This window comes from Eubalaena glacialis, chromosome X, assembly GCF_028564815.1.
Source record: "Eubalaena glacialis isolate mEubGla1 chromosome X, mEubGla1.1.hap2.+ XY, whole genome shotgun sequence".
In the NCBI taxonomy this organism is placed as follows: Eukaryota; Metazoa; Chordata; class Mammalia; order Artiodactyla; family Balaenidae; genus Eubalaena; species Eubalaena glacialis.
Genome location: NC_083736.1, coordinates 68,963,447 through 69,251,804, shown reverse-complemented (window position 1 = coordinate 69,251,804; position 288,358 = coordinate 68,963,447). Strand labels below are relative to the sequence as shown.

Below are 288,358 nucleotides of genomic sequence, written 5' to 3'. Positions count from 1 at the left end.
CACTCTGCTCTTAACAAGGCATGCCCTCAGGAAAAAACTAGTTTAACTAGAGCCTAACTGGCTGGGTATTATCAGAGCCAAACTAACCTGGGGGAGAGAAATACTCAACTCCAGATGGCTCTAGCCTTCCATGTGGGAGGAGGAAAAAACAGCTCCAGTCTACTCTAGCCATCCTGTCCTTCCTAATGGAGGGAGAAAATTTTGAGAAACACTTGTGAAGTTCACATTCCGGAAGCATAGGCTCACTAATAGACTGAGACCTAATCAAAAGACTATAGAAAGCTTCTACCGACTAGATGCTAGCAGCACATATTATGGCAATGATAAATATCTCTAGACGTTACCAAATGTTCCCTGCGAGCAAAGTTTCCCCCCTTTGAGAAACAGTGCTTAAACATGTTAATCATATCCGTCGACAGAGGAATGGATAAAGAAGATGTGGTACATATATACAATGGAATATTACTCAGCCATAAAAAGGAACGAAATTGGGTCATTTGTAGAGACGTGGATGGACCTAGACACTGTCATACAGAGTGAAGTAAGTCAGAAAGAGAAAAGCAAGTATCGTATAATAACGCATATATGTGGAATCTAGAAAAATGGTAAAGATGATCTTAGTTGCAAAGCAGAAATAGAGACACAGACATAGAGAACAAATGTATGGATACCAAGGGGGAAAGGAGTGGGGTGAGAGGAATTGGGAGGCTGGGATTGCCACATATATATTATTGATACTATGTATAAAATGGACAACTGATGGGAACATGCTGTATAGCACAGGGAACTCACCTAGTGCACTGTGGTAACCTAAGTGGGAGGGAAGTCCAAAAGGGAGGGGATATCTGTATGTGTATGGCTGATACATTTTGTTGTGCAGTGGAGGCTCACACAACATTGTAAAGCAACCATACTCCAATAAAAATTAATTTAAAAAACTAAGTCATGGAGATGTAATGTACAGCTTGGTGACTATAGTTAATAACACTGTATTGTATATTTGAAAGTTGCTAAGAGAGTAGATCTTAAAAGTTCTCGTCACAAGAAAAATATTTATAACCATGTGTGGCAATAGAGGTTTACTAGACTTACTGTGGTGATTATTTTGCAATATGTACAAATATCAAATCATTAAGTTGTACACCTGAAAGTAATATAATGTTATAAATCAATTATATCTCAATTAAAAAGATTTAAGACTGGATTAATAAAACAAAAAATAAGAGACAAACTTTGAATAAGGATCACAGAGAAAGAAAAAAACAGAAACAAAAACATGTTAAACATAGTTGTTTTAAATTTCTTTTCTGATCATTCTAACAGCCATGTCATATCTGAGTCTGTTTCAGATGATTTCTCTGTCTCTTTAATCTGTGTTTTTTCATGCTTTTTGTTATGCCACAACTTTTGTTGTTGAAAGAGGAACATGTATAGAATAGTAGATACTGAGATAAATTTTTTATACTTCAAGATTAGCATTGTTTTCCTTCTGCTGGGCCTTTAGTGTGGACGTTTGTGTTGATCTAGTCAGGAGTTGGACTAGGTTTGAAATTTGCTTAGTTGCTATGGTTACCAGAGTTGGAATTTGTTGCTATGGTTATCAGAGTCGGATTTTGCTGTTGCTAAGGGCACCAGAGATTTCAGAATCCTCTAGTGATACCTTGTTTTTGTCTCTCTTCTTGGCTTTAGATCTTTTTTTGTTTTGTTTTGCTCCTCATAATCTGTCTCTTGCCATTCTTCCAGCTGTACTCCACTATAATGTTTGCTCAAGGTTTGTTAACCTGGTGAGAAGAAGGTGGGCGAAGGGGCCATTCTCTGATATTCTTTATAAGTCTCAGTTTTAGGCAAGTATTTTGAACCTGGGTTTTGAGTTATGTTATTCACAGGTACCCCTATCCCTTCTCCAAATGTGGAAGCCTCTAGGGAGACAAATATGGGTGCAATTTTGGTGGTGGTCTCCATTCCCCTCACTCAATGTGGAATGGGTTTCCACTAGTGCACTACCCTGAAGATAAAGTATTTGCTCTGTAATGCAGATGGAGGGGAGGAGGATGTTGGTCTAGGTTGATTTTAGCAGAAGCTGTTGCTTTTTTTCCCTCCAGCCAGAAACATGGGAGAATTTTCTTAGGATCCTCTTCCGTCTTATCTGTGGGGTTTCTGGGAGAAAAAAGGCCTGCAAAGGGGTGAGAACCCACTTATGCTTGAGGTCCCCCAGGGGCTTCATGCTCTCATGCTAATTCACAATTAGTCTTTAGCGGTTGGCTAAATATTTCTAGTTTAATCTTCCTATAGCTTATATGGCATTCAGTGACATCTATTCTAGGTACGTAATTACCTAGTCATGTTTTTCTCAGGTCAGTAGTCTGCCCTTTTTATTTTTTTTTTTATTTTAATTTGTATTTATTTATTTATTTTTGGCTGTGTTGGGTTTTTGTTGCTGTGCGTGGGCTTTCTCTAGTTGCGGCGAGCGGGGGCTACTCTTCGTTGTGGTGCGCAGGACCCTCATTGCGGTGGCTTCTCTTATAGAGCAGGGGGTCTAGGCACGCGGGCTTCAGTAGTCGTGGCTCACTGGCTCTAGAGCACAGGCTCAGTAATTGTGGCGCATGGGCTTAGTTGCTCTGTGGCATGTGGGATCCTCCTGGACCAGGGATCGAATCCGTGTCCCCTGGGTTATCCCCTTTAGTCTAGGGATAATTATTCCCCACTATTGAGACAAGACCCTTCTGAGTACTTTACCTACTATCCCAGGACTTATAAGGTTTTCCCACTAGATGATTGGAAGAGGCACTATTTCTGAGTGAGTGCTGAGTGCTCTTCGCTTAGATTTTATCATGTGGTTCTTTTTCCTGCTTTTAGGTACTTTCTTCACATGCAAGCCTTGATCAGCACTCTACTGCATAGTTGAGTGGAACTCTCTGTTGCTCTCTATTATTCTCTCTCTGTGCACATAACTGTCTTGTCTTCTTTACTCTGCCCTGCAAACTCTATTTACCTTAGGTTTCCCCTGACTCTCGGCTTCATTTCTTCAACTCTGATAGTCCCTAAGACACACCTGGATTTCCCATTACTACACTGAGACTTGGAAACTCTCAGGGAAATAAGCTGAGACAATTATAAAGATCAATTTGTTTCCTTCATGATTCTCAGGTATCACTGTATTTCACTGCATGATTTTTTAAATGATAGTTTCATATATTTTGTCTGTTTTTAAAAAGTTGTTTCAGGAAGGAAGGTAAATCTGGTCACTAGTACTCCACTTTGGCCAGAAACACAAGTCTCATAGATGAGTTTTTTGTGTATATTAGAAGAGGCGTATATTAAAAACCATTATAGACAGCTGGATCTGCCCACAGTTACAGCACTAGCAGAGCCCACGGGGTCAATACATCCAACCCAGTCTGCCCCCAGAAGCAGTGCCAGAAGAACAGGAAGAGGGTACAACCCATTTATTGGTCAGTAGCAGTAAGACAATCTACCTGTGGCAGTGAAAACCATACCTTTCTCCAACTATGTCCACTGGCAGTAATGGATGAATATTCTTGAATCAGCAGCAACAGAGCAACCAGGCAAGCAAGCTAACTAATGTGCCAAACACATCAGCAGTGGACAGGTCCCTCTGTTATCACCAAGGGTGTCAATAGGTTTGGTGTCTCCCAACCCTCCATCCAGTGTGACAGAGGACCACCCAGGCCCCGCAGCTCCTGGTCTTCAGTGAAGTGGCAGAATAAAATCAAAGCCAAATGTCTCCCAGAGTTTCACGTAATAGCAGAAGGCAACCTGGTCCACTGATTCCTGGTTCTCTGCCCAGTGGTAGAGGTGCATCAGGTAGATGGTCTCTTGAACCTCTGCTTACCCAGATCCTGTGACTCTTGATCCTCCACTCAGTGGAAGAAAGTTGTATAGATAGGTGCTTCCATTACCTGGTGCTAATAGTAGAGATAGAGTGGGGAGCTCACTCACATTGAGTTGCTGAAAAATTGTCCAACGAAAGTGCTTTCTGTCCAATGGGTTGGTATCCTCTATTCCTCCCCTAATGGCACCAGTGGCCCAGAGGAAAAAACTTTCATACTCACAGATAGCACTAGCATGGATACAGCAGGAGATAAAGCAGAACCAGAAGAATGAAGTAGACTACAATATCATTGCAAAGGCTCAGAAAACTACAGCCCACAAAAGAAGGCCAGAACTATATACTAAACCACCTGAAGCTAGGTGAGAGGCATGGAACAGATTCTTTCTCACAGTACTCAGAAGAAACCAACCCTGCCAGTAACTTAATGTTGGTTATCTAGACAACAGAACTCTGAGACAATCAATTTCTGTTGTTTAAGCCACCCAATTTGTGGTTCTTTATTTTGGCAGCCCTAGAAAACTAAGTAACAACTTGAATGAGAAAAGATAATCAACTCATGCCAATAGCAATATCAATCAGATATTGGAATGATCTGAGAAGGATTTTTATAGACAGATTTATTGAGATATAATTCACATAACATACAATTCACCCATTTAAAGTAGGCATTTCAGTGTTCTTTAGTATATCCATAGGGTTGTGCAACCATAAGCACAATCTAATTTTATTTTATTTTATTTTTAAATTTTTTAACATCTTTATTGGAGTATAATTGTTTTACAATGGTGTGTTAGTTTCTGCTTTATAACAACACAATCTAATTTCAGAAAATTTCACACATCCCTAAAAGAAACCCATATCTATGAGAAGTCAACCATCATCCCCATTCAAGCCCCAGATATAAGAAACCAGGAATCAATTTTCTGTCTTTATAAATTTGCCTATTATGGACAGTTCATATAAATGAAATTATATAATATATCACACTTTGTAATTGGTTTCTTTCACTTAGCATGCCTACAAGCGTCATTCATATTGTAGTGTGTATTAGTATTTTATTTCTTTTATTGATGAATAATATTCCATTGCAAGGATATGCTAATATTTTTTGATCTATTCATCAGTTAGTGGATATTTGGGTTGTTTCCACTTTTGTACTATGCTGCTATGTGACAAGTTTTGTTTAAATGTATCCTTCCATTACTTTTCAGTGTATATATAAGAGTGGAATTGGTGGATCACACAGTAACTTTATATTTCACTTTTTGATAAACTTCCAAAATGTTTCCTGTAGTGGCTGAATACATTTGCATTTACACCAGCAATACATGAGGTTCCAACTGTTCTGAACAAGGTTTTTAAAGCAGTCATCATAAAAAAGGTTCAATAATAAACTACAAATTCTCTTGAAACAAATGAAAAATTAGAAAGTATATAAAAATAGAAGTTATAACAAAGGACCAACTGTACATTCTGGAATTGATGAATAGAATAAACAAAAGAAAAATTTGCTGATTGGCTTGATAGTAGAATGGCAATGATAGAAGATAGAATCAGTAAACCTAAGGACAGAACAATAGAATTACTCAACCTGAAAAAGAGAGAAAGTTGACTGAAAAAAAAATGAACAAGTCCTCATTGCTTTGTGAGACACTAACAAAAGGTCGAACATGTATATCATCAAAGTCTCAGATGAGGAGGGGGGAAAGTGGGTAAGTCTGAAAAAGTATTCAAAAAAATTTCTAAATAAGGCAACCTACAGACTAAAATGGCTAAGTGAACCCTCAAAAGAGATAAATAAAAAGAAACCCATGGAATGACACATCATAAACTTCTGAAAAATAAATACCAAGAGAAAACATCTTAAAAGCGGGTAGAGAGAAACTATGCATTACCTAGAGGGGAAAAAATGAATAACAGTGAATTTCTATTGAGACCAGAAGGAAGTGGCACATCTTGCAAGTGCTGAAAGAAAATTATTGCCAACCATGAATTGTATAGCTGGTAAAGCTATTCTTCTGGAATTAAGGAGAAATTATGACATTCTCATATGGAGGGAAACAGAGAATTTGCCATTAGCCGACCTATCCTTAAATAATAACTAAATTATTGTTCTTAAGCAAAAGAAAATAACAAAAGGAGAAAAAGTAAACCTTCAGAAAAGTAAGAAGAACAGCAAAATGGGTAAAAATAGAGTAAGCATAATAGACTATTCTTCTCCTTGTGAATTTCTTAAATCATATTTGAGGGTTGAAGCAAAAATTAAAATAATGTCATTATGGGGATCAATGAACGTAGAGGAAATATATGAGACAATTAAAATTTTTAAATGGAGAGGATAGAAGGATCTAAATGGAAGAAAACTTTCAATACATCACTCAAAGTGGTTAAACACAGATAATAGTAGGCTGTGGTAAATTATGTATATATATTTTAATTTTGAGAAAAGCCACTGAAAATTATACAAAATGATGTCCATTCAAGAACACTATAAATAAAATAAAATTGAATCATTTAAATATTCCAATAACCCAAAGTAAGGAAAGAAAATAGAAGAAGGGGAGTGAGAAAAAAAGAAACAGAAATAAATGATAAAATGGCAGACCTAACACAAAATAGTCAATAATTACATTAAATATAAATACATAGTGTGAGATCTTCAAGATGGCAGAGGAGTAAGATGTGGAGATCACTTTCCTCCCCACAAATACATCTACATGTGGAACAACTCCTACAGAACACCTACTGAATGCTGGCAGAAGACCTCAGACCTCCCAAAAGGCAAGAAACTCCCCACGTACCTGGATAGGGCAAAAGAAAAAAGAAAATACAGAGACAAAGAATAGGGATGGGACCTGCACCTCTGGGAGGGAGCTGTGAAGGAGGAAAAGTTTCCACACACGAGGAAGTCCCTTCACTGATGGAGATGGGGGGTGGGCAGCGGGGAAGCTTCGGAGCCACGGAGTGGAGAGCAGCAACAGGGGTGAAGAGGGCAAAGCAGAGAGATTCCCACACAGAGGATCAGTGCCGACCAACACTCACCAGCCTGAGAGGCTAGTCTACTCACCTGCTGGGGCTGGTGGGGGCTGGGAGCTGAGGCTCGGGCTTCAGAGGTCAGACTCCAGGGAGAGGACTGGGGTTGGCTGTGTGAACACAGCCTGAAGGGGGCTAGTGAGCCACAGATAGCTGGGAAGGAGTCCGAGAAAATGTCTGGAACTGCCTAAGAGGTAAGAGACAATTGTTTAGGGGTGTATGAGGAGAGGGGATTCAGAGCACTGCCTAAATGAGCTCCAGAGAAGGGCGCGAACTGTGGCTATCAGTGCAGACACCAGAGACCGGCGTGAAATGCTAAGGCTGCTGCTGCAGCCACCAAGAAGCCTGTGTGAAAGCACAGGTCACTATCCACACCTCCCCTCCTGAAAGCCTATGCAGCCCGCCACTGCCAGGGTCCCATGATCCAGGGACAACTTTCCCGGGAGAACATGTGGCGCTCCTCAGGCTGTTGCAGCATCACGCTGGCCTCTGCCTCTGCAGGCTCGCCCCACATTCTGTACCCCTCCCTCCCCCCGGCCTGAGTGAGCCAGAGCACCCTAATCAGCTGCTACTTTAACCCCGTCCTGTCTGGGCAGGGAACAGATGCTCTCAGGCGACCTACACACAAAAGTGGGGCCAAATCCAAAGCTGAAACCCAGGAGCTGTGTGAACAAAGAAGAGAAAGGGAAATTTCTCCCAGCAGCCTCAGGAGCAGCAGATTAAATCTCCACAATCAACTTGATGTACGCTGCATCTGTGGAACACCTGAATAGAAAACAAATCATCCCAAAATTGAGGTGGTGGACTTTGGGAGAAATGTAGACTTGGGGTTTGCTTTCTGCATCTAATTTGTTTCTGGTTTATGTTTATCTTAGTTTAGTACTTAGAGCTTATTATCATTGGTATATTTGTTTATTGATTTGGTTGCTCTCTTCCTTTTATATATATATATTTTTTTTTCTTTTTGTCTTTTTGTAAGTGTGTATGTGTATGCTTCTTTGTGTGATTTTGTCTGTATACCTTTGCTTTTACCATTTGTCCTAGGGTTCAGTCTGCCTGTTTTCTTTTTTTTTTTTAGTATAGTTTATAGTGCTTGTTATCATTGGTGGATTTGTTTACTGGTTTGGCTGCTCTCTTCTTTCTTTCTTTCTTTCTTTTTTTTATTACTTTCAATTTTTAAAATTTTTTAATAATTTCTTTTTATTTTTAATTATTTTATTTTATTTTATTTTTCTTTCTTTCCTTTTTTTTGTTCTTTTTTCCCCGCTCCCTTTTATTCTAAGCCATGTGGCTGAGAGGGTCTTGGTGCTCTGGCCAGGTGTCAGGCCTGAGCCTCTTAGGTGGTAGAGCCGAGTTCAGAACACTGGTCGACCAGACACCTCCCGGTCCCACGTAATATCAAACGGCGAAAGCTCTTCCAGAGATCTCCATCTCAACACTAAGACCAAGCTCCACACAATGACCAGCAAGCTACAGTGCTAGACACGCCGTGCCAAACAACTAGCAAGAGAGGAACACAACCCCAACCATTAGCAGAGAGGATGCCTAAAATCGTAATAAGGTCACCGACACTCAAAAACACACTACCAGACGTGGTCCAGCCCACCAGAAAGACAAGATCCAGCCTCATTCACCAGAACACAGGAACCAGTCCCCTCTACCAGGAAACCTACGCAACCCACTGAACCAACCTTACCCATTGGGGGCAGACACCAAAAACAATGGGAATTACGAACCTTCAGCCTGTGAAAAGGAGACCACAAATGCAGTAAGTTAAGCAAAATGAGAAGACAGAGGAATACACAGCAAATGAAGGAGCAAAGTAAAAACCTACCAGACCAAACAAATGAAGAGGAAATGGGCAGTCTACCTGAAAAAGAATTCAGAGTAATGAGAGTAAAGATGATCCAAAATCTTGGAAGTAGAAGAGAGGAACTACAAGAAACGTTTAACAAGGACATTGAAGAATTAAAGAGCAAACAAACACTGATGAACAACACAATAAATGAAATTAAAATTTCTCTAGAAGGAAACAATAGCAGAATAACTGAGAGAGAAGAACGGATAAGTGAACTGGAAGACAAAATAGTGGAAATAACTGCCACAGAGCTGAATAAAGAAAAAAGAATGAAAAGAATTGAGGACAGTCTCAGAGACTTCGGGGACAACATTAAACACACTAACATTCAAATTATAGGGGTCCCAGAAGAAGAGAAAAAGAAAGGGACTGAGAAAATATTTGAAGAGATTATAGTTGAAAATTTCCCTAATATGGGAAAGGAAATAGACAATCAATTCCAGGAAGCACAGAGAGTCCCATACAGGATAAGCCCAATGAGAAACATGCCAAGACACATATTAATCAAACTATCAAAAATTAACACAAAGACAAAATATTAAAAGCAGCAAGGGAAAAGCAATAAATAATATACAAGGGAATCCCCATAAGGTTAGCAGCTGATTTCTAAGCAGAAACGCTGCAAGCCAGAAGGGAGTGGCAGGACATCTTTAAAGAGATGAAAGGGAAAAACTACAACCAAGATTACTCTACCCAGGAATGATCTCATTCAGATTTGACAGAGAAATTAAAACCTTTACAGAGAAGCAAAACCTAAGAGAATTCAGCACCAACAAACCACCTTTACAACAACTGCAAAAGGAACTTCTCTAGGCAGGAAAAACAAGAGAAGGAAAAGACCTACAATAACAAACCCAAAACAATTAAGAAAATGGTAATAGGAACATACATATCGATAATTACCTTAAATGTAAATGGATTAAATGCTCCAACCAAAAGACATAGACTGGCTCAATGGATATAAAAACAAGCCCCATATATATGATGTCTACAAGAGACCCACTTCGGACCTAAGGAAACACACAGACTGAAACTGAGGGGATGGAAAAAGATACTCCATGCAAATGGAAATCAAAGGAAAGCTGGAGTAGCAATTCTCATATCAGACAAAATAGATGTTAAAACAAAGACTATTACAAGAGACAAAGAAGGACACTATATAATGATCAAGGGATCAACCCAAGAAGAAGATATAACAATTGTAAATATTTATGAACCCAACATAGGAGCACCTCAATACATAAGGTAAATACGAACAGCCATAAAAGGGGAAATCGACAGTAACACAATCATAGTAGGGGACTTTAACACCCCACTTTCACCAATGGGCAGACCATCCAAAATGAAAATAAATAAGGAAACACAAGCTTTAATTGATATATTAAACAAGATGGACTTAACTGATATTTATAGGACATTCCATCCAAAAACAACAGAATACACTTTCTTCTCAAGTGCTCATGGAACATCCTCCAGGATAGATCATATTTGGGTCACAAATAAAGCCTTGGTAAATTTAGCAAAATTGAAATTGTATCAAGTATCTTTTCCGACAACAATGCTATGAGACTAGATATCAATTACAGGAAAAAATCTGTCAAAAATACAAACACGTGGAGGCTAAATAAAACACTACTTAATAACCAAGAGATCACTGAAGAAATCAAAGAGGAAATTAAAAAATACCTAGAAACAAATGACAATGAAAACACAATGACCCAAAACCTATAGGATGCAGCAAAAGCAGTTCTAAGAGGGAAGTTTATAGCAATACAATCCTACCTTAAGAAACAAGAAACATCTCAAATGAACAACCTAACCTTACACCTAAAGCAACTAGAGAAAGAAGAACAAAAAAACCCCAAAGTTAGCAGAAGGAAAGAAATCATAAAGATCAGATCAGAAATAAATGAAAAAGAAATGAAGGAAATGATAGCAAAGATCAATAAAACTAAAAACTGGTTCTTTCAGAAGATAAACAAAATTGATAAACTATTAGCCACACTCATCAAGAAAAAAAGGGAGAAAACTCAAATCAGTAGAATTAGAAATGAAAAAACAGAAGTAACAACTGACACTGCAGAAATACAAAGGATCATGAGAGATTGCTACAAGCAACTATATGCCAATAAAATGGATAACCTGGAAGAAATGGACAAATTCTTAGAAAGGCACAGCCTGCCGAGACTGAACCAGGAAGAAATAGAAAATATGAACAGACCAATCACAAGCACTGAAATTGAAACTGTTATTAAAAATATTCCGGGCTTCCCTGGTGGCACAGTGGTTGAGAATCTGCCTGCCAATGCAGGGGACACGGGTTCGAGCCCTGATCTGGGAAGATCCCACATGCCACAGAGCAACTGGACCCGTGAGCCACAATTACTGAGCCTGCGCGTCTGGAGCCTGTGCTCCACAACAAGAGAGGCCACGGTAGTGAGAGGCCCGCACACCACAATGAAGAGTGGCCCCCGCTTGCCACAACTAGAGAAAGCCCTTGCACAGAAACAAAGACCCAACACAGCCATATAAATAAATAAATAAATAAATAAATAAATAAATAAATAAATAAATAAATCCTGCTTGCTATTTAAAAAAAAAAAATCTTCCAACAAACAAAAGCCCAGGACCAGATGGCTTCAGAGGTGAATTCTATCAAACATTTAGAGAAGAGCTAACACCTATCCTTCTCAAACTCTTCCAAAATATAACAGAGGGAGGAACACTCCCAAACTCATTCTACGAGGCCACCATCACAGTGATACCAAAACCAGACAAAGATGTCACAAAGAAAGAAAAGTACAGGCCAATATCACTGATGATAAGTGGGGTTTATCCCAGGAATGCAAGGATTCTTCAATATATGCAAATCAATCAATGTGATACACCATATTAAAAAATTGAAGGAGAAAAGCCGTATGATCATCTCAATCGATGCAGAGAAAGCTTTCAACAAAATTCAACACCCATTTATGATAAAAACCCTGCAGAATGCAGGAATAGAGGGAACTTTCCTCAACATAATAAAGGCCATATATGACAAACCCACCACCAACATCGTCCTCAATGGTGAAAAACTGAAACCATTTCCACTAAGATCAGGAACAAGACAAGGTTGCGCACTCTCACCACTAATATTCAACATAGTTTTGGAAGTTTTAGCCACAGCAATCAGAGAAGAAAAAGAAATAAAAGGAATCCAAATCGGAAAAGAAGAAGTAAAGCTGTCACTGTCTGCAGATGACATGGTACGATACACAGAGACTCCTAAAGATGCCACCAGAAAACTACTAGAGCTAATCAATGAATTTGGTAAAGTAGCAGGATACAAAATTAATACACAGAAATCTCTTGCATTCCTATCCACTAATGATGAAAAATCTGAAAGTGAAATTAAGAAAACACTCCCATTTACCATTGCAACAAAAAGAATAAAATATCTAGGAATAAACCTACCTAAGGAGACAAAAGACCTGTATGCAGAAAATTATAAGACACTGATGAAAGAAATTAAAGAGGATACAAACAGATGGATGGAGAGATATACCATGTTCTTGGGTTGGAAGAGTCAACATTGTGAAAATGACTATACTCCCAAAGCAATCTACAGATTCAATGCAATCCCTATCAAACTACCACTGGCATTTTTCACAGAACTAGAACAAAACATTTCACAATTTGTATGGAAACACAAAAGACCCCGAATAACCAAAGCAATCTTGAGAAAGAAAAACGGAGCTGGGGGAATCATGCTCCCTGGCTTCTGACTATACTACAAAGCTACAGTAATCAAGACAGTATGGTACTGACACAAAAACAGAAATATAGATCAATGGAACAGGATAGAAAGCCCAGAGATAAACCCACGCACATATGGTCACCTTATCTTTGATGAGGGAGGCAAGGATATACAGTGGAGAAAAGACAGCCTCTTCAATAAGTGGTGCTGGGAAAACTGGACAAGCACATGTAAAAGTATGAACTTAGAACAGTCCCTAACACCATACACAAAAATAAACTCAAAATGGATTAAAGACCTAAATGTAAGGCCAGACACTATCAAACTCTTAGAGGAAAACAGAGGCAGAACACTGTATGACATAAATCACGGCAAGATCCTTTTTGACCCATGTCCTAGAGAAATGGAAATAAAAACAAAAATAAACAAATGGGACCTAATGAAACTTAAAAGCTTTTGCACAGCAAAGGAAACCATAAACAAGACCAAAAGACAACCCTCAGAATGGGAGAAAATATTTGCAAATGAAGCAACTGACAAAGGATTAATCTCCAAAATTTACAAGCAGCTCATGCAGCTCAATATCAAAAAAACAAACAACCCAATCCAAAAATGTGCAGAAGACCTAAATAGACATTTCTCCAAAGAAGATATACAGATTGCCAACAGACACATGAAAGAATGCTCAACATCATTAATCATTAGAGAAATGCAAATCAAAACTACAGTGAGATATCATCTCACACCGGCCAGAAAGGCCATCATCAAAAAATCTACAAACAATAAATGCTGGAGAGGGTGTGGAGAAAAGGGAACCCTCTTGCACTGTTGGTGGGAATGTAAATTGATACAGCCACTATGGAGAACAGTATGGAGGTTCCTTAAAAAACTAAAAATAAAACTACCATACGACCCAGCAATCCCACTACTGGGCATATACCCTGAGAAAACCATAATTCAAAAAGAGTCATGTCAGTGGAGGATTACTGGACTGAATGTCAATATTATGACATAGTATGAGTGTGTTTCGTGTTTGGTAATTGCAATCATTGTTGCTTTTGTTGTGGTCATCCATTTACAATGCTTGGTATCAGTCTATTTATCTCTTGTAAAAATAAAATACAGTCTGTGTGTGTGAAAAAAAAAAAATGTCATGTACCATAATGTTCATTGCAGCTGTATTTACAATAGCCAGGACATGGAAGCAACCTAAGTGTCTTTCGACAGATGAATGTTTAAAGAAGATGTGGCACATATATACAATGGAATATTACTCAGCCATAAAAAGAAACAAAATGGAGTTATTTGTAGTGAGGTGGATGGACCTAGAGTCTGTCATACAGAGTGAAGTATGTCAGAAAGAGAAAAACAAATACCGTATGCTAACACAAATATATGGAATCTAAAAAACAAACAAACAAAATGGTCATGAAGAACCTAGGGGCAAGACGGGAATAAAGACGCAGACCTATTAGAGAATGGACTTGAGGATACGGGGAGGGGGAAGGGTAAGCTGGGACAAAGTGAGAGAGAGGCATGGACATATATACACTACCAAATTTAAAAGAGAGAACTAGTGGGAAGCAGCCACATAGCACAGGGAGATCAGCTCGGTGCTCTGTGACCACCTAGAGGGGTGGGATAGGGAGGGTAGGTGGGAGGGAGATGCGAGAGGGAAGAGATATGGGGATATATGTATATGTATACCTGATTCACTTTGTTATAAAGCAGAAACTAACACACCATTGTAAAGCAATTATACTCCAATAAAGATGTTAAAAAAAATAAATAAAATAAAACCAACATCCTTGAAAAAAAAAGAAAATAAACAAATGGGACCTAATTAAACTTAAAAGCTTTTGCACAGCAAAGGAAACCATAAACAAAACAAAAAGACAATCTAATAAATGGGAGAAAATATTTACAAATGATATGATCAATAAGGAATTAATATCCAAAATATCAATATATAAACAGCTCATGAAACTCAACTTAAAAAGAAAAAAACCAAACAACCTAATTTAAAAATGGGCAGAAACCTGAATAGACATTTTTCCAAAGAGGACATACAGATGACCAACAGGCACATGAAAAGATGCTCAACATCACTAATCATCAGGGAAATGCAAATCAAAATTAATGATACAGCACCTCACACCTCTCAAAATGGCTATTATCAAAAAGAACACAATAACAAATGTTGGCGAGGATGTGGAGAAAAGGGAACCCTCATACACTGTTGGTGGGAATGTAAATTGGGTAGCCACTATGGAAAACAGTACGGATATTCCTTAGAAAATTAAAAATAGAACTACCATATGATTCAGAAATTCCACTCTTGGGTATGTATTCAAAGACAATGAAAACACTAATTTGAAAAGATACGTGCACCCAAATGTTTATAGCAGCATTATTTACAATAGCTAAGACATGGAAGCCACCTAAGTGTCTATCAACAGATGAATGGATTAAGAAGATGTGGTATATATATACAATGGAATAATAACCAGAAGAAAGAATGAAATTTTACCATTTGCAAAAATATAGGTAGACTTAGAGGGCATTATGCTTAGTGAAATAAGTCAGGCAGAGAAAGACACTGTGTGATATCATTTATATGTAGAATCTAAAAAATAAAAGAAACTAGTAAAAATAGCAAAAATAAATAGACTCACATGTATAGAGAACAAACTAGTGGTTACCAGTGGGAAGAGGGAATGGGGAGGGGCAATATAGGGATAGGGGGTTAAGAGGTAGAAACAATTATGTGCAAAATAAGCTACAAAGATATATTGTACAATACAGGGAATACAGCCAATATTTTATAATAACTATAAATGGAATATAACTTTTTTTAAAGTTAGACTTTAATAGGCATTTCTCCAAAGAAGATATGCAAATCGTTGATAAGCATATGAAAAGGTACTCAATATCATTATTCGTTAGGGAAATGCAAATCAAAACCACAATGTGATACCACTTAATACCTACTAGGATGGCTATAATAAGAAAAAACAAGCAAGTGCTGGCAAGGATGTGGAGAATTTGGGACACTCACACATTGCTGTTGGGCATGTAAAATGGTGCAGTTGCTGTGAAAGACAGTGTGGTGGTTATTCAGAAAGTTAAACCATGTGGCCAAACAATTCTGCTCTTAAGTATATATACTCAAGAATTAAAAAGTCAGACACAAACATATATTTGTATGTCAATTATCATTGCAGGATTATTCACAATATTCAAAAGGTGGAAACAAGAAAAGTGTCCATCAACAGATGACTAGACAAACAAATTGTGGCACATACATTCAATGGAATATATATATATATATATACATATATATATACTCAGCCACAAAAGGGAATGAGGTTCAGGTACATGCTACAACATGGTTTAACTTTGGAATATAACTTCTAAAAATTGTGAATCACTCTATTGTACACCTCTGACTTACATAATATTGTACATCAACTATGCTTCAATTAAAAATGGTTAAAATGGTAAATTTTGTGTCATATGTATTTTACCACAATAAAAATATTGTTTTAAACCTTCAGTGGCACCAATAAGAGAATGCACCATCTAAAAAATAATAATATTTTTATATTGATTACATGTTGAAATCATAATATTTTGGATATATTGGGCTAAATAAAATGTATTATTAAATTTTTTTAAATAAAAGAAAATAAATTAAATTAAATTCACATGGAAAGGCACAGGCCCTAGAATAGCTAAAACCAACTGATTGGGAAAGTGATGTACAGATACCTATCAAAGCTGAAAATAAAAACGCTTTTCAACCCATAAATCCTACATTTGGAAACTTATCATATAAAAGTACCACTAAACAAGAATATATATTCATATGTATATGAGTGTTTATTGCTGTGCTGTTTATAGTGGTAAGGTTTGTAAATAACCTACCAATTGAGAATTGAATCAATTGTATAGTATCCTTACTGTAGACCATTATGAAAATATTTAAACATAATTTTTTAGGACGGGGAGGAAGGAGTCATATCCATAGCACAAGAAGACATGTCAGCCTTTAATACAAAGAGGGACATGTCATCTAGTATAAAAGGAAGGCATATGGGTAAAGATGTCAGTAAGTTGGTAGCTTTGGTGGATGAAGGCAATGGAATTTCCATCTAACTGTGAATATTTTCTAAGTGACAGTTGAAGCACAGTCATGAGTTTGCTGTGAGAAAGGGGAAGGGATGAAATAGTGGAGGTTTGAGGTAGGAGAAGAATTTTGGCAATAGGAAAGCAAACAGTAGGGTAGCATATTAACCTTACTGGGCAATGTTATCTTCCCATCTGAGATTTTGAGTTCTTGAATATAAATGAGACCAATCAGTAGGGATGTGTACATTTCTTCAGGCACAATACTAATGTTTGAGAAATTGTGAGTTTATTATGCTATAAATGTGTGCGTGCACCTGTTTGTATCTATTTATATCTTTATCTATATTTCTCTTACACATTAAAATCAATGTATGACCACCAACTAAAATCATCTCAAGGACCACCATGCATTTCAAATGGAGAAACATTGCCTTAAAAAAGCTCCTACCATGCACAAATATCACCTCCTCTTTGAAGTATTGTCAGACACCCAGAGACATGGTTAAGAACTCCCTCTTCTATGTCTCAACAGCATCTTGCACTTAACCTTATTCAGCTCCATAAAGACATGGACTGTGTCTTTAAAATATGCATTCCCATGACCTCACAGGATCGGGAACCTGGAACATAGTGGAGCCCCGCTGACTGACTGATGGGACAGAGCCAAGTGCTCATCAAGGTTTTGAAAACTGAATTCTAAACACTTAGCCTCCTCTATAACATCCACCAAACACCTATCTGCCTCCACCTGAGAGACAGGTGGGCAGCATTTGTCCTTAGGAAAAATTGTTCCCTAGAAGATCATTGTGGACGTGAAATCCTTGGCTGAAGGGATCAAAGAGATATGATTCTCGCAAGGAATACAACAGTCATGTAATCTACCTAAACTCTAAATGTAGGAAGGCTTCATTCAGTGTTATGTCTTAAAGCCCTTGTTTCTTCCCTCATTCTACACTTTGCCCCTGGGTGATCTTTCCTAGCTTGATGGTTTTAAATGCAATCTCTAGCCCATACATCTCCATATTCACAGTCCCCTAAGCTTACTTGACCCTGCTCTTTGAATTAATAATAAGCCACTTCAAATATGACATGGTCAAAATAGAACTCTTGATTTCCTCCAAGCAAACCTGTTCCTTTCCCAATCTTCACCATCCTTGTAAATTCATCCCTATGTACCAAATTGCTTAAGCCAAAACCTTAAAATTTACTCTGAATTTTCCCCAAATTTTCTTGTTCCCCCACATATAATACATCACCAAATCTTAATTCTTCCTAATACATGTTGAGAATCTATCAAATTTTCTCCTTCTCATACCATAATTCAAGTCCAAGCCTCCATTATCAATAACCGGCATTATTCCAATAGCCAATAGTCTCTCTGGACCTACTTTTGCTCCTTTCTACTATCCCTTCACCAGAGAGCATCCAAAATAATCTCTTAAAAACATTATTTTATGTCCATACTACCCAAAGCCATCTATAGATTCAATACAATCCGCATCAAGATACCAATGGCATTCTTCACAGAAATAGTAAAAGCAAACCAAAAATTTATATGGATCCTCAAAAGAGTCTGAATAAACAAAGCAATCATAACGAAAAAGAAGAAAGCTGGACATATCACACTTCCTGATTTCAAACTTTATTACAAAGCTGTAGTAATAAAAACAGTATGACACTGGCATAAAAGTAGACACATGGACCAGTGGAACACAGTACAAAACCCAGAATTAAAGCCCTACATATATGGTCAACTAATATTTGACAATGGCACCAAGAACACCCAATAGAGAAAGAATAGCCTCTTCAACAAATGGTGTTGTGAAAACTGGGTAAACATATGCAGAACAATAAAATTCAACCCTTATATTACATCGCTCACAAAAGTTAACTCAAAATGGATTAAATACTTAAACATAAGACCTGATATCATAAAACTCCTTGAAGAAAATTCAGGGAAGAAGTTCCTTGGCTTTGTTTTTGGCAATAATTTTTTGGATATGGCACCAAATCAAACAACAAAAGCAAAAATAAACAAATGGGACTACACCAAATTTAAAAGACTCTGTACAGCAAAAGAAACAATTAAAAAAATTAAAAGACAACATACAGAATGTAAGAAAATTTTTGCAAACCATGTATCAGATAAGGGGTTGATATTCAAAGTACATAAAGAACTCATATAGCTCAGTAACAACAACAACAACAAACCCAGTCCGATTTTTAAAAAACAGGCAGAGGAACTAAATAGACATTTTCCCAAAGAAGACACCAAATACCCAAGAGGCACATGAAAAAATGCTCAATATCACTAATCATCAGGGAAATGCAAATCAAAGCCACAATGATATATTACCTTACACTTGTTAAAATGGCTATCCTGAAGCATACAGGCGATAGCAAGTATTGGTGAGAATGGGGAGAAAAGGGAACACTTGTACACTGTTGTTGGGAATGTAAATTAGTTCAACAACTATGAAAAACAATAAGGAGTTTACTCAAAAAATTAAGAATAGTACTACTAAATAAATCCAGCTGTTCCACTTCTGGATATTTATCTAAAGAATATGAAAACCCTAATTCAAAAAGATATATGCACTCCTATGCTCATCTCAGTATTATTTACAATAGCCAAGAAATGGGAATACCGTAAGAGTCCATAAATGGATGAATGGTTAAAGAAAATGTGAGATACACACACACACAGAAACTTAGGTACACACACACTGGAATACTACTATTCAGCCATAAAAAAGAATGAAATCCTACCATTTGCCATAACATGGGTGGACCTGGAGGATATTATGCTAAGTGAAATAAGTCAGACAGAGAAAGACAAATACCATATAATTTCACTCATATGTGGAATCTAAAAAAATGAAGAAAACCAATGAAAAAACAAAATAAAACTAAAACAAACTCATAGATACAGAGAACAACGTAGTGGTTACCAGAGGGGAAGGGGGTTGGGGGGTGGGCGAAATGGGTGAAGGGGGTCAACTGTACAGGCCAACTTAATAACAATAATCAGGTCTTGTTATTTGACTCTGAATAAAAATACTATTGTTTAAAAAATAAATCGGGTGATCATTACAATTTTAGATATAAAGGAATGCATATTATTAAAAAATTGGGGTATAGTTACCACAATGTTGTATCTATACATCACTATCCAGGAATGAGATTTTTTCCTTTTAATTTTTTAAATTGAAGTACAGTTGACATACAATATTATATTAGCTTCAGGTGTACAACATAGTGATTCAACATTTATATACATTATAAATTGAGCACCACAGTAATTCTAGTTACCATCTGTCACCACACAAAATTATTACAATATTATTGACTATAATCCCTATGCTGTACATTACATCCCTGTAACTTACTTATTTTATAACTGGAAGTTTGTACCTCTTAATCCCTTTCACCTATTTCACTCAATCCCCTATCCCCCTTCCCCTCTGGTGAACACCAGTTTGCCAGGAATGAGATTTTACATATGTGAATTTTCTATGTAATTATATTATTCCTTTGAGTACTAACACTTTTTTTAATGTTATGTATTTTCTGGGTTAATAATTCTGTAATATATATTTATTTGTTTTCATAAGCAGAAGTTAACTTTTCTTGGTAAAGCTAGGTCTTTAAAAATTATAATATGCAGTGAAAATTTTGAGGACAATTAGTACACTGAGGATTTCTTGTCCTTGCACTGAGTGCTCTAACACAGCTATAGTATTTACGTTCTAATTTCAGTTTTGAATAGTGTTTCTATCTCCCTTTGAGTGTCTACCAACTATCACTTCTTGCTGCTGTCTTCTAGCTAAATTCTAGCATCTCCCATTTTCTTAACTTTCTGCCTTTAGTGTCCATTGGCCTTTAACGTCCACTGGGAAAACAAATGACAACTCTTGTTTGAAAAGCAGTTAAAAAAAAAAAAAGCTAAATATGAGTGAAGAAAAAAAAACGCAAAATGATACACCACAGCACACCCACTAGAATGCCTACAGATAAGAATATAGAGTAATAGGAACTCTCATACACTACTAGTGGAAGTGTAAATTGGTGTAAAAATTTCAAAAACTCTCTGGAAAAAGCTATGTAAACTGAAATCACACACACTTATGATACAGGAATTCCATTCATAGATTTATTTCCAACGTAAACGAACCTGTGAACAGAAAGACAGGTACAAGAAGGTCCACAGCAGCATTTTTGGTAAGAACTCCAAACTGGAAAAAAGGTAATGTCCACCAGCAGTTGACAGGATAAGTTGTACCACATTCATTCAATGTTAAAGTATATAATAATGAAAATGAGCAAATACTGCTATATACAACAAAGATAATTAACAAGACATAGTGGATTTTTATTGGAAAAAAGAGAGCTACAAATGAGTACATATTGTATAATTCCATTGATATTGTACAAAACTCAGAAACCAGCAAAACTAATCTGTGATGCTAGAAGTCAGAATAGGGGCTTCCTCTTGGGACAAATATGAGGGGAGAGATGGGAGGGGTGCCATAGTAGGTTCTGAGATGCTGGTAATGTTCTGTTTCCTGACTGGCATGATGGTCATAAGGTGTGTTAAATCTGTCATAATTTATCAAGTCTACATTCATGATTTGTGTACTTTGTATATGTTATCTCAGTAAAAGCACTTAAAGTTAAAATATTTTATTAAAATTATGCTGAAGGTAAACAGTTGTATGGAAAGATATTCACAGGTTTTTAAAATTCAAAAAGAAGGTCAGAAACTATCAAAAGAAGTTCAGAATGGAGAGTATGATCCCATCTTTTTACTTTCACACTTAGGGTGGAAAACATGCCATATGTCACAGCCACAGGCACAGCTCCTTCGTTTTTCATTTAGCAATAACTAGAACAGTTTGGAGACTGGTAAAGTAGAAATGGCTGAGACCAGAAGTGTAGTTCAGTGTGGCTATGGAACAGATTTCATGGAAGGATGTACTGGGTGGATAAAGATGAAGATGCAGAGCCAGGTAGGGACCAATTTGTGAAGAATTTGAATGCTGTAGAATGGGATCAGCATGTCATTTCAGAGGTAAGATATTGTCATTCAATGCTATTTTTATCTATTAGATGCAGGGGTAGTAGAAAATTCAACTCACAAAAAAATGTGAACTGGATTTCAGGGGGAAATTGCATTTGTTTTTTTTAATGACTGCAGAATTTAAAATCCTCTCTGAATCTGCCCTTGGGAAGCACCTGTCTAGACAAGGAGCATGGAGTGCTTCTGGCGAAGAGGAAAGACCAGGGTGAGGGATCCCATCAGGTCTGATCTCAATTACTCCCTTGTAGCAGCTCAAAAGATGCTGCTGCTTTCCACAAGATTCTCCTAAGATACAATCAGCACAGAAACTGAACATTTCTACCTGTAGAACATGCACATTCACTTGTATAAAAATTGATCTCTTTAGTCCAGTTTGGCCAAATCCATGGTCCTGAACTGCCTGCTTCGTTACTTTAAGAAAGCATCTGGAATGTAGAAAATGTCAGAGGTTAAGTGTCTGGACCCTCATGTGAAGGCAATGCCCTCTGAAGGAATTCCAGGGCACAGGATAACTGAATGTAACAGTATTCATTACCATCAAGAATTTAAGGAAGGATTTCAATTGTGGAGAAAAATGTAAATTTTTCTCCTTCTCAATATTCCACTGCATACCCTGAGGGTTGAGAGCTAGGATTTAGCCCAACTACTTTGGTAGCACTCCCAGAAAATAAAGCAGCTGACTCCTCTTCCTTGCTGAAGCGTTTGAATTATACCTCCCCAAACACAAGACCAACCACTTAACTAATCAGGTCCTATTCTGGTGGTGTTGTTCTCACCTTATGGAGCCCCAACCAGTCCTCACATACTGCTAAATGAAGAAACAGGATATCCAATCATTCCTGTCATCACCTTCATCCGCATCTCCCTCCCATCCTAGTGCACTTTGGCTCTAGCCACCCTGGATGTCCAGCTGTTATGCAAACTTATTTTGTACTTTCAAACCTCTGAGCCTTTTCTGATGCTGATCCCTCAGCCTAGAATGCCCTTATAAATCCTTCCCATCCTATTCATCACTTAGAGCTCAATTCTTCCTTGAGGCATGTGCCCCTAATCCAAGACACCTCAGACTAAGCTGTAATTCATTGCTTGCTCCTTCTTCTGTGTTTGTACCATATGTTAACTGTCCCTCCATCAGAGCATGTATTTCCAACTACTTTAATTAAGAGTATCTTAAATAAACAGGGCTAATCATTTGTGAAGGGCAGATGGTATAAGAGAAAGTACTTATGCTTGAGATTCTGACAGACCTGGGTTCAAATCCTGGTCTCTTTCACTTGTTGCCTGACTTTGGACAGGTAAATTCACCTCTATGACTCAGTTTCCTCGTCTGTAAAATGAGAACCATTAAGAGTAGTACCTCATAGCTAAGATTAAGTGATTTAATATGAGATAAGTGAAAATACCAGAAATAGTGTCCGGTACATAGTAAGTGCTCCATTATTATCACCATTGTTTGAACCTACCCCAGAATGTAAGCTCTACACAGAAAGGGATAATCATTGTTTGTCCTCTGGTGTACCTCTAGTACCCAATACTGTGCCTAGCATGTGACACATACTCAAGAAACATATGTTGAATGAGTGGATGAATTAATGAATCCGTGAAATAATTCTCATCTTTCGCATCCTCCTCCTCTCCAAATCCTCTACTGCCTATTAGCTTTATACCTCACAGAAAAACTTTGTGGTGCATCACTGAACATTCCCCAACCCTTACCCTCTTTGCTTTACCTCTGTCTGTTACCCCCTTTCATGAATTCTTTTCTCTGACAAGTTTGGCTCTAGCAACAACCACTTCAACTAGCCTCTCGGGCCAGGCAGAAGAAGGGGGCCGGAGTCGGGTACTGGGAGCGGGGCGTGGCCACCACGTCGCAGAAAGCAACTGCGCCTGCGTAGGCTGCGGCAAAGCCTAGCTCTTTGAGGGTTGCGTTTATTGCTGGCTGGTGTTTGTGTAGGAGGATCGCTCCTCTCTCCAGCTCTCACTTCTGATCCGCGCAGCTCCCGGGTCTCTGGCTTCAGCTTTGTGCTGAGGCGCCGACACACCTACCATCCTCTCTCCGACGGATCGCTGACCTCCCCATTCCTGTTCCTGTCTCCTGGAACCATGTCTCTGGTAAGCCAGAATGCGTGCCACCGCAACGCAGAGACCACTGTAGATTACAGCGACTTCCATGGTGAGATGCAGGCTATTAATGCCTCCGGGTCCCCCACATCCATGCTAGTTCCTGATGCTCCCCAGGGCCCTCAGGCGCCAATCGACTCTCAGGGTGCTAGCGCTTCCCAGGCTGCGCAGGACCCGAACGACCTCGAGGTGCTGATAGATGAGCAGTCCCGACGTTTGGGGGCGCTCAGGGTCCACGACCCTCTAGAAGACAGGTCGATTGCTTTGGTGAATTTCATGCGAATGAAAAGCCAAATCGAGGGGTCTATTCAGCAGACAGAGATGCTAGAGTTCCTCAGAGAATACTCAGATCAGTTCCCTGAGATCCTCAGACGAGCCTCAGCCCATCTGGACCAGGTCTTTGGGTTGAACCTGAGGGTTCTTGATCCCCAGGCTGACATCTACAACCTAATCAGCAAACGGGGTCTCCAGACCACTGATCGGATAGCAGAATCCCTGGACATGCCAAAGGCAGGTCTCCTGGCCTTGGTCCTAGGCCACATTCTCCTGAATGGTAACCGAGCAAGAGAGGCTTCCATTTGGGATCTGTTGCTAAAGGTTGATGTGTTAGATGAGCCCCAGAGGATCAACATCCCCTTTGGGAACACAAGGAACCTCCTAACTACTGACTTTTTGCATATGCGGTTCTTGGAGTACTGGCCAGTGTATGGCACTAATCCCCTCGAATTTGAGTTCTTGTGGGGCTCTAGAGCCCACAGGGAAATCACAAAGATGGAAGCCCTGAAGTTTGTGGCAGAGGCCCATGATGAAGAACCCTGGAGCTGGCCAGAAGAATATAATAAGGCCCTGGAAGCTGACAAGGCCAAAGAAAGAAGCCAGGCTGCTGGCTTGGAGTTCTGGTCAGAGGACACTATGAATGATAAGGCAAATGATTTGGTCCAGTTGGCCATTAATGTCACAGAGGAGTTGCTGCCTATACATCAGGATGAGCTGTTGGCTCACACTGGCAAAGAATTTGAGGACGTGTTCCCAAATATCCTCAGTCGAGCTACTGTAATCCTTGATCTGTTCTATGGGTTCTCTCTGATTGAGGTTGATACCAGTGAGCACATTTACCTCCTTGTCCAGCAACCAGAATCAGAAGAAGAGCAAATGATGCTAGAGAGCCTGGGGAGACCCACTCAAGAATATTTGATGCCAATCCTGGGTTTGATCTTCCTGATGGGCAACCGTGTCAAAGAGGCCAGTGTCTGGAATTTGCTTCGGAGATTTGGTGTGGATGTAGGGAGAAAGCATGCCATCACCTGCAAACTTATGAGACAGCGCTACTTGGAATGCAGGCCACTGTCCTATTCTAATCCAGTTGAATATGAGCTTCTGTGGGGTCCTCGAGCTCACCTTGAAACCACCAAAATGAAAGCCTTGGAGTACATGGCCAGGCTCTACAGAAAGCAACCACAGGACTGGCCAGAGCAATTTAGGGAGGCTGTTGAAGATGAGGAGGCCAGAGCCAGGTCTGAGGCAACTGCTATGTTCTTCTTTGGCCCCATGTGAAGTCTGGGGGAAGTGTGTCACTTCAATTGGGTGGCATCAATTAAAGGGGCCCTGGGGAAATGGGCACTGGGGCTCCAAATCAGAAGCTGGGCAGGGTTGGGGTGAAAAGTACACATTGTGCTTGCTATTTGTGTTCCATTTCTAATAGTATTTCCTTCCTTTTAATATACCCTTGAATTAGATTCATGATCAGTGTTTATAAATGAAATTGCTCATTTGCCATTCCTGTCTTGTTTCAATATAAAAGTTCATATAGCTGCATAAACTGTAGTGGTAATATTTACATCTTTCTATGATGTGGAAGAGAATATACAGTTGTTCTTTAACCGTTTGAAATAATCAGTAAAATGGTCTGGTACAGGAGTTAAGTAACAACAGTAATAACATACCCACAACAAAAACAAACACAAAATCACTCATCTGTTGATGTTCTCCCATAGTGTCTATGTTTTTTTTTTTTAATATTGACATTTACCTGTATCTGCTTTGTGATTCCAGAGTGTAGTGAAAAATAAAAGTATAATGAATTAGGCTCCATGCTTAAGCACTCTTTTATTCAACAAGCATTTATTAAGTACCTGCCATGCTCTAAGCACAGTGCTTTATGCTGGGAATATAAGGGTGAGGAAGGCCCAGCTGAGCCCCAGGGATTGAGGGGGAGGGGCTGTGGAAGTAAACCAACAATTATTTCTGTGGCAAGTCGTATAATAGGGGTAAGCTCAGAGAGCTATGAGAGTTTACAGGAGTAACTCCCAACTAAACTTTGGGTTCTAGGAGGGGACGGTGAAGGGGCAGGGGTGTCAAGCAAAGGGTGAGTGCGGGAGTGGTCAGGGGTGGTGGCAGGGGAGGATGAGGTGGTATGGAAAGCTGGGACAAGTTAACCTTTAGTGACTTCTATTGTAAGACCTGAGGTTGGGGAGAGGGAGGGAGGGAGGACTAGTCCGTGGAGTCAGGGGCAGTATGTGAAACAGCTTCGCGGGATTTACGTGTAGCTCAGAAAGACAGTGTTGAGTTCAAGAGAAGTGTGGGAGAGATAAACCTGTGGCAGAGATAACAAAGGTCCATATCCTCAGAGAGTGGGTCTTAGGAATCAACAGTGGTTCTCCTGAAGCCAGCTGGTCTTGGATCTCGGGTCAGACGGAACAATCCACCTGGAGGAACTCTGAATGGCAACCTCTGCCTGCGCTGTTTATTTCTGCACTCAAGCCGTTAAGGTGAGTGTTAGTATTTTGGTTCTCTTCATTCAGATGCCGGATCTCGCAGCTTCTAACCCTGCTCGCGGCTCTCTCCAAGCCTTCCCTAGAGAACAGGCAGCTAACAATTTCTGTAAGGAAGCCTTGGCTCAGTGGTGGATGTTATACGTAAAGTCACCTATAACGCGAGGTGGCGGGGGTAGAAGGGGGCTGCCTATCAGTGGTGTAGGTTTTATGCTTCCTCACCCACAAGCTTTCTGCCCTTTCATCCGTTTAATCACTAGGGGTTACCCTCAACTGCCACCTCCTATCAGATGGGAGAGAGGATTTTCCTCACATTTTCGTCAGCCTCAGGAAGAGAACGACATAACCGTCTCGCTGGGGGGAAGGGACAGAAAGACGGGAGATACACCCTTTCGGCCCCCAAGTCTAGCAGCCGTGCAGAAGCCAAATTAGAGCTGCTTGCTTGGGGAAGCCACTGCGCAGGCGCACTCCGCAGTTGCCTGGGAGATATAGGCCCCACTAGTCTCTGAGATCTTCTCTATCTTTGCATTCTGAGGAAAACTGAATGCTAAGGGCGGGATTTCCGGTGACAAGAAAATGAGTAACTGGAGAGAAAGGGGTTTTGGAAAATAGGATGGGGGTGGAGTTGAGAGGCAGGAGAATATCCAACTCGAAATCTGGGACCTTGAAATAGGGTACTGCCTCCATGCTAAACTGAGAGCCTCTCATTCTTCAGCCTCCTTGGACCTTTAATCTGTACATGCTTGTGGGGTGGGGGAAAAGGGGCAAGCTGATTAAAGTGCCAAGTTTTTCTTGCTCAGATTTATTTTTGGTGGGGGGGATTGGTAGACTCCTGGATCCTCAGGCACATCAGTTCTTCTGGGGGCACCAGTTGAGAGAAACTTGCCAAGGGGAAGGTGTAGCATATGGACCAACAATAATGTAAAGCTGCCAACTTTTTTAGTACTAAATATGTGCCAAGCACTATGCTGGATTCTTCACTTTCTTTAGCTCCAATCGCTCCACCAGTTCTCTAAAAAGCATTTTAATAGTCCCATTTGACACCACAGGAAACTGAGGCTTAAGTAATGTGCCCAAGGTCACACAGCCAGTCAATGACAGCTGGGATTAGAGTTTAAGGCTGCTTTTGGCTACAATTCACCCTGTTTATAGTGCATAGCATCACAGGCCCCCTCCAGCCTTTGCTGTGTTCTCACTCGAATTTGTTGACTCTCAAAAAATATAAGGAAGGGCTGTATGCCAGGCTGGGAGGAGCAAGACGACAGCCCTCCAAAAGAGGATGAAAGTGAGGCTGAAATTTCTCCAGGCTCTTCCTTGTTCCATTACTCGGGCTCCCTGAGAGCTGTGTAGGTGTGAAATGTGCATTTCTGTCCAATCTCCCTGCTCTGTCCTAAGAATCTTCCCCACTTTGCTCTCTTCTGCAAGCTTCCAGCCTTATATGCTGGCTTTTACCCAGGGAGAGTCAAATATCACTATTTCTGAGCCTCCAGAAGTGCTGGCAATGTTTTTTGTAATCCTGAAAGAACAATGACCTGACAGAGCTCTTGCCTTGCCCAGGGGAGCTCTTGCTTTGCCCAGCTCAGGATGCAAAAACAGAAGTGGAAAATAGACTCTGTGTCATACATGCCACATGTAATTTCCCAGAAGTAACAAAGGTGAGGCTTGTATACCTATGGTAAGAGAAAGGGTGTAGTTATCTTAGTGGCTACAGCCATTCCTTTGAAGGTCATGCAAGGCCTGGATACTCTCCTTTATTCACGTACCAAATTAGAATTAGCACCCCTTAGGAGAAACACTTAGGGGTGGAAATGAGTGTATGGCAAACAAGACTTACAAAGGATGTTGTATGTATTACTCCGAAGTACAGTCTCCGTTAAGCCTTTAGAACACCGGACAAAATACCCTTCTTATCTGTGTGAATTAGTTTGGAAAATGGTACAGTCTGAGTTCATTTGCACTCTTTGGGCTATTGATACCCACCAAGTATTGAAGTTTTGGCCAAGGTGGGGCTTGCCGAATGGGTGTTGGTTAGATATGTATTGTATATGTATCATCCTGTACATACAATGCTATCCAGAGTCCCCTTTGATCTATGATCGGGATCATTGCTGGAGAAAAAAACATTGAGAATACATTCATGTTCAGTTGCTGAGGCCCAGAAGCGCCCTCTTTTGGAGAGGATGGGTGGTTAGGGAAGCCTTTTCCTGCCCTTCTCTTCCTCAGTTTCTGTATACTAGTTGTCACAAATAAGCAATACAATCCAAGGAAAAGCTGAGCTGGACTGACAAATGTGGACTTCAAGCCAATTCTCCCAGCCCCAGGATTGCTGCCCCTAAACCCTCTGGTACCAACAATCTAGACCAGCCTGTAAGTACCCTTCAGGTTCAGACAAGGACCCTACAGTCTCCTCCTCCCTTCCTAAGGGTATCTCCATACCGTGAGATTTCTCACTCAACAGGCTTTCTCTTCCCCTTCCATGAATACTCAAAAATGTCTTAAGGAATTGTCTGCAGGCAGGGTTTGAGGCTAGTTGCAAAGAAAGCTGTAAAAGAATTACCAGAGTAGGCCCTCCTCCCTGAGACATTTTTGTTCTAGTCCCCGTACTAACACACTAAGCATAAGGAGAGGACAGTATATCAGAATGGCTATGAACTCTGGATCTGGACAATTCTGGCTCTGTCACTTCCTAGCTGTGTGACCTTGGGCAAGTTACTCAACATCTCTTTCTAGACCACTCGAAGCTGTTTTCAAGAAATTGATAGAAAAGCCCAGGGTCACACATTTATTATTTGATAATGTCAGAACTATAACCCAGGCCAATTGTATCTTAGTCTATTGATATTTCCAACCTACACCACTGCTTTTAAGACTGCTACTTGTCAGCACCTTGGTAGCTGAGTTCAAATGTTTACTGGGTTCTTAGACTTACTAGTGTTTGTTTTCTTTAGTAAATATTTCAGGTAAATATTAGCCCCAGGTAGTTATGAATTACTGAGGTTTAGCTGCATTGCTAATATATTCTTTATATTCTTTGCAGACACCTATCCACAAGACACTTTTTTAGGAGCTCATGTGTGGTCTCTTTAAGTAGGCCTCAGTGACCTACAGATAATCACTTGCTCTATATACCACTCCAGGAGTCCCAAACAGTGAGGATGACTTCTCTTATAAGGAGGCAGGGTTAGGAAGGGATTTGGGATCTGAAGCCTACGGTCTGAGCAGCCTATCTCAAATTGCCTTTCTCCTGAAAGCACTTGGTTTGGCATGGGCTGGTCAGGGTAGAGCATCTGTCCTCTGAGTGTCCACTTCCCTTGAAATATAGAAGAGAAGGAGGATGTAGAAAGGGAGGACACAAGAATGGTCATTGCTTCTGAAGCTGCCCTCTGTTCTGAAGCCTCAACCACACCTCAGAGAAGCTTCCCTGCTGGTGAGGGCTGCAGGGTACAGGGTGCCCTGGAATGGCCCCAGCCTGGATTGCTCTCCTTCTGCAAGGCAAAGAGGAATGCTGTCCTAGAAGAAGATGTTCATTATTCCAGACAGTGAGGGAGACCACCCTGAGATCCAGCTATGGAGGCCAGGTGTGGAGAGATGAGTGCACACATCACTGCTCTCCTTTCTCTGGATTGGGGGCAGGGTCGGGGAGAGTATAAGGCCTAGGAGGGAGGAAGTAAGGAGAGGGAGCTTTGGCAAAACTCTTAACCATTTATATAATGTCTCCTCACACAAATATGGCCATGGACATCCTCAAAGTTCCTAACAGGGACATACTGAGTGAAGAGAAGTTGATCACCAGCTCTGACAGGGAACAAACTGTCCCCTGAGGTCAATGGCAACCCTACCGACCCGACCAACAAGGAGCCAGACCCAGCTCAGCCCAATCCTCAGATAGTTCCACCTAAGACTGTATTGGCCCCTGAGACTCACCTACACTGGAGGAGCCCCCTGGATGTCAGACTTGTCCAAAAGTCACCTACCCGGTTCGGTTTAACAAGCAATTGCTGAATACCTGGTATATGCTGGCCTTGTTATATTAGATACTGAGACACAGGGATGATTCAGATAAGGCCCCTTCCTTATCTGTGTTCCAACTCTGTATTCACCTTTGAGTCTGGTCAACTATATGATCAATTTATTAAGATTTTTATTTCAATGTGTACCTTTTTCATTTCTAGAATTTCTAATTGTTTCTTTTTCAAATATACCTTATTTTAAAAAATAAAGACCCTGTTCTTTTCTTACAGATTCCAGTCCTCTTTTCATCTCTTTAAACATTTTAAGCAGTCTTATTTTTTTCCAGTTCTTTTCATATTTGTCTATTATTGCTTATTTCTTTAGTTGTAAATTCTGCATTTTGTTGGGTCTGCTCAGTATCTAATGGTGGTGAGTTTTTGTATGTGCGTTATAACTTGTATCTGTGTGCTAATCTTTAGCTGGCATTACCTTCTGAGAGACTCTCTAAGGCTGCCTTTGCTGCCAATCTCTCCCTCTTGGGGAGGAAGGATGGAGTTATGTGCTGTCTGGTGCAGCTGTTCTACCCCAGTCCTTCCAGCACAGATACAATGTCTTTCTGAGCTTGAAGGCTCTCTTGCACTCCGCTGAAGAGAATACCTCCTGCCCCATAGAAGCCTTCTCCTGTATATATGTCTTTGAGATATTTATCCAAATCTCTGTTGCCTTTTATCACTCAGTGCTCTTATAGTTTAATGTTTTTATAAATCTTTAGTGTCACTTAATAGGATTTTGGAAAGAAGAGGAAAAGAGGGATATAATCCTGCATCATGACCAGAACACAACTTTTATTTTAATAGGTAAAAGTTGAAGTCAATCTAAATTCTCACAGCAAATATTTTGGTTTTACTTGTTAATATAATTAGAGCCCCTCCTTTTAATGGAACAGTATAAAATATTTGGGAATGATGGAGTAGAGACTATTAAAGAATAGCAAATTATGGTTAATATATATTGTTAAATACAAAATACAAGCTATGAAACAACAGAGTCAATATTATCTTGCAAAAATGTATGTGTAAATAATGGAAATATATTTCCTTTCAAACTGATGAATAGTGGTGTGGTAGACAAAATAACATTTCCTCAAAGATGTCCATGTCCTGATCCCTGAAACCTGTGAATATGTTACTTTACATGGCAAAAGGGACTTTTCAGATTGATTGAATTAAGGAAATTGAATTGGGGAGATTATCCTGGATTATCCAGACGGACCCAATGTTATCACAAGAGTCCTTATAAGAGGGTGTCAGGAGGATCAGAGTTAGTAGTAGGGGATGTGACAAATGAAGCAAGAGGTTGAAGTGACGTGAGGAGGGGATCCTGAGCCAAGAAATGCAGACAGCCTCTGGAAGCTGAAAAGACAGGGAAATGGATCCTCCCTTCAAAGCTTCAAGAAAGAACTAGCCCTACTGACATTTTGACTTTAGTGCAATGAGACTGATTTTGGACTTCTGACCTCCAAAATTGTAAAATAATAAATTTTTGTTGTTTTAAGCCACTAAATTTGTGATAATTTGCTACAGCAACAATAGGAAACTAATACAAATCCTTACTACAGGGCAGAGGAATTTAGATTTAAGTGTCTACTTTTGCTTGAAAAGAAATTAACATTCAGATAAATAAGATAAATAAAATACAGTGTTTAAAGCAGCTGGATCTGTCCATAACAATGACACTATGATGTCAGCTTATGACTGTAAAAAATTAAAGTGTTGCAATACCCATGTAGAAGAATGCAGAAGGGAAAAAAAATGCAAGTAGTTACATGTCTCACAGAAGTATAAAGTGATAGTGGGTTATGTAGGGCTACATTAAATATTACATAAAAATTTTAAGGAAATGCTTGTGTCCTGTACCCTGCAGTTTCATTTCTAAGAATGGATTTTGAGAAAACATTCTTGGATGTGAGCTTACATTTGGTTTGAAAGTATCATCCCAGGCTTAATTTAAATGAGGAAAAACACCAACTAAAACCAACTAAAAACACCAACTAAATCTTCAATAATATTTGATTGGTAAGGAGAATAAAGGTCTTTCTATGTAATGGAATGACATAAAGACATCAGAAATTATGATATTCAATAATGGTTAATAGCAAGAAAGTTCGTTTAGGAAACAATATTAACAGTGCAACTCAATTTCTATGGAATAAAAAGACTATTTCTCCAGCCACATTATAATCTTATTTATCTTTGGTTAGTGTTTTTACAGGTGATTTCTATTTTTTAAAATATATTCTAATGTTCATTTTCTTAATTTTCCACACTGGAATTATATTTGTTCTAATGAATTGAAGAAAACACCAAAGGCACGCTGTGATAACCTCTTTCTTTTGAAAAGTGAAAAAGAATTTAAATGTTTTAATGAGGGTTGGGTTGAGGAGACAATCTTTTATGCTGTGGTTGGGAGCATACATATGAACAGCCCCTTTGTGGAGGGTCTTTTGGCAGCAAAATAACACTTTTGAAGGTTTTCTCAGGAAATAATCCTGCAGATAAACATAGATCTGGCTATATGGATTCCATAGAAATATTGATTGATCAGGCTAAAATTTGAAATGATTTTAAAACCAAAAATTAGTTACAGAAAATAGGATTTGTTAATTAAATTGAATGGAATTCTGTCATTGTACAGGAAGGAGCAGAAAAATATTTAAAGGCACATAAATGCTGAAGATTTCTCATTTAGTGATAAAAAGCAAATATTTGGTATGATTATATTTTTGTAAAAATAGGCATATATACATAAAATTTATGCAATGGAAATTAATGCTCTCAAACTTTGGTCACATCTCTAAGTTGCATGGAATTCTGGTGATTTTTTTATCTTCTTATCCTGATTTATTATTTGCTTACAGCAAAGTACTGTCTCTTGTGTAATAACATTTTAAAGCCTGTACAAAACAATAAGAACCAAGTAGTTTTAATTAATTAAATGAGCACAGACCCAATATAATTAAAGGTACCCAATGGAGGCATTCACTTGGGCACTGTATCATATTACCCATGGGACCCTATATTGGAGCAACTTCAATGAAAGCCATTTGGCAACATTTCATTCAAAGCTCTGAAATATACATGTACTTTCAAAGTGCCACTTAATCTTGTGAAATCTTTGCCTCATAAGTAATTCTGGATATCAGTACGAATTTAAATACAATGATGTTCTGTTCACCACCACCTATTTAAATTGGGAACAATTTGAATCACCTTTACTCAACAATGATGGAGAGGGTTGAGAAAGTAGGAATCATTCACGGGAATTTAAGGTACTACAAGCATTGCAAATTATGCCATAGAAGAATTTTTTTTAACATCTTTATTGCAGTATAATTGCTTTACAATGGTGTGTTAGTTCCTGCTGTATAACAAAGTGAATCAGCTATATGTATACGTATACCCCATATCCCCTCCCTCTTGTATCTCCCTCCCACCCTCCCTACCCCACCCCTCTAGGTGGTCACAAAGCATCGAGCTGATCTCCCTGTGCTATGCGGCTGCTTCCCACTAGCTAGCTATTTTACATTTGGTAGTGTATATATGTCCATGCCACTCTCTCACTTCGTCCCAGCTTACCCTTCCCCCTCCCCGTGTCCTCAAGTCCATTCTCTACATCTGCGTCTTTATTCCTGTCCTGCCCCTAGGTTCTTCAGAACCTTTTTTTTTAGATTCCATATCTATGAGTTAGCATACGGTATTTGTTTTTCTCTTTCAGACTTACTTCACTCTGTATGACAGACTCTAGGTCCATCCACCTCATTACAAATAACTCAGTTTCGTTTCTTTTTATGGCTGAGTAATATTCCATTGTATATATGTGCCACATCTAGAAGAATTTTTAAAGACACGGAAAATTGAAAAAAATTGAAAAATAGGGTTTTTAAACATTTTGTTTTGAAATAATTACTGATACACAGGAAGTCGCAAAGGTAGTACAGAGAGATTCTGTGTACTTTTCACCCAATATTTCCCAGTGATTACTACTTAAATATATCTAGAATAATATCAAAACCAGGAAACTGACATAGATATAAATGTACGTGTGTAGTTCTATGTCATTTCATCACATGTAACCACCACCACACACAAGATATAAAACTATTCCATCCCAACAAACATTTCCTTCTTGCTACCCCTTTAGAGTCAACACCCACGCTCTACGCCACATACAGTGCTGCCATCCCTTATCCCTGGTAACCACTGATCTGTTTTCCATCTCTATAATTTTGTCATCTCAAGTAGCTTATAAAAATGGAATCATATAGCATGTAAATTTTTGAGATTGGCTTTTAAACTCAGAATAATGCCCTTGGGATCCATCTAAGTTGTTGCAGGTATCAATAGTTTGTCCCTTTTTACTCCTGTGTAATATTCCATGGTATGAAAACCACAGTTTAGCCATTCACCTACTGAAGGACATTTGGGTTGTTTCCAGTTTTTCACCATTACAAATAAAGCTGATATGAACAAAATTGAGGAAAATTTCCTTGGATTCTTTATTTTATGACAGTTTTTATCATAAATGGCTGTCGAATTTTGTGAAATGCTTTTTTATTTGCATTTGATCATATGATTTTTCTCTTTAGCCTGTTAATATAGTGGTCTACATTGATTTTCAAATATTGAACAAGCCTACATCCATGAAACAAACTCCACTTAGTCATAGTGTATAATTTTTGTGTGCACATATTATAGCTTAATTCTATTTGCCAATTTTTTAAAAGAGTTTTTGCATCTATATTCATGAGTGATACTGGTGTGTCATTCTCCTTTTATACTTTGTATGTTGGGATTTGGTGTATGTTGGCAATATTGACTTTGTTAGAAGGAATTGAGAAGTGGTCCCTCCTCTTTTATATTTTCTGGGAGTGACTGTGTAAAATTGGTGTTATTATTCAAATATTTTAGAAAATTCTCCAGTGATGTCATCAAGGCCTGGAGTTTTCTTCTTTGGAAATCTTTTTAACAATTTACCTTAACTCCAATAGGGCTATTCAAAGTACTTATCTCAAACTGAGTTAGTTGTGGTAGTTTCTGCTTTTTGTTTTTTCCTAAGTTGTAAAATGTATGTATTTAGAGTTGTTCATAGTATTCCCTTGTTATCCTTTTGACATCTGCAGGGTGTGTAGTGCTATCCACTGTTTCATTCCTGATATTAGTAGTTTGCATCTTCTACTTTTTTTCTTGCTAGATTTTTGTCAAATTTATTAATTTTCTTAAAGAATTGGCTTTTTATTGTATTGTTTTTCTCTACTGATTTTCTGGTTTTAATCATGGATTCATTTGAAGCTTACTTTAAACTTCTGGGTGTTTAGATTTCCTGTTTTCTTTCTGTTGTTGATATCTAGTTTGCTTTCCTGTGTTCCGAAAACACACTGTGTATGATTTCAATATGGAAAATTTACTGAGGTTTGTTATAAGGCCCAGGGCATGGTCTATCTCATTATATATTCTGTTGGCATTTGAAAAGAGTGTGTATTCTGCTCTTGTCAGGAAGAGTGTTCTCTAAATGTCAATGAGATCCTGTTGACTCATAGTGTCATTGAGTTCTTCTATATCCTTAGTGAATTTCTGTTTAGCTGTTCTATGAATTGCTTGGAGGAGTCTTGAGGTTATCAACTATAACTGGAGATGTGTCTATTTCTTCTTTCAGTTCTATCAGTTTTTGCTTCATACATTTTGCAGCTACTGTTTGGTACATACACATTAGGACAGATATGTCTTCTTGGTTGATTTATTATTTTATTATGTAATTTTCCCCTCTCTCCTTGAAAATTTTCCTTGCTCCGACATCTCCTTTATCTGATATTAATATAACCACTCCTGCTTTTTGTTAATTAATGAGTGTGTTGTATAACTTTTCCCATCATCTTACTTTCAAAGTATCATTATACAATGTATCATTATATTTGAAATGAGACTTTTTGCAGATAGCATATAGTAGGGTGATGTTTTTTAATCCACTCTGCCAATGTGTGTCTTTTAGATGGTGTATATAGACCATTTACATTTAATATGATTTTTATATAAAAGGTGTAAGTATGCCTTTTTATTTTTTGTTTTCTGTTTTTTCTCCCTGATTTTTATTTGTTTTCTTTATCCTAGCTTCCTCTGAGTTACTTGGACATTTTTTCAAATTCCATTTTGATTTATCTATAATGTTTTTGGATTTACCTCACTGTATAGCATTTTTAGTGGTTCCTCTAGGTATTATAGTACATATACATATATAACATCACAATTTACTGGTGTCAAATTTTTTCCACTTTAAATGAAATGCAGAAAACTCACTTCCCTTTACATGATTTTTTTCTTTTTTTAAAATTGAAGTATAGTTGCAATGTTGTTTTACCGTTTATATTCTTTTAGTCTCCCTAGTTATAATATGATTTTTGTAAATATTTCCACTATATACATTGAGAACTACATCAGGCAGTGTTATAATTTTTGCTTTGACCTCAAACATAATTTAGAAAACTCAAAAGGAGAAGGATATTATATTTACCCATTTTTAAAAATCAATTATTTTTTCTTTCTTCATAATGTCCCAAGATTCCTTCTTTGATCGTTTCCTTTCTTATTAGAAAACTTCCTGCAGCCATTATTTTAGGGTAGCTCTGTTAGAGACAAATTCCTTAGCTTTCCTTTTTCATAGACTGTTTTGATTTCCCCTCCATTATTGAGGGATTTTTTCCCACTAGATATAGAATTCTGGTTCTATAGTTCTTTTCTTTCAGCACTGAAAAATTTTGTGCCACTACATTCTGGTCTTTATGGTTTGTGATGAAAAATCCATTGTCATATGAATTGCTTTTCCCTACACCTAATGCTTCATTTCTTTCTGGATGCTTTCATGATTTTTTTTCTTTGTCTTTAGTTTTCAAAATTTGATTATGATTTGTTATGGCATGTTTCTTAGGGTTTACCATGTTTATTGTTCACTCAGTTTCTTGACTCAGCAAGTTTATGTCTTAGAATAAATGTGGTAATTTGCAGCCATAATTTCTTGAAATATTTTTAGCCACTATCTTTATCTTCATCCAGGATTCTAAGGACATGAATATTAGATATTTTGTTATACTGACACAAGTTCTTCATGCTTTTTTTTAGTATATGTTTTCTCAGTTTTCCAGATTGGGTGAATTCTGTTGTTTTGTCCTCAAGTTCACTAACTCTATACTCTGTCCACTCCATTCTGCTACGGGACCCATTCATTGAGTTTTTCATTTTGGTCATTGCATTTTCTAGTTATAAAATTTCCATTTGGTTCTTCTTTATATTTTCTATTTCATTGATGATAGTTTCTATTTCTTTGCTGAATCTTTCTATGTCTTCATTTGTTTCGAAAATGTCACTGCTTGTTGAAGCATTTTTATTCCTTTAAAATTCATGTCAGATAATTCTAACATTTGTGTCATTTCAGTGTTGACATTTGTTGATTTTTTTTCTTTTTCACAGTGAGATCTTCCTGTTCTTCTCTATGTCATGTGATTTTCTATTGAAATCTGAATACTTGGTTATTATATTATAAGACTGGATCTTATTTAAATCTTGTATTTTTAACAGGCCTCTTCTGTCACAACTCCAGTGGAAGAAGGGCAGGATGCTGCCTTTTTACTTACATGTGAGACAAGTCCAGATTTCCAACTTGGCTGCCACTAAAATCTGGGGAAGGAGAGGATCCTTATCCCTATGGGCAGTGGTGGGAAGCTCACTTCTCCACTTGAGCTCCACTTCAAGCTCCCTACTACATCTCTGGCGATAACACCCTGGCAAGGAGTTATAAGGATGACGCATTATGCCTCCCTACTATGCCTCTACTAACCCCGTGGAAAAAGTTAGCCTTATTACTTGTGAGTGTTGGTGAAAGCCATGAAACCCCTCTAGCTCTCCTCTGACACCACCCCATTGAGGAGGGGTAGAAGTACCTCATAATCACTGGGTGGAGCTAGTGGGACAGGCTTCCCACATGATTACCACTGACACCACAGGTATGGGGTCTTCTTACTTATCAGTGAGATGAAAGTCCCTGATCCACAGTGGGTCTGCTCTACTACCATCCATGATGGGTGGTTACAGTGCCTCATTCTTGCCTGGTAAATGTGGAAGTCTAGGTTCTCCACTCAGTCTGTTCTAGTGAGGGTGGTGATGGGACTGCAGTTTTTTCTGTGTTGGGCTGGAGTAGAGTGATTATTTTCTAAAAGTTGTCTGTCTTGTGAGGCTGCTATTTCCTCATACTTTGACTAGAGGGAGTAGGCTTTATCTGGAATTTTTATGTTTGTGCTCACTGAATTTTCCAGGTTTCTGGTATCACCAGTACCAAATAAGGAGGTATAAGCCAAAAATCAAACACAAGGAATTCACCATGACATTGTTCCATGAGTCCTGGGGTCCATTGCCAGTCTGCCTTATTTTCTGACTTTACAGAAATTTTTTGTGATTGTTTAATTGTAATGTCCAGGTTTTTTAAGCTGAACTTGGAGGCAGAAATAGGGAAAATTAAGTATACTCCATCTGCTCAGAAGCAGAAATCTCCATACAATATAGTTGTAAGAAGTATGAATGAGTAAATGACTGAAGAAAGGGTAATAGTGATAAATGGAAGAGCATGTGGAGAATGGCTCTATTCCTATTAAAAGGTTATATATGATATATCATAGGTTGTTTACACACATGTGTATGTATATTTACACGTACATACACACATACATACATAAATACACACACACAGGAGTTATATCCAAATTTAAAGTTTTTCCTTGATGTTGTATGATTGCAGTTTTTATTTTTCTTCAGTTTAACTATATTTTCTTCTTTTTTGCTTATCTTTATTCACAGATTTTAATACACAAACTCTAGTATTTGTGAAATGAAAATGTAAACAAGAAAAATGTTTAAAGAATTAGATAACTCAGTGCATTTAATAAATATAACGTGTTGTAATACTCAGAGTAAGAAACAGTGTGAAGAAATGGGTATTTTCCTCCCAGCCTGCGTTAATATAATTTGTCTCATGATATAAAGGACTACTTACCAGTAATGTTAAATTTTTTTTAACATTAGCATACTATGAGCATCAAATTCCACTTGTAGAAATATTTGTATAAAAGTATTATTTCCTACAACACTGTCTCACAGGAATTATTAGAATTATAATTAACACTGAGTTGTCTTAAGCAAGTATTAAATGTAAGGAATTCACGTGGAAACATCCAGTAGCCAGTTGGATATGTGAGCCTGGGATTTCAGAATCCTCCAGGGAATACCAATCAAATGCTGCTCCCATGCTCAGCCTGTGTGAACATTAAAGATTTATGCTCTCATGCTTGCTTCTTTTAGTTGGGGATTGAGCAGAGTTTCAAATCAGTCAGGTTTATGAATCCTTCAATGTTTTCTTGCTTATGGTTTTCTTCATGTTTGCATTTGTTCCTCATGATTGAGGACCTAATCTCTCTACCATGGAAAGGTCCTTTGGAGTTTCCTCAGTCTCCCTTCAATACACATTGAACATAACCCCAAACACCCAAACTCTCACCCAGAGTCACATGCACATGAATTTTTGACACATATCTTGGCACAGAGTATTCCAAGATTTGATATACTACTATTTTGTTAACAACTCACTGACTCTGTTTAGTTCATTCTTAATTCAATGATGTCATTTGGTGTAAGTTAAAAAGAGACACCACTAAGGATGGAACTATTATGAATGGTAAGTACATCAGTCTAGAGGAGTAGGTGCTTTTGAAGATCAGCTTATCTAGTGACACATAAATGCCATAATTTACAGACAATTGCTGTCAATAAGTGGGTATAACATACTACAGTAAACTTTTCTCTTTGCAAATACACAGGTTTCTTTTTCTTTTCCTCCTCCTCCTTCTGCTTCTACTTCTCCTTGTACATTTCAACAATGAGATCACTGAAACCAACTCTGGAATATCCATGTGATGTAATAGTACTCAGCAATAAAAGGGGAAAAAAAAAACCAATGCACACAACACCGTGTATGAATCTCAAAACCATTTGCTGAGTGGAAAAAGACGAGCACAAAAGAGGACATACCATTTATTAAAAGTTCTAGAAATAGTAAAACTAACCTACAGAAACAGAAAGCTGACCAGTGTTTGCCTGTGAGGGATGGAGGAGCAGACGGATTGGGAGGAGACATGAGAACACATCTGGGGTGAGGATAATGTTCTAGATACTGATAAGAGGGTTGGGTTACACAGGTGTGTGTGGTTGTCAAAATTCAATGAATGGTGCAGTTAGGATTTGTGCATTTTGCTCTGTGTAAATTTTCCCTCAACGAGCAAAAAAGGAACCACTATAAACAAATATTAAACTCTAGTTAATCATTTGGGTGCTGAATTATCTAGGGTTGGAAAGTACTGTTGCTTACAGCTTACTTTAAAATGCATCCAGAATATAACATGAATTGCTGGATGGATAATGGATGGACACAGAGATATATGTGTGATTAAGGAAGGATAGAAAATGGCTAATGTTGTAGTCTCTAGGTAGTGATCATATGGATTTTCACTGTACAACCTGGTAGACATTTCTGGAGTTTGATGGGTTTCATAACAAAATATTAGGAAAAATGAACTCATACTAAGCATAAACTTGTACCTAATTTTATTCACCTTCAGTACAGCTTGAACATCACTTCATTTCATTTTATATGCTACTACTATCTTTTAAATGGAGGTGTATACTCACATTTTATAGATGTCCTATCATTTCTACCTTTTGGTGTGTCTTAATAATTTTGTTGGTCATGGCTGTGGTAAACACTATGGGAGTGAAAACTTTGTTCTTGTGAAAAATTATTGCCTTAGAACCATTCATTTCCTTGACATATATCCCCAGGGCCAGAACATATGCCAAGTGTTCAGGTGGGAGCACATACTTTCTAGAGAACCCCAGAGGGGTTCATATCAATTTGCATTTCTACCAACAGGCTGTGAGAGGGTCAGTTCTCAAGCCAGTAGCCAATGCAAGGGAATACAACTATCTATTTCTCACTTGCTTAAGTACCTCTTTGTTGGAACTCTTGATTTATCAAAACTCTAAACATCATTTTAGATATAATTTCTTATAAAAACGTTGGTGGGAGAAATGTCAGAAAATGCAAGTCAACATGAGCAGATGATAAGTAGTAACAATATCTCCCATTGCTATTAATAACACATGTATAATTCCTAGACAGGAATTAAGCTTCTCTGTGCTTGGGGTGGAGGAGAGAATGAATATTGGAGGAACACACACAGTGTCTGCTCAGTCATAAAACTGGAAAAGCAGAACATTTAGTCCCTCTTGAGGCAGTTGTAATGACAGCAACTGGGAAGTTACATAAAGAAACATTCACAAATACACTCATACCAACTATAATATGAATTAGGTTAATATGAGAATGTATTACAAAGAAATGGATCTAAGGACAGAGAGAATTTTAAGTGATAATTTCGTTATTTAATAAAGACAAAGGAAAAGTAGAATGGACATACCTTTTTTTAAAAATTAATTAATTAATTAATTTATTTATTTTTTGGCTGTGTTGGGTCTTCGTTTCTGTGCGAGGGCTTTCTCTAGTTGCGGCAAGTGGGGGCCACTCTTCATCGCGGTGCGCAGGCCTCTCACTGTCGTGGCCTCTCTTGTTGCGGAGCATAGGCTCCAGATGCGCAGGCTCAGTAGTTGTGGCTCACGGGCCTAGTTGCTCCGCGGCATGTGGGATCTTCCCAGACCAGGGCTCGAACCCGTGTCCCCTGCATTAGCAGGCAGATTCTCAATCACTGCGCCACCAGGGAAGCCCAGAATGGACATACTTTGAAACCAACATTGTGATAAATGGAAGGCTTATTTCACAAGCCAGGGTAAATACACAAAAATAAAGTTGCTCTTAGATTACGAATGGCCTGGGCTCTGAGCCAAGGACTTTAGGACAGTTGTCTGAAGAGAGGCTGGGGCAGACTTGGTGCCAGGTAGGTAAACCTAAGGTAGAGTAGGGAATGAGCTTTGAATCTCAATTTAGTTTATAGAAGTGGAGCTCTGGATGTGCACTCTCAGTGGCTTATGGGCTCCTCATTACACTCTGCTGATCAGGACCAGGCCCAATTTGAGATGAAAATTAGACATCCAAGAGGCAATGTTGAGTACGCAGTTGAATATATGAGCCTGGATTTCAGGGATAAGACTGGACTTGAAATATTAATGTGTGATTCTTCAATTTGTGGCTGGGATCAAAGTGATGGAACTGAGTATGGTTCTGCAGGAAGTGAGCATAGGTAGGGAAGAGAAGAAATCTGAGAGTCAAAACCTAGAGCACTTGAATGCAGAGAGGTCAAGGAGTCACAGAAGGACTCACCAGGACACTGAAAAGTAGCAGACCCTGAGGCAGAACGCCAACCAAGGGACAGGAATGTCCTGTAAACCAGGGGTCCCCAACCCCCGGGCCATGGACCGGTACCGGTCCGAGGCCTGTTAGGAACCGGGCCACACAGCAGGAGGTGAGCGGCAGGCGAGCGAGCAAAGCTTCATCTGACGCTCCCCATCACTCGCATTACCGCCTGAACCGTCGCTCGCATTACCACCTGAACCGTCACTCGCATTACCACCTGAGCCATCTCTCCCCGCCCCGCACCGTCCCTGGAAAAATTGTCTTCCACGAAACCGGTCCCTGGTGCCAAAAAAGTTGGGGACCGCTGCAGTGTAAACCAAGTGAAGAAAGTATTGCAGGGAGGAGGAAGTGATCAGCAGTGCCAAATACTACTGATCAGTCAAGTAATGTCAATACTGAGAAATGACCACTAGATTTAGCAACGTGCAGGTCTTTGGGGACCTTGAGAAGAGCTAGTTCACTGGATTGGTGGGAACAAAATATCGATTGAGATGGTTCAAGACAAAATGGGAATAGAGGAAATGGAGATACCAAAAATAAATAATGATTTTTTAGGAGCTTTGCTGTAACGGGCAAATCGAGAGATGATGCTGCTGCAGATGGAGGGCATTGTGCAGTTAAGGTGGGGTTTTTGTCAGTTTCCCTCTTTCTTGTTTTGTTTTTAAGAGGGGGGACTTTGCAGGTTTGTGTACTTATGAGAATCATCCAGCTGAGAAGGGCAAATTGGTGATGTGGGTGAGAGCTCTGGGAGCATTGCTGGGGCCATGCATTTACTCACCCAAAAGGGGTAGAATCTACTGCCCAACTGCAGGGCTGGGTTTTGATAAGAGTGTGGACAGTTCGTTCATAGTGACAAGAGGGAAGGCAGAGTATCTAGTGTCAGAAGCAGGTAGGTAGAAAGTTTTGTGAGATCTTTCCTTCCACGTTTTCAGTCTTATCAACCCAGACTGTGGCTGTTCCAGTAGTAGACGGAGGTTTGAGGAAGGAGGATAAGATGTGAACTGCGATGTCTAAGATGGAGTGAGTGGACTGGGGAAGTGTATGAGTTTGCATCAAAGACCCCTACCATATTCCTGACACTGTTCTAGGCACAGGAGGTGCAGTCATGGGAATGCACATGCGGAACTCATATTCACTCATGCGTGTTTGTTTGGTCACAAGGCGGGACAGGGGCGGATCTGGTGCCTTGTACCCTCACCACGGGCTAGGGCAGAGGACACATATTCTGGTCCAAACACAGGCCTTGGCCCCCACAGGGAACAAAGCTGGCTCTGAATACTCCTCCTTACCTGGAGGCACAAGGATGAAGGATGAGGTGGAAGTGTGTCGGATCACTGAGAAGCCTAGTGGCCTACTTCTCTCCAGCTCACGGTTAATGTATTTTCCTCCCCAAAGTCAACCCCTCTCCAACAGACACTACACTAAGGTTTGGTGTCAAGTGACTGCCTCACCCTCCTACTCTGTCTGGCTTCTGGTTGCTATGGCGATGCGGCCAGAAGCTTTGCTCCCTCAGTGAAAATGAGTGGAAACCTGTGAATGTAGAGGGGGCTATTGAGAGGGAGGAGGGATTTCTTGCAGGTGACAATGACCTAATACCCTTAGGGCCTTTGGTGATTAACAGCCTAATGCCACCCTCACTGCCTCCCCTCCATCCACCAAACAGTTAACACCATCATCACCAAAAGCAGAGGAGCCAGACTGTGAACAGGGAGCCTTACACACCAGATGACATAGGTTTTTCATTAGTGTCATTTCCCAGAAAAAGTCACTGAGTTAGGAGTCTTCCCTTGCCCACGTTCTAAGGTGTTCTCATTGTGCTCTATCCTGTAGTGCTCTGTCTAGTGGGATTGCTGGGCAGCAAGCCCTACGAGTACCTACTGTGTGCCAGGTAACTTATTAGGAAATGAGGATACCCAATGGGGAAGGCATGCTACAGGTGTGAGTTTGAGGACATGGCAAGGATTAGCCAAAGAGCATAAGCTCTTATGTCCAAACCCAGACTTTCCTCCTTAATAGGGCCAGTCCCCTCTCACTCCTGCCTCTCTCCTTCTCCTTCCCTAAAGAATTCAGGGGGTAAAGATGAACTTAAGGGTGGAGGGTAGGCTGAAGCCCTGAAGAGCTCAGCTGCCCCTTCATCTGGCCAAGAGCCTCTTTATTTTCATACCAGCAGTCTTGCTCTGCCTTCAAGTTTCAAGACCCATAATCGGCTTTGAGTCTCAGTGTCCAGATCCTCAATGGCCTAATAGGCCTGGTGGCTTGGTTGCTATGGCAATCCTGCCAAGAGCTTTCCTCACTAGATAAAATAAAAAGGGAGCACGAAAGGGGAGTGGCCAGCCTCATGGGGGAGGGAAGAAGAATTGTAATGTGAATATCCTAATTACCCTAATTGATAGCCCTTTGTGATTAAAGGCCCATAAAAGGAGACCAGGGCAGCAGGGGCTTCGACTGGGAAAAGGGAGCCTCAAAAAGGAAGAGGCTTTTTCCTTAGAGAAACTTCCACAGAGTATTTGGAGGATAAGGAAAGCACCACAAGACTAGGACTCAGGGTGAACTCAGTAATTGACTCTGCCCGTTACTCTGAATTTTGTTTAAAAATCCAGAGCCACATCCCTGTGTTTGGGGCATGTTGGCAGGGAGGTATCAAAAATCACATTTCTGTGTGGGGGAGGGTCCTGGTTGCCCCACCTTCTGGCCTGGTGGTTGAGGGCACATGCCATGTTGTCCACACCTGGGCCCATGGTCCCCAGGGACTTGAGGTGGGGTATGGTTTGCAGCCCTCAGCTACTCAGCTGCCCACTTCTCTCCAGCTAAGACTTTCCTTGTTGCCCTTCCTGTCAGCCTCTCTCCTCCATCCAGTATTCTGGACTCTGTAAATCAGCTTAGGTGTCTAATGCCTCAGTCATGGCTTAATTGGCCCTAGCTTCTGGTTGCTATGGTGATGCAGCCAAGAGCTCTGCTCACTCAGTTAAAACAAGAGGGAACCTGATGCGGGAGGGGGACAACGTGGGGAGAGGGCCAAGATTAAAGAGGAGAATACTCTGATTACACTAATTGATAGCCTTTTGTCATTAAAAGCCCATAAACACAGGCCCGCAGGGTCCAAGGCAGAGGGAGCTGAAGGCTTATCAGGGAAAATAAAGCATCGAACATAAGGGAAAAAGCTCTTTATACTAGAGACATTTCCAAGGAGTAATCTGGAGGTTAAGAAAATGTTCCACGTGCTCAGCATCTTGGAGTATGGATTTTGGAAAGACACAGGCAGGTTAGGGGCCCAAGTCTTTATTTGCAGAAGCCTAGGAGCCCTCAATTGTCAGTCACAGCTGTTCAGATGGGAAACTGAGGCTCAGAAGTGGGAAGGGACTGGAGCTACATCACATGCTAGGCTAGTGGCAGAGCTGTGAGTGGCATTCAGGGCTCTTGATGACCATGCCAGAGCTCTCTCTATGACCTCAGTCAGCCTCCACATGGAGACCAAGATGGTCAAATCCTTCATTCTACAAAGAGATGAACCAGAGAGGGGAAGCAACCTGCCCAGGGCCACACGGTCCCTTTTGGGATGAGAAAACAGCTCTCCTGGCTTTTAATGTGGACCAGGTAAATAGCAAGTGCTTTGAGAATTAGGGCAGGGACAGTGGGAACAGGGAAGAGAGCACTTGACCTTACAGGGAATTCCACAGGACTTGTGAGCCAGGATGGGAAAGGTTCTCACCTAACTGGTGAGAGGGGATTGGTGCCATTAACAGAGAGAGCAACAAAAAGGAACAAAGGAAGAAAGGAGAGAGACAAACACCTCCTTGTCCATTACTGAGATTTTCATCAGAAATATTCCTTTCCGTGAGCAGTAGCTCGAAATGATATGCAGGAATAACCAAGGGGAGCATGATACTAATTTGCAGGTGCCTAAGAGGCCCCCATCAGTAAACGGATGGGGAAACTAGGACACCCAGAGTGAGGAAATGACGCCCCCAAAATCAGAAGATGGGTTACTGGCAAAACTGTGAGTGGCTCTCTGGACTCATGACCAACATGTCAGGGCTCTGTCTAGCAGGAGTGCCAGGCAGCAATAAGAGCACTTACTGTGTACTTGGAACTTCTCTGGAAGGAAACCGTGGGGAGAGTATGCTCATACCTGGGCATCAGGGGACATGATGGGAGAGAGGCATCCCCTATGCACTTTCCTGAAGGGTCCTGGTGCCCCTCCCTCTGACTGTGGGAAAAGGTTACATGGCTCTAATGAGAAAGGTTTAAAGTACAGGAGGAGAAAACGGTGACTGTGGTCAGAACCGACAGGCAAACAGTGAAAATCAAAAGGTGATGGGAAATTAGAGGGGCCTATAATGGACTTGACTGATGTGTGGAAAGGACTGGAAAGCTTTACAAGGATTTCTTTTCATTCTTGATTTCTATATTCAAGAATGTAGGGGATTGGGGGAATCTCGCAGGCTGGGTTCAGAGATAGGACACTTCGTGTCGACCAGGGAAATGGTGACAACAGGAAAGTGGAGGCATGACCAGGGGGCTCTGCAATGCTTAGCTGAATATAGGTATCTGAAGAGGAGGGTGAAGGTGGAATGAGGTCCTAAGTGCATAGCTAGAGGAGTGCTGGAGCTGTTATTAAAGAATAAAAAACAAAGGAGAGAGGAAAGAAGGGAGGGGGGAAGATGGGGGGGAGAGAGAGAAAAGAAGAAGGACGAGGGGGAGAGGAGGGGGGAGGGGGCGGAGGAGATGGTGGAAATAAGAAGAAAGAAAAGGAGGAGAAGGAGAAAAGGGAGAAGAGTGGACAGAACTTTGTCTATTTCTGTGATATTTGTTTGAAAAAGCCAGACACATACCACTACCCACCCCCACAGCGGCTACAGGTGACTTGCAGCTGTGTATGTGTGTGTGCGTGCACACATACGCACACATACGTATATATTTAGTCCAAGTTGTCCGCTAGGGGCTGAGTGAAAGGCGACTGACACCCTGGCTGTTACTTCCCTCCTTGAGGAAAGCCCCCTTCTTTCCCTCTCTTGACACTCCTCTCCTGCTCCAGTTACAGCCTCTTTCTAGAAATCCCTCCAGGTCCCAGGTCTGTCCTCCTCCTGGTGGGCAGCCCTGCTCCTTTTGAACACAGAGCAGAGCCATAATCAGAAATGCAGTTCTGGACACCTCATGACCAGGCATGCAAACCAGGACCAGACAGATCTGGAAGGAGCAGACAGCCGGGGTGGGCACGGGGGTGGGCAGGGACGGCCCACTGGACACTGACAGGAACTGCCGCCCCCTCTTTCTCTTTAGCACAGCTGAATGCCTCACTCTTCTCAAGCACAAAATATAATAATTGCTCAGTTTGGTCCTTCCTTTGGGGAGATCATAAAAGCAGAGCTGCCATGACCATGGTGACAGAAGATCCTTTTTCCCTCTGACTTGGAGTGGGGAAGAGATAATGATCAGTGTGGGACAGTGACAATATGTGGCCCCGTGAGGGATGGTCCCACTGTCCCTTCCAAATCATTCCAAGGCACGTACTGTTTCTGCATCCAGGGGACCTGCGAGCCTTGGAGCTCCAGGGGTTCAGCTCCATTCCTCAGGAGGGATATGGAGAGGAAAATGTAACTGTCAGATTCCGTATTTGCACTGTTGCTTCCCCAGGACACAATTCATTTGATCGAATTCAAGTGGGATAGGAAGGAAAAGAGAAAGCGCCTCTGGGGATGTTACTATCAATATTTGCAATGTGATATCGATACTGTAAGCATTACATATATCTTGTATGTGTGTTTAGGGGGGCCTGTGTGAGTGCTGGTGTAACTTTTATCGAGGAGTCGCAACTGAACGGAGTATTAACGGGGAAAATTTTCACTTATAGTATGCCAAAACCCACCCCCCCCCACCCCGCTTTCCTGTTCCTTTAAAACACTTTCACAAAGTTCATAAGTTTCCTCTCTCTTTTGGGTTTAAAAAATCATCCAGAACTGGTTACAGTAGAGGAATACAATGAATGAAAAAGTCAGGTGAACCATCCCACAGATACCAATTATGCAATCTGGAAAAGCATATAAGAAAACTAATATTTAAAGGTACTTGATTGAGACACAGATGTAGAGAACAGACGTATGGACACCAAGCGGGGAAAACCGCGGTGGGGTGGGGATGGTGGTGTGCTGAATTGGGCGATTGGGATTGACATGTATACACTGATGTGTATAAAGTTGATGACTAATAAGAACCCGCAGTATAAAAAAAAAAAAAAAAAAAAAAAGGTACTTGAAAGCATCCAAAAGCAGGCAGAGGTCAAGGAGAGTTTACTCTTGAAAATGACAGTGGAGAAGGGGTAAGAGTTGAGAATTTATGGCTCTCTTATTGTAGCGTGCTTCTCAATCATCTCCACAGCTACTGTGGCAGGAAATGACAGACAACCTTACCACCGAAGCTGAAGATGACAGAGAATGGAGTTTAGGTCTGGAAGAGCAGCTGAAAATTTAAGTTGTGGGTTGGGGCGGGGGGCTGGATGTTAGAGAACCTCAGAGGGCATAAGACCTAAAATATGAATAAAAACTCTACCTAAATCCCTGGGTGACCAAGAATCAGGCTACTGCAGATGGACAGACAGATGCACCCTCCGTTTCTGGACCTAGGCCCCAGGATCCGAAGGCATCGGTTGTAAGCAAAGAGTCCTGTCACATCCATGGGGCTGTTTATTTCCCAGGTGCCTGTGGATGGGCCTACTGGTCCCTGGGTTCATTCTTCCCCTCTGCACATCGACTTAGGGAGGCAAGTGGTAGCAGCCTTCACTACACAGACACACTATGACCTCCCCTAACTGTTAAATAATGACACCTAACCTGTCCCCCCAGATCCTTGTCTTTGGAACAAAGCTCCCAGGTATCCAGGGATGAGAGACCACAGCTCAAACTACGGACTAGAAACAGTGGTTTGAGGGCAATTAGGAGATCCTTGCTGTCCCCCAACATAACCCCACTCTCTCCCAGTGCCACAGTCTTCCCTGCAGCTGCATTCCCAGTGTGTCTATTTCTTCGCTGCGCTCTTGATATGGATATCATTCTCTTTTGGTGTCTCTGAGTCTTGCTTGTTCAGCAGGCACCAAGAGAAGCAGAGAAAATGGTCACCACCACTTGGGATACAGCCTTAGCCCGAGAAGCCCAGACCAACTAAGTGAAACCTGTACTCATATTTCCCCAAGGAGAAGAGTATTTTCACTGAGTGAAACTGCCATTATCAAAGATAAAGGAATCGTGGTGTGGCAGAGATATGTGTAAATCTCCCTCACAGGCTGCCACCCTTCCCGATGTCCAGCCTATATGTGGTTGACTTTGATACAGCATCCCATCCCTGCCCTGGTCCCTTGCGGTGAAGTGAAGACACAGCCAAGCACAGATAAAGAAGGACCTGTGGGGAGTGAGTCCTCCTCAGCACAGAACATTCAATGGTTTTGTGTGAGCTGGCCCTGCCCTCAAATTTACACAGACGTTGAAAAATACAGAAGAGAAGTGAGGGGTCGCAGAGATTTCCACATTCTCCTCTCTTCAAAGTATCCTCTTCACTCTTTCCTCCTAAGCAACCCTTCCCAAACATTCACAACCATCCCCACAATCCTCTAATGTAGAAACATGCGTTGAGAGCATAAGCCTGGTGAACTAGGAGCCAGGAGGCCAAAATTCTACTCCTGGTATACTTCTAATTGGTTACCTGACCTTGGGAGAGTCACCTCACATTTCTGGGACTAATTTTTATTACAGGTTAAAAATAGGAAGTTTGAAGTCCATGAACTCAAGGCTCCCTTACAATTCCAGACTACCGTAATTCTCTTCCAGCGAAGGAATATTTACTAGCAACTATGGGACATAAGAACTTTTGCTAGGCACAGTGAGAAATACAGAAATGATGGCGATACTGTCTCCCTTCTCCAGGACACAGTGAGAAACACAGAAATGATGGTGATACTGTCTCCCTTCTCCAGGACCTCAAAGTTCATGGGATTCATTTCTCCATACCTATTTCGGATTATTGCTTTATTAAGGAAGCCCGGTTGCTTCTGGTGTATTGACATGTACAAGATCCTAAGCGAATAATGTTGTTCATACTACAGATAAACGTTTTGGTATTTGCATTAGTTATCTATTGCTTCATAACAAAGTGCCCCAAAACGTAGTGGCTCAAAGCAATAAACTCTTATCTCACAGTTTCTGTGGGCCAGCAACTCAGGAGCAGCCTAGTTGTTGGGTGGTTCTAGCTCAGAGTATTCATGAAATTGCATTCAGGAAGTTGGCCAGGGCTGCAGTCATCTGAAGGCTTGACCAGAGCTGGACAATGCACCTCTAAGATGATTCACCCATATGGCTATAAGCAGGAGGTCTCAGTTCTTTGCCATGTGGCCTCACCATAGGCAACTTGAGTGTCCTCTCGATATGGCATGTGGTTTTGCCCAAAGCAAGTCATCCAAGTGAGACACCAACTGAGACAGAAGCCTCAATGCCTTTTATGACCTACTCTTGGAAGTGACACACTGGAACTTCTGCTTCTTTCTATTCATTGGAGGCAAATCACTAAGACTAGCTCACACTCAGAGTGGGGGATTAGACTGTACCTTTTGAAGAGACTGTCAATGGACACGTGAAATCATCAGGGGTATTTTTTTTTTAAACATCTTTATTGAAGTATAATTGCCTTACAATGGTGTATTAGTTTCTGCTTTATAACAAAGTGAATCAATTATACATATACATATGTTCCCATATCTCTTCCCTCTTGCATCTCCCTCCCTCCCTCCCTCCCTATCCCACCCCTCTAGGTGGTCACAAAGCACCGAGCTGATCTCCCTGTGCTATGCGGCTGCTTCCCACTAGCTATCTATTTTACATTTGGTAGTGTATATATGTCCATGACACTCTCTCACCCTGTCACATCTCACCCCTCCCCCTCCCCATGTCCTCAAGTCCATTCTCTAGTAGGTCTGTGTCTTTACTCCTGTCTTGCCACTAGGTTCTTCATGACCTTTTTTTTTTCCCTTAGATTCCATATATATGTGTTAGCATACTGTATTTGTTTTCCTCTTTCTGACTTACTTCACTCTGTATGACAGACTCTAATTCCATCCACCTCATTACAAATACCTCCATTTCATTTCGTTTTATGGCTGAGTAATATTCCATTGTATATATGTGCCACATCTTCTTTATCCATTCATCCGATGATGGACACTTAGGTTGCTTCCATGTCCTGGCTATTGTAAATAGAGCTGCAATGAACATTTTGGTACATGACTCTTTCTGAATTATGGTTTTCTCAGGGTATATGCCCAGTAGTGCGATTGCTGGGTCGTATGGTAGTTCTATTTGTAGTTTTTTAAGGAACCTCCATACTGTTCTCCATAGTGGCTGTATCAATTTACATTCCCACCAACAGTGCAAGAGTGTTCCCTTTTCTCCACACCCTCTCCAGCATTTATTGTTTCTAGATTTTTTGATGATGGCCATTCCATCAGGGGTATTTTTGTTTGTTTGGTTGTTTGTTTTGGTTTGGTTTTGGTTTGGGTTTATTTGGGACACAGTATTTTCAAAGGGCCATAATAAGGAAATATTTTATCTTGTTGTGTTAATTTCTTGGTCTTTCAGATTCTGTCTTACCCTTGCTCCCCTCTTTAATGGCGGCAGGGGTATGAGACTGGGCTTATTTGACTTCATTGTATTGGAGGGAGGGGGTCAAATTGGCTTCCTCCTGGTCCCTGGATCACGAACGGGCAGCTTTTCCCTGTTAGGGTTAATGTAGTCCCATTTCCTTTCGCCCTGTGGTTCCACTGCCATGTCTGTTGCTGATAATCCCATGGACTCCATTTTCAGGGCTCTGTCTGAAACTGATGAATCTTCCTCTTGACCCATCCCCAGCATGGCTTCACTTCAATGAGCAACTTCTGACTCTATCACTGGCTCTAGCCCATTGGATTGCGATATCTTGACTATAACCCAGTCTAGCCTTGAGTCCACCCAAGGTTCTCTCCTCTTTTTTCTCTTCCCCTTGCCTCATGTGAATATTTACAGATGCTTCCCACTCTTCAGAAATAAATCCCTCCACGTGCCAAATTACACATCCACGTATACAGTTTTTATTGAAAAATTGACCTGTCTCCCTGAGAGCCCTCCGTCTCTACCTCCAGCTCTATCATCTTGGTTCTATACTACGTGAAAGAACTGCCACAATCGAGATACAGAAAAGTTCCTCCTCATGTAAAAGATTTGTTGTGCTCTTTGCAGCCTGTTCCTCCTTATGTCCCCCGTCCCAGACAAACACCAATCTGTTTTTAATCACTGTAAGTTTGCTGGCAATCTCTAGAATTTTAAATGTGAGCATACAGTATCATTGTTGTGTTCTGCTTCATTCACTCAGTATAATAATTTTCAATGCCAACTATGTTATCAAATGCATCGGTACTTCATTCCATTTTATTGCTGAGCATTATTCTGTTGTATGGATTTCCACCTTTTGTTTTTGCTCATTATCTATTGATGACCCTTTGGACTGTTTCCCTTATCAGGTCATATGAATCAAGCCACTATGAATATTTGTGTATGTGTCTTTGCAGGGACATACGTTTTCTTTTCTCTTGGGTAAATACCTAGGGGGGGAATAGATGGGTTATATGGTGATAAGTATACGTTTCACTATTTAGAAATCTTTCAAACAGCTATCAAATGTGTTTCTACAAGTTTAGATTCCAGCCAGCAGTGTGTGATCGTTTTAATGTCTCCATATCCTCGCCAAGAATTGGTATGGTAAAACCTTGTTACTTTTAGTCTCTTGAGTACATTAATAGTGTCACTGGAGGAACAATATTTTACATTTTAAGCAATTCAATTCATTGAGTGTTCCTTCAATACTTAGCATTTTTTTGGTGCTGTCTAAGACATCTCGACCTAAGCAAAGGTCACAGAGATATTCTCATATATTCTCTTTTAGAAGAATTATGTTTCTAGCTTTTACATTTAGTTTTAGATTCATCTCGAATTATTTTTGCATATGGACTGACATTGGTTTGGTTGTTTCCTTTTTATTTTCTTCAATTGGTTCTAACACTGTTTGTAGAAGGAAACTTAACTTTCCTTATTGGATTTCCTGGCACCTTGGTCTAGAATGAACTGGCCATAATGTGTGGTTCTATTTCTGCACTCTTTTTTCTGTCCCATTGAGCACTGCTCTATCCTTATGCCAGTGTCACACTGTCCGGATTACTGTACTTTGATTATCCTAGGAAGAAAGGGCAGCAAGGAGAGAACCAATGCATCACTGTCTTGGTCCATATCTCTTCTTAGAGAAACACAGGCAATGGAATTTGAACATATAGAGTCAAGTGTAGTAGAATTAAGGATGTGTTTTGAAATCCATCCATGTTTCTGTGTATCCCATCAAACCACCTGCAACCCGCACAGTTCTCCAGCCTGTCAGATGACTGGTTTACACTCCAAAGCCAAAAGAGTTGATTGTGGAAGCAGAGAGTGGGGAGTTCTGGGATTTGTTTTCTGTTTGGTTGTTCCACAGTCAACCACTATCTGTGTACACCAAAATTTGCATTTCATATAACTGTCAAGTTTTATGAAATATTATTCTTTTGATTTGTTTCAAGCACTTAAAAATGAAAAAGTAAATCGTAGCGCCCAGTGTGCACAGAAACAGGTGGTGGGCCAGTTTTTGCTCACGGGTTATAACTTGGTAACCCCTGATCAAAGTTGTCTATGCACTGTCCAATAGCTTCAAACTCATTTTACAAGGCCAGGATCACCTTGACAAAAAAACAGACAAAAATATACAAAAAATGAAAATTATAGGCCCATATCACTGATGAACATCAATGCAAAAATCCTCAAAAAACTATTAGCAAGCCAAATCCAGCAATACATTAAAAAGACCATACACCATGACAAAGTGGGATTCATCCCAGGGATGTAAATATGGTTCAATATGTGCAGATCTATCGATGTGATACATCACATTAACAAATTGAAGAATAAAAACCATGTAATAATCTCAAGAGATGCAGAAAAAAAAGCTTTGGACAAAATTTGATATCCATTTATTATAAAAACTCTCAACAAAGTGGGTATAGAGGGAACTTAGCTCAACATAATAAAGGCCATATATGACAGACCCACAGCTAACATCACTCAGTGGTGAAAAGCTGAAAGCTTTTCCTCTATGATCAGGAACAAGACAAGAATGCCCACTCTCAGCATTTTTACTCAACATAGTATTGGAAATCCTAGCCACAGCAATCAGAAAAGGAAAAGGAACCCAGGTTGGAAAGGAAGAAGTGAAACTACCACTGCTTGCAGATGACATGATACTAGACACAGAAAACCCTAAAGATGCCAACAAAAAACTGTTGGAACTTACCAAAGAATTCGATAAATTTGCAGGATACAAAATTAATATACAGAAATCTGGTGCATTTCTATACACTAACAACAAACTATCAGAAAGAGAAATTAAGAAAACAATCCCATTTACCATTGCATTAAAAAAACAACAACAAACAAACAAACAAAAAACCCCTAGGGACAAATCTAACTAAGGATGTAAAAGATGTGTACTCTGAAAACTATAAGACACTGATGAAAGTAATGGAAAACAACACGAAGAGATGGAAAGGTATACTCTGTTCATGGATTGGAAGAAGTAATATTCTTAACATGGCCATATTACCCAAGGCAATCTACAGACTCAATGCAATGCCTATAAAATATCCATGTCATTTTTCACAGAACTAGAACAAATAATTCTAGACTTTGTGTGGAAATACAGAAGATCCTAAACAGCTAAAACAAGCTTATGAAAGATAAAGAAAACCAAAGGTGTCACAGTCCCTGATTGGAAACTATACTGCAAAGCTACAGTAATCAAAAAAGTATGGTACTGGCACAAAAATAGACATATAGATCGATGGAACCGAATAGAGGGACCAGAAGTGAACCCACTCTTATATGGGCAATTAACCTATGACAGAGGAGGCAAGAATATGCAATGGGGCAAAGACAGACTCTTCAGTAAATGGTGTTGGGAAAATCAGACAGTTACATGCAAAAGAAGCAAACTGGAGTGCTTTCTTACACCATATACAAATATAAACTAAAAATGCATTAAGGGCTTAAGTGTGAGACCTGAAACCATAAAACTTCTAGAAGAAAACATAAGCAGTACACACTTTGACATTGGTCTTAGCAATATTTTTTTGTATATGTCTCATCAGGCAAATGAAACAAAAGCAAAATTATACAAATGGGACTACATCAAACTAAAAAGCTTTTGCACAGTGAAGGAAACTATTTTAAAAAACCCGAAAAGGCCACCTACTGAATGGCAAATGATATTTGCCATACATTGTTTGTCAGATACAAACAATGTATCTGACAAGGGATTAATATCAAAAATATAAAAAGAATTCATAAAACTCAACATCAAGAAAACAAACAACCCAACTAAAAAATGTATAGACGACCTGAATAGATATTTTTCCAAAGAAGATATACAGAGATCCAACAGCAACATGAAAAGATGTTCACTATCACTAATCATCAGGGAAATGTGAATCAAGTCCACAATGAGGGATCACTTCACACCTGTCAGAATGGCCATTATCAAAAAGACAACAGAAAACAAGGTTGGTGGAAAGGAACCTTCATGCAGTATTGGTGAGAACATAAACTGATGCAACCACTATGGAAAACATTATGGTGATTCCTGAAAAAATGTAAAAATGGAATGACCATATGGTCAAGCCATTCCTCTTCTGGGTATTTATCAGAAGAAAACAAAAACACTAATTAGAAAAGAAATATGCACCCCTATGTTCACTGCATCACTATTTACCATAGCCAAGATATGGAAGTAACCTAAGTTCCCACCTATAAATGAATAGGTAAAGAAGATGTGGTATATACATACAATAGAATATTAGTCAGCCATTAAAAAGAATGAAATATGGAAAAAGAACTAAAGAAATTAGAAAATGGTATATTTTAAAATTAGAATATCAATAAAGAGATAAATAATTATAAAGAGGGACCAAACAAATTCTGAAGCTAAAAATTGCAATAACTAAAATGAAAAATTCACTATAGAGTATCAGCAGCAGATTTGAGCAGGCAGAAAAATCAGCAAACTTGAAGGTAGGAAATGGGAATCATCAAATCTGAGGAGCAGAACGAAAAAAACATGAAGAGAAGTAAGCAGAGCATAAGGTACTTATAGGACATTATTAAATGGACCAACATATGCATTATAGGAGTCCCAGAAGTGAGAAAGGGGCAGAAAGATTATTTGAATAAATAATGGCCAAGATTCACATTTCTCTAATAATTAGCAATGTTGAGCATCTTCTCATGGGCTTTCTGGCCCTCTGTATATCTTCTTTGGAGAAATGTCAATTTGGATCTTCTGCCCATTTTGTGATTCGGTTGGTTTTTATTTATTATTACTGAGCTACTTGAGCTGTTTGTATATTTTGGAGATGAATCCCTTGTCAGTCACATTATTTGCAAATATTTTCTCCCATTCTTTGGGTTGTCTTTTTGTTTTGTTTATGGTTTCTGTTGTGGTGCAAAAGCTTTTAAGTTTCATTATGTCTCATTTGTTTATTTTTGTTTTTATTTTCATTACTCTAGGGGGAGGATCAAAACTACAATGAGGTATCACATCACACAGGTCAGAATGGCCATCATCAAAAAATCTACAAACAATAAATGCTGGAAAGGGTGTGGAGAAAAGGGAACCCTCCTACACTGTTGGAGGTACAGCCACTATGGAGAACAGTATGGAGGTTCCTTACAAAAACTAAAAATAGAACTACCATATGATCCAGCAATCCCACTCCTCTGCATATATCCGGAGAAAACCATACTTCAAAAAGATACATGCACCCCAATGTTCATTGCAGTACTATTTACAATAGCCAAGACAAGGAAGCAACCAAAATGTCCATCAACAGAGGAATGGATAAAGAAGATGTGGTACATATATACAATGGGATATTACTCAGACAAAAAGAAGAGTAAAATAATCCCATTTGCAGCAAGATGGATGGATCAAGCGGTGATCATACTGAGTAAAGTAAGTCAGACAGAGAAAGACAAATATCATATGATATCACTTATATGTGGAATCTAAAAGAAGGATACAAATGAACTTATTTAAAAAACTGAAACAGATTTCACAGTCTTCAAAAACAAACATATGGGACTTCCCTGGTGGCACAGTGGGAACTTTTCAGTGTAGTAATCTAGCATAGGGTTCAGCAAACTGTTTATCTAAAGGGCCAGAATTGTTGGGCCATACAGTCTCTGCCAAAACTACTCAACTCCAGTGTCATAGTGGAAAATCAGGCATAGACAATACACAAACAAATGTACAAGGTTATGTTCCAATAAAAGTTTATTATCAAAATCGGGACATGGGCCAAAGTCATCTCTGATTGTTCTGATTTGCCAAGCTATTCTTGATCTAGCATTTCTGTTTTTATATATATATTCCCATTATTTAAAACATTTTGATGTCATTTAAAAAGATGTTTAATTTCAGATTATAATTGCTATTGTAATATAGAAACACAATTTAAATTATTGAAACTGTATCCCATGACTTCCTACAAGCATTTATTATACCCCCTAGTTTTTGCCAGTGCTTACCAGTTTCAATGTATACAATGATGTCATCTAAAAATAACATTGGGGCTTCCCTGGCGGCGCAGTGGTTAAGAATCCGCCTGCCAATGCAGGGCACACAGGTTCAAGCCCTGGTCCAGGAAGATCCCGCATGCCGTGGGGCAACTAACCCTGTGCACCACAACTACTGAGCCTGCGCTCTACAGCCCATGAGCCACAACTACTGAAGCATGTGCCACAACTACTGAAGCCTGCACGCCTAGAGCCTGTGCTCCACAACAAGACAAGCCACCACAATGAGAAGCCCGTGCACCACAACGAAGAGTAGCCCCTGCTTGCCACAAGTAGAGAAAACCCATGTGCAGCAACAAAGACCCAATGCAGGCAAAAATAAATAAATAAAATAAATAAATTTTTAAAACATTTTAAAAATAAAAAAATAAATAAAAAGAAAACATAGATCAATGGAACAAGATAGAAAGCCCAGAGATAAACCCACGCACCTATGGTCAACTAATCTATGACAAAGGAGGCAAAGATATACAATGGAGAAAAGACAGTCTCTTCAATAAGTGGTGCTGGGAAAACTGAACAGCTACATGTAAAAGAATGAAATTAGAACACTCCCTAACACCATACACGAAAATAAACTCAAAATGGATTCGACACCAAAATGTAAGACCGGACACTATAAAACTCTTAGAGGAAAACATAGGAAGAACACTCTTTGACATAAATCACAGCAAGATCTTTTTTGATCCACCTCCTAGAGTAATGGAAATAAAAACAAAAATAAACAAATGGGACCTAATGAAACTTCAAAGCTTTTGCACAGCAAAGGAAACCATAAACAAGACGAAAAGACAACCCTCAGAATGGGAGAAAATATTTGCAAACGAATCAATGGACAAAGGATTAATCTCCAAAATATATAAACAGCTCATGCAGCTCAATATTAAAGAAACAAACACCCCAATCCAAAAATGGGCAGAAGACCTAAATAGACATTTCTCCAAAGAAGACATACAGACAGCCACGAAGCACATGAAAAGATGCTCAACAACAGTAATTATTAGAGAAATGCAAATCAAAACTACAATGAGGTATCACCTCACACCAGTTAGAATGGGCATCATCAGAAAATCTACAAACAACAAATGCTGGAGAGGGTGTGGAGAAAAGGGAACCCTCTTGCACTGTTGGTGGGAATGTAAATTGATACAGCCACTATGGAGAACAATATGGAGGTTCCTTAAAAAACTAAAAATAGAATTACCATATGACCCAGCAATCCCACTACTGGGCATATACCCAGAGAAAACCATAATTCAAAAAGACACATGCACCCGAATGTTCATTGCAGCACTATTTACAATAGCCAGGTCATGGAAGCAACCTAAATGCCCGTCAACAGACAAATGGATAAAGAAGTTGTGGTACATATATACAATGGAATATTACTCAGCCATAAAAAGGAACGAAATTGAGTCATTTGTTGAGACGTGGATGGATCTAGAGACTGTCATACAGAGTGAAGTAAGTAGAAAGAGAAAAACAAATATCGTATATTAACGCATGTATGTGGAACCTAGAACAATGGTACAGATGAGCCGGTTTGCAGGGCAGAAGTCGAGAAACAGATGTAGAGAACAGACATATGGACACCAAGGGGGGAAAACTGCGGTGGGGTGGGGATGGTGGTGTGCTGAATTGGGCGATTGGAATTGACATGTATACACTGATGTGTATAAAATTGATGACTAATAAGAACCTGCAGTATAAACAAACAAACAAAACAACTAATACTAAACTTTCATTGGGTTATTTGTATGGAAATATGTTAATATAAATGTTTCAGACATTACATGAAATTTCTAAAAATCTTATATGTTCTGGTATAATGTTATAAGTCATAATCCTAGTTATTACTTTAAAATGTATATCTCAGAAATAACTAATTTTCTTGTCAACTGCATTATTATGAACTTTCATCAAATCTTTAACCGTGGTCATTTTTAAGTCTTTTGTCATTTACAGACAGTTCTGGGTGTACTCTGATGCTTTTGTAAATATGTTCCTATAAAAGGGTTTCATCTTCAGGAAATTCATGGAAAAGACTCTGACAAGTACAGGTTTCTGGTACCTGACTGTACTGCTGAACTGAATGAATAAGCATTTTCAGAACTCTAATGAAAAACTGATGAGCTCATAAAAGTGCTAACAAAAGATCAAGATAAAAAAAAATTAATTACATGGGACTGAGTGAACTGATGAGGATGAGTATAATTTTTGTGACTTTCTGTTTGAATTTAAAAAAAGAAAAAATCCCACAAGGACTCAGAGGCAAAGAATATACAAATCAATTTTCACTGCAAAGTAAAGGAGCTGTTACAGTGGAGGATTACTGGACTGAATGTCAATATTATGACATAGTATGAGTGTGTTTCATGTTTGGTAATTGCAATCATTGTTGCTTTTGTTGCGGTCATCCATGTACAATGCTTGGTGTCAGTCTATTTATCTCTTGTAAAAATAAAATACAGTGTGTGTGTGTGTGTGTGTGTGTGTGTGAAAAAAAAAAAAAAAAAAGAGTAGAGGCAATAATGTCCTAAAAGGAGATTTGGCTATATTATAAAGAGCTTTGATTTCCAGGGTTAGGAATATAGAGTTTATTTTATAAATCAGTGGTTTATTACTGTGACTTATTGAGATCATAAAAAATATGGATACTGGCAGAGCTGATAATTAGCTGGTATTTAGAACCACTCTGTCTTTTTGTAGCCAGTGTCCATGCTGATAGGTCAGCAAAGCAGTTCTGATTTGGTTGGTGTTCTGTCATGTCACTTGTCAAACTCTTTGATTATCACCCCTAAAACCTCGGGCCCTCCCCACAGAGTCTGTTTCATTTGGTCTGGGTGAGGATGGGCATTGGATGCTCTAAAAACTCCCAGGTGATTCTAATGTGAAATTAGGACTGGGAATCACTGTTGTAAATGACTGAAAGCCATTGAAGATTTTCCAATATGACAGTGACATGATGAATACATGATTTTAAAAGCAACAATTAATCAGGAATGTACAGAGGGAGGGTGCAGATATTGAGACAGGGAAGTTATTCGTTCATTAATTTGACAAGTAGTTATTTTGTGTATTTCTGGGCACTGAGATACAATGTTGAGCCAGGGCTGGGGGATTCTGAGCAGACCATTCTGAAAGGACAATCTAAACCCTCTCCCAGTGATTTCCATGCTAGTTAGCTTTCTGGTTCTTGACTACTTCCATTTCTGACCTTATAAAAAATTTTAAGTGGGCAGAAGACCATGAGGAGAGAGTCAGAGAGGGAAAGGAACATAACCTCACTGTAATATAGTGGGACACCCTTTACTTACTTAAGCATTTATAAAGAGCTATTCTCACTAGGTACTAGGCATGGTTTTAAGAACACTTACATATTAACTCATTCAATCTTCATAACAACCACATAATATAGACATGATTTTAGTCTCCTTTTTAGAGAAGAGAAAATCGAGGTAAAACAGAGGTTAAGGAACCTACATGAGGTGGCACAGCTTGGTAAGTGATGGAGCTGGAATTTGAGCCCAGGTAGCTTGGCTTCAGAACCCTGACTCCCATGCAGAATTGAACATGTAGGGTAGAATAATGTTAGAGGGGCATTGAAACACAAATGTAGGAGTTGGTATTTCACCCTAAGAGCAGAGGGAAATCCTTGAATGTTTTGACATTTGTCTAACATGATAAAATTAACCTGGCACTGGTGTGTAGAACTGACTAGAGGGGAAACTGCTGCCTATTATTTTTCTCTCTTTTTCCTAAAGTGCAGTTTTCAACGTGTTATGTAGCTGGCAGATGTGAATCTGACCCACAATTCTGGTTTAGCTGATGTACTCTGGCTTTTGAATGGCACTTGTCTCCTTGATCCAATGTTTTAAGTTAAACCATGGAAACATAACACAAGTGCAAGGTAGTGATTAGTTGTGTTTTCTTTCTCTGTATGGCTTAAAGGACCCACATTAAAGCTCTGTGGAGGGGGATCTTGCTGCTTGCCGCTTGTGGAGGGCTGTCTGCCTGCCCTCTTCTCGGCATACACAGTGTTATTTTTGCCCAGCTGCCATTGCCTTTTCAAGCTGAGCATGCATGCCACACTTCCATGGGGCAACGTGGGCAACCCATCAGGAAAGGTCTTGGTGCATTCAATTAAAAATTGTTCAATAAACATAAATTTCAAGCAAAAAAATTAATAATAAAATAAATAAATAAATAAAAAGAACATTGTTGCTTAGTCCTTTCTAATACTTATGCATTTTATTTCTTCTTGAATTATTGAAATAGCTAGAATTTTCAGAACTATTATGAAACAGTAGTTATAAGACTGGCCATACATGCCTTGCTACCAGTCATAAATGAAGAATGGAGAGATTGGTTCAAGATGGCGTAGTAGAAGGACATCCGCTCACTCCCTTTTGTGAGAGCACCAGAATCACAGCTAACTGCTGAACAATCATCAACAGGAAGAAAATGGAACTCATGAAAAAAGATACCCCACATCCAAAGACAAAGGAGAAGCCGTAATGAGAGGGTAGGAGGGGTGCAATCATGATAAAATCAAATCCCATAACCGCTGGGTGGGTGACTCACAAACTGGAGAACAATTATACCACAGAAGTCCACCCACGGGAGTGAAGGTTCTGAGACCCAAGTCAGGCTTCCCAACCTGGGGGTCCAGCAACAGGAGGAAGAATCCCCAGAGAATCAGACTTTGAAGGCCAGCGAGATTTGATTGCAGGACTTTGACAGGACTGGGGGAAACAGAGACTCCACTCTTGGAGGGCACACACAAAATAGTATGCACACCAGAACCCAGGGGAAAGGAGCAGTGACCCCATAGGACACTGAACCAGATTTACCTGCTAGTGTTGGAGGGTCTCCTGAAGAGGCAGGGGGTGGCTGTGGCTCATGGCAGGGACAAGGACACTGGTGGAAGAAATTCTGGGAAGTACTCATTAGCATGAACCCTTCCAGAGTCTGCCATTAGCTCCACCAAAGAGCCTGTAGCCTCCAGTGCTAGGTCGCCTCAGGCCAAACAACCAACAGGGAGGAAACTCAGCCCCACCCATCAGCAGACAAGCAGATTAAAGTTTTACTGAGCTCTGCCGACCAGAGCAACACCCAGCTCTACTCACCACCAGTCCTTTCCATCAGGAAACTTGCACAAGCCTCTTAGATAGCCTCACCCACCAGAGGGCAGACAGCAGAAGCAAGAAGAACTACAATTCTTTAGCCAGCAGAACGAAAACCACAATCACAGAAAGATACACAAAAAGAAAAGGGAGAGGACTCTGTCCCAGATAAAGGAACAATATGAAACCCCAGAAATACAATTAAATGAAGTGGAGATAGGCAACCTTCCAGAAAAAGAATTCAGAATAATGATAGTGAAGGTGATCAAGGACCTCGAAAAAGGAATGGAGGCAAAGATTGAGAGGATGCAAGAAATGTTTAACAAAGACCTAGAAGAAGTAGAGAACAAACAAACAGAGAAGAACAATACAATAACTGAAATGAAAAATACACTAGAAGGAATCAATAGCAGAATAACTGAGGCAGAAGAACGGATAAGTGACCTGGAAGACAGAATGGTGGAAATCACTGCCGTGGAACAGAATAAAGAAAAAAGAATGAATAGAAATGAAGACAGCCTAAGAGACTTCTGAGACAACATTGAACACACCAACATTTGCCTTATAGTGGTCCCAGGAGGACAAGAGAGAGAGAAAGGACCCAAGAAAATATTTGAAAAGATTATAGTCAAAAACTTCCCAAACATGGGAATGGAAATAGCCACCCAAGTCCAGGAAGTGCAGAGAGTCCCAGACAGGATAAACTCAATGAGAAACGTGACGTAACACATAATAATCAAATTGACAAAAATTAAAGACAAAGAAAAATTATTAAAAGCAACAAGGGAAAAACGACCAATAACATACAAGGGAACTCCCATAAGGTTAACAGCTGATTTCTCAGCAGGAACTCTACAAGCCAGAACGGAGTGGCATGATATATTTAAAGTGATGAAAGGGAAGAACTTACAACCAAGATTACTCTACCTGGCAAGGATCTCATTCAGATTCAACGGAGAAATCAAAAACTTTACAGGTAAGCAAAAGGTAAGAGAATTCAGCACCACGAAACCAGCCGTAAAACAAATGCTAAAGGAACTTATCTAAGTGGGAAACACAAGAGAAGAAAAGGACCTACAGAAACAAACCCAAAAAATTGAGAAAAAGGTAATAGGAACATACATATCGATAATTACCTTAAATGTGAAGGGATTAAATGTTCCAACTATAAAACACAGGCTCACTGAATGGATACAAAAACAAGACCCATATATATGCTGTCTAAACTATAACCACTTCAGACCTAGGGACACATACAGACTGAAAGTGAGGGGATGGCAAAAGATATTCCATGCAAATGGAAATCAAAAGAAGCTGGAATAGCAATACTTATATCAGATAAAATAGACTTTAAAATAAAGAATGTAACAAGACACAAGGAAGGACACTACATAAGGATCAAGGGATCAATCCAAGAAGAAGATATAACAATTATAAATATATATGCACCCAATATAGGAGCGTATCAATACATAAGGCAAATGTTAACAGCTATAAAAGAGAAAATCGACAGTAACACAATAATAGTGGGGGACTTTAACACCTCACTTACTCCAATGGACAGATCATCCAGACATAAAATGAATAAGGAAACACAAGCTTTAAATGACACAATAGACCCGATGGATTTAACTGATATTTATAGGACATTCCATCTGAAAACAGCAGATTATATTTTCTTCTCAAGTGCATGCAGAACATTCTCCAGGATAGATCACATCTTGGGTCACAAATCAAGCCTCAGTAAATTTAAGAGAACTGAAGTCATATCAAGCATGTTTTCTGACCACAACACTGTGAGATTAGAAATAAACTACAGGGGAAAAAAAGTAAAAAACACAAACACATGGAGGCTAAACAACATGTTACTAAATAACCAAGACATCACTGAAGAAATAAAAAACTACCTAGATACAAATGACAATGAAAACACGATGATCCAAAACCTATGGGATGTAGCAAAAAAAGTTCTAAGAGGGAACTTTATAGCAATACAATCCTACCTCAAGAAACAAGAAAAATCTCAAATAAACAGTCTAACCTTACACCTAAAGGAACTACAGAAAGAAGAACAAACAAAACCCAAATTTAGTAGAAGGAAAGAAATCATAAAGATCAGAGAAGAAATAAATGAAATAGAAACAAAGAAAACAATAGGAAATTTCAATAAAACTAAAAGCTGGCTCTTTGAGAAGATAAACAAAATTGATTAAACTTTATACAAACTCATGAAGAAAAAGAGGGAGAGGACTCAAATCAATAAAATTAGAAATGAAAAAGAAGTTACAACAGACACTGCAGAAATACAAATCATCATAAGAGACTACTACAAGCAACTATATGCCAATAAAATGGACAACTTGGAAGAAATGGGCAAATTCTTAGAAAGGTATAACCTTCCAAGACTGAACAAGGAAGAAATAGAAAATATGAACAGACCAATCAGAAGTAACGAAATTGAAACTGTGATTAAAAATCTTCCGACAAACAGAAGTCCAGGACCAGGTGGCTTCACAGGTGAATTCTATCAAACATTTAGAGAAGAGCTCACACCCAAAACTCATTCTATGAAGCTGCCATCACCCTGATACCAAAACCAGACAAAGATACTACAAAAAAAGAAAATTACAGACCTATATCACTGATGAATATATGCAAAAATCCTCAACAAAATACTATCAAACAGAATACAACAACATATTAGAAGGATCATACACCATGATCAAGTGGGATTTATCCTAGGGATGCAAGGATTCTTCAATATACGCAAATTAATCAATGTGATACACCATATTAACAAACTGAAGAATAAATATCATATGATCATCTCAATAGATGCAGAAAAAGCTTTTGACAAAATTCAACACCCACTTATGGTAAAAACTCTCTAGAAAGTCGGCATAGAGGGAACCTACCTCAACATAATAGAGGTCACATATGATAAACGCACAGCAAACATCATTCTCAATGGTGAAAAACTGAAAGCATTTCCTCTAAATCAGGAACAAGACAAGGATGTCCACTCTCACCACTATTATTCAACATAGTCCTGGAAGTCCTAGCCACAGCAATCAGAGAAGAAAAAGCAATAAAAGTAATATAAATTGGACAAGAAGAAGTAAAACTGTCACTGTTTGCAGATGACATGATACTATATATAGATAATCCTAAAAATGCCACCAGAAAACTACTAGAGCTAATCAAAGAATTTGGTAAAGTTGCAGGATACAAAATTAGTGCACAGAAATCTCTTGCATTCCTATACACTAACAATGAAAGATCAGAAAGAGAAATGAAGGAAACAATCCCATTCCCCAATGCAACAAAAAGAATGAACCACCTAGGAACAATCCTACCTAAGGAGGTAAAAGACCTGTCCTCAGAAAATTATAAGACACTGATTAAAGGAATAAAATATGACACAAACAGATGGAGAGATACACCATGTTCTTGGATTGGAAGAATCAGTATTGGGAAAATGACTATACTACCCAAAGCAATTCACAGATTCAGTGCAATCCCTATCAAATTACCAATGGCATTTTTTTTACAGAACTATGACAGAAACACCTTAAAATTTGTATAGAGACACAAAAGACCCCAAATAGCCAAAGCAATCTTGAGAAAAGAAACACAAAAAACAAAACGGAGCTGGAGGAATCAGGCTCCCTGACTTCAGACTATACTACAAAGCTACAGTAATCAAGACAATATGGTACTGGCACAAAAACAGAAATATAGATCAATGGAACAGGATAGAAAGCCCAGAGGTAAACCCACACACCTGTGGTCAACTAATCTATGAAACTGGAGGAAAGGATAAACAATGGAGAAAAGACAGTCTCTTCAATAAGTGGTGCTGGGAAAACTGGACAGGTACATTTAAAATAATGAAATTAGAACACTTCCTAACACCATACACAAAAATAAACTCGAAATGGATTGAAGACCTAAATGTAAGACCAGACACTATAACACTCTTAGAGGAAAACATAGGAAGAACACTCTTTGACATAAATCACAGCAAGATCTTTTTTGACCCACGTCCTAGAGAAATGGAAATTAAAAAAAAAAAACAACAGTGGGGCCTAATGAAACTTAAAAGCCTTTGCACAGCAAAGGAAACCATAAACAAGATGAAAAGACAACCCTCTGAATGGGAGAAAATGTTTGCAAACGAAGCAACTGACAAAGGACTAATCTCCAAAATATACAAGCAGTTCATGCAGCTCAATATGTAAAAAACAAACAACCCAATCCAAAAATGGGCAGAAGATCTAAATAGACATTTCTCCAAAGAAGATGTACACATTGCCAACAAATGCATGAAAGGATGCTCAATATCACTAATCATTAGAGAAATGCAAATCAAAGCTACATTGAGGTATCACCTCACCCTGGTCAGAATGCCCATCATCAAAAAATCTAGAAACAATAAATGCTGGAGAGGGTGTGGAGAAAAGGGAACACTCTTGCACTGTTGGTGGGAATGTAAATCAGTACAGCCACTATGGAGAACAGTATGGAGATTCCTTAAAAAACTAAAAACAGAACTACCATACGACCCAGCAATCCCACTACTGGGCATATACCCTGAGAAAACCATAATTCAAAAAGAGTCATGTACCACAATGTTCATTGCAGCTCTATTTACAATAGCCAGGACATGGAAGCAACGTAAGTGTCCATCGACAGATGAATGGATAAAGAAGATGTGGCACATATATACAATGGAATATTACTCAGACATAAAAAAGCATGAAATAATGCTATTTGCAGCAAGATGGATGGATTAAGCGGTGATCATACTGGGTAAAGTAAGTCAGACAGAGAAAGACAAATATCATATGATATCACTTATATGTGGACTCTAAAAGAAGGATACAAATGAAGTTATTTAAAAAACTGAAACAGATTCACAGACTTCAAAAACAAACTTATTGGACTTCCGTGGTGGAGCAGAGTTAAGAATCCACCTGCCAATGCAGGGGACACAGGCTTGAGCCCTGGTCTGGGATGATCCCACATGCTGCGGAGCAACTAAACCCGTGCGCCATAACTACTGATCCTGCACTCTAGAGCCCGCGAGCCACAACTACTGAGCCTGCATACCACAACTACTGAAGTCTGCACGCCTAGAGCCCATGCTCCAGAACAAGAGAAGCCACCATAATAAGAAACATATCCACTGCAACGAACAGTAGCCCCCACTCACCACAAATAGAGAAAGCCGGTGCGCAGCAACGAAGACCCGACATAGCCAAAAATAAATAAATAAATAAATAAAATTTAAAAAATTTAAAAAACCCCAAACTTATGGTTACCAAAGGGGAAAGGTGGGGGGAGGGATTAATTAGGAGTTTGGGATTAAGATATACACACTAATATATATAAAATAGATAATCAACAAGGACTTACTGTATAGCACAGGGAACTCTGCTCAATACTCTGTAATATATGGGAGAACAATCGGAAAAAGAATGTATATATATATATATATATATATATATATATATATATATATATATATATATATGCATAAATCAATCACTTTGCTGTACACCTGAAACTAACAGAACATTGTAAATCAATTATACTCCAATATAAAATAAAATTTTTTTAAAAAGAAAAAAAGAATTAATGGCCAAAAAACTTCCCAAATTTGATGAATTACATGAATCTACAAATCCAACAAACTATGTAACTACATTTTGTGTAAACCCAGAGACCCACACTGAGACACATTATAATCAAAGTATCTAAATCCAAAGAGAAAGGGAGCATCTCGGAGGCAGCAAGAGAAAAATGACTCATCAGACAGAAAGTAACTGCAATAAAATTATCAGCAAATTTCTAAGCAGACATTTTGGAGGCCAAAAGGTGGTGGAGTATATTTAAACTACCGAATAAAGAAACCTGTGAACCAAAAATTCTAAGTCTGGCAAAACTGTCCTGCAAAAGTGAAGGAGAAATTACAACATTTCCACATAGACAAAAGCTGAGGATGTTCATTACTATCAAACCCACCTTACAAGAAATCCTATGGGGCGTTTTTCAGGTTGAAATGAAAGGCTGATAGTAACTCCGAGCCATATGAAGACTTAACGACCTTCAGCAAAGGTAAACCCATGGGAAAATGTAAAAGCCAGTATTTTTGTAATTTTTATTCATAACTCCACTTTTTATTTTCTATGGGATTTAAAATATGCAATTTTTGGCATCAATAATACAAGAGGAAAGGTGCTGTACAGAGTAATTTTTGTATGCAATTGAACTCACATTGGTTTCAATGTATGATAGGCTGTTATAAGATGTTATATGCTGCTTCATGGTAACCACCAAGAAAATACATGTATAGAATATACACAAAATGAAATAAGGGAACCAAAATGTTTCATTACCAAAAAATCAACTAAATACAAAAGAAGAGAGTGATGGAGGAAATGAGGGACAGAAAAGCTATAAAACATATGAAAAATAAATAGCAAATGACAGAAATAAGTCCTTTTTCATTAGTAATTACTTTAAATGTAGAGAGATTAAACTCTCCAAGGCAGAAATCAGCAGAATAGATCTTTAAAAAACAGGATCCAACTATACGTTCTCTGCAAGAAACTCCCTTTAGGTCTACAGATACACATAGCTTGAATGTGAAAGAATGGAAAAATATATTCCAGGCAAACAGTAACCAAAGGAGAGCAGATGTGGTATATTTATATCAGACAACATAAACTTTAAGTCAAAAAATGTTACAAGAGACAAGGAAAGACCTATATACAGATAACATGGTGTATTTACCAAGAAGTTATAACAATTATAAACATATAAGAACCAAACATCATTCCCAAAATATATGAAGCAAATACTGACACAAGTGAAGGTAGAAATAGATGGGTCTGCAATAATAGTTGGAAACTTGAATATCTCACTCTCAATAATGTATACAACTAGATTTAAGATCAATAAGGAAATAGAGGACCATAAATCAACTGGAACAGACATATACAGAACATTCCACACAACAACAGAAGAATACACATTCTTCTCGAGTGCACATGAAACATTCTCTACTATAGACTATATGTTAGGCCATAAAACAAGTCTAATTAAATTTTAAAAGTATGAAATCATACAAACAATCTTTTAAAATCACAGTGGAATGAAGCTAGAGTTAGAAATTTTTATAGAAGTTGGAAAATCCACAAATATGTGGAAATTAAGCAACATTTTCTTAACACACTTAAAGATTAAGATTGTAAATTTAATGTTATTATATTTTATTACAATTTTAAATAGTAATTTTTTTAAATTGGAGAGGTAGAACATTGAGGGAATTATGCTAAGTGAAATAAGTCAGACAGAGAAAGACAAACACCATATGATCTTATTTATATGTGGAACTTAAAACAACAACATCAACAAACCAAGCTCATAGATACAGAGAACAGATTGGTGGTTGCCAGAGCTGGGGTGGGTAGGGGGTGGGAGAAATGGATGAAGGGAGTCAAAAGATACAAACTTTCAGTTATAAAATAATTAAGTCATTGGGATATAATGTACAGTATGGTAACTATGTTTAATAATACTGTATTCCATATTTAAAAGATGCTAGAAGAGTAGATTCTAAAAGTTATCACAAGAAAAAATGTTGTAACTATGTTTGGTGACGGATGTTAACTAGACTTATTGCAGGGATTATTTCACAATATGTACAAATATTAAGTCATTGTGTTGTATACCTGGAAACTAATATAATGTTATATATCAATTTTACCTTGATTTAAAAATGGAGAGACAGAGAATCACAGCTTACTGGATCAGAAACCTCCATGAGAACGAGTACTGGTGTAGGAAAATCTTAACTGTAATTGACAAAGTCCTGGAGGCTCAGTGTGGACAAGTTTGAGAGCTAAAAACTCCACAATGGCCCGGACATAGAGGGGCCTCATACTTTTGTGAGTTTGGACTCCAGGGGAGCAACCAAGTTCTCACAATGAAGATCAGAGGACAAAATATCCCTTCCTGCTTCCAGTAGGGAGAGGGTAAAAGTGAGCATTTTGAAATATGCCCAGAGCTTTCCTTAACAAGGTGTACCCTCAAGGTACCAGAGCATAACTAATCGGTGTTTTACCAGACCCTATTCAACCTATGGAGCGGGAAATGCCCTATTCTAACCCTCCCTGGTCTTCCTGTCTCACAGAAAGGGAAAAAAACAAAACAAAACTAGAAGCACTTGAGAAGGTCACAGCCCAGGGGCACAGACTCAGTAAAATATTGAGATTGAATCATAGGACCATAGAATGCTTCCCCTCTCCCCACACTTAACAAATCACATCAATAGATCTCCTCTGTAATAACAGGGGAGTATTACTTAAAAACTGCATGTCTCAGATATTATTTAAGAAGTCTCTAAGGAAACAAAAAGTATCAGAGACACAAACAAGAGCAGAGGAAATTTAAGCCTCTGATATAGCTACAGGTACAGCAAACAATAAACATAACCTAACATCTAGCCAGATAAACATAAAACCTGACACTAAAGGCCTATTTCCCTCAGTTGTTTTTTTTTTTTACCCAGTACATATTGTCCATCTTTCAACAAAAAGTTGCAAGGCATACTAAAAGATCAAAAACACAGTTGGAAGAGACAGAGCAAGCATCAAAATCAGACTCAGATATAGCAGAGATGTTAGTATAATCAGACCAGGAATTTAAAACAACTATGATTAATATACCTAGGGCTCTAATGAAAAAGGTGGACAACATACAAGAACAGATGGTAATGTAAGAAGAGAAATGGAAACTCAAAGAAATAATTAAAATCAAATGCTAGAAATCAATAACACTGTAACAGCAAAGAATGCCTTTCATGGGCTCATCAATAGACTGGAAATAGCTGAGGAAAGAATAAGTGAGCTTGAGAAACAGAGGGACAGAGAAAAGATAAACTATGCTAAAACTAATAAAAAGAAATGTGATGTAGCTATGTTAATTTCAGACAAAATAGACTGCCAAGTAGGGAAAATTATCAAGGATAAAAAAGAATATTAAATAATGATAAAGGGGCAAATTCTCTAAAAACACATAAAAGTTTTTTTTTAATCTGTACACACCTAATAACAGATACCTCAAATATGTGAGGTAAAACTGAATTGCAAGGAGAAATAGATAAATCCACTATTATAGTTGGAGACTTCAATTTTCCACTATGAGTAATTGACAGATCCAGCAGGCAGAAAGTCAGTAAGACATAGTTGAATTGACCAGCATCATCATTAATTGGATCTAATTGACATGTATATAATACTTTACCCAACAACAGCAGAATACACGTTATTCTCAAACTCACATGGAACATTCACCAAGAGATTCTGGGCCTTACAGCATACTTTAACAAATTTAAAAGGATAGAAATCATACAGTGAATGCACTGAGACCACAATGGAATTAGACTACAAATCAGGAACAGAAGGACAGTAAGAAAATCCTCAAATACTTGGAGATTAAATAACACATGCATCAAAGCAGTCTAAATAGAAACTTTAAAATATTTTGAGCTAAATTAAAATGAAAATACAACTTATCAAATTTGTGGGATGCAGCAAAAGCAGGACTTAGAGGGATATTTGTACCAGTAAATGCATATATTAAAAAAGAAAGATCTAAAATAAATAATCTAAGCTTTCACCTTAGGAAAACAGAAAAAGAAGAACAAATTAAATCCAAAGTAAGTAGAAGAAAAGAAATTTTAAAATTAGAGCAGAAATCTATGAAACTGAAAACAGGAAATCAATAGAGAAAATCAACAAAACCAAAAGTTGGATCTTTGAAAACATCAATAAAATCTATAAACCTCCAGCTAGGTTAACTATGAAAAAAGGAGGTAAGATCCAAATTATTAATACCAATAATGAGCAAGGGGTCACCACAACTGATTTCATGGACATTAATACCGTAATAAAGGAATATTATGAAAAACTGTATGCCCACAAATCTGATATCCCAGATGAAACAGACTAATTCTTTGAGAGACATAATCTACCAAAACTCACACAAGAAGAGATAGATAATCTGAATATATATGTATATGTTTATATACATATACCTATATATATATACACATTAGTATGTTATATATATAACATACTTGCATATATACATATATGTATATAATATAAAATACTTTTTAAATATATGTAATTAAATCAATAATCTTCAAAACAGAAAGCATCAGACTCAAATGCGTTCACTGGTGAATGCTACCAAATTTTCAAGAAAAATTTGTAACAATTCTTGACAATGTCATTCAAAAAATAGAAGTGCAGGAAATACTACCTAACTTATTCCATGGAGCTAGGATTACCCTAATATCAAAATCAGACAAAGACACTATAAGAAAGGAAAATTACAGACCAATATTTATCATAATGTAAAAATCCTCAACAAAATATTAACAAATCAAATCCAACAATGCATAAAAAGAACAATATACCATGACCAAGTAGGATTTATTAAAAGCATGCAAGGCTAGTTCAAAATTAGAAAATCAATTAATGTCCCCTATCATCACATCAATAGGTTAAGGAAGAAAAATCATTTACTATCAATAAATGCATAAAATGCATTTGACAAAATCATTTTAATCTAAAAATAGAGACAGGGATAGAAATAGAAGTAGATTAGAGATAAAGATAGAGATAGAAAGAGATTTATTATAATTGTCTCATGTGATTATGGAGTCTGAGAACTCCCATGACCTGCTGTCTGTGGCCCAGAGACCCACAAAAGCCGGTGGTGTGGTTCAATGCCTGAGAACCTGAGTCAATGGTGTAGATTCCAGTCTGAGTCTGAAGATCTAAGAACCAGGAGCATGGAGGGCAGGAGAAGACTGATGTCCCAGCCATGCAGTCAGGCAGAGAGGGAGTGAATCCTCCCTTGCACCACCTTTTTGTTATATTCAGGCCCTTAACAGATGGCATGATCCTCACCCACACTGGGGAGGGCAATCCACTACACTCAGTCTACTGATTCAAATGTTAATTTCTTCCAGAAACATCCTCATTGAAGCACACAGAAATAATGTTTAACCAGGTATCTGGGCATCCCTTGATCCAGTCAAGTTGACACATAAAATTAATTACCACAATACTTAATGGTGAGAAACTAGATGCTTTCCTAGGATTAGGAACAAGGCAAAGATATCTACTCACACAACTCCTGTTCAACATTGTACTGGATGTTCTAGCTAATGCAATAAGAAAAGAAGTAGAGGTATATAGATTGGGAAGGAAGAAATAAAAATGTCTTCTTTTATATTACCTGATGGTCTATGTAGAAAATCCTAAAGAATCAACCAAAAAAACTCTTAGAACTAATAAGAAATTACAGGAAGATTGTAAGATACAAAGTTGACATACAAATGTCAATTGCTTACCTATATACCAGCAATGAACAATCAGAATTTCAAAATAAAAACACAATGACATTTATATTAGCACAAAAACAACAAAATAATTAAATATAAAATGAATAAAACATACACAAGTTCTATATGAGGAAAACTAAAAAACTCTGATAAAAGTGATCGAATAAGATTCAGTGGAAAGATATTCCATGTACATGGTTATGAAGACTCAATATTGTTAAAATGTTAGTTCTTCCCAACCTGTGCTGATAGATTCAACACAATCCAAATCAAAATTCCACCAGGTTATTTTGTGGATATAGGCAAACCAATTTTAAAGTATATATGTAGGGACTTCCCTGGTGGCCCAGCGGTTAAGCCTCCGCACTCCCAATGCAGGTGGCCTGGGTTCAATCTCTGGTCAGGGAACTAGATCCCACATGCCGCAACTAAGAGCCTGCATGCTGCAACTAAAAGATCCCACATGCTGCAACTAAAGATTCCGCATGCCACAACTAAAGATTCCACATGCCGCAACCAAAGATCCCACACACTGCAACAAAGATCCTGCATGCTGCAACGAAGATCCCTCATGCTGCAACTAAAGACCTGGCACAGCCAAATAAATAAATAAATAAAGCTTTAAAAAAATAAATGAAAAATAAAGTACATATGCAAAAGCAAGACCCAGAATAGCCAATATATTCTTTTTTTTTCAAATTTTATACATATACTATATATATTATATATTGTTTATATTTAATATACATTATATATAGTTATAGATTTTACATTTATGAAGTTTTATATATATATATAGTTGTCAATTTTAATACATTGCTTTTATTTATTTTTTTAACATCTTTATTGGAGTATAATTGTTTTACAATTTTGTGTTAGTTTCTGGTGTATAACAAAGTGAATCAGCTATATGTATACATATATCCCCATATCCCCTCCCTCTTGCATCTCCCTCCCACCCTCCTTATCCCACCCCTCTAGGTGGTCGCAAAGCACCGAGCTGATCTCCCTGTGCAATGCAGCTGCTTCCTACTAGCTATCTATTTTACATTTGGTAGTGTATATATGTCAATGCTACTCTCTCACTTTGTCCCAGCTTACCCTTCCTCCTCCCCGTGTCCTCAAGTCCATTCTCTACATCTGCGTCTTTATTCCTGTCCTGCCCCTAGGTTCATCAGAACCATTTTTTTTAGATTCCCTATATATGTGTTAGCATACGGTATTTGTTTTTCTCTTTCTGACTTACTTCACTCTGTATGACAGACTCTAAGTCCATCCACCTCACTACAAATAACTCAATTTCATTTCTTTTTATGGCTGAGTAATATTCCATTGTGTATGTGTGCCACATCTTCTTCATCCATTCATCTATCGATGGACACTTAGGTTGCTTCCATGTCCTGGCTCAAAATAGCCAATATATTCTTAAAGAACAAAGTTGGAGGACTGACACTACCTGACTTCAAGACTTAATATAAAGCTCTAGTAATCAAGACAGTGTGGTATTGCTGAAAGAGAAAAACAAATCAATGGATCAAAACACATCAATGATACAAATTAGCCTGGAAACAGACCTACATACATATAGTCAACTAATACTTGAAAAAGGAGCAAAGGCAATTCAATGGAGAAACGGTAATCATTTTGGTACCAGAACAACTGGACATCCACATGCAAAAAATAAATTCAGACACAGATCTTATACTTTCTCAAAAATTATTCAAAATAGATCATAGACCTAAATGTAAAAGGCAAAACAATAAAATTCCTATGAGATAAAATAAGAAAAAAATATAGGTAACCCTGAGTTTGGTGATGACATTTTAGATACAACACCAAAAGCACAATCCATGAAAGCAAAAACTGATAAACTGGACTTCATTAAAATTTAAATATTCTGCTCTATGAAGACACAGTTAAAAGAACGAAAAAACAAAGGACAGACTGGGAGAAAATATTTGCAAAACACGTGTTTAATAAAAGACTGTTATCCAAAATATGCAAAGAACTCAAAACTCAGCAATAAGAAAACAAAAAACTCAACTAAAAAATGGGCAAACATCTGAACAGTCACCTCACCAGAGAAGATATACAAATGGCAAATAAGCATGCAAATTAAAACAACAAGATACCACTACACACCTTTTAGAATGACTAAGATCCCAAGCACAAAAAACCAAATGGTGGCTAAGATGTAGAGCAACAAGAACCTGCATTCATTGCTGGTGTGAATGTAAAATGTTACAGCCACTTTGGAAGACATTTTGACAGTTTCTTAGAAAACTATACATACTCTTACCACACTAGCCAGCAATCACACACCTTGGTATTTACCCAAATGAGTTAAAAACTTATGTCCACACAAAAACCTGCACATGAGTGTTTACAGCACCTTCATTCAAATAAAATCATATAATAATCTCAGCAGATACAGAATAAGCATGTGACAAAATTTTATATGCTTTCATGGTAAAAACTCTCAACAAATTAGGTATAAAAGTATGTATCTCAACATAATAAAGGCCATATTATTATTCAGCCATAAAAAGAAGGAAATCCTGACATTTGCAACAACATGAGTGAAACTTGAGGGCATTATGCTAAGTGACATAAGTAAAACAGAGACAGACAAATACTACATGATCTCACTTATATGTGGAATCTAAAAATTCTGAACTTATAGAAACAGAGAGAAGATTGATATTTGCCTTGGGCAGGGGGGTATGGGGGAAAATGGGTGAGGTGGTCAAAGGGTACAAACTTAAAGTTATAAACATGAATAAGTTAAGGGGATATAATGTACAGCATAGTGAGTACAGTTAACAATATTTTATTGTATATTCAAAAATTGCTAAGAGAAAAATCTTAAAAATTCTCACCACAAAAAAGTAACTCTGTGTGAGGTGATGGATACCTTAACTACCTTATTGTGGTAATCACTTTGCAATATATACATATATCAAATCATTATGTCGTAAACCTTAAACTTATACAATGTTATATGTCAATTATATCTCAAAGCCAGAAAAAATTAAATTTAACTTCCAAAAAATGAAAAATAGAGAGTCCAGAAATAAACCAATGCATATATGGCCAACTAATCTTCCAAACAGGTGCCAAGAATACAAAATGGGAAAAGGACAGTCTCTTCTATCTGGAAATGGTGGTGGAAAAGCTAGATATCCACATGCGAAAGAATGAAATTAGACCTATATCTTATACTATATACAAAAATCAACTCAAAATGGATTAGAGACTTAAACATAACACCTAAAACTGCAAAACTCTTAGAAGAAAATATAGGGAGAAAGCTCCTTGACATTGGTCTTGACAATGATTTTTATGGATATGACACCAAGAGCATACACAACAAAGCCATAAATAAACAAGTGGAACTACATCAAACTAAAAAGTTTTTGCAGAGCAAAAGTAACAATCAACAAAATGAAAAGACAACTTACAGAATGGGAGAAAATATTTGCAAACCATGTATACAATAAGGGGTTAATATCCAAAATATATAAATAACTCATATAACTCAATAGCAAAAAAAAAAAAGCCAATTTTAAAATATGGGCAAAAGACCTGAATAGACATTTTTCCAAATAAGACATACAAACAGCCAACACGTATATGAAAAAATACTCAATATGAGTAATCATCAGAGATATACAAATCAAAATCACAAGGAGATAACCACCTCCTACCTGTTAGGATGGTTATTATCAAAATGTCAAAAGAACAACAAAAGACCCAGAATTGGCAGGGGCAATCCTGAGAAAAAAGAACAAAGCTAGAGGCATAACCCTTCCAGAATTCGGACTATACTACAAAGCTACAGTAATCAAAAAGTGTGATATTGGCACAAAAACATATAGATCAATGGAACAGAATAGAAAGCCCAGAAATAAACCCACACACCTACAGTCAACTAATCTATGACAAAGAAGGCAAGAATATACAATGGAGAAAAGAGTCTCTTCAGCAAGTGGTGTTGGGAAAGCTGGACAATTACATGTAAATCAATAAAATTAGAACACTCCCTCACACCATATACAAAAATAAACTCAAAATGGTTTAAAGACCTAAATATAAGACATGACACAATAAAACTCCTAGAAGAGAATTTAGGCAAAACATTCTTGGACATAAATCATAGCAATATTTTCTTAGATTAGTCTCCAAAGGCAAAAGAAATAAAAGCAAAAATAAACAAATCGGGCCTAATCAAACTTAAAAGCTTTTGCACAGCAAAGGAAACCATCAACAAAATGAGAAGACAACCTATGGAATGGGAGAAAATATTTGCAAATGATGTGGCCGACAAGGGGTTAAGATCCAAAATACACAAACAGCTCATACAACTCAATATCGAAAAAGCAAAGCAACACAATCAAAAAATGCGCAGCAAACCTAAAGAGACATTTTTCCAAAAAAGGCACACAGATGGCCAACAGGAACATGAAAAGATGCTCAACATCACTAATTATTAGAGAAATGCAAATCAAAACCACAATGAGGTATCACTTCACACTGGTCAGAATGGCTATCATCAAAAAGTCTACAAATAATAAATGCCAGAGAGGATGTGGAGAAAAGGGACCCCTGGTACACTGTTGGTGGGAATGTAAATTGGTGCAGCCACTATGGAAAATAGTATGGGCGTTCCTTAAAAAACTAAAAACAGAGTTATCATATGATCCAGCAACCCCACTCCTAGGTATATATCTGGAAAAAACAAAAAACCTAATTCGAAAAGATACATGTACCTGAATGTTAATAGCAGCACTATTTACAATAGCCAAGACATGGAAACAACCCACGTGCCCATCAACAGACAATTGGCTTGAGAAAATATGTTTTATATATATGTATAATGGAATATTACTCAGTCATAAAAGGAATGAAATATTGTCATTTTCAGCAACATGGGTGGGCCTAGAGAATATTATACTTAGTTTAGTAAGTCAGACAGAGAAAGATAAATACTATATGATATCATTTGTATGTGGAATCTATAAAATAATACAAATGAATCTATATACAAAACAGAAACAGACTCACAGATATAGAAAACAAACTTGTGGTTACCAAAGGGGAGAGGGAAGGGGGAGGGACAAATTAGGAGTAAGGGATTAACAGATAGAAACTACTATATATAAAATAGATAAGCAATAAGAATTTACTGTATAGCACAGGGAACTACATTCAATATCACATAATAAGCCATAATGGAATATAATCAGAAAAAATAACTGAATCACTATGCTGTACACCTGAACCTAACACAATATTGTAAATCAACTATACATATATATATATGTAAATTGAAAAAAATAAAAAAGATCAGTATTGTTGAGAATGTGAAGAAAAGAAAATCCTTTCTTGTACAGTATTGGTGAGAATGTAAACTGGTTCAGCCATTACGGAAAACAGTATGGAGGTTCATCAAAATTTTAAAAATGGAACTATCATATGATCCAGCCATCCCACTTCTGGGTATATAGCCAAAGGAATGAAAATCAATATCTCAAAGAAATATCTGCACTCTCATGTTCATTGCAGCATTATTCACAGTAGCCAAGATATAGAGACAACCGAAGTGTCTGTCAATGGATGAATGGATAAAGAAAATGTGATATGTATACACACAATGGAATATTATTCAACCTCAAAAAGAAAAAGGAAATCCTGCCATTTGTGACAACACGGATGTAATTTTTCCTCTCTCCCCTCTACATCCTGGGTTATTACCTCTGTTTATGCCCCCAGGCCTCCTCCTAGTCATTGAAGTTGGTCATACACAAGCAACACACACACACACACACACACACACACACACAAAAACACACACACACAGTCCACCTCTGTATATTCTACCTCTATCATGACTCTCACAGCAAATCAAGAAGCTTCCTAACTGCCATGCCCACTTCCACTTTCTAGATTTCTCAGAAATCCATCCATAATATTGTCAGTAGATGGCACATCAATCTATCAACTCCTGACTAGAAACTTGTTGTAGGGAATTGGCAAAGGAGCACAGGGAGAAATGAAGTGGGTGGATACTCTGTTATATACATTTTACATTAAACTTTGCAGTTTAATTAAACTACAGTTGTAACATTTGTAAGAAATAATACAGAGTTCACCTTTTTTCGATTCTACATATAAGTGAGATCACACAGCATTTGCTTTCTGTGTGTATGGCTTATTTCACTTAGCATAATGCACTACATGTTCATCCATGTTGTCGCAAATGACAGGATTTCCTTCTTTTTCTAAGGCTGAATAATATTCCACTGTGTGTGTGTGTATGTGTGTATGTATATATATCACATTTTCTTTATCCATTCATCTATCAATAGACACTTAGATTTTTTCCATACCTTGGCTATTGTGAATAAAGCTGTAGTGAATATGGGGTGCAGATATCTCTTCAAGATACTGATTTTATTTCCTTTGGTTATATACCCAGAAGAGGGATTGCTGGATTATACAGTAGTTCTATTTTTAATTTTTTAAGAAACCTCCATACTGTCTTCCATAATGACTGTACCAATTTACACTTCTACTAACAGTGTACAAAGGTATCCTTCCCTCCACATCCTCACCATTATGTATACACACAATGGAATATTATTCAACCTCAATAAGAAAAAAGAAATCCTGCCATTTGTGACAACGTGGATGTAATTTTTCCTCTCTCCCCTCTACATCCTGGGTTATTCCCTCTGTTTATGCCCCCAGGCCTTAATCTCTTGTCTTTTTTATATTAGCTATTCTAACAGTTGTGAGGTGATGTATCTCATTGTGGTTTTGATTTGTATTTCCCTGCTGGTTAAGTGATTTCGAGTACCTTTTCATATACCTGTTGGCCATTTGTATGTCTTTTTTTTTTAAAACATCTTTATTGGAGTATAATTGCTTTACAATGGTGTGTTAGTTTCTGCTTTATAACAAAGTGAATCAGTTATACATGTACATATGTTCCCATATCTCTTCCCTCTTGCATCTCCCTCCCTCCCACCCTCCCTATCCCACCCCTCTAGGTGGTCACAAAGCACAGAGCTGATCTCCCTGTGCTATGCGGTTGCTTCCCACTAGCTATCTATTTTACGTTTGGTAGTGTATATATGTCCATGCCACTCTCTCACTTTGTCACATGTATGTCTTTTGAGAAATGTCTATTCAGGTCCTTACCCCTTACCCCAGGTTATTTGTGGTGTTTCTTTCACTAATGAGTTGTTGAGTTCCTTGTATATTTTGGATATGAAACCCTTATCAGATATATGGCTTGCAAATATTTTCTCCCATTCTGTAGGTAGCAGAGAGTAGAATGGTGGTTGCCGGGGGTGAGGGGTGGATGGGAAAATGAGGAGAAGTTAAAGGGTACAAAGGTTCATTTATGAAGGATGAACAAGTTCTGGAGATCTAAGGTACAGTATGGTGACTATAGTTAATAATACTGTATTGCATACTTGAAATTTGGTAAGATAGTTGACTAAGTATTTTTACCACAAAAAAATCATAACTATATGAGGTGATGGATATGTTAAATAGCTTGACTGTGGTAACCATTCCACAATGTATATTTATATCAGAATATCACATTGTACACCTTAAATATATACAATTTTTATTTGTCAAGTATACCTCAATAAAGCTGGGGAAAAAAGAAAATAAAGAGTACCAAGGTATCCTGTGTACTCTTTACCCAATTTACTCCAGTGGCTACATCTTGCAAAACTATAGTACAATATCAAGTCCAGGATACTGACATTGATGCAATCAGATACAGAACATTTCCTTTACCATAGCCACATTCACTTCCCACTTGCCCCCAACCTCCTCCCTAACCCCTGGCAACTACTAATCTGTTCTCCATTTCCATAATTTTGTCATTTCAGAGATGTTTTATAAATAGAATCATACATTGTGTAACCTTTTAGGATTGGCTTATTTCACTCAACATAATCCTCTGGAGATTCATCCAGGTTGCTGTGCATGTGAATAGTTTGCTTCTTCTTATTTCATGGTAGGGATATATCATGGTTTGTCTAACCATTTGTCTTTTGAAGGACATCTGGATTGTTTCCAGTTTGGGGCTATGACATATAAAGCTGCTCTAAACATTCATGCATGGGTTTTTGTGTGAACATAACTTTTCATTTCTCTAAGATAAATTTCCAAGAGTATAACTATGGGGTCGCATGATAGTTACATGTTTAGTTTGTAAGAAATTGTCAACCTGTTTCCCAAAATCACTGCACTATTTTCCATTCCCAACAGCAATGTATGAGTGATCCAATTTCTTCCCATCCTTGCTAGCATTTGGTGTTGTCACAGCTTTTAAAAAATTTTAGCTATTATGATAGATGTGTAGTGATATCCCATTCCCTTTTAATTTGTGGTTCCCAAATGGCTAATGATGTTGAACATCTTTTCAGATCATTATTTGCCATTTGTATGTCTTCCTCAGTGAAATATCTCAAGTTGGATTGTTTGGTTTTTTACTATTGAGTTTTGAGAATTCTTTATATAGTCTAGATACTACTCCTTTCTGAGATATTTGGTTTACAAATACTTTTTCACAGCCTGTAGCTTGTCTTATCATGCTCTTCACAGGATTTCTTGCAGAACAAAAGTTTTTAATGTTCATAAGGTCCAGTTTATCATTTTTTTCCCTTTATAGATTGTGCTATTGCTGTTACTGTTTTCAAGTAACATTGTCTTTCATTTTCAGATGTTTGAGTATAATATGTCTTGGTGTGGATTTCTTTAGTTTTATCTTGTTTGGGATTCACTCAGTTTCTTGAATTTGTAGGTTTATGTTTTTCCAGATTTGGAAAGTTTTCAGCCATTGCTTCTTTGAATACTTTCCAGTTCCACCCTCTTTTTTCTCTCCTGGGACTCCGATGACATGAATATTAGATCTTTTGCAATACTATCATAGGTCTTAAGGCTCTGATCATTTTTTTCCAGTCCATTTAATCTGTGTTTTATCAAATTGGTTAATTCTGTTGTTCCATATTCCAGTTCACTGATTGTTTCCTCTGTCCCTTCTGTTCTGCTGTTGATCCCATCCATTAAGATTTTAATTTTTGTATTTTTGGTTATTGCATTTGGTTATTGTATTTTTCAGCTCTAAAATTTGCCCTTGGTTCTCCTTTATATCTTCTATTTCTTTCCTAAGACTTTCTATTTTTCATATATTTCAAGAGTGTCATTGTTGAAATATTTTTATCATGTCTGCTTTAAAATCTTTGTCAAATAATTCTGATATCTCTGTCATCTCAGTGTTGGCATCTATTGATTGACTTTTTTCATTTAGTTTGAGATCTTCCTGGTTCTTGGTATTGTGAGTTATTTTCATTCAAAATCTGTATATTTGAGTTATTATATTATGAGACTCTGGATATATTTAAACTTATTATTTTAGCTGGGTTCCAGCAAGGGAAGGCAGGTGGTGACAGTTTGTTAATTTCAGGTGTGAGTAGAAGTCCAAGTTTCTCACGTGGTCTCTATTGACAGCTATGCAGGTGGGGATGGGAGTTATAGCTCCCCACTAGGCCTTACCTGATACATCCCAGACTCGGAGACACAAGTGTGCCTTATTAATGCATAGCATCTATTAACCATGGCATCTATTAACACACTATGGGGTGGTAGGGACGAGAGGGTAGGATGATTCATTAGCACTGGGCTATGGTGGAAGTCCTGATCCTCCACTAGTCCTTTGACACCACCTTAGAGGGGAGGGGAAGAAGTAAAGATACCTGTTACTGCCAGTTGGAAGTGCAAGTCCAGGCTCTCACAGGGCCTACACTGACACTATAGGGGGGCAGGCTGTGTTACTGCTTAGCAAGGACAAAAGTCTTAGCTCCTCAATGGTATTCTCCAATACAGACCTTTCAGGGAATAGGAGGGGTGCCTCATTATGGAAGAGCACAGTCATAAGTCCAGACTCTACACATTATTTCCACTGACGCCACAGTGTGGGGGAGGGATATTACTCAATACCACTTGGCTGGAATGAAAGTCCTGGTTCCCTACTTTGCCTTCTCTGACATCACTCTGGCAAAGAAGTTGGGGTACTTCATTACAGCTTGGTGAGGGTGGAAGTCTAGGCTCTCCACTGGTCTTTTCTGGCATTGATTGGGGTGAGGTCACAGTTTTCTTTCAATGGTGTTTGGCTGGAGTAGGGTGGTTATTGTCTAAAAGTTTTTCTGTCTTGCTAGCCTGCCCTTTCCCTGGTCCTTTGGCTAAAGGGTGAAGACTTTTGTGGGGCTTTTGGGGGGGGGTTGGGGCCATTGGAATTTCCAGGTTGCTTCTTTAGTTCTAAATGTGGATATATGAGGCAAAGAAACACAGGTAAATCACCACCAATTTGCGGGGGCGGGGGGAGTTCAAGGTCTATAGGTACTCTGACTTCTTCTCTCTACCTTTCAGTCTTCTTATGTTTGTTTGATGCATCATGTGTAGGGGCTTTTTGGGTTGTGCTTAGTAGGAGGAATAGGGAAAAGTATGGCCACTCCATCTTCCCAGAAGCAGAAGTCTTTTATATACATTTTTAACTCTGTAAACACTCCTCACATGTATGACTGCCTGCATTTTACCAAATAAAGTGAGAAAACCCCTCAAGTAATCACCTCCAACTTGAAATGATTTCACTCACATTTTTGTTATTCCAATCTGTGCTGAAATCTAAGCATTTCTATCACCTCCTAGGTTACAAAGCAGTTTACTAATTCCTATGTTCTCACTGTAAGTTGATGAGTGAAATTGTCTCTCTATTCTGTAAATTATGGTTACCGGAACATGTTTGTACCTGTTTCACCTTGAACTTTAGAGCCCTGGAAGTTGGATATTTTCCCTCAGTTCCCACTCTTTCTCCTTCTTCCATGGTTCTCCCTCTGTTAATGGCCCCAGTTCATACTCAAAACCAAAATCTTACCTCCTCCTGAACCACTTCACAACCAACCCACAGTCGGGTTCCATAAATGTCACCATAGTTAACATCCTCCAACAACAGCAACACAGGCTCAACTAAGATACCTGCCTGATTCTATCCCACCCTCCAATCTATCTGGGCATAAACTAGAACTCATCAATGAACTCATCACTCCTCCACTGTCCTGATCAGGGTAACAGAAAGTCAGCAATAAATTGTATCTAATAAACGGAGGCAGATCAGCTTAAATTAACATTCTATATGTACTTTAGTGAACTGTAACACATCTTTCAGAATACTCTGTGCTCCAGTCCCCTCATATGCCTGGCTATTTCATTAATATAGGCACTATACCTGTAAGGACCACACCTTTCTCCATGCTATCACTTCCACTTGTAATAAGCTTCCACAACAGGGCCCACAGAACTCTGCAACAACATGAAACACTCCCTGAAACATTCACTTCATGGTAACTCGTGTTCAATGGCATTATACCCACTAGTGGAATAACAGACTATAAAAATGAATAAGATTATTTCAAAAGAATTTCAAAAAGTGAAGATACCTCATGGGACATTTGGAGCAATGTCAAGCAGAATAACATTTGCATTATGGGGGCCCTAGAAGGAGAAGATAGAGAGAAAGGACCAGAAAAATTATTTGAAGAAATAGTGTCTGAAAACGTCCTTAATCTGGGGAAGGAAATAGACATCCAAGTCCAGGAAGCCCAGAGAATTCCAAATAAAATGAACTCAAAGAGATACACCTCAAGACATAATTAAAATGGTAAAAGTTAAGGATAAAGAGAGAATCCTAAAAGCATCAAGAGAAAAACAACTTGTTACTTACAAGGGAAACCCCATAAGGCTATCAGTAGAGTTTTGAGCAGAAACTTTATAGGCCAAAAGGGATTGGCATGATATATTCAAAGATGAAAGAAAAAGACTTCCAATCAAGAATTCTCTACCAAGCAAGGTTATCATTCAGTATTAAAGGAGAGATCAAGAGTTGCCATATAAGCAAAAGCTAAAGTAGTTCATCATCGCTGAAATGGCCCTACAAGAAATATTAAAGAGACTTCTTTAAGCTGAAGAGAAATGGTACTAATTAATAAGAAGAAAAATACAAAACTAAAAATCTCACTGGAAAAGGTGAATATATAATAAAGGTAGTGGATTGGTCACATATAAAGCAAGAATGAAGGTTAAAAGACAAAAGTAGTAAAATTAACTAAAACTACAATAATTAGTGAAGGGATGCATAAAGTAAAAAGATGCATCATCAAAAGTATAAAATGGGGGGAGGGAAGTAAAACAAATACAGCTTTGGAATGTGTTCAAATTTAAGTTGGCACCAATGTAAAACAGGCTACCCCATTCATAATATGTTATATGTGAACCTCATGGTAACAACAAAGAAAAAACTAATACTGAATACACAAAAGAAAATGAAAAAAGAATCTAAAGGTGACACTAAAGAAAACCACAAAACATAAGGGAAGAGGAAAAAGGGAAAAAGAAAGTAACAGAGAGAAACTTAAAAACAACCAGAAAACAATAAACAAATTGGCAATAAGTACATACTGACCAATAATTACTTTAAATGTAAATGGACTAAATTCACCATTCTCCCTTATAGGGTGTAATGGAGTATTATGCATTTGCCTGACATACTCAGTGTATGTTCATGGTGGGAGTAATATCTCATGATTGAGAATTAATGGTCATTCCTAGAGGAAAAAAGGCAGTCCCGGGGACTAAGACATCCAGTCTTTTATATAACAGAGGTGGTGCTTTGCATAGTCAGGACTGGATCCTGACTTGCTATATTATTTCTGCTTTCACATCTTCACAGGGATTCAGCAGGAAGGAAACAACCTGGCCTGGGGAATAGCAAGGAGAGGCAGCTCATGAATTCAGTAATTCCTGCCATGACCAACCATAACAAGTGACCCTCAAAACTTCTTAAGGTGTTATTCTTAGTCATTGACCTTATAGATATGGTAGAACTTGAGGCAGTTTCTTGAGAGTGGATAATAGTATTTTTTTTTTGAATTTTATTTATTTTTTTATACAGCAGGTTCTTATTAGTTATCCATTTTATACATATTAGTGTATATAAGTCAATCCCAATCTCCCAATTCACCACACCACCATCCCTGCCCCCCCGCCATTTTCCCCCCTTGGTGTCAATACGTTTGTTCTCTATAACTGTGTCTCTATTTCTTCCCAGCAAACCAGTTCATCTGTACCATTTTTCTAGGTTCCACGTATATGCATTAATATACTATATTTGTTTTTCTCTTTCTGACTTACTTCACTCTGTATGACAGTCTCTAGATCCATAGTATTTTTATACTTAAGATTTACATGAATTGTTCTCACAAGGAAAAATAGAAACCAGGTCCACCATTATTCATAACCTCTCTCACTAAGTGAATTTTACCAATGTATTGTTGAGTACATCTGGTCACCTATATCTCCTTGGTAAAGAAGGAGAAACTGAGTAATGTTATCTTTGCAGTTGATCTATACCATTTTCAGTCCTGGTCAAGTAATCTTCATGACATCAGAGGACAATATTGCCATGTAGACACTAGGGGCACTGTTGCCTCATAAGTATAGGCCTTGGAAGACCAGCCCTAGAGAAAATTTCTGGAACTCTTTTTGCGAGAAGGAATGCAGTGTTCATTTATAATATAAATTAAAGAAATGAGAGAGTATTTTTCCTTCTACTTGTTTTTGTACTAGGTTCCTCTCCACCCTCTTTTTTGCTCAGAATGGAGACCTCGCTCCCCGAAATACACATGTATATAGACACACACACACACACACACACACACTCTCTCTCTCTCTCTCTCTCTCTCTCTCTTTCTCTCTCTCTCGCTCTCTCTCTTCAGCCAAATTCTGGAGAACCTATCTCTACTGGCATGTCGAAAAGCTGATCCCTTTTACCTATTTGCACTAAGCCCTCCTTAGTTCTTTTTACCCTGTTTTGATAACTTCCTCTCTGGTTCCTGCATCTAGCTTCTTCCTCTCAGTACTTCCAAATGTCTCTAACTAAAATATAGATTTCACATTTCCATGCATAGAGACCTCCAATCATGCAAGATGAGCCATCTCATATATCAGGGGTCAACAAATATTTCCTGTAAAGGGTCAAACAGAGATTTTAGGCTTTGTGAGCTATATGATATCGATTGAAACTACTCAATTTTGCTGTCCTACAAAAGCAGTCATAAACAACACATAAATGAATGGGCATGGCTGTGTTCCAATAAATTTTTATTTACAAAAGTAGGTAACAGCTGTTTTTAACCTGCTGGCTATAGTTTTCTAGACCCACTATTAACATGCATTAGAAATGAAAAAGGAGAAGTTACAGTGGACACCACAGAAATACAAAGGATCATAATAGATTACTACAAGCAAGTATATGCCAATAAAAAGGACAACCTAAAAGAAATGGACAAATTCTTAGAAAGACACAACCTTCCAAGACTGAACCAGAAAGAAACAGAAAATATGAACAGACCAATCACAAGTAATAAAAGAGAAACTGTGATTAAAAATCTTCCAACAAACAAAACTTCAGGACCAGATGGCTTCACAGGCGAATTCTATCAAACATTTAGAGAAGAGTTAACAGCTAACATTCTGAAACTCTTCTAAAAAATTGCAGGGGAAGGAACACTCCTGAGCTCATTCTATGAGACCACCAACACGCTGATACCAAAACCAGACAAAGATATGACAAAAAAAGAAAATTACAGGCCAATATCACTGATGAACATAGATGCAAAAATCCTCAACAAACTACTAGCAAATGGAGTCCAACAACACATTAAAAGGATCATACACCATGATCAAGTGGGATTTATCCCAGGGGTGCAAGGATTCTTCAATATCCGCAAATCAATCAGTGTGATACACCACATTAATGAATTGAAGAATAAAAACCATATGATCATCTCAATACATGCTGAAAGAGCTTTGGACAAAATTCAACACCCATTTATGAGGGAACCTACCTCAACTAATAAAGACCATATAAGATAAACCCACAGCAAACATCATTCTGAATGGTGAAAAACTGAAAGCATTTCCTCTAAGATCAGGAACAAGACAAGGATGTCCACTCTCGCCATTCTTATTCTACATAGTTTTGGAAGTCCTAGACAAGGTTATCAGAGAAGAAAAAGAAATAAAAGGAATCCACATTGGAAAAGAAGTAAAACTGTCACTGTTTGCAGATAACATGATGCTCTACATAGAAAATCCTAAAGATGTTACCAGAAAACTACTAGAGCTCATCAATGAATTTGGTAAACTTGCAGGATACAAAATCAATACACAGAAATCTCTTGCATTCCTATACACTTACAATGAAAGATCAGAAAGAGAGATTACGGAAACAACCCCATTTACAATCACAGCAAAAATAATAAAATACCTAGGAATAAACCTACCTAAGGAGACTAAAAACCTGTACTCAGAAAACTTTAAGATACTGATGAAAGAAATCAAAAAGACAACAGAAACAGATGCAGAGATATACCATGTTTTTGGATTGAAAGACTCAATATTGTGAAAATGACCTATACTATCCAAAGCAATCTACAGATTCAATGCAATCCCTATCAAATTACCAAGGGCATTTTTCAAAGAATTAGAACAAAAAATTTAACACTTTGTATGGAAACACAAAAGACCCCGAATAGCCAAAGCAATCTTGTGAAAGAAGAATGGAGCTGGAGGAACAAGGCTCCCTGACTTCAGACTATGCTACAAAGCTACAGTAATCAAAATGGTATGGTACTGGCACAAAAACAGAAATATAGATAAATGGAACAGGATAGAAAGTCCAGAGATAAACCCATGCACCTATGGCTACCTAATCTATGATAAAGGAGACAAGAATATATAATGGAGAAAAGACAGTCTCTTCAATAAGTAGTGCTGGGAAAACTGTAAACCTACATGTAAAGGAATGAAATTAGAACACTCCCTAACACCATACACAAAAATAAACTCAAAATGGATTAAAGACCTAAATATAAGGCTGGATACTCTAAAACTCTTAGAGGAAAACACAGGCAGAACACTCTCTGATATAAATCAAAACAAGTTCTTTTTTGATCCACCTCCTAGAGTAATGAAAATAAAAATGAAAAGGGAACCCTCTTGCACTGTTTTGGTGGGAATATAAATTGATACAGCCACTATGGAGAACAGTATGGAGGTTCCTTAAAAAACTAAAAATAGAACTACCATACGACACAGCAATCCCACTACTGGGCATATACCCTGAGAGAAACCTAATTCAAAAAGAGTCATGTACCACAATGTTCACTGAAGCTCTATTTACAATAGCCAGGACATGGAAGCAACCTGTGTCCATTGACAGATGAATGGATAAAGAAGATGTGGCACATATATACAATGGAATATTACTCAGCCATAAAAAGAAACAAAATTGAGTTATTGTAGTAAGGTTGATGGACCTAGAGTCTGTCATACAGAGTGAAGTAAGTCAGAAAGAGAAAAACAAATACCATATGCTAACACATATATATGGAATTTAAAAAGAAAAAAGAAAAAAAATGGTTCTGAAGAACCTAGGAGCAGGAAAGGAATAAAGACGCAGATGTAGAGAATGGACTTGAGGACATGGGAAGGGGGAAGGGTAAGCTGGGACGAAGTGAGAGATTGGCATGGACATACATACACTACCAAATGTAAAATAGCTAGTGGGAAGCAGCCACATAGCACAGGGAGATCAGCTCGGTGCTCTGTGACCACCTAGAGGGGTGGGATAGGGAGGTTGGGAGGGAGATGCAAGAGGGAGGAGATATGGGGATATATGTATACGTATGGCTGATTCACTTTGTTATACAGCAGAAACTAACACACCATTGTAAAGCAATTATACTCCAATAAAGATGTTAAAAAAAACCGAAAATAAATAAATGGGACCTAATTAAACTTAAAAGATTTTGCACAGCAAAGGAAACCATAAAGAAAATGAAAAGACAACCCTCAGAATGGGAGAAAATATTTGCAAATGAAGCAACCGACAAGGGATTAATCTCCAAAATATATAAACAACTCATGCAGCTCAATATCAAAAAAACAAACGACCCAATAAAAAATGGGCAGAAGACCTAAATAGACATTTCTCCAAAGAAGACATACAGATGGCCAACAAACACATGAAAAGATGCTCAGTGTCAATAATAATTAGAGAAATGCAAGACGCAGACCTACTAGAGAATGGACTTGAGGACACAGGGAGGGGGAAGGGTAAGCTGGGACAAAGTGAGAGAGTGGTAGTGTATATATGGACATATATACACTACCAAATGTAAAATAGATAGCTAGTGGGAAGCAGTCGCATAGAACAGGGAGATCAGCTCGGTGCTTTGTGACCACCTAGAAGGGCGGGATAGGGAGGGTGGGAGGGAGGCAGACGCAAGAGGGAAGAGATATGGGGATATATGTATATGTATAACTGATTCACTTTGTTATAAAGCAGAAACTAACACACCATTGTAAAGCAATTATACTCCAATAAAAATGTTAAAAAAAAAAACTACAATGAGGTATCACCTCACACTGGTCAGAATGGCCGTCATCAGTGTACAAACAATAAATACTAGAGAGGGTGTGGAGAAAAGGGAACCCTCCTACACTGTTGGTGGGAATGTAAATTGGTACAGCCACTATGGAGAACAGTATGGAGGTTCCTTAAAAAACTAAAAACAGAGCTACCATATGACCCAGCAATCCCACTCTTAGGCATATATCCAGAGAAAACCATAATTCGAAATGATGCATGCACTCCGGTGTTCACTGCAGCACTATTTACAATAGCTAAGACATGGAAACAACCTAAATGTCCATCAACAGTGGAATGGATAAAGACGTGGTACATATATACAATGGAATATTACTCAGCCCTCAAAAGGAATGAAATAGTGCCATTTGCAGAGACGTGGATGGACCTAGAGAATGTCATACAGAGTGAAGTAAGTCAGAAAGAGAAAAACAAATATCATATAATATCGCTTATATATGGAATCTAGAAAAATTATAGAGATGACCTTATTTGCAAAGCAGAAAGAGTCACAGATGTAAAGAGCAAACTTACAGTTACCAAGGGGGGAAGGGGAGGTGGGATGAATAGGGAGATTGTGACTGACAGATGCACTACTATGTGTAAAATAGATAACTAATGAGAACCTACTGTATAGCACAGGGAATTCTACTCAATCCTCTGTGGTGACCTAAATAAGAAGGAAATCTAAAGAGTGGACATATGTATATGTATGATTGATTCGCTTTGCTGTACAGCAAGAAACTAACACAACATTGTAAAGCAACTATAATAAATACTTAAAAATGCAAAAATAGAACAAAATAATGCCATTTGCAGCAACACAGATGAACCTAGGGATTGTCATACTAAGTGAAGTAAGTCAGACAGAGAAAGACAAATATCATATGATATCACTTATATGTGGAATCTAAAAAAAAGGCTACAAATTAACTTATCTACAAAACAGAAATATAATTACAGATGTAGAAAATAAACTCATGTTTACCAGGGTGTAAGGCGGGGGTAGGGATAAATTGGAAGATTGAGATTGACATATACACAGTACTACATGTAAAATAGATAACTAATAAGGACCTAGTGTATAGCACAGGGAACTGTACTCAATATTCTATAATGGCCTATATGGGAAAAGAATCTAAAAAAGAGTGTATATATATATATATATATATATATATATATATATAACAGATTCACTTTGCTGTACACCTGAAACTAACACAACATTGTAAATCAAGTATACCTTAATAAAAATTAAGAAAGGAGAAAAAAAGAAACTGGGTCTTACAGTTAGGCTGTCTAAGTTGTAAATATTGGGTCAATCACTTACTTTCTGTGTGAATTTTAGGCAAGTCTGTGTCATAGTTTCTGCATCTCAAAACAAGGAACGACAATAGTACCATCTCTGAGAGTTTCCGACATGACTAAAAAAACAGTGCATATAAAGCACTTAATATGGGGCCTAGCATATTGTAAGCAGTCAATAACTGTTAACTATCATTATTATGGGAAACTGGGGACAGAGCCAGCATTCACAGAACTGTTGGTAGTGATGAGTCTGTCAGGTAGTGACTTCGTCTACCAAATAGACCTGAAGGCCTGCTGCTATATACATAATTTTATGAAACTGGGCTCTTATCCACAGCAGAGGAAGGAAGGATACTTTCAAATAATGAATTTGGTAACAAAGCGTTTTCTTCTGCCAATCAAATTAGTGGCTAATTCCTTCTGATTTTATCATAATGTCTAATAAATCTAGCCCCTAGCCAACCTTTTTTTGTTCTTATTCTCCTTGTCCCACATTTAGGTATTAATCTCTTACCTAGAGCATCTCCTACTTTCTGTCTTACTCCTTTCAATATACCCTCCACTCTTTTCAGAGTGGTCTTTGTACAAATTAGATCCCAATATACTTTTCACTGCCACACTTAAAAACTTTGATTTCCTCTATTTGATGGATAAATCCCAAATTCCTCTGTTGGGCATTCAGTGTCCTTTACATTCTAGGTCCATTCCACTATATTTTAAGTGAATTAGGTCCATACTTCATTAACTTTGTTATGTTTAGTATTTTTATGTTGAATTTATATTTAGTTTATTATTTTAATGACATCTGTTGTTTTCTAATTATACAAGCAATACATATACATTGCAGACAACCAGAAATATATAAAAGCATAAAGTTAAAAATAACAATCACCCATAACCCCTACCCCCACCCAGAGATAACCACCATTAGGAGTTTGACACATTTCCACCCAGTATCTACATATTTTTTTAAATCGAAATTTAATTGACCCACAACACTGTGTTACTTCCAGGTGCATAACATAGTGATTTGAAATATAGTGTATATTTCTATACACTATAAAATGATCAGCATGATAAGTCTAGTTACCGTCTGTTACCATACAAAGATATTACAACATAATTGACTATATTCCCCATCATGTACATTTCATCCCTGAGACTCATTTAATTTGTAACTAGAAATTTGTACCTCTTAATCTCCCTCACCTATTACAATCATCTCCCAACATCTCCTCTCTGGTAACCACCTGTTTGTTCTCTATATCTATGACTCTTTTTCACTTGGTTATGTTTGTTCACTTCTTTTGTTTTTTGGATTCTACATATAAGTGAAATCATATGGTACTGATCTTTCTTTTTCTGACTTAATTCACATAGCATAATACCCTCTAAGTCCAACCCATTGTAGCAAATTGCAAGATTCTTCTCCATGGCTAACTAATATTCCATTGTGTAAATATATACCACATATTCTTTATCCATTTGTCTATTGATGGATACTTAGGTTGCTTCCATATCTTGGCTATTATGAATAATGCTACAATGAACATGGGGGGAGTGCACATATCTTTTTTTTTTTTAAGTTGCTTTCTTAATTATTATTTATTTATTTATTTATTTTTGGCTGTGTTGGGTCTTCGTTTCTGTGCTAGGGCTTTCTCCAGTTGCGGCAAGCGGGGGCCACTCTTCATCGCGGTGCGCGGGCCTCTCACTATCGCGGCCTCTCTTGTTGCGGAGCACAGGCTCCAGATGCGCAGGCTCAGTAGTTGTGGCTCACGGGCCTAGTTGCTCCGCGGCATGTGGGATCTTCCCAGACCAGGGCTCGAACCCGTGTCCCCTGCATCGGCAAGCAGATTCTCAACCACTGCGCCACCAGGGAAGCCCCACATATCTTTTTGAATTTGTGTTTTTGTTTCCTTTAGAAAAATACCCAGAAGTGGAATCTCTGGAATGTATGGTACTGCTATTTTTAACTACTCAGGAAACTCCATATTAGCTGCACCAATTTACATTCCCACCAACAGTGCACGAGGGTTCCCTTTTCTCCACATCCTCACCAACGCTTGTTATTTGCTGCCTTCTTGATAATAACCATTCTGACACTTGTGAGGTGATAGTTCATTGTGGTTTTGATTTGCATTTCTCTAATAATTAGTGATGTTGAGTATCTTTTCTGTATCTGTTTGCCATCTATCTGCATGTCTTCTTTGGAAAAATGTCTATTCAGGTCCTCTACCCAGTTTTTAATTGGTTTTTTTTTTATGTTGAGTTGAATGAGTCTTTTGCATATTTTGGATATTAACTCCCTATCATATATATTGTTTGCAAATATCTTCTACAATTGAGTAAGCCACCTTTCTGTTTTGTTCATAGTTTCCTTTGCTGTGCAAAAATTTTTAGTTTGATGTAATCCCATTTGTTTATTTTTGCTTTTGTTGCCCTTCTTTGAGGAGGCATATCCAAAACAATTGCTAAGGCCAATGTCAAAGAGTGCACTGCCAACGTTTACTTTTAGGAATTTTATGGTTTTAGGTCTTAGATTAAAATCTTTAATCAATTTTCAGTTTATTTTTGTATATGGTGATTCTTTTGCATGTAGCTGTCCAATTTTCCCAACACCATTTATTAAAGAGGCTTTCCCCCACTGTATATTGGTGTCTCCTTTGTTGTAGACTAATTGCCCATATAAGTGTGGGTTCATTTCTGGGCTCTCTATTCTGTTCCACTGATCTGTGTGTCTGTTTTTGTGCCAGTACCATACTGTTTTGATGACTGAAGCTTTGTAGTATAGTTTGAAATCAGCAAGTGTGACACCCTCAAATTTTTTCTTCTTTCTCAAGATTGTTTTGACTATTCAGGGTCTTTTGTGTTTACCTACATACATCTTTCCATTTGTTGGTGTTATCTTCAATTTCTTTCATCAATGCATATAGTTTTCAGAGTACAGATCTTTTAGTTCCATGGTTAGATTTATTCCTAGATATTTTATTCCTTTTGATGTAATTGTCAACGGTATTATTTTCTTAATTTCTCTTTCTAATAGTCCATTGCTAGTGTATAGGAACACAACATATATCTGGATATTAATTTTGTATCCTGAAACTTTACTGAATTCATTATGAGTTCTACCAGTTTTTGGTGGTGTCTTTAGGATTTTCTATGTATAGTATCATGTCATCTGCAAACAGTGACAGTTTTATTTCTTCCTTTCCAATTTGGATTCCATTTATTTCTTTTTCTTACTTGATTGCTGTGGCTAGGACTTCCAATACTGTGTTGGATTCAGTAAGTCTGGGGTGAGGGTAGAGAATATACATTCCTAACATGTTCCCAGATCTGGGGCCTGGGGACCACAGTATAAGAAACACCACTCTAGTAATCCTCTGATTTTGCATGGAAGGAGGAGTAGCCAAGATGGCAGAGTAAGAAGACACTGAGCTCACCTCCTCCGAAGGACAAACCAAAATTACAATTATTTACAGAGCAACTACTGATAAGATCGACCTGAAGACTAGCAGAAAATATCTTCCACAACTAAAAATATAAAGAAGGAACCAAAAGCAGAAGGGTAAGAGAGGAGGCAACATGGTATAGTCAAGACCAACATCCCCAGCTAGATGACCTACAAACGGGAGGATAATCACAATTGCAGCGATTCCCCCCAAGAAATGAGAGGTCTGATCCCCACATTGAGCTCCCCAGCCCAGGGGTCCTGCACTGGGAAGATAAGCCCACAGAATGTCTGGCTTTGAAGGCCAGTGGGGTTTGCCTTCCAGAGAGCTGGAGGGCAATAGGAAACAGACTCTGCTCTTAACTATACATTAAAGGTAGTAGGTCAACCATTTATAAAGCTAGTAGAAAGGTTAAAAGATAAAAGTAGCAAAATCGTCTATATCTACAATAAGTAGTTAAGGGATACACAAAACAAAAAGATGTAAAATATGATGTCAAAAACATTACATGTGGTGGGGATGGGCAGCAAAAATGCAGGGTTGTTAGAATGTGTTTGAACTTAAGAGATCATCAACTTAAAATATTCATGTATATATAGGTTCCTGTATATAAACACCATGGTAACCACAAACCAAAAATCCATAATAGATACACACACAAAAAAGAGAAAGGAATCCAAACATAGCACTTTAGATAGTCATCAAACCACAAGAGAAGAGGGCAAAAAAAGAAGAAAAGAATAAAAAAGAACTACAAAGACAGCCCCCAAACAATTAATAAAATGGCAACAAGTGTATACCTATCAACAATTGCTTTAAATGTAAATGATTTAAACGCTCGAGTCAAAAGTCATAGAGTGGCTGGATGGTTAAAAAAAAACCAAGACCCATCTATATGCTGCCTACAAGAGGCTCACCTCAGATTTAAAGACACACACAGATTGAAAGTAAGGAGATGGAAAAATGTATTCCATGCAAATGGATACAAAAAGAACACTAGGGTAGCAATATTTATATCAGACAAAATAAACTTTAAAACAAAGACTGTAAGAAGAGTCAAAGAAGGACATTACATAATGATCAAGGGATCAATCCAAGAAGATATAACAATTGTAAATATATAAGCACCCAGCACAGCAGCACCTAAATACATAAAGCAAATATTAACAAACACAAAGGGAGAAATTGACAGCAACACAATAATAGTAGGGGACTTTAACACCCCACTTACATCAATGGATAGGTTATCAAGACAGAAAATCAATAAGGAAACACTGGCCTTAAGTGACACAGTAGGCCAGACAAACTTAAAAGATATATAGAGAACATTCCATTCAAAAGCAGTAGAATACACATTTTTTTCAAATGCACATGGAACATTCTCCAGGGTAGATCACATGCTAGGCCACAAAACAAGTCTCAATAAAGTTAAGAAGATTGAAACCATATCAAGCATCTTTTCTGACCACAAATTTTCTTGTAGAAATCAACCACAAGAAAAAACTGTAAAAAAACAGAAACATACAGAGGCTAAACAATAGGTTACCAAACCACCAATGCATTACTTAAGAAATCAAAGAGAAAACTGAAAAATATTTGGAGACAAATGGAAATGAAAACACAATGATCCAAACAGTGGGATTCAGCAAAAGTAGTTCTAAGAGGAAAGTTTATAGCAATACAAACCTACCTCAAGAAACAAGAAAAATTTCAAATAAACTACCTAACCATACACTTAAATGAACTATAAAAGGAAGAACAAACAAAGCCTGAAGTTAGTAGAAGGGAAGAAATAATCACAATCAAAATAGAAATAAATTAAATAGAGATTAAAAAATAGTAGAAAAGATCAGTGCAACCAACAGCTGGTTCTCTGAAAAGATAAGCCAAAGTGATAAACCTTTAGTCAGACTCATCAAGAAAAAAAGAGAGAGGGTCCAAACAGATAAAATCAGAAATGAAAAAGAAGTTAAAACTGACACCAAGGAAATACAAAAGATCATAATAAATTACTACAAACAATTATATGCCCATAAAGTGGACAACCTAGAAGAAATGGACAAATTCATTGAAATGTGCTATCTCTCAAGACTGAACAGAAAGAAATAGAAAATATGAACAGGCCACTTACCAGTAATGAAATTGAATATAGTATAGTCAATATACAGTACTGTACAATATACTGTAAAATACAGTGATTAAAAAAAAAAACTCCCAATCTCCCAACAAACAACAGTCAAGGACCAGACAGCTTCACAGATGAATTCTACCAAACATTTAAAGAATAGTTAACACCTATCCTTCTCAAACTACTCCAAAAAAATTGCAGAGGAAGGAACACTTCCAATCACATTGTAAGAGGCCACCATCACACTGATAACAAAAGAAAAAAAATTTAGTTTATTTAAAAAATTAAAACAAAGCAAAAATGATTTTTGCCATACAGTTCTATGAATTTTAACACAGGTATAAGCACTACCAAAATCATAATAAAGAACATGTACATCACCAAAAAAATTCCTTGTGCTGTCTTTTTCTACTCACACCCTACCACCACCCATTATCCCTGGGAACCACTGATTGGTTCTCAGACACTTTGTCTTTTCAAGAACACATAAATAGAACTGTACTCTAAGTGACATTTTGAGACTGGATTTTTTCCACTCAACATAATGATTTTCAAATCATCCAACTTGTTGTGTGTTTTGATAATTCATTCCTGTTTGTTGTTTAGTAGTATTCCATGGTATGACTATACCACAGTTTAACTATTTACCTGTTGAAGGGCAACTGGGTTCTTTTTAGCTATTATGAATAAAACCACATGATCATTGATGTACAATTTTTTGTGTGAACATAAGTTTACATTTCTCTGGGATAAATGCCCAATAATGTAATTGCTGTGTCATATGCTAATTACATTTTTAATTTTTAAAGAAAATTCCAACTTGTCAAGGAGAAGGCAGCTGAAGAAGCCAAGGACCAGCTTAAAAAAAAGATACAGCAGGTTCAGTCCAAAAAGAATAGTAAGGATGTTGGACTAGGTTCTGACAGTGGCACACATAAGACTGAAACAAACAAAAAAGCTTTAAAGCTTTTTTCTTAAGCTGATCTACAGCCCAGGAAACAGAACGTTGGACCTCCTTCACTGCTCTCCTGCATAAGCTAACAGCCAAGGCAAAGAAGACTTGCTACCCCAGAAAGTGATTTCACCCTGATTTATTAGTAGTATGTGTGTGTAGGGAGGGTGGCCAGAAAGATTGCAACAAAGAGATATTAGGTTCTTCACCTTGTAGGGCTAGGACTACATAAAAAATAAATAGTTAAAAGTCTTGGAATCAAAGACTTCCCCAAACCACCCAGAATAGGCTATCAAGCTGCTCTACCTGCCTCCATTCCCCAGGACTGGTGGAGCTTCAGGGGAACACAGTTGTGAAACATGGTCCTAGATAGTGGGTTTTAAGGGCTTACACTACATTTAAATTATTCTATGGCAAGTATTTGAGCCACTTCCAATTATAGAGGTTGGAAGAATGGGGTTTAAGTGGATAAAGTGCCAGAGCAGAGCGGCAATAGAGTATAATGGCAAAGAGTGTGGGCACTGACTGACAAGGGTTGATATACCTAACCTATTTACAAAGAGATGTTAAGAACTGAGTGAACAAGATCACACACACATACCCCGCCCCCGCAAAAAAAACAAAAACTCAATTAAAAAATGGGGAAAATATGAATAGACAATTCACCAAAAAAGATGTAAAAATGATCCTTAAACATATGGAAAATGTTTAAACTCACTCAAAATTCGAGAAATATGAAGTGAAAATACAGAGACACTATTTTTCACCTATCAGACTGGCAAAAATATGACAACACATTCTGTTGGTGAGACTATGAGGAAATAGGCACTCCCACACATTGACTGTTAGGAAGGCGAACTGCTACAATTCTTCCGGTGATAAATCTAACAAATCTACTTACATCCTTACTTTACTTTTTTAAAATTTTATTTATTTTTTGGCTGCGTTGGGTCTTCATTGCTGTGCACGGGCTTTCTCTAGTTGCGGCGAGTGCAGGCTACTCTTTTTTGTGGTGCGTGGGCTTCTGATTGCAGTGACTTCTCTTGTTGTGGAGCATGGGCTCTAGGCATGTGGGCTTCAGTAGTTGCAGCACGCAGGCTCAGTAGTTGCGGCACGCAGGCTCTAGAGTGCATGGGTTTCAGTAGTTGTGGTACGTGGGCTCATTGGTTGTGGTGCACAGGCTCAGTAGTTGTGGTGCATGGGCTTAGTTGCTCCACGGCATGTGGGATCTTCCCGGACCAGGGATCGAACCTGTGTCCCCTGCACTGACAGGCGGATTCTTAACCACTGCGCCACCAGCGAAGTCCCTATGTCTTTACTTTAAGAAAACAGCTTTATTGAGATATGATTCACATACCATACATTTCATCCATTTAAAATGTACAATTCAATGTTTTTTAGAAAATTCAGAACATTTTCATCACTCCCAAAAGAAACTCCATACACATTAGCAGTCACTCATTTCTGTAATAACCTATATGGGAAAAGAACTTGAAAAAGAATAGATACATGTATATGTATAACTGAGTGACTTTGCTGTACACCTGAAACTAATACAACATTGTTAATCAGCTATATTTCAATATAAAATAAAAATTGTAAAAATCTTAAAAATTCACAATGTTGTGTAACCATCACCAAAATCAATTTTAGAACATTTTCACCACCCCAAAAAGAAACTCCATACACATTAACAGTCACTCATTTCCCCTCATGCCTCTCCCTCCAACCCCAGCCCTAGGCAATCACTAATATCTACTTTATGTCTTTAAACAGCAAAGAGACATATATGAGGATATAAGATTGAACATTCACAGAAATCATGGGGAGAATGCTGGACTTGTCCAGGTAGTGAAATTGAGGATTCAAGATACATTTACCAAATTCCCAAGGAAAAAGAAGCTCTAAGTGACATCTGTGTTAAAAATGAATAACATCCTTGATTTTAGACCAGGTATAGCACTACCATCTCTAGGTCAAACTTGCTCTTAAAATCCTAAAAGAGGAATTCTTGAACTATGTTGAGCCGAGGCTTCCACATAATTCTAGAGAAAATTTCAGAAGTTCTATACTGAGGAGCTCTCCACATAATCGAGGAAGTTCAGCAGTTCCTGGGGTTACTGGATATTATTGATAGTTTCTTAACATTCTTTCATAATGACCACTCCATTAATTGACTTGTCCAGTAAAGGAAAGTTATACTGAACAGCCACATTTCAGGAGCTGAAAACTACTTCTTCCATAATATTTGCCTAACCACATCCATCCAATTATCCATTTACCTTGGCAAACTCCTACTCTGCCTCTAATTCTTAAAACAAAAAAACAAACAAAAAAAACAAACCAAAAAAACTGGTCATGGCTAAAAGCAGCTACCCAAAGTAAGAAAAAGAAGTTGATGATCAAGGCCACCATCAAGACATGGAGAACATTACCTTGAAGGATCTCAAAATTTCGTGGAAGGCTAAGCTAATCATTACAATTTAGGGCAGCAGATGCCAGAAAAACTCAGTCTATGCCAAGTAGGTAGACTTTATTTTACAGATATTTTAACTTTTCCTTTTCCTATGATCCTAGAGTCAAAACAGCACACAAATATCAGAGGGGTGGTAGAGGAATCCTATCCTGAAAGATGATCTGACCCGAGAATATTCTGGTCATCTATATCAGCTGTAACACAGCAGATGGGCACTGTGCAGAAAAGAGTTAATGTAGCAGACCTGAGACTGCTATCCTTAGAAGAACCTGCTTATAAGTTTGGCCCTTGGCTGGCATCTGGGAACTTGGCTTTTGGAGTATTTCCAGTCAACAGTTAACTGACTTGGGGGGGTCACTGTGCCTAGACTCTTTGTGTAAGCAATCTGGTTCCATGATGAACATCTGCCTTCCTTCTGGGAGTCAGGAATTTGGGTATGTGCTAGGAAGAGTGTTTATGTCATTAGTTTCCCCCCAAAAATCTTGGGCACTGAGTCTAATGGGCCTCCATAGTAGACAACATTTCACTTATTTTGTTGTAGTTTTGTTGATGGGGAAAGAGTATACTCTGTGTGACCCCTTATGGGTGGAAGAAAGCATAAGGAAGCCTGCAAAGGGATTCCTCTAGACTCCACTTGTGTCTTTTTCCCTTACCATCTGTGTGTCCTTACTGCATCACTACAATAAATCTTAACCACAAATAAGACTATATACTGAGTCCTATGACCCTTTCTGGCAAATCACTGAACCTAGTGATAGTTTTGGGAACCTCTGACATAAGATGCTTGTTCACCTAGCCACTTACAGATAACCCCAATGGTCAAAGAGTGTTCTATGTCCTGGTGGGAGTAGCCTCTACTTCGGGTATGTAGTTCTTCCACACTACACTGAAGGGACACTACAGCCTATTCAAAATGCTGAACATGGCTAGTAAGTGAAAAATTCATTCACTCATGCAATGAATATTTACTAAGCACCTACTGTATGCCAGGCACTGTGGTCTCAGACTGAAGACAGACCTAGAAGGCCCAAAGTATTACTCTATGCTATCCTGACCACCAAATTCTCCATGAAATAGCATTTTATTGGACTTCAATGTGGATCTTTCTCCTTCTTAACGTATAATTCCATATTGAAAATGGTAGACATCCTCACTAACATGGGATGTTTTATCCCCTTTCCTGGACTCACATTCACAACTACTACTGTCACATTCTTTACCAAAGAAGTATTCCATCTCCATGAACTTCATAACAATATAAAATTTGCCCAAGACCCTCATTTAATATCCTGATCTGAAAAGCACTGTTCGGAGTCCTCCATATGCAGATCCACCTCTATATCAGCCAATACCTGTAGAACAACAGGTAAAGCAATAGGCATGTTTTACCCAAGTTCTGGAAGTGCACCTGCACTGTTATACCCCCTCAAACAATATGACTATTTCTACTCTACTACACTGACTTTGTTTATAACAATTCATTACACTATTTACCCAAACACTGATCCACAACTGTGGCTTTCACCTCCACAGCTTCCCCATACCACTGAGCAAATACCACAACCCTGGCAGTCCCCATAATACCCAGAAGAGGTAAAAGCCACTCAAAAAGATCTACAAGACAGTATGCTGAATAGCTCCAGGGGAGATATAAAAGTGTGACATGCTATCTTTCTCTCTTTAAGACACATCAGCATCGCCCAACCCTGCCCATAACATCTGTGGCTATTGAAGACCATGCTAGCCTTTCAATTTCCAATTGCTTCCCATACAAATGGTTTTAATATCTTTTCCCTCACTCCCTGCTAGATCCTACCCATAAAAGCCATCCCATGCCTCTCCATATGGAGTCTGGGAAACTCCATATGGGGAGCCAGAATACATGGTAAAACAAGTACTATACTCCCATTGATACTAATCAGTTCCAATACTTGGTGTAGTTCGATGCATATCAGCTAGAAGAGCATTTCTTATCACCAAAAAAACACTCCAGAATATGTCATAACTTTCTTTCAGGCAAACCTAGGAACAGTGTGCCCTGACCCAAGAAAGGGTAGCGTCTGTTCTGGCATTGCTCCTTTAATCTAACTGACCCACCAAAGTATCACACCTCAGTCAACTCATAAAACCAAGCTACAATCACTAATAGGCATTCTAGCAATCATCTCAGACCTCCCTCACTACCTCTCAAAGCACACTTTCATTCTGACATTCATTCTCACTACTCCAACGACACACCTACCCCACTCACTACTGCTATTGATCCCAACTCATTTGCATTTGTTCTTTTTTTTTGAGAGAGAGAGACCATGGTTATAATTCAAGCTTTTCAAATACATTAAACAGAGTTACATATATTTGTTTCTTACATATGTCTTTGTAGCTTTATTTTATATAATTAACATACAATAAGCTTCACATATTTAAAGTGTACACTTTGATAACCTTGATATTTGTATACACCCAGGAAACCATCACCATAATCAAGGCAGTGAACATAGACATCACCCAAAAGATCTTCTTGTGCACATTTTTAATCCCTCCCACATGCCCCTCCCAACTCCCAAATCTTGTCTAGAGGCATCCACTGATCTGCTTTCTGTCACTAGATTAGTTGGAATTTTCTACAACATTATTTGCATTTGTTCTTGCTCTCATACTTTAATTTCCTTGGCTCTGGGTGTTTGGTTCTGTGTCTCAGCTTCAAATTCCTGCCTCTAGCACTCTTTGACTTGGAATACCTCCAGTAAATCCCCCCTACTTCTGACCCCTCATCTTTCTACATTGTTTACAGCTTACCTTGTTCTCTGGTTTGGGCATCCCAAGATGCCTTGGATGAAAACTCCCTTTTCTCATGTTGGGCCCCAGGGTGAGAACCCCCACCTCCACCTTGGCCAATATCCACTTCTTTCCTTACAGAGGCTGGATGAGATTTTGATCCTCTAGTCGATGTCTGTAGTTGGAATCTGGTGTTAGAATCTTATCTTTCTCTTAGACCATGGGATGGCACACTTTTTCCAAAAAGAGCCAGATAGTAAAAATTTTAGGCTTTGAATGCCATATGGTTTCTGTCACGACTACTCAACTGTGCTGCTATAGAGCAAAAGCAGCCATAAACTATAAGTAAACAAACGGACATGAATATGTTTTGATAACACTTTATAAAACAGTCTCTGTGACTCTTATCCCTTCATACTGCTCTGGATATGAGCTATCCCTATCATAAGCCCCCTGCCCCAGTCTATTTGATTGGTGTCTAGACTACCACGTGAGAGGAGGACTTAGACAAAATTCATCATGTCTAAAAATTAAAGTTATCATCTTCCCCCACCAAAGCCACTCTTCTCACCATAGCCCTTATCATGGTGACTTACAACACTGTTCATCTAGGCAATGAAGTTAGAAATACGGTTGTTAGCTTTGACTTATCCCACTCCTCACCTGCCAGTTGGTCAACAAGTTCTGTTGATTCTTTCCTCAAAACACTCTTACATTTGCCCTATCTTCTTCCTCCCCACTGTCTCTGTCTCCTCTTGATTAGACTACTGTAATATCTTCCAGAAAGATCAGATTACTTGCAGTCTTCCAAATATGCTGTGATGTTTCACAAATGCACTACATATTTCTATTTTCCTGGAATCTCCTTCCCTTTAACTCCTACTCCCACCTTTTATCTTCTTGTTAAACTCCTATTCACTATTCAAAACCCAGCTCAGACTTTCCCTTTCACATTTAATCATTGCCTCTTCAAGGCTACTTTGTTTAAATAGTATACCCTTGACATTCTCAAGAGATATGTTCCAACAGCCCAAAATTCATGAATAATGGCAAATTTAGAGCAAGACGGTAGAATAGGAAGACCTCAGCAATACCCCCCCACAGCAACAATAATTTGGCAGCAATCCATGGACAAAAGTGCCTTTGGGAGCACTTTGGGATCTAGGTAGGAGATTATAAAATCCCAATAGAGCCCAACACCAAGGAGGGTCATTTTGAGAAGGCAGGCATGCACCCAGATAGTGGTGGTAGGCTTACCAACTGTGATCATGGCTACAGACACAAAAACAGACCTTGTCCCCTGACTCAGCTATAGCCCCACTTGGCCTTGGTCCTGCCATCAGCACCATCTGCTGAGAGAACCAGAAGGAGACACACCCACCCATGCCTTGAGTGACATACTCACTAATTTTGGTCTGACTATAGATCCTGAAGCAGCCCTGTGATTCAGCTCTAGCTCCTCTCAGCCATGGTGAGAGTGGTCCTGTGCATCTAGAGATCTGGCAGGATACATACTTATCCATACCCCAGAGGCAGGCCTAAAGACTTCCAGTGTTGCTATGGATGATGAAGCACCCCTGTGACTTGGTTCCAGTCCTTCTCAGACACAGTCTGGAGCTATTCCTGCTCACCCAGGGAACCACCCAGTGACCAGCAGGAGTTACACTTGTCCATACACCTGATGACAGGTGCAGACCCTGAAGTAGAATGTTTTCTCAGTGCTAGTCCTACAACCAAGGTTCTGGAGGCAGTGCCTCCAGATATGATAAGTTATCTGGAAGACAGATAACAGAAATGACCCAATTAGAACAGCAAAAAGAAAAACAAATTTTAAAAAATGAGGACATATTAAAGGACCTCTGAGACAACATCAAGTGGTACCAACATTCACATTATATGGGTCACAGAGGGTGGCCATTATATGAAGCATAAAGTGTACCAAAAAAGATGAACCCAAGCAGACCCACATCATGACATATAATTAAAATGGCAAAAGTTAAAGATAAAAAGAGTATTCTAAAGGCAGCAAGAGAAAAAAATGAGTCACATACAGGGGAACCCCCATAAGGTTACCAGTGGATTTTTCTGCAAATCTTTGCAGCCTGGAAGGGAGTGGCATGATATATTTAAAGTGCTGAAAGAGAAGAACCTACAACCTAGGATATTCTACCAAGCAAGACTATCACTCAGAATTATAAAAGAGATAAAGAACTTCTCAGACAAGTAAAAACTAAAAGAGTTCATTGATACTACACTGACCCTAAAAGAAATGTTAAAGGGTTTTCTCTAAGTTGAAAAGAAAAGGGTACAAGAAGTAAGAATCTGTAGGAAAGTAAAAATTCTCATAGGAAAGGAAATATATAGTAAAGGCTATGGATCAACCACTTAAATAAGCCAGTAAAAAGATAAAAAGACAAAAAAATTGTAAAATCAACTGTAACTACAATAAACAGTAAAGGGATAAACATTAAGATGTAAAATATGACATCAAAAACACCAAGTGTGGGAGAGGGGAGTAAAAAAATGTAGATCTTTTAGAATGTGTTTGTATAGCCAACTATACAACTCTGTAATAACTATAAATGGAAAGTAATCTTTAAAAGTTATATAACAAATTAAATTTTTTAAGAAAAGAAGAACAGAAAGAATAAAATTAAAAATTGTACAACATGAAGAATATAGCCAATATTTTGTAATGACTGTAAATGAAAAGTAGCCTTTACAATTGTATAAAAATTTTTCTTAAAAAGAATAGAATGTGTTTGAATTTAAATGATGATCAATTTAAAACAAGTAGATATAGTTTTAGGTAAACATATATAAACCCTATGGTAACCACAAATCAAAAACCTAAAATAGATATATAAAATACTAGAAAGAAAGAACACAAGCATACCACTAAAGAAAATCAAAACCACAAAGGAAGAGAAACTCTCTCTCCAAGATTCAATTCAGTACTCGTGTACAGAGGCCAAATTTCAGCTACAAATTTGGGGTCTCACCTGGGATCTGACTCGGAGGCAAGCAACCCCACAAGGTTCCCCTGGCTTGGACACTCTGAGGTCTTCCTCCATGCCAGCTTCCTTCAGGAGAGCGGAGGGTTGGAGGATTCCTTAGGAGACCAGATCACCTGGGACTCCTAAAAGGGCCGAGTCCCAGTCATACCCAGTCCACCATCCTGGCAGTCAGAACTCCAAGGTGGGAGTGGAGGACAGAAGAGGGACCATCACAACAGCTGCCAAGGCCACCTTTGCCTTAAAAACATTCCTCTCTTCCTCCTGCCTGCACTGACCTGAACTTCCTACTATGAGGAATTATTTTGGGGAAGGAGAAAAGTAGCTTCTGGGAGGTCACAACACCTCCACAAGTGTCTGCTTCTGGAGGTCAGAAGTCTAAAATCAAGGTATGGGCTGGACTGTCTTCCTTCTGGAGTCTTCAGGTGAAGAAAGAAGCCTGACTGGTGTCATACTTGGCAGTCTTCACCATACACCAAGGCAGGGAGGGAGATAGTGGAGTAGAAGGACCTGAGCTCACCTCCTCTCACGAAAACAGAAAAATAACAACTAACTGCTGAACAACCATGAACAAAAAAGACTGGAACCTACTGAAAAAGATATTCTACATCCAAAGACAAAGAAGTTACAATGAGATGGTAGGAGGGGCACTTTTTGTGATATAATCAAATCCCATACCCACTGGGTGGGCAACCCACAAACTGGAAAATAATTATATCACAGAGTTTCTCCCACAGGAGTGAGATCTGCACCCCATGTCAGGCTACCCAGCCTGGGGGTCTGGCATCGGGAGGAGGAGCCCCCAGAGGATATGGCTTTGAAGGCCAGCAGTGCTTGAGTACAGGAGATCCACAGGACTGGGGGAAACAAAGATTTCACTCTTGGAGGGTGCACACAAGGTTTCACATGCACTGGGACCCAGGGCTAAGTAGTGACTCCATAGGACACTGGGCCAGACCTACCTGTGGGTCTTGGAGGGTCTCCTGGGGAGGCGGGGGTCAGCTGTGGCCCACTGTGGGGGCAAGGAAACTGATGCCAGAGGCCCCAGGGAATATTCACTGGAGTGAGCTCTCCCAGAAGTCACCACTTTGGCACTGAGACCTGGACCCACCCAGCTGCCTGCAGCCTCCAATGCTCAGACGCTGCAGGCCCAACAACCAACAGGGTGGGAGTACAGCCACACCCACCAGCAGACAGGCTGCCTAAAGTCATCCTGGGCCCACAGCCACCTTTAAACACACACCTTGACACAGCCCGGGTCACAAGAGGGACAAGACCCAGCTCCACCTACCAGTGAGCAGGCACCAGTCCCTCCTAACAGGAAGCCTGCACAAGCCACTGGACCAACCTCACCCAGGAAAGGGAAGACACCAGAAGCAAGAAGAACTATAATCTGGCAGCTTGTAGAACGGAGACCGCAAACACAGAAAGTTAGAGAAAATGAGATGACAGAGAAATATGTTCCAAAAGAAGGAAAAAGGTAAAACCACAGAAGAGCAATTAGTTGAAGTGGAGATAGACAAACAGCTTGAAAAAATTCAGAGTAAAGATAGTGAAGATGATCCAAGGTCTCACAAAAAGAACTGAGGCATAGACCAAGAAGATACAAGAGATGTTTAACAAAGACCTAGAAGAACTAAAGAGCAAACAAACGATGATGAACAACAAAATAACTGAAATGAAAAATACAGTAGAAGGAATCAATAGCAGAATAACCAAGGCAGAAGAATGAATAAGTGAGCTGGAAGAGAGATTGGTAGAAATCACCACCACAGAACAGAATAAAGAACAAAGAATGAAAAGAAAGGAGGACAGTTTAAGAGACCCCTGGGATGACATTAAATGCACCAGCATTCACATTATAGGGGTCCCAGAAGGAGAAGAGAGAGAGAAAGGGCATGATAAAATATTTGAAGAGATAATACCAAAAAGTTCCCTAACATGGGAAAGGAAACACTCACTCAAATCCAGGAAGCACAGAGTCCCATATAGGATAAGCCCTAGGAGGAACACACTGAGACACATATTAATCAAACTGACAAAAATTAAAGACAAAGAGGAACTATTGAAAGCAACAAGTGAAAAGCAACAAATAACATACAAGGGAATCCCCATAAGGTTATCAGCGGATTTTTCAGCAGAAATTCTGCAGGCCAGAAGGGAGTGGCAGGATATATTTAAAGTGATGAAAAGGGAAAACCTACAACCAAGAATACTCTACCCAGCAAGGTTCTCATTCAGATATGATGGAGAAATCAAAAGCTTTACAGATGAGCAAAAGCTAAGAGAATTCAGCACCACCAAAGCAGCTTTACAACAAATGCTGAAGGAACTTCTCTATGCAGAAAAGGCCACAAATAAAAACAAGAAAATTCGGAAGGGGAAAGCTCACCAGTAATGGCAAACATACAGGAATGGTAGGAAATCATTCACACATAAATATGACATCAAAACCAGCAATCACGAGGAGAGTACAAATGCAAGATATCGGAAATGCATTTGAAATTAAGAGACCAGGAACTTAAGAAAATCTTGTATAGATATAGACTTCTATATCAAAACCACATGGGAACTGCAAACCAAAAATCTACAATAGATACACACACATATAAAGAAAAAGAAATCCAAATACAACATTAAAGTTAGTCATCAAATCACAGGAGAAGAGTACAAAAGAGGAAGGGAAGAAAAAAGACCTATGAAAACAAACCCAAAACAATTAACGAAATGGCAATAAGAACATACATATCGATAATTACCTTAAATGTAAATGGATTAAATGCTCCAACTAAAAGACATAGATTGGCTCAATGGATACAAGAACAAGACCCATATTTATTCTGTCTACAAGAGACCCACTTCAGATCTAAGGACACATACAGACTGAAAGAGAGGGGATGGAAGAAGATATTCCATGAAAATGGAAATCAAAAGAAAGCTGGAGTAGCAATACTTGTATCAGGTAAAATAGACTTTAAAAGAAAGACTGTTACAAGAGATAAGGAAGGACACTACACGATGATCAAGGAATCAAGCCAAGAAGAAGATATAACAATTATAAATATTTATGCAACAAACATAGGAGCACCTCAATACATAAGGCAAATGCTAACAGCCATAAAAGGGGAAATCAACAGTAACACAATAATAGCAGGGGAAATAAACACCCCAGTTACATCAATGGACAGGTCATCCAGATAGAAAATCAATAACGAAACACAGGCCTTAAATGACACATTAGTCCAAATGGACTTAATGGATATTTATAGAATATTCCATCCAAAAGCAGCAGAATACACTTTCTTCTCAAGTGCACATGGAACAATCTCCAGGATAGATCACATGCTGGGTCATAAAGCAAGCCTCAGTAAATTTAAGAAAACTAAAATCATATCAAGCATCCTTTCTGACCACAACACTATGAGATTAGAAATAAACTACAAGAAAAAAAAACTGTAAAAAAAACACAAACACGTGGAGACTGAACAATATGCTACTAAACAACCAATGGATCAATGAAGAAATCAAAGAAGGAATCAAAAAATGCCTAGAGACAATTGAAAATGAAAACACAATGATCCAAAACCTATGGGATGCAGCAAAAGCAGTTCTAAAAGGGAAGTTTATAGCAATAAAATCTAAACTCAGGAAACAAGAAAAATCACAAATAAACAACCTAGTCCTACACCTAAAGCAATTAGAGAAAGAAGAACAAACAAAACCCAAAGTTAGTAGAAGGAAAGAAATCATAAAGATCAGAGCAGAAATAAATAAAATAGAGACGAAGAAAATAATAGCAAATATCAATGAAACTAAAAGCTGGTTCTTTGAAAAGATAAACAAAATTGAAAAACCTTTTTCCAGACTCAACAAGAAAAAAAAGGGGGGGGCTCAAATCAATAAAATTAGAAATGAAAAAGGAGACGTTACAATGGATACCACAGAAATACAAAGGATCATAAGAAACTATTACAAGCAACCATACACCAATAAAATGGACAACCGAGAAGAAATGGTTAAATTCTTAGAAAGGTATAACCCTCCAAGACTGAACCAGGCAAAAATAGAAAATATGAACAGACCAATGACAAGTATTGAAAATGAAACTGTGATTAAAAATTTCCAGCAGAGATGTCTTTGAAGATGGCGGAAGAGTAAGACGCGGAGATCACCTTCCTCTCCACAGATACAGTAGAAATACATCTACACGTGGAACTGCTCCTACAGAACACCCACTGAACGCTGGCAGAAGACGTCAGACCTCCCAAAAGGCAAGAAAATCCCCACGTACTTGGGTAGGGCAAAAGAAAAAAGAAATAACAGAGACAAAAGAATAGGGACGGGCAGAGGGCAAAGCGGAGAGATTCCCGCACAGAGGCTCGGCGCCGAGCAGCACTCACCAGCCCGAGAGGCTTGTCTGCTCAGCCGCCGGGGCGGGCGGGGGCTGGGAGCTGGGGCTCGGGCTTCGGTGCTAGCCGGGCGGGAGTCCGAGAAAAAGACTGCAGCTGCCGAAGAGGCAAGAGACTTTTTCTTGCCTCTTTGTTTCGCGGCACGCAAGGAGAGGGGATTCAGAGCGCCGCCTAAAAGGGCTCCAGAGACGGGCGCGAGCCGCAGCTATCAGCGCGGATCCCACAGCAACAGGGACGCAGAGGGAAAAACGGAGAGATTCCCGCACAGAGGCTCGGCGCCGAGCAGCACTCACCAGCCCGAGAGGCTTGTCTGCTCACCCACCGGGGCGGGCGGTGCTGGGAGCTGAGGCTCGGGCTTCGGTCAGATCGCAAGGAGAGGACTGGGGTTGGCGGCGTGAACACAGCCTGAAGGGGCTAGCGCACCACAACTAGCCGGGAGGGTGCACGAGAAAAAGTCTGCAGCTACCGAAGAGGCAAGAGACTCTTTCTTGCCTCTTTGTTTCGCGGCGTGCAAGGAGAGGGGATTCAGAGCGCCACTTAAACGAGCTCCAGAGACGGGCGCGAGCCGCGGCTATCAGCGTGGAACCCAGAGACGGGCATGAGACGCTAAGGCTGCTGCTGCCGCCACCAAAAAGCCTGTGGGCGAGCACAGGTCATTCCCCACACCGCCCCTCCTGGGAGCCTGTGCAGCCCGCCACGGCCAAGCTCCCGTAATCTGGGGACAACTTCCCCGGGAGAGCGCACGGCACGCCTCAGGCTGATGCAACGTCACGCCAGCTTCTGCCGCCGCAGGCTCGCCCCGCCTCCTCCGTACCGCTCCCTCCCCCCGGCCTGAGTGAGCCAGAGCCCCCGAAGCAGCTGCTCCTTTAACCCCGTTCTGTCTGGGCGGGGAACAGACGCCCTCAGGTGACCTACAAGCAGAGGCGGGTCCAAATCCAAAGCTGAACCCCGGGAGCTGTACGAACAAAGAAGAGAAAGGGAAATCTCTCCCAGCAGCCTCAGAAGCAGCGGATTAAAGCTCCACAAACAACTTGATGTGCCTGCATCTGTTGAATACCTGAATAGACAACGAATCATCCCAAATTTAGGAGGTGGACTTTGGGAGCAGGATATATTAACTTTTCCCCTTTTCCTTTTTTTGTGAGTGTATATGTGTATGCTTCTGGGTGAGATTTTGTCTGTATAGCTTTGCTCTCACCGTTAGTCCTATGGTTAGGTCCATCCGTTTTTGTTTTTTTTTGTTTTTGTTTTTTTACTTAAAAAAAATTTATTTTCCCTAATAAATGTTTTCTTAATAATTTTTTCCTTATTTTCTATTTTTAAAAAATTAAAAAAAATTTTTTAATAAGTTTTTTCATATTTTTTATTTTAAAAAATTAAAAAATCTTTTTTCTTAATAAATTTTTTCTTAATAATTTTTTTCTTATTTTTAGTATAAAAAATTAATAAATCTATTTTTAAAAATTAAAAAAAATTTTTTTCTTAATAAATTTATTCTTAATAATTTTTTTCTTATTTTTTATTATAATTGCTTTATTTTATTTTATTTTATCCTCTTTCTTTCTTTCCATTTTTTCTCCCTTTTATTCTGAGCCGTGTGGATGAAAGGCTCTTGGTGCTCCAGCCAGGCATCAGGGCTGTGCCTCTGAGGTGGGAGAGCCAACTTCAGGACACTGGTCCACAAGAGACCTCCCAGCTCCACGTAATACCAAATGGCGAAAATCTCTCAGAGATCTCCATCTCAACATCAAGACCCAGCTTCACTCAACGACCAGCAAGCTACAGTGCTGGACACCCTATGCCAAACAACTAGCAAGACAGGAACACAGCCCCATCCATTAACAGAGAGGCTGCCTAAAATCATAATAAGGCCACAGACACCCCAAAACACACCACCAGACGTGGACGAGCCCACCAGAAAGACAAGATCCAGCCTCATCCACCAGAACACAGGCACTAGTTCCCTCAACCAGGAAACCTACACAACCCACTGAACCAACCTTAGCCACTGGGGACAGATACCAAAAACAACGGGAACTACGAACCTGCAGCCTGTGAAAAGGAGACCCCAAACACAGTAAGATAAGCAAAATGAGAAGACAGAAAAACACACAGCAGATGAAGGAGCAGGGTCAAAACACACCAGACCTAACAACTGAAGAGGAAATAGGTAGTCTACCTGAAAAAGAATTCAGAATAATGATAGTAAGGGTGATCCAAAATCTTGGAAATAGAATAGACAAAATGCAAGAAACATTTAACAAGGACGTAGAAGAACTAAAGAGGAACCAAGCAACGATGAAAAGCACAATAAATGAAATTAAAAATACTCTAGATGGGATCAATAGCAGAATAACTGAGGCAGAAGAACGGATAAGTGACCTGGAAGATAAAATGGTGGAAATAACTACTGCAGAGCAGAATAAAGAAAAAAGAATGAAAACAACTGAGGACAGTCTCAGAGACCTCTGGGACAACATTAAACGCACCAACATTCGAATTATAGGGGTCCCAGAAGAAGAAGAGAAAAAGAAAGGGACTGAGAAAATATTTGAAGAGATTATAGTTGAAAACTTCCCTAATATGGGAAAGGAAATAGTTAATCAAGTCCTGGAAGCACAGAGAGTCCCATACAGGATAAATCCAAGGAGAAACACACCAAGACACATATTAATCAAACTATCAAAAATTAAATATAAAGAAAACATATTAAAAGCAGCAAGGGAAAAACAACAGATAACACACAAGGGCATCCCCATAAGGTTAACAGCTGATCGTTCAGCAGAAACTCTGCAAGCCAGAAGGGAGTGGCAGGATATACTTAAAGTGATGAAGGAGAAAAACCTACAACCAAGATTACTCTACCCAGCAAGGATCTCATTCAGATTTGATGGAGAAATTAAAACCTTTACAGACAAGCAAAAGCTGAGAGAGTTCAGCACCACCAAACCAGCTTTACAACAAATGCTAAAGGAACTTCTCTAGGCAAGAAACACAAGAGAAGGAAAACACCTACAATAACAAACCCAAAACATTTAAGAAAATGGGAATAGGAACATACATATCGATAATTACCTTAAATGTAAATGGATTAAATGCTCCCACCAAAAGACACAGACTGGCTGAATGGATACAAAAACAAGACCCATATATATGCTGTCTACAAGAGACCCACTTCAGACCTAGAGACACATACAGACTGAAAGTGAGGGGATGGAAAAAGATATTCCATGCAAATGGAAATCAAAAGAAAGCTGGAGTAGCAATTCTCATATCAGACAAAATAGACTTTAAAATAAAGACTATTACAAGAGACAAAGAAGGACACTATATAATGATCAAGGGATCGATCCAAGAGGAAGGTATAACAATTGTAAATATTTATGCACCCAACATAGGAGCACCTCAATACATAAGGCAAATACTAACAGCCATAAAAGGGGAAATCGACAGTAACACAATCATAGTAGGGGACTTTAACACCCCACTTTCACCAATGGACAGATCATCCAAAATGAAAATAAATAAGGAAACACAAGCTTTAAATGATACATTAAACAAGATGGACTTAATTGATATTTATAGGACATTCCACCCAAAAACAACAGAATACACATTTTTCTCAAGTGCTCATGAAACATTCTCCAGGATAGATCATATCTTGGGTCACAAATCAAGCCTTGGTAAATTTAAGAAAATTGAAATCGTATCAAGTATCTTTTCCGACCACAATGCTATGAGACTAGATATCAATTACAGGAAAAAACCTGTAAAAAATACAAGCACATGGAGGCTACACAGTACACTACTTAAGAACGAAGTGATCACTGAAGAAATCAAAGGGGAAATCAAAAAATACCTAGAAACAAATGACAATGGAGACACAACGACCCAAAACCTATGGGATGCAGCAAAAGCAGTTCTAAGAGGGAAGTTTATAGCAATACAAGCCTACATCAAGAAACAGGAAGCATCTCAAATAAACAACCTAAACTTGCACCTAAAGCAATTAGAGAAAGAAGAACAAAAAAACACCAAAGCTAGCAGAAGGAAAGAAATCATAAAGATCAGATCAGAAATAAATGAAAAAGAAATGAAGGAAACAATAGCAAATATCAATGAAACTAAAAGCTGGTTCTTTGAGAAGATAAACAAAATTGATAAACCATTAGCCAGACTCATCAAGAGAAAAAGGGAGAAGACTCAAATCAATAGAATTAGAAATGAAAAAGGAGAAGTAACCACTGACACTGCAGAAATACAAACGATCATGAGAGATTACTACAAGCAACTCTATGCCAATAAAATGGACAACCTGGAAGAAATGGACAGATTCTTAAAAATGCACAACCTGCCAAGACTGAACCAGGAAGAAATAGAAAATATGAACAGACCAATCACAAGCACTGAAATTGAAACTGTGATTAAAAATCTTCCAACACACAAAAGCCCAGGACCAGATGGCTTCACAGGGGAATTCTATCAAACATTTAGAGAAGAGCTAACACCTATCCTTCTCAAACTCTTCCAAAATATTGCAGAGGGAGGAACACTCCCCAACTCATTCTACGAGGCCACCATCACCCTGATACCTAAACCAGACAATGATGTCACAAAGAAAGAAAAGTACAGGCCAATATCACTGATGAACATAGATGCAAAAATCCTCAACAAAATACTAGCAAACAGAATCCAACAGCACATTAAAAGGATTATACACCATGATCAAGTGGGGTTTATTCCAGGAATGCAAGGATTCTTCAATATACGCAAATCAATCAACGTGATACATCATATTAACAAATTGAAGGAGAAAAACCATATGATCATCTCAATAGATGCAGAGAAACCTTTCGACAAAATTCAACACCCATTTATGATAAAAGTCCTGCAGAAAGTAGGCATAGAGGGAACTTTCCTCAACATAATAAAGGCCGTATATGACAAACCCACCGCCAACATTGTCCTCAATGGTGAAAAACTGAAACCATTTCCAGTAAGATCAGGAACAAGACAAGGTTGCCCACTCTCACCACTATTATTCAACATAGTTTTGGAAGTGTTAGCCACAGCAATCAGAGAAGAAAAAGAAATAAAAGGAATCCAAATCGGAAAAGAAGAAGTAAAGCTGTCACTGTTTGCAGATGACATGATACTATACATAGAGAATCCAAAAGATGCTACCAGAAAACTACTAGAGCTAATCAATGAATTTGGTAAAGTAGCAGGATACAAAATTAATGCACAGAAATCTCTTGCATTCCTGTATACTAAGGATGAAAAATCTGAAAGTGAAATTAAGAAAACACTCCCGTTTACCATTGCAACAAAAAGAATAAAATATCTAGGAATAAACTTACCTAAGGAGACAAAAGACCTGTATGCAGAAAATTATAGGACACTGATGAAAGAAATTAAAGATGATACAAATAGATGGAGAGATATACCATGTTCTTGGATTGGAAGAATCAACATTGTGAAAATGACTCTGCTACCCAAAGCAATCTACAGATTCAATGCAATCCCTATCAAACTACCACTGGCATTTTTCACAGAACTAGAACAAAAAATTTCACAATTTGTATGGAAACACAAAAGACCCCGAATAGCCAAAGCAATCTTGAGAACGAAAAATGGAGCTGGAGGAATCAGGCTCCCTGACTTCAGACTATATTACAAAGCTACAGTAATCAAGACAGTTTGGTACTGGCACAAAAACAGAAATATAGATCAATGGAACAGGATAGAAAGCCCAGAGATAAGCCCACGCACATATGGTCACCTTATCTTTGATAAAGGAGGCAAGCATATACAGTGGAGAAAAGACAGCCTCTTCAATAAGTGGTGCTGGGAAAATTGGACAGGTACATGTAAAAGTATGAAATTAGAACACTCCCTGACACCATACACAAAAATAAACTCAAAATGGATTAAAGACCTAAGTGTAAGGCCAGACACTATCAAACTCTTAGAGGAAAACATAGGCAGAACACTCTATGACATAAATCACAGCAAGATCCTTCTTGACCCAGCTCCTAGAGAAATGGAAATAAAAACACAAATAAACAAATGGGACCTAATGAAACTTAAAAGCTTTTGCACAGCAAAGGAAACCATAAACAAGACCAAAAGACAACCCTCAGAATGGGAGAAAATATTTGCAAATGAAGCAACTGACAAAGGATTGATCTCCAAGATTTACAAGCAGCTCATGCAGCTCAATAACAAAAAAACAAACAACCCAATCCAAAAATGGGCAGAAGACCTAAATAGACATTTCTCCAAAGAAGAGATACAGATTGCCAACAGACACATGAAAGAATGCTCAACATCATTAATCATTAGAGAAATGCAAATCAAAACTACAATGAGGTATCATCTCACACCGGTCAGAATGGCCATCATCAAAAAATCTAGAAACAATAAATGCTGGAGAGGGTGTGGAGAAAAGGGAACACTCTTGCACTGTTGGTGGGAATGTAAATTGATATAGCCACTATGGAGAACAGTATGGAGGTTCCTTAAAAAACTACAAATAGAACTACCATACGACCCAGCAATCCCACTACTGGGCATATACCCTGAGAAAACCATAATTCAGAAAGAGTCATGTACCAAAATATTCATTGCAGCTCTGTTTACAATAGCCAGGACATGGAAGCAACCTAGGTGTCCATCATCGGATGAATGGATAAAGAAGATGTGGCACATATATAGAATGGAATATTACTCAGCCATAAAAAAAATGAAATGGAGGTGTTTGTAATGAGGTGGATGGAGTTAGAGTCTGTCATACAGAGTGAAGTAAGTCAGAAAGAGAAAAAGAAATACAGTATGCTAACACATATATATGGAATCTAAGGGGGAAAAAAAGGTCATGAAGAACCTAGTGGCAAGATGGGAATAAAGACACAGACGTACTAGAGAATGGACTTGAGGATATGGGGAGGGGGAAGGGTGAGATGTGACAGGGTGAGAGAGTGTCATGGACATATATACACTACCAAATGTAAAATAGATAGCTAGTGGGAAGCAGCCGCATAGCACAGGGAGATCAGCTCGGTGCTTTGTGGCCACCTGGAGGGGTGGGATAGGGAGGGTGGGAGGGAGGTAGATGCAAGAGGGAAGAGATATGGGAACATATGTATATGTATAACTGATTCACTTTGTTATAAAGCAGAAGCTAACACACCATTGTAAAGCAATTATACTTCAATAAAGATGTTTAAAAAAAAAAATTTCCAGCAAAAAAAAGTCTGGGAACAGATGGCTTCACAGGCAAATTCTACCAAACATTTAGAGAAGAGTTAGCACCCATCCTTCTGAAACTATTCCAAAAAGTTGCAGAGGAAGGAACACTCCAAAATGCATTCTAGAAGGCCACCATCACTCTGATACCAAAACCAGACAAAGATATCACAAAAAAAAGAAAATTACAGACCAATAGTACTGATGAACATAGATGCAAAAATCCTCAACAAAATACTAGCAAACAGAATCCAACAATACATTAAAATGATCATGCACCATGATCAAGTGGGATTATCCCAGGGATGCAAGGATTTTTCAATATCTGCAAATCAATGTGTGATACAACACATTAACAAATTGAAGAATAAAAACCAGATGATAATCTCAATAGATGTAGAAGAAGCTTTTGACAAAATTCAACACCCATTTATGTTAAAAAATTTCTGGAAAGTGGGCAAAGAGGGAACCTACCTCAATATAACAAAGACCATATATGACAAACCCACAGCTAACATCATACTCAATGGTGAAAAGCTGAAAGCATTTCCTCTAAGATCAGGAACAAGACAAGGATGTCCACTCTCACCACTTTTATTCAACATAGTTTTGGAAGTCTTACCCACGCCAATCAGAGAAGAAAAAGAAATAAAAGGAAACCAAACCGGAAAAGAAGAAGTAAAACTGTCACTGTTTGGAGATGACATGATACTGTACACAGAACATCCTAAATATGTCACCAGAAAACTACTAGAGCTCATCAATGAATTTGGTAAAGTTGTAGGATACAAAATTAATACACAGAAATGTGTTGCATTTCTATACATTTACAATGAAAGATCAGAAAGAGAAATTAAAGAAACAATCCCATTTAACATCACACCAAAAAGAATAAAATATCTAGGAATAAACCTACCTAAGGAGGCAAATATCCATACTCTGAAAACCATAAGACACTGAAGAAAGAAACTGAGGATGACACAAACAGATGGAAAGGTCTGCCATGTTTTGGATTGGAAGAATCAATTTTGTCAAAATGAGTATACTACCCAAGGCAATCTACAGATTCAATGCAATCCCTATCAAATTACCAATGGCATTTTTCACAGAACTAGAACAAAATAATTTGAAATTTGTATGGAAACACAAAAGACCCCTAATAGCCAAAGCAATCCTGTGAAAGAAAAACGGAGCTGGAGGAATCAGACTTACTGGCTTCAGACTATACTACAAAGCTACATTAATCAAAGCAGTATGGTACTGGCAAATAAAACAGAAATATGGATCAGTGAAATAGGAGAGAAAGCCCAGAAATAAATCCATGCACCTATGGTCAATTAATCTATGAGAAAGGAGGTTAGAATACACAACAGAGAAATGTCAGCCTCTTCAATAAGTGGTGCTGGGGAAACTGGACAGCTACATGTAAAAGAATGAAATTAGAACATTCACTAACACCATACACAAAAATAAACTCAAAATGGATTAAAGACCTAAATGGAAGACCGGACACTATAAAACTCCTAGAGGAAAACATAGACAGAACACTCCTTGACATAAATCGCTGCACTATCTTTTTGGATGCACCTCCTAGAGTAATAAAAATAAAAACAAAAATAAATAAATGGGACCTAATTAAATTTAAAAGCTTTTGCACAGCAAAGGAAACCATAAACACAACAAAAAGCCCACAGAATGGAAGAATATATTTGCAAATGAAGCGACCGACAAGGCATTAATCTCCAAAATATGCAAACAGACTATGCAGCTCAATAAGAAAAAACAAACAACCCAATCAAAAAATGGGCAGAAGATCTAAATATACATTTCTGTAAAGAAGACATATAAATGGCCGAAAAGCACATGAAATGATGCTCAACATCACTAATTATTAGAGAAAAGTAAATCAAAACTACAATGAGGTGTCACCTCACACTGGTCAGAATGGACACCATCAGAAAGTCTACAAACAATGAATGCTAGGGAGGGTATGGAGAAAAGGGAACCCTCTTACACTGTTGGCGGGAATGTAAATTGGTACAACCACTATGAAGAACAGTGTGGAGGTTCCTTACAAAGCTAAAAATAGAACTACCATATGGTCCAGCAATCCCACTCCTGGGCATATATATGGAGAAAACTAGAATTGAAAATGAACATGCACCCTAATGTCTATAGCAGCACTATTTACAATAGCCAAGCCATGGAAGCAACCTAAATGTCCATCGACAGAGGAATGGATAAAGAAGATGTGGTACATATATACAGTGGAATATTATTCAGCCATAAAAAAGAATGAAATAATGCCATTTGCAGCAACATGGATGGACCTAGAGATGATCATACTAAGTGAAGTAAGTTAGACAGAGAAAGACAAATATCATATGATATCACTTATATGTAGAATCTAAAAACAATAATAGAAATTATCGACAGATGAATGGATAAAGAAGATGTGGCACATATATACAATGGAATATTACTCAGCCATAAAAAGAAACGAAATTATTTGTAGTGAGGTGGATGGACCTAGAGTCTGTCATACAGAGTGAAGTAAGTCAGAAAGAGAAAAACAAATACCGTATGCTAACATATATATATGGAATCTAAAAAAAAAATGGTCCTGATGAACCTAGGGGCAGGACAGGAATAAAGATGCAGACGTAGAGAATGGACTTGAGGACACGGGGAGGTGGAAGGGTAAGCTGGGACGCAGTGAGACAGTGGCATTGACATATATACACTGCCAAATGTAAAATAGATAGCTAGTGGGAAGCAGCTGCATCACACAGGGAGATCAGCTCGGTGCTTTGTGACCACCTAGAGGGGTGGGATAGGGATGGTGGGAGGGAGAAAGTTCTAATTTCATTATTTTACATGTATCTGTCCAGTTTTCCCAGCACCACTTATTGAGGAGTCTGTCATTTCTCCACTGTATATTCTTGTCTCCTTTGTTGTAGGTTATTTGTCCATAAGTGTATGGGTTTATTTCTGGGTTCTCTCTTCTGTTACATTGATTCATGTGTTTGTTTTTGTGCCAGTACCATACTGTTTTGATTACTGTAGCTTTGTAGTATAGTTTGAAGTCAGGAAGTCTGATTCCTCTAGTTCTGTTCCTCTTTCTCAAGATTGTTTTGGCTATTTGGGGTCTTTTGTGTTTCCAAACAAACTTTTAAATTATTTGTACTAGTGTTGTGAAAAATGCCATTGTACCTTGATAGGGATTGCATTGAATCTGTATTGCTTTGGGTAGTATGGTCATTTTAACAATATTAATTCTTCCAATCCAAGAACACAGTATTCTTTCCATCTGTTTTTGTCATCTTTAATTTCTTTCATCAGTGTCTTATAGTTTTCAGAGTATGGACATTTTACCTCCTTAGATAGGTTTATGCCTAGGTATCTTTTTTTTTTTTTTTTGATGTGATGGTAAAAATAGAACTACCATATGACCCAGCAATTCCACTACTGGATACATATCTGATAAAACCTAAAACACTAATTCAAAAAGATACATGCAACCCAGTGTTCATAACAGCATTATTTACAATTACCAAGATATGAAGCAACCTAATGGATAAAGAAGATGTGGTACATATATACAATGGAATTTTACTCAGCCATAAAAAAAAGCCAAACAAAATAATGCCATTTGCAGCAACAAGGATCCACCTAGAGATTGTCATACTGAGTGAAGTAAGTCAAATATCACATGGTATTGCTTATATGTGAATTTTTAAAAAGGGTACAAATGAACTTATCTACAAAACAGAAATAGATTTACAGATGTAGAAAACAAACTTAAGGTTATCGGGGGTAAGGTGGAGAGGAATAAATTGGGAGATTGGGATTGACATATACACACTACTGTATGTAAAATAGATAACTAATGAGGACCTACTGTATAGCACAGGGAACACTACTCAATACTCTGTAATGGCCTATATGGGAAAAGAATCTAAAGAAGAGTGGCTATATGTATATGTATAACTGATTCACTTTGCTGTACACCTGAAACTAACACAACATTGTAAATCAACTATACTCCAATAAAAATTTTTTAAAAAGATGTGGTATATCTGTATATGTGTATATGTGGTATATGTGTGTGTGTGTGTGTGTGTGTGTGTGTGTGTGTATACACAATGGAATACTGCTCAGCCATAAAAAGAACGGAATTTTGCCATTTGCAACAACATGGATGGACTTGGAGTGTGTTATGCTAAATGAATTATTCCAACAAAGACAAATACTGTATGTTGTAACTTGTATGTGTAATCTAAACAATAAGTGAATAAATATAACGAAAAAGAAGCTGACTCACAGGTATAGGGAACAAACTAGTGGTTACCAGAGGGGGAAGGAAGGGGTGGGGCAAGATATAGGTAGGGGATTAACAGGTACAAACTATTATGTATAAAGTAAATAAACTACAAGGATATATTGCATTGCACAGGGAATATAGCCAATATTTTATTTAAAAAATTAAAAAATAAATGAACCAAACAGAAATCCTGAATCTGAAGAATACAATGACAAAACCTAGAAAATTCAATACACAGCTTCAACAACAGACTCAATTATGCAGAAGTATTGGGTTGGCCAAAAAGTTCGTTAGGGTTTTTCCATAACATGTTATGGAAAAACCCTAACGAACTTTTTGACCAACCAATAATAACCAGAAAACTTGAAGGCAAGTCATTTGAAATAAGGCAATTAGAGGAAGAATTAGAATAAAGACTGAAAAAGAGTAAAGAAATCACACAGGACCTATGTGACACCATCAAGCATGCAAATATATACATTATGGGAGTCAAAGAAGGAGAAGAGAAAGAGAAAGGGATAGAAAGCTTAGTCAAGGAAATAATGGCTGAATATTTCCCAAATCTTGGGGTGGATATGGACATCCGGACTCATGAAACCAAATATCCCCAAGCAAGATCAAACAAAAGAAGATTTCCCCAAGGCACATGATAATCAAATTGTAAAATGTCTAAAACAAAGAGAATTTTGAAGCAGCAAGAGAAATGCAATGTGTGACATACAAGGCAACCCCCATAAGGCTTTCAGTGGATTTCTCTGCAGAAACCTTGCAGGACAGGAAGAAGTCAGATGATACGTTCAAACTGTTCAAAGAAAAACATGCCAACTAGGAATACTATTCCAAGAAAAGCTGTCATTCAGAAATGAAGGAAAGATAATTGCATTCCCAGAAAAACTAGAGCTGAGGAAGATAATCACTATTAGATCTGACTCATGAGAAATGCTAAAGGGAGTTCTTCAACTTGAAAGGAAGCTAAGATACAGCATGAAAACATATGAAAATATAAAACTCAGTGGTAAAGGCAAATATATAGTCAAATTCAGAACACTCTAATACTGTAATGGTGGTATGTAAATCACTGAACTCTAGAATAAAATTTAAAATATAAAAGTATTAAAAGTAAATGCAGCTATAATAATTTGTTAATGGATACACAATATAAAAAAGATGTGAAAGGTCATAACAGTAGCATAAAATGTGGGGAAGTGTAAAAGTATTTTTTCAAATGACTGAAGTTAAGTTCTTATTAGCTTAAAACAGAATGTTATAATTATGTATTTTGTAAGCTTCACAGTAACCTCACATGCAAAAAAAAAACCCTCTAGTGCACACACAAATGATAAAGATAAATGAATCAATGCATACCACTGGAATAATTAACAAATCAAAAGGGACATAGCAAGAGAGGAAAAAGGAACAAATAAACTAAAGAAACAGTCAGAAAATAATAAACAAATTGGCAACAATAAGTACTTATCTGTCAATAATTACTTTAAAAATAAATGGATTAAGTTCTCCTATCAAAAGTCACAGAGTGGCTGAATGGATTAAAAAAAAAAGATCCAACAATGTGCTGCCTACAAGAGATTCACTTAAGCTTTAAGGACAAGTGAAGGGATAGAAAAAGATATTCCATGCAAATAGTAATGAAAAGAGAGTAGAAGTGGCTATACTTAAATTAAACAAAATAGACTTTCATTCAAAATCTGCCACAGTAGACAAAAGTCACTATATAATGATAATGTAGTCAATTCATCAAGAGGATATAACAATTATAAACGCAGTCAACACTGGAGCACTTAAATATATTAAGGAACTATTAATCGAACTGAATGGAGAAATAGACAGCAATATAATGATAGCAGGGGACTTCAATAATCCACCTTAGGGAACTAGAACAAACTAAGACCAAGTTAGCAGAAGGCAGAAATTAATGAAAATTAGAACAGAAATAAATTAAGTAGAGACTGGAAAGACAATAGAAAAGATCATAGAAACTAAGAGTTGGTTCTTTGAAAAGACAAAGAAAATTGAAAAATTTTAGCTATACTGACTAAGAAAAAAGATAAATAAAATTTTAAATGAAAGAGAAGACATTTTAACTGATACCAAGAAATAAAAAGGATAATAAGAGACTTTAATGAACAATTATATACCAACAAATAGAATGACCTAGAAGAAATGGATAAATTCCTAGAAATATATAACCTACCAAGACTGAATCATGAAGAAATAGAAAATCTGAACTGACCAATAATAAGAATTTTGAATCAGTAATCAAAAATTTCCCAAAAAATAAAAGTCCAGGGCCAGGTGGTTTCACTGGTGAATTCCAACAAACATTTAAAAAAGAATTAATGCTAATCCTTCTCAAACTCGTCCCAAAAAATTAAACAGGAAGAAACACTTCCAACTCATTTTATGAAGCCAGCATTACTCTGAAACCAAAGCCAAACAAGGACACTAAAATAAGGAAAACCACAGGACCATATCCCTGATGAACAAAAGTCTTCAACAATATACCAGCAAACCAAATTCAATAGCACATGAAAAGGATCATATACCATGATCAAATCAGATTTATCCCTGGGATGCAAGAATGGTTCAACATATGCAATTAATAAATGTGACACATCATATTAACAGAATGAAGAATAAAAATCGTAAGACCATCTCAATAAAAACAGAAAAAGCATTTGACAAAATTCAACATCCTTTCATGATTTAAAACTCTCAACAAATTAAGTATAGAAAAAAGGTCCCTCAACTTAATAAAGGTAATATACAACAAGCCCACACCTAACATCATACTCAGTGGTGAAAATCTGAAAGCTTTTCCTTTAAGATAAGAAACAAGACAAGGACACCCACTCTCACCACTTCTTCTCAACATAGACTGAAGTCCTAGCTAGACAGAGTAGGCAAGGAAAAGAAATAAAAGGCATCCAAACCAGAAGGGAAGAAGTAAAATTATCTTTGTTAGCAGATGACATGATCTTATATGTAGAAAACCCTAAAGATTCCACCAAAAGCCTGCCAGATCTAATAAATGAATTTAGTGAAACTGCAGGATACAAACTCAACAAAAATCAGTTACATCTTTATATGGTTATAGCAAACTATCTGAAAGGGAAATTAAGAAAACAATCCCTTTTACAATAGCACAAAAAAGAAAAAATACTTAGAAATAAATTTAACTGAGGAGATGAAAAAATCTGTACACTGAAAACTTTAGGACATTGGTAAAAGAAATTGAAGAAGATACAAATAAATAGAAAGATATCCTATGGTCATGGACTGGAAAAATTAATATTGTTAAAATGTCCATACTACACAAAGTGATCTACAGACTCAATGCAATCTCTGTCAAAATTTGAGTGGTATTTTTCATAAAAGTAGAAAAAACTATTGCAAAATGTATATGGAATCACAAAAGACTGACTAGCCAAAGCAATCTTGAGCAAGAACAAAGCTGGAGGCATCACACTTCCTGATTTTAAATTCTATTACAAAACTATTGTCATCAAAACAGTATGGTACTGGCATAAAAACAGGCACATAGTCCAGTGGAACAGAGTAGACTCTAGAAATAAACCCACATATAGGCAGTCTACTAATTTTTGACAAGAGTGGATACACAATGAACACACAATGGGAAAATGATAGTCTCTTTAATAAATGGTTCTGGGAAATCTGGATATCCACATGCAAAAGAATGAAATTGGACACTTATCTTACATCATACACAAAAATCAACTCAAAATGGATTAAAGACTTAAACGTACAACCTGAAACTGTAAAACTCCTAGAAGAAAACATAGGGAAAACGCTCTTTGACATTAGTCTTGGCAATGATTTTCAGGATATGACACCAAAAGCAAATGCAACAAAAGCAAAAATAAACATGTGGAATTATATCAAACTAAAAAGCTTTTGCACAGCAAACAATCAACAAAATGAAACAGCAACCCATAGAATGGGAAAAAAATATTTGCAAACCATATTTCTGATAAGGGGTTTATCTCCAGAATATATAAGGAGCTTATATAATTAATTAAATAGCAAAAAATACCCTCATTTTAAAATGGACAAAGAACCTGAATAGTCATTTTTCCAAGGAAGACATACAGATTGCCAACAGGTATGTGAAAAGGTGCTCAACATCACTAATTATCAGGGAAATGATAATCAAAACCACAATGATATATCACCTCACACCTGTTAAATGGTTATCATCAAAAAGATGAGATAACAAGTGTTGGTGAGGGTGTGGAGAGAAAAGGAGCCCTTGTGCATTGTTGGTGGAAATGTAAACTTGTTCATCCACTATGGAGAACAGTATGGAGGTTCCTCAAAAAATTAAATATAGAACAACCATATGTTTCAGCAATCCCACTTCTGGGTATATATCCAAAGGAAATAAAAAAGGTTACTGAGGAAACATATGTTCTCCCATGTTTATTGCAGCATTATTCACAATAGCTAATGTACATATAAAATGCTATTCAGCCGTGAGAAAAAAGGAATTTCTGCCATTTGCAACAACATGGATGGATCTTGAGGACATTATGTTAAGTAAGTCAGACAGAGAAAGACAAATACTGTATGATATCTCTTACATGTGGAATCTAAAAAGAAAAAAAAAACAGATATCGTTACCAGGAGCTGTGGCGGGGCGGGGGGGTGGCGGAATAAGAGGGAAGTTATTTAAGTGCACATACTTGCATTATGTGATGCGATAGAGGTGTTAGCTAAGGCTACAATGGCAATCATACTGCCAAGCAATATGTTGTACACATTAAATTTACACAATGTTGTATGTCAAATGTACCTCAATAAAAAATAATTGTCGAAAAATTGTAGCTATGTGAGGTGATGGATGTGTTAATTAGCTTGATTGTGGTAATCATTTCACAATGTATATGTATATCAAATCATCAAATATATATACTTTTATTTGTCAACTATATCTCAAAAAGGTGGAAAAATATCTAAGTATCCATGTCAGAACCTTAGGGTACAAATCATTAATAAGGCTATTAAAATAAATATTGTAACTGAAATGAGTCTGCATTTCATTACAACATTAATTTAGTAATATCAACCATGAATGTAACTTAATCTGAAAAGAAACAACAAAGTTCTTATATCAGTTCAGAAATTTACTCCATACATAACCATGAAAAAGAATAGAGAGCAACATGGGTCTCAACAAAATCACAAATTTCTTCATGTCATAGACCTTTGTAAATCTCTGAACAGTAGGTATCAAATCCATAAATGTCAAAAGTTTACTATACTTCTATCATTGTACTTATGTCATTGAACACCTATTGCTCTGATGAGAACATGAACTTCCTGGAGACAGGCCCCCTTTTTTCATTCTTTTTATACCAAAGTTGACTTAACACAATGCAACCACTCCAAGAATATTTGCTGAATTAAATTGCCTCCTAATTTGTGTCTCTGTTTCCAGGCCATCCTCCTCTACAAAATCCTGCCAGTTCTTTTACAAAAATACAATTCTGATAATGTCACTTTTATTGTCCTAAAATCTTTATTGGCTGTTCCTAATCTGCTTTACAAGATTATGTCCACATACCCTGGCAGGGCATTCTGTGCCCACAGCCTGTATTCCCAGTCTCACTCCCAGCCTTCCTCTTCACATACCGACCCTCTCCTCAAGCCATGCTAACTGTTCCTTGAACACTTTTGGATTTTCATTACTCTATGCCTTTGCAAATGCTGTTTCCTCTGTCTGAAAGTTCCTTCCCCCTCCATCTGCCCAGCAAACTCATTTATTATTAAAGCTCAGCTTAAATATCACTGCCTTGTAGCTTTCCCTGACCCCTCACAGAATTAGTATCTCCCCCATTTGCTTTTTTTGTACCAATATGTTTATTTATTCTTAAAATGGACTAAGCTGACTCAGGGGAAAGGGAAGAAGAGAAGGAAGGAGGGAGCGCCCTGCCAATGGACTTACCCAAGCAGCGACTGCGGCACTACGTGTTAAGCATATTGTTCAAGCAGCAGTCGGAGGATGGGGCTGGATGACCTTTAAGTCATTAGATGCTACAGTTCGCATCTTTCACATTGCGTGTCTGTGTGCTCGTGTGTGTGTGTGTGTGTGTGTGTGTGTGTGTGTGTGTGTGTGTAGTTGGGAGGGAGGGGACAAAGAGAGAGAAACAGAGACAGAGATCAGAGACGAGATGAGGCGGGACGCAGTGCGGTAAGAACAGATGGGCGGACCCAAATTTCTTCCGCTTTACAGTTTTGCAGAGGTCTAGCCCTGCATCTAGTGCTGTGGCAAGCGGGTGGGAGAGGAGGAAAGAGGAGGGACTGCACTCCCTCTGAGCGTGTCCAGCCTCGACTGCCTGACGGATCACTTTCCGCTCCAACACCGCCAGTTCCTCCTCGCCGTGACTCATGCCTATTGTGCCAGGCAGGGCGCACTCTGCCCTGCAGCCCCACAGGTGGTATCGACTAAGGGAGACTGTTCCCGCCAGGCTAGGCAGTGGAGCGCCGCACAGCGCGCCTTCCCGCCTCTCAGCTGCTGCCCCAGCAGTTCCGACCCAGCGCCAGCAGGCCTGCTCGGTCGATCTTCGAGCCGAAGATGCGGCGGGGCTGGAAGATGGCTCTGTCCGGGGGGCTACGGTGCTGCCGCCGTGTACTTTCCTGGGTGCCTGTGCTTGTTATCGTCCTCGTCGTGCTCTGGTCCTACTATGCCTACGTCTTTGAACTCTGCTTGGGTAAGTGGAGCTAGCACCTAAGATGGGGAAATTATGCTCCCCCTATGTTCTTAGCCCTCACACTGCGGTTTTCCTTTAGCTCCCTGGAGAGCTCCTGGTCTCCAACCTCTGGCTTCCCACAGTATTTCTTGCGGCCTGCCACGAGGGTCCCGCCATGTCACCATCGCTTCCTACCCAAGGTTTCTTACATTATTTCCTGGCCCTACCCACAAGAATTTACTGGCTTTTTCCACTGGGGCCCCCTTTTGTCATACAGGACAACCACTTGTGCCTTGTGCTCTGGTTCTGGGGGCTCCCATCCTACTGAGTTGAGGAAACAACATACCCTGTATACTTAAACTGTCCACTTACACTATGAATCCCACCAATTCACCCAACTAGAAGCCCCACATTTTCCCATTCCTTCCTACTAGGAATCCCAAAATATTTCCTGTACTCTCTTACTAGCTCGCCTTTATCCAACACTAGGATTCCTCCTTTTCCCGTGATCCTCTCAAGCCAGCTGAAGTGATTCACATTTTTCTGCCACTTGGGACCCCACAGTACACCTTGTTCTATCCCACTGTGGTCTCCCCTTTTCACAAAGTAATAAGCCCTCCATTCCTCTTTCCCTGTGGCTTCAACATTTTCTCATCTTCTCCAGCGGAATGGGAGTCCTACAATACATCCTGTCCTGTCTCCTCACGCAAGAGGCCCTGATTTTGTCACACTGGAGCTCCCTGTAGTCTCCTGCCTGCCTGCTTTGAAATGTTTTCACTCCTTCCCATTTGGGGCCCCACACTATTTTCTGAACCTCATACTAGTCACCCTGCTTTTATCACACTATGGTCCTGCTTTGTCCACTGTCTTCTCACACTAGAGTATCCTCATTACCCTCCCACAGGGGTTCCCACAGTATCCCCCACACCCCTTCCAAGGGCCATTACTTTTCTAATGATGATCTCCCCTTGCTATCTTTTTTGAAACCTACTCTCTACCTCCTGCAATACTCTTGCACTGTTAGCCACACATTTTGCCATCCTCTTCCTCTGGGTTCTTATTATTATCTTCACTTACTTTCCTCTAGGATTGCACTTGCCCCTTGTCTTCTCGAACTAGGGAAACGCCATCCTTTCCTACGGGGGTTTCTAGTATTTCCTGCCCCTTCCAATGGGAGCCTCATTTCTTGTTCCCTCTCTTTAGACCACCCTTTTATAAATCCGGGGTCTCTTCTTTGTACCCTGTCCTGTAACACCAGGGAGCATTTCATCCCCTACATATCTATAAAATGGTTCCCACAGTGTATCTTCTGCTTTCAAACTCAGAATTCCACAGTATTTCCGGACACAAATCTCAAGACCTTATCCCACTTGGATTACCCTCAGCCCCCTATCTTTATCACTAATGGCTTTATAGTGTTCTAATCAATTCACAGTGTAGTCTTCATGGTATATCCTGTCTCCTCACAAAAGAGCCTCTGCTTTTCTCATAGTGAGATCTCCCCTTGCCTCTCACATTGAAGAATCCCTATCTCTTCTCAAAGGAGATTCCACTCATAGTTATTGTGACTGCAGTACTAGAATCCCACTTCTAACACCCTTAAAACTGTGTTCTACAATGTTCCCTATTCATTCAGTGTGAGGTCCCAGTATATTTTCAGTCCCCTCACATTAAGACTCCTATTTGTCCTGTTGGACATCCCCTCACAGAACACTGGCCTGCACAGTGTTTTCTTAACATTTTACATCAGATACCATTATTTAAAAACCAGGAGGGTAAGGTAGCCTTGATTTCTAATTCTGGTTCCACCAGTGCATCCTGTCATCTTCACTTGACAATCTTTAACAAATGAGTGGCCTTGGTTTCAGAAAGGTTAGATCAAATTTTCCTAAACTCACATATTTAGTAAATAATATAGAATCAGATATCAAAGCTGCCTGATAACCAAAGCAACACGACCAAAACAACAGATTTGAGTTTCAGTATGACTCAAAAAGTAATATTAAGGACCTAACTTCTTTCTAGAAAGAGAACCTGATGTCTTTCTCCCTAATATCAGGTTAGAGCTGAAGTCAAAAGTGGTATTTTTGTCTTATAAATCTTAGAGTTTGGATTCTGCCACTTACTAATTAGGATACCTGATGCAACTTACCTAATCTCTCTCAACTTCAGTTGCCTCACATGCACTTTGCTTATATGGTTGTTCATTCATACCGCAAATACTTCCTTATTACCTACTATATGCCATTATAGCATTGTTATGAGATTTAGATAATATGGTGCATGAAAAGCATGCATCACAGTTGACAGCACATCATAAGAGCTCATTAAATAATAACTTGTTATTACTATTATTAATGAGGATATAAGGGATTCTGCTTGACTCAAGAAAATAAGAAGCTTAGACTTTAAACAAGGAGAAAAGTAACAGGATCCATTTTTTAAGGTACAATTCACATAACATAAAATTAACCATTTTAAAGCATTCAATTTAGTGACATTTAGTACATTCACAGTGTTATACAGCCATCACTAATATCTAGTTCCAAAACACTTTCATCACCCCAGAAGAAAACCTCATAGGCATTAGACAGTCACTCCCCATTAGTTCCTTCCCCTAGTCTCTACCAACCACTAATCTGTGTTCTGTCTCTATGGATTCTGGATGTTTCACATAAATGGTATCATACAGTATATCTCCTTTTGTGCCTGGCTTCTTTCAATTGGTGTAATGTTTTTGAGGTTTACTCACATTGTAGTATGTAACAATACTTTGTTTCTTTTTATGGCTGAATAATATCCCATTGTATACCACACTTTATCCATCTTATCCATTCATCCCTTGATGGTTGATGGACATTTGGGTTGTTTCCACTTTTTGTCTATTCTGAATAGTGCTGCTATAAACATTAATGTACAAGTATTTGTTTAAATACTTGTTTTCAACTCTTTTGTGTAAATACCAGGGAGAGGGGTGGTAAAGCTGGGCTGTATGTTAATTCTATGTTTAACTTTTTGAGGAACCTCCAAACTATTTTCTACAATGGCTGCACAATCTACATTTCTATCAGTAATGTTGGAGAGTTCCAATTTCTCCACATTCTCACCAAAACTTGTCATTTTCCTTTTTTTAATTATAGCCATCATAGTGGGTATGATGTGGTATCTCACTGTGATTTTGATTTGCATTTCCCTGATGACTAGTGATACTGAGCAACTTTTCATGTGTTTGTTGGCCATTTGTATATCTTCTTTAAAGAAGTGTCTATTCAAGTCCTTTGCACGTTTCTAATTGGGTTATTTATCTTTTTGTTGTTGAACTATAAGATTTCCTTATGTATTTTGGATACTCAACCCTTATCAGATAAATGATTCACAGATACTTTCTTCCATTCCGTGAATTGTCTTTTCACTTCCTTGATAGCATCATTTGATACACAAAGTTTTGAATTTTGATAAAGTTCAATTTATCTATATTTTTTACTTGTGGCCTATGCTTTTGGTATCATATCTAAGAACCCATTGCCAAATGCAAGGTCATAAAGATTTACCCCTGTGTTTTCTTCTAAGAGTTTTATAGTTTTATCTCTTACATTTAAGTCTTTGATCCATTTTGAGTTCATTTTTGTATATGGTGTGAGGGAGGAGTCCAGGTTCATTCTTTGCATATGGCTATGCAGTTGTGCTAGCATCGTTTATAGAAGAGACTATTCTTACCCCATTGAATAGCCGTGACATGATTGTCAAAAACCAGTTGACCATAGAGCTATGGATTTATTTCTGTACTCTTAATTCTGTACCGTTGATTCATTTGTCTATTCCTCTGCCAGTACCACACTTGTTTTGATTACCATACCTTTGTTTTAAATTTTGAAGTCAAGATGTGTGAGTCCTCCAACTTTATTTTTCTTTTATAAGACTGTTTTGGCTAGGGTCTCTTGCAATTCCATATGAGTTTTAGGATCAGCTTTTCCACTTCTGCAAAATGGTCATTGGAATTTTGATAAGGATTGTACTGAATCTGTGTATTGTTTTGAAGAGAATGCCATCTTAAAATCAAGTTTTCCAATCCATGCGCATGGGATGTCTCTTCATTTATTTAGTCTTCAGTCACTTTCAGCAGTGTTTTGGAATTTTAAGTGTATAAGTCCTGAGCCTCCTTGGTTAAATTTATTCCCGAGTATTTTTTTTTTGATGCTATTATAAATGGAATAGCTTTCTTAATTTCCTTTTCTGATTGTTCACTGCTAGTGTATTTAGAAATAAAACTGATATGGAGTGTTGATCTTGTGTTCTGCAACTTTGCTTGAATTTGTTCATTGGTTCTAAGAGGGGTTTTTTTTGGTGGATTCTTTAGAATTATTTATACCTAGAATCATATATGCAAATAAAAATAATTTTATTTCTTTTTTCCAATTTGGATGCTTTTTCCTTTTTCTTGCCTAGTTGCACTGGCTAGAACTGTCAGTACAATGTTGAATAGAATTGATGAAAATCGACATCCTGAGTTTATTTCTTAGCTGAGGGAGAAGATTTCAACCTTTCACCATTGAGTATACTGTTAGGTGTGGGTTTTCCGTAAATGCCCCTTATCAAGTTGAGGAACTTCTCTTCTATTTCTAGTTTCTTGAGCTTTTTTTTTTTCATGAAAGTGTGTGGAATATTGTCAAATGCTTTTCTAGCATCAATTGAGATGAATGTGTGGATTTTTTTCCTTCATTCTGTTAATGTAGTGTATTACATAATTGATTTTCATGTGTTGAATCACCCCTTACATTTCTTGGGTACATCTCACTTGATCATGATGTGTAATCCTCTAATATGCTGTTGAATTTGGTTTGCTAGTAATTGCTTGAGTAGTTTTGCATCTATATTCATAAGGGATGTATGTAGTTTTCTTTCCTTGTGATGTCTTTATCTGGCATGGGTGTCAGGACAATGCTGGCCTCATAGAATGAGTTAGGAAGTGTTCTCTTCAATTTTTTTTTTAACTTTTTGAAAATAATCTTTAATGAGAAACTTGAGCTTGCTTTCACAAACTTACTTTTTAATATCGGGTTTTATATTTGAAATGGCTGTACATAAATTGTAATCAAGATTTTAATAGTTAGCATTGGAACACATATGTTGTAGCAAATGGCAGAATAATGTCTTTTATTCCTTCCTCAGCTGGCAGAAACTTCCCCCTCACCACTAGCCAGAATTTATATAATTTGATCTATTTAAGTTGTTATTTAAGGGTAAGATGATTCTTTACTTAAATCCAGCAGCTTTTCTTTTTCTTTCATTGACAAATATAATATCTTATGATAATGTGAATGGATTTAGAATGAAATCAAATTTGATCATATTAGTTTTTCTAAATAATAATGAAGCTTTTCCTTAAGCCTACACAAATGTTCTGCTATTGGTTTTTAATTATTTTTAAGATTCATGTATTAGTCTTGATTATTATCACCAGTAAATCACATTAACCCCACTTATCCAAAGAACTGCATGAAAACATATAAATGTGGATGGACAAAGTTTATGAATTCTCTTCAATTTTTTGTAAGAGTTTGAAAAGGATTGGTGTTAATTCTTTAAATATTTGGTACAGTTTACCAGTGAAGCCATCTGGTCTTGGCTTTTTTCTTTGTTGGGAGGTTTTGATTACTGATTCAATCTTTTACTTGTTAAAAATATGCTCAGATTTTCTCTTTCTTCTTTTGTCAGTTTTGGTAGTTTCTGTGTTTCTAGGAATTTATCCATTTCATCTAGGTTATCCAGTTTGTTAGCATAAAATTGTTCCTACTATTCTATTATAATCCTTTCCATTTATGAATGTTCTCTATTAATATCTCCACTTTCATTTATGATATTAGTAATTTGAGTCTTCCTTTCTTTTTTCTTGTCCAGTCTAGTTAAAGGTTTGTAAATTTTGTTTTCTATTCAAGGTCCCAACTTTCAGTTTCCAGAGTTCTGCAAAAGTTGATTCTGACAGTTTCTGCCACTTCATTCATGGCTTTTAGGGAAGGACAAAAGCCTGGAATTCCCTACTCTGCCATTTTTGGTGATTAACAGTATCCATTTTGAGATTAAAATTAAAAGGTCCAGGAAATAATTCTACTGAGAAGCTAGAATTTTCTTCAAAGAGAGTCAGAAGAAATGAAAACTGATAAGGCAAAAAACCAGAAGGAACAGTTTCTAGATACCAAATTTCTATAGAAGTAAAAGCTATCCATTTAAGCCTATATGAATCATGGTATTCTTATATCTAAAATAGTTTTATAACTCATCCATATATGGAACAGTCAAAAGCATCACACCTGAGTAGTTAAGTATCATATGAAACATCTAAAATAATTCCAGTGATTCTTAAACCTGGCTGATAATCATAATCACCTGCTGAGTTTTTTGTAATACAGATTCCTACACCTCCACCCAGAGATGTGTTATATGAAGGGGGCCCTAGAATCTATATTTTTATCAGTTCCCTAGGTGGGTATTAAAATCATCTAGATTTGGGAATGGCTGCTGAAAAAGTAAATGAATGGCTAGTATGAGTAACTTTTTCAGAGGAGTAAATGAAGACTGGCATGATTAGTTTGCTTTCAACAAGCAGAACATAATGAGAAATGTATCTAGGTTCTCCATTTCAAATTCTATTCTCTCTCCTAACCTAAAGTATAAGAAACATCTACTGGAAAAAGTGAATATCAAATATATTCATTTTGACATTGAATACATTATTTTAAAACCATCCTATTTAACTTTGGGATCAATATCATAAATAATTTTTAAAATAAGACTTGTTTTGTCCCAAACTATTGTAAAACCTAACCTCACTGAACAGTTTACCTTTTTCAGAAAAATAATAAACAGCTAACAATAATTAAGTACCTATTATGTATCAGGCACCCAAGTACTTTACATGTATTTTATAATTTAGTTCCTATAACAACCTTATAACATAAATTAATTTATCCTCAGTTTACGGATGAAAAAACTGAGGCACAAAGAGATTAAATAATTAATCACAGAACAAGTAAGTGACAGAGCCAGAATAAGAATACATACCATATTCATCAGTGATGATTGCTAAACATCACTGCAATAAACTCCCTTCCCAAATGAGTCATCAATTAAAAGAGAACTTCATGCTGTAACTGAGCACTCATCTCACTAGACTCGTATTTTCAGCCTTCCCACTCTCCTTCCACAAGTCCTTTTGAGCTTCACTAATTTGGTAGCCATTAGCCATATGTGGCTATTAAAGACGTGAAATATGGCATCTGAATTGAGACACACTGGAAAACTTAAAATGTGCACCAGATTTCAAAAATTTAATGCAAAAAGAAGTATGCAAAATATATAGTTAATAATCTGTGTAGATAACATGTTGAAATGATATTTTTGATATATTGGATTAAATAAAATATATTATTAAAGTTAACTCCACTTTTTTATGATTATTTTTAACTTTAAAAAATGTTCCTACTAAAACATTTAAATTACATGGTTTGTATTATATTTCTCTTGGACAGCACCGTTGTAGAATTTCTTCCATGTCCTTGGACTAACATTGTTGACCATCCGCATATAGTCCCAAATTAGGTTTATTCTACCAATACCCTTCTGTGAATTCTAAACTGTGTCTGTTTAAAGGAAGTCATGATATATGCTTTCGTTTGAAACTAGTTGTCTTTGATGAAAAGCCCTTGCATATATTCTACCCTTCCATACCTTTTCTCCATACTTGGTTGCAAAGAATCAGTAAACAGGTAAAAGAAAAGAGGAGAGAGTAAAAAAAGCTATTTGATGATAACCCCAGTCACTTAACTTGCCGGTAGTGAGCTAAAATTTGAAGGAACAGAGCAGGTGTGTAATTACACATATCACCACATCACTCTATAATCATGCATGACAAATTACCCATAGTATGGCTAAGTGTACATTTCCCCAAGAGATTCATGATAAAGGATTCATTTTGGAAAAGTTTAGTCATTTTCATTTTAAATATGACTGAAGTATCTTAGTCTTTTCCTTTAATAACGCAAAAGGCAATATTAGAAAAATAAAGGAAAGGCAGAACTACCAAGATAAGTGCCACAATGTTTTAGAATAAAGACCACCTTTTTTTTTTTTCTCAGAAGTATGTAACTTCTAACAGGGAATTTTACAAGAAAATATTTTTCCCTTAGACTTATTGACTCCGTACAGATTTTAGGAGTGAAAAGACTTTAAAAGTCAAGTCCAATACCTAACTAATGTCTAAATGTCCTACAGGACATTTCCAAGTGTTTATAATGGAAAACTTACTCCTTCCCAATACTGCCAATCTCGCTGCTCATCGTTATCATCATCATCATCATCATCATCATCATTATCTTCTCTTTTATTGAACTGAAATGTGTTGACCTGCAGCTTTTACTCATTGATTCTATTTCTGCCCTCTGTTCTTGGATCATATAAACCAATCCCACTTGCACATGATGGTCCTAAAATTACTTAAAAACAGCTATCCCCCACCTAGAGACTTCACAGGTCCCCACTCATTTTTCTGTATATACATTCTCTCATTCCAATATCTGCAAAGCACTGGATGTTCTCCTTCCCTCACCCACAAATGCTGTAGCAAGTGGCCAAGCAAATGGGAGTTAGGATCTCCACTTTTTGTTTCGCAGTAATTGTTCATCGATAGAGGTAGAAGGAGATATACCAAACAGCAATTTGTCAGCTACTCTTTATTAATATTGTTCTCCAAGCAACTGTGCTCTCTCTAGTTCCATTTTAAAGAGATGTTATTAACCCAATTCAGGGCCTAGTGGTACTGATGTAGTCACACAACATGTATGTGCAAAATCATGAAGTCCCAGGTTGACCCATCAAGACTTCTTGTTTCCACTTCCATTTGTCAAAGTAGAGGATGTGCTTCTGTCAATCATTCTTAACCAGGATTCTCTAACTGAAAAGAAAAAAAAAGAAATTGGTATCAATCTCCAGGCCAGTGTATTAGAAAAAAGAGGACATCATCTGGTCGGATTTTTAGCACAGACAAAATGGAGCAGTTTTAACAAAGTCCATTCAAAAGATCATTACAAGGAACATTTTTTAAAGACTCAACAAAAATAGACCTGCAAATAAAGAGGAGAAGTTATGACTAATGAAGAACCTGAGGAAATAACCCCTAGAATATAGTCTCATTCTCTGTTTGGATTTTTCCCCTTTTCTGATCCTTAAGAGTTTAACAATGTGTATGAAAACCACTTTAATTTAATAGCTTCTCAAGATTGAGATCTATGCCTTATAATTTCACTTTGCCTTAGCACCTAGTACAGATGCACACAGATGTTGGTGGTGAGTAAAGACAGGTAGGCCCCATTTTGTACAAATGACATTCTGAACAGAAGTTACATATATATCACAGTAAGCCAACAAGGAATGATTGGAGAAGGTAGACATAATACATGGAAAAAGTCCTGGAGGCTGGAATATAGTCCCAACTCCACCACTAACTTGTTCTGTGACCTTGGGCAAATCGTATTATACTACTCTAGTCCATTTTTCCCATCTGTAAATGAGACAGATAAACCAGATAATTGCTAAAGTCCCTTCCAGTTCTAATATTCTATGAAATCTTCATTCAAACATAATAATTAATATTCATTAAGTACTTGCCTTGTGCTAGATACTATGCTAGACAGCATTTACATACATTAACTCCTCTACTTCTCAAGTAACCTTGTGAGGTAGGCAATGTTATGGAAGTTAAGGAACTTACCCAGGGTCACAAAATAGTGCAACTGGGCTTCTAACCCAGAAAATCTGACATCAGAGCTGGCATGCAACCTCTACACTATATTACCTCTAAATATACAAGAGAAACCTGGTTTTTAAAGATGTTCTACAGTGAATACTTTGGGGAAATGAATAGTCATCTCCTAATTTATCATCTTTTAAGTTCTTACTGCCATGTTATATAGCTTGAGTGTTTCCCATTTGTTGGCTTTTTTAAAGTCAGATTATCCTTGTATTTGTTGAACGAGTAGAAATTCTTACTCAAGGTTTAAAATGAAGGAAGGTAGCAAAAGATAGAATTTAATCATCCTTGCCTTCTGTTATGTTAGCAGGCTGGTGGTTTCCCAAAGTATCATTGAATAAATTACTGAAAATGATGCTATGGAAAAATGCATTAGAAAAATAATGTTTCTAAGTATCACTAATCTTGACCTTTCTCTCTCTTTTCACAGTGACTGTTTTGAGCCCAGCAGAAAAAGGTAAGCAGGTATTATAAATTGTTTTGGTCAGGACTGTATCCCTCTTTCTGTCTAAAAGTGAATTACATTAAAGCCTATAAATTGAGCAACTTTCCCAGGAATACACTGAGGTTAGTGGAAAGTTTAGGATAACGGTTTTTAGGAAGCTTACCCAGAGATAGAGCAGAACATATTTTAAGTAGCTCCTCTGGCTGTAGGACAGGAATTTGAAGTTACCAGGATTTATGATAGAAAAGGGCACCGGTAGCCACTCTGTTTGCCATACTAACCCTAGGCTTTCTCTTGGTTCATCACTATTGTGCTAGGTACCTTGCCTTTCTGCCCAATTCATTCCCTCTTCAAGGCATGGAGTAAGGGCCCCACAGCGGGGCTTTTAAGGGCTAAGTCCTTCACCATCACAGTTCCAATATATTTACTATACTACTCTTCACTCCTCACCACCATCTTGGCTTGATCTGCAATTTATACTACCATTCTAAACAGACTGAGGCATTCTTCATTAAAAAATGTGTAAGCTAAACATGTGTCTTAACAAACCTTTAGTTTCACATTATTTTATCAGGTATAACCATAAGTATTCATATAGCCACTTTTAATTCTCACTTCATGGGAATTGTTGTAATTCATTAACTACATAACTTTCATATTATGCTGTTTTAAAGCTGCTGTTTGCTATTACTTATTTAACAGAGGTGTTGGCTGTAGAGGCAATAGAGCAGAGTGGTGGGAAGATAGTAGAGCATTGTAGTTAAAAGTATGAGAACTGTCTAAATTCAAATCCTGGCTCCACTACTTCCTAGTAAATTATTTGACCTCCTTGTGCTCACTTTATTCATATGTAGAATAGAAATAATAATAATACCTATTTCATAGAGTTATTATGAAAATTTAATGAGGTATGCATGTAAAGCCCTTAGAACAGTGGTGAATAAAGCACATATTGATGACTCAATAAATGTTTGCTACTTTTGTTACAGCCTTAGAGCAAATCTTGAGTTGCCTCTTATTGTTATGGATGGTTCTTAAAGTCAGAGATCATTTTCTGTATACATATATAAATATTTATAAATAAATGTCATTTTCCACAATAACCTTTCAAGATAAGTTGGGTGGGGGCTTAGATGATGCTCCACCATAATAGGAATAATGACAATAATATTGTTATTATTATTGGAAACTACAACTTATTGTGCAGAGTACCCTGCTAAGTATTGTGTGTGTGTGTGTATGTGTATAATCTTTCAATATTTACGTCAACACAATGATGTAGACATTCTTATACCCATTTTATTGAGAAGGAAACTGAAGTTTAGAGAGGTTAAGTAACTTATCCCAGGTCATCTAGCTAGTAAGTGGTAGGGTGCAAACCCAGAACTACCTGACTTCAAAGTCCATGCCGTTAAGCAAACCTATGCTTGTTCTTTTTACTTTTCAGTCTACAACTCCCTCATTTGCTTAGTTGACCTCCTTACTCAGAAAATTGATGCTCAAATGATCATTTTTCTAGTGTCCAAAGTAGTATATTTTCATTTCTTGTGTGTTGTCAGTGAACTCAACCACACCAGTGTAGAGTGTCATTTGTAAGCCAAACTCAGTTCAAAGCCTTTCTAATAGCATCAATCCAGTTACCAGAATTTTAACTCTTTAGGAAACTGTTACCACAATGTATGATTTTAAGGTCCCACTGACTCTAGAATTCTGTAATTCCAAAGTACTTCTCTCCTGATAGCTCTTAAATTTATCAAACACTAAAAAAATAAGATTAGACTTTGCTTCTTTATTCTGAAGTGGGGTATAATGGGACAAAGCACAGGATTTAGGGACAGAAGATCTGGGTTGGAGTTCCAGCTCTATCATTTACTAGCTCTATGACCTTTGGTAAGTAACTCAACTTCTCTGAACTTCAATTTCTGTAAAATAAGGCTAGTTTAATAACATCTTACAGATTTACTGTAAGCTAGCAGGAGTAAAAGTATATAGGAGTAAAATATGCAGCATTAAACTGCTTTGTAAATGTTAAGTATTAACAATCTCATTGTAACATTTTTTTATATGTCAGGATTCTCAAGACAGTAGAATCCATAAACTAAAATTAGATTCAATTGTAGCCAGAAGTTTGAAAGTTAGACTTGAAAAGAGCTTCTGAACACTAGGGCAGGTTACTAGGAGATGCCATGAAAACTATTCAGAAGCTATCAGGCACCCAACTATCTGGCATGAATCAGTGAGCCTTGCCTAGAAGCAGACCAACAGGCCTAATGAGTATCTGAGATCAGTTCTAACCATGTGAATCTGTGACTTCTTTCAAATTATACTACACTATTAACTTAGAATACAGTACAACATATGACTGCCAGTAGGAACATTATTTGGCATAAGCAAAGAAAATATAAGGGACAAAGAAATGAAAGCCTCAAATCACGTAACCTTTTATTCATTATTCACAGCTTAGGAAAACCATAGTCAGACATACTGCAAAAGTTTTTCTATTTCTTGTCTGCTTAATGGTTCCTCTACTGGGTTGAAGAGTGTCCCTCCAAAATTCATGTCCACCCAAAACCTGTGAATGTGAATTTATTTAAAAATAGAATCTTTGCAGATGCAATCAAGTTAAGATGAGGTCACATTGGATTAGGGTGGACCCTATGGCTGGTGTCCTTATAAGAAGAGGGAAATTTGGATACACAGATACACACAGAGAGAAAACAGCCATGTGAAGACAGAAGCAGAGATTAGAGTTTTGTTGCCATAAAGGAACACCAAGGATTGCCAGAAATGGCCAGAAGCTAGGAAGAGGCAAGGAAGCATCCTCCCCTGGAGCCTTCAGAGAGAACATGGCCTTGCCTATACCTTAATTTCAGACTTCTTGCCTCCAAAACTGTAAGAGAATAAATTTATGTTGTTTTAAGCCACCCAGTTTGTGATAATTTGTTATGAAAGCCCTAGGAAACTAATACAGTTCCTGATAAATTTCAATCTCTAATGCACTGTTAAGTAGCAAATTAGCAGACTTTGGTGTCAGATGTACCAGGGATCAAAACTTGACTTTGCCACTTACTATATATATGACCTTGGGGAACTTAAGCTAAGTTTCACTTTCTTCCTCTGTAAAATGGGAATAACAATACCTACCTTTCATGGTTTAAAGCACTAAATGAGATGATGTATGTAAGTCTCTTGGCATAGTGCATGGCATATGATAAGTACAGAATAAGTAGTAATAGGTACTATTGTTATTAACATTGGAAAGGACCTAAAAGATCTTTCTTCTAAGAAGGATAACATATTTCAGGACTATAATTCCAACTACTACCCTTTTGTAAATATATTGTCAAAATCCTTGCACTCATATTTTGTAAGTAGAACAACTGAGACCCAAAGAAGTAAAATATTTTGAGCTAGTCATGCTGATTCTAGTGCACAGAAAGGACTAAAGCTCAGATCATCTGAACCACAGTCCAGAATATTATATATTATGCCACGCTTGATTATACAGGACTCAGAAATTCTTTAAGACATGAGTCCATCTGTTCTTCCATAGGCCGTACTAGAAAACAAAATATTTGCTTTCATAAGAGTGTTTTGCATGGATGATCTCATTCAGCATCTTACCATCTGTATTTTGAAGATCTTGAGTAGAAGGTCTTCCCTCCTCTACTCCTAAAGTGAGACTATGGGATGAACTAGAGGTTAAGAATTTGGTAGAGTCCAAGGATTGGTAAGGCTAAGGGATGAATTTAGAAATGAGATTAGACACAATCTGTCAGGCAATCCACATATAATCAAGAGTAATGTATTGACCACAGTTGTTCATCTTCAAAAAGGGCCATCAATCATTTTAAGCAAACGTTTAACTCATTATCTGAGAATTCATTTGTATTTTGAATGGTTTGCATACTAAATTCTCTAGTTTCCCATTTAAAGTTAAAAATGATTGTAATTATTTACCTTTTTAGAAATAGGTGCAATTCCTAAATAATAGAACTGTTATGGGCTGAATTGTGTCCCCTCAAAATTCATATGTTGAAATCCTAACCTCCAGTAACTTAGGATGTGACCATATTTGGAGATAGGGTCTTTAAAGAGGTAATTAAATGAAAATGAGGTCACTAGGGTGGGCCCTAATCAATATGACTGGTGTCCTTATAAAAAGAGATTAGGAAAAAGACACACACAGAGAGAAGACCATGTGAAGAGACAGGGAGAAGATCACCATCTACAAACCAAGAGGAGAGGCCTCAGAAGAAACAACCTTGTCGACACCTTGATCTTGGACTTCCAACCTCCAAAATTGTGAGAAAGAAAATTTCTGTTGTTTAAGCCACTTAGTCTGTAGTACTTTTCATGGCAGCCCTAGCAAACTAATAAAAGAACTTATTCAGGTTTCCATTTGAAAACTCTGCTTTGTGTCAGTTTTTTTTTATTATACTAACCTTAATTTATTGGTGATATATTAGACACCATAGGGTGAGAGGGCATTGGGAGGAAAAAGTTTGGGCCACAATATGATCTTTTATACTCACCTCCATACTGTATAGGGAATCTTCAATTTATTTTGTTGTTGTTCTTGTTTTCCTTTTTTTTTTTAGAAATTCACGTTCTTATTGATTGATTGATTGATTGATTGCTGTGTTGGGTCTTCGTTTCTGTGCGAGGGCTTTCTCTAGTTGTGGCAAGCGGGGACCACTCTTCATCGCATTGCGCGGGCCTCTCACTATCACGGCCTCTCTTGTTGCGGAGCACAGGCTCCAGACGCGCAGGCTCAGTAATTTGTGGCTCACGGGCCCAGTTGCTCCGTGGCATGTGGGATCTTCCCAGACCAGGGCTCGAACCCGTGTCCCCTGCATTGGCAGGCAGATTCTCAACCACTGCGCCACCAGGGAAGCCCCTCCTTTTTTTTTAATTACAGTATAGTTGATTTACAATATTATATTAGCGTCAGGTGTACAACAGAGTGATTCAAAATTTTTATAGATTATGCTCAGTTTATAGTTCAGTTATTCCCTGTGCTAGCTATACAATATATCCTTGTTGCTTATTTATTTTATACATAGTAGTTTGTGCCTCTTTATCCCCTACCCCTATCTTGCCCCTTCCCCCTTCCCTCTCCCCACTGGTAACCACTAGATTGTTCTCTATACCTGTGAGTCTGTTTCTTTTTTGCTATATTCACTAGTTTGTTTTATTTTTTAGATTCCACATATAAGTGATAACATACAGTATTTGTTTTTCTCTGTCTGACTTATTTCACTAAGCATAATACCCTCCAGGTCCATCCATGTTGTTGCAAATGGCAAAATTTCATTCTTTTTTATGGCTGAGTAGTATTCCATTGTGTATATATATATACACATATATATATATACCACATCTATATCTGTTCGTCTGTTGATGGATACTTAGGTTGCTTCCATATCTTGACTATTGTAAATAATGCTGCTATGAATATTGGGGTGCATGTATCTTTTTGAATTAGTGTTTTTGTTTTCTTAGGATATATACCGAGGAGTGGAATTGCCGAATCATATGGTAGTTCTATTTTTAGTTTTCTGAGAAACCTCCATACTGTTTTCCACAGTGGATGCACCAATTTACATTCCCACCAACAGTGTATGAGGGTTCCCTTTTCTCCACATCTTCACCAACATTTGTTATTTGTGTTCGTTTTGATGATAGCCATTCCGACAGTTGTGAGGTGACCTTATGGTTTTGATTTGAATTTCTCTGATGATTAACAATGTTGAACATCTTTTCATGTGCCTGTTGGCCATCTGTATTTCTTCTTTGAGAAAATGAATATTCAGGTCTTTTGCCTATTTTTTAATTGTTTGGTTTTTTGATATTGAGTTGTATGAGCTGTTTATGTATTTTGGATATTAACCCTTTATCATTTGCAAATATTTTCTCCCATTCAGTAGGTTGTCTTTTCATTTTGTTGATGGTTTCATTTGCTGTGCAAAGCTTATAATTTAAATTAGGTCCCATTTGTTTATTTTTGCTTTTGTTTCCTTTGCCTTAGGAGACAGATCCAAAAAAATATTACTATGATTTATGTCAGAGTGTTCTGCCTACATTCTCTTCTAGGAGTTTTATGGTTGCCAGTCACATTTAGGTGAGTTTATTCACCTAATTCATTTTGAGTTTATTTTTGTATATGGTGTGAGAAAATGTTCTAATTTCATTCTTTCACATGTAGCTGTCCAGCTGTCCTAGGCCCACTTATTAAAGAGACCGTCTTTTCTCCATTTTATATTCTTTTTTTATTGAAATATAGTTGATTTACAATGTTGTGTTAGTTTCAAGTGTACAGCAAAGAGATTCAGTTATACATATATATATATATACTTTTTTTTACATTCTCTTCCATTATAAGTTATTACAAGATATTTAGTATACTTCCCTGTGCTATACAGTAGGTCCTTGTTGGTTACCTATTTTATATATAGTAGTGTGTATATTTGAATCCCAAACTCTTAATTTATCCCTTCTACCCTTTCCCCTTTGGTAACCATAAGTTTGTTTTCTATGTCTGTGAGTCTATTTCTGTTTTGTAAATAAGTTCAAGTGTATCAGTTTTTTTAGATTCCACATATAAGCAATATCATATGATATTTGTCTGGCTTACTTCACTTAGTATGATAATCTCTAGGTCCATTCATGTTGCTGCAAATGGCATTATTTCATTCTTTTTTATGGCTGAGTATTCCATTGTGTATATATACCACATCTTCTTTATCCATTCATCTGTCGATGGACACTTAGGTTGCTTCCATGTCTTGGCTATTGTAAATAGTGCTGCTATGAACATTGGGGTGCATGTATCTTTTCGAATTAGAGTTTTCTCTGGATATATGCCCAGGAGTGAGATTGCAGGATCATATGGTATCTCTAATTTTAGTTTTTTTAAGAACCTCCATACTGTTCTCCATAGTGGCTGTACCAATTTACATTCCCACCAACAATGTAGGAGGGTTCCTTTTTCTCCACACCCTCTCTAACATTTATTTTTGTAAACTTTTTGATGATGGCCATTCTGACTGGTGTGTGATACCTCATTGTAGTTTTGATTTGCATTTCTCTAATTAGTGATGTTGAGCATCTTTTCATGTGCCTTTTGGCCATCTATATGACTTCTTTGGAGAAATATCTATTTAGATCTTCTGCCCGTTTTTTGATTGGGTTTTTTTTTATATTGAGCTTTATGAGCTGTGTCTATGCTTGGGGGATTAATCTCTTGTTGGTCGCATTGTTTGCAAATATTTTCTCTATTCTGTAAGTTGACTTCTTGTTTTGTTTATGGTTTCCTTTGCTGTGCAAAAGCTTTTGAGTTTAATTAGGTCCCATTTGTTTATTTTTGTTTTTATTTCCATTACTCTAGGAGACGGATCCAAAAAGATATTGCTGCGATTTATGTCAGAGAGTGTTTTGCCTTTTTTTTTGCCCTAGGAGTTTTATGGTATCCGGTTTTACGTTTAGGTCTTTAATCCATTTTGAGTTTATTTTTGTGTATGCTGTTAGAGAATGTTCTAATTTCATTCTTTTACATATTCTGGCCTCCTTTGTTGTAGATTGATTGACCATAAGTGCATGGGTATAATACACTATTTTATATTTATTATTGTAAAATTACTTTGTAATGAGGATTTGGGAACCAGACAAAAGCTCTCTTTATGGGCTAACCCACTTCTAAAAGAGTATTATGTTGATGTTAATATTAGTGTAATTATAATAATTATATATAATTATGATAATTAGTATCAATATGCTGATTTATATCAATATAATTTTGTTACAAAAATAATGCTTATTGAAAATTCAAACTAAACAAAAATATGTAAGATAAAAAATAAAGTCCTCCTCACACTCCCCCCTCCCTTATCAATGTCTATTCACAGATAACTAGTATATTTGGTTTGATTTGTGTCCTTCTAGATCTTTCTCTCTGTATTTACATATAAACATATGATTATGGATTTGTATAATTTGTTTAGGATTGGTTGTTTTTTAATCTGGATGATACTGTGCATATTTTCCTATGATTTACTTTTTTCACTTAATGATATATCATAGATGTCTTTCCATATTAGTATATACAAACATGTTTCATTTTTTTAATGACCTCAAATTATCCCATGGTATGGATATATTGATACTATGATTTATTTAACCATTCCTCAATGATGAATTTAAAAAACAAAACTTTATTGTTTTTGTTGATTATAAAGGTAATAGAACCTCATAAAATGCAAACAGTATAGAAGTGGTTAAAATAGAAAGTGTAAGTCCTTTGTAGTCACTGCAGAGGTTAAGGATGAAGCAAGATTCAGTGGTGTGTATAGTACACACCACTTGATAAATGTTTTAAAAAGTGATTTTCCTCCCTTACATTTTAACAAGTCTCTTTTGCTATAGCTACATCTAGATGTACCATTTCAAAGATATGACTCTCCCAAGCTTCAATTTGCTCCTCCCCAGTGGGCTGGGCTGGAACTTCCATGCTCCTGTGCCCTTCCCAATATGTCTCCTGCAGCCCCCACTTGTATCTGGCTACCATTTGGTACAGGCATGTATGGAGCCAAAATGGTGAGATCTATGTGTGTGAGGAAAGATCAGCCAGAGTTCAGCCAATGCTAGGTTTCAGAGACATGATTTTGCTTCCTACCCTAGCTGTGTACCTGTCAACACTGTTTTCAGTCATACAGCCTATAACTTCTAACACATTTAAATGTGGCTATGAGGAAAATAAATATTAGACTGGAAGTAAGAATAAATAGCTAACTGTTAGAAAATCTACGATGAAAAGACATCAAAGGAAAAGGCCCATGTAATCTCTTATTTATTTATTTTCTTATTTACTTATTTATTTTCTTTGGGTGTTAAACTAAATATTTTGATTATTATCAGTTAACAGGTGAAGGGACTGGAGGCTAAAGATAACTAAGGTCACTTAACTATTAAAGAGTCATAATAAATACTACTTCAAGTGCACTTAATGTGTGCCAGCTACTGCTCTAATGTGCCTTAGGTATATTGATTCATTTAATTCTCATTTACAGCCCTATAAAGTAAGTATTATCATATGCCCATTTACAGATGAGAAAACTGAGTATAGCGAGTACATTAGTTTGCTAGGGCTGCCATTACTAATTAGCACAAGCATAGTGACATAAACCAACAGAAATTTATACTTTTATGGACCTGGAGGGCAAAAGTCTGAAATCAAGGCATCGGCAGGCCACGCTCCCTCCAGAGGCTCAAGAGGAGATTCCGAATCTTATCTCTTCCAGCTTCCAGTGACTGCCTTTGTTCCTTGGCTTGTGGCTGCATCACTTTACCTTGGAAAAGACCCATTTTTAAATCTCTTTGTTTTTTGTTTTTGTCAGGTTTATTGAGATATGATTTACATACAATAAGAATCACACCTTTTTAGTGTACAGGTTGTTGAGTTTTGACAAATGTATACAATGATGTAAACACCACTACCATCAAGATATAGAATATTTACATTACCCTCAAAATATCGCCTCTCCCCAGAGTTCTCTGACTTTCCACGCTGGTGACCAATAATCAGTTTTCTGTCCCTATAGTTTTACCTTTTTCAGAATGTCATATAAATTGAATATTACAATGCATAGCTTTTTGAATCTGGCTTCTTTCATTTAGCAGTATGCATTTAAGATTCATCCTTGTCAGTGCATGTATGAGTAGTTTGTTCCTTTTTATTGCTGAGTAGTGTTCTATATAATAAATGTACTACAGTTTGCTTATTCATTCACCAGCTGATGACCATTTGGGTTGTTTTCAGTTTTGGGCTATTATAAATAAAATTGATAAGAATATACATGTACAGGCCTTCGTGGAAATGTGTGTTTTTATTTCTCTTGGGTAAATACCTAGGAGTAGGATTGCTGGGTTGTGTGGTAATTTTATGTTTATCTTTATAAGAAACTGCCAAACTGTTTTCCAAAGCAGTCCTACCATTTTGTATCTCCATCAGTGATATGAGAGTTCCAGTGGCTCTGTATCTTCACTGTCACTTAGTGTTGTCAGGTTTTTTGTGTATGAAGTGATATCTCCTATGGTTTTAATTTACCCTCTGTAATGACTAATGATAAGCATCTTTTCATGTGCTTGTTTGCCATCTGTATATCTTCTTTTATGAAGTGTCCAAGTCTTCTGCCTAATTTTTTTGAATTGTTTGTCTTATTATTGAGTTGTAAGAGATCTTTAAATGTCTAGATACAAGTCTCTATGTTTTTAAGCAAATATGATTCCTCTCCATGGGAAGAAAATTAGGATCAACAGGAGGGCGTTACCAGGAAGCATATTTCTGCTTAATATGACAAAGATGTGTCTAACAATCAGCGTTATCCAGCGATAGAATGGACTGCCCGAGAGTTGATAAGTTTCCCGTGACTTCAGGTGTTCAAATGAAAGTTGGGTGACCAATTGTTAGGGATAATGTAAAGCAGATTTATTCATCATGGAGACTGCTGGACCAAATGACATCCAAGGGCTCTTTCTAATCTAAAATTTTATAATACTAAGATAAATCAAGTCAACATCATATTAATGAGGTAGAGGTCTTATTGGTTGTATAAACAAAAGGAAATAGATTCTGAGGGAACCAAGCTGGGATTTTGACAAACCCTACCACTTCCCCAACCAGTGAAAAATAGGCTCACAAATCCCTAGCCACCATATAGACAGTAAAGTGTCTCTGTTCTGCTTCAGTGTCCTCTGTGAATATCCCTGACAACATGGGGGCATTGGGCTATACTTAATCCAAATGATACATACAGAATGATGACATCTCAACTATCCATTTTAAACCAGGAAAGTAGACAAAGATAATTCCCCGAGGAATGTTGCTCTGTGTACTTCTTTATCCCCAAGATGAATGAATCAATGAAATGTTAAGTAGATATTATCAAGAAGAGGACTGGAAACAAACCATTTTCCTCTTTTTGAACAAAACCATGGTGTGTCTGTCCCTGAAGTCTGTGTAATTTTTACCACCATATGTCAGAAAACAGATCACTAAGATTTAAGAGGAAGGATGAGAGAGGGAGAAAGCTGATGTTAATTAAGTCCTTAGAGTATGTGAGATACTTCCGTATTTAAGTCAATTAGTTCTCACAACCTGACAAGATGGTTGTTGTTTGTGTGTGTGTGTATGTGTGTGTGTGTGTGTGTGTGTGTGTATACATATATATATATATACCCAAAGCGGACCAAAAAGAGAGGCCTCTTCAGCATGGAAAAACAAAAACTGAAAGGGGCTATAATCCAAGATTGTAAATATACGAAGGCTATATATCTTGTTAGCTTTGTGTTGTTTACCAAACTCCAATACACAGGACTAGAAAACTCTTTGAAAGTGAAAAATAGTTTAAGGCAACTAAAATGAAGCCCTGCTTTTGCACAGTGGCTGACAAACTTATGAGACTTACTACCCCCCAGAATTGGTATAGACTGAAGACATAATCAGCTTCATAAAAGTTTGTATAAATTGATGAGTGGAAGATATCTGATTGGTAACTAGGGGAAATTAGTATACTTGGAGACAACCCTAACTTTTGAAGTTGGTATCAATAAGGAAAACCATGCTCTTTCAAAACATGATGCCATGTTTTGGCTCTAGAATTTTTTTTTTTTTTTAAACATCTTTATTGAAGTATAATTGCTTTACAATGGTGTGCTAGCTTCTGCTTTACAACAAAGTGAATCAGTTACACATATACATATGTTGCCATATCTCTTCCCTCTTGCATCTCCCTCCCTCCCACCCTCCCTATCCCACCCCTCTAGGTGGTCACAAAGCACCGAGCTGATCTCCCTGTGCTATGCGGCTGCTTCCCACTAGTTATCTATTTTACATTTGGTAGTGTATATATGTCCATGACACTCTCTCACCCTGTCACATCTCACCCCTCCCCCTCCCCATATCCTCAAGTCCATTCTCTAGTAGGTCTGTGTCTTTATTCCCATCTTGCCACTAGGTTCTTCATGACCTCTTTTTTTTTTTTTTTTTTTTTTTCCCTTAGATTCCATATATATGTGTTAGCATACTGTATTTGTTTTTCTCTTTCTGACTTACTTCACTCTGTATGACAGACTCTAACTCCATCCACCTCATTACAAACACCTCCATTTCATTTCTTTTTATGGCTGAGTAATATTCCATTGTATATATGTGCCACATCTTCTTTATCCATTCATCCGATGATGGACACCTAGGTTGCTTCCATGTCCTGGCTATTGTAAACAGAGCTGCAATGAATATTTTGGTACATGACTCTTTCTGAATTATGGTTTTCTCAGGGTATATGCCCAGTAGTGGGATTGCTGGGTCATATGGTAGTTCTATTTTTAGTTTTTTAAGGAACCTCCATACTGTTCTCCATAGTGGCTGTATCAATTTACATTCCCACCAACAGTGCAAGAGTGTTCCCTTTTCTCCACACCCTCTCCAGCATTTATTGTTTCTAGATTTTTTGATGATGGCCATTCTGACCGGTGTGAGATGATACCTCATTGTAGTTTTGATTTGCATTTCTCTAATGATTAATGATGTTGAGCATTCTTTCATGTGTCTGTTGGCAATCTGTATCTCTTCTTTGGAGAAATGTCTATTTAGGTCTTCTGCCCATTTTTGGATTGGGTTGTTTGTTTTTTTGTTATTGAGCTGCATGAGCTGCTTGTAAATCTTGGAGATTAATCCTTTGTCCGTTGCTTCATTTGCAAATATTTTCTCCCATTCTGAGGGTTGTCTTTTGGTCTTGTTTATGGTTTCCTTTGCTGTGCAAAAGCTTTTAAGTTTCATTAGGTCCCATTTGTTTATTTGTGTTTTTATTTCCATTTCTCTAGGACCTGGGTCAAAAAGGATCTTGCTGTGACTTATGTCATACAGTGTTCTGCCTATGTTTTCCTCTAAGAGTTTGATAGTGTCTGGCCTTACACTTAGGTCTTTAATCCATTTTGAGTTTATTTTTGTGTATGGTGTTAGGGAGTGTTCTAATTTCATACTTTTACATGTACCTGTCCAATTTTCCCAGCACCACTTATTGAAGAGGCTGTCTTTTCTCCACTGTATATGCTTGCCTCCTTTATCAAAGATAAGGTGACCATATGTGCGTGGGCTTATCTCTGGGCTTTCTATCCTGTTCCATTGATCTATATTTCTGTTTTTGTGCCAGTACCAAACTGTCTTGATTACTGTAGCTTTGTAATATAGTCTGAAGTCAGGGAGCCTGATTCCTCCAGCTCCATTTTTCATTCTCAAGATTGCTTTGGCTATTCGGGGTCTTTTGTGTTTCCATACAAATTGTGAAATTTTTTGTTCTAGTTCTGTGAAAAATGCCAGTGGTAGTTTGATAGGGATTGCATTGAATCTGTAGATTGCTTTGGGTAGCAGAGTCATTTTCACAATGTTTATTCTTCCAATCCAAGAACATGGTATATCTCTCCATCTATTTGTATCATCTTTAATTTCTTTCATCAGTGTCCTATAATTTTCTGCATACAGGTCTTTTGTCTCCTTAGGTAGGTTTATTCCTAGGTATTTTATTCTTTTTGTTGCAATGGTAAACGGGAGTGTTTTCTTAATTTCACTTTCAGATTTTTCATCATTAGTATACAGGAATGCAAGAGATTTCTGTGCATTAATTTTGTATCCTGCTACTTTACCAAATTCATTGATTAGCTCTAGTAGTTTTCTGGTAGCATCTTTTGGATTCTCTATGTATAGTATCATGTCATCTGCAAACAGTGACAGCTTTACTTCTTCTTTTCCGATTTGGATTCCTTTTATTTCTTTTTCGTCTCTGATTGCTGTGGCTAACACTTCCAAAACTATGTTGAATAATAGTGGTGAGAGTGGGCAACCTTGTCTTGTTCCTGATCTTAGTGGAAATGGTTTCAGTTTTTCACCATTGAGGACAATGTTGGCTGTGGGTTTGTCATATACGGCCTTTATTATGTTGAGGAAAGTTCCCTCTATGCCTACTTTCTGGAGGACTTTTATCATAAATGGGTGTTGAATTTTGTCGAAAGCTTTCTCTGCATCTATTGAGATGATCATATGGTTTTTCTCCTTCAATTTGTTAATATGATGTATCACGTTGATTGATTTGCGTATATTGAAGAATCCTTGCATTCCTGGAATAAACCCCACTTGATCCTGGTGTATGATCCTTTTAATATGCTGTTGGATTCTGTTTGCTAGTATTTTGTTGAGGATTTTTGCATCTATGTTCATCAGTGATATTGGCCTGTAGTTTTCTTTCTTTGTGACATCTTTGCCTGGTTTTGGTATCAGGGTGATGGTGGCCTCGTAGAATGAGTTGGGGAGTGTTCCTCCCTCTGCAATATTTTGGAAGAGTTTGAGAAGGATAGGTGTTAGCTCTTCTCTAAATGTTTGATAGAATTCGCCTGTGAAGCCATCTGGTCCTGGGCTTTTGTGTGTTGGAAGATTTTTAATCACAGTTTCAATTTCAGTGCTTGTGATTGGTCTGTTCATATTTTCTATTTCTTCCTGGTTCAGTCTCGGCAGGTTGTGCATTTCTAACAATCTGTCCATTTCTTCCAGGTTGTCCATTTTATTAGCATAGAGTTGCTTGTAGTAATCTCTTATGATCGTTTGTATTTCTGCAGTGTCAGTGGTTACTTCTCCTTTTTCATTTCTAATTCTATTAATTTGAGTCTTCTCCTTTTTTCTCTTGATGAGTCTGGCTAATGGTTTATCAATTTTGTTTATCTTCTCAAAGAACCAGCTTTTAGTTTCATTGATTTTTGCTATTGTTTCCTTCATTTCTTTTTCATTTATTTCTGATCTGATCTTTATGATTTCTTTCCTTCTGCTAGCTTTGGGGTTTTTTTGTTCTTCTTTCTCTAATTGCTTTAGGTGCAAGGTTAGGTTGTTTATTCGAGATGTTTCCTGTTTCTTGATGTAGGCTTGTATTGCTATAAACTTCCCTCTTAGAACTGCTTTTGCTGCATCCCATAGGTTTTGGATCGTCGTGTCTCCATTGTCATTTGTTTCTAGGTATTTTTTGATTTCCCCTTTGATTTCTTCAGTGATCACTTCGTTATTAAGTAGTGTATTGTGTAGCCTCCATGTGTTTGTATTTTTTACAGATCTTTTCCTGTAATTGATATCTAGTCTCATAGCGTTGTGGTCGGAAAAGATACTTGATACGATTTCAATTTTTTAAAATTTACCAAGGCTTGATTTGTGACCCAAGATATGATCTATCCTGGAGAATGTTCCATGAGCACTTGAGAAAAATGTGTATTCTGTTGTTTTTGGGTGGAATGTCCTATAAATATCAATTAAGTCCATCTTGTTTAATGTATCATTTAAAGCTTGTGTTTCCTTATTTATTTTCATTTTGGATGATCTGTCCATTGGTGAAAGTGGGGTGTTAAAGTCCCCTACTATGATTGTGTTACTGTCGATTTCCCCTTTTATGGCTGTTAGTATTTGCCTTATGTATTGAGTTGCTCCTATGTTGGGTGCATAAATATTTACAATTGTTATACCTTCCTCTTGGATCGATCCCTTGATCATTATATAGTGTCCGTCTTTGTCTCTTGTAATTGTCTTTATTTTAAAGTCTATTTTGTCTGATATGAGAATTGCTACTCCAGCTTTCTTTTGATTTCCATTTGCATGGAATATCTTTTTCCATCCCCTCACTTTCAGTCTGTATGTGTCTCTAGGTCTGAAGTGGGTCTCTTGTAGACAGCATATATATGGGTCTTGTTTTTGTATCCATTCAGCCAGTCTGTGTCTTTTGGTGGGAGCATTTAATCCATTTACATTTAAGGTAATTATCGATATGTATGTTCCTATTCCCATTTTCTTAAATGTTTTGGGTTTGTTATTGTAGGTGTTTTCCTTCTCTTGTGTTTCTTGCCTAGAGAAGTTCCTTTAGCATTTGTTGTAAAGCTGGTTTGGTGGTGCTGAACTCTCTCAGCTTTTGCTTGTCTGTAAAGGTTTTAATTTCTCCATCAAATCTGAATGAGATCCTTGCTGGGTAGAGTAATCTTGGTTGTAGGTTTTTCTCCTTCATCACTTTAAGTATATCCTGCCACTCCCTTCTGGCTTGCAGCGTTTCTGCTGAAAGATCAGCTGTTAACCTTATGGGGATGCCCTTGTGTGTTATCTGTTGTTTTTCCCTTGCTGCTTTTAATATGTTTTCTTTATATTTAATTTTTGATAGTTTGATTAATATGTGTCTTGGTGTGTTTCTCCTTGGATTTATCCTGTATGGGACTCTCTGTGCTTCCAGGACTTGATTAACTATTTCCTTTCCCATATTTGGGAAGTTTTCAACTATAATCTCTTCAAATATTTTCTCAGTCCCTTTCTTTTTCTCTTCTTCTTCTGGGACCCCTATAATTCGAATGTTGGTGCGTTTAATGTTGTCCCAGAGGTCTCTGAGACTGTCCTCAGTTCTTTTCATTCTTTTTTCTTTATTCTGGTCTGCAGTAGTTATTTCCACCATTTTATCTTCCAGGTCACTTATCCGTTCTTCTGCCTCAGTTATTCTGCTATTGATCCCATCTAGAGTATTTTTAATTTCATTTATTGTGCTTGTCATCGTTTCTTGGTTCCTCTTTAGTTCTTCTACGTCCTTGTTAAATGTTTCTTGCATTTTGTCTATTCTATTTCCAAGACTTTGGATCATCCTTACTATCATTATTCTGAATTCTTTTTCAGGTAGACTACCTATTTCCTCTTCATTTGTTAGGTCTGGTGTGTTTTGACCCTGCTCCTTCATCTGCTGTGTGTTTTTCTGTCTTCTCATTTTGCTTATCTTACTGTGTTTGGGGTCTCCTTTTCACAGGCTGCAGGTTCGTAGTTCCCGTTGTTTTTGGTATCTGTCCCCAGTGGCTAAGGTTGGTTCAGTGGGTTGTGTAGGTTTCCTGGTGGAGGGAACTAGTGCCTGTGTTCTGGTGGATGAGGCTGGATGTTGTCTTTCTGGTGGGTTCGTCCACGTCTGGTGGTGTGTTTTGGGGTGTCTATGGCCTTATTATGATTTTAGGCAGCCTCTCTGTTAATGGATGGGGCTGTGTTCCTCTCTTACTAGTTGTTTGGCATAGGGTGTCCAGCACTGTAGCTTGTTGGTCGTTGAGTGAAGCTGGGTCTTGATGTTGAGATGGAGATCTGTGAGAGATTTTCGCCGTTTGGTATTACGTGGAGCTGGGGGGTCTCTTGTGGACCAGTGTCCTGAAGTTGGCTCTCCCACCTCAGAGGCACAGCCCTGATGCCTGGCTGGAGCACCAAGAGCCTTTCATCCACACGGCTCAGAATAAAAGGGAGAAAAAATGGAAAGAAAGAAAAAAAAGAGGATAAAATAAAGTAAAATAAAGCAATTATAATAAAAAATAAGAAAAAAAATTATTAAGAGTAAATTTATTAAGAAAAAAAATTTTTTTTAATTTTTAAAAATAGATTTATTAATTTTTTATACTAAAAATAAGAAAAAAATTATTTAGAAAAAATTTATTAAGAAAAAAATTTTTTAATTTTTTAAAATAAAAATATGAAAAAACTTATTAAAAATTTTTTTTAAAAATAGAAAATAAGGAAAAAATTATTAAGAAAACATTTATTAGGGAAAAAAAAAATTTTTAAGCCAAAAAAAAAAAAAAAAAAGGGACGGACCTAACCCTAGGACTAACGGTGAGAGCAAAGCTATACAGACAAAATCTCACCCAGAAGCATACACATCTACACTCACAAAAAAAAGGAAAAGGGGAAAAGTTAATATATCCTGCTCCCAAAGTCCATCTCCTAAATTTGGGATGATTCGTTGTCTATTCAGGTATTCAACAGATGCAGGCACATCAAGTTGTTTGTGGAGCTTTAATCCGCTGCTTCTGAGGCTGCTGGGAGAGATTTCCCTTTGTCTTCTTTGTTCGTACAGCTCCCGGGGTTCAGCTTTGGATTTGGACCCGCCTCTGCATGTAGGTCCCCTGAGGGCGTCTGTTCCCCGCCCAGACAGAACGGGGTTAAAGGAGCAGATGATTTGGGGGCTCTGGCTCAGTCAGGCCGGGGGGAGGGAGCGGTACGGGGGAGGCGGGGCGAGCCTGCGGCGGCAGAAGCCGGCGTGACGTTGCAGCAGCCTGAGGCGCGCCGTGCGCTCTCCCAGGGAAGTTGTCCCCGGATTACGGGAGCCTGGCCGTGGCGGGCTGCACAGGCTCCCGGGAGGGGCGGTGTGGAGAATGACCTGTGCTCGCCCACAGGCTGTTTGGTGGCGGCAGCAGCAGCCTCAGCGTCTCATGCCCGTCTCTGGGGTCCGCGCTGATAGCCGCGGCTCGCACCCGTCTCTGGAGTTCGTTTAAGTGGCGCTCTGAATCCCCTCTCCTTGCACGCCACGAAACAAAGAGGCAAGAAAAAGTCTCCTGCCTCTTCGGCAGCTGCAAACTTTTTCTCGTGCACCCTGCCGGCTAGTTGTGGTGTGCTAGCCCCTTCAGGCTGTGTTCACGCAGCCAACCCCAGTCCTCTCCCTGGGATCCGACCGAAGCCCGCGCCTCAGCTCCCAGCCCCCGCCCGCCCCGGCGGGTGAGCAGACAAGCCTCTCGGGCTGGTGAGTGCTGCTCGGCGCCGAGCCTCTGTGCGGGAATCTCTCCGCTTTGCCCTCTGCGTCCCTGTTGCTGTGGGATCCGCGCTGATAGCCGCGGCTCGCGCCCGTCTCTGGAGCTCGTTTAGGCGGCGCTCTGAATCCCCTCTCCTTGCGCGCCGCGAAACAAAGAGGCAAGAAAAATTCTCTTGCCTCTTTGGCAGCTGCAGTCTTTTTCCCGGACTCCCTCCCGGCCAGCACCGAAGCCCGAGCCCCAGCTCCCAGGCCCCGCCCGCCCCGGCGGCTGAGCAGACAAGCCTCTTGGGCTGGTGAGTGCTGGTCGGCACCGCTCCTCTGTGCGGGAATCTCCGCTTTGCCCTCCGCACCCCTGTGGCTGCGCTCTCCTCCGTGGCTCCGAAGCTTCCCCCCTCTGCTACCCGCAGTCTCTGCCCACGAAGGGGCTTCCTAGTGTGTGGCAACCTTTCCTCCTTCACAGCTCTCTCCCACTGGTGCAGGTCCCGTCCCTATTCTTTTGTCTCTGTTATTTCTTTTTTCTTTTGCCCTACCCAAGTACGTGGGGATTTTCTTGCCTTTTGGGAGGTCTGACGTCTTCTGCCAGTGTTCAGTGGGTGTTCTGTAGGAGCAGTTCCACGTGTAGATGTATTTCTCATGTATCTGTGGGGAGGAAGGTGATCTCCGCGTCTTACTCTTCCGCCATCTTGCCCCTCACCCCCTTGGCTCTAGAATTTGATCTCACAATCAGAGAGACTCCTGTGGGTAGCTGGCTAAACCTTAGAAACAACTATTGAGAAAATCTTGTATTCTCCTAGGGGGTGGCTAAATCATAGAAACAACTCTTGAGCCAATCTTATATTCTTCTGAATTGTCCCTAGCTCCTTGATTACAACCTATGGGCCTCTAACCCCATTCTCTCCAAACATTCCTTCAAATAGCTGAGAGACAAGGTTCAGCTCTTTGTTAGAGCTTTTAAGGCAGTGAAAGTAAAGTAAGGCAGTGAAAGTAAAGTAAAGCAGTGAAGTCAAATATTAGAGTCAAGACCTCTTTACTAGGTATCCCATTCAAAGGGAGAAGTGACTATCTAGTTGACAATTTTCCCCTGATCATAATCTGGGGTTTTCTATATTAAGCCAAAATGGGGATTTTAGTGAGGACTCTTTCAATTGCTAAAGCTACAGCTGATATTCCTATTTGAATTATAGTATGTAATTGAAAGGTGCACCCCTCTCCCCATCACCCCCTTCTACCAACTAAAATGCTTTTCAATTGATATAAAAGATATTACAGAAAATAGTGTCTTTTTAAACTAAACATAGTTTCCATAGCTTTTTAAAGAAAAAAGGTATGCTAGATAATTGCCACAGCAGCAGCCTTAACATTTATGTGTCTGAGTATATATAGTAAAGCATTATTATTTTCCTATTTTCCCCATTTTGGTGCTGATCTTGCTGCATTCAAAGCAGTCTATCTGCTGCATTCATTTTTATTCACACAAGAATGTATACGCATGTATACACATGCACACACATACACACAAAATCGTTCACTTCCCATTAGTCCCTGGGAGCGATACCTAGAAAGGCATCCTGCTGACCAAAGATGTTGCTAATAACAACTTTATGCTGCTTCCATCATGTGGTTTCGATTCCATAATTTTTATCAAGAAGTTTATGAATCATTATTTCAGGAAAAAAGCTCAAGTAGTCATTCTCATTTCAGAAGCTATTCCCACAATGGGATATTGACATTGCAACACAGTGACAAAATTTAGAACAACTGCATGCTGAGGTGGATTTTTCTTTGACAGTTGGTCATTTCCTTATGGCTGATTTCTCCTTCTCCTGAAAACCTTTGTACATTATGGAAGGAAAAAAAAAAAAAAAAACACTTGAAAGGCTTTTGGCTTTCATGTGGTAAACAGCTTCAGTGGCTTCAGATGCCCCATGACTGTGATCACTACCAAATAAGCGAAGGGCTCTACTTTGCCTGTTTGCTTAAAAAAGATGTTTTCCAATTTCATTCCAATGTCAATGAGTAGTGGCAGTTCAGGGATACAGTTCACAAGCTGTTTGATTTCTCTAGTTATCTGAAATCTCCCTAGAGCGTCACACTTAAAAAGAAAGACTCAATGTCCTTGCAGTTTATAGGGATGATTATTCTAGGTACAAAATTAGTAATTATAGAGAAATATGTTGCTCATTTTTAAGACAGAAAAAGAATGGACTTCTATACATTTGGGACCATAGCTTAGGAAGATTATATATATATAGGGAGAAACATAAAATTGAGACTCATGGGGCCTATCCATAATACTCACTGCAGGATGAAATGTGACAGAGATATGGTAATTGCCTGCCAAGGATTTTGGAGAGGAGCTTCCTCCTTGGGATGGTAAGCTGAACAACGTAATGACCTCTAAGGCCCTATTTCTCATGGTTCGTCTGCCTCAGAATTACCTGGGGAAGTTGGTAGATTCTTGGACTCCATCACAGACTACTGATTCAGAATATTTGGTGTAGAATCTGGGAATCTGCATTCTAATAATCTCCCAAAGTGATTTTGATGCACACTAAAATTTGAGAACCACTCCTCTAGGGAAAAGAGCTCTGGACTGGGGGTGAGGAAACCTGGATTCTGGTCCCAGTGTTTCCATAACTTTGCTGGGTAACCCTGATCAAGTCACTTACCCTCTCTAGGCCTCAGTTACCTGTCTATAAAATGAGGATGTTGAACTAGATGATCTCTATGTTCTCATCCAACTCTAGATTTTTATGAAATCTATAGTATAGTCCCTTTTCTACCAATCTACTGAATGACTTTGACTTAATCATTTGACCTCATGAGTCCTCATTTTCCATCCATCTATAAAGTATTCATAACTTCTATGAAACCATGGAATGCAGAAATGGGAGCCAGCTGTTTCTAGTTCTATGATTAAGCCAGGTATAGATTTGTACTATGACCTAGAACAAGTTAAAATCCTATACTTCCCATCTCAATCACTGGAACTAAAGCAAAGTAAATATCCTTAAAATACTACCATGTGTAAGAGTTTAGTTCTCATCATTCAAGTGATCCAAATTGCTGAACCTTATTGTCTTTGGAGTGCACAGTGAGAAGGTAAACATAAAATTATTTTCTCCTAATTTCTTTGCAGCCAGAAGTTCCATACTCCCATTCCATACTGAAGGAACAGGGGTTACTATATGTCCCATGTAACTTAGATAGTCATGGAATCTTCCTTATATAAACCTCATAAAATCAAAGAAACAAAAACATAGCAAAGGATAACACAGAAAGAAACAATATAAAAGTCTTGCCTAAGATAAAAAATTCTAATAACATTTCACAAGGACTAGGCTGTGGAAGAAGAGTTACTCTCATTTATTGGTGAGGAGAATGTAAAGTAAATAAAACTTTTTTAATGGCAATTTGGCAGTATCTATCAAAAGGCCTGTGTTTGTATCTAGCAATCCCACTTCAGGGAATTGATCCTATACATATTTTTAGTACATGTGCCAGTGGCATGTATACAAAGCTTTTCATTACAACATTATTTGTATTAGCAAGAGAAGGGGAAAAACTAAGTTTCCATCAGAGACAATCTGGTTAAATAAATTATGGTACCTTCATGCAATGGAATCCCATGCCACTTTTTAAAAGGAGAATGAGGAAGCTCCCTCTCTCCAAGTTATATTACGTGGAATGATCTCCAACTCATAGCAGGTGAAAAAGAAATAGGTTGCAAAACAGTGTGTACAGAATACTGCTATTTGTGTGAAAAAGCACACTGTTTTAGTGCTTTTATATGTATAAAATCTGACAGGATACAGAATAAAGTCATGACGCTGTGACATTTGTGGCTTCCAGGGAGGGGAACTGGGTGGCTGAGGGACAGGGATAGAAGGGAGACTTTTCACTGTGTACTCTTTTGAACCTTGTGAGTGTATTACCTTTCAAAAATACAATGAAAAAAATTTAATATAACAAAAATTCCATATGTGTACTGTGTTTATATACTTATATAAACATATACAAATAGAGGATCTGGAATGATACACATCAAACACAAAATAGGTATTATGCCTTAGGAGGAAGAGGGGTGAGTTTAGATATATGTGTGTGGTAGACATTTACTTTCTATTGCTTGAATTTCAAAATAAGATTTCATAATTACTCAAAACAGGCACATTAAAAAGGTCTTATACCACAGGGCTGGGAGCACTGGGCCAGCTTTTTTCGATTCCATCATAAATATGTGAGAGACTCAGCCTTATTAACTTGGTCTTGAGTCACATCATTCCCTTGAGTCTTCCTGATGGATTGAAGTAATCAGACCTTACTATGCAAGGACTCAAAATGAAACAGTAAAATGACCTTCAGTCTTAAAATGACCTCTTTGGAGAATACTGAAATTTCCCATATCAGAAGAGCTATCTAGGAGGCAAAGAATATAGAAACAAAAGTGGTGGGGAGCCACAAATGTCTCAGTTGTACAACTCACATTTCAAAAGTGTGTAGTCTTGGGGACTTCCCTGATGGTCCAGTGGTTAAGACTTCGCCTTCCAATGCAGGCGGTGTGGGTTCGATCCCTGGGCAGGGAGCTAAGATCCCACATGCCTCAGGGCCAAAAAACCATAATATAAAAACAGAAGTAATATTGTAACAAATTCAATAAAGACTTTAAAAATGGTCCACATAAAAAAAAAAATTAAAAAAAAAGTGTGTAGTCTTTGGGGCTACTGAAACAAAAACTTGTGATTTAGAGTCAGAAGTCCTGTGTTTAAGACCTGGCTATGTTATATAGTAGCTGTGTGACTTCGGATAATCAACTACCCCGATAGTTAATCAACTGTCCTTATCCTGTTACCTATCTCACAAACTTGTTGAAAAAATAAAATGGGATAATATTATGAAATCACATTGTAAACTCTATAGCACTGTGCAAATACTATCATTATTACCTTTCAGTACCCACAGTGGCAGAGAGAATGACAATTGGCAACAGTAGCTTCCCCCACATTGTCATAAAGGACATTTCCCCTTTACTCCCAGAATCACATGGCAACTTTTAAAATATGCGACTTCCAGAAAGTCTCTGGTTCCAAATTTGGCATTATAAATTGTTTCTGTCATTGCATGGGAAAAAGGTAAGAATTAACCTTTCATAATAATACTAGAAAATACTTGGTAATAGGAAAACAAAATAGAGATTTGTTGAGATTTACATCTTACTGAACTCTTAGAAATGGATGAAAATATAACATAAACACTGATTTTTTTCTTAAATTTCAGTTATCTACCTCATATTCTACCATGCCATCTTTGTGTTCTTTACCTGGACCTACTGGAAGTCTATTTTTACACTCCCACAACAGCCAAACCAGAAGGTAAGAATACTGGTTACTTCATAAAGGCTAAAAACAGAGGAAAGTAGAAATGCCAATAAGGCAAGAAGAGGGCAAAAAGAGGAGCAAATAACCTTCCATTACAAAAGAGAGATTCAGGGTGATCTTTAAAAAGGACTTGTAGTGATAAATGTAAATTAAGAATAAGATAGTCTATTGAAGGAGTTTGTGAAATCACCAGCCATGGATATCTTTAAGACTAGGAAACCACTATCTGTATTGGTGATAGATTGAGAGAAACAAGAAACCACTTGGATTCTGAGGACTCATCTATTTCAATTCTATGAAACTATAATAATTTAGGACTCAGTGAGACTCTAGGAGACAACTAGAAAAAATTACAATAGTTAAATTGATCATTTTCAAATTGTGTTCCCTTGAATGAAAGTGTTTCATGCAATATTTGGGAGGGCACATAAAAAAAAATTCTAATCATATCAGGCATTTATAATATGTGACTACTGTGAAACAGATTAGTTTCCAAAGTAGGAAAAAAAAAAATGGAAGAAGTTTCAGCAGCCTCCAAACATTAGGGAAAGTACTGGTTTTAATTTTCCCATTTATGGGATCAAAATTGTACACATACAAAATAAAATTAAACACAGAGAAAGACAAATATCATGTGATATCTCTCATATGTGGACTCTAATTTTAAAAATGATGCAAATGAACTTATTTACAAAACAGAGACAGACTCACAGATATTGGAAACAAACTTATGGTTACTGAAGGGAAAACATGGTGGGGAGGGATAAATCAGGAGCTTGGGATGAACATACACACACTACTACATATAAGATAACCAACAAGGACCTACTGTATAGCACAGGGAACTCTACTCAATATTCTGTGATAACCTATATAAAAAAAGAAAGAATGAATATATGTATATGTATAACTGAATCACTTTGCTGTACACCTGAAACTAACACAACATTGTAAATCAATTATATTCAAATAAAAGTTTTAAAAAACACAAAGGAAGGTAGTAATGCAAGAATTGAGGAACATGAGATATAGGATATATAGAAAATGGCAGAAGTTCTTCCTTATGAGTAATTATTTTAAATATAAATGGATTAAACTATCCAATTAAAAGGCAGACGTTGGCATAATGGATAAACATTATCATCTATCTTTATGCTGTCTACAAATGACTCACTCGAGAGCCAAAGACATAAATAGGTTGAAAGTGAAAGGATGGAAAAAGTTATTCCAAGCAAATAGTAATCAAAAAAGAGCAAGGGTAGATATACTAATATCACACGAAGAGGCTTTAAGCCAAAAACTGTTACAAGACACAAAGAAGAAAAAGACCTACTGAATGATGTCAGAAAGATGGCAGAGTAGAAGATACCAGCCTCTATCCCTGCCCCCCCACAAAAAACAACAGACAGCTATACAGAAATGAAAATATCCCTGGGGGGGCTCAAGTGTCTAATTAAGAGCCTGCAGCAACACAGTGGGAAAAAAAAATGGAGAATAACCACACAGAAAGGATTGCTGGGGAAATCAGCATGGCAGAGACATCTGAAGAGGGCTAAGAACAAAGAAACAGGGCAGAGGCTATCAGTATCAGCCCTGCGGCAGATGCCCATGCAGTCCCCACTGGCCTGCTCTGTGGAGGATCCTGCAAATTTTGCTTCTGAGGATCTCAACAGCTCCCATGACAGCCACGAATTTCTGCAGCTTTAACAGCAGAGGACCTTATAGTGTTTGTTGGTGTGGACCCCAGCAGCCTGCTCTGTAGAGGATACTGTCAGCTTTTTCCACTGAAGTAACCAACAGCCAGCATTGCCACAGACTCCCCAGGGAGTGAGACACTGCTGAGACTTCTCTACAAGAAGAAGCTGCTGTTGTGCTGCCTCAGTACCAGGGCTGCCACCCCCCCCAACACTGTGCTTGCCCTAGACACCAGACCTATGGCCACTCCATGTGTACTTACCACCTGACCCCAGCACCTGCCACCAGACTCCATGCATGCCCATGCTCCAGAAACTGGCTCCATGGCCACTCCACATACATCAATAACTCAGACACCAGAGCCACTGACACTGCAGGGTATCCCATGCCCCAGACACTGGAGACACTATCACTCCATGAGCACATGCTCTGAACCCTGTATCCACGGCCAATCTGCAAGTGCCCGCACCACAGAAACCAGAGCACTGCTGCAGTGGGTGTACCTGCCCTCTAGAACCCAGGTCCACTAGCTGCTTCACAAGTGCTCAAACATGGGACACCCAAGCCACTACTGTAGCAGGCTTATCCATGCACCACGCATGACTGCTATCCAGACCATAGCTCCATATCTGCTCTGCAAGTGCATGCACCTCGCACACCATTACCAACGCTGCAGTGGGGGTGCCTGTGCCCCAGGCACTAACACCACCACCTCCCTAGACCCCTGAGCCACTCCAGTGGCTTCACATGTGCCTCCATTCCAGACTCTGTCTCCATGGCTTCTCCATAGGCACCCATGCATCAAACATCATAGACACAACCACAGTAAGTGTGTCCACAAACTGGACCCAGGGCCTCGAAGGGTCCCCTCAGCCATGACTTCCACCATGCTAGAAAAAGGTATCAGGAGGACCCCAGAAGCCTTTACCACTGAAGACCTCAACAGCCCACACTTCTTCTGCAGACACCCACAGCCTTGGCCACCAGCGTCTCCTTCAGTCTTTGCTGATGCTGATGACAGCTGACAGAGCTGCACAGAGACTACACCACTGCACCTTCCCTGGAGTCAGAACTGCTTCATCCCACCCAGATGGCAGCCTTGTACCCACCAATAGATGAAGGGCTTTCCCCACTGAAACCAATCCATAAATTCTGGAAGAAGTGATTGCTACATCAAATGTGAACACATCCATGCAATTATACAAGAAATGCAAACACTCAAGGAAAAATAACACCACCAAAGGAGCACAATATTCCGGTAAGCAACTGCAAAGAAATGGAGATCTATTAAAAACATCAAAATAATTATTTTAAGGAACTTGGCAATTTACAAGAGAACACAGATAGACAACTCAACGAAATCAGGAACAAAACAAGAAGTTAAACAAATAGAGATAAACCATTAAAAAAAGAAAAACAATTCTGGAGCTGAAAAATACAATGAATGAAAGGAAAAATAATATAGAGAGCATCAACAACAGATTTGATGAAGCGGAAGAAAGAGCCTGAAAACTCAAGGATAGGTGATATGAAATTATCCAGTTAGAGGAACAAAAAGAAAAAAGAATGAAAGGGTGAAGACAGTTCATGGGACTTATGGGACACCATCAAGCATAAGAATATATGCATTATGGGGATAAAAGGAGAAGAGAGAAAGGGGCAGAAAGCTTATTTAAATAAATAATGGCTGAAAATTTCCCAAATTTGGGGAGAGATATGGATATCCAGGCACATGAAGCTCAAAAGTCCCAAGTTTCAACCAAAAGAGGACTTTACCAGGACATACTATAATCAAACTTTCAAAAGTCAAAGACAAGGAGTTTTGAAAGCAGAAAGAGAGAAAGAGTGGTCAATCACAAGGGAAACTGCATAAGGCCATCAGTGGATTTCTCAGAAGAAACCTTGCAGGCCAGGACAGAGTGGAATGATATATTAAAAATGCTTGTAGAAAAAACTACAAGCATTTTTACCAAGGTTGTCTTACCCAGCAAAGCCATCCTTCAGAAATGAAGGAGAGTTAGTTTTCCACCAAACAAAACCTGAAGGAGTTCATCCCTAGGAGAACTGCCTTACAAGAAATGTTGAAGATGAAATGAAAAGATGACACTTAGTAATGTGAAAACCTATGAAAGTAAAAAAAAAAACGCACTGGTAATGGTTAATATATAGAACAATTCAAAATACTGTAATACTGTAATGGTGGTGTGTAAATCACTTTTAACTCTGGTATAAAGATTAAAAAACAAAGTATTAAAAATAACTATGAGTAAAATATTTTTAATGGATACACTATAAAGTGATGTAAATTGTGAAATCAAATGCATAAAATGTTGGGGACAAAGTAATACAATAATGTTTATGTATGCAGTGGAAGTTCACTTCTTACCAGCTTCAAATAGAATGTTACAAACATAAGATGTTTTATGTAAGCTCCATGGTAACCCCCCAAAAAACCTCTAGCAGATACACAAAAGATAAAAGGAAATAAAAGTACACTACTACAGAAAATCAAGCCACAAAGGAAAACACTTAGGAGGAACAAAGGAACTACAAAACAGCCAGAAAACAATTAACAAACTGATATAGTGCATCCTTACCTATCAATTATTACTTCTAATGTTAATTGGTTAAATTCTCCAATCAAAAGACATAAAGTAGCTGAATCGATAAAAAAAAAAGCAAGACACATTTACATGCCTATAAGAGAATCACATAAGATTTAAGGATACATATAAGCTTAAAGTGAAGGGATGGAAAAAGATATTCCATGCAAATGGAAACCAAAAGAGATCAAGGATAGCTACAATATATCAGACAAATAGACTTTAAGTCAAAAACCGTAAGTGGAGACAAAGTAGATCATTATATAATGCTAAAAAGGTAAATTCATCAAGAGGATATGACAGTTGTAAATATATATGCACCTAACATTAAAGCATCTAAATATATCAAGCACATATTAACAACACTGAAGGGAGGAATACAGAGAATAAAATAATAATAGAGGAGAGGAGCTTCAAGATGGCGGAAGAGTAAGACGTGGAGATCACCTTCCTCCCCACAAATACATCAGAAATATATCTACATGTGGAACAACGCCTACAGAACACCTACTGAACGCTGGCAGAAGACCTCAGACCTCCCAAAAGGCAAGAAACTCCCCACGTACCTGGGTAGGGAAAAACAAAAAAGAAAAAAAGACAAAAGAATAGGGACGGGAGCTGAACCAGTAGGAGGGAGCTGTGAAGGAGGAAAGGTTTCCAAACACTAGGAAACCCCTTCATGGGCGGAGACTGCGGGTGGCGGAGGGGGGGAGCTTCGGAGCCACGGAGGAGAGCGCAGCAACAGGGGTGCGGAGGGCAAAGCGGAGAGATTCCCGCACAGAGGATCGGTGCCGAGCAGCACTCACCAGCCCGAGATGCTTGTGTGCTCACCCGCCGGGACGGGTGGGGGCTGCGAGGTGAGGCTCCGGCTTCAGTTGAATCCCAGGGAGAGGACTGGGGTTGGCTGTGTGAACACAGCCTGAAGGGGGCTACTGTGCCACAGCTAGCTGGGAGGGAGTCTGGGAAAAAGTCTGGACCTGCCTAAGAGGCAAGAGACATTTTCTTGCCTCTTTGTTTTGTGGTGCGTGAGGAGAGGGGATTAAGAGTGCCGCTTAAAGGAGCTCCAGAGACGGGCGCAAGCCACGACTATCAGTGCGGACCCCAGAGACGGGCATGAGACGCTAAGGCTACTGCTGTAGCCGCCAAGAAGCCTGTGTGCAAGCACAAGTCACTATCCACACCTCCCCTCCCGGGAGCCTGTGCAGCCCGCCACTGCCAGGGTCCCGTGATCCAGGGACAACTTCCCCGGGAGAAAACATGGCACGCCTCAGGCTGGTGCAACGTCATGCTGGCCTCTGCTGCCGCAGGCTCGCCCCGCATACCGTACCCCTCCCTCCCCCTGACCTGAGTGAGCTACAGCCCCTGAATCAGCTGCTACTTTTACGCCGTCCTGTCTGAGCAAAGAACAGACGACCTGAGGCGACCTACACGCAGAGGCGGGGCCAAATCCAAAGCTGAACCCCGTGAGCTGTGCGAACAAAGAAGAGAAAGGGAAACCTCTCTCAGCAGCCTCAGGAGCAGCAGATTTAATCTCCACAATCAACTTGATGTACCTGCATCTGTGGAATAACTGAATAGACAATGAATCATCTCAAATTGAGGAGGTGGACTTTGGGAGCAACGATATATATATTTTTCCCCCTTTCTCTCTTTTTGTGAGTGTGTATGTGTATGCTTCTGTGTGTGATTTTATCTGTATAGCTTTGCTTTTACCATTTGTCCTAGGGTTCTGTCTGTCCGTTTTCTTTTTTTTTTTTCGTATTTTTTTAGTATACTTTTTAGCACTTGTTATCATTGGTGGATTTGTTTTTTGGTTTGGTTGCTCTCTTCTTTCTTTCTTTTTTTTATTACTTTAAAAAATTTTTTTAATAATTATTTTTTATTTTTTATTTTAATAACTTTATTTTATTTCATTTCATTTCTTTTCATTTTACCTTTTTCTCTCTTTCTTTCTTTTCTTCTCCCTTTTATTCTGAGCCGTGTGGATGACAGGCTATTGGGGCTCTGGCCAGGAGTCAGGACTGTGCCTCTGAGGTGGCAGAGCCAAGTTCAGGACATTGGTCCACCAGAGACCTCCCAGCTCCATGTAATATCAAATGGCGAAAATCTCCCAGAGATCTCCATATCAATGCCAAGACGCAGCTGCACTGAACGACCAGCAAGCTACAGTGCTGGACACCCTATGCCAAACAACTAGAAAGACATGAACACAACCCCACCCATCAGCTGAGAGGCTGCCTAAAATCATGATAAGGTCACAGACACCCCAAAACACACCACCAGACGTGGACCTGCACACAGGAAAGACAAAATCCAGCCTCATCCACCAGAAGACAGGCATTAGTCCCCTCCACCAGGAAACCTACACAACCCACTGAACCAACCTTAGCCACTGGGGGCAAACACCAAAAACAATGGTAACTATGAACCTGCAGCCTGAAAATAGGAGACCCCAAACACAGTAAGTTAAGCAAAATTAGAAGACAGAGAAACACACAGCAGATGAAGGAGCAAGGTAAAATCCCACCAAACCTAACAAATGAAGAGGAAATAGGCAGTCTACCTGAAAATTCAGAGTAATGATAGTAAAGATAATCCAATATCTTGGAAATAGAATGGAGAAAATACAAGAAACGTTTAACCAGGACCTAGAAGAACTAAAGAGCAAACAACAATGATGAACAACACAATAAAAGAAATAAAAAATTCTCTAGAAGGAATCAATAGCAGAATAACTGAGGCAGAAGAAGGGATAAGTGATCTGGAAGATAAAATAGTGGAAATAACTAGTGCAGAGCAGAATAAAGAAAAAAGAATGAAAAGAATTGAGGACAGTCTCAGAGACCTCTGGGACATTAAACACACCTACATTCGAATTATAGGGGCCGCAGAAGAAAAAGAGAAAAAGAAAGGGCCTGAGAAAATATTTCAAGAAATTATGGTTGAAAACGTCCCTAACATAGGAAAGGAAATAGTTAATCAAGTCCAGGAAGCACAGAGAGTCACATACAGGATAAATCCAAGGATAAACATGCTAAGGCACATATTAATCAAACTATCAAAAATTAAATACAAAAAATTTATTAAAAGCAGCAAGGGAAAAACAACAAATAACATACAACGGAATCCCCATAAGGTTAACAGCTGATCTTTCAGCAGAAACTCTGCAAGCCAGAAGGGAGTGGCAGGACATATTTAAAGTGATGAAGGAAAAACCTACAACCAAGATGACTCTACCCAGCAAGGATCTCATTCAGATTTGATGGAGAAATTAAAACCTTTACAGACAAGCAAAAGCTAGGAGAATTCAGCAACACCAAACCAGCTTTACAACAAATGCTAAAGCCATTTCTCTAGGCGGGAAACACAAGAGAAGAAAAAGACCTACAATAACAAACCCAGAACAATTAAGAAAATGGTAATAGGAACATACATATCGATAATTACCTTAAATGTAAATGGATTAAATGCTCCAACCAAAAGACATACACTGGCTGAATGGATACAAAAACAAGACCTGTATATATGCTGTCTACAAGAGACCCACTTCAGACCTAGGGACACATACAGACTGAAAGTGAGGGGATGGAAAAAGATATTCCATGCAAATGGAAATCAAAAGAAACCTGGAGTAGCATTTCTCATATCAGACAAAATAGACTTTAAAACAGATTATTACAAGAGACAAAGAAGGACACTATATAATGATCAAGGGATCAATCCAAGAAGCAGATATAACAATTGTAAATATTCATGCACCCAACATAGGAGCACCTCAATACATAAAACGAATACTAACAGCCATGAAAGGGGAAATCGACAGTAACACAATCATAGTAGGGGACTTTAACACCCCACTGTCACCAACGGATAGATAATCAAAAATGAAAATAAATAAGGAAACAAGCTTTAAATGATACATTAAACAAGATGGACTTAATTCATATATATAGGACATTCCATCCAAAAACAACAGAATACACTTTCTTCTCAAGTGCTCATGGAACATTCTCCAGGATAGATCATATCTTGGGTCACACATCAAGCCTTGGTATATTTAAGAAAATTGAAACCTTATCAAGTATGTTTTCTGACCACAACGTTTTGAGACTAGATATCAATTACAGGAAAAAGTCTGTAAAAAATACGAACACATGGACAATACACTAGTTAATAACCAAGAGATCACTGAAGAAATCAAAGAGGAAATCAAAAAATACCTAGAAACAAATGACAATGGAAACACGACAACCCAAAGCCTATGGGATGCAGCAAAAGCTGTTCTAAGAAGAAAGTTTATAGCAATACAATCCTACCTTAAGAAACAAGAAACATCTCAAATAAACAACCTAACCTTACACCTAAAGCAATTAGAGAAAGAAGAACAAAAAAACCCGAAAGTTAGCAGAAGGAAAGAAATCATAAAGGTCAGATGAGAAATAAATGAAAAAGATATGAAGGAAATGATAGCAAAGATCAATAAAACTAAAAGCTGGTTCTTTGAGAAGATAAACAAAATTGATAAACCATTAACCAGACTCATCAAGAAAAAAAGAGAGAAGACTCAAATCAATTGAATTAGAAAAGAAAAAGAAGTAACAACTGACACTGCAGAAATACAAAGGATCATGAGAGATTACTACAAGCAACTCTATGCCAACAAATTGGACAACCTGGAAGAAATGGACAAATTCATAGAAATGCACAACCTTCTGAGACTGAAGCAGGAAGAAATAGAAAATATGAACAGACCAATCACAAGCACTGAAATTGAAGCTGTGATTAAAAATCTTCCAGCAAACAAAAGCCCAGGACCAGATAGCTTCACAGGCGAATTCTATCAAACATTTAGAGAAGAGCTAACACCTCTCCTTCGCAAACTCTTCCAAAATATAGCAGAGGGAGGAACACTCCCAAGCTCATTCTACGAGGCCACCATCACCCAAATACCAAAACCAGACAAAGATGTCACAAAGAAAGAAAACTACAGGCCAATATGCAAAATATTTTGCGAAAATCCTCAACAAAATACTAGCAAACAGAATCCAACAACACATTAAAAGGATCATACACCATGATCAAGTGTGGTTTATCCCAGGAATGCAAGGATTCTTCAATATATGCAAATCAATCAATGTGATACACCATATTAACAAACTGAAGAATAAAAACCATATGATCATCTCAATAGATGCTGAGAAAGCTTTCGACAAAATTCAACACCCATTTATGATAAAAACCCTCCAGAAAGTAGGCATAGAGGGAACTTACCTCAGCATAATAAAGGCCAGATATGACAAACCCACAGCCAACACTGTCCTCAATGGTGAAAATCTGAAAGCATTTCCACTAAGATCAGGAAGAAGACAAGGTTGCCCACTCTCACCAATATTATTCAACACAGTATTGGAAGTTTTAGCCACAGCAATCAGAGAAGAAAAAGAAATAAAAGGAATCCAAATTGAAAAAGAAGAAGTAAAGCTGTCACTGTTTGCAGATGCCATGATACTATACATAGAGAATCCTAAAGATGCTACCAGGAAACTACCAGAGCTAATCAATGAATTTGGTAAAGTAGCAGGATACAAAATTAATGCACAGAAATCTCTTGCATTCCTATACACTAATGATGAAAAATCTGAAAGTGAAATTAAGAAAACACTCCTATTTACCATTGCAACTAAAAGAATAAAATACCTAGGAATAAACCTGCCTAAGGAGACAAAAGACCTGTATGCAGAAAATTATAAGACACTGATGAAAGAAATTAAAGATGATACAAATAGATGGAGAGATATACCATGTTCTTGGATTGGAAGAATCAACATTGTGAAAATGACTACCCAAAGCAATATGCAGATTCAATGCAATCCCTATCAAACTACCACTGTCATTTTTCACAGAACTAGAACAAACAATTTCTCAAATTGTATGGAAACACAAAAGACCCCGAATAGCCAAAGCAATCTCAAGAAAGAAAAACGGAGCTGGAGGAATCAGGCTCCCTGACTTCAGACTATACTACAAAGCTACAGTAATCAAGACAGTATGGTACTGGCACAAAAACAGAAATATAGATCCATGGAACACGATAGAAAGCCCAGAGATGAACCCACGCACATAAAGTCACCTTATCTTTGATAAAGGAGACAAGAATATACAATGGAGAAAAGACAGCCTCTTCAATAAGTGGTGCTGGGAAAACTGGAAATCTACATGTAAAAGAATGAAATAGAACACTTCCTAACATCATACACAATGCTAAACTCAAAATGGATTAAAGACCTAAATGTAAGGCCAGACACTATCAAACTCTTAGAGGAAAACATTGGCAGAACACTCTATGACATAAATCACAGCAAGATCCTTTTTGACCCACCTCCTAGAGAAATGGAAATAAAAACAAAAATAAACAAGTGGGACCTAATGAAACTTAAAACCTTTTTCACAGCAAAGGAAACCATAAACTAGACGAAAAGACAACCCTCAGAATGGGAGAAAATATTTGCAAATGAAGCAACTGACAGAAGATTAATCTCCAAAATTTACAAGCACCTCATGCAGCTCAATATCAAAAAAACAGACAACCCAATCCAAAAATGGGCAGAAGACCTAAATAGACACTTCTCCAAGACGATATGCCAATTGCCAACAAACACATGAAAGGATTCTCAGCATCATTAATCATTAGAGAAATGCAAATCAAAAGTACAATGAGATATCATCTCTCACTGGTCAGAATGGCCATCATCAAAAAATCTACAGGCAGTAAATGCTGGAGAGAGTGTGGAGAAACGGGAACCCTCTTGCACTGTTGGTGGGAATGTAAATTGATACAGCCACTATGGAGAACCGTATGGAGTTTCCTTAAAAAACTAAAAATAGAACTACCATACCACCCAGCAATCCCACTACTGGGCATATATCCTGAGAAAACCATAATTCAAAAAGAGTCATGTACCACAATGTTCATTGCAGCTCTATTTACCATAGCCAGGACATGGAAGCAACCTAAGTGTACATTGACAGATGAATGGATAAAGAAGATGTAGCACATATATACAATGGAATATTACTGAGCCATAAAAAGAAACGAAATGGAGTTATTTGTAGTGAGGTGAATGGAGTTAGAGTCTGTCATACAGAGTGAAGTAAGTCAGAAAGAGAAAAACAAATACCATATGCTAACACATATATATAGAATCTAAAAAAATATATGTTTATGAAGAACCTAGGGTCAAGACGGGATTAAAGACGCAGACCTACTAGAGAATGGACTTGAGGACATGGGGAGGGGGAAGGGTAAGCTGGGACAAAGTGAGAGAGTGGCATGGACAAATATACACTACCAAATGTAAAATAGATAGCTGGTGGGAAGCAGCCGCATAGCACAAGGAGATCAGCTCAGTGCTTTGTGACCACCTAGAGGGGTGAGGTAGGGAGGGTGGGTGGGGGGGAGATGCAAGAGGGAAGAGATGTGGGGATATATGTATATGTATAGCTGATTCACTTTGTTAGGAAGCAGAAACTAACACACCATACTAAAGCTATTAAACTCCAATAAAGATGTCAAAAAAAATAAAAAATAAAAATTAATTAATTAAATTAAATAATAATAGAGGACTTCAATATCCCAATTTTATCAATGGATAGATCATCTAGACTGAAAAGTAATAACGAAAAAGCAAATATGAATAATTCAGTAGACCAAATGTACCCAACAGATATACACAGAACATTCTACACAACAGCAGTAGAATACGTATTCTTTTCAAGCACGTACGGAACTTTCTCTGGAATAGATCATATGTTAGGCCAAAAAACAAGTCTTAAAATTTAAGAAAATTGAATTATATCGATGATATTGTCTAATATAATTGTATGAACCTAGAAATCAATAACACAGGGAAACTGGAAAACTCACACATATGTGGAAATTAAACAACACCCTCCTGGACAACCTATGGGTCAAGAAGAAATCAAGAGAGAAATCAAAGAAATCAAGAGAGAAATCAAAACATATGTTGACAAAAATGAAAATGGAGTTACAATATACCAAAACTTATGTGATGCAGCAAAAGCAGTTCTAAGAGGGAAGTTTATAACAATTAATGCCTACATTGAGAAAAAAGAAATATCTCAAATAAACAACCTAAGTTTTCATCTCAAAGAACTAGAAAAAGAAGAAGAAACTAAGCCCAAAATAAACGGAAGGAAGGAAATAACAAATATCAGAGCAGAAATAAATGAAATAAAAACTAGAAAAACAATAGAATATATCAGAGAAACAAAGATCTGTTTTTTTGCAAAGATAAAAAAAATTGACAGACCTTTAGCCACACTTACTAGAAGCAGAAAAGAGAGAAGACTCAAGTAAATAAACTTTAAAAAGAGATGTCATGAGTGATGCCACAGAAATACAAAGGATCATAATAGCAATTAATAAATGAACAATCAATAAACAATTAATATGAACAATTAATGAATCGGATAACCTAGAAGAAGTGGATATTCCTAGAAATATGCAACCTTCCAAGACTGAAACATGAAGAAATAAAAAATCTGAACAAATCAGTAACAAGTATTTTGAATCAGTAATAAAAAAAAAAAAATCTCCAAACAAATAGAAGTCCAGGGCCAGATGGATTCACTTGTGAATTCTGTCAAACATGTAAAGAAGGATTTATAACAAACCTTCTCACATTCTTCCAAAAAAATTTAGTATGCTTCAAAACATTTACAAAGACAGCATTACCATGATACCAAAGCCAGACAAGGACACTACAAGGAAAGAAATTAGGCCAATATCCCCAAACAACATAGATATAAAATCCTTAACAAAATACTGTCAAACCAAATTCAACAGCATAATAAAAGGATCGTTCACCACAGCCAAGTGGGATTTATACCTGGGATGCAAGGATGGTTTGACATACGTAAATCAATAAATGTGATACACCATATTTTTTAAATTAAAGATTTAAAAAATCATATAATCATCTCAAGAGATACAGAAAAAAACATGACAAATTCCAACATTCTTTCATGATAAAAATTCTCAACAAATTAAGTATAGAACAAATGTACCTCAACATAATAAAGATCATATATGACAAGCCCATAGCGAATACCATACTCAATGGTGAAAATTTGAAAGATTTTCCTCCAATATCAGGAACAAGACAAGGATGCCCACTCTCACAACTTCCATTGAACATAGTACTGGAAGTCCTAGCTAGAACAATTAGGCAAGAAAAGGAAATAAAAGGCATACAAATCAGAAAGGAAGAAGTTAACTTTTCTATTTGCAGATGACATAATGTTATATATAGAAAATCCTAAAGACTCCACCAAAAACAATTTAGAATAAATGAATTCTGTAAAGTTGCAAGATTAAAAAAAATCAGTTGTGTTTTTATACCCTAAAAACAAGCTATCCAATAAAGAAATTAAGAAAGCAATCCCATTTACAATAGCATAAACAAAGAATAAAATACTTAAGAATAAATTTAACCAAAGAGGTGAAAGATCTGTACAAGTAAAGCTATAAAACAATGATGAAAGAAATTGAAAACACAAATAAATCCATATCATGCTTATGGATTGGAAGAATTAATATTGTTAAAATGTCCATACTATCCAAAGCCATCTATAGATTCAATGCAACCCCTATCAAGGTTCCAATGGCATTTTTTACTGAAATAGGAAAAACAATCCTAAAGTTCATTTGTAACCACAGAAGATCCCAAGTAGTTAAGGCAGTCGATCAAGAAAAAGAAAGCAGGAAGCATCACACTCCCTGATTTCAAATTATACTATAAAGCTATAGTGATCTAAACTGTATGATACTGGCATAAAAACAGACACATAGACCAATGGAACAGAATTAAGAGCCTAGAAATAAACTTATGTATATGGAGTCAACTAACTGTCAACAAAGTTGCCATGAATACACAATGAGAAAATGATAATATCTTTCAATAAACGTTGCTGGAAAAACTGCATATCCACATGCGAAAGAATAAAATTGGACCTTTATCTCAGACCATTCACAAAAATTAATTTAAAATGGATTAATGATTTAAATATAAGACTTGAAAACATACAAATCCTAGAAGGGAAGAGAGGAAAACTCCTTTACAGTGGTCTTGGCATGATTTTTTGGATTTGAGACCAAAGCACATACAAACAAAAGCAAAAACAAACAAGTGGGATTATATCAAACTAAAATATTTCTGCACATGAGGAAACAATCAGCACAATAATAAGGCAACCTATGGAATAGGAGAAAATATTTGATTACCATATATCTGAAAACGGGTTATTATCTAAAATATATATGGAACTCTTAAAACTCAATAGCAATTAGCCAAATATCCCCATTTAAAAATGGGCAAAGGACCTGAATAGATATTTTTCAAAAGAAGACATACACATGGCCAAGAAGTATATTAAAAGGTGCTCAACCTGACTAATCATCAGGGAAATGCAAACCAAACCTACATGAGGTGTCACCTCACAGCTGTCAGATGGCTATCATGAAAAAGTCAAAACGTAACAAGTGTTGGTGAGGATGTGGAGAAAGGGAACCTTCGTACACTGTTTGTGGGAATGTAAATTGGTATAGCCATTATGGAAAACAGTACAGTGGTTCCTCAAAAATTAGTAGTAGAACTACTGTATCATCCAGCAATCCCACTTTTGGGTATATATCCAAAAGAAACGAAATCTGTATCTCAAAGAGATACCTGCACTCCTATATTCATTGCAGCATTCACAGTCATAAATATATGGAGATAACCTATTTGTTCACAAACAGATGGATAAAGAAATATGGTATATACATATAATAGAATATTATTCAGCTTTTAAAAATAAAGAAATCCTGCCATTTGTAACAGCATGTGATGTACCTGGAGGACATTATGCTAAGTGAAATAAACCAGACACAGAAAGACAAATACTGCATGATCTCACTTATATATGGAATGTTTAAAAAAAGTCAGACTCATAGTAACAGCAGAATTGTGTAACAGTTATAAACATATATGTACCTAACAAGAGAGCTCCAAAATATAGGGGGAAAAAATGACAGAACTGAAGGAAAAAATACACAGCTCTACAATAATAATTGGAGATTTCAATACCCTATTTTCAATAATGGATAGAACACATAGACAGAATATCAATAAGGAAAGTCAGGATTTAACAGCACTAAAAACCAATTAGATGTAACACACATGTATGGAACACTCCACCTCAAAATAGAAGAATACACATTCTTCTCATATGCACATGGAACATTCTCCAGTATAGACCATATGGTTGGTAACAAAAGAAGTCTTAATAAATTTAAATGATTGAAACCACACAAAGAATCTTCTCTGACTTCAATGGAATGAAACTAGAAATCAATAACCAAAGGGAAATTATAAATTCACGAATGTGTGGAATTGAACAACACACTCTTAAACAACCAATGAATTAAATAAGAATCCACAAAGGAAATTAGAAAATACTGTGAATGAATGAAATTGAAAAATAGCATTCCAAATATTATGGGATGCAAGAAAACAGTGCTCGGGGGAAATTTATAGCTATAAACACCTACAGTATAAAAAGGAGTAATATATTAATTCAGTATTCTTTACACCTTAAAGAAACAGAAAATCAAGAGCAATCTGACCCCAAAGATAGCAGAGGTAAATAATAAGGATTAGAGCAGAGGTAAACTAAATAGAAAACAATAGGGATAATTAAAAAAACAAAAGTGGGGCTTTGAAAAGATCTACAAAATTGACAAACCTATAGCTACACTGACCAACAGAGAGAGAGAGGGAGACAGAGAGGACACAAATTACTAATATCAGAAATGAAAGTAGGACATTACTATAGACCTTACAGAAACAGAAAGGATTACAAGAAAATACCATGAATAATTGTGTGCCAACAAATTAGATAACCGAGATGAAATGGGCAAATTCCTAGAAACACACTAACTAGTAAAACTGAATCAAGAAGAAATTTTAAAAATTGAATATACCTATAGTAAGTAAAAAGATTGTATTAATCAAAAACCTATCAAGAAATAAAAGCCCAGGACCAGATAGTTTCACAAGTAAATTCTATCAAACGTTTAAAGAAGAAATAGCACCAATCTTTCTCAAATTATTCCAAAAAAAAAAGAGAAGAAGATGGAGAAACACTTTTTCTAATCAGTGCATGTAGGCAAGAAAAATAAATAAATAAAAGGCATCCAAATTGGACAGGAAGACATAAAATTATCTCTGTTCACAGATAACATGATCTTACTTATATCCAACCCTAAAGGTTCCACCAAAAATCCTGTTAGAACTAATAAATGATTTCAGCAAAATTGCAGGATGCAAAATTAACACATCAACAGACAGTAATCAGTTGCATTTCTATACACTAGCAATGAGCAATCAGAAAAATTAAGAAAACAACTACCTTTACAAAGCATGAAAAAGAATGAAATACTTAGGAATAAACTTAACCAAGGAGGTGAAAATCTTGTGTACTGAAAACTAAAAAAAAGTTGCTGAATGAAGTTAAATACAAATAAATGGAAAGACATCCCGTGTTCATTAATTGGAAGAGTTAATATTGTTAGGGATGTCATTACTACCCAAATTAGTCTACAGATTTAGTGCAATCTCTATCAAAATCCCAATGACACTTTTTGCATAAATAGAAAATTCCATCCTAAAATTCATATGGAATCTCAAGAGACTCCAAATAGCCAAAACAATCTTGAAAAAGAACAAAGTTGGAGGTCTCACATTTCCTCATTTCTAAACTTACTACAAAGCTACAGTAATCAAAACAGTGTGATACAGACATAGAGACTAATTGAATAGAATAAAGAGGCCAAAATAAACCCTCACATATATGGTCAGATGATTTTTGAAAAGTGTACCAAGACCATTCAAGGGGAAAGGAGGGTCTTTTCAACAAATGGTGTTGGGAAAACTAGATACACACATGCAAAATAATGAAGTTGGACCCTTACCTTATACCATGTACAAAAATCAACTCAAATGGATTAAAGACCTAAACCTAAACCTATAGTTTTTAAAACTAGAAAACACTTAGAAGAAAAACTAGGGAATAAATTTCATGACATTGATTAGCAATGATTTCTTGGATATGACACCAAAAACAGAGTAAACTAAAGTAAAAATAAATTGGATGACATTAATACATTTAAAGTTCTAGGCATCAAAACACAACAAACTGACTGAAAAGGCAACCTGTGGAATGGGAGAAAATTTTTACAAATCATATATCTGATAAGGGGTTAATATCCAGAATATAAAAGAACTCTTACAACTATACAACAACAGAAAACAAACCAATCTGATTTCTAAATGGGCAAAGGACTTGAGTAGACATTTTTCCAAATGACCAACAAATACATGAGAAGATGCTCAACATCATTAATCATTAGAGAAATGCATATCAAAACCACAATGAAATACCACTTCACATCCATTAGGATGGATAGAGCCCGTGCTCTGCACCAAGAGAAGCCACTGCAATGAGAAGCCCGCGCTCTGCTACGAAGAGTAGCCCCCGCTCACTGTAACTAGAGGAAGCCCGCACGCAGCAACGAAGACCCAACGCAGCCAAAAATAAATAAATAAATAAACTTTTTTTTTTTTTTAAGTGTTAAGGTCAAGAAAGACTGAGGAATTGTCACTATTGGAGAAGACTCAGGAGACTTGACAATGTGAGCTCCTGGACTGGATTCTGGACAAGAAAAAGGGTATTAGTAGGAAAACAGTCAAAATTCAAATTAGGTCTTTAGAGTAGCTAAAAGTATTGTGTCGATGTTAGTTTCCTGGTTTCAATAATTGCACTATGGTTATGTAAAATGTGACTATTAGGCGTAGCTGAATAAAGGGTAAACAGAAAAAAAAGCAGAAAATGGCAAGTGTTGGCGAGAATGTGGAGAAGCTGGAACACTTGTGAGATGTTGATGGGAGCATAAAATGGTGCAGCCACTATGGAAAATAGTATGGTATCTCCTCAAATAATTAAAAATAGAGCTACCATATGATCCAGTAATTACACTTCTTGGTATGTACCCAAAAGAATTGAAAGCAGGGTCTCAAGGCAGTATTTGTTCACAGCAGCAGCATTCACAATAGCCAAAAGGTGGATGCAAGCCAAATGTCCACTGACAGATGAATGGATAAACAAAATGTAATATATACATACAATGGAATATTATTCAGCCTTCAAAAGGAAGGATACTGACACATGCCACCACGTGGATGAACTTTGAGGACTTTATGATAAGTGAAATAAGCCAGTCACAAAAAGGCAAATACTGTATGATTCCACTTACATAAGGTACTTAGAGTAGGCAAATTAACAGAGACAGAAAGTAAAATGGTGTCTGCCTGGAGCTGGAGGGAAGAGGTATAGGGAGTTGTTTAATGAGTGTAGAATTTCAGTTTGGAAAGATGAAAAAAGGATTTAGGATGGATGGTGGTGATGGTTGCACAACAATGTGAATGTACTTAATGCCACTGAACTATACACTTAAAAATAGCTTAAATGGCTGAACTATATGTTGTGTATATTTTATCACAATAAAAAAATGGATCAAACACCAAAATGTAAAACTTAAACCTCTTAAACTCTTAAAAGAAAACCTAGGGGTAAATCTTAATGACCCTGGATTTGGTAATGGATTATTAGATAAGACATTAAAAACAAAAGAAACAAAAGAAAAACAGATAAATTAGACTTTATCAAAATTTAAAACTTTTGTGCATCAAACAACACTATAAAAAAATTGAGAAGACCACTCAAAGAAGGGGGAAAATATTTGCAAATTATATATCTGATAAGTGTCAAGTATCCAGAATACATAAAATATTCTTACAATTCAGCAACAAAAAGACAAACAACCAAATTTAAAATGGGCAAATAATTTTATTTTGTATCTATATGAGATGATGGATGTTCACTAAACTTATTGTGGTAATCATTTCCTTATGTATATAATTCAAATCATTATGCTGTACACCTTAAAATTATACTGTGCTGTATGTCAATTATACTTCAATAAAACTGGAAGAAAAAAATATTAGGTGAAAAAGTAGTATGGAAAATTAAAGGAATGATTGTATATACAAATGAAAGGAAAGACTGTACACCAAAATAGTACTGGCTCTTTATGAATAAGATTAGAAGGATTTTTTTCTTAATGTTTTTCTGTAATGTCCATATATTCTACAATGAACTTGCATTACTTTTATAAAAATAAAACAATAACTCTTGTATACTGATACAATGAAAAATAAAATTAAAATTTACATTTAGCCATGTGATCCATTTTGAGGTAATTTTTTTTAATTGGGGTATAGCTGTTTTACAATGTTGTGTTAGTTTCTACTATACAGAAAAGTGGAGTTCCCTGTGCTATACAGCAGGTTCTCATTAGTTATCTATTTTACACACATTATTGTATATATGTCAATCCCAATCTCCCAATTCATCCCACCCACCCTTTCCCCCCTTGGTGTCCATACATTTGTTCTCTACATCTGTGTCTCTATTTCTGCCTTGCAAACCAGTTCATCTGTACTATGTTTCTAGATTCCACAGGTATACGTTAATATACGATATTTGTTTTTCTCTTTCTGACTTACTTCACTCTGTATGACAGTCTCTAGGTCCATCCACATCTCTACAAATGACCCAATTTCGTTCCTCTTTATGGCTGAATAATATTCCATTGTATATATGTACCACTTCTTCTTTACCCATTTCTCTGTTGATGGGCATTTAGGTTGCTTCCATGACCTGGATATTGTAAATAGTGCTGCAATGAACACTGGGGTGCATGTGTCTTTTTGAATTATGGTTTTATCTGGGTTTAAGCCCAGGAGTGGGATTGCTGGGTCATATGGTAGCTCTATTTTTAGTTTTTTAAGGAACCTCCATACTGTTCTCCATAGTGGCTGTATCAATTTACATTCCCATCAACAGTGTAAGAGGGTTCCCTTTTCTCCACACCCTCTCCAGCATTCATTGTTTATAAATTTTCTGATGATGCCCATTCTAAACAGTGTGAGGTGATGCCTCATTGTAGCTTTGATTTGTATTTCTCTAATAATTAGTGATGTTGAGCAGCTTTTCATGTGCCTCTTGGCCATCTGTATGTCTTCTTTGGATAAATGTCTATTTAGGACTTCCACCCATTTTTGGATTGGGTTGTTTGCTTTCTTGCTATTCAGCTGCATGAGCTGTTTATATATTTTGGAGATTAATCCTTTGTCCATTGATTCATTTGCAATATTTTCTATCATTCTGAGGGTTGTCTTTTCATCTTCCTTGTGGTTTCCTTTGGTGTGCAAAAGCTTTTAAGTCTCATTAGGTCCCATATTTTAATTTTTGTTTTTATTTCCATTACTCTAGGAGGTGGGTCAAAAAAGATCTTCCTGTGATTTATGTTAAAGAGTGTTTTCCTCTAAGAGTTTTATAGTGTCCAGTCATACATTTAGGTCTTACATCCATTTTGAGTTTATTTTTGTGTATGGTGTTAGGGTGTGTTCTAATTTCATTCCTTTACATGTAGCTGTCCAGTTTTCCCAGCACCACTTATTGAAGAGGCTGTCTTTTCTACATTGTATATTCTTACTTTCTTTATCAAAGATAAGGTGACCATAGGTGCGTGGGTTTATCTCTGGGCTTTCTATCCTGTTCCATTGATCTATATTTCTGTTTTTTTGCCAGTGCCATTCTGTCTTCATTACTGTAGCTTTGTAGTATAGTCTGAAGTCAGGGAGCCTGATTCCTCCAGTTCCGTTTTTTTTGTCTCAAGATTGCTTTGGTTATTTGGGGTCTTTTGTATCTCCATACAAATTTTAAGATTTTTTGTTCTAGTTCTGTGAAAAATGCCATTGGTAATTTGATAGGGATTGCATTGAATCTGTAGATTACTTTGGGTAGTTTAGCTATTTTTGCAATATTGATTCTTCCAATTCAAGAACATGGTATGTTTTTCCAACTGTTGGTATCATCTTTGATTTCTTTCATCAGTGTCTTATAGTTTTCTGCATACAGGTCTTTTACCTCCTTAGGCAGGTTTATTCCGAGGTATTTTATTCTTTTTGTTGCAATGGTGAATGAGATTGTTTCCTAAATTTCTCTTTCTCATCTTTCGTTGTTGGTGTGTAGGAATGCAGGAGATTTCTGTGCATTAATTTTATATCCTGCAACTTTACCAAATTCATTGATTTAGCTCTAGTAGTTTTCTGGTGGCATCTTTAGGATTTTCTATGTATAGTATCATATCATCTGCAAACAGTGACAGTTTTACTTCTTCTTTTCCAATTCGTATTCTTTTAATTTATTTTTCTTCTCTGATTTCCGTGGCTAGGACTTCCAAAACTATGTTGAATAATATTGGTGAGAGTGGACATCCTTGTCTTGTTCCTGATTTTAGAGGAAATGCTTTCAGTTTTTCACCATTGAGAATGGTCTTTGCTCTGGTCTGTTGTAAACGGCTTTTATTATGTTGAGGTAGTTTCCCTCTTTGCCAACTTTCTGGAGAGTTTTTATCATAAATGGGTGTTGAATTTTGTCAAAAGCTTTTTCTGCATCTATTGAGATGATCATATGGTTTTTGTTCTTCAATTTGTTAATATGGTGTACCACATTGACTGATTTGCATATATTAAAGAATGCATATATCCTTGCATCCCTGGGATAAATCCCACTTGATCATGGTGTGTGATCCTTTTGATGTGTTATTAGGTTTTGTTTGCTAGTATTTTGTTGAGGATTTTTGCATCTATATTCATAAGGGATATTGGTCTGTAATTTTCTTTTTTTTGTAATATCTTTGTCTGGTTTTGGAATCAGGGTGATGGTGGACTCATAGAATGAGTTTGGGAGTTTCCATCGTCTGCAATTTTTTGCAAGAGTTTCAGAGGATGGGTGTTAGCTCTTCTCTAAATGTTTGGTAGTATTTACCTGGGAAGCCGTCTGGTCCTGGACTTCAGTTTGTTGGAATATCTTAAATCACAGTTTCAATTTCATTACTTGTGATTGGTCTGTTCATATTTTGTATTTCTTCTTGGTTCAGTCTTGGAAGGTAATACCTTTCTAATAATTTGTCCATTTCTTCCAGGTTGTCCATTTCATTGGCATATAGTTGCTTGTAGTAGTCTCTCATGATGGTTTGCATTTCTGCGGTGTCCGTTGTAACTTCTCCTTTTTCATTTCTAATTTTTTTTTATTTGAGTCCTCTCCCTCTTTTTCTTGATGAGTCTGGTTAAAGGTTTATCAATTTTGTTTATCTTCTCAAACAACCAGCTTTTAGTTTTTATTAATCTTTGCTATTGTTTTGTTTCTATTTCATTTATTTCTGCTCTGATCTTTATGATTTCTTTCCTTCTACTAACTTTGGGGTTTTTTTTTGCTCTTTTTACTCTAGTTCCTTTAGGTGTAAGGTTAGATTGTTTATTTGAGATTTTTCTTGTTTCTTGAGGTAAGATTGTCTTCCAATAAACTTTCCTCTGAGAACTGCTTTTGCTGCATCCCATAGGTTTAGGGTCATCGTGTTTTCATTGTCTTTTGTCTCTAGGTATTTTTTGATTTCCTCTCTGATTTCTTCAGTGGTCTCTTGGTTATTTAGTAGCGTATTGTTTAGCCTCCATGTGTTTGTGTTTTTTACAGTTTCTTTCCTGTAATTCATTTCTAATTTCATAGCGTTGTGGTCGCAGAAGATACTTGATACGATTTCAATATTCTTAACTTTACCAAGGCTTGATTTGTGACCGAAGATATGATCTATCCTGCAGAATGTTCAATGTGCCCTTGAGAAGAAAGTGTAATCTGCTGTTCTCAGATGGAATGTCCTCTTAATATCAATTAAATATATTCGGTCTATTGTGTCATTTAAAGCTTGTGTTTCCTTATTTTTTTTTTTTTTTCATTTTGGATGATCTGTCCATTGGTGAAAGTGGGGTGTTAAAGTCCTCTACTATTATTGTGTTACTGTCGATTTCCCCTTTCATGGCTGTTAGCATTTGCCTTACGTATTGAGGTGCTCCTATGTAGGTGCATAAATATTTACAATTGTTATATCTTCTTCTTGGATTGATCCCTTGATCATTATGTAGTGTCCTTCTTTGTCTCTTGTAATAGTCTTTATTTTAAAGTCTATTTTGCCTGATATGAGAATTGCTACTCCAGCTTTCTTTTGATTTCCATTTGCATGGAATATCTTTTTCCATCCCCTCACTTTCAGTCTGTATGTGTCCCTAGATCTGAAGTGGGTCTCTTGTAGACAGCATAAATACGGGTCTTGTTTTTGTATCCATTCAGCCAGTCTATGTCTTTTGGTTGGAGCATTTAATCCATTCACACATGTGTGTTCCTATTACCATTTTCTTAATAGTTTCATGTTTGTTTTTGTAGGTCCTTTTCTTCTCTTGTGTTTCCCACTTAGAGAAGTTCGTTTAGCATTTGTTGTAAAGCTGGTTTGGTGGTGCTGAATTCTCTTGGCTTTTGCTTGTCTGCAAAGCCTTTGATTTCTCTGTCAAATCTGAATGAGATCTTTGCTAGGTAGACTAATCTTGGTTGTAGGTTTTTCCCTTTCATCACTTTAAATATATCATGCCACTCCCTTCTGGCCTGCAGAGTTTCTGCTGAGAACTCAACGGAGAACCTTATGGGGATTCCCTTGTATGTTATTTGGTGCTTTTCCCTTGGTGCTTTTAATATTTTTTCTTTGAATTTAATTTTTGTTATTTTGATTAATATGTGTCTTGGTTTGTTTCTCCTAGGGTTTATCCTGTTTGGGACTCTCTGCACTTCCTGGACTTGGGTGGCTCTTTCCTTTCCCATGTTGGGGAAGTTTTCGACTATAATCTCTTCAAATATTTTCTCAGACCCTTTCTCTTTCTCTTCTTCTTCTGGGACCCCTATAATTCGAATGTTGGTGTGTTTAATGTTGTCCCAGAGGTCTCTGAGACTGTCCTCAATTCTTTTCCTTCTTTTTTCTTTATTCTGCTCCATGGCAGTTATTTCCACCATTCTATGTTCCAGCTCACTTATCCGTTCTTCTACCTCAGTTATTCTGCTATTGATTCCTTATAGAGTATTTTAAATTTCTGTTATTTTGTTGTTTATTACTGTTTGTTTGCTCTTTAGTTCTTCTAGGTCCTTGTTAAACGTTTCTTGTATTTTCTCTATTCTATTTCCAAGATTTTGGATCATCTTTACTGTGATTACTCTGAATTCTTTTTCAAGTAGACTGCCTATTTCCTCTTCATTTGTTTGGTCTTGTCGGTTTTTACCTTGCTTCTTCACCTGCTGCATATTTCTCTGTCTTCTCGTTTTGTTTAACTTAGTGTGTTTGGGGTCTCCTTGCTGCAGGCTGCAGTGTCGTAGTTCCTCTTACTTCTGGTCTGTCCCCAGTGGGTGAGGTTCGTCCACTGGCTTGTGTAGGCTTCCTGGTGGGGGGGACTGGTGCCTGTGTTCTGGTGGGTGTGGCTGGATCTTGTCCCTCTGGTGGGCAGGGCCACGTCCGTTGGTGTGTTTGGGGTGTCTGTGAGCTTCATATCACTTTAGGCATCCTGTCTGCTACTGGGTGGGCTTGTTTTCCTGTCTAGCTAGTTGTTTGGCATGAGGCGTCCAGCATTGGAGCTTGCTGGCCGTTGTGTGGAGCCAGGTCTCAGTGTTGAGATGGAGACCTCTGGGAGAGCCCTCACCAATTAATATTCCATGGGACCGGGAGTTCTCTGGTAGTCCAACATCCTGGACTCAGCTCTCCCACCTCGGAGGCTCAGGCCCAACCCCTGGCCGGAGCACTAAGACCCTGCAAGCCACACAGCATGGAAAAAAAGAAAACAAACAGACAAAACCCCAAGAAAAATGGTAAAAGCAAAACTAAACAGACAAAATCACACGAAGAAACACACACACACATACACTCACAAAAAGAAAAATAAAAAAGAGAAAACAAAAAGGGAGAGAGCAACCAAACCAATAAATAAACCCCAAAACGAAAACAAACACTAAGAACTAAACTAACAAAAACAAAAAACCAAAATCAAATCAAACACAGAAAGCAAACTAAAAAAAGGCAAAGAAAGCATAAAACACACAAAAATGATCAAAAGAAAACTAAAAATGAAAGATGAAAACAAAAGGAAAAATGTATGAAACAACAAAGAAGTAAACATAGAAAAATATAAAATATAGTTTAAAATAAGAGAAAAACAATGCAAAACAAAGAAAAACCAAAACAAGTAAAATCTACAATATAATGAAAAAATACAGTAGAAATAGGAAAAAAATAAAATTAAAAATATATTAAAAATAAAAGCATAAAAAAATAAAAAGTAAATAAAAATTAAAAGAATAATAAAAAATCAACAAAATTTTAAAAAGTAGTAATAATAATAATATTTTTTTGTGGCCTCAGCCTTCTGTGTCCTTGCTCCCACAGTGAACCATAGCCAGTCCCTGCCTACCCAGGAAGTCCTCCAATACTTCTAGGTAGGTCTCTGGACCTGCTGTGGGCACTGTGGCACCAGCTCAGACTCTGATCTGGCCTTACTCCCATGTTTACTTGCCTCCAAAGTCCACAGTTGCCCCCAAAATCCACATGCTCAATTGTGGGAACACTCGTCTATTTAGATACTCCTCAGATGCAGTGTTTACCAAGCTGATTGTGGGTGTTTAATCCGCTACTCCTGTGGCTGCTTGGAGAGATTTCCCTTTCTCTTCTTTGGTCGCATGGCACCTGGGGTTCAGCTTTGGCTTTGGCCCTGCCTCTGCATGTGAGCCACCCTCAGGCGTCTTCCCTGCCCAGGCAAGAGGGGGCAAAAGCAACGACTACTTAGGGCTCACTTGCTCTCTCAGTTCGGCGAGAGGGACGGATATGGCAGTCACAATTGGGATGTGCTGGGACTGCTTGCAGTGGCAGAGGCAGGCATGAAGTTGCAACAGCCTAGGTGCACCATGCGTTCTCCTGGGGATGTTGGCCCTGGATTGCAGGACCCTCAGCAGTGGCGGGCTGCACAGGCTCCCAGGAAGGTGTGGACATTGACCTGGGTTTGCTCACAGGACCCTTGGTAGCAGCGGCAGCAGCCGTTGCACCCGCCTCTCAGGCTCACGCCCACCTCCGGAGCTCGCATAGGTGGTGCCCTGCCATCTGTGAGCACACGGAGCAAGAAGCTCATATGGTGGGCCTGCCCCTCTCCTCGTGGACCCCATGACAATGGTCTCTTGCCTCTCTGGCAGGTCCAGACTTTTTCCTGGACTCCCTCCCAGCTAGCTGTGGTGTACTAGCCCCCTCAGGCTGTCTTCACATGGCCAGCCCCAGTCCTCTCCCTGGTGTCTGACCTCCAAAGCCCGTGCCTCAGCACCCAGTCCCCACCTGACCCAGCAGGTGAGCAGACAAGTGTCTCAGGCTGGTGAGTGCTGGTTGGCACTGATCCTCTGTGCAGGATTCTCTCTGCTTTCCCTCAGCACCCCTGTTGCTCCCCTCTCCTCTGAGGCTCCAAAGCTCCCCCAATTCCCGCCAGTGAGGGGGCTTCCTAGTGTGTGGAAACTTTTCCTCCTTCACAGCTCCCTCCCAGAGGTGCAGGTCCTGTCCCTCTTCTTTTGTCTCTGTTTTTTCTTTGTTCTTTTGCCCTACCCAGGTACATGGGGATTTTCTTGCCTTTTGGGAAGTCTGAGGTCTTCTACCAGTGTTCAGTAGGTGTTCTGTAGGAGTTGTGCCACATATAGATGTATTTTTGATGTATTTGTGGGGACGAAGGTGGTCTCCACGTCTTACTCCTCCATCTTGAAGATCCTCCATTTTGAGGTAATTTGTGTAAGATGTGAGGTATATATTGAGGGTTTGTTTTTTTAATATTATGTCCAATTGTTATAGTACAGTTTGCTGAAAAGATGATCCTTAATGTTTTCAATAAGGACTATCCTTTAAAAAATGGGCAAATGACTTGAATAGATAGTTCACTAAACAATACATATGTGTGTGTGTATATATATATATATGTATATGTATATATAGTAGAGAAATGCAAATTAAGACCACAATGAGATAACATTTCACACTGGATGGCTAAAATATGACTAACTGAACAGATACATGCAAAAGAATGAAATTGAACCACATCTTACACTAAATACTAAAATTAACTCAAAATGTATTAAAGACTTGAATGTTAGACCTAAAACCATGAAACTCTGAGATGAAAACATAGCTGGTAAGCTCCTTGATATTGGTCTTAGCAATGATTTTAGGGATCTGACTCCAAAGGCAAGGGCAACAAAAACAAAAATAAACAAATGGGACTACATCAAACTAAAAAGCTTCTGCATGGCAAAGGAAATTATCAACAAAACGAAAAGGCAACCTACTGAATGGAAGAAGATATGTTCAAGTCATATACCCAATAAGGGGTTGATATCCAAAATATATAAAGAACTCATACAATTCAATAACAAAAACCAAATCTGATTAAAAATGGGCAGAGTATCTGAATAGACATTTTCCCAAAGATGTACAGATGGCCAACAGGCACATGAAAAGATGCTCAACATCACTAATCATCAGGAAAATTCAAATCAAAACCACAGTGAGATATCACCTCATGCCAATTAGAATGACTATGATAAAAAAGACAAGAAATAACAAGAGTTGATGAGGATGTGGAGGAAGGGGTACCCTTATTCACTGTTGGTGGGAATGTAAATCGGTACAACCAGTATGGAAAACAGTATAGAGGTTTCTCAAAAAGTTAAAAATAGAACTACCATATGATCCAGGAATTCCATTTTTGGGTATCTATCCAAAGAAAACAAAAACATGAATTAGAAAAGATATATGCACCCCTATGTTCATTGCAGCATTATTTACAATAGCCAAGATATGGAAGCAACTTAAGTGTCCATCAGTGGATGAATGGATAAAGAAGACATGGTATATATACAATGGAATACTACTCAGTCATTAAAAAAAAGAAATATTGTCATTTGCAACAACATGGTTGGACCTTGAGGGTATTATGCTAAGTAAAATAAGTCAGAGAAAGACAAATACCACATGATTTCACTTATATGTGGAATTTAAAATACAAAACAAACACACAAAACAAAACTGAACTCAGACTCATAGATACAGAGAACAGATTCCCAGAGGAGGTTGCCAGAGGAAAAGGGGTCGGAGGGGGGGGGGAAATGGGTGATGGGGATCAAGAGGCATAAACTTCCAGTTATAAAATGAATAAGTCATGGGGATGTAATGTATAGTATATGGAATACAGTCAATATTGTGTTAACTTTGTATGGTGACAGATGGTAACTGGACATTGTAGTGATCATTTTGAAATGCATAGAGATGTCAAATCATTATGTTGTACACATGAAACTAATATAATATTGTATGCCAGATACATTTCAGTAAAAGAAATCATGGAATCATATACCATAAAAAGGTAAATTTTACTGAATGGAAATTTTTTAAACATAAAGGAAAAAATTGTCAGTGGTCCTCCAATATTAAATCAAGCCAAATTCCTAATCAGATGATCTCTCTTCCTTTGCCCAAGAAGCAAAAAAAGAAGACTGTAGGTGTGGTAGAGTGATCACATCAATTGTTCCAATTTCTCATGCCTTCTTGTAGTCATGAACTTTGCCATAACCTCTGATGTCCTCCCACTCTCTCTGCATCTAGCCATGTAACTTGCTTTATCCAATGGGATGTTAGTAGATGTGAGATAAGTAGATGCTTGAAAGAGCACTTACATGTTTCCATTTGGATTTCTGCTCTTGCCTTCTATCACCACCTTGACAACATGCCAGTCTAGCCTGATGGGACACAAACATGGGAGCAGAATTGAGTCATCAGGGTCATCCCAACCAAGATGGGCCAATAGTCAGAGAATTACCAGATATGTGAGTGAGTTTAGGGACCAGAACTGCTTAGTCAATTCAGCCAAAATTGCCAGCACACAGACCCTTGAACCTTGATGCTTATTATTCTAGATTTCAAAGTTGTATGTTATGAAACATTATTGTGACCATAGATAACTGATACAAAAAGTAAGGAATTATGAACCATAAGAAAAAGGCAAAAACCAAGGAAAATGTTAACTTTGGGGAGGTGGGAAACTGTGGGAGTTGGGCACACTTTCTTGAAGTGCTAGTGTCTTAATTTATTTTTTTAAATAAGGAAGGCTATCTGAATAATGCTATGCAGGAATATGAAAACAAGACTGGAGTAGAACCAATCTAGAGGTGTATCATCTTGTGATCAGTTCATGACTTTCCCTAATAATGAGGGTCTCTTCACATCTTTGAGTTTTATTCCATGAAATCAAATATGTACAGCCTCAGATGAATGTAATAAAATAATTGTAATAAAAACAAAACAAAGACAAAAAGAAAGAAAGAAAGAAGGAAGGAAGAAGGAAAGAAAGAAGGAAAGAAAGGAAGAAAGAAAGAAAGAAAGAAAGAAAGAAAGAAAGAAAGAAAGAAAGAAAGAAAGAAAGAAAGAAAGAAAGAAAGAAAGAAAGAAAGAAAGAAAGAAAGAAAGAAAGAAAGAAAAGAAAAGAAAGAAAAGAAAGAAAAATGTAAAATAACAAGTGTTAGTGTAAATATGGAGAATTCTGAATCCTCATACATTGCTACTGGGAATTTAAATGGTGTGGCTGGTGTGGAAAACAGTTTTGCATTTCCTCATAAGGTTAAACATAGAATTACCATGTGACCCAGCAATTCTACTCCTAAGTATATACTCAGGAGAATTGAAAACAGTTGTTCAAACAAATAGTTATACTCAGTTGTTCACAGATCACTATTCACTGTAACCAAAAGGTGGGAAGGAGCCAAATGTCCATCAACAGGTGAATGCATAAACCAAGTGTGGTATGTCCATACAATGGAATATTATTCAGCCATTAAAAAGGAATACATTACTGATACATGATACAACATGGATGAACCTTGAAAACATTATGCTAATTGAAATACAGCAGACACCAAAGGCCACATATTGTTTGATTCCATTCATATGAAATATCCAGAAAGAAAAATCCAATGAGGCAGAAGGTAGATTAGCAGTTGCCAGGGAATGGGAATGGAGGGAATAGGGAATCACCACTTAATGTATAGAGGGTTTCCTTTTGGAGTGATAAAAATATTCTGGAACTAGATAGTGGTGATGGTTGCAAAACACTGTGAATGTACTAAATGCCACTGACTTGTACACTATAAAATGTACATTTTTAAATGAAATTTTATGTTATGTGAATTTTAGCTCAATAAAATAATTGTCCTTGTCACACTATTTATAAAGCTTGTAGGCCAGTAAAAAGGCTGAGTGGTTAGGAATTTTGTTGGCCTAAACTGGGTGCCATGATGGCAGGATTTAGATAATCACTGCAAATGTCTAACATTTAAGACCACATATTAATCATTTTTAATGGGTAAAAAGAAAAGGTGAATCTTTTGGGCCTATTTGATAGCCATGATATTAATTTATCTAATACCAAATACATCCCAGTCTATCACCAGTTGTCCCACCCAAAGTGCATTTACTGGCTCATTGCATTCTAATCCTCAAAAATGCTTGGTTAGTGACAGAAATAGGGCATCCAGGCATGACATCCTATTCCAAACCAAAGCCTACTGGCTATATAACCACAAGGTTTCATCACATACAAGCAGTAACAACACTGCCTCTGCCTTTCAAGCTGGGGCAGTATACCAAAAGAAAGTTATATTCCCAAGACCATCCCCGAACTTAAAGGGCTGCCCCAAGGTGCTACTTTTAATTATCAACATTAAAAAAGAATTGTTTAAATCTTTATACTTTTAAATCAACTATACTTCAATAAGAAGGTTAAAAATAAGTTAAAAAATAAAACTTTATACTTTCCAGTTAGTATAATTGTTCTTCTAAGAAAACAAAAAAAAACCCAGTTGTTTTTATATTAAATTTGTATTATTTAGTTACCATTTTATAATATTGACCTATAGACTTTTAGTTCTGAAAACTCTTAGTTGTGTGTGCCTACACAGTTCATCGCAGAATCCTTGGCTCCCTGGGCCTCCACCCATTAAATGCCTATAGTGCACCATATTTATTGTAATAGCCAAAAATTCCCCTACACATTTCCACATACCCGCAGGCAGTCACTCTACTTTAGAATGACATGGTACCATAAAAATGCACCACAGGTATGGTTCTTAAAATAGAGTGTTTGATTTTATACATTTCCAATTTTAAAAGTCAGATGCATTTAAATTATCTTAAATATTTCATTAATTTATTTGTTTTACTATTTTACTGATGTATAAATACATACTCTATTCCAAGAACTAAGCTGTAAAGAGTATGATTTCATGATTTTTTACCTATATTTACACCCATATAATCACCATCCAGGTTAAGATTTTGAACATTTCCAACACCTCAGGAATCTCCTTCACACCCTTTCCCAATCAGCTTCCTATCAGACGTAACCACTAGTCTTTCTATCACCATAGATTAATTTTGCCTATTTTTGAGCCTCACACAAAAAAGAATCATAGTATGTACTGTTTTGTGTAAGCCTTTCACTCAGTGTAATGTTTTCCAGATTCATTCATGTTGATGCATGTTTCAGTTATTCATTCCCTTTTACTGCTGTTAGTTATTCTCTTTTATCACAGTTGATTTATCTATTCACCAATTAAAGGACACTTGTGTTGTTACCATTTTTTTCTATTATGAATAAAGCTGCTATGAACAATCTTGTACCTGTCTTTTGGCATACACACAAACACACATACATATATACACACACACACACTCATTGTTCTCTTAGGTATATAACTGGGAATGGAATTGCTGAGTCATAGGGCGGCACATATTTAGCTTATGTAGATAATGCCAAACAGTTTTCCAAAGTGGTTGCGTAAATCTACACTCCCACCAAGATCTTCAGATCCTCAAAATGCACCATAAAGGAAGTAAAAAGGAAAGCCACAGACTGGTAGAAAATATTCAACAAAGGACTAGTATACAAAATATATAAATTACTCCTCAAATCATTACAATACAAATCAATAATAAAAAAGACACATAACCCAATTATTTTTTAATGGACAAAAGGCTTGAATAGGCATTTCACAGGAAGATACCCAAATGGCGAATAAACTCATAAAAAGGTGCTGAATGTCATTAGTAATCAAAGAAGTGCAAATTAAAATCACAATAACATAGTGCTACACACTATCTAGAATAGCTAAAATTTTAAATATTGGCTATATCAAATATTTCTAAATGATTTAAGAAATTGGACTTGTAAAAGAGACTTTAATTACTTGTTATTATCCAGCACTCTTACACCAGTCTTGTGATGTAAGTATTATTTCCTCTATTTTACAGACAAAGAAACTTAAGTTGAGAATATCTGATTTTCCAAAGTGATTTTTGAACTATTAAATGGCAGAGATTAAGTTTAAATCCAGAGAATGTGATCACAGATCTTTCTCTTTTTCACCTCTGCCTACCCTTTGGCCCAAACAGAAGAAAACTTACAGGTTTGTATTACTTTGGAAAATCGTTGGCATTTTTTTTGCCAGATTAGCAAAGTGTAGCACAAACATGGCAACAAGCTCCATACCAGACTAAAAATTTCTGAAATAGTGAGAATATCCAAATTTCTATTCATTTGAAAAATTATTATAGAATGTGAAGACAACGTTGCAAGTAGTCTCATCCAGCTTCTCCAAGAGTGTCACCTATGAAAAATACTCACAACTTAATAACAAGCATAGTTTATCATCAACAGGGTCCTGGCAGCAAGGTATCACATATCAACATGCAATATCATATTATGGTGTAATGGAGTGGAAATGGCATAAGTCTTGGGGTCAAGTGAACTGGGTTTGGGGCTTAGTTTTGCTGCTTTTATTAGTTGAGTGAGTGTAACCATAGACAAGGTACTTAATCTAAGTTTTATTTTCTTTAGTTATAAAACAATATTACCTATCACATAGAGTTATGAATATTTAGATAAAAGCCAAATAAGATAAATGAGATAATTATCCAGAGAAAGTTATAAGCCAAATTGGTACCTGAGCTTCAAGGATAGGTAACAAATATTTTCATCCAAATAGTTATTGTTGTTTTTAATCTTTTCTGTGAATTTTGGAAAGTAAAGTCTTGCCTCTCACTTCTTCCAGTTCCACCTGTCCTATACCGACAAGGAGCGCTATGAAAATGAAGAGAGACCTGAGGTCCAGAAGCAGATGCTTTTTGATATGGCCAAGAAGCTACCAGTTTACACAAGAACCGGGAGTGGAGGTCAGTTCATCCAAAGTCACTTAGGGAGGCAGATCAACAAGGATCTCAGAAAGACTGAGTCATAAATATCCTCAATCTAGCCCACTTTTTCCTCCTTTCTTCTGAAGAACACTATGGAGTTTATTCTCAACATTTTATTATAAAAAATGTCAAACATTTACCCAGGATGGAATAATTACATTATAAACATCTGTATACCCACCACTGGAGTCACCACTAACATTTTACTATATTGCTTTATCGCATATCTGTCCACAAATCCATCCCTCTATCCATCATCCATCAAGCCAAATTATTTTTAAAAAATTTTTTTACTGAAGTATAGTTGATGTACAATGTACTGTTAGTTTCTGGTGTACAATAAAGTGATTCAATTAAACATACATAAATGTGTGTGTATATATATATATGTATATATATACTTTTTCATATTCTTTTCCATTATGGTTTATTACAGGATATTGAATATAGTTCTCTGTGATATGCAGTAGGTCCTTGATGTTTATTTCTTATATACTAGTTTGTATCTGCTAATCCAAAACTTCTAATTTATCCCTCCCCACCTCCTTTCCCCTTCGGTAATGATAAATTTGTTTTCTATGACTGTGAGTCTGTTTCTGTTTTGTAAATAAGTTAATTTCTATCATTTTTTTAGATTCCACATATAACTGATATCATATGGTATTTGTCTTTCTCTATCTGACTTATTTCATTTAGTATGATCATCTCTAGATCCATCCATGTTGCTGCAAATGACATTATTTCATTCTTTTTTATTGCTGAGTAGTATTCCATCGTATATATATGCCACGTCTTCTTTATCTGTTCATCTGTTGATCGACATTTAGGTTGCTTCCATGTCCTGGCTATTGTAAATAGTGCTGCAATGAATATTAGGGTGCATGTATCTTTTCGAAGTATGCTTTCCTCTGGATATACACCCAGGAGTGGGAATGCTGGATCATATGGTAGTTCTATTTTTAGTTTTTTAAGGAACCTCCATACTGTTCATTATAGTGATTGTACCAATTTATATTCCCACCAACAGTGTAGGAGGGTTCCCTTTTCTCCACACCCTCTCCAGCATTTGTTATTTGTAGATTTTTAATGATGGCAAGCCATTTTATTTTTTGATGCATTTCAAAGTAAGTAGCCGATATCAATACACATCCACCTAAATATTTTATTATTATTTTTTGGGTGAAATTTACATACAAAACATGCACAAATCTTAAGTGTACCATTCAGTATTTTGACAAATGTACACACCTGTGTAACTAAAACCTCTGAAAACATTACCACACCCCAGAAAGTTCTCTCATGCTCCTTCCCAGTCAATCCCACCACAACAACCAAAGACAACCACTATTCTGATAGTTTTCCACCATAGATTACTTCTACCTGCTCTAGAATTTTGTATAAATGGAATCATACAGTATGTACTGTTGTATCTGGCTTCTTTTATTCAGCATAATGTTTTTGAGACTCATTCACATTCTTGTGTATTTCATTCCTTTTACTGCTGAGTAGTATTTCTTTTTTTTTACATCATTTTTTTTCATTTTTATTGGAGTATAATTGCTTTACAATGTTGTGTTAGTTTCTGCTGTACAAAAAGGTGAATCAGCTATATGTATACATATATCCCCATATCCCCTCCCTCTTGAGCCTCCCTCCCACCCTCCCTTTCCTACCCCTCTAGGTCATCACAAAGCATCGAGCTGATCTCCCTGTGCTATGCAGCAGCTTCCCACTAGCCATCCATTTTGCATTTGGTAGTGTATATATGTCAATGCTACTCTCTCACTTCGTCCCAGCTTCCCCTTCCCCCACTGTGTCCTCAAGTCCATTCTCTATGTCTGTGTCTTTATTCCTGCCCTGCCACTAGGTTCATCAGTACCGGTTTTTTTAGACTCCATATATATGCGTTAGCATACGGTATTTGTTTTTCTCTTTCTGACTTACTTCACTCTGTATGACGGACTCTAGGTCCATCCACCTCATTACAAAAACTCAGTTTCATTTGTTTCTATGGCTGAGTAATATTCCATTGAATATATGTGCCACAACTTCTTTACCCATTCATCTGTCAATGGACATTTAGGTTGCTTTCATGTCCTGGCTATTGTAAATAGTGCTGCAATGAACATTGTGGTACATGTATCGTTTTCAGTTATGGTTTTCACAGGGTATATGCCCAGTAGTGGGATTGCTGGGTCATATGGTAGTTCTACTTTTAGTTTTTTAAGAAACCTCCATACTGTTCTCCATAGTGGCTGTATCAATTTACATTCCCACCAGCAGTGCAGGAGGGTTCCCTTTTCGCTACACCCTCTCCAGAATTTATTCTTTATAGATTTTTTGATGATGGCCATTCTGACCGGTGTGAGGTGATACCTCATTGCAGTTTTGATTTGCATTTCTCTAATGATTAGTGATGCTGAGCATCTTTTCATGTGTTTGTTGGCAATCTGTACGTCTTCTTTGGAGAAATGTCTATTTAGGTCTTCTGCCCATTTTTGGATTGGGTTGTTTGTTTTTTTGATATTGAGCTGCATGAGCTGCTTGTATATTTTGGAGATTAATCCTTTGTCAGTTTCTTTGTTTGTAAATATTTTCTCCCATTGTGAGGGTTGTCTTTTCATCTTGTTTATGGTTTCCTTTGCTATGCAAAAGCTTTTAAGTTTCATTAGGTCCCATTTGTTTATTTTTGTTTTTATTTCCATTACTCTAGGAGGTGGGTCAAAAAGGATCTTGCTGTGATTTATGTCATAGGGTGTTCTGCCTATGTTTTCCTCTAAGAGTTTTATAGTGTCTGGCCTTACATTTAGGTCTTTAATCCATTTTGAGTTTATTTTTGTGTATGGTGTTAGGGAGTGTTCTAATTTCATTCTTTTACATGTAGCTGTCCAGTTTTCCCAGCACCACTTATTGAAGAGGCTGTCTTTTCTACATTGTATATTCTTGCCTCCTTTATCAAAGATAAGGTGACCATATGTGCGTGGGTTTATCTCTGGACTTTCTATCCTGTTCCATTGATCTATATTTCTGTTTGTTTGCCAGTACCATTCTGTCTTGATTACTGTAGCTTTGTAGTATAGTCTGAAGTCAGGGAGCCTGACTCCTCCAGCTTTGTTTTTCTTTCTCAAGATTGCTTTGTCTGTTTGGGATCTTTTGTGCTTCCATACAAATTGTAAAATTTTTTGTTATAGTTCTGTGAAAAATGCCATTGGTAATTTGATAGGGATGGCATTTAATCTGTAGGTTGCTTTGGGTAGTATAGACATTTTCACAATACTGATTCTTCCAATCCAAGAACATGGTGTATCTCTCCCTCTGTTTGTATCGTCTTTCATTTCTTTCATCAGTGTCTTATAGTTTTCTGCATGCTGGTCTTTTGCCTCCTTAGGTAGGTTTATTCCTAGGTATTTTGTTCTTTTTTTTGCAGTGGTAAATGGGAGTGTTTCCTTAATTTCTCTTTCTGACTTTTTGTTGTTATTGTGTAGGAATGCAAGAGATTTCTGTGCATTAATTTTGTATCCTGCAGCTTTACCAAATTTGATTTACTCTAGTAGTTTTCTGGTGGCATCTTTAGGATTCTCTATGTATAGTACCATGTCATCCATAGACAATGACAGTTTTACTTCTTCTTTTCGGATTTGGATTCCTTTTATTTCTTTATCTTCTCTGATTTCCATGGCCAAAACTTCCAAAACTATGTTGAATAATAGTGGTGAGAGTGGGCACCCTTGTCTTGTTCCTGATCTTAGAGGAAATGCTTTCAGTTTTTCACCATTGTGAATTATGTTGGCTGTGGGTTTGTCATATATGGCTTTTATTATGTTGAGGTAGGCTCCCTCTCTGCCCACTTTCTGGAGAGTTTTTATCATAAATTGGGTGTTGAGTTTTGTCAAAAGCTTTTCTGCATCTATTGAGATGATCATATGGTTTTTATACTTCAGTTTGTTAATATGGTGTATCACATTGATTGATTTGTGTATATTGAAGAATCCTTGCATTCGTGGGATAAACCCCGCTTGATCATGGTGTATGATCCTTTTAATGTGCTGTTGGATTCTGTTTGCTAGTATTTTGTTGAGGATTTTTGCATCTATGTTCATCAATGATATTGGCCTGTAGTTTTCTTTTTTTGTCACATCTTTGTCTGGTTTTGCTATCAGGGTGATGGGGGCCTCATAAAATGAGTTTGGGAGTGTTCCTCCCTCTGATATATTTTGGAAGAGTTTGAGAAGGATAGATGTTAGCTCTTCTCTAAATGTTTGATAGAATTCTCCTGTGAAGCCATCTGGTCCTGGACTCTTGTTTGTTGGAAGATTTTTAATCACAGTTTCAATTTCAGTGCTTGTGATTAGTCTGTTTATATTTTCTATTTTTTCCTGGTTCGGTCTTGGAAAGTTGTACTTTTCTAAGAATTTGTCCATTTCTTCTAGGTTGTCCATTTTATTGGCATATATTTGCTTGTGGTAGTCTCTCATGAACCTTTGTATTTCTGCAGTGTCAGTGAGTAACTTCTCCTTTTTCATTTCTAATTTTATTGATTTGAGCCCTCTTCCTTTTTTTTCTTTATGAGTCTGGCTAAAGGTTTATCAATGTTGTTTATCTTCTCAAAGAACCATCTTTTAGTTTGATTGATCTTTGCTATTGTTTCCTTCATTTCTTTTTCATTTATTTCTGATCTGATCTTTATGATTTCTTTCCTTCTGCTAAGTTTGGGGTTTTTTTGTTCTTCTTTCTCTAATTGCTTTAGGTGTAAGGTTAGGTTGCTTATTTGAGATTTTTCTTATTTCTTGAGGTAGCATTGTATTTCTATAAACTTCCATCTTAGAACTGCTTTTGTTGCACCCCATAGGTTTTGGGTCCTAGTGTTTTCATTGTCATTTCTGAGTAGTATTTCATTGTATGAATATCATATTTTCTTTATCAATTCACCATTTGATGGTCAAGTGGGTTGTTTCCAGTGCTCAGCTATTATGAGTAAATCTGCTGTGAAATTCTTGTACAAGTGTTTGTGCAGATATGTCTTCATTTTTCTTCAGTAATACTCACTATGGAGTTTTATTGTTAGTTTTCATCTGCATGAGTAGAACAGTACTGGCTGAGCAATTCTCCTCCTTTTATTTATTTATTTTTTATAAATTTATTTATTTATTTATTTATTTTTGGCTGAGTTGGGTCTTTGTTGCTGTGCGTGGGCTTTCTCTAGTTGCGGCGAGTGTGGGCTACTCTTCATTGCAATGCACGGGCTTCTCATTGTGGTGGCTTCTCTTGTTGTGGAGCATGGGCTCTAGGTGTGCAGGCTTCAGTAGTTGTGGCTCGTGGGCTCTAGAGCACAGGCTCAGTAGTTGTGGCTCGCAGGCTCTAGAGCACAGGCTCAGTAGTTTTCACGCACGGGCTTAGTTGCCCCGCGGCATGTGGGATCTTCCCAGACCAGGGCTCGAACCCTTGTCCCCTGCACTGGCAAGCAGATTCTTAACCACTGCACCACCAGGGAAGCCCTCTCCACCTTTTAAAATTTGAAAACGAATGCTTTTTTGACAAGTAATTCTAATGTTTCTAGTAAGGAAGATCGTGTTTCAAGGCTTTGGGAAGTATACTGTTGGACACTTATGTTCATCTATTTATCATTTATTTATTTAACCAATATTTATTAAGATCCCATATGACAATTGGGGATGTCTTATTATAGTCTGGGTATTAGATGATATTAAAGATTTATTGTTTACTTTGTTAGAGCATTAATGTCATGGTGGTTATGGTTTTTTTTTAAAGTCTTCATGCATACTGAAGTATATTGAAAAGGAGACAGACAGGAAATTTTCTATATAATTTCAAACAGTAGTAAACAGAATGGTGTGATAGAGCAGAGATTACAAACTAGAGGTATATGCGAGGAATTGGACCCAGAGATATATTCTGTTTGATCTCTAATGTGTCTTTTAAAACTTTGCATTTTTTACTAATTTTTAACAATTAGAATATTTCTGCATGAAAATCCACATTTTTGGCTACTCTTGAAAACTCAGACACTGGTAACGTTCGATCTGCATTTCCCCATGGCAAAAATTAGCTAGAGCTGAGTAGTAGCCACTCTTTTTAAACACGGCACGAATTCTCAGGTTCTTCACTCACTACTCACTGTTCCCTGGACCCTTGAATCATTTGTTTGCAGCCCTCATGATACAGAGTAACAGAGAAGGCTTCTCTGAGGCAATGTCATTTGATCTGAGACCTTAATAAGAAAAAGTAACTTGCAGGAATTCCCTGGTGGTCCAGTGGTTAGGACTCAGTGCTTTCACTACCGGGGCTAGGTTCAATCACTGGTCAGAGAACTAAGATCCTACAAGCCATGCAGAGCCACCAAAAAAAAAAGAAAGTAACTTGCCATGCTAAGGGTTTTGGAACTCCATTGAAGGTTTTTAGTGGAGAGTGATATGATCTGATTTAGATTTTAACAAATCACCTGGCTATTCTGTAGAGAATGTATTGTGAGGGGGCAAGAATGAAAGCAAAGTAAATAATTAGGCAGCTATTGCAGTCATCTAAGTTAGAGGTGATGGTGGCTTAAACTGGACAGTGGCATTTGACCGTATCTTTAAAAACATGTTGAAGGAACTAAACATGCATGTCCCTCTCCCCTCCTTGTTACCTCAATTATACCCATACTTTGGTCACCACCACCACCACATTGCTAGAATGAACACAGAAACTCTGCTGAATTAATAGTTCATTATGTTGAACCAGTTATGTGTGCTTAAGGTACACTTTAGGTTTAATTATTATATTAGCTCAAATTTTCATAATTTTAGTTGTTACACTTAATAATCACATTAAACAGTCATACTCTATCAATGAACACAGAGAAAATTAGAAGGAAAGGGAAATGTCTTTCATCTAAGGAAATAAAGAAAAGAAGGAAGGAGGTAGAGAGGGAAGGAGAACTGATTTTTTGTATCATACTTACAAAGTGAAAAGAATCCTGAACTAAAGGGTCAGAAAAACTGTACTAGTCACAACCTTGCCACTTGCTTACTGTGTGATTTTGTGTAAGTTACTTGACATGGCTCAGGTCTTTATTTTCTATATCTGTGGAATGGTCAATTGAACTAATTTTTCTAGAATGTCTCTTCTATTCTTCAAATTCTTATTCTAAGAACCACATTCTTAACCATGCTTTAGGAGTTTTATCCACCTCATACAATCCAACCTCTGGAGACAGGAGATAAATTATGAATCCTGTTTTCAGATAGGAAAATTGGAATAAACAGAGGCTAAATGATTTTCCCAAGATAACTCAAGCAATTGACAGTATAGTTTGTTTCATAATACAGAATTTTTTGATCAGATATCCAGATATGAAAACCTTTCCCCTTACACTCATCCCCCAAAAGGTGCTTTTAAGATTGATCCAACAGGGAAAAAATACATACCACAATTCTCTTACGTGATCTGTCTTTTGCTTGGTAACTTGAAATGAGATGAGTTTGAGTACCTGTAATCAGTGTATAACAAGTCATCCAGATTGGCTAGTAAGATATATGGTGTCATATTGATCCCTAACCAGTGCTAACCACCTTATTTTTCCTATAGCCGTAAGGTTCTGTGACCGGTGCCATTTGATCAAGCCAGATCGCTGCCACCACTGCTCTGTCTGTGCCATGTAAGTGACAGCCATAATTCCCCTGGGCTGAGCTTGGCCACTGATGGTTGCCTTAAAAACCAAGTGACTGATCCTAACATGTTGATCCTAAAGAGCATTTCCTTTCAATCATAATGAGCACATGCCAAATACCCTCACAGGGATGATGATGATTCAAACTATTATAAAGATAGGAAAGAGAAATAAAACTGCATTTTAAAAAATAAACATTTTATTTTAGAACAGTTTTAGATTTCTGGAATTATTGTAAAGATAGTTCTCATACGTCCCACACCATTTCCCATGTAATATCTTACATTAATATGGTACATGTCTTACAATTAATGAACCAGCATTGATTTTTTATTTTTAGCCGAAATCCATACTCTATTTAGATTTCCTCAGTTTTTCCCTGATGTCCTTGTTCTGTTCAAGGATCCTATACAGGATACCATACTACATTTAGTTGTCATGTCTTCTTAGGCTCCTCTTAGCTGTGACAGTTTCTCAGACTTTACTTGTTTTTGATAACCTTGATGGTTTTTAGAATTGTTGGGTATTTTGCAGAATATCCCTCAGGTGGGATTTGTCTGATATTTTTCTCGTGATTAGATTTAGATAATGTCTTTTGGGGGAGAAAGACCAGAGAGATTAAGTGCCGTTCTCATTATATCATATCAAGGGTACGTACTATAGACATGACTTATCACTGCAATGTTAATCTTAATCATCTGACTGAGGCAGTGTTTGCCAGATTTATCCACTGTAAAGTTACTCTTCTTCCACCCCCACTCCATACTGTACTCTTTAGAAGGAAATCTCTGTGTACAGCCAACACTAAAGGAATGAGAAGTTATGCTTCCCCCACCCTGCCTTGCAGGCAGAGTATCTACATAAATTATTTGGAATTCCTCTACATGGGAGATTTGTCTCTTCTCCCTCATTTATTTATTAAATCATTTACTTATATCAATATGTGGGCATGTACAATCATTTCACATTTGGGGTTATAAGTCAATACTACTTTATTTTGTTACTTAAATTGCTCCAGCTTTGTAAAATCCCATTTTTATGCTAATAAATATAAGCTTCATGTCCTTCTTCTTGAGTGCTTGTTCCATCCATGTTTCACTTACCCTTGATTCAAGCACAGGCTGCAGTCATGGTTTCTTCTTTACTTTTATTAAACTAAGTAAATAAAATGAGGAGAGGTGTCTTGGACCTATTCTCTGTGTCAGTATCCTAGAGTTCCCAATGCCTTTTAAAGGTTGGAATTTTAGGCATGTAACTTGCTGCCAGCATGATCCTAAAGTTTTGTGATTGGCTCATCCTAGGAACAACTGAGGACAGAATAGTTTTGGAGAAGCTATAGTGGAAATCTAAGAATGAGTGTACTGGGACCATGTAAAAATACTGGTGATACCCTGAGTTCAATTCTGAAGTTTATCACACTGTATTTTGTTCCTTTTGTAGGTGTGTATTAAAAATGGATCATCATTGCCCTTGGTATGTCCTTTTGATTAATTTCTCCCCTCTAATAGGGTCAAAGTTGTTCAATGCCTACTTTCCTAAGCATAGTTGTAAAATGCCTGTTTCCCCTACCATAATTCATTGGGCTTTGTATTTGTGTGGGGAACAGGGAAGGCGTAACATTTTAAAGCAAGAATAAATATACCACCAAAGGTGTGATCGTGAATTCCTGGTGTCACAGAGCTAATGGTCTCTTGTCCATTAGCTATAATAACGAAAGAGAGTACAGATAGTTGTCCTCTTTGACATTGCATAATTCAGTTCTTTTTTTAGCTGTCTTGATGTTTGAAAAACTCTAGATTGTTAATTTAAGCAATTCTCCAAATTTTGTATGTCTGACCTAGAGAACCAGTATGAAATCATCTAACTATAAAGAGAACATGCCATACTATACTAAGTATAGCTGCAGAGATTGTAGTAGGTTTTCAGCATCCAAGATCCAGGTTTGCTTGGGTGTGTCAGGAACCAGTCCAGAACTGTTAGGTAGGCCAGCTGTCTCTGTGTCTGTAAATAAAAGGAAAAACAAGTGAGACATGAACTTGTGTTTCCAGTCTGTTCCTATTAAGGGACTTCAATTTCTGTTGAGTTTCTACACAACAGATAATGAAGCAGCAGGGGTAACATAGTTCACTCTGTATCAGTGTGTTCTAAATCAATGGATCCTGATTTCAAATTAGTTTTTCTTTTTTTCCTTTTTTAGGGTTAATAACTGCATTGGATTTTCCAACTATAAATTCTTCCTTCAGTTCTTAGCTTATTCTGTTCTCTATTGCCTGTACATTGCTACAACGGTCTTCAGCTATTTCATCAAATACTGGAGAGTAAGTTAAAAAATCCAGAAGGGTCCCCCCACCAAGAATAAATACACACCTATTCTAATCTGTGACATTGTTCACATTATCTTTTTTTTTTTTTTTTTTACATTTTGAAGTAACTAATACTGAAGTAATCAGAAGGGAAAGCACAGAAAACAAGTTTCCCACGTTAAATATTCTGAGATTTAGGAGGCTGTTATTTAGATGTCAGTTAAAGTTTCTATCATACATGAGAATCTTGTTGGGCCTCCAGGAACCTAATCTCTTGAGACTTACTGATTCTTTACAATGTATTTATCTAATCAAGTTTTAAAAATCCACTTCTTACCAATTTTAGGTTTGAAAAATGTTGAAACTAATCTAAATCCCTAGTTTCCTAAGAAAAAGGCTGACAAAGCACTCCCTCGTTGTCAGAAAATACTTTCTAAATCCCTGTTCAAAGGAAGTTGCAAAATTTCTACTGGACAGAAAGATTCATTAACTCATCTTCACAAAAGACCAAAATGAAAAGGGAGAGTCTTATTTGAACTTTGTATGACAAACTCTGGGTAGGGTATTAGGAGAACTGAGTTCTAATACTGGCTCTGCTACCTGCTTCACTGGCTCATTGCCAAGATCAAATGAAACATGTTGAGGGACTTCCCTGGCAGTCCAGTGGTTAAGACTTAGCCTTCCAATGCAGGGGGGTGCGGGTTCGATCCCTGGTCAGGGAGCTAAGATTCCACATGCCTCGCGGCCACAAAACCAAAGCATAAAACAGAAGCAATATTCTAACAAATTCAATAAAGACTTTAAAAATGGTCCACATCAAAAAAAAAAAAAAAAAGAAAGAAATGAGGAAATCATAAGCTATTATCCAGTGCAAGGTTAAAAGAAAAAGATTAACCTTACACTGGATAATACCTTTAAAAAAATGAAACAGATGTTGAAAGTATTTTACTTTTCAAAACATGATTCCAGTCATTATAATGAAATCTTTTTTAAAATCCTACTTTCACCTTTCTTCTACTTGAAGATATCAGTTATATCACATCTATTTCCAAAAAAATTGAAGGCAGATTTTCAGTTTACATATGTATATGGGGTCTGCAGCAGTATAGTGATTTTTTTTTTAATTTCATGCCAATGGACTCCAGAAGATATGTCTTCCCCACATACAACTACAATACAGTTACTAAGACATTATAACCTTACATGATGAGGGCTTTCCAAACTGAACCTGAATAGCAAAAAGCAGATGTGGGCAGAGCTACTAGTTATTACTTTAGGAATTGCACAAGAGCCTGTATAACAGGAATATCTCACCTCAGGGGGAGAGGTAAAGCACATAAATCCTGTGAGTAGAATATAGGTTATAATAAACTGGAGAAAAAAAGGAGAAAGGCAAGGCAGTGAGAGCCTAAATAGCTGAGAATATTTAAATTATTAATTAGTGCTTTGATCCCTACTAGTGTAGAAAATATAGTGTAGAATATTATAGAGGTATGGACGTTGCATTCTCCCTTCGACTTGCTTAATCAATTCCAATATTTAATAACTTTAAGAATCAGAAATTATATAATGCATATCAAAATCTTCAACTCAGGGATATAAAAGTATAAGCAGAAATGAAGTTTTATTATAAATTTTTCCCAAATACAAAATGCTTCATCATCCTGGTGTCTCTTCTTTGGCCCCTTTCCACATCGCAGGATCTCTTATCTATTGCCCAGGTTTCCATGACCTTTTTGGCATTCTATTCACACACTGAGCCACTACCATAAAAAAAATCTCCTGCAACCAATTCAGCAGGGAAAGTGTCAGCCTTGGTCTTCACTACAGACTTTACTTGGTCCTTAACACAGTAGGCTACTGTTTAAAAACTACCCTTTGATAACAGAGTAAACAATGTTGTATTTCATACATTTTGCCTTTGGCCCTCCTAGTCAGCCAATAATCAAATACCACAATGCCAGCCAGGTGCTGTATGCTTCTTTTACCCTTGAAAGATAATATCTAGATATGAATTAATCTCCAGAAATGTGCCAGTATTCACAAGCAAGGGGTGAAAATAGCCTTGCCCTTTTCCTATTCCTTCATTTTTTTCTCCACAATAAACTAGCTCATGCCTGAAAGATGCCAGGCGAGGAAACCTGTCCTGGCTTGCCCTCATAATGAAAAGGGCATTGACAGTTCAGAGAAATGCTTCTTTGCAGTCTCTCCAGCCAGAGGGCACTTTGGTGTGGTTTAAAGATGGCTTTCTCAGTTCAAATTGAGTCTCCCCTAAAATGAAAAGTAAACACTGCCATGTATTTTAAAAGCCATGTATCAAGGAGACTAGCTGTGCTCCTAAGAATAGCAACCTCCATTTGTATGGTACTTTACCATTTTCAAAGCACTTTCATATCTATTATATCATCTTATCCTCACCACAACCTTGTGAACTAGGTAGAGCAGGAATTACTAGTCTAATTTAAAGGTGATAAAACTGAGGGTCATAGTAGTTAAGTGATTTGCTCAGGATCACCCAGCTTCTAAGTTGCAAAGTGAGAACTTGAACTTGTCTGACTCTTAAGCCCAGTAATCTTAAACACTGTACCATGTCCTACTGCCCATTATGGTCCTACTATAGAGAAGCTCTAGCTCCTTTGAAGTAAAGAATTCAGAAGACCATCAGATTGTGCTTCTCCTCTCAATATTAACTTAAAGAGTAGCACTTTGATAGGAAATCGATATTTGACTTATGAAAAAAGTAGTAATATACACCTCCCACACTGGGCCATGAATCTCCTCATAGAGGCTATGAATTCTTTTAGAACTAAGATAATAGGATTAATCTACCAATATTCCCCTGAACTGTTTCTGGTGGTTATTGCTTTGAGTAATTTAGCTTGGTTATCTCCTGAGTAGGTAATTTTGAACATAGGGCCATCACCCTCTTCTAACAAAAAAGAAAGTTAAATATTAAGGACTTTATCAAGGGACAACACAGTAGATATGCTTTGGCAGACAGAAGAGAGTTCTATAAGAGCAATTAGGGAAGGGAAAGACATCAAGGGACAACACAGTAGATATGCTTTGGCAGACAGAAGAGAGTTCTATAAGAGCAATTAGGGAAGGGAAAGACTTGCAGCTCAGCCCCTCAGAGTGTGAACTGACTTTATATCAGTCCCTCCTGCCCAGCCATTTCCTATTCTCCATTTAAACATGAAAGATAAGAAGTAAAATAAATGTGAGCTTTAAAAGCTTTTAAAAACTTATTTAAAAAGTAGAGATTATGAAAACAAAAACACAGCCAGGCAAAAACCACTACAAAATCTTTCCTATAAATTCAAAATGAAACAAACAAAAACCAATCGAATTCAATTTGGGTGCTTAGGCCAAGATTTTGTAGAGGAATCATTTCAAAAAGGAGCTTCACATAAAAGTTCCTGAAGGTCAAAATCCTTGGTGTAGCTATTTCCTGGGGAGCTCTGCCCCCAGGCAAATTTCACCCAGACCACCCCTCAGCTGAAAGCATCTGACTGGTTTACTTCACCTTATCTTCATCCTTCAAACACATACTGTCTGGAAGATTCCTAATATTTCCTTACATCAAAATAAATATAAATCTCCTCTAAGAGATGAAAAAAATCTGTACCATCTGAATTTACCAAGTGTTTCCAAGCCTTAACTTTCTCCTTCCAAACTGTACTAGAACTAGATCCTAATGTCAAGGTTGACTTCAACCAAGAATCACCTTTACTACTCAAGAGCATTTGGAAATATTTCAAAGCAATTCATCACACCAAAACAATGATCAGCACAGGAAAGGGGGAAATAAAGAAAAGTCTTTCTCCCAAATTCTTACTCCAAAATTGAAAATGTTTTCTAAAGTTCTCTTCAGAAGACAAAATGTTACATGCTGTGCATGCTATAGAACTTTAGAAAATTCATTCTAGTCTGGAGCTGCTTTAAAAAAAAACAAAAACTGTTGCCATATGGAAAATGAGATGTCCCAGCTAACTATAAAAATCTTTAGCTACCTACTTTTACAATTGCCTGTCAAATCTTGCATGATTTTACTGTCTAAACAGCTGTTTCACGGGATGTAATATACCAGCACATTCTACTTCAACTATAAAAAACAACCACACAAAATTTGCAGTAGCTTTAAAATCAAGTCGACTTAGAGGTAGAACATTTTAAAATTTTACCTATGTGTTTTAACTTCCTACATATATCACTGTGACATTTTTAGCACACATATATCCAAAGAAACATGACATATAAAGTATTCCAGAATAACCCACCTTGAAACAAGAGGATGAACCATATGACCTCAAGATCACCTCTAGCCAATGACTCAAAATTTACAAACTAAATGGAATACAAGCTTTAAGAGGTTGCATACCAGTTATGGCTTCAGTATACTCTTTTAACCTTACCCATTTCTAATTGGTACATTATATACTCTATTTTACACTGAACTGCACTTAAGCAAAGATCCATTTTAGGCTGTGTAGGCTGATAGCATATCCATAATAAGGTATGGTCATCCACAGAAAGAACTGTTTTGTAAAAATTTTACAAAATCTACTTTTTTAATTACAGCTAGACATTTTATACATATGGAAGAAAGTACTAACCTACACAGAAAAACTAGCCAAACCTTATGACTTTAATCCTTTGTTTCTGTTTGTTTATTATTTCTTTTCTAGGGGGAATTGCCCAGTGTTCGCTCTAAGTTCCATGTCCTTTTTCTCCTCTTTGTGGCCTGCATGTTTTTTGTCAGCCTTGTGATTCTCTTTGGTTACCATTGTTGGCTTGTCAGCAGAAACAAAACCACCTTAGGTAAGACTGGATATTAAGACTAGGAAAAAAACATATGAATGTATATCCCTGTGACCTATGGATTGTTCCCAGGGAAGAGAAAAACTTCCAATGAAACATTTCACCTGCAGTGACATCTCTTTGCCTCCAAACGGAAACAGATGTAAACACGTTTTACCAAACTGGAGAGCCATAGTGAATGAAGCTTACAGACTAAAGAGAACATTAGTGAATAAAACCTCACACAAAACCAAAAATGACCATTGCTTTTTATAGTTCATTCTGGGTAATAGCTCCCCAGATTTACAGCTTGAAAATTTTGAAAGGGTGTTCACATAAGGAAGTGAAGGAAAGAATCAGTACAGAAGGGAACATCAGAAGGAGGAATTCAAGGTCAATAAAGATAGAAAAATCTAATTTATTGAACACTTCTAAAAACAGAGTCCTGAGAAAAAATCCAAACCAACAAATCATTGAATATCTACAGTTATCAAGGAGCTGTGTAGGGACTGTGGGAATGAGATAAACACATTGAACAAGTGAGTCTCTAGAAAATGAGCACAAGAAATGAAAATTTTTCTCTGAAAATTTTTCCATTACTCTATACTCTGGGCTTTTATTTGGAGAATTGCATTTCTGATGGATCCAGTGCAATAGTCGTTTTCATGGTGAAACAAATATTTATACTGTACACAAACCAATGCATGAGGGTTAGGGAGAAAGTGTCCAAATACTGAATGTTTAGCTAAGATAAATTTGAGGAAAGTATAGTGCAAAAGCCACTATACTTTTGGAATTCATTTGCTAATAATGATAACAGCTAAAAAAGTATTTGCACTTATTTTCTAAACCAAATATATATGTAGCACTTAGTTGCTAGGGTAGTAGATTAGCATATTTGGCTTAGAGATCAGCTACAACGTAGAAAAGTACTAAAAGCTTCATGATAACACAATCTGAAAACAAAGAACAAAAGGGAAATGGCCAGATGCAGCCAGAGTCCAACAGTGAAAGTGTTTGCTTAATGGGATAAATGTGTATCTAAAAATAATGTGCACTAACATGGTCCAATTTCTCATAGTCGTTGAGGTGATTATAGTTCACCCATTGACATTTTTTTCTGGAATAAAACTCAATTTCTTACATTGCAGCCTTCAGTGTGAACGTGTTCATTTCTGAAATGTTTCAAAACCAAATCAATGTCATTACCATCTCTTTATGTGTCATTACTTTTGTCCCAGCTCTAAATATAGAGACCATTTGGCTGTTACTGCCATTTAGATTCAAATAAAGTGCTGTTAGATTTGTTCTTTCACGCCTTACATGCAGTACAAAATACATACTACCCCTATGACTGTTCAATTATTTCTACCATCATGTGTTTCTTCTGCATTTTTTTTAAAGAGTGTACCAATTCTTTATATTTAATAACAAACTTACTTTGTATTAAAGTGATTAAGCTGGTTTTTACCAAGTAATTTAGCAATAACTAAGAATGAGGGGCCTATGCTACCACAGCAAAAAAATATTGTAGAAGCAAGTCACATTCATGGAGAACTGTAAAATTGTAATGGTCCTGATTATTGCTCTCTTCTTCTTTTCTTCAACTTCCCTACCCTGCCATAGAGGCCTTCTGTACTCCAGTGTTTACAAGTGGCCCAGAGAAAAATGGGTTCAACCTTGGCTTCATCAAAAATATCCAGCAGGTGTTTGGAGATAACAAGAAGTTCTGGTTAATACCTATTGGGTCCAGGTAGGTAATTATTACCACTGAAAGAAGTTGATGCTGGACCATGCCTTGAAGTAGCAAATTCAATTTTGACTGTATTATGCACTAGATATCAGTCCAATGTAAAACTGTATTTCCCGAGTTTTTCATTACTAGGTTAGTAAAGATAAATCAGGTGGTGAGGGCATGATAAAATAAGCATTCTCATGCTTTGTTTGAAGCAGTGTAAACTGGTACCAGTCATTTGTAAATGAATTTGGTTTTTAAACAACTCTGTTGTTTTTCTTCTGTATATATTTGTACATATTTTTAATCACAGTATACATACCACTTTGAATTTTACATTTTTCACTTAAAATATAGTAAACATTTCCCCTTATTGTGACATAGTCTTTATTTTCTTAATTTATTTATTTTTGGCTGCATTGGGTCTTCATTGCTGTGCGCAGGCTTTCTCTAGTTGCGGCGAGCAGGGGCTACTCTTCATTGTGGTGGCTTCTCTTGTTGCAGAGCATGGGCTCCAGGCACGTGGGCTTCAGTAGTTGTGCATGTGCACTCAGTAGTTGTGGCTCACGGGCTCTAGAGGTCAGGCTCAGTAGTTGTGGCACACAGGCCTAGCTGCTCTGTGGCATGTGGGATCCTCCTGGACCAGGGATTGAATCCATGTCCCCTGCATTGGCAGGCAGATTCCCAACCACTGCACCACCAGGGAAGCCCTGTGACATAGTCTTTATAACCATTACTTTTAACTACATCATATTCCAGCCAGTGGGGAAATATATATTCCCATAGTGTTGGATGTTTAGTTTGTTTCCTGATTATTGCCTGGAAATAATGCCACAATGAACATTTTTGTGCCTAGTTTATCTCTAGCTTTAGAATAATTCCCAGAAATGGAATTACTGGAACAATGGACATGGAGATTCTTACGTTTTTTTGATATATACAAACATATGGACTTTCTATCCTGTTCCATTGATCTATATTTCTATTTTTGTGCTGATACCATACTGTTTTGATGGCTATAGCTTTGTAGTATAGTCTGAAGTCAGGGAGCCTGATTCCTCCAGCTCTGTTTTTCTTTCTCAACATTGCTTTGGCTATTCGGGGTCTTTTGTGTCTCCATACAAATTTTAAGATTTTTTGTTCTAGTTCTGTGAAAAATGCCATTGGTAATTTTATGGGGATTGCATTGAATCTGTAGATTGCCTTGGGTAGTATAGTCATTTTGACAATATTCATTCTTCCAATCCAAGAATATAGTATATCTTTCCATCTGTTTGTGTCATTCTTCAATTTCGTTCAACAGTGTCTTATAGTTTTCGGAGTACAGGTATTTTGCCTCCTTAGGTTTATTCCTAGGTATTTTATCCTTTTTGGTGCGATAGTAAATGGGATTGTTTCTTGAATTTCTCTTTCTGATCTTTCATTGTTAGTGTATAGAAAAGCAACAGATTTCTGTGTATTAATTTTGTATCCTGCAACTTTACCAAATTCATTGATTAGTTCTAGTAGTTTTCTGGTGGTATCTTGAGTATTTTTTATGTATAGTATCATGTCATCTGCAAACAGTGATAGTTTAACTTCTTCTTTTCCAATTTGGATTTCTTTTATTTCTTTTTCTTCTCTGGTTACTATAACTAGGACTTCCAAAAGTATGTTGAATAAAAGTGGTGAGAGTGGACATCCTTGTCTTGTTCCTGATCTTGGAGGAAATGCTTTCAGCTTTTCACCATTGAGTAGGATGTTAGCTGTAGGTTTGTCGTATATGGCCTTTATTATGTTGAGATATGTTCCCTCTATGCCCACTTTCTGGAGAGTTTTTATCATAAATTGGTGTTGAATTATGTCAAAAGCTTTTTCTGCACCTATTGAGATGATCATATGGTTTTTAGTCTTCAATTTGTTGATGTGCTGTATCACACTGATTGATTTGTGGATATTGAAGAATCCTTGCATCCCTGGGATAAATCCCACTTGATTATGCTGTATGATCCTTTTAATGTATTGTTGGATTTGGATTGCTAGTGTTTTGTTGAGGATTTTTGCATCTATGTTCATCAGTGATATTGGCCTGTAATTTTCTTTTTTGTGGTGTCTTTATCTGGTTTTAGTATCAGCGTAATGGAGTTTCCTTAAGAAACTAAGAATAGAGCTGCCATATGATCCTGCAATCCCACTCCTGGGCATATATCCAGAGAAAAACATAGTCTGAAAGGATACATGCACCCCAATATTCACTGCAGCACTGTTTACAATAACCAAGACATGGAAGCAACCTAAATGTCTATAGACAGATGAATGGATAAAGAAGTTGTGGTACATATACACAATAGAATATTACTCAGCCATTAAAAAGAATGAAATAATGCCATTTGTGGCCACATAGATGGACTTAGAGATTGCCATACTAGGTGAAGTAAGTCAGACAGAGAAAGAGAAATATCGTATGATATCAATTATGTGGAATCTAAAAAAAATGATACAGATGAACTTATTTACAAAACATAAACAGACTCACAGACTCAGAGAACAAACTTATGGTTACCAGGACCGAAGTGGGGGGGGAGATATTTAGGGAGTTTGGGATTGCAAACAAAATTGTATATCACTATATTGTACACCTGTAACTTATATAATATTGTACATCAACTATACAACAATTAAAAAATAAAATAATTTATAAATGAAAAAACAAATATATGGAGAAGAAAAACAACAGAGGGGAAATATACCCCCAAAATGCTCTAAGTGGTATGGGCAACAGTCTTAGAAATTATTTTTCTTGTCTCCACTTTTCATATTTTGGGATTAAATGCTTATATTACTTTCATGGAGGGAAAAGTTAAAGTTTTTAATTTAAACAAGAACAAAAAGCAAGAACAAACAAAGATTGATCTAGAGATTCTAGGTAATTCTTATAATTGCAACAGGAATGAAGAGAAAGCAATGAAGGAGAGATGAGCTTGTGTCCTCTGAGTGACTTCATGAACCAGATTAAAACTACCATCAACTAAACTAGCTCTGGAGCAAAGCTTATTTATAGGCTTCTTGCAATTCCCTTTCAATCCATTCTTCAGACAGGGATACAGCCATTTGTTCACTTATTTGAGGAAACTTTGCTGGAGTAAGGTGGTAATTAAGAAAGATTTTCTCCTCTTCATTAATTGCCCTAGTAGTTCCTCTGTACCAGTTAGTGTTTTACAGGCTCATTTATTTAAGAGCTGTGGTATATCCTATGCCCTGGCTATAAATCACAAGACAAAACTGTGTCAGTGGGTAATGTTGATTAATAACTAATACCAACATTTATTTGCACCCCACTCACACACATACATACACAAACACACACAATATCACTATGCCAAAGGGAGGTCTAAAATGAGTCTTCTTTGGAATAAAGAACAAGAGCAAAAATCAAAGCCCACTCACTTATAATCAGTATAGTTACATCCTCTGTAGAGAACTATCAATTCTGGGGGAGGATAATTGCCCCCAGGATCTGCACTCTTAGAAATGCCTCACTTTTGCTCTGTCTCCCAGCTTCTAATAACGTTTCTGCCATACAAGCCAAATAACAGGGCATTCAGCCATTATTATTATCTATCACCAATTCACAGCACCTTATCGCCAGTTAATTCAATGATTCTTTTTTTTTATTCAAACAGAAAGTCACAAAAATTATAATCATCCTCGTCAGTACATTCAGTCCCATGTAATTAATTTTTTTTTCATCTTGATCTTTTGTTAGCACTTTTATGAATTCATCAGTTTTCCATTGGAGTTCTGAAAATGCTTATTCATTCAGTTCAGCAGTATAGTCAGTTACCAGAAACCTGTACTTGTCAGAGTCTTTTCCATGAATTCCTTGAAGATGAAACCCTTTTATAGGAACATTCTTGCAAAACCATCAGAGTACACCCAGAACTGTCTGTAAATGACAAAAGACTTAAATATGACCATGGTTAAAGATTTGATGAAAGTTCATAATAATGCAATTGACAAGGAAATTTAGTTATTTCTGAGATATACATTTTAAAGTAATAACTAGAATTATGACTTATTATACTAGAACATATAAGATTTTTAGAAATTTCATGTAATTTCTGAAACATTTATATTAACATATTTCCATACAAATAACCCAAAGAAAGTTTAGTATTAGTTGTTTTTTGTTTGTTTGTTTTTTTATACTGCAGGTTCTTATTAGTCATCAATTTTATACACATCAGTGTCTACATGTCAATCCCAATCGCCCAATTCAGCACACCACCATCCCCACCGCACGGCGGTTTTCCCCCCTTGGTGTCCATACGTTTGTTCTCTACATCTGTGTCTCAACTTCTGCCCTGCAAAGCGGTTCATCTGTACCATTGTTCTAGGTTCCACATACATGCATTAATATACGACATTTGTTTTTCTCTTTCTGACTTACTTCACTCTGTATGACAGTCTCTAGATCCATCCACGTCTCAACAAATGACTCAATTTCGTTCCTTTTTATGGCTGAGTAATATTCCATTGTATATATGTACCACAACTTCTTTATCCATTCATCTGTCGATGGGCATTTAGCTTGCTTCCATGACCTGGCTGTTGTAAATAGTGCTGCAATGAACATTGGGGTGCATGTGTCTTTTTAAATTATGGTTTTCTCTGGGTATATGCCCAGTAGTGGGATTTCTGGATCATATGGTAATTCTATTTTTAGTTTTTTAAGGAACCTCCATACTGTTCTCTATAGTGGCTGTATCAATTTACATTCCCACCAACAGTGCAAGAGGGTTCCCTTTTCTCCACACCCTCTCCAGCATTTGTTGTTTGTAGATTTTCTGATGATGCCCATTCTAACTGGTGTGAGGTGATACCTCATTGTACTTTTGATTTGCATTTCTCTAATAATTAGTGACGTTGAGCAGCTTTTCATGTGCTTCTTGGCCATCTGTATGTCTTCTTTGGAGAAATGTCTCTTTAGGTCTTCTGCCCATTTTTGGATTTGGTAGTTTGTTTCTTTAATATTGAGCTGCATGAGCTATTTATATATTTTGGAGATTAATCCTTTGTCCGTTGATTCGTTTGCAAATATTTTCTCCCATTCTGAGAGTTGCCTTTTCATCTTGTTTATGGTTTCCTTTGCTGTGCAAAAGCTTTGAAGTTTCATTAGGTCCCATTTGTTTATTTTTGTTTTTATTTCCATTACTCTAGGAGGTGGATCAAAAAAGATCTTGCTGTGATTTATGTCAAAGAGTGTTCTTCCTATGTTTTCCTCTAAGAGTTTTATAGTGTCTGGTCTTACATTTAGATCTCGAATCCATTTTGAGTTTATTTTTCTGTATGGTGTTAGGGAGTGTTCTAATTTCATTCTTTTACATGTAGCTGTCCAGTTTTCCCAGCACCACTTATTGAAGAGACTGTCTTTTGTCCATTTTATACCTTTGCCTCCTATGTCATAGATTAGTTGACCATAGGTGCGTGGGTTTATCTCTGGGCTTTCTATCTTGTTCCATTGATCTATGTTTCTGTTTTTGTGCCAGTACCATATTGTCTTGATTACTGTAGCTTTGTAGTATAGTCTGAAGTCAGGGAGTCTGATTCCTCCAGCTCCATTTTTTTCCCTCAAGACTGCTTTGGCTATTCGGGGTGTTTTGTGTCTCCATACAAATTTTAAGATGATTTGTTCTAGTTCTGTAAAAAATGCCATTAGTAATTTGATAGGGATTGCATTGAATCTGTAGATTGCTTTGGGTAGTAGAGTCATTTTCACAATATTGATTCTTCCAATCCAAGAACATGGTATATCTCTCCATCTGTCGGTATCATCTTTAATTTCTTTCATCAGTGTCTTATAGTTTTCTGCATACAGGTCTCTTCTCTCCCTAGGTAGGTATATTCCTAGGTATTTTATTCTTTTTCTTGCAATGGTAAATGGGAGTGTTTCCATAATTTCTCTTTCAGATTTTTCATAATTAGTGTATAGGAATGCAGGAGATTTCTGTGCATTAATTTTGTATCCTGCAACTTTACCAAATTCATTGATTAGCTCTAGTAGTTTTCTGGTGGCATTTTTAGGATTTTCTATGTAAAGTATCATGTCATCAGCAAACAGTGACAGTTTTACTTCTTCTTTTCCAATTTGTATTCCTTTTATTTCTTTTGCTTCTCTGATTGCCGTGGCTAGTACTTCCAAAACTATGTTGAATAATAGTGGTGAGAGGGGACATCCTTGTCTCGTTTCTGATCTTAGAGGAAATGTTTTCAGTTTTTCACCATTGAGAATGATGTTTCTGTGGGTTTGTCATATATGGCCTTTATTATGTTGAGGTAGGTTCCCTCTATGCCCACTTTCTGGAGAGTTTTTATCATAAATGGGTGTTAAATTTTGTCAAAAGCTTTTTCTGCATCTATTGAGATGATCATATGGTTTTTAGTCTTCAATTTGTTGATGTGCTGTATCACACTGATTGATTTGCGTATATTGAAGAATCCTTGCATCCCGTGGATAAATCCCACTTGATCATGGTGTATGATCCTTTTAATGTGTTGTTGGATTCTGTTTGCTAGTATTTTGTTGAGGATTTTTGCATCTATATTCATCAGTGATGTTGGTCTGTAATTTTCTTTTTTTGTAGTATCTTTGTCTGGTTTTGGTATCAGGGTGATGCTGGCCTCATAGAATGCGTTTGGGAGTGTTCCTTCCTCTGCAAGTTTTTGGAAGAGTTTGAGAACGATGGGTGTTAGCTCTTCTCTAAACGTTTGGTAGAATTCACCTGTGAAGCCATCTGGTCCTGGACTTTTGTTTGTTGGAAGATTTTTAATCACAGTTTCAATTTCATTACTTGTGATTTGTCTGTTCATATTTTATGTTTCTTCCTGGTTCACTCTTGGAAGGTTATACCTTTCTAAGAATTTGTCCATTTCTTCCAGGTTTTCCATTTTATTGGCATAGAGTTGCTTGTAGTAGTCTCTTAGAATGCTTTGTATTTCTGTGGTGTCTGTTGTAACTTCTCCTTTTTCATTTCTAATTTTATTGATTTGAGTCCTCTCCCTCTTTTTCTTGATGAGTCTGGCTAATGGTTTATCAATTTTGTTTATCTTCTCAAAGAACCAGCTTTTAGTTTTATTGATCTTTGCTATTGTTTTCTTTGTTTCTGTTTCATTTATTTCTGCTCTAATCTTTATGATTTCTTTCCTTCTAACTTTGGGTTTTGTTTATTCTTCTTTCACAAGTTCCTTTAGGTGTAAGGTTAGATTGTTTACTTGAAATTTTTCTTGTTTCTTGAGGTAGGCTTGTATAGCTATAAACTTCCCTCTTAGAACTGCTTTTGCTGCATCCCATAGCTTTTGGATCGTCGTGTTTTCATTGTCATTTATCTCTAGTTATTTTTTGTTTTCCTCTTTGATTTCTTCAGTGATATCTTGGTTATTTAGTAACGTATTGTTTAGCCTCCATGTGTTTGTGGATTTTACGTTTTTTTCCCTGTAATTCATTTCTAATCTCATAGTGTTGTGGTCAGAAAAGATTCTTGATATAATTTCAATTTTCTTAAATTTACTGAGACTTGATTTGTGACCCAGGATGTGATCTATCTGGAGAATGTTCCGTGTGCACTTGAGAAGAAAGTGTAATCTGCTGTTTTTGGTTGGAATGTCCTATAAATATCAATTAAATCTATCTGGTCTATTGTGTCATTTAAAGCTTCTGTTTCCTTATTTATTTTCATTTTGGATGATCTGTCCATTGGTGTAAGTGAGGTGTTAAAGTCCCCCACTCTTATTGTGTTACCGTTGATTTCCTCTTTTATAGCTGCTAGCAGTTGCCTTATGTATTGAGGTGCTCCTATGTTGGGTGCATATATATTTATAATTGTTATATCTTCTTCTTGGATTGATCCCTTGATCATTATGTAGTGTCCTTCCTTGTCTCTTGTAACATTCTTTATTTTAAAGTCTCTTTTATCTGATATGAGTATTGCTACTCCAGCTTTCTTTTGATTTCCATTTGCATGGAATATCTTTTTCCATCCCCTCAATTTCAGTCTGTATGTGCCCCTAGGTCTGAAGTGGGTCTCTTGTAGACAGCATATAGATGGGTCTTGTTTTTGTATCCATTCAGCAAGCCTGTGTCTTTTGGTTGGAGCATTTAATCCATTCACGTTTAAGGTAATTATCGATATGTATGTTCCTATGACCATTTTCTTAATTGTTTTGGGTTTGTTTTTGTAGGTCCTTTTCTTCTCTTGTGTTTCCCACTTAGAGAAGTTCCTTTAACATTTGTTGTAGAACTGGTTTGATGGTGCTGAATTCTCTTAGCTTATGCTTGTCTGTAAAGCTTTTGATTTCTCCATCGAATCTGAATGAGATCCTTGCTGGGTAGAGTAATCTTGGTTGTAGGTTCTTCCCTTTCATCACTTTAATTATATCATGCCACTCCCTTCTGGCTTGTAGTGTTTCTGCTGAGAAATCAGCTGTTAACCTTATGGGAGTTCCCTTGTATGTTATTTGTCATTTTTCCCTTGCTGCTTTCAATAATTTTTCTTTGTCTTTAATTTTTGCCAAGTTGATTACTATGTGTCTCGGCATGTTTCTCCTTGGGTTTATCCTGTATGGGACTTGCTGTGCTTCCTGGACTTGGGTGGCTATTTCCTTTCTCATGTTAGGGAAGTTTTTGACTATAATCCCTTCAAATATTTTCTCTGTTCCTTTCTCTCTCTCTTCTCCTTCTGGGACCCCTATAATGCAAATGTTGTTGTGTTTAATGTTGTCCCAGAGGTCTCTTAGGCTGTCTTCATTTCTTTTCATTCTTTTTCTTTATTCTCTTCCGCAGCAGTGAATTCCACCATTTTGTCTTCCAGATCACTTATCCGTTCTTCTGCCTCAGTTATTCTGCTATTGATTCCTTCCAGTGTAGTTTTCATTTCAGTTATTGTATTGTTCATCTCTGTTTGTTTGTTCTTTAATTCTTCTAGGCCTTTGTTAATCATTTCTTGCATCTTCTCGATCTTTGCCTCCATTCTTTTTCCGAGGTCCTGGATCATCTTCACTATCATTATTCTGAATCATTTTTCTGGAAGGTTGCCTATCTCCACTTCATTTACTTGTTTTTCTGGGGTTTTTTCTTGTTCCTTCATCTGGTACATAGCCCTCTGTCTTTTCATCTTGTCTATCTTTCTGTGAATGTGGTTTTTGTTCTACAGGCTGCAGGATTGTAGTTCTTCTTGCTTCTGCTCTCAATGATTCTGAATCTGGTAATTTTTCTTGAAAATTTAGAACCAAAGCAATAATATAATGGGATATAAATTGGAATCTTCATCATTAAGTTATATTTATGAAGTTTGCTTTATGTGCATTTTGCCATACTGGCCATTGTGGGAAGCAATTAAAGAGTTGCTTAAAAACTAAAAGAGTCAAGACTGATGCAGACAAACAAACAGATATAGAAATTGAGAGCAATAGGGCAACTAAATGATGCTATTGTAAGAGCCTATTCCAGTATGGCTTTAGCCAATCAGCTAAATGGTTTAAATCTTTCTAAGAACCCCACTCCTATTTCTAATAGAGTTATTACCTTCATAAAATGTCTATGTCAGCTGCAAGATCTCACTGCCTTCATTTCCCCACCAGCCCTGGTGATGGACACTCTTTCCCTATGAGGTGTATGAATGAGTCGCAGAACCCATTGCTAGCAAATGAAGAGCCCTGGGAAGAAAATGAGGATGACAACCGAGGTAAGTAGGGTGAGAAGGAAGTCTTTTCTCCACTCAGCAGACTAATAAAGATTATGTTAACACAACGAATGTAGTATAGTGAGAAAATAGTGTACAGAAAGATTATATAAGCATGTCAACCTCATAAGTGCCCTTTGGATGGAGAAGGGCAAGTATGGCCAGATTTGTTTAGCAAATATAGGTGGCTTAGGTAGCATTAGATGACAGCTTGGAAGGTTCCTTACCAGCTTTGTGATACTATAATTTATAACCAATCAGATAAATCAGGAAACATAATAAACAGTGTTGTGCATGTTTGTAAACAATCCTGCCAGTTGTCACTTGGAGTACTTTGCTTGAATTGATTCAATCAGTGGGTAACAGCTCACCTTTCTCTACCCTGGTTCATGCACATTGGCTAAATTTTCTTTAAAATCTCATGCCCATTCTGCTTTAGAATGGTCTAATACATGAAAAAATAAATGATAGTATATAGGGGCAAGGCTACACATCCACCTAGTATACTTTTCTAAAAGGCAGCCCTTAAAGGAAAAATAAGGAATCAGAACTTTGCCCTCCACCTTTCTCCCACCAGATTATTGAGTCATCTTGAGGTCTTTATGAAGAGCTAAAAGTTAAGTTCTCATGTCATGTAACCCCATTGCCACCTATTCTTTTTCTCCATGCTTACTTCTGTGCCTCTAACATTTGTTTATGTTGTTAATAGCAGACTGGTCCCAATAATGCCATAGCTGACAGAAATTTTGAGTGAGAACTTGTAGTAGTTATTACAAACTGTACCTGGGATGAACGCAGCTGAATAAGGACATGGAAAGGCATTGAGGTGGGGAGCAGAGGTGGGAAACAAGCCTTTCTAAATGTTTCCCCAGTTAGATGATCTAGTCCCAGCTTCTCTACCTGGAAGTCCAGTTTTAGAATAAGGCATTGTTACTAGGACTAAGGAAGATAAAACAGTCCAAAATCTATAGTTAGAAAAGGAAGGAGTTCTTACCCAGCCCAAAGAACTTATAACACAAGCAGCTCCTTTACCTCACCCTGCTGACTCTTTATTGAAAAACTGACAGTATTTTGACCTACCATCCTTCAGCTATCAGACTTTTACTTACCGTGGTTACAAGTGATAAGAACTTTTATTTTGGTGTTAAGAAATCCAAACTCTAATAGAAATCATAGACTTCTAGGGTCTTAACATGGTTTGAAATATCTCCCCAATGGAAAAAACTATTCATATCTGAGCCTTGTTTTGGCAAGTGGAAAACTTTAATTATAGATGCAGTACTGCATTATAAAGAGGTTATTTTCTTGAAGTAGTTTTCAATGCCATACTTTTTAAAAAATAGTCAATCATAAAAAATAGGTACACCATTTTATAGTTTACAAAGAACTTTCATATACTGTTTTTCATATCCTTTGTCTCACAACTGTCAGGTTAAGTAGGCATTATTATTAATACCATTCCCATTTTATAACTGAGGAGACTAAGATTTGGAGATGTGAGATAACTTATGCAAGATCACATAGCAAGAAAGAGGCAGAACTTGGACGTAAAGTAAGGCATCCTGATTCCAAATACTGGATTCTTTCCAGTATAATGTTGTATCTGTCCTTTGGACAAATACACATGAGACACAGTGCTGTGACTGCATGCTGTCTTACTATATAATGCATTCAACTGCTTCTTACATAAATTGTAAGTCACAGAGTATAAGCCACCTATAGGTTTAGCAAGAACACTGTACCATCCAAAATAAGTGAGGTTTTTTAAAAGTCCATTGAAAGAGATTCACAACCCTCCTTTATCACCCATTACAGTATCTAACAAATTTAAATGTTGGAAAACTCTCCTTTTTCTCTAACACACGTTCTCATGCTGTACTATTTGTCTGATTCTGTGTTATCCTCACTTACCCAAAATTTCTGTGCAAAACTGGTCATATACAAGTAGTCCTTGCACTTTTGACAACTTAGATTCCTGGGAAAGTTACTGTAAGTTAAAATTTCATGTATTGAACTTAATTTCTTTAAGGAATAATATCAGGGTTTCAGTCCTAGCCCCAAATATAATATTTAGTTTACTATAAATGATGTACTTGTACATTATATAATGCAAAGCATTCTAAAATGTATATAAATTGGTAAAATAGGGAAAAAGAGTAACCTGTTAAGAAAATATGTAATATCATAATCAAGAACTATATACAGTCTTTATCTTCTTTAAAATCCCCGCCTTAATTTATTTTTTATTACTTTGCATTTTATTTATTTATTTATCTATTTTAATTTATTTTAATAGAAGTATAGTTGATTTACAATGTTGTGTTAGTTTCCATTGTACAACAAAGTGATTCAGGTATACATACATATAAATCTATTTTTTTCATTCTTTTCCCTTATAGGTTATTACAAAATATTGAGTATAGCTCCCTGTGCTATACAGTAGGTAGGTCCATGCCTTATTTTAGTACAGCAACATATGAGGTAAAGAAACACCTTTATGAAGTCAAAAGATTTAAAGAGGCTTCTCTGATGAGATTAATGTACACATGCATAGAAAAAATGTGCAAATCAAAAGTGACAGATCGATGTATAATTCTGAGGAGATTTTCCTTGGCTTTTATGACTTTTTATTAACTTTAACAATAGGAAGAATTCATGAATATACAAATCATTAAAAGTTGTAAAACATATATAGAATAAAATCCCTTTTGACTACCGCTGGCAATTCTGACCCTTTCATCACTTATTACCATAATTTTTCTTCATTATTTTTTGGTATGTTCTTCTTTTTTTTTTAATTTAATTTTTATTTTATGTTGGAGTATAGTTGATTTACAATGTTATGTTAGTTTCAGGTATACAGTAAAATGATTCAGTTATACATATATATATCCATTCTTTTTCAGATTCTTTTCCTGTATGGGTTATTACAGAATATTGAGTAGAGTTCCCTGTGCTGTATAGTAGGTCCTCATTGATTATCTATTTTATGTATAGTAGTGTGTATATGTTAATCCCAAACTCCTAATTTATCCCTCCCCCCGCCCCAGCCTTTCCCCTTTGGTAACCAAAAGTTTGTTTTCGAAGTCTGTGGGTCCGTTTCTGTTTTGTAAATAAGTTCATTTGTATCCTTTTTTTAGATTCCAAAAATAAATGATATCATATGATATTTGTCTTTCTCTGTCTGACTTACTTCACTGAGTATGAGCATCTCTAGGTCCATCCATGTTGCTGTAAACAGCATTATTTCATTCTTTTTTATGGCTGAATAATATTCCATTGTATATATGTACTTCTTTATCCGTTCGTCTGTCGATGGACATTTAGGTTGCTTCCATGTCTTGGCTATTGTAAACAGTGCTGCTATGAACATTGGGGTACATATATCTTTTTAAAGTATGGCTCTCTCTGGATATATGCCCCGGAGTGGGATTGCTGGATCACATGGTAGTTCTATTTTTAGTTTTTTAAGGAACCTCCATACTGTTCTTTATAGTGGTTGTACCAATTTATATTCCTACCAACAGTGTAGGAGAGTTCCCTTTTCTCCACACCCCCTCCAGCACTTATTGTTCGTAGACTTTTTGAGGATGGCCATTCTGACCAGTGTGAAGTGAGACCGCAATGTAGTTTTGATTTGCATTTCTCTAATACTTACCAATGTTGAGCATTTTTTCATGTGCTTTTGGCCACCTGTATGTCTTCTTTGGAGAAATGTCTATTTAGATCTTCTGCCCAGTTTTTAATTGGGTTGTTTGTTTTTTCGATATTGAGCTGCGTGTGCTGTTTGTATATTTTGGAGATTAACCCGTTGTCAGTCACTTTATTTGCAAATATTTTCTCCCATTCTGTGGGTTCTCTTTGCATTTTGTTTATGGTTTCCTTTGCTTTGCAAAAGCTTTTAAGTTTAATTACTCCCATTTGTTTATTTTTGTTTTTATTTTAATAATCTAGGAGGTGGATACAAAAAGATATTACTGAGATTTATGTCAAAGAGTGTTCTGCCTATGTTTTCCTCTAAGAGTTTAATAATATCCAGGCTTACATTTAGGTCCTTAATCCATTTTGAGTTTATTTTTGTGTATGGTGTTAGAGAATGTTCTAACTTCATTCTTTTACATGTAGCTGTCCAGTTTTCCCAGCACCACTTATTGAAGAGACTTTTTCTCCATTGTATATTCTTGCCTCCTTTGTCATGGATTAATTGACCACAGGTGCTTGGGTTTATTTCTGGGCTTTCTATCCTGTTGCATTGATCTATATTTCTATTTAATGCCAGTACCATACTCTTTTGATGAGTGTAGCTTTGTAGTATAGTCTGAAGTCAAGGAGCCTGATTCCTCCAGCTCTGTTTTTCTTTCTCAAGATTATTTGGCTATTCGGGGTCTTTTGTGTCTCCATACAAATTTTAAAATTATTTGTTCTACTTCTGTGAAAAACGCCATTGGTAATTTGACAGGGATTGCATTGAATCTGTAGATTGCCTTGAGTAGTATAGTCATTTTGACAATATTGATTCTTCCAATCCAAGAACATGAAATATCTTTCCATCTGTTTGTGTCTTCTTCGATTTCTTTCATCAGCATCTTACAGTTTACAGAGTACAGGTCTTTTGTCTCCTTAGGTAGGTTTATTCCTAGGTATTTTATTCTTTTTGATGTGATGGTAAACTGGATTGTTTCCTTAATTTCCCTTTCTGATCTTTCAATGTCAGTGTATAGACATGCAACAGATTTCTGTGTATTAATTTTGGATCCTGCAACTTTACCAAGTTTATTGATTAGCTCTAGTAGTTTTCTGGTAGTGCATTTAGGATTTTCTATTTACAGTATCATGTCACCTGCAAACAGTGACAGTTTTACTTCTTCATTTCCAGTTTGGATTCCTTTTATTTCTTTTTCTTCTCTGATTGCCATGGCTAGGACTTCCAATACTATGTTGAATAAAAGTGGCAAGGGTGGATATCCTTGTCTTGTTTCTGATTTTAGAGGAAATGCTTTCAGCTTTTCACCATTGAGTATGATGTTAGCTGTGGCTTTGTCATATATGGCCTTTAGTATGTTGAGGTAAGTTCCCTCTGTGCCCACTTTCTCGAGAGTTTTTATCATAAATGGGTGTTGAATTTTGTCAAAAACTTTTTCTGCATCTATTGAGATGATCATGTGGTTTTTATTTTTCAATTTGTTGGTGTGGTGTATCACACTGATCGATTTGTGGATATTGAAAAATCCTTGCATCCCTACAGTAAATCCCACTTGATCATGGTGTATCATCCTTTTAATGTGTTGTTGGATTTGGTTTACTAGTATTTTGTTGAGGATTTTTGCATCTATGTTCATCAGTGATATTGGCCTGTAATTTTCTTTTTTGTGGTTTCTTTGTCTGGTTTCCGTATCAGAGTGATGGTGACCTCATAGAATACATTTTGGAGTGTTCCTTCATCTGCAATATTTTTGGAATAGTTTGAGAAGGATAGGTGTTAACTCTTCTCTAAATGTTTGATAGAATTTGCCTGTGTAGTCATCTGGTCCTGGACTTTTGTTTTGTGGAAGTTTTTTAATCATAGTTTCCATTTCAGTACTTGTGATTGGTTGGTTCATATTTTCTATTTTTTTCTTGGTTCAGTCTTGGAGCGTTGTTCCTTTCTAAGAATTTGTCCATTTCTTCTAGGTTTTCCATTTTATTGGCATAGAGTTGCTTCTAATAGTCTCCTATGATCCTTTGTATTTCTGCAGTGTCAGTGAGTAACTTCTCCTTTTTCATTTCTAATTTTATCGATTTGAGCCCTCTTCCTTTTTTTTCTTGATGAGTCTGGCTAAAGGTTTATCAATTTTGTTTATCTTTTCCAAGAACCAGCTTTTAGTTTCATCAATCTTTTCTATTGTTTTCTTCATCTCTATTTCATTTATTTCTGCTCTGATCTTTATGATTTCTTTCCTTCTACTAACTTTGGGTTTTCTTTGTTCTTCCTTCTCTAGTTGCTTTAGGTGTAGCATTAGGTTGTTTATTTGAGATTTGTCTTGTCTCCTGAGGTAAGATTGCATTGCTATAAACTTCCCTCTTAGAACTGCTTTTGCTGCATCCCATAGGTTTTGTGGGGTTTTTGGTTTGTTTTGTGGTTTTTGTTTGTTTGTTTGTTGGCTGCACCATACGGCATGCAGGATCTTAATTCCATGACCAGGGATCAAACCCATGCCCCCTGCAGTGGAAGCATGGAGTTTTAACCACTTGACCACCAGGGAAGTCCCTGTGTCCCATAGGTTTTGGATCATCATGTTTTCATTTTCATTTGTCTCTAGGTATTTTTTGATTTCCTCTTTGCTTTCTTCAGTGATCCATTGGTTGTTTAGTCTCCATGTGTTTGTGTTTTTTACAGTTTTTTCCTTGTAGTTGATTTCTAATCTCAAAGAGTTGTGGTCAGGAAACATGCTTGGTATGATTTCAATTGTCTTAAATTTATTGATGCTTGCTTTGTGGCCCACCATGTGATCTATCCTGGAAAATGTTCTATGTGCACTTAAGAATGTGTGTTCTACTGTTTTTGGATGGAATGCTCTTTAAATATCCATTAGGTCCATGTGGTCTAATGTGTCATTTAATGGCTGTGTTTCCTTATTGATTTCCTGTCTGGGTGATCTGTTCATTGATCTAAGTGGGGTGTTAAAGTCCCCCACTATTATTGTGTTACTGTTGGTTTCTCCTTTTATGGCTGCTAGCATTTGCCTTATATATTGAGGTACTCCTATGTTGGGTGCATATATATTTACAGTTGCTGCATCTTCTTCTTGGATTGATCACTTGACCATTATGTAGTGTCCTTTTTTGTCTCTTGTAACAGTCCTTATTTTAAAGTCTATTTTGTCTGATATGAGTATCGCTACTCCAGCTTTCTTTTGATTTCCATTTGCATGGAATACCTTTTTCCATCCCCTCTCTTTCAGTCTGTATGTTTCCCTGGACCTGAAATGGGTCTCTTGTAGACAGCATATATACAGGTCTTGCTTTTGTGTCCATTCAGCCAGTCTCTGTCTTTTGGTTGAAGCATTTAATCCATTTACACTTAAGGCAATTATCGATATGTATATTCTTATTGCCATTTTGTTAATTGTTTTGGATTTGTTTTTGTAGGTCTTTTTCTTCCCTTCCTCTTTTGTTCTCTTCTCTTGTGATTTGATGACCATCCATCAACTATTCCATCAACTATCCATGAGTATTCCTTCAGCCTGGTTTGAGAATCCAGTAGGGAGCTCCAGGTCAGGATCAAGTCCTAGGGTACACAATAATTATGCACAGCCTATTCCAGTTACTCTATACCAATGTATTAACTATGACAAGAATGATATTTTAAAAGAATCCAGCAGAAAAGAACCAAGCTTTCCTTAACTCACCAACATTGCTTTCTAGCTATAGCTAATGAGTTTGAAAATCAACTCTTTAATTTTGATAATTTTAATATTCCAGGTGAGATATTTTTATCAAGTTAAAAAATCTTCATATGAAAAGCAAAATTTGCTTGAATTTGCTAATACAACTTTCCAGTGTTAATGTTAACCAGGGCTTGGAAGAATTAAACTCCTTGTCAAATGCTGGACACTTATCCAGGAAAATATTGACCTCAGACTCTAGCATATTATATGCTTTATATATAGCATAATTTCCTACTCCTTTGGGTAAAACTTTTTTTGTATGAGATGATTAGTAACTGCTCAAGGTAGAAGAAGTTTCTGATTTATTTATTTTCAATTTGGTAGTTTCTGCTGCTGTGATAAATAACCCATTACGAAAAAGAACAGAAGAAATAAGCTAGTATAATTTGAGAGCATATTAAGTGTATGACATTGAACCCATAGGGGACATTATGCATTTTTTGTGTCTGAACTCAAGCGTCTTGCATTTATTTGGGAAGATAAGACACATACGTGAAAAGTTGTCTTACAAAACACAATACAGGGTATGTTATTGACCAAATAAATAGAACCATAAAATTTGTCCTATAGGAATTCAAAGGAGAGAGTGGTTCTTTTAGGCTGGGCTAGTCAGGAAAGGCTTTATAGAGGAGAGAGAATTTGGGCCTTAAAGATGAGATGGGATTTGGATTTGTGGCAAGGAATGAAATGACAGAAGTTAAAAGGAAAATCACAGGTTATAATGCATGAGACCCCAAGCTAAGTGAGGAGGATATGAAGAAGAAAGTAGCCTAGCTCCAACAAAGAGTTTGAATGGTAGTGGATTGGATAGGAACTACTTGAAGTTATAGACCTCATCACCTTCATTTCAGTACTATCTTCAACCCTTGCAAAATAAGGTTGCATATAGAAGATGATTGTTAGCTTAATGCCACAGGTGAATTAGTGTTAGATTGAATAGGACCTTAGGTACAAGACTAAGGACTCTTCTGTGGATAATGGGGAACTACTGATGGTTTTTAAGCAGGGGTTTGATATGAGGGTAATGTTGTTTTAGGAAGATCATGAGGTGATAATCTACCAAAGCACACTTCCATTCTATGCCAGAGATTGCTCTAATTGCTGTACCTTCTGAAAGCATTGGTAAGAGCCCTTCTCTTCATCAGAACTCAGACTCTCTAAGGATATCCTATATATAAGAACTCTGGTTCTGAGATGAGACCTTACACATCAAGAGCTTTATTGTTTAGAATCATCTCTGGGTGATATTCTGTGCAATCACCTCCCAATCAGAGACAGCCGTTGAATCTTGCTTGAAGAGAAAATTACCTTATCACTTAATTCTTTGGGCCTAACCAGGCCTCTATGATTATGCCTGAGGAACTTTAAGATACTACCACAGGACCTAGGCAAGGTCATAAGTTAAATTCATGCTTCCTACCTTAAAGAATATACCCCTTCAAGGGCACCAAAGTGCCCTTACTTATTCCCATGCATAGTGGCAATAGGTAGGGCTAAATTGGAAGAGTCCTTAGTCTCAGTCAATTCTTTTTTTTTAGGTAAGAATTAGATTTAGATTAGAGAGATACACACTCAATAGACAGAGTGTGGGGAAGGCAAGAGGCACCGAAATATGGGGTGGTTAGTTTTTATGGGGTGGGTAATTTCATAGGCTAATGAGTGGGAGGATTATTCCAACTATTTCAGGGAAGGGGCGGGGATTTCCAGGAATTGGGCCACCGCCCACTTTTTGGCCTTTTCAGGTCAGCCTTGGAACTGTCATGGCACCTGTGAGTGTGTCACTTAACACGCTAATGTATTACAGTGAGCATATAATAAGGCTCAAGGTCTACTGGAAGTTGAACCTTCTACAATCTTGGACCTAGTTGTTTCTAACCAGTTTTTGTCATGTCCTCAACAGCTATGTCATTCTTTTAAAGGTGGTGCCCTGCCCCCTTCCCTCCTGTTTCATTCCCCCCTCAGAGATTTTACTCCCATATTCTTATGGGAAGCTTAGGGGCAATGGTCTGTCTTCTGTAACTGCTTCAAGGCTGAGCAGATGCGTCGACCCTGCCTGTCAGGGAGTAAAAGTCTCTGGATGCCTGATATAGGGGCCCCAGGGGCCAGATGCCTCCTTGTTTTAAGTCGATATGGGCTGGAATCCTCTCATAGCCATCATCTTGTTGTGGAACTGTTGTAACTGCTTCCATAGCCTTCCTATGAATCTTCTTGAAGATGAAGCACTTTTGCAACAGCATCAAAGTACAAAAATAACTATCTATAAATGACAAAAGATTTAAAAGGCATGGTTAAACATCTGATTGCAGTGTAATTGATAAAGAAGCTTGGTTACAATAACCAGAATTATGACTGATTACATTTAATTTAACATACCAAATAATCCTAGTTAAATATTTCTCTCTGAGATGCCTCAGGGGCCTGCTAAAGCATCCCAAAGTTAGCTGGAAGTCAAAAGAACTTTAATTAAAATTTGATATTTGGGAAGTTTGCCAAAAAGTTTCAAAACACTTGGTCAAATAAGATCATAGGTCACTGTGAGATAATACTTATTCTTTAACAAAAGTTACAAGAGATCTCAAAAGCAAATACAAATCACTTAAAGGCAGAGAAACTCACACAATCTGTTATCAAAAGTAGCATTCCAAGAATACTTTGTTCTCTTAACAGAGAGAGAAACCAATTCCAAGTCTTGCCTCAGCTTACTCCCAACAAAATCCATTTACCCAACTAAATTCAATCCAATCTTAGAAAATCCTGATCATGCACAACTCTTTTCTCAGTGTTCCTTTCCCATTCCTCACACGTCTTTTACTGAAAACACCCATCTTACTTTCCTTAAAAGTTTTTTTTTCACATTGAGTCACTTACTTTCCTTGCTGACAAATTTGCAACAGATATAAGGTCTTATTTGACCTCTAGTAAACCTAGGTACAACAGAAGTACTATACTTAACATTGATGACTCTAAAGACATCAAACCAACAAGTTTAAGCCACCTTTAATACCAGCTATCTGATTAGTACTGAATATTTCTCAGATGACATGAACCTGAAATTCATTCTAGCCAGATTCTTTTACATTTCTGAGTATTTATATAAGTGCTTAGTTTCCTTTAAGTCCATTAAATAGAGCTCTTTTACAAATTAATTTTGGCAATACCATACATCTACAACACACATATAGATACATATGAACACACAAACAAACACAGAGACCTCATAGTTCTCATTCCAAAATTTCAGCCCTGAATCAGGTAAAACAATGTAAAACCCATCAGTTACAAGAGGTTGGATTCAAATTGGGCTTCTGGCAGATGGAAAAGGCAGATGGAACAAATCAAGGTCACCTGTCTAGATGGCTAAATCCTTTTTACTAATGTTTATGGAGAAGACACTTAAGATTTTTATTTGTCCTTGATAAGTCAAATTCCAAATTCTCTAGCCCTTTTCCCAAAATTTGCATTTTAAAAAATGGCAGAGATAAGGGTTTCCCTGAGAAGACCAGATAGAACATTTGCATCTCAAAGGCATGAGAAAGGCAGGCAAATTCCTTCTAGGATGATTTTGTTCTCTTAAGTTCAGACAATTTTTTTTTCTTTCCCTCAGAGAATTGGGTAGCTACCTCAATGTTATCAAAGAACTGGCACACCCATTCACCTATGTTGGAATGTTTTATTTTCCCTCATTTGCCTTAGGGGAGAAGGGTTCCCCCCAAAATCCTATCAGCTATGGTCAGTTTAGTCAGACCGGTGGTCTCCCATTTTGGTTCAGGTATTAATAATCGCCGGCTGGATATCTTTGACCAAGTCTGGGACCTTGATATTTCACACTCCAAGGTCTACTAAGGCTTCTATTTCAGCTCCAGATTTAGTCTGTTCCTTTCCACTTTCTGTTAGAATCATTTGGTGATGAGAGTGGTTCCCTTGCCCCTCAAGAAACAGAGTGGCCCCTAACTTAGTTTATAAGCCTCTTCCCATTAAGGGGATGGGACAATCAGGCACAGACAGAAAGGAATCTAGAAACAACTGGCATTGATGTTGCACAAAAAGGGTTCCTGGAAAGTGTGCCCCTTCCACTTCCCTGACACCCCATTGCATACTCCTTATGATTGCTAAGGCTTCCAATCTTTTGGGTTAAGATTGAAAAGGTTGCACCAGTATCTATAAGAAATTCTGTCAAGTGGCCTGCCACATCAATGACTACCTGAGGCTCAACACTAGTTATGAGATGTTATCTCTAGGCATGATGCCGAAATCTCAGCCTCTATACACTGGTGCCAAATGGAGTCTCAGAAACAGAGTTTTGGGTGAAGTAGAAGAATAGCTTTATTGCTTTGCCAGGCAAAGGGGGGCACAGTAGACTCCTGCCCTTGAAAATTATGTGTCCCAACCTGGGAGGACTTGATGAAGAGTTTTATAGCAATAGTTAAGGGTGAGGTTCCTGACAAGATTAGGGTGTGTACAGAGCCTGTCCTCCTTTAATCTCATCTCAGGTAATCTTGATGGGATTCTCTGGTTCCTTTAGTCTGACCTTAATTGGTCTTCTCTGGTATGGAGAATGCTGACATCTTCCATTTGTTGGTTTTTTATTCTATAAAAGGGCTTAAAGATATTGTTATGTGTATCCCTTGAGGTGGAACCAGGACCCTGACCCAAGGCTGCACTATTGTTTCTTGGCTGTTCCTCCCTTGACTCTGCATCCCTTCCCTTCCCAGACTAGCAACTGTTCATGAATCTTAGGGAAGGTCATGGAGGCTGAACAGAAAGGCTCTCTGTGCCCAGGAGCCCCTACAGGGTCCTGCTCGGTTTCAGGCAGAGCAGCTTTTGGCCTTGGGCCCCTTCAGTCTTCTGATTGCAAAACCATCAATGGCCAAGGGGTCCCCATTGCTGTCTGGCATCTGGGGCATTCCCTCCTCCAATGTCCTGGCTGTTTGCAAAGGGCACATTGATTTTGATCCTCCCTCCAGTACCCCTTTTGTCTACACAGGGTACACTGGTCCTGTCTGGGTACCCGTGGGCCTCATGATCCACCAGGGCCAGATTGGCCCAGGAAAGTTGGCTTCCCCTTTGGTGGCCTCTGAGGGGACAAAGCCACTGCCATCTTTTGGGCCTTTTGCATATTTATCTGGGTGCATTTAGCCTTTTCAGCCACATCCCTATTATTGAAAACCGAATAAGCCAATAGGAGCAAATCGTTCATTGGAGTCTGAGGACCAGCAGTTGCTTTCTGAATTTTCCACCTGATATCTGGGGCAGACTGGGCTATGAAATTCATAGCCAAAAGGTCCTGTCCCTTACGGGAGGAGGGACCCATGTTCATATATTTCCTAAAAACTTCCACTAGTCTCCCTTGGAAGATGGCAGGATTTTCATCCTGTCCCTATTGGACCTCCTTCACCTTTTCATAATTAACAGGTTTTACTGTAAATTTCTTCATACCATCTATCAAACAGACCCCGTCTATCCCTATCAATAGAATTCCATTGTGGGTCTACCTCAGGGACAGCATCATTCCCCACCTGGTGTACTGCATGGCACTGTAGGGTGGGTCAGTTAAAATGTCCTCTGTGTCCTTCCTAGAGTTATCCCTCCAAGCTATGCATGCCTTAAATTCCTTTTGTGTTTCATTGCCTAAATACAAGGCCATGAAAATTTGGACATATGGTACCTCACCCCATTTTAAATTTCCTAACTCATATTGTGGCCAAACCTGATTACATAACCTAATAAGTTTTTTCTCTTTTAATTCCTGTTGTCTGAATCTTTCCCAATCCCGGAGTATATGGTCCAGAGGGGTATCAGTCAGGATTGATGCAGCCTGACCCATTTCAGACCCAAGCCTGAGGTAATGTCTCTAACTCTTGTGCTATCCAAAAGTTCTGCTCTCATGTCAAAATCCACCACGCAATTTGGTCAAGATTGGCACTTATGATTTTAGATGCTACCCCTTCCAAGGTAGTCTCCCAACCAGGTGTTAATGCCTGAAAAGTTGCCACAAAGGAATGGTACAGAAGGTGTCCCCCATAGTGTCGATGATGAGCAGGAATTGGCCTAGCTGTTAAGTCGGGAGTAAAGGATCAGCACTTGTAAGGGTTAGAGGGAGGGGAGAGCAAGAAATAAAAAGAGAGAGGGAGAGAGAGAGAGAGAGAGGAAGGAAGGAAGGAAAGAAGAAAGAAGGGAGATAGGGAAATAAAGGGAACAGGAATAAACATAGAATGTAGGAGAAAAACCTCAGAGTCAAGAAGAGTACAGATTATCGAATCCTGCGGCAACAATTTTGTCCTGGACCTGCGTTAAGCATGTGGGGTTGACCGGCCCATCAGAAATGAGCAGACATTGGTGGAGCATCCTCCCCAGTACACCTGGCTCCTGGCGTCCCACAGGCCCATTTAGGACCAAGACCTGACTCTGAACATTTTCCTACCTTATCACTGTCCCTTCATGGCTCGCCAGCTGAAACCGCACACTTCAGATTGGGACTTGAACCCACTGACTGGGACTCAAACCCAGCCAAAACCCGGATTGGGACTTGAACCCACTGTCTTTTGAGATCGCACACCTGGCCTCAGGACTTGCTGTAATTCAGGTTCTTTATGTCTCAGCACAGAAGGAATTCAGCGAGAGGCAAAGTGATAGGAAAGAAGTAGATTTATTGAGAGAGATACACACTCCATAGACAGAGTGTGGGCCATCTCAGAAGGCGAGAGGCAGTCTCAGTCAATTCTTTATCAGTGTTCTATATAGGAATTCAAGATACATTGGCCTATACTAACATCTTACCAACCTGATATTCCTATGAGTCATATACTTATGATTACACATTTGGGATGATTAAGTGTGTGGCTCTTTTCCAAAAGGCTGTTTTCTCTCATTCCTACATATAGAAGACAGTACTATTCTGGGGGAGGATGTCTGGCTGGTTGACCAAGATCATATAGGAAAAAGAGAAGGGAAAGGGAGAAACTAACATTTATTAAATTTATTTGGGGAGATAAGACACATATATGAAAAGTTGATTGACAAAACACAATACAGGATATGATGTTGACCAAATGAGTAGAACTATAAAGTTTGTGCCATAGGAACTTAAAGGAAAGTGATTTCTGTAGGCTGGGCTCATCAGGAAAGGCTTTACAGAGAGGGTAGAATTTGAGTGTTAAAGATTAGATAGCATTTGGATTGGTGGCAAGGAATGAAGAGGCAGAAGGTACAAGGAAAGTCACAAATAATCAGCAGACCTCAAGCTAAGTGATGAAGAAAGTAACCTGGCTCCAAAAAAGTTTGAATGGTAAGGGACTGGATAGGAACTCCTTGAAGTTAGAGACTTCATAACCTTCATTTCGTTGTTTTCTGCATTCCTAGCAAAGTAAAGTTACATATAGATGATTGTTTGAATCCAAGGGTACAACTAACATTTGTTGAATGACTATTATATGCCAGGTGATTTACAGGCACTGTCATTTAAGAGTCATAATCACTTTGTAAGTTGTAAATATTAAATTACTCCCAAAGTCACACAGCCAGTCAGTGACAGAATCTGGCTCCAAAATCCAAACCCTTAACCACTGTACCACCCAGTGTCTCTCCTTTGATCCTACTTACTTTTCAATTTGTAGACATTTTTAAGGTCCATTTAAAAGAAAACTTCTCAGTTCCTGTGCCTCTTTCATCAGAAATAGAATGATGGAAAAACATGGATAATACTCTGGCAGGGGGATCATTTCCCAGCTCTGCCACTAGGCTCAGTGTATGACTTTTGGAAAGTCCCTTCTGTTCTCTGGAGCTCAGTTTCAATTCCATGATCTCTAAGCTATCTTCAGCTCTAAGGTGTGATGTTCTATGATCACATTTGATACTGAGGAGTCAGAAATCAAGCTGAATAATCACAACTTTATATCTTTCACCAAATGGCTCTTTTCCTTTTTTGGAAGATATTGATATATTTTAGCATCCACTGTAAGCTTACATTTATTAATATACTTTCCGTATCCTGGAACCAAATTTCTTTCTTCAAATATCCTCTCTAGATACACCAGTTGCTCCCTCTTATAACCTCCACCTAGCATTTTGACCACCAAGCTATAAACAACCTATTCTCACACTTGTCATTTGCCTTTACTCAAGAATAAGAATCCTAGGTCTCATCACTGAAAGCATGAAACATAATATACTGAGTTAGGGAGGGGCTACTCTTTTGAGCACCTAGGCATTTTTCAAGAGACTTGTTCCTCCTGTTTCTAGATAAGAAGGGAATGGCCATGCCCTCAGCTCCTGGAAAACTTAACTTATGCAGTAATATCATGGATATTCATTTTACTGCTTTACCTGCATTGTCCAACCCTGAGCCCTGAATTGGTTCATGTTCCTGAAATATTCCAGGTCTCCAATCAATCAGTTCAATTCAGAAAGTATTTCCTGAAGGTATGCCTCAGACAAGGTATTGTGGAGGGATATAAAGATAAATAAAACACGGCCTCTGCCCTCAAGGAATTTGCAGTTGTATGGAAGGATAGGAAAAGCACACAAGTCTAACACAAGATTTAATGTGCTCATTGCTATAAAAGTGATGTTAGCAATTACATACCTAGGTAAGCTTAGCCCTGTGCTAAGTACTGTGTGGTACACATGGTAAGTGTGTGATTGTCAGTGATGCTTAAACAATATCGATATCAATATCAGTGTGTCAATAAAGGAGGTAAGTGTATGCGCTATAGTGGTGAAAGTTTTGAGGAAGAAATAGGACTTCAGCTAGATGTTATTAGGATGGGTAACATCTAGGTAGATGCTAGGAAGAAAGAAATGGCATTCTATGTAAGAAGTGTGACTTGAATGTGGTAAGAACACTAAGGAGGCCATCCATTCCTATGTACTGGGTGGGCATTGTGGGTTGTGAGCAGTAATATTAGAGAAGTAAGATGGCCACATGGTAGAGGGTTTTGTAGTTTTGCTACAGTAGGGAATAGATATTAATTTTATGATCTTGAGTGATATTAATATAATGAAAGATAAATTTTAGAAAAGTTACTCAGGTAGTAGCATGCAGGATATATTGAAATTTGCAGAGACAGGAACCAGAAAAAGCAATAAATAGTTGAGCATGTGTCACAATGGCTTCCAGAGGGGTGTGACACTAGAAATGGAGAAGAAGGATTAAAGCCAGGAGACATTTTAAATAACTGGAAACAGTCCCAGTGAGTAGAGAGATCTGGGAGTCATTCATATAGAGATAGTGTTTAAACCCATGAATGGTGTAGGAGATAATAAAGAGAGAGAATAAAGCTAGGGAAAGGAGATAAAATATAAAATTTGGCATCACCTAAGCAATGTTGACATGCATTCATGTGGACAAGGAAATAAATGGAAAAGAGAAAGTCAGAGGGTAAAAGATAAAACCTAAAGGACACTCATAATTCAGGAAAGAGCATTACAAAAATACTGTGAATGAGAGAGTATTGCCCTATTTTACAGATGAAAAAGTTGAAGCTGGGGAGGTAAAGTCACTTATGTAAAGCAATAAAGCAGTCATAACTCAACCTAAGTTCTTCAAGACTCCACATTATGTCCATTTCCCTATTCTTTCCAATCTCTGAGAACCAATGGCTACAAAGAAGTGTACATATACTGTTATGGTCACTTCCCATAGTATCAAAGGTTTATGTAGGAATATAAGATTTTAAAGGAAGGGAGGAGAGCTAGGAGGATGAGACAGGAAGAGAAACAGTGCTGAGCCAGCATACACTAAGATTAAAATGACATCATTCTTGGTTCAAGTAAACATTTATTGAATAATGGTAAAAATCACTACAGCATAGGCAATAAGAGCAGGTGGGAGTAGTGAAAGCAGTATAGGTGCAGATGGTAGAAGGAGAAAGTAAATTGTTTTCCTAAATTCTGCATTTGTCGTCTGTTATGCAGAGCCTGATTTTTTTGAAGTATCTGCATTCTTTCAATTTAGTCCTCACCTGGCGATGACTCTACCTTTGCCATTTTAGCTTAATCTCCTCTGGGAGTGAAACTGTGAAGGAAGTTGATAATCGAGTTTTTCAGCTCAAGTTTCAATGTCTGCAAGACTAATTTTAATTCAAATAATTGCTAGGGGAAAGTGTTCTGTGCCAAATACAAGTGTGGATTGCAATGGTAAAGAGTAAAAGAAACCCATTCAGCAGAATGCTAAAAGCCAATTTCTGAAAAGGTGCACTACCAAACCATACCTACAAAGTTCTGAAACAGCCAACCGTCAGGAGGAAACAACAAGGCAAATAGTGCATTGAAGTTCCAGAATTGTCTTTTACACTTATCAATTGCTTTCTTTGTAGAAATGTATAGGTAAGATGAGATGTATGCTCAAGCACTTGCTCCCTCTTTTTCTCTTTTGAGGTGTTTGACAAACATAAGTAATTCTCTGTATATCCTTCACTGAAGAGCTGGGCCAATACAACTGCTTTTTGTTCAGACTTAAGGGCAAGAATACCCTAGGCCCAGGATTCCAAACAAGACAGAATGTTGTGCCCACTATGATTCCAAAGACAGGCATTCTAAGAGCCACATTTTACTTTTCCACTCTTCCTGGAAGAAAGCAGACTTGTCTCTGGAGTGTGCCTGGTTAACTCAGTGGCATGAGAAGTTGCCAGCCTGCTGTGGCAAGGGTAACCCGCCCTGGCTGGCCTCTATCTTCTGGGATCCAGACCTCACACTTATGGGAGCACTCTGAACAGCGCATCAATTTCATAAAGGAGAATGTACTAAGCAGAAACTATAAGGGACAACCACTGTCAACTTTTTTTTTATCTCAAAGTGCCAAGTACATTATTATGCAAGGAATATAAAGAAAGTGATTATCTGTACATTAAGCAAGCTGATTCAGAGTGTACTTTGCTCCTCAAAAGGCTGGGTGTTGAAAACAAGAACATTTGTACCATAAATGATGTTGCTTGTTGATTCCAAAGCCTCTTATTTTCTGGATACTTCATTCCTTTTTAGAAACACACCAACACCTAAAGTACTATAACAGCTATCTCAATTATGTCCAGTGAAATAACAAGACAGGGTAATTTTGTGAGTAGCAAGACCCAAAACATTCTATTAAAGCCAAATGATGTTGAGCTGTCATCACAGCTATTTAAGTCAAATACCAGCCACTATTATAGATCAGATAATGCTGACAAATAAAATAATCTTAGTTCATAGTACAGCAAGCTGACAACTCTTGAAATGTGAATGCTTGGACTGGTTACAAATGCTTCAGTATATAGCACATCAGTCTTTAGATATTTGTGGATGTCCGCTGCCTCCAGGGATTGACCGAGAAAGAAACATGCCAATAAATGAATACCCACCCATACAAGAGAAAGGGACATTTGTTTACTTCACTTTTCAACCTTACAGATTATCCAGAAGGATCATCATCTCTTGCTGTGGAAACGGAAACATAGCAGTTTTCACATTTCCTGCATCTCTCAAACAGGTCAGTATTCTGAGGGAGGCACATAGAGTACCACCTGGACTGCTAAGAGGCAGTCTGGGGAGCAGAACTGGAAAAGGAGTAAGTTATCACCCTGGCAAACAAGATGTTGAATTCTTCCCTCTTATATTATTCAGGTAAGCAGAAGTTCTATACATAATTCCCCTGTGTATTGTACTGAAAAAGACTCCCTTACTCCCTGTAAACTCACACTATTCACTTTGGCTAAAAGACCCCAGGGTATCCAGGAACAGCCATACATCTCATTTCGGTTATTTACTTTCATACTATGAATTATAAACCTTGTCCTAGTGAATTTCAGGTCTCTGAAATGAAAAAGATTACAAATAGTTTCTTTTTGCCTGACTCCATTATGTCAGTTAATAACCTACTCTTACCCACTAACAGGCAAAAAGCACCATCCCTACACTCCAACTCTCCCGAAATGCTACTAATTTGTTCATCAGTGGCAGGCAGCCTTACACATGGGATTCTCTTTGGCCTGGTGAAAAGCTAAAAAGCCTTCTCTTTGAAACATTGACAGGTAAATAAACCCAGTGTAATTCAGTATTAAAAGGAAAACTTTAGTAATAAAAATACCATGGAGCTTGAAACTCTGATCTGATAAGCCTTCCAATTCTATTCCCATGAAAAAGCTGGCAATTATTCAGGAGCCTATCAATCTGTGGGCTCTCAGGTCTTCACTTCTTTACCTTACAGAACCCTGCTGTGCACCAGTATAGGTACTATATAAGACCTTCTATATGGCAGTCCCTTTGCTATGTACTTTACATATGTTATCTCATTTAATCCTCACATCAACTCTGTCAGGTGACTGTTACTATTCCCATTTTACTTATGAGAAAACTGAAGTCCAGAGAAGTTAAACCACCTATCTAGCTAGTAAGTGGATAACCTAAGATTGCAACACAGGTCTGTCTGACCTCAGATCATGCCCTTTCCACTATGGCACTACATTTAAAAACCTGACTTGGGATATCTACTGCACCTTCACTTATAATCAAAGGTTTAAAAGAGGGAAGAATTAAATCTGTCTTCTTATCCAAAGCCCTGATGAAATGTGTGACACTTGTATGGTACTAGAACCTAGATTTCATATATACATGGTGCTTATCTCTCTCATTTTCTTATTCTAGCATTTTACTATGGGTATTCTTTGAAATGTCAACAGAAGTTAAAGGGGAAAAAGTTACCTGGTGAAATAAATTTAGGAAACCCTGTATCAAAATTAGAGAGTTATCTTTAGCATAGGAATTATGCAAATAAGTTTTGTGACTCTCCAAGAGGGGGGTATATTAGCCCTCTGAAATTATTTGACTGAATTTATTTTCTTGTGTGCAGATCATGGAACTTTGTCTTTAGTGCAGTACTTCTCAAGACTTAAAATATGCTAAGGAATTTTGTGAATCCCCTAAAGTGGAATAAGTTTTTTCCAAACTTATATGACCACGTAACCCTTTTTTTTTTCAGAATATCTTGGGTAAATATTAAACCATAAAATATATAGATATATATTTTTTAGATTTCATTTTATTTTTTTAACATCTTTATTGGAGTATAATTGCTTTACATTGTCGTATTAGTTTCTGCTGTATAACAAAGTGAATCAGCTATACGTATACATATATCCCCATATCCCCTCCCTCTGGCGTCTCCCTCCCACCCTCCCTATCCCACCCCTCTAGGTGGTCACAAAGCACCGAGCTGATCTCCCTCTGTTATGGGGCTGCTTCCCACTAGCTATCTGTTTTACATTTGGTAGTGTATATATGTCCATGCCAGTCTCTCACTTCGTCCCAGCTTACCCTTCCCCCTCCCCGTGTCCTCAAGTCCATTCTCTACGTCTGTGTCTTTATTCCTGTCCTGCTGCTAGGTTTTTCAGAACCTTTTTTTTTTTAGATTCCATATATATGTGTTAGCATACGGTATTTGTTTTTCTCTTTCTGACTTACTTCACTCTGTATGACAGACTCTAGGTCCATCCACCTCACTACAAATAACTCAATTTCATTTCTTTTAATGGCTGAGTAATATTCCATTGTATATATGTGCCACATCTACTTTATCCATTCATCTGTGGATGTACACTTAGGTTGCTTCCATGTCCTGGCTATTGTAAATAGAGCTGCAATGAACATTGTGGTACATGACTCTTTTTGAATTATGGTTTTCTCAGGGTATATGCCCAATCCAAAAATGGGCAGAAGACCTAAATAGACATTTCTCCAAAGAAGATACACAGATTGCCAACAAACACACGAAAGGATGCTCAACATCACTAATAATTAGAGAAACGCAAATCAAAACTACAATGAGGTATCACCTCCCACCAGTTAGAATGGGCATCATCAGAAAATCTACAAACAACAAATGCTGCAGAGGGTGTGGAGAAAAGGGAACCCTCTTGCACTGTTGGTGGGAATGAAAATTGATACAACCACTATGGAGAACAGTATGGAGGTTCCTTAAAAAACTAAAAATAGAGCTATCATATGACCCAGCATAAAATATGTTTTTGATATGATTCCCTAGGTAAGCAAAATTGCCTTTAAGCAATGGTTTTCCCAGGGCACTCTGTTCAAATAAATTAACGGATTAATTTTGTGGGAATAACAGAGTCATGTTCTAATAATAATAGAAAAGTATTTGGGAACACAGGAGGAAAGAATGGGGCAATCATTTCAACGTTTAACAAGATATGAAGAATTTTTTAATGTACATAATTACTACATTAATGTTTGTAAAAGCCCCAAACACAAAACAACTTGAATGTCTATCAACATGAGAATGGTTGAATAAGTTATGTATGTCTATAGACTGGCTGAATGGATACAAAAACAATACCCATATATATGCTGTATGTGTCTCTAGGTCTGAAGAGACCCACTTCAGACCTAGGGACATGTACAGACTGAAAGTGAGGGGCTGGAAAAAGATATTCCATGCAAATGCAAATCAAAAGAAAGCTGGGGGGTAGCAATTCTCACATCAGACAAAATAGACTTTAAAATAAAGACTATTACAAGAGACAAAGAAGGACACTACATAATGATCAAGGGATCAATCCAAGAAGAAGATATAACAATTGTAAATATTTATGCACCCAGCATAGGAGCACCTCAATACATAAGGCAAATGCTAACAACCATAAAAGGGGATCATTGCAACAAAAAGAATAAAATGCCTAGGAATAAACCTACCTAAGGAGACAAAAGACCTGTATGCAGAAAACTATAAGACACTGATGAAAGAAGTTAAAGGTGATACAAGCAGATGGAGAAATATACCATGTTCTTGGATTGGAAGAATCAACATTGTGAAAATGACTCTACTACCCAAAGCAATCTACAGATTCAGTGCAATCCCTATCAAACTACCAATGGCATTTTTCACAGAACTAGAACAAACAATTTCACAATTTGTATGGAAACACAAAAGACCCCAAATAGCCAAAGCAATCTTGAGAAAGAAAAACAGAGCTGGAGGATTCAGGCTCCCTGACTTCAGACTATACTACAAAGCTACAGTAATCAAGACAGTATGCTACTGGCACAAAAACAGAAATATAGATCAATGGAACAGGATAGAAAGCCCAGAGATAAACCCATGCACATATGGTCACCTTATTTTTGATAAAGGAGGCAAGAATATACAATGTAGAAAAGACAGACTCTTCAATTAGTGGTGCTGGGAAAACTGGAAATCTACATGTAAAAGAATGAAATTAGAACACTCCCTAACACCATACACAAAAATAAACTCAAAATAGATTAAAGACCTAAATGTAAGGCCAGACACTATAAAACTCTTAGAGGAAAACATAGGCAGAACACTCTATGACATACATCACAGCAAGATCCTTTTTGACCCACCTCCTAGAGAAATGGAAATAAAAACAAAAATAAACAAATGGGACCTCATGAAACTTAAAAGCTTTTGCACAGCAAAGGAAACCATAAACAAGACCAAAAGACAACCCTCAGAATGTGAGAAAATATTTGCAAACGAAGCAACTGACAAAGGATTAATCTCCAAAATATACAGGCAGCTCATGCAGCTCAATATCAAAAAAACAAACAACCCAATCCAAAAATGGGCAGAAGACCTAAATAGACATTTCTCCAAAGAAGATATACAGATTGCCAACAAACACATGAAAGGATGCTCAACATCAATAATCATTAGAGAAATGCAAATCAAAACTACAATGAGGTATTACCTCACACCAGTGAGAATGGTCATCATCAAAAAATCTACAAACAATAAATGCTGGAGAGGGTGTGGAGAAAAGGGAACTCTCCTATACTGTTTGTGGGAATGTAAGTTGATACAGCCACTATGGAAAACAGTATGGAGGTTCCTTAAAAAACTAAAAATACAACTACCATATGACCCAGCAATCCCACTACTGGGCATATACCCTGAGAAAACCATAACTCAAAAAGAGTCATGCACCACAATGTTCATTGCAGCACTATTTACAATAGCCAGGACATGGAAGCAACCTAAGTGTCCATCAACAGATGAATGGATAAAGAAGATGTGGCACATATATACAATGGAATATTACTCAGCCATAGAAAGAAACGAAATTGAGTTATTTGTAGTGAGGTGGATGGACCTAGAATCTGTCATGCAGAGTGAAGTAAGTCAGAAAGAGAAAAACAAATACCATATGCTAACACATATATATGGGATCTAAACAAAAAAATGGTTCTGAAGAACCTAGCGGCAGGACAGGAATAAAGGCGCAGATGTAGAGAATGGACTTAAGGACACGGGGAGGGGGAAGGGTAAGCTGGGACGAAGTGAGAGAGTGGCATGGACATATATACACTACCAAATGTAAAATAGATAGCTAGTGGGAAGCAGCTGCATCACGCGGGGAGATCAGCTCGGTGTTTTGTGACCACCTAGAGGGGTGGGATAGGGAGGATGGGAGAGAGACACAAAAAGGAGGGGATATGGGGATATAAGTATACGTATAGCTGATTCACTTTGTTATACAGCAGAAACTAACACAACAGTGTAAAGCAATTATACTCCAATAAAGATGTTTAAAAAAGATAAAAAGAAAAAAAGAAGTATGTATGTCTAAATTATTAGATATTTTATACATTTTTGTTCTCTTTTGAAAAGTTTTTAAACTTATTCAACTTCACTAGAAAGAAATGCAAATTAAAATCACCCAAAATATCAATTTTTGTCCAATAAAGCAGCCAGTTTTTACAATGTTGGCAAGAACACGTTGAAACACATGCTTTTATATGCTGCTGATATAAGGTTAAAATCTCAGATAATTTTTTGAGGGCAAAATATACAACATATATCAAAACCTTAAATGGGCCATGCAATTTTATCTGATAACTCCATTTTAGGAATGTATTTTAATGAAATAATCAGAGAACTGTATGACTATTCATCATTAATTTATTATAATACCAGAAAATTGGAAACAAAACTACATATCTAACAATAGAGGAATAGTGAAATAAATTATTAAATCATTATGATGAACTATTATGTACTGTTAAAAGTAATTATTTTGAAGAATAATTGATAAGATTATGTGGAAAAGCTGTATGAGTGCATTTAATTCTAAAATTTTATTGAGATATAATTCACATACCATGTAATTTGATCACTTACAGTATACAATTCAGTTGTTTTTAGGATATTCACAGAGTCATACAACCATCACAACAATCAATTTTAGAACATTTTTATTGCCCCAAAAAGAATCCCCATACTCATTAACAGTCACTCCCCATTCGTCCACTCCCACCCCTAGGAAACCACTAATCTGCTTTCTGTCTCTATAGATTTGCCTATTCTGGACATTCAATATAATCCATGATTCCACAGAAGCATACGATATGTGATCTTTTGGGAGAAAACATTTGTAAATCAAATGTTTGATAGGAGACTTGTATGCAGAATATATAAAGAACTCTTACAATTCTATAAATGAAAAGATAATACAAGTTTTTAATGAGCAAAGGATCTGAATAGACATTTCTCCATATACAAATGATCAATAAGCACATGAAAAGATGCTTAACATCATTAGCTATTAGGGAATACAAATCAAAACCATGAGATACCATTTAATATCCACTAGGATGGCTATAATCCAGAAGACAGATAACAAGTGTTAGTGAGGATGTAAAGAAATCGGAATCCTCATACATTTCTGGTGGCAGTGTAGAATGGTGCAATCACTTTGGAAACAGTTTGGAAGTCCTTCAATATGTTAAACATAAAATTACCATATGCCCCAGCAATTCCACTCCTTGGTATATAACCAAGAGAAATGAAAACATATGTCAAAAACAAAAACTACTGCATAAATGTTCACAGCAGCATTATTCATAATAGCCAAAAAGTGGAAACATCACTAATATCCATCTACTGATGAGTAGATAAATAAAATGTGGCATATCCATACAATGGAATGTCATTTGGCAACCAAAAGAATACATGCTACAACATGGGATGGACCTTGAAAACATTATAAAATTACATTTTTAATTTAATTAAAAACTTTTAAGTGTTAAAATGTATCTACATATGTAGAAAAACACTGAAAGGAATTATACCAAAAATATAAGTAAAAACAAAATTTTTACATGGGTTACTTCCTTCTCTATCAAGCCTTAATACTTCAACCTCTCTCTTGCCAATATTTTTTTCTCCCTAACTCCATTGCTTTAGCCAGCAAAAATCCAAATTCCAGATTCAATCCAGCTGTCTGCCTTCTCCATTTCTATACTCAGGCTGTTGAGAACCACTACAAAAATAACACAACTGATTATAAATACTAATTGCAGCTCATTAGAAATAACACAACTGATACTACACATTTGTGGCCTCCAACCTTAACTGGCCTGTTAAGTCCTCACTATTTACCAGTAGTTTTTTCCTTTATTAACCACAACTTCATATAGTCTCTCATATCACTCCTATCCCATATCATAATGAAAGTCCTAACACATGAAATAGGGCTAAAAAATGAGATAAAAGTCACTCTAATTGTAAAAGAAGAAGTAAAATTATCTCTATTTGCAGATGTCATGATCGTCCACATAGATCATCCAAAGAATCTACAAAAACTCCTAGAACTAATGAGTGAGTTTATCAAGTTCACAGCATACAAGATCAATGCACAAACATCTATTATGTTTCTATACACTAGCAATGCACAACTGGGAAACCAAAATCAAAAACACAATACAATTTACAGTAACTTCAAAAAATTAAATAACTAGATATAAATGTAACAAATCATACACAGTATCTGTATGCTGAAACTTGTAAAACACTGATGAAAAAAACCATGGAAGACCTAAATAAACAGAGATACATACTATGCTTATGGGTCAGAAGACTCAGTATAAGTAAGATGTCAATACTCCCTAAATTGATAGACAACTTTAATACAATCTTAATTAAAATGTTTTATTTTAATCAAATATTTTGTAGAGATAGACAAGCTTACACTAAAATTTAAATGGAAAAGTAAGGGAACTAGAATAGCCAAAACAATTCTGAAAAAAAATACATAACTGAAGGACTCAAACTGTCCAATTTTAAGACATACTATAATGCTACAGTAGTCAAGACAGTGTGGTATTAGCCAAAGGACAGACCCATAAGCCAGTGGAACAGAATAAAAAATAAAATACAGAAATAGACCCATATAAAGATTCTCAACTGATTTTTACACGAAGATACAATGGTAATTCAATGGAGAAAATACAGTCTTCAACAAATAGTGATAGAATAATTGGACATACCTATACTATTACACCTCACAACATATACAAAACTTAACTCAAAATGGATCATAGACCTAAATGTAAAATGTAAAACTATAAAAATCTTAGAAGAAAATGTAGGAGAAAATCTTTATCACTTTGAGTTAGGCAAATAGTTCTTAGATATGACATCAAAAGTAATATAATAAAAGAAAAAATTTACAAATTGGACTTCAACAAAATTAAAAATGTATTCTCTGAGAAGAACATTGTTAAGAGAATAAAAAGACAAGCCACTGACTGGGAGAAAATATTTGCAAAACACAGATCTGATAACGGACTTGTATCCAGAATATGTAAAGTGCTCTAAAATCTCAAAAGTAAGGAAACCAACACAATAAAGTAATGGGCAAAAGTTTTCAATGGACACTTCACCAAAGAAGTGGAAATAAACATAAGAAAACATGCTTGATGGGGTTGCCAAGATAGCAGAGTAGGAAGACCCTGAACTTATCTCCTCCGATAGACACACCAAAATTACAACTACTTACAGAGCAGCTATCTATGAGAAAGACCTGAAGCCTAGCAGAAAAGATTTCCTACAACTAGAGACATAAAGAAGGAACCACAATGAGATGGGTAAGAGGGGCAGAGATGCAGTATAGTCAGAATCCACACCCCCAGGTCAGCGACCACAAATGGGAGGAATATCACAATCATAGAGATTCTCCCCAAGGAGCAAGGGGTCTGACTCCCATGTCAGGCTCCCTAGCCTGGGCATCCTGCACTGGGAAGACGGGCTCCCAGAACATCTGACATTGAAAACTATCAGGGCTTAGGTTGAGAAAGCTGGAAGGCCGTAAGAAACAGACTCTGCTCTTAAAGGGCACATGCAAAATCCCACATGTTCCAAGTCCCAGGGCAGAGGCAGTAGTTTGAAAGGAGCCTGGGTCAGACCCACTTGTTGATCTTGGAGAGACTCCTGGAGAGACAGGGGGGCAACTGCTACTCACCTGGGGAATGGAGACAGTGGCAGCAGCCATTGGGGACCTCATTCTATCGTGATAATACCAGCACTGGCAAGCACCATTTTGGAATCCTCCTACCAGACTGTTAGCACTGGGGACTCAGCCCCACCTACCAGCAGGCTGACAGCAGCTCCAAAACCCCTCTGGGCCACACAGCCAACCATGTAGGAAGCCTATCCCACACTTCAGTGGGCCCACAGCTACTGCACAAGGCATGGCCTCACAGCCAACCAGACTGGGATCAAGACCTACCCACCAACACACCCCCAGTAGTTAGCCCTGACACAACAGAATGGCACATGCAGCCCACATGGGGGCACCCCTAGAGCATATAGCACTGGTGACCTGAGGGGAGCATGCTGCTGGGCCCCATAGGACGTCTCCTACATAAGGTCACTTCTCCAAGATCGGGAAACATAACCAACCCACCAAATACATAGAAATAAAAACAGCAAATTAGACAAAATGAAGTGACAGAGGAATATGTTCCAAACAAAGGAACAAGATAAAACCCCAGAAGAAGAACTAAATGAAATGAAATGGAGATAAGCAATCTACATGATAAAGAGTTCAAGGTAATCATCATAATGATGTTTAACAAACTCAAGAGAAGAATGGATGAACACAGTGAAAATTTCAACAAAGGGTTAGAAAATGTAAAGAAGAATCAAATACAGTTGAAGAATACAATAACTGAAATAAAAAACACTAGAAGGAGTCAACAGTAGATTAGATGACACAGAGGAATGGATCAGAGATCTAGATGACACAGCATAGTGGAAATCACCCAAGCTGAACAAGAAAAAGAAAAAAAGAGCTTTTAAAAAAATGAGGATCGTTTAAGAGACCTCTGAGACAACATCAGCATACTACATTCTCATTATAGGGATCACAGAAAGAGAAGAGATAGAGATAAAGGGTTAGAGAACTTATTTGAAGAAATAATAGCTGAAAACTTCCCTAACCTGGGAAAGGAAAAGACATCCAGATTCAGGAAGCACAGAGGGTCCCAAACAAGATGAACACACACCAAGACACATTATATCTAAATGGCAAAATTAAAATAAAACAATCTTAAAAGCAGCAACAGAAAAGCAACATGTTATGCACAAGGGCACTCCCATAAAGCTATCATCTGACTTTTCAGCAGAAACTCTGCAGGCCAAAAGGGATTGGCACAATATACTGGAAGTGATGAAAGGGAAAAAGTTACAACCAAGACTACTCTACCCTGCAAAGTTCTCATTCAGATTTGAAGAAGTGATAAAGAGTTTTACAAAGCAAAAGCAAAAAGAGTTCAGCACCACTAAACCAGCTTAACAAGAAATGTTAAAGGCACTTCTCTAAGCAAAAAAGGCCACAACTAGAAATATGAAAATTATGAAAAGAAAAACCTCACTGGTAAAGGCAAACATGCAGTAAAGGTAGTAGAATAACCACTTATAAATCTAGTAGGAAGGTTAAAAGACAAAAGCAGTAAAATCATCTATATCCACAATAAGTAGTTATGGGATACACAAAACAAAAAGTTGTAAAATATGATGCCAAAAACAATAAACACGGGGTGGGGAGGAGTAGAAATGTAAGATGGTTAGAATGCACTTGAACTTAAGAGATCATCAACTTAAAATAATCACATATATAGAGAGAGGTTGTTATATATGTACCTCATGGCAACTACAAACCAAAACCATATAATAGATACATACACAAAAAAGAGAAACACTAAAGGTAGTCATTAAATTATAAGGGAAGACAGCAAAAGAAGAAGGGAACAACAAAAAGAACTACAAAACCAACCCAAAAACAGTTAAGAAAATGGCAATAAGTAATACCTATCAATAATTACTTTAAATGTAGATGGAGTAAATGCTCCAATCTAAAGACATAGAGTGGCTGAATGGATTAAAAAGCAAGACCCATACATATGCTCCCTACAAGAGACTCAACTTCAGATCTAAAGCCACACACAGACTGAAAGTAAGGAGATGGAAAAATGTATTCCATGCAAATGGAAGCTAAAAGAAAGCTGGTGTAGCAGTACTTGCATCAGACAAAATCGATTTTAAAACAAAGAGTGTAAGAGTGTTACAAGAGGCAAAAAAGGACATCACATAATGATAAAGGGATCAATCCAACCAAGAGATATACCAATCATAAATATATATGTACTCAACATAGTAGCACCTAAATACATAAAGCAAATATTAACAAACATAAAGGAGAACTTGACAGTAATGCAATAATTGTAGGGAAATTTACCACCCCACTTACATCAATAGACAGATCATCCACACAAAATCAATAAACACTGGCCTTAAATATGAATATGTTCAATAATATTGTAATAACTTTGTATGGAGACAGATGGTTACTAGACTTATCAGGGTGATAATTTCATAATGTATGCAAATGTCAGATCACCATGTAGTACACTTGAAGCTAACATAATGTTGTACATCAACTATATTTCAATTAAAATAAATTTAAATTGATTGTGAATATTCTATGAAATTAGTGCCAAAAGTCTTTGTTAAAATATAGTCATTCACATTTGAAAATTGGTAGTATGGCAGTGGAGTTACTTTTAAAAAACAGATATCCATGGGACTTCCCTGGTGGTGCAGTGGTTAAGAATCTGCCTGCCAATGCAGGGGACATGGGTTCGAGCCTTGGTCTGGGAAGATCCCACATGCCGTGGAGCAACAAAGCCCTTGCATCACAACTACTGAGCCTGCGCTCTACAGCCTGCGAGCCACAACTACTGAAATCCCGCACACCTGCGTGCCACAACCACTGAAGTTCGTACGTCATAACTACTGAAGCCCACGTGCCTAGAGCCCGTGCTCCGCAACAAGAGAAGCCACCGCAATGAGAAGGCCGTGCACCGCAACGAAGAGTAGCCCCTGCTCGCCGCAACTAGAGAAAGCCCACACACAGCAACGAATACCCAATGCAGCCAAAATATAAATAAACAAATTTTTTTAAAAAAAGAAAAAAAATTTTAATAAATAAATAAAATATAGATATCCATTGAGGAGGCGGGGGGAAGGAAAGCTGCTCAATATCACTAGCCATTAGGAAAATGCAAACTAAAACCACAAGGAGATTCCTTTATACCCATACTGGAATGGGTAATTTTTTTTTTTACATAGGGATAATTCCAAGTGCTGATAAGGATGCAGAACAATTGGAATTCTCATACATTTCTTGTGGGAATGCAAAATAGCTCAGGTACTCTGAAAAACAGTTTGACAGTTCCTTATAAAGTTTCTTATAACGTTAAACGTACACTTACCATATGACCCAGTAATCCTACTCCTGCATATTTCCCCTAGAAAATGAAAACCTGTGTTCACACAAAAATTTGTATATGAATGGTTATAGCAGCTTTATTTATACTAGCCCAAACCTGGAAAGCAAAAGAAATGTCCTTCAATGGGTAAAGAGTAAACAAATTATACTACTCAGCAATCAAAAGTAATGAACAATTGATACTCATAGCAACATAGATGAACCTAAAATGCATTATTGTAAGTGAAAAAAATCCCAGTTCATAGCACAGGGAATGTAGTCAATAATATTGTAATAACCTTTGTATGGTGCATAATCTATAAAAATATCAAATCACTATGTTGTATACCTGAAACTAATATAATATTGTAAGTCAACTATACTTCAATTTAAAGAAACAAAAATATTTTTTAAAGGCTATGTGCTATATGATTCCATTTGTATGAAATTTTGGAAAAGGCAAAAATACATAGAGAGAAAACAGATTAGTGGTTGCCTGGCTTAGGGGGCGGAGGAAGTTCTACATTGTATCTGAGATGGTGGTTTCAAGATTCTACACATGTGTAAAAGCCCACAGAACTGTAAACCAAACAAAAGTTAATTTTACTACATTTAAATTTAAAAATTAAAAAAATCCTTCTCTCATGCTTCTCTGGAACTTCCTACACCCTTCTTCCCCCCACCCCTACCATCAGACATCTCCTTCTTAAGACAGTGTCTTCCCAAACTTTGCTAGGTTTTCTCCTGACCATCACATAAATCTACTCATTCCTTAGGGAATCTACCCATTTCTTGGCTAAAGGGCATATGTATGCTGATAACTACTGGATATGTATCTCCAGCCCAGAACTCTTTCCTGAGTTCCAGACCTGAATAACCAAGTACCTTTCAATTTCACCCACCCCAAAATCCATTACCTGTTTTGTTCCTTCTCCTTCATCTCCCACTCACATCTAATTATTCACTGAGGTATGTTGATTGTAATTCCTAAATATCTCTGGAAACCGTGTACTTTTTCTAGCCTGATTACCATGACCCCAGACCATGTGTCTGTCATCTGTGTTACTGCAATAGCTTTTTAACTGATTTTCCTGATTCCCATCTTGCCCCTCTTCCAGTCCATTCTCCATATTGCAACTAGAATGATGAAACACTTAAAGCTGTGTAATGGCTCTTTTGTTGGCTTCAGCATAGTCTGAACTCCTTAACATGGCTTACAAGCCCTTTTATGATCCAGCCCCTGTTCATCTCTCCAGATTCTCAACTCTGAAGCTTCCTCTTCACCAGTTCTATCCCCACATTCTATACTTGAGCCACACCTCAACTTCTTTCAGCCCCTCAAACATGCCACTGATGCTTCCCATGATTGGGATGCTTCCTCAGCAACCTCCCACCTCCTCCATTCCAGTCTCCTTCAGCTGGCTATATCGTCTTTATTCTCTAGGTTTCAGCCTCCACATCATTTACTCGGGTATATCACTGACTGATGTCTTTTGGGTGCCACCATAACAACATTATGAGAGCCCTTTTATTCTGTGTTGTAATAGCCTACTTACTTTTCTGTCGCCCAAACTAGATTGTAAGCTCCTTGAGAGCAGTCACTATGTCTTGTTCACATTTTAGTGCCAGCTTCTAGCACAATGCCTGGTACATGCCAAGTATTCAATAAATATTTGTCAAATGAATGAATGAGAAGGAGGGAGGGTGGGAAACAGTCTCTGAGATTATAGGTCATTTTTTTCTTTATCCCTTTCTATAGTTTCCAATTATTCTATGATGAACATAAATTGTTTTTATAATTAAAAAAATACGTTAGGAAATTCCCTGGAGGTCCAGTGGTTAGGAGTCGATGCTTTCACTGCCGTGAGCCCAGGTTCAATCCCTGGTCAGGGAACTAAGATCCTGCAAGCCACACGGCATGGCCAAAAGGAAAAGTTAGAAATAATTTTAAAAGTATATTAAACATAAAAGAAAAGAGAAAAAACTATGAAGAAAATTTAAATCACCTATAATCCCACCACCTGAAGATAACTCATGTTAACATTTTGTTATATTCCATCGATATTTTATATGAATATATTTGTTAAACATTGAGACCATATTGTGTTCAGTTTTGAATTCTGCTTTTTTTTTAACATCTTTATTGGAGTGTAATTGCTTTACAATGGTGTTCTAGTTTCTGCTTTATAACAAAGTGAATCAGTTATACATATACATATGTTCCCATATCTCTTCCCTCTTGCATCTCCCTCCCTCCGACCCTCCCTATCCCACCCCTCTAGGTGGTCACAAAGCACAGAGCTGATCTCCCTGTGCCATGCGGCCGCTTCCCACTAGCTATCTATTTTACGTTTGGTAGTGTATATATGTCCATGCCACTCTCTCTCTGTCACATCTTACCCTTCCCCCTCCCCATATCCTCAAGTCCATTCTCTAGTAGGTCTGTGTCTTTATTCCCGTCTTGCCACTAGGTTCTTCATGACCTTTTTTTTTTTTCCCCTTAGATTCCATATATATGTGTTAGCATACGGTATTTGTTTTTCTCTTTCTGACTTACTTCACTCTGTATGACAGACTCTAGGTCCATCCACCTCACTACAAATAACTCAATTTTGTTTCATTTTATGGCTGAGTAATATTCCATTGTATATATGTGCCACATCTTCTTTATCCATTCATCTGTTGATGGACACTTAGGTTGCTTCCATGTCCTGGCTATTGTAAATAGAGCTGCAATGAACATTTTGGTACATGACTCTTTTTGAGTTATGGTTTTCTCAGGGTATATGCCCAGTAGTGGGATTACTGGGTCGTATGGTAGTTCTATTTTTAGTTTTTTAAGGAACCTCCATACTGTTCTCCATAGTGGCTGTATCAATTTACATTCCCACCAACAGTGCAAGAGGGTTCCCTTTTCTCCACACCCTCTCCAGCTTGAATTCTGCTTTTTTCACTAATGCTGAAAGTAATTTCCCATTACATCAAGATGCTATTGTTTATTTAACCAATTCTCTGCTGTCCAACATTAAGATTTTATTCAGTTTTTCACTATTATAAGGCTGTCGATAATATCATTGAACTTAAACTTTTTCCTCATTTATAATCATTTTCCTATGATAGGCTCCTAGAAGCAAAACTACCGGTATGAACTTTTTAAAAGACCATTAATATATATGGCCAAATTGTTTTCCAGAAAGCTTATACTAATAATAGCTGCTTGAGTACCTACTATATGCCAGATATTGTTTTAGTTAGATTTTGTTATGCCTGTTTTACAGATGAAGAAACTAATTTGTCCAGAATCACAGAGAGAGCAAATAGCAAAGTTAGAATTCAAATTCAGAATTGCCCAATTTCAAAGCTTATGTTATTTCTTGTGAATTTCAGAAATAAATATTTTTGCATTATCAAATTATTATGTATATGTACTAGAGGAAATGTGGAAAATACAAGTAGAAAGTAGAGAAAATGAAAATAAATTACCCATGAATCCACCACTTTCAACAACTTAGTGTATTTCATTGCTCTTTGTTCCAGATAAAGATTCTGGGTTAAAAATAAGTATAACATTGTATATATAATTTTGCATCCTGTTTTTTTCACTTAATATTTTTCAATGCTGACCCATACTCTTCAAAAATATATAACAGTTGCATATTATTGTCAATGGATGTTACCATGTGGCTATTTACAGTAGTTTAGCTCACCTGTGAATTTCTTTTTTTCATTCCCAGGACCCTGTATCTCCAATGAAGCTTACAGAGTTCAATGTTGGGAACCATTCTAATCTTCAAAATAAGTCACCATGGCAGATTGGAAGCGTCACAATTTGAAAGCATCCCATCAAATACTTGCTGTGCAGATAGATGTTTCAGGACTTTACAGCTTATTTAATTTACTAGCTGAACTCATCAATCTGGTAGCAATTAATTCAAGCCAGTCTTCCTCTGCTTCTTTCTTCATTTCCCCTCTCCCCATCTGTGAAAGCCTAAATGTAACATATTTATCTTTCCAGAGGCTCTTTTCATTCCTCTTGTCAGGTAAAGGGGAACTCAAAAGACTTCCTTGGAGTCTTTAACTCCCCTAGAAAGACTGTTAATCATATCTATAGAGTCTGTTTTATTGAGGGGAATCAGACTAGCTTGCTGCTTGTACACATGTGCATTTATAAGCATGCATATGTGCAGCATATTTACACAAAATTCTTCTGTGGTGTTGTGAAAATTGAAGCTTAAAAAAAATCTGAAGTTTTTATTCAATCATATTTTTTTAATAGCAATTTAAATATTTGCTGAGCTGTGAACACCTTCCCTATATCAGGTACCTAAAATTCAAGAGGGAGATTCAACACTGTGGTCAAGGTCCTCAAACTGGGAATTGAACAACTATGTAAAACCTGTTCTCTGTCATAGATGTGTGGTATTCCTGAAAACACCACAGCTAAGAGAGAAGATCAAATCAGATTTCCATTTTATTTAACATAATGATTGGTGTTTTAAAGACTTTTAATGCCAGACTGTGGTAAAATTCTCCAGTAACGTTTATTCTTTTCTCTGCTACCTAGCTTTATTTTAGCCTTTATGAATTACTCTTATGATGAAAGAAAAACTATAAACCTAAGTTATGGACCATTGGCTTTGTTAAGGGGTTTAAGGATGATGTTCAGGTTTAATTACAATACTGTTAATAAGGGTGAAGTTTCACAGTTGAAATTAGCCTAAGAATTAGCACTAAAGATACTTTTTTTCACAACAGGGATTAGTGTACAGATAGTGAAAAACCTAATAGTAATATGCCAATTCTTTCTCTTTTTTCTTTTCTTTTCTTTTTTTTTTTAGTTCCAGTAGTAGTGCAGCCATTAAGATAGTTTACATCCATTTCCCAATTTATTTATAATAAGCCTTTATTTTAGTCCTAGTGCCTGAATCAATGAGTATGGACATTAATGCTGCTTCTCTATAATAATAATACCTAAGAGTATTGATGGTTTTCATTTCTCAGTCAGTGTCATAGTGCCCAGCTGCTAACAATAGAAGTCCCAACTCTTACAGAGATCAGTGAGTTAGAGGCATCGTACTGATAACAAGTTGTTGAGCTCCTAGAGGGATGTTAGTTTTGCTAAATTATTCCCCCTAAAACCTTTTTGCGTAAAAAAGAATTGCCTGCCACAAACAATTCAGTGTTCAGATTCCAGTAGAGCTGTGAATGTGAGCAATTCAGCTACTTAAAGCAACGAAAGACCTGTTCATTTGAATCCTCTAGGTAATTTTGGTCATGGTAAGACTTTCAGCATAAATTAAATGGATTGTGATTGTGGCCAGCATTTCATTTGAGAGGATACTAGACACGACTAAATCTATTAGGGCCAGGGACTGTTTCTCAAACTCAGATGCCAAGAACCAGCCTAGAGGACTATGCACACTGGGTTTCATGAAGAAATCGTGTATGTTCAGATGGGAAGATTTTTTCCCCCTTCCTCTTTCCCTTTAAAACACTCTCTTGTTTGGGTTTATCTTGCAAGCTTATTTGATCATCCACATGGTCTTATGTTTGCCAAGCCTTGCCTTATATTCATGTAGAAATGCACCTTTCCTAAAGGTAGGGCTGTTGCTTACTCCACAGCCAGTAGGCCTCAAAGCAATCTTTCCCATCCATCATCTTCTGCCAAGAGTTTAGGCAGAATAGCCGCTAACTATGATTCAAAGTCAGGAAGGAATCAAGTACTTATTTAATGAATAGAGTGTATCAGCACTCAGCACTCATAGAAATCAGGTCATAAAAGACAGTGTCAGGGAACTACAAAAAAGCACTGGAAGGGTAAAGCTCAGGAAAGCTATAATGCAGAGTTGATTGTTTAATGTCTTACAGACTTACACTGTCTTCAAAAGGCCAAATAAATCAGGGTTTTACCTGGGGGCTTAGGGAAATAAAGAAACCCTATTCCTATCTCTGAACCTTTATTCCAATAGCTTATAGATTCTGATACTATCCCCGTTATAGGTCATTGAGTATTGACTTCTATACCTAGACACCCCCCCCCCAACTGGTTGACTATTTATAAGGAAGACAGACAAGTTTGTTTGATAATTAGCATACCCTGATCTGGCTCCTTTGCTTGCTTTTCCTTGGGGCCATGTCCAATAACCTCTGTGGGATCTCATTTCCCAATCTTTGGTACCCATCTTCCCCATTTGCAAAACAAAGACACTCATTGTTAGGATCATACAGGTGAAAGGTGCTATGTAACTCCCCAGTGCTCTTATATATCCTTCATTGCAGGAATGGAATGCAAAGTTTAACCAGAACAGTATTTCTGAACAAATCGGTGTGCTCCATTCTTTCTTCCACACTCTCATTGATGATTTGTTCTTGCAGAACTTAGAGTACCTTATTAATGTTATTCCATTCATTCCAACAATGTCCTTGGAAAGAGGTGGAATAGAAGTGATTTTCCCCATGGTACAACCTGAAAAATTAAGGACAAAAGAAATGAAGCACCCTCCAAAAGCACATAGCTGTCTGGGACAGAACTCACAGTTGCCATGTCCAGTGCACCGTTAGAGTGACTTGGCTTCCCAGTACTGGAATAACCATGGAGCAGCCTAGAACACTGAGAGCAATTGGGGCAGGACCACATTTCAGAAGAGTCTCACTTTGTCCAAAATCTGAAAGTATGCAATTTATGCAATTCTTATTTTCTATGTGATAGAAGTGTAATATGTGCCTCTTTCCCCTTCTGGCCCCATGTGACACATATATTTCACACTGTGTGGCATCAGCCAGTGCCATTATGTCCTCTGGCACCCATAGAGCCCACTCTCAGGATTGTCTTTGCCAGAGAAAAGAATGTGCTTCCTCATGTTTATGCCAAGTTGCACAAAGTGTAGACATTGAGATTAATGAAGATTTAAGCACAATCCTAGCAGGTATAAGAATATTGAATATACATTATTGTAACGTGCATCTGAAATTTAATATGGCCCAAATTCATAGGAATGTTAACAGTCATGCAAAGCCTATCCCTTTCACCTATCATCACACATATATATCTATACATGTGTGCACACACACAGTGCCCCCAAAGCAGGCTGCCTGGTCATCAGGAGCAAATACTTTAAAGGAATGAGTCTCTGTCCTCTTAGAAAAAAGTCCAACAGTCACTGCAGGTGAAGAATATTCCATTCATACATTCTAAAACTTCTGCTCCTAGAGTAGCTAAGGTACTCAGTTGGTGCCAAAGACATGTTCTGTGCCTCTATCAGAGTCACAGAAGGCATGTGACAAGATTGTTAGACCTTTCCACAAGTCTCATGTTCTTTGAAAATTCATGAGTTCCATCCAATCAGTAGTAAATAGTTTATGAGGTATGGTACATCTGCATTTCTTTAACCAGAGCTATAATGTACCGTATTAAATTGTAGTCTTTTGCATGCAGGTATTATGTAATATAATAATGAACGGATGGCACCTAATAGCATGCAACCCATGACCGTTTACTTCCCCAAAAGGGCTAGGGCTGTGTCCCACACAGTGTTCAAAACTATTAAATGTATTCTTTAATGCAGCAGGAAAGCTTGTACTGGGTCTTGGTAATATATGACATGCATTGGAGAGCCAGAAAAAGAAAAGCACTGGAGACCTCAGCAGTTATGCTCAAGTTGCCAATTTGCTACAAACCCTTTTTTCCACCAATCTGCTCCAAGTAATTGTATATAATATTCTTAAAACCATGTGTCTTGCTACAAAAATACCCACAAATACTGACCAGCTTTATCTTCCTAAGTTCTTTATTAAAAGCATATGCATAAAATTGTCATTTCTTTTCTATATTATGGAGTTGTTAAACAATGTTGGCAAAGGCTAAAATTTCAGACCACCTTGATGGAAGTTTCTATACTTCTCATTTCATGGGTGTAATAGTGGAGTTTATTCACTCCCAGGTTGATTTGTATGTGGCATGTAGACTCCTCTGTAACATCTCATCTTCCAGACACCCGCCCCGTCCCTGTGCTCAGTGTTTCTTATGTTCCTACATGGATATTAGTTGGGAAATTCGCAGCAATGGCTTTTAGATAGAATGCTGACTAGTCTAATGTCACTTAATCAAGTTCAGTCTGCTCAGCCTCACACATCTTTTGCCTTTCCCTCTGTTATTGTGATAAGTAAAAAGAAAAAGAAAACTTATATGTCTAAGGGTGATATGAACTCTGGTTTCCTTTTTCTTACAGTGAAGACTATGTTTATTATTCTCCAGATGCATGTTACCTGAAAAAAAAATACAATGATGCTGAGAAAAGATTACAGTGGTCCACTTGCTCCTAATTTATATCTTACCCTCAGAGAAACATTTGGAGAGACCCTTATTCAGTAAGCCTCAGATAAGCTTCCCCTCAATAGATGCTTCATTTGCACAAAAAAATCATTTTCAGACAGAATTAGCCAACAAGAAGGCAGAAGTCATTGAAAATGCAGAGCACTGAAAGCTGAAGTTTGGAACAAAATTGCTGACCATGACTAAATAATAATGGAGAATCACTTTGGAAAGGCCCAACCTGTAGAGGTCAGACTTAACACAAACCAGAAAGAAGTCTTTTATTCCAATTAAGCTTATTTAAAAAGTACTTACTTTGACTAGGTAAAGACCTCAGAACATCTCAGTTGAAAAATCCCATTTCATTTATTCCAATGCATCAGCTATAAACAGCTTTAATTTGCATAACAAACACAATGTAAAAAATTCAAATACCAGAAACAAAGGTAGCTGATGATTCTAGATTTAAAAAATGCATAAAAGAGGAGACCTTTATACAGGAATCTTATTTGAGTAGAGGTTACTAAGGAAATTCAAGGCATAGATGTTTAAAAGGAAGCTTTAATTTATAGATATACGTAAAATGGTTCATACAGGAATGCGTAAAGATATAGACATGTATTTTCTTCATGTTATAAACAACAAAATTTACAGATTAATTTTCTCACCAAATGTAGGGACATTGAAAAATTAGTTTCTTTTTGAATGTTAAAATACTCATTCTCACACAGTAGCATGTTTCATTGTTTAGACTTTCACGGGGTGGAAAATTTATGATAGTAAAAAGTACATTTTAAGCAAACTTTTATTAAAAGTATTTGAATATGTTTATGGTTTTAGAAGAAATTTTCCTCATAAACCTTAACTGAAGTATTTATATCAACTTTGCAAATTAGCACAATATTAGACCCAGATCCTGACAATGTTGGTGTTGACAAAAAAAAAAAAAAAAAAAAAACCCACAATGTGAGAGCTGTGAGTTCAGTTTTATTTGGGGCTAAGGACTATAGCCCATGAGACAGCCTCTCAGATAGCTCTGAGGAACTACTCTGAAGAGGTTGGGGGGGTTGGGGGAGGTCAGTATATGTGTGATTTTGGTGAAGGGGGTATGTGCAATTAAGCACACATCTCAGTAGAAGGTTGCTGCTAGTCACGAGGAGCAGTTGTTTCCATTAATGATTTTAGTGCTTTTCTAGGTATGAGAAGATGCAAGAATTTGGGTTCATAGAACTTCCTACTGAAAATATCTATCTGAAGGCCTGTTCTGCCAGCTTTTCCCAGAGTGCCTCATTCCTGATCTCCACCCTGAACTCATTTCAGGGTGTGTTAAAGGTCAGTGACTACAGTGTCCAGTGACTTAAGCTTTGTAGAGCCAGATGGCAAGCAACATTCTTTAGTTGGCATTGGCAAACTCTAAAATAAATATGGCTGTAGTATATAAGAATTTCAAGAAAAATAAAATGCAATTCATTGTACAAGGAAAGCAAAAGTTTTGCTATTGGAGCATTAAAGAATGTGGGCTACCAATTAGTCAGAAATTGTGATTAAGTTATATTTACCAATCCACTGTCATACCATACATAAATTACCCTGGACAATTAGAAAGCACTTATTAGAGTAATGTAGTTCAGAGGGAACGAGTACAAATGCAAATCTGAAGTGGCTTCTGAATCATAAGTGTGTGTGTGGCAGGGCTACTGGGTACTGAGGGTTGAGGGTTCTGTGAGTTGTAAAAAATTAAGGGGGAATACTGGGGGAAATAAGCCAAGATGGGAAACATTAACATTTTAACCTATTTTCCACTTGATTATGATTTCCCCTAAACTTTGAAGCCTTCTATTTTCTACCTACATATTATCAATCTATTAAAATTGTAATTTTGTTGTGGGTAAAATTAACTTACCTCTTCTATGTCTATACTGATCCAGAGAACTTCAGATTTGCATTTCTATCACTGCCTCTGTCTGATTATTGTAACAAAACCACCTGGAGCTCTATATATAAACATTACTTTTAAATACTTTCATTTATCATGAACTTGGGAAGTTTTCTACTTTTTACTCACCTGGTAGTTTTAGACAAGTTCAGTTCAACCAAAGTTGTCAGAAACAACTTTGCCCTTATATGACTGTTTTCAAAGGGTGTAGACACTACAATCCTAGTTGATAAATAAAACAATGTATTTTTTATGGAGTCTTTCTAGTGCTACCCAATCCAGCTTTAAATCTACTTCTTTATAATAATTCTCACTGCTATGAGCTATTACCTTTGTGAATACTATTGTCAAGAAAGAAAAAAAGGGTAGTAGGAAGAGAGGGAGAGAGGGAAATTGAACTCATTTGAGGTTGCCTTAAACTAGGGACCCTAAATCTTATTTTGGTCATGCACTCCTTTGAGAATCTAAAGAAAACTATGGACACTCTCCACAGAAAAGTACACGCACACACAAACACACAGAGAATTTTATAATTTCAGAGGGTTTCCAGATACTCTGAAATATGTTCATATATCCTAGTTAAGAATTCCTACTTTAAATTGTGTCCCATCTTTATAGAATCATCAAATCAAATAAGTGAACCTGTATGTGATACTGTGTTGCATTATCAAACTGGGCTACAGGTTACCAATTAATGCAAAGTCTATGGCTGAGTTTATTGTATTTTCAGAATTTGCTATTTCCATAATCCTCCTCCCTATTACCCAAGGCTTTGGAGCAGTTGGATGAGCAGCAGAATGGCTGTTGCTAAGGATATCAGAGAGATCGGCTATGTACACAGCAGGTACTATATAAAGTCTTCTCTTCAGACAACAGGGGACCAAATGTTTCTCATCAAATTCAAGGAGTTTTAAGATGACAGCTGTTGGAATATTTAGTTCATGTCAGTGTTATTTTTAGTGACACTGACACTGGTTTTTAAATGTCAGAAATGGGCTTTTAAGGAGAATTTTCTATTATAAGCATTATGCCTTTTTTTTTTACTCTCAAACCCCCTGTCATTTGTTGGATCTTGCAAATTGCATGCCTAAAGTTTAAATAACTCTTTTAATGTTGTGTGAATTTATGCTACGTGGCAGTGGTTCTCAAAGTGGAGACCCTCAAGAACTATCCAAAAGGAACACAGGAAACAATCTCTGAATCTCTGGGCCAGAAACAGTTCATTTTGCCTCCAGCCAGAGTGGAAAAAACTGGTAACTCGTGGACCAAGAGCTGTAAGTGTTCACAAGGGTATTATGTAGTGAGTAATGGGGAAAATTATGCCTTGACTAAAGGGTGCTCTGGACCTACTGAGCAAAGCTTAAGAACAAGCCTTATGAAGATCAAATTGTTCATAAGTAACTTCACTGTGTCTCAGAACAAAACTCAAGAATTATGGGACTTCCCTGGTGGTGCAGTGGTTAAGACTCTGGGCCCAGGTTCAATCACTGGTCTGGGAACTAGATCCCACATGCATGCTACAACTAAGGAGATGGCGAGCCAAAACTAAGGAACCCGTGAGCCATAACTAAGGAGCCCACCTGCTGCAACTAAGGAGCCCACGTGCTGCAGCTAAGGAGCTGGCGAGCCACAACTAGGGAGACCTCAAGCTGCAACTAAGGAGCCTGCCTGCCGCAACTAAGAAGCTGGCTAGCTACAACTAAGGAGCCTATGAGCCACAACTAAGTAGCCCTTGAGCTGCAACTAAGGAGCCTGCCTGCCACAACTAAGACCCGATGCAACCAAATAAATAAAATAAAATTAATTAATTAATTTTAAAAAAAGAATTAACAGTAATGAAAATATCTAGTGGACTTCCCTGGCGGTCCAGTGGTTAAGACTCCACGCTTCCAATGCAGGGGGCGTGGGTTTGGTCCCTGGTCAGGAAACTAAGATCCCACATGCTGCATGGCCAAAAGATTAGAAAAAAAAACAGAAAAGAACATATCTAGCACTCAACATGAAAAAATTCACAGTATCTGGCACTCAATACATAATTACCAGCCATTCAAATGAGCAGTAAAATAAAACCAATAAAGGAAAGAAAAATTAACGGTAAAAACAGACCCAGAAGTGAGATAATAGAAATTGTAGAAAACAAATGTTAAAACAGTTATTATAATTATATTCCATATGTTCAAAAAGGTAGAAGAAAACATAAGCATGTTAAGAAGAAACATGAAAAATATAAAAATTGAACTTCTATAGTTAAAAAAAATGACAAAGATGACAGATGTGCTGTATGCTATTAACAGATCATTAGAAACAGAAGAAAAATGATTAGTGAACTTGATTGCATAGCAAGTTGTTTAGAAATTATCTAAAATTAAACAGAAGAAAAAAGACTGAAATAAAAAGAACATACAATCATTGAGCTGTGGGACAACTCCAAGCTGCTTAATATAAAAGTAATTGTTTGTTCTAAGGGGAGGATGCAGAGAAACACTTTGAAGAAATAATGGCCAAAGGAGATAAATTCCAGAATAGTGGTGTGAAAACCTCCACAGACACTTTCCCCACCAAAAATTATTTTTAAAACAGGCATTTTAAGTCTCTGGGAATTCTCCTATGAGCATATAGCAAATGAAGAAACAGTGATGTAAGAAAATCTACTACATTTCACTACTAACAGCAAGTTTATGGCATTTGAAACACAACCTGCTCCCTGCATTTGCCCCCCTCACTGGCTCAGCATGTTGCAAGCTCTACCCCAAGCAGGTGCAGCCTACCTCTCCCCACAAGTTACCAGTGAAGGCTAAGGAATTTGCCCTGGAGTGGGAGACCACCCTCATCCCACCCTCCAGTTCCATGTGGCAGAAGCTCTATCCTAGGCAAGAGTGGTTGATAACTTTGGGACTCTTCATCCACCAGCCCACAATTGTGGGACAGAAGTTCCACCCCAGGCAAGGCAGACTGAGAATACCAGTGTCTGATCATCCTCACACAGGCTTGCTCATGCAGCAAGGAGAGGCAGCCAAGGAGAGAGCTCCAGGAAAGGTAAGCCAAGAAGACCAGAGGTTACTACCCCCAACCACTGTCCTGCTCATAAATCAGAAGTTTCACTCTGAGAGAAGTGGGCCACTTTTCCTGCCAGCTGTTCTGGGGCAGCAGTACAGAGATTTTGCCCAAGGATGAGAGGCAGGAAATAAGAACAGATAGCTCAATGCTCTCCCCAAGAGAATAGAATTTATTTGGAATACAATGTAGGGTAATTCAAGCTTAATGGTGCTCTTAAAAGCAATGGAGATTTTAGTATATAAATAGCATAATATATAGCATATATATAGCTAATGCTATAGCTCCAGTAGAGAAATAAGATAAGCCATAGACCAGCTAGATGTTTAACAGGGAGAATCATGGAAAGAGACAACTGAAGGGGAGCAGATTTTGCCACCCCAAAATATGACTCTTTGGCATATTGACTATCTTAAGCTGGTTATTAAAAAAAAAAAAAAGCAGACATGAGAGAAGCTCTGAAAACTGAGTAGAATTTACCCTTTTGTAAGAAACATTTACATTTATAAGGGAAATCTCTATTTGTAAGCATGTCTCCCTTTCTGTACCAGGAAGAGAAGGATGACTCTAAATCTCTAAAAACTCTTATCAGTGGAGAGGCAATGACTTCAATCTGTATAACTACTATGCTTTTCCTGTTAACTTCCCATAAGTGATTCCCCACCCCCAACATCTTTTGTCTTTAACTGAAGATAGTACTTAAGGTGACGACTTCACCCATTTCAGAGAGTTACTCAGTTTTCCTAGGTATCTCCCATGTATGCAGGAAGTATACATGTTATTAAACTTTTGTTGTTTTTCTCGTTAACCTGTCATATCAATTTAATTATTAGACCAGCCAAATAACCTAGAAGGGGGAAAGGAAAAATTTTCCACCCCTACACAGCAAACAAGAGCCCTCCTGTAGTAGGAACAAACTTCAAAAACTGGTTTCAAAGACTACTGCTGCAAAAATGCCCAAATTCAATTGGATCAGACTGTACAGCAATTTATGACCCAGGTCACTGTTTTAATAAATAGAGCAATCACCCAGCAATTAGTAGATGCAAATGGCTGGATATTATACTAACAGAGGCAGACAGTTTAACAGATATAAGGGAAAGACACAGTAATAAAGAGGCCTGCTAAAATTATGTCATCCCATGGGGACTGTATGCATGTTCAAGGCTGCATGCTCTGAAGAGTGACATCAGATACTTCACATTGAAGCAGAAATAGACTTCATTTAAATAGTACAGCTAAGTCTCTAAACTAAAAAACAAGCCAAAAAAAAGCCCCAAGGGCAGAGTGATCAGTACCCCTGAGTTACTACAATGTGTTATCAGAAATGTCCAATTTCCAATAACAAATTATGGAACATGCAAAGAAAAATGAAAGTATGATCAATACATGGGAAAAAATCAGGTAACACAAACTGCCTTTGAGAGAGACCACATGTTGGACTTAGCAGGCAAAGACTTCAAAGCAGCTATAATAAATATGCTCAAAGAACTAAAGGAAACCATGATCAAAGCAATAAAAGTACAATGATACTTTTTTTTCAAATAGACTCAATAGACAAAAATTTACCAAAAAAAAAAACCCAACAATAGGAAATTCTGGAGTTCAAAACTAAAATAATTTAAATGAAAAATTTACTGAGGTGCTCAACAGTAGATTTAAGCTGGAAGATGAAAGAATCAGCAAACTTAAAGACACATGATGGAAATTATGTAATCCAAAGAATAGAGAGGGAAAAGGATGAAGAAAAGTTAGTAGAGTCAAATAAATGTAGGGCATCTTTAAATAAAGCAACATATATGTAATGGAAGTACCACAAGGAGAAAAGAGGGAAAGGAGCACAAAAAGTATCCAAAGAAATAATGGCTGAAAACTTCCCAAATTTAATGAAAAACATTAAGCTATATATCCAAGAGCTCAACGAACTCCAATAGGATAAATGCAAAGAGAGCCACACACCCAGACAGTTTAAAGTAAAAGAATTTTGAAACCCAAAGACAAATAGAAAATCTAGAAAACAGCAAGAGAAAAATGACTCATCATGTACAAGACAATCTCAATAAGAGTAACAGTTTATTTCTCACTAGAACCCACGTAGGCCAGAAGATATAAAGGTGATATATGCAAAAGGCTGAAAGAAAAGAAAACTATCAATGAAGAATTTTTACAACCAGCAAAACTATCTTTCAAAATTAAAAAAGAGTTACATCAACAAAATGGCTGAGCAGGCAACTCTAAGCTCCTGTCCTCTCACAGAAATATTTTCTTTTTTTGGCCACACTGCATGGCATGTGGAATCCTAGTTCCCCAACCAGGGATCAAACCTGCACCCCCTGCAGTGGAAGCATGGAGTCTTAACCACTGGACCTCCAGGAAGTCCCTCACAGAAATATTAAAAAATAAAAGCAGAAACAGAACCAAGTTTGTCAGAAATCTGGAAAACAGTCAACTGTTTACAGCAACCAAGTGAACATTGAATCAGGAAAAAGAAAATTTGAAAATGATAGGAAAACTTTCTGGCAGTTTTACTTGCCCTTGTCATACCCACTCCTTGATGCAGTGTCAGTCTTGAAGTGGTGGCAGACCATGTTCCCCCCTGTGGGACTTTGCTCTCTAGTTCCAGTTGGAGCAGAGCAGAACTTACTCTGATGGGACCTGTGTATGTCTGTTCTAACCTGTCTGGGAGCAACTTGAAGGACTGATGCAAGACACCAATCTTTAGTTTCCAAACTTGGAACTCAGGATGGAATAGTTGTGGGCATTGCTGGAAAATACTGCAAGGAGCAATAAAACCCTGCAGATGCCTGGGGCAAAAGATTTGGCTAAGACAATACACTACCTAAAGTTTGAGAGGAAAAGCTGAGGGAGATTGGAAAATTAGGAAGCACCCTAAAGCACCCATGGATGCAGGTGAATTTAGATACCCACGTCCATGTCCAGGGCAAGAGAGAAGTTCTCAGCTTTCACCTTGGGCTTATCCTTAGGTTCAGTGCAAACCTGTTAAAGGAGTGCCCCAGCACAGAGCCAATCTGCAAAAGCTGGAAAAGGTGTTTGGTTGGAGAGGTTGATTTTATTTCTCTTCTATGTTTCTTTTGTTATCCCTTGTTTTGTCTTTATCTCCTGGCATTCAAGAAAATCTGTCAAAACATTAGCTGAACATGAGCAAAAGGAACAGAGACTTCAGTGACTACAACCAAAAGGAACATGGTGTACACAAAATAGTTTGTAAAAGTCACTAAACATATAGTGAAAATTATTTAAAAATTAAAATATTACAGTGTAAAATATCCACTTAAAAATAATCAGGGAATTCCCTGGTAGTCCAGTGGTTAGAACTCCACACTTCCACTGCAGGGGGCATGGGTTTGATCCCTGGTCGGGGAACTAAGATCCTGCAAGCCACGTGGCATGGCCAAAAAAAAAATCAGCAAAGGAGGAATAAAGGAAGGAGAAAGAATGAGACACATAGAAAATAAAAAGTAAAATGGCATCATAAATGCCACTATATCGGGACTTCCCTGGTGGTCCAGTGGTTGAGACTTCACCTTCCAATGCAGGGGGTGCAGGTTCAATCCCTGGTCAAGGAGCTGAGATCCCACATGCCTTGGGGCCAAAACACCAAAACATAAAAGCAATATTGTAACAAATTCAATAAAGACTTTAAAAAGGGTCTACATCAAAAAAAAAAAGAAAACTTAAAAAAAATGCAACTATATCAATATTTTTAAAAAGTCCCTAAACAGACTACAACAGTCTTCCCAAACAAAAAATAAAACCAGCAAACCCTGGTGTTATGGATTGAATTATGTCCCCTCAAAATCCATAAGTTCAACCCCTAAATCCCATTGTAATGGTATTTGGAGATATGGCCTTTAATGAGGTAATTAACATTAAATGAGGGCATAATGGTGGGGTCCTAATCTAATAGGACTGCTGTCCTTATTGAGAGGAAAAGACACCAGGCATGCATGTACATAGAAGAAATGTCATGTGAGATCACAGTAAGGAGTTTGAAAGCCAGGAAGAGAGGTCTCATCAGAAACCAACCCTACCAGCACTCTAATCTTGGACTTCCAGCTTCCAGAACTATGAGAAAACAAATTTGGTTTTGTTTTGTTTATTTATTTATTTTTGGCTGCGTTGGGTCTTCATTGCTGCATGCGGTCTTTCTCTAGTTGCGGCAAGTGGGGGCTACTCTTCATTGCAGTGCACGGGCTTCTCATTGCGGCGGCTTTTCTTGTGGAACACAGGCTCTAGGTGTGCAGGCTTCAGTAGTTGTGGCACACGGGTTCAGTAGTTGTGGCTCATGGGCTCTAGAGAGCAGGCTCAGTAGTTGTGGCACACAGGTTTAGTTGCTCCACGGCATGTGGGATCTTCCCAGACCAGGGCTCAAATCCGTGTCCCCTGCATTGGCCGGCAGATTCTTAATCACTGCACCACCAGGGAAGACCCAAATTTGTTGTTTAAACCACTCAGTCTGTGGTATTTTATTATGGTACCCTAAGCAGATTAATATACATGAGAAAGGGAAGAATCTTATTTTCAGACTTGCCACATGATAATATTCAAATGCCCAATTTTTTTTAAAAAGGCATTTTTTAAAAAACAGGAAAGTATGGCACAAAGAAAGACATATATTGATAGGAACAGACCCTGAAGAAACCCAGACATTGAACTTACTAGGTAAAGACTTTAAATCAACTGTCATAAATATGATAAAAGAGTTAAGGAAACCATGGACAGATAAGAAAAGGAAACCAAAATATTAGGTATAAAAAATGAGAATATCAATAAAAATATAGAAATTATTTAAAAAACCAAGAAATTCTGAACCTGAAAATTAAAATAACAAATTAAAATCGATAGAGCGATTTAACAGGCAATTTAGTAGGCAGAAGAAAGAAATCAGTGAACTTGAAGACAGAACCATTTAAGTCTGAAGAGCAGAAAAGAATGAAGGAAAGTGAACATAGCTTAATGTATTATGGGAGAGAAGAAGAAGGAGGAGGAGGAGGAGGAGGGGGAGGAGGAGGAGGAGGAGGAGGGAGCAGGAGGGGAAGGAGAAGAAGAAGGAGGAGGAAGAGAAGAAGAGGAAGGGGAAGGAGGAGAAGGAGGGAGAGGGGGAGGAGAAGGAGAAGAAGAAGAAGGGAAGGAGGAGTAGGTTAGGAGGAAGAGGAGGGGGAAGAGAAGGAGGAGGAGAGAGAAGAGAGAAAGGGACACAAAAATATTTGAAGAAATAATGTCTGAAAACTAACCAAATTTGATGAAAGACATGAACTTACAAATGACTGACAAAAGGTCAATCAACTCCAAGCAGGATAAACTCAAAGAGACATGTGCTGAGACACAGTATAAACAAACTGTCAAAAGCCAAAGAAAATGAAAGAATCTTGAAATCAGCAAGAGAGAAGTAATTTGTCACATACATGTGATCCTTGATAAGATTAACAACTGTTCTCATCAAAAGCAATGGAGACAAGAAGGCAGTTGGATGACATATTTAAAGTGCTGAAAGAAAAAACTGTCAACCAAGAATTTTATATCCAGCAAAACAGTCGTTCAAAAACGAGGGCGGGCTTCCTTGGTGGCACAGTGGTTGAGAATCTGCCTGCCATTGCAGGGGACATGGGTTCGAGCCCTGGTCTGGGAGGATCCCACATGCCGCAGAGCAACTGGGCCTGTGAGCCACAGTTACTGAGCCTGCACATCTGGAGCCTGTGCTCCGCAACAAGAGAGGCCGCGATAGTGAGAGGCCCACGCACCGCGATGAAGAGTGGCCCCCGCTTTCCGCAACTAGAGAGGGCCCTCGCACAGAAACGAAGACCCAACACAGCCATATATAAATTAAATAAAATAAATAAATAAATAAAAGAAGTCTTAAAAAAAAATGAGGGAGAATAAAGACATTCCCAGATAAACAAAGCTGAGGGAGTTTGTTACCACTGGGACTGCCCTACAAAATATGCTTAAAGGAGTCCTTAGATTTGAAATGAAATGAAGAACTAGACAATAATTAAAAGCTATTTGAAGAAATAAAAATCTGTGGTAAAGGTAAATACATGGGAAAACAAAAGGCAGTATTATTGTATTTTTATTTATGTATATAATTTTAATTTTCTACATGATTTAAAAGATGAGTGCATAAAAATAATTATAAATCTATGTTATTGGGAACACAATGTATAAAGATGTAATTTGTGACAACAGTGATGTAGAGAGGGAATGGAGCTATGGAGCTATATAGGAGCATAGTTTTTGTATGCTATTGAAGTTAGGTTGGTATCAATACAAACTAGATGGTTATAAACGTCAGATACTAAATAATAACCCCATTGTAAGCACAATAAAAATAAAGCATATACACAAAAAGAAATGAGAAGGTAATCAAAACGGTTCACTACAAAAAATCATCTAACTACAAAAGAGGGCAGAAATGGAGGAAATGAGGGATTAAAAACGCTATAAGATAGAAAACAAATGGCAGAAGAAAGTCCATCCTTATCATGAATGTAAGTAGATTAAACACTCCAGTCAATATCAGGGATTTGCAGAATGGATTAAAAAAGCATAATCCAAGAATATGCTGTCTACAAGAGACTCATTTTAGAACCAAAGATAAAAATAGTTTCAAAGTGAATGAATGGAAAAATACATTCCATTCAAATAGTAACCAAAAGAGAGTTAACATCACTACACTAATATTAGACAAAATAAATTTTAAGTCAAAAATTATTACAAGAGAGAAGGACATTATATATTGATAAGTGTCTATTCATCAAATATATATTTAGCAATTATAAACATATGTGACCCAAACAACAAATACATAAAGCATATATATATATATATATATATATATATTCAGTATTATATGTGTATATATATATATATATATATAGAGAGAGAGAGAGAGAGAGAGAGAGAAACACTTCATTCAACAACAGAAGAATATGCATTCTTCTTGAGAACACATGGAACATTCTCCAGGATAAACCATATATTAGGCCACAAAAAAGTCTCATTAATTTAAAAGATTGAAATCAACAAAACATCTTCTCAGACCATGATATGGATTGAATTTTGTCTCCCCTGAAATTCATATATTGAAACCACAATCTCCAATGTAATGATGTTTGGAGACTGGGCCTTTGAGGAGGTAATTAAAGTTAAATTAGGTCATAAGGGTGAGACCTTAATCTAATAGGACTGGTGTCCTTGTTAGAATAGTGAGTGACACCAGAGATCTATTTCTTCATATGCAAACAGAGGAAAGGCCATGTGAGGACACAGCAAAAAAGCAGCTATCTGCAAGCCAGAAAAAGAGGACTCACATAAACTGACCCTGTTGGCACCTTGATCTTGGACATCCAGCCTCCAGAAATATGAGAAAATAAATATCCGTTGTTTAAGCTACCCAGTCTGTGGTATTCTGTTATGGTGGCCCAAGCAGACTAATACAGACCATAAGGGAATGAAGCTAGAAATCTAAAACAGGAGGAAAATGGAAAATTCACAAATATGTAAAAATTAAACAGCATATTCTTAAACAACCAAAGAAGAAATAATGAGAGAAATTAGATAATACTTAGAGATAAAAGAAAAATAAAACACAGACCAAAACTTACAGGATGCAGCAAAGGCAGTGGTTAGAGGGAAAGTTATAGATATACATGCTTACATTAAGAAAGAAAGATCTCAAAGCAATAACCTAATTTTATACCTGGAGGAACTAAAACAAATAGAGCAAACTAAACACACAACAGAAGAAAATCATAAAGACTGGAGAAGAGAAAGACAATAGAATCACAGATATCTAAAATTGAGACTTTGAAGACAACAATATTGATAAAACTAGCTAGAATGAGGGAGAAAAAAAGAGAATACACCAACAACTAAAATAAAAAATGAGGAGTGACGTCACCAAGATGGTGACATAGATTATTCGTCACTTCACTCTCTCTCACAAGAAGAACAACTACCAACTATTCATGAATAAGACACCACTGAGATAATCCTAGAACACACGGGTGAGGCCGAAACAGCTCCCTGCACTACAGAGACCAAGACAGACTGCATTAGAAGGGTAAGGGAAGCAGCTACACACAAAACCACATTGCCCATACCCCAAGCCAGTGCAGCACCACATGGAGGGGTCTCCGCTGAGCCTCCTGTTCCTCCAGTGGGAAAAGAGCCCAGGGAGGACAACCAACACCCCTAGCATTGTGGGTCACTTCATGGAAGCCCCTATTCTAGTCTTGCCTCATGGGGACTGCAGGGGAGTCTGCAGGGCTCAACCACTGGGAATCTGACTGTTACAAAGAAGGGGGAGGGGCTTACAACAACCAGCACACAGGCATTGGCAAACCGAGTTCATACCAGCAGTGCTCGAGTGGTAATCTCAACCAGTGGCTTTGCTTATCTGCAGAACCAAGTTGATGGTGCACTCAAGGAACTCATTGTGGTTCAGATCTGTCTGACTCAGGTTTTCAAATGAGGAATTTTGCCAGCACTGGAGGCTGGTTTGCCCACACCCATACAAGGAGCTGAGTCAGCTCCACCCACTGGGGATTGTGTCTTCCAGCCCTGTCTGGCCAGAGGGGCTGGTGAGAGTACCTGGAAGCTGGATACCGAGAGGTGGGTAGGCAGAGCTGATTGTCCCCAGAAGAAAGCCAGTACTGGGCGTGGTGGGTTCCCCTGCTATGCCCAGGCAAGGGGATTAATTCATTAATTAGCCAAGGTTGAAGGTAGCTCTCAGACCCTCCTGACAAGAAAACCTGTTTGGGAAAAATTGGAAGAGGTCTGGAGTAGCTCCTCCCCATCCTGCCCAGGCAGGAGAACTGAGACATGGCCCCACCCACTCTAGAGAGTGTCTCCTAGCTCCATCTGATGAGAAGGAATGGTGAGAATACCTGGAATCTGTTTAAGCCAGCAACACTCAAGCCAGGATATGGGCAAGCACAGCCAATAATCTCCAGGGCAAAGCCAGTGGACTTGTTCAGCCAGTGAACTTGGGTCATGGGTTAGCTTAAGGCAAAAAAAGAATTTTACCAGATTTAGAGCTGCTTCTTCCATTGCGCCTGGACAGGGAAACTAATTCATAGCCCTAATCAGTGCTGAATACAGCTTTCAGTCTGCCTGAACAGGGACCCTAGCCAGAGCGCATGCGAGGCTGCATAACCCAACCAATAGCCCTGCTTACAGGGGCACTTGAACAGAGAGCACATCCCTGTTTTTCCCTGTATGCAGAGCAAAACTGGTGGCCATACCTAACCAGGGAATTCAGTGTACACTGTTGCCTGATTTGGGTTCCTAGTGAGCCATACAGGCCCTGGATCCCATAATGCTGCCCTGCTAGGAGAGAGAACGTAATTCATAGCCCCACCTACTACTGAATATAGTACCCAGTCCTGACCACCTAGTAAGCCTGATCAGAGAATCTAGGCAACTGAGGAGCTCATCCTCACTGGGGTAGGGAAACAAGCCAGAAGTCCTATCCAGCTGTTCTCAGCCAGTAGCACACATCTTCCCCCTCCCTGACAGGAAAATAAGGAAAAATAAGCTTAACTACAATAACCTGTTATTAGTTACACAATATAGAAATATGGAAATTGTAACAGTAATAAACTAAAATGTGAATGGGAGGAGAAGTAGAAATGCAAAGTTTGGGAATTCTATTGAAGTAAAGTAGTTATCAGCTTAAAATAAGATGTTATAATTTTAAGATATTTTTCATAAGCCTCATGGTAACCACAAGGGAAAAACCTGAAGCAATTGCACAAAAAAATATGATAAAGAAGTCAAAGCACACTGATACCAAAAGACATGAAAACAAGAAAAAAGACAGTAGGATAAGAAACAAGGGACAATGGATCTACAAAAGAGCCAGAAAACAATTAACAAAATGACAATACTAAGTCCTTATGAATAATTATTTTAAATGTAAATGAATTAAATTCTCCAATCAAATGACACAGAATGGATGAATGAATAAAATATAAGATCTAACAACAGGCTACCTACAAGAGACTCATTTTGGCCTTAAAAACACAAATAGACTGAGAGTAGAGGAATGGAGAAAGATATGTTCAAGCAAATAGTAACAACAACAAGAAAAACCTGGGGTAGCTATAATACATCAGACAAAATACTTTAAATTAAAACTAGTAACTAAAAAAGACAAAGAAAGTTATTATATAAACATAAAAGGGTCAATCCATTAAGACGATATAACAAGTGTAATATCTGTGTGCCCAGCATCAGAGCACCTAAATATATTAAGTAAAAACTAACAGAGCTAAAAGGAGAAATAAACAGCAATATGAGAAGAGTTGAGGACTTTGATATCCCACTCGCAACAATGGATAGATCATCCAGAAAGAGAATTAATAAAGAAACAGCAGATCTGAATGACACTGTAGATCAAATGAACCTAACAGGTATATATATATACATTCTATCCAACAACAGCAGAATACATGTTCTCAAGCACACATGGAACATTTTCTAGGATAGACCACACGTTAGGCCACAAAATAAGTCTTAGCAAATTCAAGAAGATTGAAATCATACTAAATACCTTCTCTGACCACAATGGCATGAAACTAGAAATTAATAACAAGAGGAAAACTGGAAAATTCATAAACACCTGGAATTTAAGCAAACTCTCCTTAACAACCAATGAATTAAAGAAATCATTAAAGGGGAAATTTAATACTTTCTTGGGAAAAAGGAAAATGGAAACACAACATACCAGAACCTATTGAATGCAGGAAAAACAGTTCTAAGAGGTAAGTTTATAGCGATTAACAACTAAATTAAGAAGTAAGAAAAATCTCAAATAAACAACCTGACCCTACCCCTAGAAAAAGAACAAACTGAGCTCAAAGTTAGTAGAAGGAAGGAAATAACAAAGATTAGAGCATAAATAATAAAATAGAGACTAAAAAGACAATAGAAAATATCAGTAAAACTAAGAGTTCATTATTTGAAAAGATAAAGACAATTGGCAAAACTTTAGTGAGGCTCACCAAGAAAAAAATCAGAGGACTCAAATAAATAAAATAAAAAATGAAAGAGAATGTTACAACTGATATCAGAGAAATCAAAGAATCATTACTATGAACAATTATATGTCAACAAATTAGACAATACAGAAGAAATGAATAGTTTCCTAGAAACATACAACCTACCAAGACTGAATCATAAAGGAACAGAAAATCTGGACTTCCCTGGTGGCACAGTGGTTAAGAATCCACCTGCCAATGCAGGGGACGTGGGTTAAATCCCTGGTCTGGGACGATCCCACATGCCATGGAGCAACTAAGCCCATGCACCACAACTACTGAGCCTGTGTTCTAGAGCCTGCAGGCCACAACTACTGAGCCCACGTGCCACAACTACTAACACCCACGTGCCTAGAGCCCATGCTCCACAACAAGAGAAGCCACCACAATGAGAAGCCTGTGAACCGCAACAAAGTGTAGCCCCTGCTCTCCACAACTAGAGAAAGCCCATGTGCAGCAACGAAGACCCAATGCAGCCATAAATAAATAAATTTATTTTTAAAAAAAAGAAGCAGAAAATCTGAACAGATTGATTACTACTAAAGAGATTGAATCAGTAATCAAAAACATTCCAAGAGGGGCTTCCCTGGTGGTGCAGTGGTTGAGAATCTGCCTGCCAATGCAGGGGACACAGGTTCGATCCTTGCTCTGGGAAGATCCCACATGCTGCGGAGCAACAAAGCCCATGCACCACAACTACCGAGCCTGCACTCTAGAGCCTGCGAGCCACAACTACTGAAGTCTGCATGCCTACAACTTGTGCTCTGCAACAAGAGAAGCCACCGCCATGAGAAGCCTGCGCACTGCAAAGAAGATCCAATGCAGCCAAAAATAAATAAATAAAACAAATAAATTAAAAAAAAAATTCCAAGAAACAGAAGTCCAGGACCAGACAGCTTCACTGCTAAATTCTACCAAACATTAAGAGAAGAATTAATACCAATCCTTCTCAAACACTTGGAAAAAACTGAAGACAAGGGACCTCTTCCAAATTCATTTTATAAGTCCAGGACTACCGTAATAAAGCCAAGTGACAAAGATACCACAAGAAAAGAAAATTACAAGCCAATATCCCTGATGAACTTAGATGCAAAAATCCTCAATAAAATAGTAGCAAACTGAATTCAACAATACATTAAAAGGATCATACACCATGATCAAGTGGGATTTATTCCAAGGATGCAAGAATGGTTCAACATTCACAAATCAGTCAATGTGATACACTACATTAACAAAATCAAGGATAAAATCATATGATCATCAAGATTGTTGAAAGACGTCAGAGTAGGAAGACTCTGAGCTCACCTCCTCTCATGGGCACACCAAAATTACAACTGCTTATAGAGCAACTATTGAACAGAAAAACCAGAATCTACCAGAAAAGATCTTCTACAACTAAAGATATAAAAAAGAACCACAAGACAGGTAGGAGGGACAAAGATGCAGTATAGTCAAGACCCACACCTCTGGGTGGGTGAACCACAAATGGGAGGATAATTATAATTGCAGAGGTTCTCCCCAGTGAGTGAGGGGAAAAAGCTCCACATTAGGCTTCCCAGCTCAGGGGTCCTGTACTGGGAAGATGAGCCCCCAGAACATTTGGATTTGAAGGCCAGCACGGCTTTCTTCTGGGAGACTGGGAGGGCTGTGGGAAATAGACTCCACTCTTAAAGGGCACAAAAAAGTCTCACACACTTGGACCCAGGGCAGAAGCAGTAATTTGAAAGTAATCTGTGTCAGACCCACCTGCTTATCTTGGAGAGACTCTCAGAGAGGCAAGAAGCAACTGCAGCTCACCCTGGGGACACAGACACTGGTGGCAGCCATTTTGCAGAGCTCATCCTACCACATGGACACAGGTGCTGGCAAGTGCCATTTTGAAAACTTCCCTCCAGTTATGTGTACAGGGACCCAACCCCACCCTCCAGCTTGTTGGCACCAGTACTGGGATGCCTCAGGTCAAGCAAATAGTTGTGCAGGGACACAGCTCCACCTACCAGCAAGCAGGGTGCCTTAATACCCCCTGAGGATACAGACACCCTAGATACAGTCCTATCTACCAGAGGGCCCAGGACATAGCACCATACACCAGTGCACAGATACTAGAACCAGGACCCCTAGAGACCAGCAGCCAGAGACCACAGGACAAGCTCTACTGACCAGTGGGCAGACACCAGCCGCAGGATCTCCTAGGACTTGATCCCACCCACCGGTGAGCCAGCTCTAACCTCAGGACCAGACTCACCCACCAGTGGGCAGGCACCAGCCCAGCAGCAGGTGGACAAAAGCCCCATGACAACTGCAGCACCACAGCCTGCCATGGCAGGACCCAGCCCAACTACCAGATCCTACCAACCTAAAAACCAGCTTCACCCACAATGATCTCTTAGACACTGGCCATGCACACCAGCCTGGACATAGGCCCCAGAACAACTGCAGCCCTGCAACCTGCCTTGTCAGAACACAACTAGCAATAACCAGGCTGGAACCAGCCCTGGGAACCTCCAGACCCTGGCCCCACTCACCAGCAGGCCAGCACCACCTATGGGACACCAAAGAACATGCAGCCAGCCATGTCAAGAAATAGTTCCATACACCAGCAGGCCAGCAATAGGTCCAGGAACACTGGCCCCATAACCACACATCCTAGAACCCAGCTCTGCCTACCAGTGAGCCAGCACTAGACCCAAGACTTACTGGGATTCTGTAGTCAGCTGCCTTGTGATTCAGCCTCACCAACCAGCAACCAACAGCCTCTGCACAAATCAGGGTCTGGCAAACAACCAGACTAGGGGCCAACCATGCTACCAGACCACACACAGTAGTCAGCCAGCCACAACAGAAAGACCCACACAGCCCAAAGAGGGGGTACACTAGAGCTTATAGCTTTGGTGACAAGAGGGGAATAAACTATTGAAACACATAGAATGTCTCCTACAAAAGGCAACTTCTCAAGGTCAAGAAATGTAACCAACCTATCATATACATAGAACTAAAAACAGCAAATTAAGAAAAAGGAGACGACAGAGAAACATGTTCCAATTGAAGAAACAAAATAAAACTCTAGAAGAACTAAGTGAAATGGAGCTAGGCAATCAACAAGATAAAGAATTCAAGGTAATGACTGAAAGATGATCAAAGAACTGTGGAGAACAGAGGAGAAGAATAACAAAGAGCTAGAAAATATAAAGAAGATCCAAACAGAGGTGAAGAACACAATAACTGAAATGAAAAATACAATAGAAGGAATGAACAGTAGATTCAATGATACAGAAGAACGGATCAGCAAGCCAGAAGACAGAGTAGTGGAAATCACTGAAGCTGAAGCAAAAAAGAAAAAAGAGTAAAAAGAAATAAGGAGCGTTTGAGACTTCAGATACAACATCAAACCTACTAATTTTAGCATTCTGGTGTCCCAGAAGAAGACAGAGAGGAAGAGGCAGAGAACATAATTTAAAACATAATAGTGAAAATTTCCCTAACCTGAAAATGGAAACAGACATCAAGGCCCAAAAAACACAGAAAGTTCCAAATAGGATCAATCCAATGACGACCACACCAAGACCCATTGTAATTAAAATGGCAAAAATTAAAAATAAAGAGAAAATATTAAAAGCAGCAAGGGAAAAGCAACAAGCTGCATACAAGGGAATTCCCATAAAGCTATCAGTTGACTTTTCAGTAGAAACTCTGCAGGCCGGAAAGGAATGGCATGATATATTTAAAATGATGAAAGGGGAAAACCTACAACCAAGAAAAAAAACATACAACCAAGAAAAACCTACAACCAAGAACCAACCTGCAACTCTACCTGGCAAGGCTTCCATTCAGATTTAATGAAGAGATCAAAAGTTTTACAGACAAGCAAAAGCTAAAAGAGTTTAGTACCACAAAACCAGCTTTACAAAAAATGTTAATGGGACTTCTCTAAGTGAAAAAGAAAAGGCCACAACAAGAAACATGAAGATTATGAGAGAAAAAGCATATTAGTAAAGGCACATATGTAATAAGGCAACTAAAATGGACAACCTAGAAGAAATGGGAAAATTACTAGAAATATACAATCTCCCAAGACTGAACCAGGAAGAAATTGAAAATATGATAAGACCAATCACCAGAAATAAAATAGAATCAATAATAATAATTTTAAAAACCTCCCAACAAACAAATGTCCAGGACTTAATGGGTTAACAGGTGAATTCTACCGAACATTTAGAGAAGAGTTAACACTTATCTTTTTCAAACTATTCCAAAAAAATTCAGAGGAAGAAACCATTCTGAACTCATTGTGTGAGGCTAGCATCACTCTTATACCAAAACCGGACAAAGATATCACAAAAAAAGAAAAGTACAGGCCAATATCATTGATGAACATACATGCAAAAATCCTCAACAAAATATTAGGAAACTGAATCCAAAAATAAAACAAAAGGATCATATACCATGATCAAGTGGGATTTATTGCACAGATGCAAGGATGGATCAATATCCACAAATCAATCAATGTTATACAATGCATTAAAAACTTGAAGGGGCTTCCCTGGTGGCGCAGTTGTTGAGAATCTGCCTGCTAATGCAGGGGACACGGGTTTGAGCCCTGGTCTGGGAAGATCCCACATGCCGTGGAGCAACTAGGCCCGTGAGCCACAACTACTGAGCCTGCTTATCTGGAGCCTGTGCTCCGCAAAAAGAGAGGCCACGATAGTGAGAGGCCCACGCACCACGATGAAGAGTGGCCCCCGCTTGCCGCAACTAGAGAAAGCCCTCGCACAGAAACAAAGTCCCAACACAGCCAAAAATAAATTAATTAATTAATTAATTAATTTTTTAAAAACTTGAAGAATAAAAATCACGTGATCATCTCAATAGATGCAGAAAAAGCTTTTGACAATATTCAAATTCCATTTATGATAAAAAAAAAACTCTCCACAAAGTAGGTATAGAGGGAACATATCTCAAATTAATACACGTCATATATGATAAACCCACAGTTAAAATCATACTCAATGATGAACAGCTGATAGCATTTCCTCTAAGATGAGGAACAAGACAATGATGCCCACTCTCACCATTTTTATTCAATACAGTATTGGAAGTCCTAGCCACAGCAATCAGACAAGAAAAAGAAATAAAATGAATCCAAATTGTAAAGAAAGAAGTAAAACTGTCACTGTTTGCAGATGACACGATACTATACATAGAAAATCTTAAAGAAACCACCAAAAACTACTAGAACTCATCAATGAATTTGGTACAGTTTCAAGATACTTAGTATATAGAAATCTGTTGAATTTCTATAAATTAACAACAAACTATCAGAAAAAGAAATTAAGGAAACAATCCCATTTACCATCGCATCAAAAAGAATAAAACACCTAGGAATAAATCTAACTAAGGCAGTAAAAGGGCTGTACTCAGAAAGCTATAAGACACAGATGAAAGTAACTGAAGATGAAATGAACAGATGGAAAGGTATACTGTGTTCATGGATTGGAAGTATTAATATTGTTAAAATGACCATAATACTCAAGGCAATCTACAGATTCAATGTAATCCCTATCAAAACACAAATGGCATTTTCCCCAGAACTAGAACAAATAATTTAAAAATTTGTATGGAAACACAAAAGACCCTGAATAGCCAAAACAATCTTGAGAAGGAATAACATTGCTGGAGGTATAATCCTCCCAGACTTGAGACTATACTACAAAGCGACAATAATCACAACCATATGGTACCTACATGAAAAGAGACATATATGTCAATGAAACACAGTATACAGCCCAGAAATAAATGCAAACTTTTATGGTCAATTAATCTAACAAAAGAGGCAAGAATATGTAACAGAGAAAAGACAGTCTCTTCAATAAGTGGCGCTAGAAAAACTGGAAACCTACATGTAAAAAAAATGAATTAGAATACTCTGTCACAACATATACAAAAATAAACTCAAAATGGGATAAAGACCTAAATGTAAGACTGGAAACCATAAAACTCCTAGAAAAAAACATATACAAGGGAATCCTCTTAAGGCTATCTGCTGATTTTTCTACAAAAACTTTGCAGACCAAAAGGGAGTGGCATGATATATTCAAAGTGCTGAAAGGAAAAACTTGCAACCTAGGATACTAGCTAACAAGATTACCATTTAGAATAGAAGGAGAGATAAAGAACTTCTCAGACAAGCAAAAACTAAAAGAATTCATCAATAATAAACCTACCCTAAAATAAATGTGGAAGGGTCTTCTCCAAATGGAAAAGAAGTAAGAATCTATAGAAAATGGAAAATCCCAATAGGAAAGGCAAATATATATTAAAGATTAAAGATGACTTAAATAAGCCAGCACATAGACTAAAAGACAAAAAAAAATTGTAAAAGCAACTATAACTACAATAAACTATAAAGGGATAAGCATGAAGATATAAAATATGATACCAAAAATACAAAAAGTGGGGGAGGAGAGTAAAAAATGTAGATATTTTAGTATGTGTTTGAACTTAAGTGACTATCAGTTTAAGCTAAGTAGATATAATTATGGGTCAACATAGATGAACCCCATGGTAACCACAAGTCAAAAACCTACAACAGAGACACAGAAATCAAAAAGAAATGAACGCACGCACACTATTTAAAAAGTCATCAAACTACAATAGGAGAAACAAAAAGAAGAAGAAATGAACAGAGGACTACAAAAACAACTGGAAAAAAATAATAAAATGGCAATATGTTGAGGTATGTTCCCTCTACACCCACTTTCTGGAGAGTTTTCATCATAAGTGGATTTTGAATTTTACCAAAAGCTTTGTCTGCATCTATTGAGAGGATCATATGGGTTTTATTCTTCAATTTGTTAATGTAGTATATCACTTTGATTGATTGGCATATATTGAAAAATCCTTGCATCGCTGGCATAAATCGCACTTGATCATGGTGTATGATTCTCTTAATGTATTATTGGATTTGGTTTGCTAGTATTTTGTTGTGGGTTATCGACATCTATTACAAACCCACAGCTAACATCATCAATACTGAAAAGCTGAAAACATTCCCTCTAAGATCAGGAACAACACAAGGATGCACACTCTCACCACTTTTATTCAACATACTTTTGGAAGTCCTAGTGACAGCAATCAGAGGAGAGAAAGAAATAAAAGGAATCCAAATTGGAAAAGAAGAAGTAAAGATAACATGATACTACCATACA

The 288,358-nt window shown here is 37.7% G+C and overlaps 2 protein-coding genes across 2 annotated transcripts; both read left to right on the top strand.

The window, feature by feature from the left end:
• The first annotated feature begins 23,644 nt into the window (after nucleotides 1-23,644).
• Nucleotides 23,645-25,369, top strand: MAGEE2 (MAGE family member E2). The gene has a single exon (XM_061179088.1). It carries the CDS (start codon nucleotides 23,798-23,800, stop codon nucleotides 25,367-25,369), a length of 1,572 nt encoding a protein of 523 aa, XP_061035071.1. The 5' UTR covers nucleotides 23,645-23,797.
• Nucleotides 25,370-131,382: 106,013 nt separating this feature from the next.
• ZDHHC15 (zinc finger DHHC-type palmitoyltransferase 15) lies at nucleotides 131,383-260,731 on the top strand. Its single transcript, XM_061178466.1, has 12 exons — nucleotides 131,383-131,679; nucleotides 141,891-141,917; nucleotides 165,803-165,897; nucleotides 199,440-199,560; nucleotides 207,169-207,238; nucleotides 208,691-208,723; nucleotides 209,448-209,568; nucleotides 214,242-214,374; nucleotides 215,980-216,106; nucleotides 225,704-225,807; nucleotides 244,614-244,692; nucleotides 260,524-260,731. Exons 1-11 carry the CDS (start codon nucleotides 131,544-131,546, stop codon nucleotides 244,658-244,660), a joined length of 1,014 nt encoding a protein of 337 aa, XP_061034449.1. The 5' UTR covers nucleotides 131,383-131,543; the 3' UTR covers nucleotides 244,661-244,692; nucleotides 260,524-260,731.
• Nucleotides 260,732-288,358: the final 27,627 nt, after the last annotated feature.

Coding starts and splice junctions, on each gene's coding strand:
- ZDHHC15 (XM_061178466.1), top strand. CDS start 131,544: ATGCGGCGGGGCTGGAAGATGGCTCTGTCCGGGGGGCTACGGTGCTGC. Junction 199,561..207,168: donor CACAAGAACCGGGAGTGGAG/GTCAGTTCATCC, acceptor TTTTTCCTATAG/CCGTAAGGTTCTGTGACCGG. Junction 208,724..209,447: donor ATGGATCATCATTGCCCTTG/GTATGTCCTTTT, acceptor TTCCTTTTTTAG/GGTTAATAACTGCATTGGAT.
- MAGEE2 (XM_061179088.1), top strand. CDS start 23,798: ATGTCTCTGGTAAGCCAGAATGCGTGCCACCGCAACGCAGAGACCACT.